The 288358-nt window shown below is 44.9% G+C and overlaps 1 protein-coding gene across 1 annotated transcript; it reads left to right on the top strand.

Moving 5' to 3' along the window:
- The first annotated feature begins 130946 nt into the window (after nucleotides 1–130946).
- LOC147734757 (aldo-keto reductase family 1 member C1-like) lies at nucleotides 130947–274393 on the top strand. Its single transcript, XM_086953628.1, has 9 exons — nucleotides 130947–131081; nucleotides 166659–166826; nucleotides 166943–167059; nucleotides 202472–202549; nucleotides 223325–223447; nucleotides 231936–232045; nucleotides 243528–243693; nucleotides 254906–254988; nucleotides 273628–274393. Exons 1-9 carry the CDS (start codon nucleotides 130995–130997, stop codon nucleotides 273662–273664), a joined length of 969 nt encoding a protein of 322 aa, XP_086809754.1. The 5' UTR covers nucleotides 130947–130994; the 3' UTR covers nucleotides 273665–274393.
- Nucleotides 274394–288358: the final 13965 nt, after the last annotated feature.

Below are 288358 nucleotides of genomic sequence, written 5' to 3'. Positions count from 1 at the left end.
TTTCTGTGGATTAACTTTTACAGAGGCCTTTTTACATGGTTTCGATAGAGGTTTAGTTGGCTTTAAAATTGGTAAAACAGGGATAAGAGGGCACGTATCAGGATTTCTGGGGCGCTTGGTCGGAGGTTGTGTTTCATACTCATGTTCACTGGTATATTCACAGCCAGATATGTGGTCGGAAATATTTACCACACAACCATTTAAATTTCTGTCCCTTCCATGAACTTCCACAGGATTAAAGGAACTGGCCTCCCCTGAAACACCTCCCTCCCTGGCAGGGTTTAGAGCCTCTTCGACAGTTATAATCTGTCGTTCAATATTCCCCACTGCTCCCGTCAGATAATTTAATAAAGATTGATGCGAATGGTCTCCCTGTTTAGCAGATTTTTTTTGTTCTAGGTAGCAACCAGTTTTCTCTTCCCCATCTTCAATCGTACAATTAACGAAAACGAAACAATAAAGAAAGGGGAGAAGTTAAGCAGAGAGTAAATGGGTAAATTGAATACGCCCTCAATGTAAATGTTCTCAGTTCGGAGGTCCAATGGCCTTAAAATTACAAACAGTCAGTGCGCAGTGCCTTACTTCAAACTATGCTCCTTCCTTCTTTCCTACACTTAAGAAGGATGGCACGCCATGGCACAAATTTAGTAAAACAGTAAATAAATAACAGGTCTTCGGTGTGGTCCCGGTGGCGGTGAACTCCAATCGAACCCTAAGCACAACACAGTGCCTTTCAAGTGGTAGTTGAAAGAGATATGGGGCCCGATTCACAGAATGAACTTAAGACTCAATCCTAAACTTACTACTATTTTGGTATTTACAGAATGCACTTACTACTTTTGGCATTCACAGAATGAACTTACTACTTTTGGTATTCACAGAAGTTAGGATTTTGTCTTAAGTTTGACTTAAGACAGACTTAAGACAGACTTTAGACAAAATCCTAACTTCTGTGAATACCAAAATAGTAGTAAGTTTAGGATTGAGTCTTAAGTTCATTCTGTGAATCGGGCCCATGGCCCGGCCCGGCTTCAGTCGGGCTAGGACGGGCCAAGACGGGCCCGTCTTGGCCCAGTCTTGGCCCGGCACGCCCCGTGTGCGTCCTGCGTTCCCGGACCGCCGCCGGTCTTTTCACACCCCCAGGGACTGTCAACAAAGTGCGAGGTCCATGCAGGCAGGGCAGGGAAACTGGTCAACTGTTGACTTCCCAGCGGGAAAACAATACTGCATGTCTGAGAGGACTTCATTGTCCTCAGCCCACTTCCTTAGTCTGTCCAACTACCATCATGACAGAATCGAGGAGGGAAATAGGCCTGTAACACGCCAGATTGTTCCTAGCTCCCTTTTTAATGGCAGGCACACAATAACAAGTGGGGTAAAAACAGGGCCCATACATCAGTGTCACCAATGTACATATCAGGCGGGATGCCATCGGCTCCTGGGGCCTTCCCCCTAGGTAACCCTGTTATTCCGTCTTCACTTTCTCAAGTGAGCATACCAATTTAGAAGTCCCAACTAATAACCCCCTCCTCCCTTCATTCAGCCACATTTGAGGTCTCAAAACACTTCTCAAAGTAGGAAACCCAACTGTCCTCAGTGATATACAACCCCAGAGATAGATTCGGATGCCAGGAATGGACTATTTACTAATTTCCTCAATTTAGAACTATTTTATAGGGTACTTGCTTCAAGCAAAACTTCCCATGCTATGTCCCTTAAGACATTCTTCCTCCACATAAGCTCTTTTTTTATTGGAAACAACTATTCTTCACAAGAGTGGGATCTATAGGCTTGGTATTCATAAGCTGCTTTTGCCCCAGGGTGCATCCTTTATCAAACCGTCTAGGCCCATCCTTGGTGCCCCGAGATACTTTGGCCTCCAGAATACTGGACGCCACATTGGAAATAACGTCAAAGGCCCCCAATACTTCCCCAGGCAAACTGCTATCCTGAAGAAATACTCTAAATGAATTTTCGATTAACGAATATAAAAAGCACTATAGAATGTATCAGGCACTAACTGAGACCCCATCAATCTCCTCCCCTGCGCCATAATGGTGGTGATACCGCCTGATCCCAATCTTGAACCAAGGTGGACCAACCTAAACACATACACACTGGGTTATGGTCCCTGAAGGGGCTCATAGGAATCTTTGCATTAATACTAAGCGGGAAAAGCGAAGCTGAAATTTAAATAAAGTCAATGAACGTCTCACAACCTACCCTATAAAAGTAGGATGCAAGACGCTCACACTAGAGGAAATCATCTGCAGGGTGAACACTAGAATAAACTCACTCAACATCCGTTCAGCAATAAACCTTGGGGTGTCTGTTCAAAGTGATGGCCCGATAGTAACATACAGCCTGTTCCCCTTTCCTCTTTTCCACCAAGGGATCCCCACACAAATGATCATTAAAATCTCCTGCCACCACAATGTCCTCTGTGAGTATGTAAGTACCCTGCAATTTCCTTAGTAGAGACCCCAGGACTTGCATTCTACTAACATCATTTTGGTGGGGTTAAGCATTGGAAAAATCCAACAATCTCAGCTTTGAGTGACCAGCGGTGGTAAATATTATACCCTGAATGGTGGAAGCCCCAGTGTTTATCACATTAGGCTTTCCCTTTATTGCCAATGATACAAAGGTAGCCAGGCCTCCTTTGCCCTTACAAACCGTTATTCTGTTGCTAGAGTAAAGTACATTTTGTACCCTTCAATAAAGAAACTATTGGATGCTGCCCAATTCTCCTGTAGACAAATCACACCAAAGCCCCTGATAAATCCCAGCCACGTAGGGTCCTTGAACTAGCCCACAAGCCCCGCAATATTCCTGCCAATAGAGTTAAAAGTCTTTGAGTCGAGGACTGATATATTTACTTTGGCTTTATTGAGTGCATCCTTCATCAACCTTCCGCCTCCAGCAAGCCCTTTAAGTCAATCACAACCTTCCAGATTGGACAAGCGAGCAATTCTGTTGACTAAGGCCAACTCACGTGGGACCGCTAAGCGGTCATTCTGGGCTAAGGGTTGATGTGGTATAGTGTGCCACTAATTCGACTCTTGAACACTAACCACTGGCCCAGGCCTTTAGAAAAAACCTAGGGGATGGGGCAAAATCGAGGTGAAGATCATACGCATGGTAGAGGCATGGTTTATTCTTGCAATAAAGGGTGTATTAAAGTTAATCATGCTGTCACCTTCCAAGGTTTTCTCTCCTTTTCCAATCCACTCAACCGACCGAACCATGTTAATCCATCAACCAGGCTGGGTCCACAAAGTAAACTGTGAGTCCAGCCAATGGGTCACCTTATTTTTTAACTTCAGGCGTAGTTTTCAGGGGTAGGTTTGGATTGGCTGCAATAACATCATATTCCACCCCCTCACATTAATTGCACAATATATCTGCCAACTCACATGGTGCCGCTGTGTGTCACACAGTTTCGGCTCCCTTCATACGGTCACTCAGTGAGGAGCTGAAATCAAGCGGTTGCATCAAAAACGAGCTGAAAACTACAGTAAACAGTGGATTTTCAGCTTGTTTTTGGAGACTTTAAACAGTCGAATGTCCATTAAGAAGTGTGAAAACACTCCAAAACAGCCTCAATGACTCTTTGTTTTTATTTTTCTGGGAGAGGCGTGGAGTGGGGGTGGGGGCAGGGCTTGATGAGGAGCAAAGTGCCTCTTAGGTCCTGCCCCCTCCTCACTAGGTGGCATTAATTTGTAAGTTGGCAGGTATGACACCATAATATATCCTGTCAGAGTGCATGTACAACACAATGGTTAGCTGTGTGTGTATATATACTCTAATCCTAAGGAGAAGGTGAAATTCCTATAGAAAGTCAATAGAGAAAAGAAAAAATTTACAAAGAGACTAGACTTCATGCTTCTCAAAACCCAGAAAACTGAACTGGCTCAAAAGACATTGAGATGAACTTAGTCCTAGCATTCAATAGCCGGGTCGAATGCCATGGGTGAAGCAGGCATGACAGCGCAACCTGCTACTAATATGGATGAGCACCCAGCAGGGATTAGCATGACAGAGCTGACATGCAAATAGACATGGGCATCTACTGATATCTTATTCAGTGTCTATATAATTTGACTGTAAGATTGCAAGCACTGGGTACGGGTTGAGTAGAAACACATGATTGGAGTGGGAGGATTGTGGGTGATGGCTACTCCCTCAACAAGGTGCAAGCTCTTCCTAAAGATGAAAAGCTATGTATATGGGTATGCATTTGCTGAAAGCTGGGGTACTTATGTGGGAGGGGGTGGGGTACTGTTTTCCAGTTAAATGCCCGGCAGATATGACAAATTAGTTACCAAAAACATGGAAAACTATGTGTGGGATGCTAATCCAGATACATGAACGCATAACACAAAAAGTTGATCATTCAATTTGGGTGGTGAGATGCGACAAATTAAAATGATGACATCGAATAGGCAGGGGACTGACCCAAGAAAAGAAGTTTAATAGTAACATCTGGAGAACAATACAATATAGAAGTAGCAATGCTACAGGAGACCTATCTGAGGGAGAAGGGAGCAAACACATACGCCATGCCTGAGATCCCAGTAGATTCTTTGCTTTATATAGCACATATTCCTGTGGTGGTAGCTATCCTGGCGAAGAAGTTTCTATGCTTTAAGCTGGTTCAACTGCATACCGGTACACCAGGCTGTTTCCTGTAAGTTATGGAGATATTGCATGAAACTCCTATCACACCTATCAATATATGCACCCCCTAATGTTGATAGACCACATTGTTTTTAAAGAAATAGTAGCAATTTGCAGAAAGCATTAGGAAAACAACATTATCTAACTATGCACCCTGCGGTAGACCGTGGCCTTCCTAGGTCTGCTATAACTTTATGATATACATGTCTCGGGCGATATCCTAAAGCCCGGGACATGTATTGGGTCTAGAGATTCATCAGTCCTACAAGCACCGACTTGCACCCACCTGGTGATCCACTGAAGAACTGCAAGTACCAGAGTCCCGAGGGGCGATCCGGAGGAGGGGCTAGCGGTGTGCGCTCCATTTATGACGAAACACAATACGGCTCCCTTGAGCTTTTGGCCGACGGGCTCTTGGAAGACGCACTTGCGTGCCGGTTCTGGCATCGAAGCCTTTGACTGTTGTGTAGCAGCCTTCTCTTCCACCCCTAAACAATCTTTCTCTACTGATGAGGGAAGTCATCCCGAAACCCGAGACATGTCTCGGGCGATATCCTAAAACCCGGGACATGTATCGGGTCTACAGATTCATCAGTCCTACAAGCACCGACTTGCACCCACCTGGGTGATCCACTGAAGAACTGCAAGTACCAGAGTCCCGAGGGGCGATCCGGAGGAGGGGCTAGCGGTGTGCGCTCCATTTATGATGAAACTTTATGATATATACTGAGGATGGACTTGCTGAATGTTGTACGGAGGGAAAAGAGAGCCTCGGAAAGGGAGTACACACTCCTGAACAGATTGTTGGCTTATTTTAACTGAAGTAGTTCACTGAATTATTGACATTGTTCACTTACCCACAACACTCTAGGATCATTCACCAGTGGTCCTTACATTTGAGATTCTAGATATAGGCATGAAACACCAAAATTGGCATTTTCCAACAGGATCCCTTAGAGACTTGCAGGCATCTATCATTGAATGTTGTCATATAAATGAAGGGTCGGCTGAGAAAGCCATCACAGTATGGGAAGACTTCAAAGTGTATGTTAGGGGGTATGTCATGGGTAAACATGTGAGTGTTCTTCTATCCATACGCACACAACTAGAAATACGATTAAAAGAGCTGGATGAATTGGAAAAGGCGTATGAACCGCACCATAACTCAGAGACACTCCTTGAGCTACATGAAACATGACAAGAATTAGAGAAACTGATGATAGGGAGAGTCAATTCCATTATTCTTTGTTCAGACAAAGATCAATTAAAGATACATAAAATATAATCATATACAGATTGTCATAATACTTACCATCTATCCTCAACTGTAACTAAATACAATAAACTGCTTTCTTGGAACCTACCACTTGGCTACATTTGAACATCTTTTACCTACGACACAAAGCTATTGTAATGGTGTAAACAGAGGTATTAAGATATATACACCGAAAGAAAATTAAATGAACTACGTTAAAGTGAAGTACACAGTGCATGGTGTAATATAAACATTTTAGTCCAGCTCATAGTGTAAAGGTTTCTAAGTAGGCACACATTTTCCTTCGCTTATTAGCAAAGGATATGAATGTAGAGACTGCAAAACATAATTCCAATGTATTTAGACTACACAAATAAGTAAAAGCATCCTTTAAATAAAACAATTTATGTGCTAAAATATCATTTTTTAAAATGATGATTCCTAATATCTTGGTAGAGATTACAAAGCAATAGAACGTGCTCAGTTGATCGGGCACTTATACCATGACAGGGACATCTAGCTAATCTCTTCTCCGACACGCCATTTCTTGGAAATGCTACTACAAAATGAAGAGTTCCTAACCGAAGCCATGTGAGGTGGAACTTATCCTGTAAATTAGTTACAAGTGAGAAATACCTAGGAATTTCTTTGCACGGTTCCTCTCTAGTATATTTCTGTACTGTACTCTCACTGGATTCCTGTGTAACCACTCTGTAACGCATGAGAAGCATCTTTAATTCTTTTTTACTATAATAGATTTTTTTTATCTACAATCGTTAGATGACTTTTCCCATGAGTGAACCAAGGAATTTTGTCTCTACATTCAAGGGCCAGGCAATCTTTGATTATTTCTTTAGTAGATTTAGTTCCAGCCTTAGTCCAGATGCCATGCCAGGTCAAAAGCACACATGTATTAATGATGTATTTATACTACTATTATAAAGTGAGAACTGGGAACCTTTGAGGCGGGTAAACTCGGGAACCACAGAGCCAATCCAAACACCCAATACATCAGTGGAATTGTCAGGGTAAGCAGATGGACATAGGCTATATATGTCAAAAATATATATGTTATAAGGGTAAAGTAACTGTTTTGGAAAAGTAGTCCCTTCGAAGTAGCGCCAGCTAACGACGTGCGTGCTGACATCACTGGTCGGAGGCCAGGAGCGCGGGGAGGAGCGGCCAGGACCCCGGAAGCAACACCCTGCGAGGGCCGGAGCGATCACGCCATGCATAGCGGGGCCCGTCGAGAGTTGGCAGAAATGTACACAAAAAGTAAGAATCTCTTCACATGGAAAAGAATGTTGCGCAAATAGCAATGCAGCCCCAGAGAGGAACAGGAAGCGCGCTGCCTTTCCTTCTTCTGTCTTGGTGGGTGTCTGTTGATTGGCCTCTGCTATTCCCTATCGCCATGTGTGTCTGTGGGCGCTATCGCCATGCGTGTCTGTGGGCGCGGGGGCAGCGGCGCAGGATGACTCTTCTAATAACTGCAGAGTGAGGCCTGACATGACGCGATCGATGCTGCCCCGAGACGAGCTGCAGGCGCTGTTCCAGGGTGCCCACAACACATGGGCAAAGGAGGTGAAAGCAGGAAGTGAGCCGGCCACTGATTTCTTTAAATAGAAGGGAAAACCGCACCGACATGCCCAGGGTATTTCTGCTCGGCAGCTGAACTCAGTGGAAGATATATGATCACATCGCCCCCACTGTAATAGAACTCCATTTGCTCCCCTTCCAGCCCACACTACCTCCAAAACCAGATCCATCACTTACAAAGCCATAATGGCCAAAAGCCGCTTATCTCGGGGACAAGTTCACCATCTCTGGCGGCTATCCGTACACACACTGCCAATGCTGCTTTTGTTTGCATACTGACCCGTAAGGATTTTTCAGCTGTGCCGCCTATCTGTAGGCTGGTCTTTTCCACAAGGGACGGAATACCTACTTGCCTGCAGGTTCATTGGGGCATGGTACGCCGGCAGCTGACTACACTCGTGTAGCGCGATGTCTTTCGGAGGGTCAATCGATGTCACTCACTAAATTTACAAACGTTAACGGAGGCAGGCAAAAGAGCAATTGTCACCACTACGATTCACCTGCTCAAGATATCTGCGGTTTCAGTGGCTGCGGAGACCCTTTGTACAGCAGAGATTCCCTGCCCACCACCACCACTGACCGGCCACTCAGACACCATTCATCCGTGGCTCCTAATGAGGTTTTGAAGTGGGAGTATATCTTTGTTTAATGTAAGCAATAACACAGTCGTGAGGTGAGCGTTTTTAAAGGGGCGAGGGAGTGAGCATTAAATAATCATTTCATTTTAAAAAGACATTTTATATACAAGCTTTTTGTAGGTTTAAATTCGGAAAAATGAAAGAGGTAACTTACCTTTTTATAAGTCACTTTTTGAGGCAGGCAACAATCACAGTAGATTGAGAACTTTCCTACGGCCATTAAACATTTTGGCATTGATTTTATATAGTGTGGACATGGCCTGGAGGCATCAGAGCGCTTTACAAGAAAACAGTCCCCAAACAGTCGTATGAGTACATTAGAGATACAACCTAGGAAGGATTAAAAGCAGGTGATCTACAGTACGTGGGTTATAGGCGGTATGCGACTACAGTTCCAAACAATCCATGCAGGAGTAAATTTGGGATACAATAATGGAAACAAGCATTTGCAATGCAATAGGTCTCGCATTAGGAAAGTTTGAGCTATTGGTATTGTAAATGACACATTTTTTATTTGTTTTGTTTTTGAAAATAGTGAAATTAATAGCTTTGTCATTTACAATGCCAATAGTTATAACTTTCGCAAATGTGACACCTATAGCATTTGTAATGCAATATGTGTTGTATTTAGGTGACTTACATGTATTGATATTACAAATAACAAAGGCTCTTAATTTTTTTCCAATAATTAATACTTAAATGAAAGATATTGTAATTTATAATGGCACTAGCTTAAAGTTTTGTAAATAACTTTTGTGAAGATTATGTTCAGTGTATTTTATTGTGACGAAAATCCAAGAACAGAAGTGAAATATTAACATCTTTTTGTTACATCTATACTACTATAATAAAGGAATGTATGACGTTACAACGAATTCCGTTGCAACGCATGCCTTTACCACGCATGCGTTACAACGGAATTCGTTTTCCACGCTTAACCTTTACCTCGAATATTCCTTTACCACGCATACATTTACACAGTTTTTTGTTGTAAATGTATGCATGGTGAGGGCATATTCTTGATAAAGGTTAAAACTCTCCACTTACATTCCCCCAGCCTCACTCCCTATATTTACCCTTAACCCTTAATATATATATATGTATTTTTCTAAAATACCCCTTACCTTTTAACTCGCCTTCCCTCCATCTTCTCTGGTTACGTCGGTCGTACGTCGTTAAGAGGAAGCGGAAGTTACTTTCCGTTTCCTCCCTAACGACGTTGATTGCTTCACCTTCGGTTTCGGCTTTTTCTTCGGCTCCTCAGGTTAGTTTTGTTTTTTTGGGGGGAGACCCCCCAGCCCCTCTTTTTATCCCAGACCTTTATTTTTTTTTTATGGGGGAGACCTCCCAAACCCCCCTTTGTTTTTCTTTTCATTTACCACACATGCCTTTACTACGTATTTCGTAGTAAAGGTATGCGTGGTAAACCCTTTCGTTGTAACCACGCATGCGTTGTAGTGCATGCGTGGTAAATGATTTCGTGGAAACGGCTTCGTTGTAGAGGCCGTTTCCCATAATAAAGTAAAAACTTTCAGGCTTTGAGGCGGGTAAACTCGGGAACCACAGCGCCAATCTACACACCCGATACACCGTTGAAATCGTCAGGGTGTGTAGATGGTTATAGGCTATATAAATGACAAAATAACACGTTATTTACAATATTTATATTTTTAAAAAAAATAGTCCCCCCCAAAGTAGCGCCGCCCACGACGTGCGTGCTCACGTCAGCACGGGAGGAGAGGCGTCCAAGGAGCGGTGGATATGGCGCGGGGGAGGAGCGGTGACGTGAGGCCAGCGGCGGTAGGAGCAGCGGAGAGGCGGACATGGCGCAAGGGAGGAGCGGCGGCGGACAGGCGGTGAGGAGCAGAGCGGCGGAGCGGAGAAATAAGGACCGGCGGCTGAGGCGCCAGGAGCGGTGAAATGGGGACCTGCGGCTCAGGTAAGGCTCCGGGGACAATGTCGGGGCAGGCGGGTGTCGAGCCAGGCAGGGGACGGGAAATTGGAGCGGTGAAATTAGGCCCTGCGGCTCAGGTAATGCTCAGGGGACAATGTCTGGCAGGCGGGTGTCAGGCCAGGCAGGGGATGGGAAATTACTAAAACAATGATCGGGGTCGGGGCAGGCAAGGGACGGGGCGGGCGGGGCCATGGGCTGCTGGCGGGGCCGGCAGGGGCACGGGCTGCTGGGCAATGTCGGGGCAGGCGGGGGTAGGGGAAGCCTAAATGCTCCCGGACAAGGTCGGGACGGGCTGCTAGTTCAATATAAAGGTATGCCAATTCACTGTGAACAATATAGAATGAAGTAGATCTGGGTATTGCCAGGAGTCTACGTAAAAATTAATTTGAAAAATTAGTTTGTAATGATTTACAGTTTGACATATCCCACAAGGCAGCCCCTTAAATAACACGTCTTATACATTTACTGTTATAGAGTTGCAGCATCTCCTTTATAGGTTTATTTCCAATTTTGGATTCAAATCTAAAAATTGCTTCTGAGGTTCTAATAAATTTAAATTTCCCAATTTTTATATCGGAACTCCATGAACCAATAAGAAAAACGCTCTGTTTCCATCAATGCAGACCATTAACAAAATGGGTTGTTTTCCCACTTTACCTTTACCACAAGAAATTATATGAGTTTTTGTTAAGTTTAATTTCATATCTTTGCCTTTCGTAAGTGTTGTAAAACCATCAATTAATCGCTGTTGACCATTTGCAGTCCTTGATAGTAGTACAGTGTCATCTGCATTAAGTATGGGCGAATTTTGCGAATCTCGCGTTCGCAAATTTAGCGGATTTGCGAACTCGCAATCCGCAAAATCCGCGAATTCTCGCGAATTTGCGGATTTTTTTTTGTGTTCGCAAGGATTTCTGGCAGTTCGCGAGGATTTTGTACCAGTTCGCAATTGCGAACTTACATTTCGGCTCGCAACGGTCGCGATTATGTTGTTTCTACGTCTGGTTCATCATCACAGGTTCCCAGCACCCTCTGTTTCACCACTGCCACCCTCTGTTTCACCCATGCCACACTCTGTTACATCAATGCCACCCTCTGGTTCATCATCACTGTAGATTATGGGGGGGAAAAGCAAGAACACCTGCCCTGCTCCAACTGACATGAATTAATTTGGGGTTGATTTATTAATGTGTCACTGTTTTAAAATTTCAGGTCTGCACCTGCTTCCTTATTCTGTAAATTGCTTTCTGTTGCAGTGCAATTTTTTTTCCCAGGACCTTTGTGGCCTACTTGTAGCTATCCTATGAGCCTGCTGTGAGGGTCAGAGCAGGGTCATAAAATTGTTGCAACTAGCAACTGAACTCTGGAGGGGCCCCAGTCAGGAAGCACTCCAGGGAATGGTTACTAATGATGAGTTTGAACTCTTGCACCTGCCGAGTGCTTTCAGTTTTGCAAAACTCGTTTTACTGCAATTTCGCGGGATTCGCGGGGCGCGAACACTCGCGAGATCGGATTCGGAAGCCGCGAATTCGTGCGAATATGCGATTTGTTTTTTTGCGGCGTGTTAGTTCGCAAGGTTTTGTGCGTTTTCGCGAGCCGCTCGTAGCGCAAGGCGCGAAGTTACCCTCGCGGTCGTTCAAGGGCGCGCCCATCTTGTTTGCCTGACGTATTTCCGTTTCCGGGCGCGAAGTGTAATCTCGCAAAGTGTGCGGCTCGCCAGTACAGTTTCGCGAGTGTTCGCGAGGGAAATCTCGCGCGAACTTACCCGCACGGTCGTGAACGGGCGCGGCCATCTTGTTTCTCATTCATTGCTATGGTTCTGGGCATGCTCTTTGTATCCTCTCTAAATCTCTGCCATCCTTTGCTTGTTTGAAGTTTTTTTTATGTATTTTACTTAATATCTATCCCTCTATTTTTCTAGCCCTATATTTTTGTGTTTACTGCTACTTTTGATTAATTTTAAACTACTTTTTTAAACTCTTTTCTTTTCTTCTCTTCCCTATTCTATTTTCTTTATTCCTTTCTGCCCAGACCATGGTGAAGGGAGCCGGGAAGCATCCCGAGAAGGGGAAGGGTCCCGCACCCCGTGTCCGGCTCCTGTGCGGGCGTTTGATGGGGGAGCAGGTCGTCCCCAGGGAGATCTTTAGCCCGGAGGAGGTGGGCCAACTCATTTTTTATGTTCAGCGCCGCCTCCCCAGGACCATCATGGGAGGCGGCAAGATCAGTGCCGGGTACGGGGTCCGGGAGCGCCGGAAGCGGTGGGAGAAGGTGTGCCAGGCCATTCACCACCACTCTCGGGTCTGGCGCACCTACAACCAGGCCACCCACCGCTGGACGGATGTCCTGACCCGTGACCGAGATCTGCTCGACCTCCTTGGCCTTGAGATCCCCGGGCTTGGTGAGTAGTAGTAGCTATTTCTTTACTACTCTGTTTTCTCCTGCTGTGTTATTATATTGCAAATTTTTGTTTTTTACCAAGAGCAATAATGCTGCTCATTACATTGTAGGTAAATTATATTTCAAAATCTTCTGTGCATTTCAGGTACACTGCTCTCCTTCTTCTCAGTAGTGTTGCTACTATGCTTATTTGTTTTAGATTTTGTGTTCATTTCATTGGCCTGTGAAATTATGTATGAGTGTAGTTTAAAGAACTGCGTAATGCTAGTGCTACACACTAAGGTTCAGATTTTTAATTACCGGCGCATCCCTGCAAAGTAGCAGGGATGCGCCAGTAATTGTGCGTCACGCCACCATCACCCATGGTGCGCCGTATTTACAATGCGGCGCACCATGGGCCCAAAACGTCACCAAAGCGTTACGCATCTGTGCCGTAAAGGCGGCGCATTGCTGGAGTTGCGTTGCAACGATGGTGCAGCTCCATCAATGCTCTGAGGTGCCCTATCTCCCCAATGCTGCGTCAAGCCGTATGTCTGCTTCAAGCAGGCGCAGGGTTTGAGTCACGCATCATTGTCCTCAAAGTGACTGATTGAATTCTTGTAGATTTCCCTCAGCCACTTTTAGGATGCGTTCCTGCGCAGGAACGCCCTCCCTTGCGCCGGAACGCCCCCTATTGGCGCAGGGCTTTACAACGTGATGCATCTCCCATATGCGTCACGTTGTTAATATACGCCGCACCATTGCGCCTCTTTTGTGCTGCCGCTGCATCACAAAAGTCACTCAACAATGGAGCAAAAGAGCCGCAAGGGGCTTCTGAATCAGCCCCTACAGACTCAAATCCAGTCCTTCCTTTGTACACATGGCGATAAGAAGAAATAGTGGTGGTGGATTGATAGTTTGAGTATTTTAATGACTGGTTAATGTAGTAGGAAACTTTACTGTTGTCGCTGATCTTCAATCACGATGGACTTTGGCTGTCACTTCGCGTGCTGCGGACTGCTGCCTGCCAATCCTAGGCAAACCTTTTTAGTACTTTGTTTAGTGAGTTACATAAGGTAGTTTCCAATTCGACGGTCCGCAAATCAAGCAATACTAAAGTAATAACGTAGTCGACCACATGAGATTGGTCAATAATATATCCTGTGGAGTAGTTGTGTATTTGCTATTTCGCAAAAATATTTTGTTAGTTCTTTTGAAATGCTTGATTTGGCTGACAAATATCATCCATGTTTTCTGTTTTTCTTTCTTTCATGTTGTACATCAGCTTCCCCCAGGGGCAAGAGGAGGACACAGGAGGAGGAGGAGGAGGAGGGTGCTGTTGACGATGCAGGCCAGGACCGGGCAGGCGAGGGCTCCTTTGCTGGCCCCAGTAAGTTTCAATTTTAATATAGAGTACTTATTTTTTCCTAGCGTTCCTCATTCGATTTCTTCTAAATCGTCTTTGATCTTCTTGTAGACAGGATCTAAATTCTTATCCTGCCTCGACTATGACTCCGTGTGGTATTACTAGATTATTCTTATTAGTCTGTCTGTGTAGCTAACTAAGATTGCACATTTGGCATTTCCATTGGACTCCCATTCTAGTCAGCAATAGCTCTATGCACTGAGTGCAGTCCTCTGGGATTGTCCATAATGTCTTTTCAAGTATTCTAAATGTTTATGCTTTGACAATTGCCAACAATAAAAAGGTGAATGACCACCAAGAAAGAATAAGATACTACTTTACTTTTGGTTTGGATAGGAGGACAATCCATTCTACTACTGTTGCAGGGACAAATCTGCACAAACAGAACTATGGACACTAAATAATGCATTGCTTAGCTTATCAATTATAATAGGTGCTGTTAGACTTTCCACATACCTCAGTGATAACAGACTTTGTAGTTGAACCCCCAATCTCCTTACTGACTAGATAGTGTGGCAGAGTCATTTAGCTCCCAAAGTCACCGATGGCAGAGGCACGGACTTATGCTTGCAAAAATTCCAAAACCTTTAGCTCATCCACTCTAGTCTGGAGGACCAAAAACCACAAAGTCTATTTGAGTTTAAAAGCTTTATTAAAAGTAAACACATTTATTGAAATCAAGTTTGTCATAAAAGTAAAAGTTTAACTGGAAATGGAAAAGTGCTTAGTGCTGACGATTAATTGGACTCATTTCTTGTGGTCGAGCCGAGCTCTCACCTGGTTTGAACTTGATCCTGCTCGTGTTCTTAGAAGTCAAGCTTCTGTCTGTTAGGAGAAAAAGTGGTGTGTGTTAAAAATAAAAAGCAAGCATTCATCAGTTGTGCCAAAAAGTGCAGCAAGACAACAGCCTTCCCTGGAAAAAGGGACATTTTTACTTTACAGTAGACAGTCACAAATTATTAAATTGTATACTGTTTTTTTCACATTTCTTTCTTCCTCCTAGACCAAATATTATATAGTAGTGAGTGGTGTATTCTAACATTATTAAATGTACTTTGTAGGTGGAACATCTGGAGGCGGGGCCAGCGTCGAGGTGGTGGCGGCATTGGACGAGGACAACTCTGGGGAGGAGGCGGTGGAAGTGCCGGACAAATCTGTGGGGGATGACGCGGTGGTGGCGGGCAGAGGTAAGCTATACATTCCTTACTCATTTGAGATTGAAGACTGCAGAGTGTGCTTTCTGCACGGGTGTATTATAAATAAACCAGGTAGTAGCCTCCTCTAAATGTACTTCGACTTAGCTGTGAAGTTTTTGGCGAGAAGAATCCCAATCAGATCTGAGGTGAACTTGATGGAAGGGATGAACGAAAAGCGAAAGAAGGGTGTAAGTAAGTGTGGAAGGACGAGAAATGTAATGATGACTGGCAAAGAAGAATGATATGTGTTTGCTTGGTCCCGGAGGTGGCTGGGAAGGAAAGAATATGGTATGGTGCATGGCTGGGTGAATGATGAAGCAAGGATGGGTGTAAGGAGAACAGCCTGGGTGGGTGAAACAGAAACTGTATGTGTGCATATACTTTGAATGGATGGATGCCTGGATCATTTATGGTACTATCTGACTCTTAGATAGCATATGTGTATCTAGAGAGAGTAGACGGTCACTGGATAAACTAAGTGTTACTTTGAAGAGCATGTAACACCGCACCCGCACGTCCGTCCCAGTGTAGGAAAGGCAAGGTAAAGAAGTTGTAATTTTGTCCAAATACTACCATGAATAGTAGCAGTAGTTTGTATTGCAACTGCAAGCACAGCATATATCCGGTTATTACGGTGGACACTCCCTACCTCTCTTAATAACTTTAGTTTAGTAGTAGTACGTCATTCATGTGTGGGGGTATCACTGTTCACTCCATAATAAGCAAAGCACCTAAAGTCATCCCATATGTCATCAAATACATCCCATGTGAAGTGATAGATAATCAGATTATTTAGCTTCTTTATTTTCCTTTTCTAATACTCATTTGCACTGTAGGGTGAAAGCTAAATTAATTAAGCAGTAGCCCTTTTAACAGAGTATTCTCAGTGCCACCCGTAATAGAAAAGTAAGAGCTTCACCACCTGCATGTACTGGACCGGTACAGTAACGCAAGTCTGTCTCACTCACTATGGTGTGCGTCTGTTTTTCTCGGGTGCAAGTTCACTGCGCTGGCATTATGCCGGCTTGCATAAGATAACGTACCAATTTTCCTAAACAAGAGAGAAGAAGAAGAATAAGACTGGTGTACTGTCATAGTCGACTGTAATGGAAGTCCATAGTGCTTGTAGAATTTGTTCCTTAAACTCCCACTAATGTTAGAGCAAGGATGAAGAAGTCGGAGGTTACATAGATACTGTCCTCAATAGTTATGTACTGTGCTTTCAATTTGCTACTTGTACTGTGACAACTTTCTGCTCAATCATTTTGTGTTAATCTTAAGGAGCATTGGTTACAGACTATGTCTTTCTTTCTTCATGTAGTTGCTCCTTCCAAATCCAAGACACCATCAAGGAGGAAGGAGCTGGCTCGAATGGCCCGGCAACGGAGGCTGGATGCCACTGTCGCTGAATATCGGCGGCTGGTGGCCTTGGAGGAGGAGGAGACGCAGTCTGGTACAACAACAACGTCCACGGGGACAGCTGCATCCTCCTCCGTGCGGGCTGCCAGCCAGCGCAGTGCTCCAGCGGTACGGAGCCGGGCTACCAAAGCCCAACGCCAACGCCGAGCAGCAAAGACAGCAGCTGCCCCCCACAGGATTTGCAAGGCACACCGGCGCCGCTTATCCCTCAGACTGTCCTACCTGGAACAGGAGGTCCTGAACTATAAGAACTTGGTGGAGGGCCTCCGCTTCGAACTTGCCACCCTCCGCAAGGAGCATGATGCCCTGGCTGCTAAAGCCAACAGCACCCTGCCATAGTGTCCCTTGCCCCTTTTTTAGAGACTTTTGGGGGGTGGGAATTGGGAGTTGGGTTTTTTGGGGACTTTTGAAGGACAATCGTTGGGGTTAGGGAGGGTCTTGCGGGAGATTATTTTGTTAGGGCTATAAAAATATAATTTTTGAAACTTTATCTGACCATACCTGTTTTTTACTGCTTTTGAGTCTGGTGGGTGGGGGTTTAACAGTAAGTCTGTTTTCCTGAATAGTCCTAGGGCTTTTCAAGAAACAGCGAATAAGGTTGGCAATCCTGGGCGGATAAAATTTCCTCATAGCGGTGGTACTAGTGGTGTGACACAGTGGCAGTTGCATGCCTATGAAAAAAAAGAAAATGAAATCTGGTTTGTCCTCCTGAGCAATACAACGGTACAATAGAGAATATAGCAGGTGACAGTACACTAGAACAGTGCCACATTGTAGCCTAACAAATGGTAAAGTATAACTACTAATTCGGTTGAAGTTCTTTGACATTAGCCATGGGTCTTTGTCAAGCAGAGTAAGAATATATCCTCGGATTTCTTCACCAGCCTGTTGCTATCACCTTATCCTCCCCAGCAAGTGTGTGGATTTATTGCTTTATTGTTGTAGTTGTCCTGTTGAATTTGGTAAGTAAGTTGCATGCAAAAAAAAAATCCTCTTATTAGCGGCACTCCTCCATTGCAGCTGACGCTTCGTCCATCAATGTTGGTCACCAGAAGACACCCTGTAAAAAAAGCACAGCATGGACAAACAATTGAACAGAAACAAATCTTTGGGTACAAACCTATCCATCAATCTTTGAAAGTGCATGCACTAGTGCATGCATGTCAGTGAAAAGTAAGTAGTACTTTCGACAACTGTGGAAGAAAGAATGCGACAGTACAGGGCAGGGGTGGAATTATTGATAACTATATTCAACATAAGGTCTCTGTTGCCAGATTTAGTAGTACTACCGTCAATCTCTCGTCTCTCCTAATACTCCATTATACAACCTCCAACCAAACGCCTATCTTACCTGTCATTTCTGTTTGCAAGTAGGGCTAGGCCCAGGGCTGGCTCCACGGGAAACAGCGAATAAGGTTGGCAATCCTGGGCGGATAAAATTTCCTCATAGCGGTGGTACTAGTGGTGTGACACAGTGGCAGTTGCATGCCTATGAAAAAAAAGAAAATGAAATCTGGTTTGTCCTCCTGAGCAATACAACGGTACAATAGAGAATATAGCAGGTGACAGTACACTAGAACAGTGCCACATTGTAGCCTAACAAATGGTAAAGTATAACTACTAATTCGGTTGAAGTTCCTTGACATTAGCCATGGGTCTTTGTCAAGCAGAGTAAGAATATATCCTCGGATTTCTTCACCAGCCTGTTGCTATCACCTTATCCTCCCCAGCAAGTGTGTGGATTTATTGCTTTATTGTTGTAGTTGTCCTGTTGAATTTGGTAAGTAAGTTGCATGCAGAAAAAAAATCCTCTTATTAGCGGCACTCCTCCATTGCAGCTGACGCTTCGTCCATCAATGTTGGTCACCAGAAGACACCCTGTAAAAAAAGCACAGCATGGACAAACAATTGAACAGAAACAAATCTTTGGGTACAAACCTATCCATCAATCTTTGAAAGTGCATGCACTAGTGCATGCATGTCAGTGAAAAGTAAGTAGTACTTTCGACAACTGTGGAAGAAAGAATGCGACAGTACAGGGCGTGTGTGGAATTATTGATAACTATATTCAACATAAGGTCTCTGTTGCCAGATTTAGTAGTACTACCGTCAATCTCTCGTCTCTCCTAATACTCCATTATACAACCTCCAACCAAACGCCTATCTTACCTGTAATTTCTGTTTGCAAGTAGGGCTAGGCCCAGGGCTGGCTCCACGGGAAACAGCGAATAAGGTTGGCAATCCTGGGCGGATAACATTTCCTCATAGCGGTGGTACTAGTGGTGTGACACAGTGGCAGTTGCATGCCTATGAAAAAAAAGAAAATGAAATCTGGTTTGTCGTCCTGAGCAATACAACGGTACAATAGAGAATATAGCAGGTGACAGTACACTAGAACAGTGCCACATTGTAGCCTAACAAATGATAAAGTATAACTACTAATTCGGTTGAAGTTCTTTGACATTAGCCATGGGTCTTTGTCAAGCAGAGTAGGAATATATCCTCGGATTTCTTCACCAGCCTGTTGCTATCACCTTATCCTCCCCAGCAAGTGTGTGGATTTATTGCTGTAATTTAGTCACACATCAATCAAAACCACACAGCCCGGGGGAAGAGGGTTAGGGTTTGAAAAATGGATGGGTACGGGGGTTTTTGGGAAAGGTTTTGTGAGACAAGAAAAAATAGCACAGCATGGACAAACAATTGTGAACATAAACAAATCGTTGGGTACAAACCTATCCATCAATCTTTGAAAGTGCATGCACTAGTGCATGCATGTCAGTGAAAAGTAAGTAGTACTTTCGACAACTGTGGAAGAAAGAATGCGACGGTACAGGGCGTGTGTGGAAATATTGATAACTATATTCAAGATAAGGTCTCTGTTGCCAGATACCTGAGAGCCTTGCTGGTCACTATAAATCCATTCACAACACTCAATGGGGTTGGTCTGGAAGGTGTAGTAGATAGAAAAGGAGAAATTGCTCTTTTTCTAGGTGTCCCCTCACTCACCAGGGTTGCCCCTTGGTGACATGCTTCATCATTAGGGCCATCCCAGTCCTCTACGGGCTGGGGCGTGCTGCGACTTGCGAATTACGTAGGAGCACTTACAAATGACTATGTGTGGTGCAGATGTGATAGTGGAGTGGACTAAGTGATGTGTTAAAGGATCAATTTAGAAGCAGAGAGAGATCCAAGAAATGCAGTCACAGTCCTAGAAAAACACAATGGATACTGTATCTGTATGTTGTTGTAGTTGTCCTGTTGAATTTGGTAAGTAAGTTGCATGCAGAAAAAAAATCCTCTTATTAGCGGCACTCCTCCATTGCAGCTGACGCTTCGTCCATCAATGTTGGTCACCAGAAGACACCCTGTAAAAAAAGCACAGCATGGACAAACAATTGAACATAAACAAATCTTTGGGTACAAACCTATACATCAATCTTTGAAAGTGCATGCACTAGTGCATGCATGTCAGTGAAAAGTAAGTAGTACTTTCGACAACTGTGGAAGAAAGAATGCGACAGTACAGGGCGTGTGTGGAATTATTGATAACTATATTCAACATAAGGTCTCTGTTGCCAGATACCTGAGAGCCTTGCTGGTCACTATAAATCCATTCACAACACTCAATGGGGTTGGTCTGGAAGGTGTAGTAGATAGAAAAGGAGAAATTGCTCTTTTTCTAGGTGTCCCCTCACTCACCAGGGTTGCCCCTTGGTGACATGCTTCATCATTGGGGCCATCCCAGTCCTCTACGGGCTGGGGCGTGCTGCGACTTGCGAATTACGTAGGAGCACTTACAAATGACTATGTGTGGTGCAGATGTGATAGTGGAGTGGACTAAGTGATGTGTTAAAGGATCAATTTAGAAGCAGAGAGAGATCCAAGAAATGCAGTCACAGTCCTAGAAAAACACAATGGATACTGTATCTGTATGTTGTTGTAGTTGTCCTGTTGAATTTGGTAAGTAAGTTGCATGCAGAAAAAAAATCCTCTTATTAGCGGCACTCCTCCATTCCATCTGACACTTCGTCCATCAATGTTGGTGACCAGAAGACACCCTGTCCACTGCCTGCCTGGCGGATGCTGAATTGCGGCTCGCTAATGTGAAGCCTGACTCCATCCTTTTTTCCCCATTGCACAGACTGAAACCCTGCCTGTAATTATTCAACGAAAAACAGGAAGTGATATAATATTACAACACCACTGATAAATAAATATAAGGTATGTAGGCTGTGGAGTGTAAAAACTCACACTTTGATTTTCCTAGTAGACATTACAATATTTTTGACAGTGCGTACTCTGTCTGAGTCACCTTTTGAAGGATAAATAAGTATGGGCAAATTATTGTAGCGGATCTTTCCCCTCAAGCTAGGTGTACTGTAAACTGTGTTTTAGAACAACATTAGATCTTCCCAGCAGTGCTCCCACCCAGACCCTTACTAAAGCCAGTCGCAAAAATGTAGAAGACCCCCAATCAAATCGCAAAAAATGAGACCTAGCAGAAAACTGGTGACAAAACGTACTTTGAAAGTAAAAGTAGGCCCAAATACCCCCTTACCCACCGTGGATTGCATTCAAACCACTTGCAAGCAACCAAGCAAAAGTATCCATAGCCAGCATCGCTCCAAGACTCGAAAACCCCCCCACCCAAACACATGCAATAGAAATACTGCTAACCCTAATGAACCCTAAGTTAAGAATAGTGGCAAAGGCTTTCTTTAACTATGCCAAATCCCCCCTTTCCCACCATGGATTTTCTTCAAATGACTTGCAACCAAAATTACACATTTGCACAAGTGCTCTAAGACCCCAGAACTCAGTTGCAAAAATCTAGAACACCCCGAAACACATGCAATCCTGCTGCTAGGGCTAACCCTAACGAACCCTAAGTTACAAAAAGTGCCAAAAGGCTTTTCGGCTTGGATTTTGTCCCAACCACTTCTACCCGGTATTAGACCTTCCCAGGAATGGCCCAAGACCCGCCAACCCACCCGCCAAAAAGCATAACACCCCTAAACAGACCAAAAGCAACATCTCCTACTTACAATATTTCTCGGCCTTCGGTCCAAACGCGCTGCGTAGCTAGGCCATAAGTCCGGTTTGGCACCACGGATTTCCTGAAAAGCAAATGCAATCAAGATTAGAGTGTCCCAGCAGTGCTCACAGACCCCGAAACTCACCCACAAACAGACGGAACCCCCCCTAAGAGCACCTCAAAGGCAAGCAAGTCAGCAAAAACACAAAAAAAATTCCGCCTGGGATTTGGTCCAAACCACTTTTATCCGGTATTAGAGCTTCCCAGCAATGGCCCCAGAGCCGTCAACTCACCTGCAAAGAGGTAGAACAACACCCCCACAAGTGCTGAGTCTTTCTTCATTGGGCGTAAACCAGCCCTCTGCTTTGATGGAAATAGGATTCTGGAGGAGGAGGATAGAGGAGCATGTTCTTCTGAACTTGTGAACCTGAGGAATGCAGACTGCAGCACCTTCAAATCAATTAGCAAACAAGTGAAGACAGTTCTGCTGATGGGCTTGTTTTTGTGATTATCTGATTAAAGTTTGAATTATATTAACTGTGCACAACAAAGAAAGACAGACACACAGGAATAAAAGTGAATAAGGACGAAAAAGAAAGTTATTGATTCGTTGTCTCATTTTCAGAGCTCGGTATCACGGTCCATGAATGAGAATAAGGCTTCGTCATCATACTCTGCGAATTCAGGCAGGGTGAGCTCAGTGTCACCTTGTTAGGATTAGGTCCCCAGTCCTCTTTTGTTGACCATGTCCAATACCATCACATGACACACCAGTAGCATAAAAAGGAGTCCTACCCTTATGTCAATGCTTGTTATTGCTATCTGTGGGTTCCTGTATCCTGGCTCCAGGCTTTCCTGTTGATTGCAGCTGTCTTTGCACGGGCCCGTGCAGAGACTTGGTTATTCCCCTTTTTTGCGTAGCCTTTTTTCATCCCCTTCCTTGTTCTGTTCCTGGTCCCGGTGCCTTATTTCATGTACTCCCCCGTTCCTGCCCGCCCCGTTTATTCGTGAGTTACCTATCTTTAGTTAGGATCCTTTAGAATACTTCCCGCCCCTCCCGCCCCTTTTTGTGGTGTTTATTCCTTGTCCGTATTGGGCGATTTTCGCCGGCATTCAGGGGCTCCTGTTTGTGTTTACCGCTCTCCTGATACGGAGACGCGGTGAATGATCCGGTGATTCGCGCACATTGTTTTTGGAGCGCGACCTGTCCGCCTCGTTGTAGGCGGAAGTGACGTGATCATCCATTCCGCGAGGAAACCCGGCTGGGTTTTTCCTCTGTTTTGAACACTACGAAGCGGAAAAGATAACGCGTCTGAGGAGTATTTTACCCCCCCATTCCCGAGGTCACATAATACAGGGGTTTTTCATGCCTGAAGAATAGGTGTGTTTTTTACCCTGTAGTTCCCTATTTTTGTTCCAAACCAAACACTCATACAAGACGGACAGTCTTGCACTTCAGTCACCTGAGAGAGGTTATCTTGGGTAAGAGTTCCTATTGACTGACTACTTCTTGAAGCAAAGCCTGCTCACGCTTTTGGTAAGTGTATGTGATTGGAAATTATTGGATTATGGTCATATGCTCAGAGGTAGGAGTGGGGACTGAGAAATTATCATAGGGCATGTTTTGTCTTTCCCTTTGTATGCAGGTGCAGAAGAAGGAGGTGGGTGTTCCTTGTACAGCTCGTTCCCAGGGTGGAAGGTTTGGTTGCCTTTTGATTTCCACCCTCTTTTCTGGGTCAGCAGCTTCCTCATTGTATCATCCAGTGAGTGGCTGGTGAGTCGGAGAAGGGGACTGGACTGATCCTCGTTCCTGCAGTGTGTGGGTTGGGCAGGAGCCAACAGAATAACAAGCCCACGTTATACTACACTGCCCGAACTTGGATGGACGTAGAAGGAGGAGGGCCATGGCTGGGGCGGAAGCACCCTCCATGAATGATATAATGGGGGCCCTAGCGGCGCTACAGGCGCAAGTACAGGAATTGAGACAGGAGAACGTAGGGTTGAGACAAGAGCTGGTTGCTGTAAGGGCGCAGGCACAGGCACAACCCCGAGCTCAAAATACCGTTATACATCCGGCGACTTTTCAGTATGGGGGGGCTGGACAGAGCAATCCTGGAGGAAGCACGCCTGTGGCGATCACCGTAAACTCCCCTGTTCCTGTTCCACTGGCTCCACCTGAACGGTTCTATGGAGACAGTGGGAAATACGGGATGTTCATGAACCAGTGTCAGTTACACTTCATGTGTAGGCCCGGTGCTTTTCCTGATGATGCTGCAAAGGTAGCCTTTACTCTTTCATATCTGGCTGGTACTGCTGCCCAGTGGGCTATCCCCTTAGTGGAAGGAAATGATCAGGTGTTGAGGGATTACAATGCGTTCAAAGAGTTGATGAGGGGTTTGTTTGCCAAACACGCTTTCATGCAAGCTAGCGACTCAGAACTACTGAAACTACGACAGGGTCGACAGGATCTGCTGGCATATATAGCGTCGTTTAATCGATTGATTGCAGAGACACATTGGCCTGCCGATAAGCGGACGTCTTTATTCTATCAGGGTCTTAATGATGATCTGAAGGATGTGGTGTCACAAGTAGTGGATCCCCCGGAAGAGTGCGCAGCGTTTATAGACTTGGTGGTTAAATTGAATCACAGGCTATCAGAGCGACGCGGTGACCGGGGTCGGTTCCCGGTTTCCCGAGGGAACTTCATAAAGCCCGAAGTGAAACAACAACCCGGGGAAGTAAAACCCGAACCAATGGAAATAGGAGGTGTCAGGGGGCCCCTTACTCCTGAGGAAAGAAAGAGACGGAGAGATAAGAACTTATGTCTCTATTGTGGACAAGGAGGTCATTTTGCAAGAGAGTGTCCCGTTAAACCGTCTGGAGCAGGTTATGGCAAAAAGGTGGCATATGTACAGGTGGAAAGGCTGCCTCTTAAGGTGCATAGAAGAGACCATTATGAGGTGTTGGGGGCGGTGGATATGGCGCCCAGACATTTTGTGATTTCGGCACAGCTGCTGTTGGCAGAGTATCAAAGGGTGCCTGTTTCTGTGTTGTTGGATTCGGGGGCCACTGGCAATTTCATTGACATCTCCCTAGCAGAGAAACTAGGTGTGCCTTGCCAGTATAAGAAACAGCCAGAACCGGTACGTGCGATAGACGGGACTGAGTTGTCATCAGGATGTATTACTAGACAAACTATGCCGCTGCGGTTGTTATGTGACAATGGTCATTCTGAGTGCTTGGTATTCGATCTGATAGACGCGCCTTCCTTTGGCTTGGTACTAGGGGTGCCTTGGCTCCAAGAACACAATCCCAGGATCGATTGGGTACAACGGCTTGTCACGCTTGATTCACATTATTGTTTGAAACATTGCTATAGCGAGGCCAGTGAGAAGGTCCCTCCCTTGTATTGTGCAGCCACGGAAGAGAACGGGGTTCCAAAACAGTATGTGGAATACTCCGATGTGTTTGATAAGGGTCGTGCTCAGAGTCTGCCACCACATCGGTCTTTTGACTGTAGGATAGACCTAGTGGAGGGGGTTCCTTTACCTTGTAGTAGAGTTTATGCTCTGTCTGAACCAGAGGAAAGACATCTTAAAGAATATCTGGATGAGATGTTGGAGCTAGGTTTTATCCGTCCTTCTTCCTCGCCTGTCTCTTCAGCAATCTTTTTCATTCCTAAGACGGAAGGCACTCTGAGGGCGTGTGTGGACTATCGGACATTAAATAAGGCCACTATTAAGAACCGGTACCTTCTTCCGCTCATCCCCGTGTTGCTGGATCAGCTCCGCAAGGCCACGGTGTTCTCTAAATTAGACTTGCGTGGAGCATATCATCTGATCAGGGTGCGGCCCGGTGATGAGTGGAAGACGGCTTTCAAAACGAAACATGGGTTATTCGAATACTGTGTGATGCCGTTCGGCTTGTGTAACGCGCCGGCGGCGTTCCAGTATTTCATAAACGAGGTCCTGAGCGAACATCTGGATAAGACCGTAATAGTTTACTTGGATGACATCCTTATCTTCTCAGAGACCGGAGCAGACCATCATACTCATGTCCAACAAGTACTGCAGAAACTGCGGGAACATCGGCTTTATGCCAAACTTGAAACGTGTCATTTTGATGCTAAGGAGGTGGAGTTTTTGGGTTTCCTCATATCTGCTGAAGGGATACGAATGGATCCTAAAAAGATACAGGCTATATTATCCTGGCCAGTGCCTACTACGGTGAAGCACATACAGGTACTTTTAGGGTTCGCCAATTTCTACCGGCGCTTTATCTCTCACTTCTCAGATATTGTGGCACCAATGACCCGCCTGTTGAGAAAGGGGGTTTCGTTTGAGTGGTCCCCGGTGGCTCAGGATGCTTTTCGGTTATTGTTGGAGACCTTTGCGACCGCTCCAGTACTGGCTCATCCAGATCCGGCGTTTCCCTTCTTTGTGGAAACGGATGCTTCCGCGAGTGCAGTAGGTGGTGTTTTGTCCCAGAGGGAGGGGGGCACGGGAGATATGCACCCTATCGCCTATTTCTCAAAAACATTGTTGCCGGCTGAACGTAACTATACAGTAGCAGAGAGGGAACTACTGGCGGTGAAATGGTCATTCGAAGAATGGCGTCATTATCTTTGGGGGGCCCGGCATACCATCACGATCTACACAGATCACAAGAATCTAGAGTTCTTTAGATCAGCCAGGGCCTTGACACCCAGACAAATGCGATGGGTCTTGTTTTTTAATGAATACGATTTCATTATCACCTACAGACCTGCCGCTCAGCAGATTAAATCAGACGCCTTGTCCCAGATTCATGTGGATCCGGAGGAAGTGAAAGCAGGGAAGGAAAACAGGCCTATGCTGGATAGTAGGAGGATTGTGGGAGTAGCTTCGGTGGAAGAATTTGCTTCGAAGATTAAAGATCTGTTGCGCAACATGGATTTGGTCCCTTGGTTACAATTGTCTCAGGTGGTGGTTAGAGAGGGGTTGTTATATCAGGGGGATAGGTTGTTCGTTCCTCCCGAGTTGAGACAAGAGGTGGTGGAATGGTGTCATTCATCCTCTTTAGTTGCGCACCCAGGAATTGGGAAGACAAAGGAGTTGTGTTTGAGGTGGTTTTGGTGGGATACGGTGGCCCAGGATATCCATAAATACGTGACAGCTTGCCCTGTATGTGCCATCAATAAACCCTCACACAGTAAGCCCTCGGGTCTGTTACAGCCGCTGGCAGTACCCCCTTCCCCTTGGCACACCATCAGCATGGATTTTGTCACAGACCTTCCCTTGGTTTCCGGTTTTACTGCTATCTTAGTGGTAGTAGACTTGTTTACCAAAATGGCTCACTTTATACCGCTTCGAAACATTCCCACAGCAAAAGAAATGGCATGGGAGTTCTTGGTTTCGATAGTACGGTTGCATGGGTTACCCACAGCAGTCATATCAGACAGGGGGGCGCAATTTGTCTCTCATTTCTGGAAGGAGCTCTGTCTGGTACTAAAGATGGACATACGTTTGTCATCTGCGTACCATCCCCAGTCAGATGGGCAGACAGAACGCACCAACCAGACAATGGAACAGTTTTTGAGGTGCTTGACTACGTCCCTTTCGTGTGATTGGGTGAGGGCCTTGCCCATAGCGGAATTCGCATATAATAACAGTATACACTCGGCCTTGGGCATGACACCTTTCTTTTGCTCTATGGGATTTCATCCTAGAGCCCTAGCCATCCAACCCACTGGGCACATGCCAGCCATTGATGAAATAAGTAAACGGTTGGGAGACATCTGGGAAGTGGCTAGGAGCAGCTTGCAGGAAGCCAAGCAAGCTATGAAGGTGCAGGCAGATCGACATAGAGTTCCAGCCCCTGGGTATAAAGTGGGCGATCAAGTGTGGGTGGTGTCACGTAATTTGAGACTACAGGGTTCTCGTAAACTACAGCCCCGGTATGTAGGCCCTTTCCCAGTGGTTCAGGTTATCAACCCTGTGGCAATGAAGTTGTTATTACCATCAGACCATAAGATCCACCCGGTGTTCCACACTTCTTTGCTGAAGCCCTTTATCCCATCCGATCAGGTCCTACCTCCTCCTGCCCCCGTATTAGTGGACGGCGAAGAGGAGTTTGAGGTACAAGCCATTCTTGATTCCAGACGAAGGAGGGGTAGGTTGTATTACCTGGTAGATTGGAAGGGGTATGCCCCGGAGGATAGGACATGGGAACCGGCTGGAGGGGTACATGCGCCTCGGCTGGTGAGATTGTTCCACAGGCAGCATCCCCGGAAACCACGACCTGTGGGGAGGATTGTCGGGGGGGGGGGGGTACTGTTAGGATTAGGTCCCCAGTCCTCTTTTGTTGACCATGTCCAATATCATCACATGACACACCAGTAGCATAAAAAGGAGTCCTACCCTTATGTCAATGCTTGTTATTGCTATCTGTGGGTTCCTGTATCCTGGCTCCAGGCTTTCCTGTTGATTGCAGCTGTCTTTGCACGGGCTCGTGCAGAGACTTGGTTATTCCCCTTTTTTGCGTAGCCTTTTTTCATCCCCTTCCTTGTTCTGTTCCTGGTCCCGGTGCCTTATTTCATGTACTCCCCCGTTCCTGCCCGCCCCGTTTATTCGTGAGTTACCTATCTTTAGTTAGGATCCTTTAGAATACTTCCCGCCCCTCCCGCCCCTTTTTGTGGTGTTTATTCCTTGTCCGTATTGGGCGATTTTCGCCGGCATTCAGGGGCTCCTGTTTGTGTTTACCGCTCTCTTGATACGGAGACGCGGTGAATGATCCGGTGATTCGCGCACATTGTTTTTGGAGCGCGACCTGTCCGCCTCGTTGTAGGCGGAAGTGACGTGATCATCCATTCCGCGAGGAAACCCGGCTGGGTTTTTCCTCTGTTTTGAACACTACGAAGCGGAAAAGATAACGCGTCTGAGGAGTATTTTACCCCCCCATTCCCGAGGTCACATAATACAGGGGTTTTTCATGCCTGAAGAATAGGTGTGTTTTTTACCCTGTAGTTCCCTATTTTTGTTCCAAACCAAACACTCATACAAGACGGACAGTCTTGCACTTCAGTCACCTGAGAGAGGTTATCTGTGAAGTGTTTGAATCGTCTTCTTCCTCCTCGTCATCATCAGATGAAAAATCAACGTTTTCATTACGTGCAATTCGGCCGCCTCTAGGTGCGCAAACCATTGGACAGCGTGCGTTCTCCTAAGATGACCTGTCTGGCCTCCGGTACCATAGTTGGTACAAAACTTACCACGACTAACTCGAAGCTTACAAATGCTACAAATGGCTACGTTTTCCTTTTTTGGGCAAACACCAAAGAAGTCCCAAACTGGAGACTTGAAATGTCTTTGGGGGTCGGAGGAGGCGGCGATACTGGTGGTGGTGGTCCTGCTGCTAATGCCAGATGAAGTGGAGGATGTGGATTGCCGAACTTTAGTACGTTTTGCACTTTCACCACCACAAATTGAGGTCGAGGTGGATGGAGGTCCCTCCTTGCGAGAAAGAAATATGGAAGCGGTAGGTGTTGGTGTACTAGTTAACTCCAAATCTAATGATTGTTGTGTTTCCATTTCCATTGCCTCCTCGTCGACATCATCATCACGCTCAGCAGCTTCTCGGGATAGGGTCAAAATGTATCTTTGCTGCATGCCCGCTGGGGCTGCAGTGACCTTTATGATGACTGGCTCGTCGTCATCGTGAGAGGCTTCACCAGCAGCAGTATCCGTCACTTCTTGTTGAGCCTCATCACACTCCATAGCTATGAGTTTTTCGACGACCTTCCTTTTACGCTTAGGTACCTTTGTCAGATCATGGTGTGCCTCACTCTCAGACTGCCGTGATGATGGTTCCCAATCTTCATCCAGAATGGGATCATCAGAAGGAGGTGGGCTTGAAGAAGATGTAGACACCAACCTTGATCTTTTCCTTGCTAGGGATGTGGAAGACAATGAATGATCATCAGGAGGAGTGGCTTCCAATGATACCTCGGCTTGATTGTCGATTTCCTGATGTGCCCCTACTTCGGGAGGAACAACTATTGTGGGCACTTGTGACCCTCCATGCACCTCTGCTTGCGCATCTCCTTGCGCTGCCTCTCCTTCCACATGTACTTGGGCTTGTACTTGCACATGGTGTTGTTGTTGCGGCTGTGGTTGTTCAACACTTGTCAGATGAGTTACAACAACCTGTGTTGATTCAGGGACATTGCTGCTACTTTCTTGCAATGAGCCAACATCACTGGTCGATGGTGATTGGAGAAGTACACTGACTGCCTCTGAAGCACTCAAGGGCTTTGACTTAAGTTGGCGTGGTGGTGGAGGCACTGAACCCAATGGAGCGGGGGTGCTGCTCCCAGCTTGGTCCCCAGCAGATCCTGCTGCTGCTCCAGGCGTACTTTTTTTTTTGCTCCCAAAAAACGCGGCGGCCGGCACACCAGCCTCCTTGGTAACTTGCTTCTTCTGCTCCTTACTAGCAACTTTCTTGCTAGAGGAGCTACGGAGACCTTTTTTTGGGGCCATCTTCTTCAGAGCAGGTCAAACAGCAGGCCGCAGTTGCACGAATTGTAGAGTTGTCTGAGGCCAGACGTGACGTCGTGTGACGTTATGCTGCACACACACACCGCTGCAGGACTTCTTCCTGGCACTGGTGGTTCTCTTGAGTCTTGTGCACCTAAAAGCAATGGAAGACAGAGGAACATCAGTTCAGTTATACACCCCAAAAAAATCGGAAAAAAACAGAGAAATCAGCACAATCCCATTCCATCCATGCCCTCCATGATGTTTAAGTTCAAGACACACCACAGAAAGACTAGGCCCATGCAAGACTCAATACCCCTGGTGAAAAGGCCACAAGTACAGCCCCAAAAAACGAAAATCACTGAAAAATCAGCACAATCCCATTCCATCCATGCCCTCCATGATGTTTAAGTTCAAGACACCCCACCGAAAGACTAGGCCCATGCTGGACTCAATACCCCTGGTGAAAAGGCCACAAGTACAGCCCCAAAAAACGAAAATCACTGAAAAATCAGCACAATCCCATTCCATCCATGCCCTCCATGATGTTTAAATTCAAGACACCCCACAGAAAGACTAGGCCCATGCAAGACTCTCTCACTACCCCTGGGCATAAAGGTGTAAAAGTAGGCAAAATGGTTGCAGGCCTAACAACAATGCCTGCATTCAAAATGGCCACTTGCCTCCCAGCACATGGCCAGGGCCTGTAGCAGCACTCAAAATGGCCCCCAGCCACATGGCCTGTCCCTCCCCATGAACACCCCCAAAAATCGAAAAGCACTGAAAAATCAGCACAATCCCATTCCATCCATGCCCTCCATGATGTTTAAGTTCAAGACACCCCACAGAAAGACTAGGCCCATGCAAGACTCAATACCCCTGGTGAAAAGGCCACAAGTACAGCCCCAAAAAACGAAAATCGCTGAAAAATCAGCACAATCCCATTCCATCCATGCCCTCCATGATGTTTAAATTCAAGACACCCCACAGAAAGACTCAGTGCACCCACCACTGAGTACCCCTGGGCAAAAGGCCCCAAAACAGCCCAAAAATCGAAAATTCCAAAATTGTAGTTGCAGCAACTGTAATGCCCCAAACAAACTTACTTGTGAAATTTCTAATCCAAAAGTGATCCAAAGAAAGTCAAAAAGGCCTCAAATCCAAATATCCAGCAGCATCCACAAAAAGTAATCCTTCCAGCTCCATATCCAAATGAAAAGTGACCAGGAGATGGACAAAGCACTGGGAGGAGCCTGCTGGACAGGAACAGGAAGTTAAAGACTGTGGGGCACTTCCTTCCTCCCACCCCCCCACTCCCCAAAATGGACTCCTCGCAAAAAAAGTGCAGGCAAATGTCAACCTGAGGAGTTATTCAGATAAAAATCATCATTTCCAGAAGGTTTATGCTGCTTCCTGGTGGATTTCTTGTGCAGAATTGCAAATTTTATATTTTCGCGAATGCGAGATTGTTGCTGCTCGCCGCATCTCCAAGCTCGCAATTGCGAAGTCCCGCGATACGTGTTCATGGCGTACTCGCGTTGACAAACTCTCGCTGTGCAAGTTGGCAAGCCGCGATTACGTATTCGCGCTCGCCAAATTCTCGCGGGATCCCGCAGCAAGATCCAAAATGGCGCAGCACTCGCAAAATATCGAGAAAAACAACTCGGCAAACGCTGATGAACGCTGCGCGCCGCAAAAATTGTATCACCCAGAAAAAAAATCCGCTGCGTGCGAATTTAGCGGATTTTGCGGGAAATCCGCGAATCTCGCGGATTGCGAATTTCCCGAAAATCCGCAAAATCCGCGAGCGGAGCGGATTTTACGCCCATACTTAATCTGCATACAATAATATGGGAGTTGGACGGTTACCAACTTTTGGATGGTCCATAGGCAATTGTTGTAGGTATTCATCCACCCAGTTTAGGTATAACACAAATAAAAAAGGTGCGAGGATGCATTCTTGTTGAATACCTCTTGTGACTTTTAAACCTAAAGTACACTCATCATTTATATCACAACGTACGTGAACAGTCAAAAGATGTCATATATAACTGTGATAAAAAAAAGAGATAACGTCAGGAGGGGCAACCATATATGTCAGGGTCTTCCATAGCATGGTTAACTAAGTCAAAAGCGCTGCTTAGATCAGCGAAACACAAAAATAGGTGACCCTTCTTTGTTGTGGTTTATTTACTCAGGAGCAAGTTTAGCCGCTTAACCGCTGTGCGAATTCCGCAGCGGTTTGAAAGAGTGGGCGGGGCACGTCGACCATCGGACATGCGCAGCACTAGCCAGGTCGTGGTCGCGACAGCCATTGGCCAACAGAAGCAGCGAACGGGTTAGATTTAAACACTGCTCTAAAGTGGCAATTTCACTCCTGAAACCAAATTGTGGTTTAGTGAGCACGTGATTAGCCTCTGCCCAAGTCTCTAGTCTTTCTAATAAAATCCTAGCCAACAACTTGACAGATGTATCAAGGAGGAAGATTGGTTTGTAACACTGCGCATCCCCCATTCCCTATTAAAGAAATCAAGACTATGGTAATTCCAGCTCAAAGATGAAAGGGCTCACAGCTATGGAGAGGGGAGATGCCCAGCAGAACACTTTTCCTTTTTTACTAAAGAAAGCATATCCAAATAATATGATGCATTCACGCAAATCAGACACTGGGGAAATGCTTGGGGGGAGGGAGGAGGAATGCCAGTACCCTACGAGAATTTCATACATATTATAAGACACTACACCAGCAGAATGATAAGCACAGCTTGCCATGTGGAGGAATATCTAAATGGGATAGTGCTTGGTGGGATGAAGGTGGCCCTAGGACATACTTACAGAAACCAATAGATACATAGGAAATCATATTAGCCATAGAGGGGTTGGTTGGAATCATGCCCCCGGGATCTGATGGCCTAACTACGAAATTTTTATAAAACCTTTACGGCAATACTCATGCGAAAAGTGTTAGACATCTATCAAGAGGCCTATTGCTACCCACCACTAGAGAAGCAACTATCATAGCTATACTCAAGCCGAACAAGGGCTCTCAATAAAGCCAATACTATAGGCTCTGATCACTCATCAACCTTGATAATAAAATCCTTGTGAAAATTGTTGCAAACAAACTAGGCTCATTGATGAAAACTTTAGTCCTTCCGGAAAGTCTGACTATATTCCAGGAAGCGCAGCGTGTAATAACTTTAAAACGCTATTTACTACATTGCACCAAATATGACCCAAGGTTGATGCAATTGCAGTTTTGTGGGTGCCTAAAAGGCATTTGACTCCCTGGAGCGACCATACCTATTTGGAGTGCTCCAAAGACCAGGAATAAAGCCCCAATATTTTGGGTATTATTAAATTACTATACACTGCACCAGTGGCCAGAATACTTATAAACGGATACACCTCAGAAGCATTTCCAATATATACGGACATAAAGCAGGGTGTGCCCACTCTCACCACTTTTGTTTGCCCTCACTATTGAGTTTTGAATTCTAGGCTATGACAGAAACACACACATATAGGGATAGTGTTTCCTGGTAAGTGGATCCAGTTTATGACCCTCCTAGGCAGGTCGCTCCCCCACCCCTCAAAGCACCACCTCGGTCCGTGTCCTTAAAACCCAGCTGCCGCTGCTGTCAGGAGTTCGAGGCCCCCCTTCATAGGGGCTTGGTACTGTTCGCTGGTTCTGTTAGATTGCTTTACATATTGCACTGGTTCTGCTTTTACTGCTTTAACATATTGTATTGTTTTTTTCTGGTCTGTGTTGTCAATTCTCCTTCCCCGCCTTTGCTAAATCTCCTTTGCCTTCTGTTCCTCTCGCCCGCTTCCCGCTGCTGCGTCCCCTGCGGCCCCTACCCTCCTCCGTAGGTGTTTTTATTGTTCTGCCCTCTGATTCTGTGTTTGCTGCCTTTCACTGTATTGCATTGGTTTTTCTGGTTGTTTTGTTTTACTTCTCATTCACTGTCTTGTTAATCTCCTTTGCCTCCTGTTCCCTTTGCCCATTTTTCCCGCCGCTAGTGTCCCCTGCGGTCCCGCCTCTCCGCTCACCCATTCGCTCGCTCGCTCCCTCCTACCAGCTGCTCCTCCCTCCCACCTTCCCTTTTTATCGCGGCCACTGTGCCGCCGTGCCTAAGGCAAGCCCATCTGCTTCTGTCCGCACCTGGACCACGCCCAGTGCCATACCCCTGGCCCCCACGAACGTCACGACGCCCAGCTCCGCTACTATGCCAGCATCCTTCACACACTCAACACCGTACGATCACACACCTGCTACCTGGCCGCCCCAGAGCGCACCCAAGGACGATTCTCCTGCCAGAAACTTCAGCTTCACTAGCATCCGATCCGCCAATCCACCCACCGAGAAAGGACGCAACCACCTCAGATGCATTTTATTCAACATCCGTTCTGCCCGCAAACACGCCGTCAAACTCTGGGACCTACTCGACTCCACCTCCCCAGATGTCGCCTTCCTGACGGAGACCTGGATGAACCCCCTCCTCTGCACCCAACATTGCCATAGCCACCCCTGACGGCTACAAGATCACCCGCAGAGACCGCACCAACGGAACAGGAGGAGGAATCGCCATCGTCCACAGGAACACTCTCAGAGTCTCGACCAGCACCGGCATCACCCTCAGCACCGCCAAACACCTGCACTTCCAGATCCACACTGATCCCAACACCACTCTCAGAGGAGCCCTTGTCTACAAACCCCTTGGATCCCGGCCACAGTTCAGCGACTCCATCGCAACTTCATCAGTACCCACGCCCTCGCCTCCACAAACTACATCCTCCTCGGGGACCTGAACTTCCACCTCAAGAACAACAATGACACCAACTTCACCACCCTGACTGACAACCTCGCCAACCTTGGACTTAGACAGCTCATCACAACACCCACCCACTCGGCCGGCCACACGCTCGACCCCATCTTCTCCTCAAGCTCCCACTTCTCCTACAGCCACACCACCAAACACCACTGGACCGACCATCACTGCATCCACTTCACCTTCCGGAAACCCATCACACACCACCGCACTCAACAGATCCCCCGCCGCTGCTGGAGCAAAGTAACTGAAGACCAGCTAAACACTAACCTCGCCCGAAGCCCACCTGCCAACCCCACCGACCCCGACACCGCCGCCCGCAACCTCAGACAGTGGATCTATGAAGAAACCCTCCAACAAACACACCAACAAGAAAGCCAGCTGGTTCACCGCGGACTTCCAAGCCTCCAAGCAAACCTGCCGAAAACTAGAGAAGAAATGGCACCGCGAACAGACACCGGACAGCCACGCAGCCCACAAGAACGCCATCTGCAGACACCACCACCTCATCAGATCCGCCAAAAGGACCACCTTTAAAGACCAATAAGACAACAACGCACACAACAGCAAAGAGCTCTTCAACATCGTGAAGGAACTCTCCAACCCCAGCTCCAACACCAACATCATCCCACCTTCGCAAGACCTGTGCGACTTCCTTAACACCTTCTTCCATCGCAAGATAGCAGACATCCGGGACAGATTCAACACCCTGACCGACCCGACAGCCACCGAGACCTTCAACCTCACGGCCACCATCCATACCGATCCTCTGCTCACCTGAACTAACAGAAATGACGAGGACACCATCAAAATCATGAACTCTTTCCACTCCGGCTCTCCGTCAGACCCATGCCCACTCCACATCTTCAACAAAGCCAGCGCCACTATCGCACCCCATCTCTGCAAGGCCATCAACATCTCCTTTGAGACCACAACTTTCCCGGAGAGCTGGAAGCACGCCAAGAATAATGCCTTACTCAAAAAACCCAAGGCTGACCCAAAGGACCTCAAGAACTTCCGATCCATCTCCCTGCTCCCGTTCCCGGCGAAGGTCATCGAGAAGACCGTCAACGGACAACTGACCCGCGACCTCAGGGAAAACAGCATCTTGGACCCGTCCCAGTCCGGGTTCCGCAGCAACTACAGCACCAAAACTGCCCTCATCGCTGCCACCAATAACCTCAGGAACCTGCTGGTCAACGGCGAAACCGTGGCCCTTATCCTCCTGGACTTGTCAGCCGCCTTCGACACTGTCTGCCACCGCACCCTACGCACATGCCTCCACAACGCAGGGATCTGAGACAAGGCACTGGAATGGACAACCTCCTTCCTTTCCGGCAGAACCCAGAGCGCCCCCCCCCTTCCGATCCAAAACCACCAAGATGATTTGCGGTGTACCCCAATGCTCCTCCCTCAGCCTGACATTGTTCAACATCTACATGGCACCACTTGCTCACGTCGCCCGACTGCCCGACCTCAACATCATCTCCTATGCCTACCCAGCTGATCCTCTCTCTCACCAAGGACCCCCACACTGCCAAAACCAACCTCCATGAAGGAATGAAAGCCATCCCGAGTGGATGAAGAACAGCCGTCTAAAGCTGAACTCGGACAAAACAGAAGTCCTCATCCTCGGCTCCACCCCCTCAGCCTGGGATTACTCCTGGTGGCCGACCACACTGGGAGGAGCACCAACACCTACCACGCACGCAACCTAGGGTTCATCCTCGACTCAGCACTCTCTGTGACTAAGCAAGTCAACGCCATCTCGTCCTCCTGCTTCAACACCCTCCCATGCTCCACAAGATCTACAGGTGGATCCCCACTGAAACAAGAAGAACAATCACCCAGGCCCTCGTCAACAACAGGTTAGACTACGGAAATGCCGTCTACGCAGGAGCCTCGGCCAAACTCCTCAAACTACTACAATGTATACAGATAGCCTCTGCACACTTGAACCTCAACATCCCTCACCGCAGCCACATCACACCCCACCTGAGAGACCTGCACTGGCTTCCCGTCAACAAGAGAATCACTTTCCAGCTCCTCACCCGCTCACACAAAGCACTCCACAACACCGGACCGACATACCTCACCAGACGACTCATCTTCACCCGAACCGCCAGCTCTGCTGTGCCATCCTCGCCCTCGCCACCGTCCCCCGCATCTGAAGAGTGACCACCGGTGGCAGATCATCCTCCCACCTCGCCGCCAAGACCTGGAACACCCTCCCCATCCTCCTACGGCAGACTCAAGACCTACTAACCTTCAGGAGGCTACTCAAGACCTGACTTTTCGAGCAGTAGCAGCACTCCCCACCCCCTCCCCCAGCGCCTTGAGACACTCGCTGGTGAGTAGTGCGCTTTACAAATGTTCTGATTGATTGATTGATCACTATGTGCTGATGGTTTCATGTTCTATATTAAAAACCCAAAAGCAAATCTTGAGTTTATCATCCAAGAAATAATTAGATATGGAACAATATTGGGCATAAATATAAACTGGTCTAAATTTGAGATGTTCCCGGCAACCACAAAAGGCTTACAGATTACAATGGTGTGAAATCTCAGTCAGATACCTGAGAATCATGATAAATAGAGATAAACAAATGGTAATATGGGATAACTATGAACTGATAATGAATGATGTAAGTGGACAGATTGACTGTTGGGTTGCTCTGCCGCTGTCAATGCCACGCTGAGTCTCATTGATTAAACTGCTAATTATGTTCAGGTTTCTCTAGCTGTTTTATAAGATCCCTATTCCTATGGATAAATCCTTTTTTTAGAAGACTGAGAACACTTGATGAAATGGGACTTTTTGACAATGTCCTACGATGGATGATGGTTAAGAGAAGGTGGGGTGTGTGTGCTCACCAGCTACGTCAATGGCGAACGCCCAGCCCTCTTGCAAACATCAGATGGAGGAGTAAAGCATTGACTGATAAAAGTAGGCTCCCTAAAAGTTGTAAACTGACTGTGCAATGCTGAAGATGCAACATCTATAGAAATCATGTTTGAATAGAGAGCTAGAGAGCAGACATTTCCGGAGGAGTCATCAGAATTTATCCCCTTAATCAAATGCTAATGAACTCAGATGTACGAAAATGGGGGCGTTTTTATTAACAAGTTGCATTGCCCTAGCGCCACGAAAGGGCCACAGGAGTGACGCAACTCTTAAGTTACATTTATCAAGCCCGCCGTGTGTGGCCCTGCGAGGCTTGATAAATCTGGAGCAACACAATGCCGTGAAATTGCTGTAATTTGCAACTCTGCCCAGCGAGGCGTTCCATGGGTGGAGTGTGGGTGTTCCCAGGCACCTACTGTGGATTTTGTCATATTACCAGATTTACCATTCATGGTAGACCTTGGAATGTGTCAAAATGCTATGCATCCCCAGGGGAGTACTAAGGGGGATAAATGTCTTTATTTCTCCTAATTTTTTCATCTTTATATGTGTGTTGAATTCTGCACAACACATTGAAAGGGGAAAATGCCTCAGGGGATTGTTTTTCTGCAGGAAGGTGTCTCTTCCTACACAAAAACAATCCTGCTTACGACACAGGCACTCGTGCACCATTTTGCAAGAGTGCCTGCATCGGCGCTAGCCAGGACATTTGTGTGCCAGTGCTGGGAAAAAGCTGGAATGTGCCATACAATCTTAAGTAAAGCATATTCCTCCCCTTTCCCTGTCCGGTAGTGCAGTGCAACAAGGAGGCTTTATAGCCTGCTTGAATTTTGAAAAATAAATATGCTTCCAACTCTCCAGACTAAACGGACTTTAAACTGATGTTTGTTGTGAGCCTAATACTCAAGTCATCGATCAATGGAAGGTAGCTCTGTATACAGATATTAATAGAGAAATTTGGAAACATTGCTGCAATCAGAATAAATTGGTGCCCCTGAACTACAGCCATACATTATTATATTTTGCGGACCGTATTTGCGAGTTTGGTGATGCACGGAAGCACAGCAAGTCACCTTGCTTTACTACCCTGCATCTCGGGTAAAGGGCAAGAATGCCCAGTATTTTTTTAACACTGCATATTCCTGTCCTTTTCCCTTGCACTGGTACCATTTTGGCAACCTAGCACCGACACAGGCACCCTTGCACAATTGTGCAAGGGTGCCTGTGTTGTAGGCAAAATTGTTTTTGTGCAGGAATAATCTTGTGAGGCTTTTTCCTCTTTCTATGTGTGCTGCTGAATGCAGTACACATAGAAAGAGGAAGTAACAAGGAGAAAGAAAGATAGTGCTCCTCATTACGCCTCCCCTAGGGAGGAGTATATTTTTGGCGCCATCCCAGGTTTACAAGATCTTGTAAATCTAAGACTGCATCAAAAGTCACAAGAGTTGAGTGGTAACACCCACTCAAACGCTCTGGAACACCTACCCAGGTCAGAGAAACGCAACACATTGATTTGCGCTACATCGCGTGACTACATATTTTTGAAGCCACTCCTAGCCACACAAAGTGGCTTTGCGTGGCTTCAAAAATATGACTCACGGTTTGTGTCACTCTTGCACCACATTGCATGGTGCAAGAGTGACACAAACCGGGCTATAAATATGGCCTTATGTTTTTAAGTAGACTATATTGTTCAAGCAAATTAATATATAGAATTTACCCCAATAGACCCTTTCACTGCCCGCGATGCCGGACAATCCTGGCGGGCTTTTTCCATTTAGCGTGGCAATGTTCCCGATGAAAAAGTTTTTGGAGGCAGTAACACTGACTGTAAAAGACATCATGGATACACAGGTAGAATGCATACCACTGCGATGCTGCTAGAATATCTGATACCACCTCCCGGGAGTATATGGCGACTGACAGCGAGACGGATATTGCTATCCAAGTGCACACTGTTATAGACATGGGTGAAAGGTCCAGTTCCAAAAGTTAAAACATGACTGAAAGATACTGCTACTAGCGAAGGATGTGCAGCAGACAATGCAGAATTACAAGCACTGCAGGCGCATCCATGGGATATTTGAGACCCGCTTTGACAATATGTAAGGGTATGTGACAGCCAGCAGGCTGATAGATTATAAGAGATAAAGATGATCAAAGAGAGACTCCAGTTAGAAACTAATGCATGCAGTGTTTCACCCTAATTCTCCATAAATAATCAAGATATTATACTATGCACAGCTTGCCTAGATCTGTAAGCCAAGTTCACTATACAAACAGGTCTGAAATGATATACCTACATTATAGATGAAAATGATGTACATCACCTTAATGTATGAGATTTTCTCCTATACCTGATACAATGCTATGATTAGCTTCATTGTATATAATATTCCTGCTGAGAATGTTTATATTTGATGTTTAGTCTAACAAAGTCAATAAAAATATTAAAAAATAAATACATTATAAATACCCTCATTTGTGACCTCTACAGAATAATAGTCATAAAGAACCACTGCATATCTGTGACAAGCATCTTGAGAAGTCATAGGATAAAGCAAGTCAGTTCCTACTTTTACCCATGTGCAATAACTGTATGTGTAAAATGGTCATCAATAAAAAGAATTAAAAAAAAATCCTATGTTTACCCATGGGTTGCACGGCAGCTCTATGGACTGCATAGACGGCACATATGTGGTAATACTTTTCACACATAGCACATACTAAACAATTCATTAAAACAGTCTCCATATATTTGTCCATACCAGGCTAGCAGTGATGGAGGCATGAGCCTTATAACAGGATCATAGGCAGCCCTTAGGCAGGGGCACACATTATAGTTACCTCCATAACTAATGGATTTCAGTGTTTTTGTTTTTTAAATGCTATTTTTTGTATTGTTGGAATACTTAACTACACCATCACTATAACCTTTATTTTTTTCAGTTGATTTCTAGGAATTTCTTTAAGTTTTGCCTCCAGTCCCATCCTCCTCTCACTACCCATGCTCTTGCCACCTATCCCTTTCCTGCTCTCATTTGTGTTGCTGCTCCCTCCCTCTTCCCCCACACATCCCTTGTATTGCTTGCCCTCACACTACCCCTGTCCTCCTTTTTGTCACAGCTTTCTCCTTACTACCCCACACCTCCCTTATGCTGCTTGACCCCTCACTATCCCTGCAGTCCGTTGTGTTCCTGTTCCATCCTTCCTCCCCCACATCTCCCTCATATGTTTGCCCGTTACCCTCCTTGCGATGTTCATTGTGTTGCTGCCCTGACCCCCACGGTTCCCTCCCATAGCACTTTGTTTAACTTCCCTTTAAGTCATATTACACATCAGTTTGAGCTACAGTGCAACATGTCTTAAAAACAGTTGAGAAATCCAATAGATCTTGCATAGGCAAACCCTGTTGGCTTTGCCAGTGCATGTTTAACATAAGCTAAAATCCTATTACTGTATTTAACTATAATGTCACTGTAATCTTAGTTTGTCCAATATTTATAGATATATATATCATGAAATATCTTAAGGTTCCGGCTTCAGTAAGACTTTGAATGCTGCCATCAGTTTAGATACATTGGTTAGTTTACCAATCACTTCCTTTAAAGACAAACATTAGCAATACCAATAGGTCTGGCTTTAAAGGAATGTTGCATTGCAATTAAATAGCATAGGAAGTAGATATCTATTTGCGTGGAACCAAAGAACTGTAAATTTATATTGGTGTAGGTTAAAAGAACAGGTAACAGTTGCAGTAATACGCCAGACCTAAAAATCCATGTGGGTCAATGGCCCTCTTCCCATCAATGCTGCTGCCAGAGAAAAACAACATTAATTATCAATATCTAAAATACTAGCTATCTAATGTCTTGTCTGTAACCCTGAAAATGCAAACTCAGGTACCTGGCTAACTAAATAATATGAACACAGTAACGTGGAGGGCAAGCACCTTGTTTGTGGAAGCACACAAATTCTGCCCAAACAAACATGTACTTCTGACTCCTACCATGTTGATGAAGCCAAAGTTCCTCTCTAGTGATGAACTCATAATTGTCTGGGGACTACTGTGTTGTCAAATGAGACCATAATAAAACAAGCATTTGCAATGCTGATAGGTCTGGCTTTATAAAAATGCTGTATGGCAATGCAAAGCATTACAAGTAAATAGCAGGGGGATGAATATACATTTGTGTGGAAGCAAAGAACTGTAGAATAATATTGGTGTAGGTACATAGCCACCTATGCCCAAAAAAAATCATGTAGGTTTATGACTGCCCTCCTCCCATCTCTGCTCATGCCAGAGAAAGATATCATAAATTATCTTGTTATCAAAAACACTTTAATAGCATTAGAATGTCATGTGGGTGCCCGTGAAAGTTCAATCTCAGGCTGCAGATAAATGAACAAAATGATCATAGCTAAATAGAGGAGAGGACACTCACTTTTGTTTATGCACACAACTTGTGCCCAAACAAAACATGTACTCGTGGTTCACAATGTGTGGGTGGAGCCAAAACCCTTTTCTAGTAATGCTCACATAATTGTCTGGTAATTGCTGTGCTGTCAAGCCAGACAGAACATGAGCAGTACATTGCTTGAGTTGATCTAGTCATTATGCAGTACACCATATGCACAGCAGAGAGCAGCACATCCAAACGGATGGAAAAGAGTTAAGAAAGTCACGAGAATTTCAAACCTGATAAAAAAGTGAGGCACTGAAGAATGTGTAGCACACTGCAAACGCACAATGACTGTGGAACATGTCCCTGATACCCTTAGCACACATACAAACACCAAGTAGGCCCCATCCACCATGTGCACATATGGGCTCCCACAATATCACCAACAACACAACCTATCCATGCACATGTGATGAATCCAGAAAAGCAGCGGCTGTGTGAGCCACACTGACCATGCAAGTGACACTGCATGACAGAGCGCATGAAATCAAAAATACATGACATGGTGCACGATTCGACATGGAGGTGGCCCCGTATGGATCACAAATGTAAAGGAGCAGGTCACACTCCGTCATATCTATGTGCACCCACAACCGGTAAACAACCTTTACAACGCAACTTTTACAACGCAGTGCCTTTACTACGCAACTTTTACAACGCAAACCATTACAACGCATTACGCTGGGGGGCGCTCTAGGATAGGGAATAGGTTTCATTTACTATCCAACACCTTCCCTACTATCCACGGGGACTGGAGTTGGAATAGTAAATTAAACTATTCACTATCCAGCGCCCCAAAGCACTATGCGTTGTAAAGGCATGCGATGTAAAAACCGCGTTGTAAAGGCATGCGTGGTAAAAGTATGCGTTGTAACGTCATACATCCCCCACAACCCATGGTGTCCAATAGTCGCAGCAGACAAACAATGCACAAGGCCACAAAATCTGGCCAAGAGCATTCAATTCAGCCCCCGAAATGCACACAATTCAAAGGAACACCGCCTCAAATGGATAAGGGTCCACGAATCCAGAGCTGCAGGTGCGACTCTCCAACAATGCAGCACACACACATTGCATTCACAGAACATCAGCAATGACGGCACTGTGGTACATAGTGCAACACCTACACCACAGGACAGTGGACACAGCAGGTTCCACTTGTGCCTAGTAATTGGCCACTCACATCTGCCATTGCCTGACACTGTCTGTGTGATGTCAATGTACAGGTAGTACCACTCATCCGTTATGTACTCGAAAAACCCACTGTCTGCCATCAAATAGCCAGCACCACCAATACAGTCACAATGTGCATTGTCATGCTATCTGTATGTAACCAACTGCAAAGCAGCAACGTACATGGGAAACACTGTTAACCTGCATCTCCCCTTAACATTGCAGAGGGACAAACAATACTTACTGCAGAGCAGACCACAAATCCCATCAGTGAAGATGAAGAGGACAGCCTGCACATATGTGCAGACACCCTCCAATGGCTAATGGACAGCCTCCGCACACCAACCCCAGGAGCAGGACAGCCCAGCTGCCTCGAGGTGAGCCCACCACCTGCACAGGCTGCACAGCAGGAAACATACACCACCACAGCTGTCTCCCAGGACCACCATGAAGAACACATGGAATTTCAACGCCATGTGTTGGGTTGCCAGGTGGAGTTGGCTGATCAGCTGTGAGTGGGTTTCGAGCTCGTGGCTGCACGGGTGTCTGAGTCCCATCAGGGACGACTTACAGTCCTTAACGGACACCCACTGCCGCACTATGCTCCACAACAATCCTTGGCTGACATCACCAGGGCCATCACTCGGATACAAGACATGTCTAGTCAGACATGCACCAGCGATGATAGCACAGAGTTGGCACAGATGCCCAGGACAATTGAGACCATGGAGCAGATGCAGGCTGGAAGTATGGCTGCCACAGCTGAACACCAGCGAGATGTAGCTGGTATCTTCCATGCCTTGCAGTTCATCATCCTGCCATTGCCGCCACTGAGCCGGTCCCAGATGACTGCAGCAAGAACTTCGAAACACACATCTCTCACCCCTGATGTGTCAGTGGCACACAGTGAGGCAGCCCTATCACCTTCACACCCTGATGTGTCAGTGGCACACAGTGATGCAGCCATTACCCCGCCACACACACTGGACACACCAAACACAGAAGTATCAGAGGACTAAGATGTGGATGGTAATTACTGTGTGAGGAAGGAGGTAGTAGCATCCATCACCGCCATAAGACCTGTCCCTGCCTGGTCCTGCCCTATGCATCATGCCCTGGGACAACACCTTCCACTGACCCCCGAAACACTCTGCTACATTCACCTGGACCCCGACATGGACTGCCATATCTTCACTGGTGGACTATTACACAGCCAATCCTGCTGCAGACTGCCTTCTCCCTCTCCCAAATCACTTTTCAATCCCCAATGGACTCTGGTTGGCCCACCACTGGGCTTCCATGCAATGTGGTCTTGGCATGGCCATGTACAGCTCCAGTTCCGGCATCCACCAGAATGTGAATACAACATTCAAAATGACATAGATGTGTCATGACTATGTTCACTCAAGTATGAAGGTATGGATGGATGTTTGGACAATGATTGCACACGTAGGTACACCCTGGTAACTGACATCAATGCACATTTTTAACTCTGAGCCACATGGCCAGTTGGATGACTGTGAGGGTGAGTACTAGCTGTGACCTCATTGCACAATAACAACAGTCTTGCAACCCCCTGATGTAGGCACACGTCCATGTATTGAATAGGGCTGTGTGTAGGAATTACCAAATCGGTGGCAGGCGAGAAGTGGTATCCTACATCACATTTGACACCAGAACTTCACAATGTTTACCTACTCACACACATCTGTGTGGACACATTCTGATTTGCTTTATTGCATTGGTCCACATTGTCAGAGTTTGGATACCATAATCATATTGCTGACGACACGTAAGTGCACAGGCCTGCCAACAACAATCCCGAATACAATGTGTGGCTCACAGAGGTGGAGCAGTCCAAATGGTCCCACCCCAATTGTACATGCGTCAGTCAGTACCTCCCTGTGTACGGACAATGCTCATTGAGGCACACGATTTGTCATTCTAATCAACACTCATCACAGTTGGACAGTAGTAAAGTTGCTTTGACTTTATTGGCATGTGTGTGTCAGTACTGACAAGGCAGCGGCCACAACATGCAGGGACATGCTTAAGACACTTACTTACACGCTGCATGTGAACATGTCCAGGTGCAAGAATTGGGGGGGGGGCAAAAATGTACACAAAATCATTACGGATGGCAATGGTCTTAGCCCACCTTGCCTTGCTGGACCAGTCATGTGATGTTTGGTGTCTGCCCATTGTCTGGTGTGAGGGGACACAACTCATAGCCCATGTGGTCTACATAGTGCTCTGCCTCCGGACTGCGCCGACTGTCTGCTCTGCTGACAGTGATCATGTGCAAGGGTCCGACAAGGTCACATGCCGTGCTACATTGCCATGTGTGTACTGTCCCGCAGCAATATGTCCGAATTGGTAACGTTGCCATCAATGCTGTGCTGGTCCGACCTTAGAACTGCATCACCTTGCACAGGTGTGTTTACACACGTGTTGTTCCACGCACATGCATTCAGAGACCAGACAAAGGCAGACATGTCAACTGTTAGGGTGGGATGTGTGAGAATCCTCCACAATCCAACAAGGTGTTGGGACCTGTGCTGTGGGTAACAATCCGATGTGGCTGCAGGAACGTAGTTACTCGTCAATGAATGCCAGCGCAGCTTCATGGGCAATGTGTTCCAATAGTACGTTGTTGTCGGGTTCAAGGAACACCAGGGTGAGGCAATTCATTAACTGGTCTGGGCAGATGTGCTCAGTCCACGCTGTTTCCCCAATCCCCAAAACAGCCCAATAGGGGAGTGCCTCGATGTGGTCACTGCACACCTCAATGTGCTCAGTACGTGTCGTTTTCCCAAACCACAAAACAGCCCAATAAGGGAGTACCTCGATGTGGTCACTGCACACGAGGAGTTGTGCAATCTCACATGCACAACTGCTAGCACATATGCCAAAGATCAGTGCATCCCATGCACGGCTATCCCGGTGACAATACTGTTTGTGGGCCAACAGGGGGCGCACTGTCAGGTCATAATCCAATTCAGCTACAGTTGCGTTGGATAGGCAGACCTCCATTGGCCACTCGAATGTGCATGATCGACAGTGGAACCAAGGCTGGAAGTAGGCAAGACGGAAACTGTTTTGCAGCACTGCCATTGGCACAGATCGCAACAGATGCAGCATTCGTGCACAGTACAATTACACGTGACAGGGGTTGTGCATGTGCCCGGGTGTGCTGACCATTGCGTTTGTTGGTCTCGTAGTACCGGAACTCCTCAAACTGGCGGCAGTTCTGTGGACCATATGCCGCAGCTCAGGCCAATGAGTCATATGTGTGTGCAACGTTTGGACGTATGGGTTGTTTTTAACCAATGTGCATCCCTTGCAGGTATAGGTCATGCAGGGACAAGTGTGTGTGGGGTGTGGGCACACTGGTTTTTCATTAGCGCAGTACGTGGTGTGGGAGTCATCGGGGGCTGGTATGGTATCTCACGCAGGGTGTGCCAGCCGCATTCAGGACCAAGATTTTCATTCCTAATTTTAGGCTGACTACTGCTTGCATTTCTTAACTGTGATGTGGCCTTCGCGCTGACTTTGATGCCAGGCCTGTGATTTGGGGTGCACAAATTTCAAGACACGCGCAGCTGTTGGCATGTTTGCATGAGCAAAGGGCCTGATTGGCCTTGCGCTCCTTGTTCAGTCTCTCTTTCTCTCTCTTTCTCTCTCGCCCTGTCCTTTGATGAGTGCCTGAAACACCTTCCTATCTTGGATATTGTCTTGCAGGCTGTGAGTCACAGATTGTCCAGGGATGCCCCGCCATGACTCTTCAAGATAGTTGTTTGGAGACAAATTAGAATGTGACATTTTGTTTGGTCTTTCAATGGTGAATGAATGAATCTGGATTTCGGTACTCACATGTATGTTGATTGTTGCAATTGTGCGACATCGAGCGGGTGCCTTTGTTCATGTTTTTGAGCTGGTGATGTGCAGTGTCTTGGTCCGGGGGAGGTGGGGTGTGCTCGGGGTGGGATTCCGGGGGGGGAGGGGGGGGGCGGGGGTTTACCTGGGGATTGTGGCGGTGGGTGTTATGGCCCTCTTGGGAGTCCGGCCCGCATGTTCAGTGGCTCCATGGCATCTGTTGTTCTTCAGGTGTGGATCTGGGCTGGGCTCCCTTTTGTGGTGCAGGCTGTCGCCCGACTTTGCACCACGTCAGAGTAGGTGTTTCCTGCTGCTATCGCACCTTATTGCATATTTTGTGGTCTTTGCCGATCTTGTTGGGCGTTGGGAATGATGCGGAGTGGTGTTGTCGCGGCGTTTGGCACGGGAACGCCTACTCTGCATCTTATTAGCGATAGTTGGGGGTGTCATCTGTGGCGATGTTTTTTGCGACTGCTATCGCAGGTAAACTGGTGCAATGGCTGTTCGCACCAGCTTGTGAATGGGGTAATCATTTTATCTCGACTTTGGCTGCGATAAAGTGCCGATAACTCCTTGAGAATATGCCCCTGTGAGTATTGTCTTTATAACATCACCATAGGTATCAGCTCCAAAGACCATGCCTTTGCATGCATATCCTATATGTGGGTATTTGCAGTCAGTATCTGTAACAGCAATTGTGGGTCCGAAACTTACTGAGCTCCAGTCTTCCCAAGTGGAGCTTCCGAGTGCTTTACCCCACAATCCCCATTATTGTTAATGTTGTTTTATATATATGCCTTGCACATCTGTCCTGGGTGTAGTTATTCTGAATACTAAATCACCTCTTGAGTGCCTATCCTTTCAGATTTCTAGGTACCTTGTTCTTGACTTCCTATGTGATCCTGGATAGTGCAGTGCTCCCCTTCTGCTTATCTTTTCCAACCAGTCACCAGCCCTTGACCCTGGCTGTGTCCCAGACAGTCCCTGACTGTGTCCGAGACAGTCCTGTACAGTCTCTGAAAGTTACTTCCCAACCATGGCCTACTTCTTGAATCTATTTGTCGTTCATCTTGCTGAGGAATTGGACGGGGTCCTCATTTGGCTGCATTGATTGAGCCAAGAGAGACCCAATGTCTGGCCTATTGGGATACATTTTCCCAAGCTGATCCCAGACGACTGCCGAACCAAGTTTAATGAGACCCACCGCATCTGGTTTCAGTAAGGGTGATATTCCTCACTCCAACTTTGTGGAAGGGAGGTAAGTACATTCTTTATGTCCCCTATTGTCAGGGTGACGCCTGCTGGTTGTTTTTCAAAGATCCTAATCCATTTCCATGTTCCCTCTGTAAGTGGCGTTAACAACTTTTTGAGGTTTTCCTTATCCATTTGTGGCCAGGGAACATAATGAGGAGCCCCAGGTGGCGAACATCATAAAATCATACGGCTTCACTACAGTGTCATATGCCGATGACACTCAGGTGCTCATCACCCGGAGCTCTGATTTCCTTGAAACCAGTACTAGATTCAAACAGTGCATGATCAACAGCAGCAAATAGATGTGTGAAAATAAACTCCAACTTAATTATAGCAAAACAGAAATCATACTGTTTGGCAAGGCCAAGAAAGTTTGGTCACAGGATTGGTGGCCCCAAGAACTAGGACCTTGCCCCGAACCTAGGGCCGGATTCACAGAATGAACTTAAGGCTCAATCCTAAACATACTCCGATTTTGGTATTCACAGAATGCACTTACTACTTTTGGCATTCACAGAATGAACTTACTACTTTTGGTATTCATAGAAGTTAGGATTTTGTCTTAAGTTTGTCTTAAGACAAACTTAAGACAGACTGAAGACACACTTAAGACAAAATCCTAACTTCTGTGAATACCAAAAGTAGTAAGTTCATTCTGTGAATGCCAAAAGTTGTAAGTGCATTCTGTGAATACCAAAATAGTAGTAAGTTTAGGATTGAGTCTTAAGTTCATTCTGTGAATCGGGCCCCTAAAGAGGTGGTACGCAGCCTAGGAATCATGATTGACTGCGCTCTTTCTATGGAAACACACATCAATCAAGTATCAGGTGTCTGTTACGGGATTTTGCATAAATTGCGTAACATTTTGAAATGGCTACCTCTTGAAACCAGAAAGCCTCTGGTTCAAGGCTTAATTATAAGCCGTTTAGACAACGGAAACGCTCTGTTACTCAGTAGCCATAAGTAATTATGTTACTCTATGGACTGCCAGTCACTTGCAGTAAAACCTTGCTTTACAGCATTTCTGTAGAGATATTTTATGTATAAACATATATATCCACACCTTTAATATAATGCACTCTACCTCCAGGGCTTAGGATGATAACCTTAAGAGGGGCTTACATTAAGACAGTGGTGTGACTCTGCAGCACATGGTGTGTGAATAGTCACTCCCGAGCAGACATACTTGCAGACATTTATTTATTTATTGAAGTTTTGTATAGCGCGAATATGACCCAAGTGGGTATCAGAGCGCTTTACATACGGTTGAGGAAGACATAGGAAAAATGAATATAACAGTGGGACAATATACAGCAGGAGCAGGATGACATTAAGGTGGCTGGGTGAGAACGAACAGTGGGGCAATATACATCAAGAGCAAACAAGACAATATGGTAAGCGACAATGGGTCTCAACCCATGATATGTATTCAGTAGGCTAGAGGCAAGAGGAGAAAAGCATCTAGTTCAACGCATTGGTAGAGCTTTGACTTCTCTTTTGAAGGCCAGTGCAGAGGGAATCAGTCTTGTTTCCACTGGTAGGGTGTTGCAGATTCTCGGGGCGATGCCAGTGAATGTACGCTTGTAGGCTTTAAGCATATTACGTTTTTTTTGGCTTGAGCAGCAGAGTGCCGGAGCTCCTTGTGGACCTGGAGCCACCAGATAGTTCCAGCTTGTTTGTCAGGTAGAGTGAGGTGTTGAAGTGTAGTGCTCTATGGGTCATACAAGCGATCTTTAGTTGGATCCTTGCCTCAAAAGGAAGCCAATTGAGCGATTTCAGGTCCAGCGAAATGTGGTTGGTCTTCTTAGAGCCTGTGAAGAGTCTAGGAGCAGCATTTAGAGATGCTCTGATGGGGGCTAAACTGTGTTTTGGCAGTCCGCATAGCCTAGCACTGCCATAATATAGTCTAGAGATGACAAGTGCTTGCACCGCCGATTTAAAGTCATCTTGGGGAAGGTAAGGTTTGAGTTTTTTTAGGATGCTAAGTTGGAAGTTTGCTCCTTTGGTCGCTGATCTGATGGTTAGGTTTTTGTCTAGCACAGCTTCCAGTGATTTAGTGGAATGAATGATGTGTGGTGTGCAGTTGAGGGCGGTGAGGTTACAGAGATATTTCACAACAGTGGGGGTTTGCCTAGCGGGGGCAATGGGGAGGAATTCCGTCTTGAGGGCATTTAGTTTGAGGTGGTTGGAGGTTAGCCAGTTTAGGGTTTTGAGAAGGGTTCCGTTGCAAGATTTGATGTCTTCGGGGGAGGAAATTTTCATGAAGAGTTGGTTGTCGTCCCCATTCATGTGATATTGGATTTTAGAGTCTTTAAGAATTACAGTCAATGTTTCCAGGAAAAGGTTAAAGAGTTTAGGGGAGAGTAAGGATCCTTGGGGTACACCCAGTGTGCAGTAACTAGGGTTAAACAGAGACTGGTTGGATTTGACTCTTTGTGTTCTGTTGTTCAGGAAAGAGGAAAACAATTTAAGGACCGTGCCTGAGAGCCCCATCCTGTATTGCAAGAGGTAGAGTAGATTGTCATATTCGACAGTGTTGAATGCTTTTATTTGGGTCACACAGGGTGGCACAATATAATGCTGCCACCCTGGTAACCCCTTTACTACTCTTGCCCTGGATACAACTAGTACCATATATTAGGAACTTATAAGGGGGAAAGTAGCTTGCCAATTAGGTGTACCAATTCACAACACGTTTAAGGAAAAGAGCATGGGCACTGGGGCTTGGTTAGCAGGTCCCAGTGCACTATCAGAGTAAAAAATCAGCATCTAGCAGGCTAAAATGGGGGCAAAAAGTAGGGGGGTGGGCAAAGAAGCCCAATTTGTTACAATCTCATATAGGGATAATCCCAGTATGGATTTCCCTCACAGTAGATGATCCAGTCCTCAGCAATTGCCATGTCATGTGAATCAGAGAACCCTTATCTTGGCCATTGGCTCATCTGCTGGGCTAGGCCTTCAGTACACCCTTCTAAATTAACAGTATAGGGTACAAAAGTATACCAACTGTTTTCTTCCTTGGGCAACTATCTCAATGGGGGTGAGATCACTGCCACATGAAGCTGAATGAACACTCAACTGTGGTATTAGACTGTCATGAAGCGTCAATCCCCTTGTAACCTCACAAGATCCTTTTCTGGGATAGGGCTGACCAGGCGCTCCCTGAAACTGTAACTGCTCAAGCTCTGTCACTCGGGTTTCCTTACATTAGAGAAAGCACCCTGCTCTCCTTCTCCAGTTGTCTTTATAAACATATTAGTGTTACTGGGTGACCCCATTGATCTAGCCCTATGATCAAGGTCGATGAGGGGCCTTTCTCAGGTGCTAATTTTGTAGGTGTGGCGTCTCGCTTCCTGAGATTGAAGTATTTCACCAATGTCATCTTCGTTCTATATACTGGAGTCTATTCTGTCTGCCATCATACTAAATGCCCTGAAATTGTTCTGATGTATTATTGCAATGTCCTTCTCTCTCTGCATCTCTATCATCTTTTCTATCTTCACTTAGTGACAATAATTTCCGAATGTTCTCTGCTTTAATTATAATACTTCCTTTCTCCTTTTGTCAAGGTGGCAAATCATCCTCAGTCTTCTTAAAGTCCTCATCTTTTTCTCGAGTTACTGACCATCAGGCCTTACCAACATAATCATTCCACCATGCAATATTTGCATCTCTCTGTTGTGGGGTAGACATCTACTCTTTTTCAGCCCATCCTGTTATGTCTCTTTTTTGTGACAAATGTGACGTTGCTGATGAGATATGTGACTGATCATCATCATCTTTTAAACCCTGCCTTTCGTCTCTAACCTCTTGAGGAGAGACCCGACATACATCTAATGTGAACTGTGCTTCCAATTGTCTTGAGAATCATTTGCATTTGCTTGTTGTTTGGGAGTACTTGTATGCGTTGGCCTTCATGGCTGTAGGGAAACACTTGGAGTTACTTTCGGAGATAGTGGAGAGGGTCACAACCTCTGGATTCTCAATTTTTACAGCAGCTTCCTGTAACTGCTCTAATGGATAAATACTGGGTACCTTAGGAAAGTTACTTGTAGGGTCATATGGGAATGGGGGTGTGGACATGGTACAAGATGTGTCAGTATTTAAAGAGTTGTTAGGCTTCCCACAAAAGACTCACCACAAGGCTAAATTTGGTTTCTCGCTTCCATAACTTAACTCCTGAATATATACTTTCTGTCAGGGACTGTCTGGGACTATGTGGAGAACATAGTCAGGGACTAGGGCAAGGACTGGGCAGTGGGTAGAAAACTTACACAGGATGAGGAGTCCAGCCCTGCCCAGGATCATACAGGGAGTCAGAGGAGAAAGAGGGATCTAAAGGTCGAAGCCAGCACAAGTTAACAAGATGGGTAAGACTTAGAAAGCAAGGGCACTCACAAAGCAATTTAGCATTCAAAATAACTACCCCCAGGACGAATGTGCAAGACATATATATGAAACGACATTAACAATAAAGGGGTGTGTGGGATAAGCACTCAGGAGCTCCACACGGGAAGACTGAAGCTCAGTAAGTTTCTTACCCGCAATTGCTGTTACAGATACTGACTGCAAATACCCACATGTAGGATATGCATGCAAAGGCAGGATCTGTGGAGCTTATACCCATGGTGATGTTATAAATGTAATTCAAAGACAATGCTCACAGCGAACAAGGAACACTACCTAGGTAGTCAGCTGTGCCCACGGATCCTGGCGATCAAACAGGAACACACAAGGCAGTAACAGCAAAGGGGTAGAACTAAGCACAACCACAATAGACAAGGAGCTAGCAAGGAGGAGTGCTTAACAGGAAAAGAAGGAAATCACAGGCCACACTTGGCAGAAAGCAGGTAACAAGCATACAAGGTAACAGAAGTAAGACAGCAGAATAGAAAGACAGCAAACTAGAACTGGAACCAAGGAAATGGGAAGAAAGGCAGGGACTAGAAAGGGATATACAGAAGGGAAGGCTACAAGGGTATACTAGAATAGTGCAGGTTAAGGATTCAAGAAAACAAAGTAGCAGAGAAGGCAGTGCTGGGGCAGGAACAAGAAGTGAGCTAAGGCTCAGGAGTCAAGGCAGCACTGCAGACAGTGCCGGTTAAGAAACAGGGAATTAACAAAGCTTCAGGAGTCAAGGCATTACCGCAGGCAGTGCCAGTTCAGGAACAGGGAATTACTAAAACTTTAGGAGTCAAGGTAGGACTGCAGGCAGTGCTAGTCCAGAAACAGGACATAGCTACAGCTCAGGAGTCAAGGTAGCATTGCAGGCAGTACTGGTTCAAGGAAACAGGACATAGCTACAGCTCAGGAAACAACGAGTCAAGAGAGCTCTGCAAGCAGTGCAAATCAGGAACAAGAAAATAGCTGAAGCCCAATAACAGGAACAAAGAATAACTACAGCCCAGGAACTCAGGAAACAAGAGCACTGCAGGCAGTGCTAATTCAGGTACAAGGAATAGCTATATCTCAGGAACTCTGGAAACAAGGTAGCACTGCAAGCAGTGCTAATTCAGGAGAAGGGAAACTGCAACAGTTCAGAAACACAGCATACTAAGGCTCAGGGGCCAAGGTAGCCCTGCAGACAGTGCTAATTCAGGAACAAGGAAAACAGCAGCAGGTCAGGAACAAGGCATAACTAACGCTCATGAAACACTGGAAACAAGGATAGCAAAAGCTCAGGGAGCACTGGATACAAGGATCGGTCTCACCGGTAAACAGCTACAATGACCAACCTTGGCCTGAAGGGAGCTGGGGCTTAAAAGAGCTCACAGTAATCACATGCATCAGGTGTGAGCAGGCTAGCAGCAGCCAGCCACATGTGAGCTGAATTCCTCCACCCATCCTTGGCCTGCAGGGGTGGAGACGAAGCAGAGAGCAGGGAATTCTAGGTGATAGAGTTTCCAGACTGGCTTCCACAAAACCCGGCATGGATTGGGAATGGGTGTCGATACCTAAATGATGTCCAAATGCCTGGAAGTCAGGATATGCATACAGGGTTGTGTCTGGAGGCATATTAGAATACTGGAAAGCCCCACAATTCGGCCCCTTGGTGGTGGGAATGAATGCACAGGGATGAATCGTGACACTTTCAAGGTAACTGGTAGTATCTAATATTTTAGCAACAAATGTCCCTTCATTTGGCCAGGTGTACGTGTGTTTCTGGGTAGCCTTAAAGCACTCTTTACAATATTTCTGTAACCTTTTCTGATCCCAATGAAAGGTTTTTTTCCATATTTTGGAGGGGAGCCTCCATAATCCCTGTGTTTGTAGCTAATTTTTTAGAATACTTTTTAAGCAGTTTATCTATTCACTTGATGTTTTACCGATGAAAAACTTTCCTTTCCTGAAGTTTTAAACTATTCTTCACAAGACAGGGAACCTGTCAATTTATTTCTTTAGTTATGCATTATGCATCATAACATTATAAAACAACTTGACCCTGTGGCCACATTTCTATTTACACTGTCAGACACACATTCATCACCAACATATTTAAAATAAAGTTTCACTATTTCTAAAATCAATCACATTTTTTTTTTTACTATAAACTATAAACTAGGACTTCCACATGACAAGTGCTGCTGGAATGTGGTTGAAGGCGATAGCTGTGTAAACCCCTGTTTAATCCTAATAAAGAGAATTGTTCCATAAACTATATAATAGGTCGAAAGCCATTGGTCATTCCCTCCGCACTCAATAGAGGACAGCAATCAAACTATGCACCTCATAGGCCATGGAGTGACTTCCAGATATTAGGTCTGGGTAGCGATTTGAGTGTTCAACCCTTACTGGAGGTAATGTTTAGCGACATCAGCCTCTATGTTAAAATATTGGAACACATATTGGACACCCAATTTTCGAATCACCCACACTTGACCACGTCCAAATTTAAATTTCGGAAAAGCTGTCTACTGACTACGTAGTGCTTTAACCTAATATTGTGCAATGTTCATACACAGTCTTGCTGGCGATAACCCATTTACATTTCATCCATCTTTACCACTTCCAAAGAAACAAGTCATATAATATGCAGACATGGAATGGAGTACGTGTTGTCCTCACCTTAAAGACAGCAACCTCCGGGTCCTACCTGTTCCCCCTAATAGGCAGAACATTTAGACGTGTCTGCTTACCTTGTCATAAATGCGCAGTGTACGGGAGGTAAGTGGTTTTCCTGTGACAGCAGTCGTTCGAGGGCAAATGGTGCTTCTGGCTCGGAGCGCCAAATGTTGGGCGAAAACTGGAATAAAGAATCACAAGACCTCTCTGGCAAGGCAAAAGTTGGATTAATCACAACGGCGGGGACACCAGCTACCTCCATAGAGTTGAAAATTGATCTTAATTTGCTGCTCAGTGGCAGCTGCTCATGTAGTCGGAAAAGTGATGACCTAAACACATTTGTCAATAAGAGGTCCAAGAGCAGGTCCAAGAATAAATGAGTTAATAATATACTTTTACACAAATATCACATCACCTGTGTCCTTTAACCTCATAACCTTCTTTTCCTGAGTGTGTTAATTTTTATTACTCTGTTCTCAAGACTTCTATTCTGACTGTGTGCTTTAGACGAAAGTCACCTTTGACGAGCATTTTCTGAACCACGTCTCAATTAACAACGAGAATGGACTCTGCTTGTGTGCTGTGATTATAATCTCTTAAAGGCTTGTAAATATGTTTTTCTATATAACTGAAACCCTGCTGGACTCTGTTTCTGCTGGATCACTGAAATATTATCGACGGACACATTATCGACTTACCAAAATATCGTTGACAAATTATCGACGACAAAAATATCGACTTACTATACTTATTACACAAACTACAAAAATATCGAGTACAAAATATCGAGTAGTAACTATATCGAGGACATAAATATCGCTTAAAAAAATATCGACTACAATTATATCGTTGGACATGAAATTAGCCCTAACACTACAAAAATATCGACTACAAAAATATAGACTACCACAATATCGTTAAAAAAAAAATATCGAGTTCATATTTGCACACTTTTCTTTCTAAAATACCATCTTTATCATCAATAAAAGTCATTTCTCACTAAAAAAAACGTTTCACATATCATACCGGTTTCTTACATAAAATTACTATTAATCCACATTTGCTATACATTCTATTACATGCATTTTATCTTTTTCTATTAATCTTTGCATTTAACTAACATTTTCATTACTTATTTTCACATATAAATATATTTCATTTAAACACGAACCTGCTTTAATGCGGGAATAACCACATACCACCATTCTCACATCAACAAACACTCCAATTAACTTAAAAAAATTCAAACTAGCCTATACTATGCTTCCTTACATCCTACAACCAATCAAATCAAAGCACACATAACACATATACTATAAAAGGGCTACATGCATTCTACCATTTGTTGCTGCTACCTCTCTGGAAAGTAGATGCCAACACTTTGAAGATTTTGTTGCAGAATATACATCTTTAAAGATCCAGCTTACTAGCTAATTAATCAAGTAAGTAACACAACATTTTTGTAGAAAAATAAATTACAAGTGCACTATTTTCCTTACATCTCCTAAGTCTTACACTAATTTTATTTTCATGTCTTCCTACTTTTCTGATAGAAACTACTCCAACACAAATCCTATTACATGGTCATATTTCTTCATGTGCAAATTCAGATAGTAAGTATATAATAATTTTCTGTTACACACCAACTGCTTTTTAAAAACACTAATTTACAAGAGTATTTATTTTTCATTACCATTATATTTACAGATATACTGAAATTGTGCTATTTCTACAGCAAAAACGATAAAACTACCCTAATTACACATGTAAGTATAGATGTGTTTGTTATAAAACGGCCAATTTCATTAATGCACATTTTTAAACAACATATCTTGCTTTTTACATCTTCCCTATAGATCATTTGAAAGATCCAAGATCAACTATAGCAAAACACAAGAATACCCTTCAGAAAAATGTAAGTGTAATTGTTATTAGCTACAATGTGGGCACAAAAAACGCTAACTATATTCTTAACACCATGTTATTTATTTTGAATTGCCTCTACAGATATTCAGAAAACATCATACATCTATTCTACATCTCATATGAAAACATCCTACACAAAATATACCAATATAGAAGAATAGCCTTGTATAAAATGTAAGTATATTTATCATTTCTCTAAAACTGCCGAAAATAACACAGACTATGTTCTTAACAACATCTTATCTATTTTATATTTCCTCTACAGATATTCTGAATACATCATACAGCTATTCTACCTACAACAAAGAAAACGACATATTTAGAAGTTAGTATACGTTTAAATCTGTTACATTTCCAAACAGTTCAGTATTAAAATTATAATATTTTGCTTTTATTTCTTCTATCTACTCTACAGATCATACCTGTACTAAATTGATGACATCCAGCAATTACTACTATTCTACTATTTAAACAAGTAAGTATATGTAATGTTTACATCAAATGCACTAGTAAACAAAAATGACAACTGCTTTTGAGTAGGAAATACGTTTGTTATATAGAAACATTAATGTTGTTTTTCAATATTTTCATACCAACAGCAAATAAAGACATACATACAAGAACATCATTGAAAAGACATTTCTGCTTCTGTGACTACTACTTTGATTAACTGTAAGTATAAATGCATCACTAATGATGTTAGCACCACATAAGTAAAAAAATGTGTACTGATTTTGTTTCTTTCTACTCTTTCCTAGAACAAGTAAATCAAAATGACTGAAGGTGCAGAATTTGTCATGTCTCAGAAAAACAAATTACTATTATGCTACATGGGTTATGTGTATAATCAGGAGAGACAAAGTGGCAGAAAGGTTTTTTGGAAGTGTACAAAATATTACTCCAACAAATGTTATGGGAGGGCCACTACCGAGGAAAGTAATGTGCTATTTACTAGAGAACATAATCATCCCCCAAATGTCACCGAAATTGAAATTAGAGATGCCTTAGAGAGTATTAAAAGTGCTAGCACACAAAGTGACAAACCCACCACACAAATACTTAAAGAAGAACTGGTAAAAATCCCTGCCCATGCTTCAGGGCAACTACCCTCTATTGACTCCCTGAAGCGCACAATTGCACGCACCAAACGACTCACTAGCACAACCCAACCCAACCCAACTTGTTTTGAAGAAATTATTATTTCACCCGAAATGGCCATCACACACAATAAAGATAAATTTATTCTTTTTGATAATGAAAGCAGTACAAACCGAATAATTATGTTTGCAACTGCAAGTAATTTACGAAAAATCCAACAGTGTCCCCAATGGATGATGGATGGAACCTTTAAACCCTGCCCAAAACCTTTTTACCAACTGTATTCCATCCACGGTTTATACCATCATTCTAACATACCTTTCATTTACTGTTTGCTACCCAACAAACAGCAAACAACCTACACCGAAATTTTAAATGTTCTCAAAACGGAAATCAATAATTATTTTCCCGAAAAAATCATTATTGATTTCGAATTAGCTATGATAAATAGCATTTTGAGAACATTTCCCCACACAGCAATCCAGGGTTGCTATTATCATTTTAATCAGAGTATATGGAGGCATCTCCAAAAATCTACTTTAAGTGTACTATACTCTACAGATAGCACCTTTGCCTATCAAGTTAAAAAGTTAATAGCCCTGGCCTACGTCCCTGTTACAGATGTTGCTGAACATTACAATTTATTAATTGACAGCGCATACTATAAGAGGAATGAGGATAAGTTAACACCATTGCTAGACTATTTTGAAGACACTTGGGTGGGAAGGTTGCACAGATCAGGACATCGACGCCAGCCCAAATTCCAAATCCCTTGGTGGAATGTCTATCTCAGTACTTTAAACCAAGAGGCTAAAACCAACAACAGTGTTGAAGGGTGGCATAATGCTTTCCAAGCAACTACAAACAGAGGCAAACCCACATTCCACAACCTTCTTGAAGCTTTGAAAAAAGAACAAAGCTATCAGGAACTAAGAATGGAACAATCAGTGTCACAAATAGGGCCCAAACTCACTAAACAAACCCAACAAATGTTCCGACTACTTCAAAGTCAAGTCACATTATACCCTACAACTAGAGGTTTAGAATACCTGGCAATAATAGCAAAAAGTCTACTTTAAAAATATCAAATAAATGTACGAATGTCTTCTTACAATACTAATAAAATTCACATGTCATAAACATATATAATAAATTATAAATAAAACATATTTGTTTGACAAACTTAGAAAATTTATGTAAATAAATTCGTAACAAATATGCAATGTTTATAATTTTTTATAACATACACATAACATTAGAAATCGACATTTCCCACCCAATCAAAATAGTAAAATAAATACTTACAATTTTTGAACTTGAAAGACGCAATGATGGAAAAATCAATCCATACAATCCAATCCAATATCTTACTATTCCAATGTGGGAAACCCTCAAAAACCCGAAAATAAATTGTAAAACGTAAAAAAACGCTCCAGGAAATCCCGAAAACAGTAGTGTGTACACGTTAGGATTTAAAGTTATATACACACTATTTTAAAAAAACGGTTACGCATATCAATGTATCAATCCGATTCGAAACCCTCCAAAAAACCCGAAAAAGGTTTAAAAAGTGAAAAAACCGCTCCTGGCAAACACGAAAAATAGGAGATAAAAGTTACAATGTAAGCATAATAACTTAAACATTAGTTTCTCCATTAAAAAACACGCTTCCTTCCATGTAGTTTTCGTGCGAGGAACCGAAACCTGTAAAATAACATATATAACGAAAGCCACCCACAAATACCCCCTTCACATTTGTAAATATACTAACAATTAACATTAACCATGTAAGAAGACATTTCCGAACACTTAAAATTAGACTTGAAGGAAAAAAAGCACGACACATCTATAACGGAAACTTTTCACCCAAACGCAAATTAAACTATTAATACATACACCAAAAAACACTACAGAGTTTGATTATACCCTCAAACATGACCACTTACTTATAATTTGTAGTTAAAAATAACCTTACCTCTCTCCACGCGAAGCAACTCCCAACCGCGAACTTCTCCAGTCCTGAATGGAGCGCAATAACCTTACGCGGTAAAAAAGTAGTCCCCTTAACCCATTTGTGTAAAAGGATAATAGAATAAACAATGTTAAATGTAAAATATATAATACATACACATGTATAATGTAACAAATTAATACACTATACTCATGACAATTTTCCTTTATTAAAAAAATAAATATATTTAATATAAATTAATATATAATATGTATTATATATTAATAATATTAAATAATTATATAAAACTTTGAATAAAAGATGTAAATATTTAGTTAATCAGTATATTTATATGAATAAATTTGTGTATAATTTTACTAAAACATTAAAAATGTTTATGGGAATAATTAATAATGATAAATAATATAACTTATTTATTGTTATTAATATAACAAGTATAACCATTTAGTATATAAAGAATGGCCTTAAAAAAGTCTTTATTTTATCTGTGAATGTATATATTTTTGTTAATAATAAAATAATGTTTATGTTTATTAATTAATAATAATAATAATAATAATTAATAAAAAAATTATTATTTTTATTAATTAGTAAAAAAAGTTATATAATTATTTCTAAGTGTAACAAAATTATATAATTGCTTTAGTAATATTTGATAAATACCAGATATTATAATTAAACATATTGTTTCCCTATACAATTATAAACTTTACAACCAAATCGATTTATATGTTTTATGTAAAAACAACATTGTGTGAAATATACACCAAGAAAATTTTTTTTTGTATTTGAATTGATCCTAAAAATGTAATATTACTCATGTTACTTGTTAAAAATAAATATGTATTATATATTTTATTATATTAATATTTAATATTAACATTATTAAATATTAATATAAGAAATATATAAAAAATCATTGTTTAATATATTTCTATATAAGTAGTTTAAATTGTAAGTGACTGATGTGAATATGTAAAATTTACTGAAAAAATCTAGTAATCCAAATTATGTTTTACATTGACCACATGTATATAAATGTAAAGATGTTATTGTGTGAATAATAAAAGTTTCAAAAAATATGATGTTATATTTGTTTGTGATTTTACTGTAGTACACAATAAAAAAATGAAAAATTATTTAATAAAGTTATTAGAAAACATCTATGTTGCATTAATTATTATTTGTAAATTACAGTAATGAACAAATGTATACAAATGTGCTGCACACTGACCAATTGTATATATATTGTTACTACTCCAGTCAATCTCAAATCATAGAAGCTGCAGGACACTAACAAAAATTATTGTACTATTCCTACTACACTCAAGGTAATAGCATAAAATGTGGTGGAGACTAACCAATGTATTTTTATTAATCCAACTCCAGTGTTGGTAATATTACTGATGGTGCTGTACACCAACCAATTAATAATTAGAATTCCAACTCCACTCTAGCTACTGTCTGAAAACATGCTAATACATAAATAGTTTTGATCTAAATAAAGGGTACTAATGTAAAGTTATAATAATAGCTATTTTTGTGTAATAAATTTAATGTATCACTGTTAACTTAAACTATCAGCACTCTAAAATACCCAAAACTGTCCCAAAACACTAAAAAGACCCCTTCACCCTAAAGGCCAAAACTGACCCAGAACCCTACAAATACCCCTTTATCAACAGACTGAAAACTGACCCAGAACCCTACAAATACCCCTACACCCACAAACTGAAAACTGACCCTGAACCCTACAAATACCCCTTTACCCACAAACTGAAAACTGACCCTGAACCCTACAAATACCCCTTTACCCACAAACTGAAAACTGACCCTGAACCCTACAAATACTCCTTTCCCAACAAACTGAAAACTGACCCTGAACCCTACAAATACCCCTTTACCCACAAACTGAAAACTGACCCTGAACCCTACAAATACCCCTACACCCACAAACTGAAAACTGACCCTGAACCCTACAAATACTCCTTTCCCAACAAACTGAAAACTGACCCTGAACCCTACAAATACCCCTTTACCCACAAACTGAAAACTGACCCTGAACCCAACAAATACCCCTTTACCCACAAACTGAAAACTGACCCTGAACCCTACAAATACCCCTTTACCCACAAACTGAAAACTGACCCTGAACCCTACAAATACTCCTTTCCCAACAAACTGAAAACTGACCCTGAACCCTACAAATACCCCTTTACCCACAAACTGAAAACTGACCCTGAACCCTACAAATACTCCTTTTCCAACAAACTGAAAACTGACCCTGAACCCTACAAATACCCCTTTACCCACAAACTGAAAACTGACCCTGAACCCAACAAATACCCCTTTACCCACAAACTGAAAACTGACCCTGAACACTACAAATACCCCTTTACCCACAAACTGAAAACTGACCCTGAACCCTACAAATACCCCTTTACCCACAAACTAAAAACTGACCCTGAACTCTACAAATAGCCCTTTACACAAGAACTGAAAACTGACCCTCAAACTCAAAAATACACATTTACCCACAAACGTAAAAATTTCCCAAATCCCACTAAATACACTTTTACTCACGACTAGAAAAAAGACCCAAAACCCTAATAAATTAACCTATAACAAAAACTATGAAACTAAGCCAGAACACTATAAATAATAATGAACACAACATTAAACATATATATATGAAAAATACATATTTATTGTAAAAAAATATTATAAAATATATTTTCACATTACCTATAATAATAATAATTTAGATTAATTAATATTGTTTAATTCCAATTAATTAATTAACTACAACATAAATTAACACATTACATTTAAATGTATACAATTAATGTAATTAAGTCATTATTATCAATTAATTACCAATTAATTTATTTAAATGATATTCAATATATTAATTACATCATTAACTATTTATAATTAATATGTTAGCAATTAATAAATGTCAATAATATACTAATTCTTAATACAAAAAATCACTAATTATTAATAATTAATAACCAATATATCAATTAAAATCATATACAAAATAATTATTAAAAAAAATATTAATAATCAATTAATCAATTAATCAATTAACTTATATGCTTATTAATCAATTAAACAATTAACTAATTAATATTAATTAATTACCAATTAAAATCTAATTAAAACAATTACCAAACATATATTAACTAATTAATTATTATTAAATTACTTCCCACCCTATTCCCCTATAAACCCACAACCCGCTCCTAAACATTAGGTACTATTTATTAATATATTATATATATAATATTTTATTAAATCAATATTTTCTAACATTTTTTCGATATTTTTTACTTTCACTATATTTCGATATTTTGTCTAGTCGATATTTTTGAGTCGATATTTTTGTATTCGATATTTTTGGGTCATTTTTGCAGTCGATATTTTGTTCAACGATATTCCTATAGTCGATATTTTGGTATTGTCGATATTTTTCCGTCGATATTTTGTCCATTCGATATTATGTAGTCGATATTATGTCCAGTTACCGTTTCTGCTTTCTAGTTTACTTTAACCTACATTGCATCTTTATGAATGCATGGCATATATTGTTCTTTAGACACATATCGCTGTACATTGCTCTCTTCTGTGGTCTGCGGGAGCACGATTTCCTCGCATTTAATTTTCTCCTTAAAACCAACAACGAGACACGCTTTCTTTTGCCTTTTGCTTGGTGTCCATGATCTCACTTCATTTACCAAGCCACCCATATCACCCCCTCCATGACCCCCTGTACAGCAGAGGAGATGCCTGGCACCACAGGATTTTTTCAGGTTCATTTACTTCCTATGGGGGAGGGGAGCAGTTCAAATGGACTGATCATTATGCCCCACTGGACCGCATGAAAGTGCTCAGAAGGAGACTTTGTCAAAGTGGTTTTCAAATTGTTTGACCAGAAAACAGTTACTAATTTTACAATTGCTTCACAAACTGTGTTTTTCACCAAGAAAGGTATTCAGGGAGCAAGTAAAAAGTTCTGCTTTCTCTGAAATTACTTCCCATGTAGCTTTGCTTTTAATTATTTATTCATAAGTATGTGTAGAATTACATTGCGGTGTTACTTTTTAGCTTGTGGTCACTGCCCACTGGCTAGTGCCCAGTGTCCTTCAACTGGCTTCGAACTCTGGAGGTACTTTAAAAAAAAATGGTTATCAAGCACTCCATAAGCTGCTTTTAAACCACCACATCCTACTTCCTGCTCTGTCTTTGTCTAGGCCACCCCCCTCTTCAGCCACCTCCCTCACTCATATCCCTGAAAGTATTGAAGTGCTTTACATGAGCACTATTTACATTACACATAGACACTTTCCCCTGTTTTTTTTTTACCATTACAAATGAGGAGGATTAAGTGACTTGCCCAGGATCACAGGATATTGAGCCGACACCAACACTTGTTCCCACTTCTGTAGTTCCAAGGAGGAGGCACGACCAAGATCCACCCGAAAATGCCAGGGTTCAGCTTTCTTTTAATAACTTTTCCATGCGTATTATGTCCGTTTATGTATTACATGCAGGATGCTCACTGCACCTGCAAACACTCTGTTCCACCCATTATTCATGTTTACATGTCGCTCAGTTCTTCAATGATAATTCCACTTTTAGATCCCTTCACCGCGTGTTGTCTCTTTTATATTATAATTTTAAACTACTTGCTATATTTTACCAGCCCAAATCATTGACCTGGTTCACAAAGGTAAATTTAGACGTTTGGTCTACACTTTGAACAAACGTCTAAATTTACAACTTTGGGAAGTCACAAAGGACATTTACGAGTACTATCTTTATGTCTGCACTCGGGCGGATCTTCACCCAAAATAAAGCCTATCAGAGTGGACAGGCTATGGAATTTAGACCCTCTGCCACCTTACTACACCTTAGGCATTCTTTAGCTGGAACCCACACTTTCTGCCAAGTGACCTTGAAAATCCTCGTCCTAGGGCTGCTCAGAATGTGCAGCACATGAAAAGGAGATACACTTTGAGAGTGAGAGGTATTTGGAAAGAGAAAGAAAGCAAGATTGTATGAAAAGTAGACAAAGCAGGTGGGTATGGTGTACTTAAGTTTGAATATGAGAGTCTGTGGGTTTCCTTTTTTTAATGTAAGTTTCTCTCAGCGTTGTATATTGAGTTGGAAGCAAGGCATGTTTTTAACGCAATTGCACCCTTTTTTGAAAATATTATTGATTGGTATAGATTTATAGATGATATTTTCTTTGCATGGGAAGGCCCAAATTAAATGCTTATGACATTTTTAGAATGGTTGAATATGGGGGACCGAAAGCTCAAATTTACAGCACAATGGAGTAATATCATGGTTAACATTTTAGATATTATTATTAAAAAAACGAGGATATGTTGGAGGTTGAGTTGTATACGAAGCCCATTGATAAGAACACCCTCCTCTGCTATTGCAGTTTTCATCCTAGATCACAAAAAAGACAATATTCCATTTGGATAGTTTCTTCGACTCAGGAGAAACTGTTCCACATTAGAAGACTTTTACAAACATCCTACTCTAAAAAAGAAGCTAAAAGACAGGGGCTATCCTTAGAAATTTACTAATCATTCATTTAAAAGAGCAATATTTTATAATAGGGAAAGCAAGTTTAATAAAACAAATAGGGAAAGCTAAAGAAATGATAACATAGTCTTTGCTAGACAATTCTCCACTGTAATAATCAGATTAAGAATATTATAAGTAAGAATTTGAATATTTTGAATGAAGGCAAAGATGTACAACTAGACAAGCCCATTTTTGCCTTTAGACGCAAAAGGAATTGATTAAATACTTTGGTTCACACATATAGAGAGGTAGGAAGCTATCATCAAACTACCTTAAATCAGGGCAGATCGATTGGCAAATACAAATGTGGACATTGTGCCATATATGATCTGTGTATGGTGAGCAAAGGAAATGAGTATAATGGCGTTAAGGTAGCCTCTCGAAGCCTCAATAACTGCTGTAGCAGTAATGTTATACACTTCCTACAATGCCCCTGTGGTTTAGGCTATGTAGCGGAGACGGTCCGTGAGCTAAGAATTCGCCTAACTGAGCATAAATTGCCATTGAAAACTTGTAAAATGAATGCCCCTATGGTTGAACACTACACACAAGCCAAACATGGGTGTCTGGATTTTCGCTGGTTTATACTTGAGAAAATTGTTGGCAACAGACGCAGTGGTAATTTGGTAGAGAAAAGAAAACTGAGGGAACAGTCGTACATTTGAGACAACACTGTGGTTGGTACATGGACTCAATTCAAGGGTGGAATGGCTGAAAAGTATTTAAATACACAATAGTACTCTTAGGTAAATTCAAGATATAACTGTAAATACACTAAATGTAAAATTAATTTAAGTGAGAAAGAATGATGGGAGTTAAGGATTAGACTTAGTTTGGTAGAAAAGAATTGAGACGGAAGATTTACTTTTACCGGTTATACAGTTGGTTCCTATTTATATTGGATAATTTAGGAGACCTCCTAGATGTTTCCTGCAAATTAAGATTCGAATCGATCTATATAAAATGATAGGAAGGTTAATTATCATTAGGAAATCGATTCCTTGTAAATTTTCAGAAGGGGTCTTTATAAAATAGAACAATATTGGTTGGGAAAGACTATATATTATGTTGATTACTGAATTTTCAATTCCCCTTTTTTCTAAAATAAATATTCTTGTGGGAATCATAACGGATAGATTATTCGCAGAGTAAGCCTTTATATTTCTGAATTAAAGAAGATAAAAAGTGGATTTGAATTAGATTAGGTTTACAACACCCTACCGAAATATAGCGGTACCGTAACAAGAAAGTTGAGACGGATCTTGTTAACTAGTGTGCCGACTAAGAGGAAACGGAAACAAGCGTCAATGTGAGACAGAGTTATAAAATGGCGCATGAAATACACAAATAGAAAAGCAATCTACACAGACGCCGTGTATAAATTGAGTGATTAGGTGAGTGAACTTAGCGTAGGTTCAATTTAGGACCGAGGTTTGGGCTGCTTCTTTTAGTTATCTGTATTTACGAGTCGAGAGGAACATCGAGGTGGCTAATGCACCTATTTTCCTTTATTTGGCATCAACAGAAAACTGATCCATAGAGGAGGAGTGGATACTGTTGTATGGTTATTTCTCTATCCTCTTTCTTCCCCTGCTCTCTAGTCTGACTGTGTGGAATGTTGTACATGTCATAGAATGTTGGATGGGTGAACAGATTCAGTTGGTGACTGAAGGCTGAGCTGCCAGGACGACAGCTCCTGGTGGGGCGTATTTACAGAGATACTTACAGGCCTACTTTCCATCCTGGCTTCAAGATCATACCTCTGTAATCTTGTATTACAATAAATACTTTCTTGAAACCTACCACCTCTGGACCCTCATATCATTGTAACAGATACCTTCTCCTTTTTCTGATTAATAAAGGATGAGGACTTATCTACCCTTTAAGAAAGAACTCCTACATAATTACGAAGTAGGAACTACATTTAAGAATAAGGTGGGGGATTTTATGTGATTACCTCTAAGTATATTATATCTTCTCCCACCTAAATAATGTTTTTACCTTTTGTTATTTATAGATTCAATAACAGTACATTCTTCGTCAATGTGGACAAACAAGTAAAGTGTCATGCGGGCATTTTAGTAAGCTATTACTTGATAGAATGTGGAGACTAACTTATGGGACCAAATGGTGAGTCCACAGGGGATGGAACTGTCCCCATTGGAAAAATATTAATAAACTTTGAGTGTTTGTGAATATGGGTTGGGCTAGAAGAGAATGACAGTTGGTGTAAATGGATAGGAAAGAACGTGCCTACCATATGCAGGGGAGTTAATAAGGGGAGATTTAAGTTGGGTTTCTACCAGGTGTGGTCCAATGGGAGGTTCTGGGAGGGATGAACACATATGTATTAACCCCGGATTAATAATATGGGGCCACAACAGGATGAATGGTGGGGATTTTTTATAAATAATCATGATATAGAGTTCTTTGTATTTGGTTTTAATTTTATATTTATGAAGTGGTAATGTGTTTTTACAAAAATTGGTAGTGTAAAGACTATAATATTGATATTTGTGAATTTTACATAGGGATTAACTACAACAGCTTTTTTCAATAGAGAGAAACAAGTCGGGTCTTGATAAAGGTGGCTATACGGTTTATACCACCGAAACGCATTGACACATGGAATAAACTAAATCTGGTGGACATATTGGCATGCTTGATGAACATTTCACATTAATCAGATGCCTGTCATGATTATTCAAACTGATTAGTCAAAAAACAAACGCCTTAGAGCCATATTATCAAGCAAGGGTGATATATTATCGCTGCTTTTATCGGCAGAAAACTGCAGCTAAAGCGGCGATAATGGGCTTGATAATGTGCCCTTGTGAATTCCCATAGAAGTCCAGGTTAACACCAGAACCTTGGTCCATTTAGCTTCCATTGAAATCAGGGATAAGGCGCTCTCCATGCTGGGCTCTCTTCTGTCTAAGCGGTTTCAGTTGGTTGCGTTGGGAAACTGTGCTTTACCCTCCTTTTCGTTGCTGTGAAGAGTCCTTCAGGGATCTCCCCTGAGCCTAACACTTTTTATTCTTTATGTTACTCCCCTGGCCATATTGATAAAAAGTTATGGCTTTGCCCTTGTATCATATGCAGACGATACTCAGATTATTATCTCAGTGAGTAATTTATCCTGCCCCACAGCCATCAGTTTTCATGACTGTATGAGCCATACAGCCAATTAAATTACAGACAACTGTCTGAAGTTAAACTCGTATAAGACTGAGGTTCTGGTATTCAGCAACAACCCCTCATTCTGGACAGATAGCTGGTGGCCAGTCCAACTTGGTCCTTTACCTACACCAGTACCTAAAGTAAAAACTTAGGAGTCATCTTTGACACTAAGCTGTCCTTTGAAGTGCAAACCAGCTTTATCACCTCTGCTTCCTTTTTTATCCCTAAGATTTCAGAAAGATACTTCCCTCAATGCATATGGATTTAAGGAAAACAGTAGTATCTGTACTGATATCATCTAGATTGGATTACTACAATGCTCCTTTTACTAGCGCCACCAAAAGCAGCATCCAAAAGCTGCAGACAGCTGAAAACGCAGCAGCAAGTGTACTCCTAGGATTCTCTAAATTTGATTCTGTTTCCACAGCTCTAGCCCTTCTGCACTGGTTGCCAGTAGCCAAGCGGATCAAGTTTAAATCACTTTGCATTGCCTTTAAATCAACTAACAATTTGGGACCAATGCAGCAGGAAAACTTTCTTAAGCCATATATTCCAGCAAAGTCCCCCAGGTCAGCCGAGCTTGAAATCTTACTGTTCCCAGAGTAAGTAGGGCCAGGTGGGGTGGCAGGAACTTAACTACCACAACAGCTTAACTGTGGAACTCTCTGACAACCTCACTTAAAACAAGCATTTGCAATGGAATAGGTTTCGCATTAGGAAAGTTTGAGCTATTGGTCTCGTAAATGACAATTCTTTTATTTATATGTTGGTTTTGAAAATAGCTAAATTAATAGCTTTGTCATTTACAATGCCAATAGGTATAACTCTCGCAAATGTGACACCTATAACCTGGGGTTGCGCTGAGTGATGCTGTGGTGGTGCTGAGTGATGCTGTGGTGGTGCTGAGTGGTGCTGTGGTGGTGCTGAGTGATAATGTGGTGGTGCCGAGTGATGCTGGGGTGGCGCTGAGTGATGCTGTGGTGGTGCTGAGTGGTGCTGTGGTGGTGTTCAGTGTATTTTATTGTGACGAAAATCCAAGAACAGAAGTGAAATATTACCATCTTTTCGTGACACCTGTAATAAAGCTTAAAACATTGAGAGAACATATTTGAACCAATAGTTGAATGGTTGCACAGATTGATGCTGTGGTGGCGCTGAGTGATGTTGTGGTGGCGACAAGTGATGATGTGGCGTTCAGTGATGCTGTGGTAGCGCATAGTGATGTTGTGGTGCCCCTGATAATGCTGTGGTGGTGCTGAGTGATGCTGTGGTGATGCGATAGATAGAGTGATTGCGATAGATAGAGTGAGTGCGATAGAGTGAGGGTGATAGATAGAGTGAGGGCGATAGATAGATAGAGGGAGGGCGATAGATAGAGTGAGGGCGAGAGATAGATTGAGGGCGATAGATAGATAGATAGATAGATAGATAGATAGATAGATAGATAGATAGATAGATAGATAGATTGAGGGCGATAGATAGATAGAGTGAGGGCGATAGATAGACTGATAGATTGAGTGAGGGCATTCGATAAATATATAGATAGATAGAGTGATGGCGATAGATAGTGAGTGCGATAGATAGACAGATAGAGTGAGGGCGCTAGACAGATAGATAGAGTGAGGGCGATAGATAGATAGAGGGAGATAGATAGATAGATAGATAGATAGATAGATAGATAGATAGATAGATAGATAGATAGATAGATAGATAGATAGAGTGAGCGTGATAGATAGAGTGAGTGTGATTGATAGAAAGATTGATAGAGTGAGTGGCGATAGATAGAGTGAGGGTGATATATAGATAGATTGATAGAGTGAGGGGTGATAGATAGAGTAAGGGGCGATAGATAGAGTAAGGGGCGATAGATAGAGTGAGGGCGATAGATAGAGTGAGGGCGATGGATAGATAGATGGAAAGATAGATGGATAGATAGATGGATAGATAGATGGATAGATAGATGGATAGATAGATGGATAGATAGATGGATAGATTGGTAAATGGATGGATAGAAATATAGATGGATAGATAGATGGATGGATAGATAGATGGATAGATAGATAGTGTGAGGGCGATAGATAGATAGAGGGCGATAGATAGAGTGAGGGCGATAGATAGAGTGAGGGGGATAGATAGATAGAGTGAGGGCGATAGATAGATAGATAGATAGATAGATAGGGTGAGGGCGATAGATAGAGTGAGGGTGATAGATAGATGGATAGATAGATAGATAGATAGATAGATAGATAGATAGATAGATAGATAGATAGATAGATAGATAGATAGATATATAGATAGATAGATAGATAGATAGATGGAGTGAGGGCAATAGATAAATAGATAGATAGATAGATAGATAGATAGATAGATAGATAGATAGATAGATAGATAGATAGATAGATAGATAGATAGATAGATAGATAGATAGAGTGAGGGCGATAGATAGAGTGAGGGCGATAGATAGATAGGATAGATAGATAGAGTGAGGGCAATAGATATATAGATAGATAGAGTGAGGGTGATAGATACAGTGAGTGCGATAGATAGATAGATAGATAGATAGATAGATAGATAGATAGATAGATAGATAGATAGATGGTTGTGTGTGGTTGTGGTTGTGTGTGTGGTTGTGTGGTTGTGGTTGTGTGTTTGGTTGTGGTTGTGTGTGTGTGGTTGTGTGTGTTTGTGTGGGGTTGTGTGTGTGGGGGGTGTGTGTGTTTTGGGGGTTGGGGTGTGTCTGTGTATGTGGGGGTTGTGTGTGGGGGTTGTGTCTGTGGTGTGTTGTTTGTGTGGGTGTGTGTGTGTGTGTGGGGGTTGTGTTTGTTTGTGTGTGGAGTTGTGTGTGTATGCGGTTGTGTGTGGGGGTGTGTGGGGGTGGAGGTGTGGGGTGTGTGTGTTGTGTGGGGGGTTGTGTGCATGTGGGGTTGTGTGTGGGGGGTTTTGTGTGTGGGGGGGTTGTGTGTGTGGGGGGTTGTGTGTGTGTGGTTGTGTGTGGGGTTGTGTGTGTGGGGTTGTGTGTGTGGGGCTGTGTGTGTTATGTTTGGGTTTGTTTGTTGTGTTTGGGGTTGTGTGTGTGGTTTAGTGTGGCCGTGTGTGGTAGAGTGTGGTTGTGTGTGTGGTTGTGTGGTTGTGTGTGTATGGTTGTGTGTTTGTGTGTGTGGTTGTGTGTGTGTGCGGTTGTGTGTTGGTGTAGTTGTGTGTGTGTGGGGGTTGTGTGTGTGGGGGGTTGTATCTGTATGGGGTTGTGTGTGTTTGGGGTTATGTGTGTGGTGTTGTGTGTGTGGGGGGTTGTGTGTGTGGGGGGTTGTGTGTGTGTGTGTGGGAGGGGTGTGGGGGGGTATGGTTGGGGTGTGTGTGGGGTGGGGGTAGGTGTGTGGGGTGTGGGTGTGTGGGTGGGGGAGTGTGTGTGGGAGGTTGTGTGTGGGGGGTTGTGTGTGGGGGATTGATTGTGGGGGTTTGTGGGGGGTTGTGTGTGTGTGTGGGTGGGGGTGGGGTGTGTGTCTGGGGTTGTGTGTGTGGGGGGGGTTGTGTGTGGGGTTGTGTGTGGGGTTGTGTGTGGGGGGTTGTGTGTGTGGGTATGTGTGGGGGTTGTGTGTGTGTGGGGTTGTGTTTGTGTGGGGTTGTGTGTGTGTGTGGGGGGTGTGTGTGTGTGTTGGGGGTTGGGGTGTGTCTGTGTATGTGGGGGGGTTGCGTGTGGGGGGTTGTGTCTGTGGTGTGTTGTTTGTGTGGGTGTGTGTGTGTGTGGGGGGTTGTGTTTGTTTGTGTGTGGAGTTGTGTGTGTATGCGGTTGTGTGTGGGGGTGTGTGGGGGTGGAGGTGTGGGGTGTGTGTGTTGTGTGGGGGGTTGTGTGTATGTGGGGTTGTGTGTGTGGGGTTTTGTGTGTGGGGGGTTGTGTGTGTGGGTGGTTGTGTGTGTGGGTGTGTGTGGGGAGGTTGTGTGTGTGTGGGGTTGTGTGTGTGGGGGTTGTGTGGGTGTTTGTGTGTGTGTTGGGGGTTGGGGTGTGTCTGTATGTGTGTGGGGGGTTGTGTCTGTGGTGTGTTGTGTATGTGGGTGTGTGTGGGGTTGTTTGTGTGTATGTGGGGTTGTGTGTGGGGGTTTGTGTGTGTGGGGGGGTTGTGTGTCTGTGGGTATTTGTGTGTGGGTGTGTGTGGGGGGTTGTGTCTGTGTGGGGTTGTGTGTGTGGGGGTTGTGTGGGTGTGTGTGTTGGGGTGTGTCTGTATGTGTGTGGGAGGGGTCTTGTGTGGGGGTTGTGTCTGTGGTGTTCTGTGTGTGTGGGTGTGTGTGGGGTTGTTTGTTTGTGTGTGGAGTTGCGTGTTTGTGGATTTGGGTGTGTGTGTGTGTGTGGAGGCATGTGGGTGTGTGTGGGGGGTATGGGGGATTGTGTGTGGGGTTGTGTGTGTGTGGGGTTGTGTGTGTGGTGTTGTGTGTGGTTGAATGGAAATGCTGAATCAGAAGAAAAGGGCAACGTGGCAAAAGGGTGAATGACAAGCAGGTCAATGTGAGCAGAAGAGCAAGAGTTTCCTTAGCAATGATGTTTCTTTGAGTTCATCACGCTGTCAGCAGTGACTTGCTTGGTGCCGGATGTATTTTGTTAGAAAAGTGAAAAGAGCAGCAGCAACGGATTAGCGAGAGAACCAGATATCGCCCTGGGATGCTATTAGGTGGTGCCGGTATGAGATATATGCAGCGAGTGCCCAGGGGGATATTTATTAGTGAGCGAGTAATTGAGAGCGGACACGAAACAGTGACTTCATTGGTTTCATACAAGCAACGTTTTAGAACATGAAAATGGGATTTAAAAAATCGGGAAATGTATTTTCTCCATTGATTTATTTGAAAGCGGAGGCCATTTTGGACGGGGGACAGCTGAAATAAAGCAGTTTTGGCTTGAAAAATCGTCAGTCTTCGGGTTGGAGGTAGCAAGCTCATTTTCATTGGTGTTACTCTAAGTACGCGAAAACAAGCTGTGGACAAATTGGAATGTCCGAGTGAAAGGAGAAGCAAAGCTTGTATTGTAACAATAGTATAAAAGAATTGCATAGAACGGGTAGGGAAAATAGGCAGAGTTTAGTGTAAAATAGCTCCAGAATTACAATCAGGTGGTAAATGGAAGAGAGCAGGAAGGCTGGCAGCACGTTGACCAGCGAGGGCAAGAAAATGAAAAGCGGCCAGGAAATGCTCTCGGCATTGCGGGGGGCGCATTCCTTTGACGTGTGAAGCAGGGGGCGAGGGAGCGCATACCTTTGAAGTGAAGCTCTCGGCATTGCATTGCTGTGGTGGGTCTGATGCAATGATGCGAGGCAGGCGGCTCGGGAAGCAAATGGAAAGCGTGTGCACAGTCACATGCACTCGGCGCAATCCGCCTGCTTTAGCTTTCCTGGTTTCAACTCAATAGTCTCGACATCTGCATTGCGCAAGGGCATTGGCAGAGGTCGAGACCTAAAAAAGACTAACATGTTGAAATTTAAAAAGGGTTTAAAAACATGTCTTTTCAAGGCATAATTCTTAAACTTACTCCTGCTAGATCTGTACATGCTAAGGGCAGCACCTAGACACCCTGGGGTATTTGTCGAGTTTTATAAATACATCATCATCATTCCTGATACCACCACTTCAAGCCCAATTTTGGGATCCCAGAGTAAATGCTTTCAATTTCCAGCACTGGACATCAGTATTATGTATCAAGGAGCCGATTAGCCATTGATGTAATCCCCAAGACAATCCATTTGTCTATTCCTTAGGCAGCAGTTCCTAGTACTGGGCCTTGTTATCAATAACTAGAAAAAAAGGATTGGTAATGCCAATTGGTCTTGCTGGGCATAAAGGAAAGGAAAGGAGTTTAGCAATCTAGTAGTGACCTAAGCTTTGGCTCGCCCACGAGTTAATCAGTGCCACTGCTAGAATCGCTAGACTCTCTATGAGATTACAAGGTTTCATTTATGATATACAATATGTACCTGGTGTCAAAAACTTTACTGCTTAAGCCGTATGTCTCTTCCATTAACTGAAGTGGATAACAATTAGTTGAATAATTTTTCTGCTGCCTCTATTTCAGTTGATAATACGCTGAGTAGTTTTAGTAAAGAAGAATGGTTTGAAGCTGAAAATTCAGATCTAATCCTACTGGTACTTAAGCAACTGATTGTGAAAGGTTGGAATGGTGTGCACAAAAAATTTGTCAATGATGAGCTTAGAGGTTTCTGGGAGATACGCAATGAGCTCAGCTTAAGGGATTCATTAGTCTTACGAGGTGCTAAGGTAATTTAAGAAACAGAATACTTGCTTTGTGTCACATTGGTCATTCCGGTATTACACACACCAAATTCCGCCTAAAAGAGCTGTATTGGTGGCCTAGAATTGATATTGATGTAGAGAGATGTGTGAGATCATGCATCAAATGTGAAATGTCCGATAAAACCATTAACACGTTCAATCCACATATGGCTTTTCCTCATTGACCAAAATGTCCATGGGAAGTAGTTGCCATTGACTTCACGGGACCAGTCTCAAGGCAAGATGGCTCTCAAAAGTACATTTTAGTTCTTGTAGACACATTGTCTAGGTGGTTAGAAGTATGTGTAGTGGAGGTTATAAATATTAAAACTGTAATTTCATTCTTAGATGATATTTTCTTGAGAGAAGGGTTTCCTAAATGTATATTATCATATAATGGTGTACAATTTAAATCTTTTGAAATTAAGTATTTCCTAGCAGCTTCTGTCATTCAACAAAAGTTCACTGCTTTATATCATCCCAGCTGAAATAGTATTGTCGAAAGCGCCAAAATGTAGTATTAAGGGAGATATTCAACTTGCCAATAAAAGTAATTTACCTTGGGAGGAGGAGTTGAAGAAGTTACTTTGGGCATACAGAAGCGCTATCCATACTACCATTGGCAAAAGCCCTGTCTCTTTAATGAGAGGTAGTATTCCTCATTCTAAAATTAATCCTGGTTGGTTGGATAGGAATGGAATTATTCAGTGTGATATACCGACTGTGAGAGAATGTATCAAGAAACCCCAACTGAAAAACAAAATGTATAATGACCAAGAGCATGGCACCAAACAAGTAAATTTGTGAGAGGGTAAAAAATGCAAAAAAAATTCCCAAAGGAGAAAGTAAATTTAGCGACCCTAAACTTGTTGTAGAGGTCATGAATAACCCTGCTTTTTACAGAACGGTGAAGTTTGGCACTTTAGTCGCCTGCCACTATTTACTTCTAATAGTAAAATGGAAAATGTGGGTATTAAAAAAAACTTTTGGTGGTTGAATACTTTAGACACCACTCAGAATAGTGCAAACTCAAATTTTACTGATGTTGTTCCTGAAATTGTTGACATGCAAGATGTTGTTTCCAATGACAGGCAGGATGCTGCTTCCAATTTCAAACTTGTGTCAGATGAAAATTTACAATATCCTTCAAACTCTGTTGTGTCCTCTAGTGATAAAAGTGTTATCAAAACTTCGAGTGGGACAGCTGTTAAGAAACCAAAATATCTTAAAATGTTTGATTGCAGTTAATATTTTTTGTTGTTGTTTTTTGTGTTTTCCTTTTTAAGGGGGGATTGTGTAGTATTGTGCTTAATGTGTAAGCCTCTACTAGTATTAAAACTATATTAACAATCTAGAATTGTAGAACAGTATGATGGGGTTAGAATTCTATGTGTGTTCATTACTGCTGGGACACTGTTCGTGTTGGATGTTCTTTCATGCAGGGGCTGGAATAATTACTCAATCTTAATTTACTCTACTGGATTTGAGTAATCTGTGGGATACTACATTTACCTAATGTCAAGGATGACTTACATGGGTGTTCCCATGCAACCTCCCATGCTTTTGACACAAAAAATGGGAGACAGAGTTGTATGTGAGAAATGAACGCCATTTGAAAGCAGGTATTCAAAGGAGAAATATTTTAATTTCTCTTTTCTTTAATGACTTTCCATGTGTGCTGCACTGTACACCACACATACAAAGTAGGAAAACTTAAAAAAGTTATTTAGGCATAGTGGGGCCAATTCACAGAACTAACTTAAGGCAAAATCCTAAACTTACTACTTTTGGTATTCACAGAAGGCATTTAGTAGTAGTAAAGTTAGGATTTTGTCTTAAGTTTGACTTAAGACAAGCTTAAGACAAATTTAAGACAGACTTAAGACAGACTTAAGACAGACTTAAGACAAACTTAAGACGAAATCCTAACTTAAGTCTGTCTTAAGTCTGTCTTAAGTTTGTCTTAAGTCAAATTTAAGACAAAATCCTCACTTTACTTATACTAAATGCCTTCTGTGAATACCAAAAGTAGTAAGTTTAGGCTTTTGTCTTAAGTTAGTTCTGTAAATCAGGTCCAGTATTTTGTACTGGATGGGAAGCCTTCCCATACAAAATCTACGCATCACGCACACAACCTTCCACCATGACGCCTTCCACCATGATGCAAAAGGAGTGTGCATTGCGCTTAACAGAAAAAATCTATGTCGGTGTTGGGGAAAGGGGAGGAGAGTCCGATTTCTCTGTAGAAATGGCTCTTCCCTGCTCTCTCCCTGTCATTTGTAGCTGCTGTGCTGTGTTGGGTGCCTTTTGTGTATACAAGTGGCACGTAGTGCTATAAGGGAAACAACACTTTTGTACCAGTAGCCTTCTGTTGACTCAACATTTTAATTTCAGTTGTATTTTTAAATGAAGAGTTCGTGCTATGAGAAGATAAAACGCCACAGTAAACCTCCAACTCGAATTAACATTCAGAGTTAAAATCTATGGGCCATCTGTTGCAGGGATTCTGCACATACGCAGAACTATGCATAGGAAACCAGGACCTCGGTGTGTAGTGGTGTACCAGAAAACCCACCTCAGTACCCAGAACCCCAATCCGACTAGCTATAGTGTCTCATTCGTTCTCCATACTAAAACAAAGCTACCAATGATTAGACATCCTAGAACATGGCACTCCGCCCTCTCCGGAATCGAAGGAAGAAAAACACTCTTTCATTCAAACACTCATACTTGTTCACAACATGAGTAAACAGAGACATTGTATAGTTTAAAATGTTTATTTTAACTAATGTGCTCTACAATGCAGTGTTCCATGCAACACACGCAGTGAAATGCATAAGAACAATATAATCAGCATGGTTACAATTCCATAAAGCACAAACGGGGTAATCATCTTATAATGATAAGGGAAACAGGGCTACAGAGCCTTACCACTCTCTCCATGCTATAAGCTGGTTTATTATAATTATAGAAGATCTCTAGGCTTTGTCAGAGGGACCCCATACCTCTAAGTGTAGATGCAAGGAACCACATCTCAGGACAAGCACAGCTCTTCTTCGTTGGAATAAATATCTCCAAGTGCCTTTTCATGCATGAAATGCCATATTAAAGCACTCGACTTTCAGTAGTGTAGCTTTGTTCTATGTTGTGTCTATGGGTATGGGACTGACCAAAGGGAATCCAAAGCATACATTGTTTTTCAACCTTGAACACGCTTTGCAGACTAGGAGCACAGTGTACAGCTAAATGTGTGGATGGCAGACAGTTCTCATGCACAAATGCACCAGCAGTTTATCCACAACAATAAAGCCACGTAGAAACGTGCGCAAAAGTGGCAAGATGGCTGCCAAGCATATACTAACTAATGCTAACTTAGCAATGTCTGCTGTTAAATCTATGACCTCGCTACACATCTACCTACGAGCAAGATGAATGACATTAGAAAACAAAGTTAGCATTTAGTAGGTTTCTGGGAAACTCAAATTTCAAGCCAAGGTTTAAAAGAATTTGTCAACACAGCATTTATTGACAGGACTGTAGATCCACTCTGTAGCCTAGGGACAGAACACTTAAGCAAGTTAACAAAGTTTGAAAATGCAAATTAGCTAAGCTGGAACAACAAATAAACTATCTTAGTACATCTCAGAGGGCAGACGCTTAGTTCACAGCTCCTTCTACGTGTTCACCCTGCTCTGGCGCCTGTGTGCGATACTAGACGCAGGCACCAAAAACACAGATCAGAATGGGCCTTAAATCGATCATTTACAGCACTACTCTCTACAATCACGTGAGACCAGGGGGGAGATTTGCTAAGATTTTATGCCGTTATTTTGCATCACATCGTCACAAAATCTTTTTTTACGAATTACTTTCTGGCGCTAAACTTGTTTAACACTGGAAATAAATTGAAAGTAACACAAAGTGGGGCATAGCGCTGCTTTGCATTACTCAGCGCGTAGGGGGCGTACCATGGATGGCGCATGGGCGTTCCCATGCAACCACCCAAGGTTTCTGAAGCTAAACCCTATTTACTAAATAAAGTAGACAGGGTTTAGAATCAGAAATCTGCGCCCTTTTGAAGTAGGTGCAACAAAGGAGAAATGCTTTAATTTCTTCCTTTTCCGACTTTGTACGTGTGCTGCACTGTACAGAATACAAACAAAGAAGGAAAAGGCTTAAAGTCAGTCTATGCATAGTATTTTGTACTGGAAGGTTAACCTTCCAGTACAAAACCTATGCTAGATTCAGGCAGATACGCTTGCACTATGGCGCAAAGGTGTCTCCGGCAGCTGATTTCAGCACCAGTGCTAGGTAGAGGAGAGTGTCATAAACCAGTACATTTGGGTCTCTCCGGCGCTCTCCTTCTCATGCAGCACAGCATGTGTGACTGCTGCACTGCGCTGCGTGAATAAGTGATAAATCTGGCCCCGGGACTGCAAAAATACAGGCATATCTGTGGCCTGTCAATAATACGAAAAGGTCACACCATTATAGAAAGATAGCCACCTCTCTTGCTACGACCAGCTTTCCTTGACTTGACCAGCGAATCAAGCCCTAAGATTAGAAGATTAACTTAATGCACTCTGTGAATTGTACAACAATCAAAATGGATTGTAGCCTTAGTTTATTACCAATGAATAAATTAGACAATCTGGTGGTGTGGCTTGGACGGCTGCAAAATGGCCGCACTCTAAGTGGGCCCTGCGCCCACCAGGACAATCGCCACCGCTACGATGCCAGCATACTCCACGCTCTCAACCCAGGATGGACCCACACCTGCTTCAAGGCCGCCCTGAAACTCACTCATGGTCCCTTCACCTGCCAGAACTGCAGCTACAACAGTCTCAGAGCCGCTGAAGCGCTCGCCAAGAAGGACCCCAACCACCTCCGATGCATCCTACTGAACACCCGCTCCGCACGCAAACACGCCGTAGAGCTCTGGGACCTGCTCGACACATCATCCCCGGATGTCGCCCTCCTGACAGAGACCAGGATGAACGACCACTCCGCACCCGACATCGCCTAGCCAGGTGGCTATAAGATCACCCACATAGGCCGCACCAATTGGAGTAGGAGGAGGAATCGCCATCATCCACAAGAACACCATCAGGGTCTCGACCAGCACCAATGACACTCTCAGCACCGCCGAACACATGCACTTCCATATCCACACGGACCCCAACACCACCCTAAGAGGCACCATCATCTGCAGACCCCCTGGACCCCGACCCCTGTTCAGCAACTCCATCGACGACTTCATCAGCTCGCACGCCTTAACCTCCACCAACTACATCCTCCTTGGAGACCTGAACTTTCACCTGGAGAACAACAACGACAGCAACTCGACCACCCTGATCGACAATCTCACCAACCTCGGACAGAGACAGCTTGTCACAACGCTGACCGATTCCGCCGGCCACGCGCTCAACCCTGTCTTCTCCTCAAGCTTCCACGTCTCCTACAGCCACACCACCGAACTCCCCTAGACCGACCACCGCTGCATCCACTTCACCTTCCAGAAACACACCACCGCACCCAACAGACCCCACGCCCCTGCTGGAGCAAAGTCACTGAAGACCAACTACAGGCAAACCTCGCTCTCAGCCCACTCACTGACCTCTCCAATACTGACAACACTGCCCAGAACCTCAGACGATGGATTGATGACTGCACCAACACCCTCGCCCACTGAAAAAACCCACCTACAGAGACACCAGCAAAAGAGCCAGCTGGTTCACCCCGGAACTCCTAGCATCCAAGCGTACCTGCCGGAAACTAGAGATTAAATGGCACAGTGCAAAGACACCGGACAGCCACACAGCCCACAAAGACGCCATCCGCAAACCACCATCACCTCATCAGGGCCGCCAAGAGGATCTCCTTCAAAGACCGCCTCAACAACAACACACACAACAGCAAGGAGCTCTTCAACATCGTGAAGGACCTCTCCAGCGCCAACACCAACGACATCCCGCCGTCTCAAGGACTGTGCGACTCCCTCGCCACGTTCTTCCACCACAAGATCACCGACATCCACGACAGCTTCAACACCCAGACAGTCCCAACAGACACCGACACACCGGACTCGCCACACGCCATCGACCACGACCCCTTGCCAGCCTGGGCCAACATGAACATCAATGATACCATCAAGACCATGAGCACAATCCACTCTGGCTCCCCATCAGACCCTTTTCCGCACCACTTCTTCAACAAAGACAGCAGTTCCATCGCACCCCACCTGCGCAACATCATCAACCTCTCCTTCGAGACCGGGACCTTCCCAGAGAGCTGAAAACACGCCGAGATCAACGCCCTGCTCAAAAAACCCAAAGCAGACCCAAGAGACCTCAAGAACTTCCGGCCCATCTCCCTGCTTCCTTTCCCAGCCAAGGTCATTGATAAGATTGGCAACAGGCAGCTAACCAGATACCTCAAAGAAAACAGCATCCTGGACCCATCCCAGTCAGGGTTCTGCAGCAACCACAGCACCAAGACTGCCCTCATCGCCGCCACCGACATCAGGACCCTGCTGGACAATGGTGAGACCGCAGCCCTCCTTCTGCTGGACCTCTCGGCCGCCTTTGACACTGTCTGCCACTGCACTCTACGCGCACGCTTCCACGATGCAGGGATCCGAGACAAGGCTTTGGAATGGACCACCTCCTTCGTCTATGGCAGAACCCAGAGAGTCCGCCTCCCCCGTCCCGATCCGAAGCCTCCGAGATCATCTGCAGCGTACCCCAGGGATCATCCCTCAGACCGACACTGTTCAACATCTACATGGCCCGCTCGCAAGCATCGCCCAACAGCACAACCTCAACATAATCTCCTACGCCAACAACACTCAACTGATCCTTTCCCTCACTAAGGACACCCTCATCGCCAAATCCAACATCCACGAAGGAATGAAGGTCGTCGCTGATTGGAAGAAGAGCAGCCGACTAAAGATGAACATGGACAAGACAGAGGTCCTCATCCTCGGCTTCAACCCTTCAGCCACGACTTCTGGTGGCCTACGACACTGGGGGCAGCCCTGACACCCACCGACCACGCACGCAACCTGGGAGTCATCCTCGACTCAACGCTCTCCATGGCCAAGCAAGTCAACACAATCTCCTCCTTCTGCTTCAACACCATCCGCATGCTCCGCAAGATCTACAGGTGGATCCGGACAGATACAAGAAGAACAGTCACCCAGGCCCTCGTCAGTAGCAGACTCGACTATGGAAAAGCCCTCTACGCGGGAGCCCCGGCCAAGCTCATCAAACAACTGCAACGCATTCAAAACGCCTCAGCACGCCTGATCCTCGATGTACCACACCACAGCCACATCACCCCACCTGAGAAACCTGCACTGGCTCCCCGTTGACAGGAGAATCTCCTTTAAACTCCTCATCCACAAGACCAGCCCAGCCTACCTCAGTAGACGGTTCTTCTTTTATGTCCCCAACCACCAGCTCCGGTCCGCCGACCTCTCCCTCGCCACCGTCCCCCGCATCCGAAGAACCACAGCAGGCAGCAAATCCTTCTCCCACCTCGCCCTCAAGACCTGGAACACCCTTCCACTCAGCCTACGACAGACCCAAGGACTGCTAACCTGGCTCTTTGACCAGTAGCAGCACCCCCCCCTTTTTTTCCCTTTTTTCTTTCCCAGCACCTTGAGACCCTCGCGGGTAAGTAGTGCTCTCTACAAATTCCCTGATGGATTGATTGATTGCCGGCCAAGCTCATCATCCTACACTATCCTGCAGACATTTGACCAATCGCCTCCAGAATTTGCATCGCCGCTACTCACCTGCTCCAGCATTTTGAGACCTTCACTGCCTCCCGGGGCCGCTGCTGGGCCGAGATCCGCTGCTGTGCGAGGCTCGGGCATGGGCCCTTTGGTGCGCGTGGACATCTTGGCTTCCAGGAGCCGGTTCAGCGTTCTGGACCAGGACTGGAGAACTGCACCCTGCGGACGTCTTAACTGGTAGGTTCGCTGCTGCAGGGGTGTCTTGCGGCAGGGCTGGGGGCGCGTACCCTGTACCGCCTGCTCTGACCCGCGGTCTCCCGGGTGCGATTGCTCCTTTGCTTGCACCTGGGGTCTGAGCCACTGCCATCAGGCCTGGAGAAGTGGGCAGCGTGCCTCTCTAAATCCGCCTGCAGTGCAAGGCCCCATGCCCGCTGCATCCTCTGGCTCCCCAGCACAGTGCAGACGGCTCCTGACTCGCTCCTGGGGGTCGCTGACGTCCTCAATGCGGAGGCCCTGCTGCCCTTCCCAGCTTCTGCCTTGCCCCCCTGCTGGCTCACGCAGCCCACGGCCTCACGCTGCAGGGGCACACAAGTGCATCCTCCTGTGCCTGACTGAGGTGCGGCTACGCTGGTTGTTCCCTGCTCTGGGCCTGCTATTCGCCTCTGCAGTCTGTACCGGTGAAGATCTCCAGCTTGCCTCCTTTCTGGGGCCTGACCGGGCTGCCTCGCCTCCCGCTGGCCCACCCAGCTGCCTGCATTTCCATGCTTGTTCTGGCGTTTGCCCTCGCTGCTTTACTTGCTTTCTGGGGTGACTGCTGCGACCGTCCGGCACACCCGGGGCCTGACAGAGGCAGCGAGCTCCTGACTTGACCCTGGGGTCGCTGGTGTCCTCATTGCGGAGGTCCTGCTGCGCTTCCCGCCTCCTGCCTCGCCCTCCTGCTGGCTCGTGCAGCCTGCAGCACGAGCCAGCAGGTGCCGACAAGTGCACCCTCCAGTACCTGACTTAGGTGTGGCCTTTCCGTGCCATGCTGGTTGTTCCCTGCTCTGGGCATGCGATTCGCCTCTGCAGTCTGTACCAGTGAAGATCCCCAGGTCGCCTCCGGTCTGGGGCCTGACCAGGCTGCCCCGCCTCCTGCTGGGCCAGCCGCCTGTATTTCCACTCTTTTTCCAGCGCTACCCCTTGCCGCTGCTCCTGCTTTCTGGGGCTGACTGCTGCCACTGGCCGGCACACCCGGGGCCCGACACGTCTGTTGTGCCCCACGTTGGAGGGGTGGATACCCGCCTATGACGCTCTGATTCCGGATCATCTGGCCATCGGATGTCCTCTCTCTTCGCGAGTGGGCCATCAGGGCCTCCACTGGCTGGCTGCATATTATCCATACAGGGCAGCCCCTTTCCCTGCAGCCCTTGCTCCTACTGTTGGCTGCCCAAGTCCCCCATATCACTGGCCATGGGTAGAACTGACCCCAAGGAGCCAAAGATTGCGTTTGACCAACACTGCCAGACGCGCCAGGAGGGTGCTGGGACGGACTGCGTTGACCAACTGGCTACAACAGAAATGGAGCAATCTCATGAGGATGATCTAAAAGCCATTATGCTAGAGGTTACCACCATAGCAACGCAGCTGGACCAGTTGTCGGCTCCCCTGGACTCGGTGAAGACCCGGGTTCACTCCCACGATGCCTGACTCCTACATGTTGAGACCAGGGTATCTGACGTGGAGGATGTCCCCGTCCAGGAATACCAAAAACTTCTGCAGATGGACAAGTTACTCGCCGTCATACGCAATAAGAACGAGGACCTGGAGGCGCGTTCCCTTCGCAGTAATCTTTGCATCACAGGGGTACCCGAATCCACCAACTTCTCTCGCATGGAGGACTTTGTGGAACAGCTAGTCCGGGAGTTCTTTGCCGACATTCTCTCAACGTCACTGGCTCAGATGGCTTACCGGCATCCCTCTACAAGGCATTCGCTCCTCTACTGATCCCACTTCTTGCGGCTATGTGTAATGACTCCTTCGAGTCGGGTCAATTCCCCTCTTCACTGTGTGAGGCACTTCTAACACTGCTTCTTAAACCAGACAAGCCCTCTGAGATGAGGGATTCATATTGCCCCCTTTCACTCATTAACATGGATATTAAAATCTTTGCCAAGCTGCTAGCCTCCCGCCTCCTCCCACTCATGCCACTTATTGCCACTTATTGCCAACCCGGACCAATCTGGCTTCATTCCCGGCCGTGCCATCTCTCTCAACCTTCGGACCATCTTCTCTGTTCTGCATCAAATCAACCCGGCTCTCCTGGCAGTGGCTGCCCTGCTCGATGCCACCAAGGTTTTCGACACCTTGGAGTGGCCTTTCCTGTTCTATCTCCCCCTCCATCTGGGGCTCGGTCAAATCTTTATTCGAAAGGTGCTGCTATTATACACACTTCCCACCGCCAGCCTCCGTATCAACAGTCAGATCTCCGAGCCCATTTCCGTCGGGCATGGTACCCGACAGGGTTGCCCGCTCTCCCCCATGCTCTTTGCCGTCTCTATGGAGCCCCTTCCTGCTCGCCTTTGGCAGCATCACACTCAGAGAGGTATTGGCTTTGCGGCGCAAGCTTTACTAGTCTCCATGTATGCGGATAATATCGCACCTTACGTTCGTCACCCACAGGAGGACCTCAGTCCTTTGGTCCGAGAGGTGATACGCTTTGGTGGCTATTCCGGTATCCAGGTTAACTGGAACAAGTCTGTGTTATTCCTTCTCACAGATGCCACAGCCCCCTTCGATTCTGATTACCCCTTTGTGTGGGCCTCAGAGCCAACTAGATACCTGGGTATTTGGTTGAGTAGGGATGTCGATGAGCTTTGGAGGGCCAACTTCGGTCACGCTGTTGACTGGTTTGAGTCCAAGATCCCCTTTAGGAACCGACTGCCGCTGTCCTTGGCTGGGCGCATAGCAATTGCAAAGATGGCGGTTCTCCCAAAATGTTTATGTCTTTTCGTCAACATCCCCATCCCTCTCACGGCTCCCTTCTTTTGCAGGGTCCGCTCGCTGCTCATCATACTGGTTTGGGCAGGACGATAACCTAGGGTTGCCTACAATATTCTAACCTTTCCAATGTCACGTGGTGGGCTGGGAGCTCCGGATTTTAAGCTTTATGCTCTTAGCGCTCAGGCCAGTTTTCTTCATTTCTGGCTCCACCCTACCCTGTTCCAGTCTCGCGTAGCAGTGGAAGCTGACATGGCAACCCCATGGCAGCTCTCAACTGCTCTCTTCACCCCTGTGAAGCTCCTGCGCACTGAAGTCGACACAGTTGAGACCTTGCGTTGGGCCTGGGATGGCATTCGTAAGTTCTCCGGCTCAGATCTGCTCTCGGCAAACACCATTCCCACTGCCCACCACCCCGCTTTCCCCTCGCTCTAGTCATCGGGGATGGGTTAACACGCTGCTCACCTCGGCCTACTCACAATTTCTGATCTGTACCCTGGGAGACCTTCTTCTTGCTCGCTCCCAATGCTTGCTCCATGGACTCTAGTACTTATACCGTGCAGCTGTCACTCCAAGGAGCATCTAGGCGCATATACTGACCAGGAAGATCTAAGACACTGGTCAGACTGCTTTCAAAGGTCCAGCCATAGACGTTCACACTAGTGCTCTAACACAGGTATCAGGGAGTTAAAAAATCTAGGTTTTCAGTGCCTTTCGGAACTCTGATTCTCGTTCCATGGCACGCAGATGAGGGGGTAGTTTATTCCATGCCTTTGACCTTAGTACAGGCAAGGATTTGCCACCTCTCGAACTGAGTCTAAAGGCAGGGACAGACAACAGATTAGCATTGGAGGACCTCAAGGTACGCAAAGGGTGGTACCGTGAGAACCTCCTTTGTATGTACTTTGGTCCCCGAGAGTGAAAGGCTCTAAAGGTAATTAGCAGGATCTTAAAACGGACCCGTTTAATTACTGGTAGCCAGTGCAAGGTGTTTAATGCGGCAGATGCAGAGGATTTCTTTGGGCATTTCAGCACCAGCATGGCCGCTGCGTGTTGCAACATCTGCAACCTGTACGTGACTACCTTATTGGTTCCCGCATATAGGCTGTTGCAATAGTCAAGTCTCGAGGTTACGAGAGCGACTGCTACCATTTTCCTGGCGGCCGGAGGAAGTAGGTCAAAAACTTTTCTTAGTCCCTTGATGACATTAAAGCATGTGCCTGCTACTGCTAATGCCTGTTGCTTGAACGACAGAGCGGCATCAAACTTGATACCTGGATTACGTGCCGTATTGGTTGTGTGCGGCGGTACCTCTACGTTCTCCGGCCACCATAGCTTGGGGACAAAGTCATTTTGCGGGCCCATTAACATAATTTCGGTTTTGCCCGTATTACATTTTAAATAGTTCTTCCCCATCCAATCAAAAGTCGCCGTCAGGCACCGTTTAAGATTTTCTTCCCAGTCCTTTGAAGCTTTATCAAGGCCTAGGATGAGTTGTGTATCGTCCGCGTAAGCAACCACATCTATTCTAAAGGACGATATCAGCCTGATCAGAGGGGTGGTGTACACATTAAAAAGTGTCAGGCTTAAACTGGATCCCTGCGGTACTCCGGTCGTGAGTATTTTTTCCTTTGAACAGAATTCGCCCAAGATGACCACTTGCCGCCTGTCACTTAGGAAGTTCTTGATCCAATCTAGTACTGTTACAGTTACAAACCCAGAAAGGACTGGGAAATATAGCTACACAAAGGACGCTGGAGACCGGGTTACCAGGCTGACGGTGAGGAGCGCAAACTACGGAGATAAAAGGAAACGTCTTCAATTTTAAAAAGAAGCACTCCATCTCCTTGATACTTAAGCAAGACCTAAAAGTGGAAAAGAAACTCACCGGAGGTTCACCCTGAGTTTTCTACATAACGAAGGAAATTTAACGCTCCTATTACCATCTACTTAGTCATTTTTAGGAACCATCCTGATTGTTAACAGTGGACAAGAAAAATATCCATATGGTTGGAAACAAATCCTTAAAGCAGCTACCTTAAAATACAAAATTGAAGAAGTTTTGATTGTAGTCCTGAGGAAGGTGTATCATCAATCTTAAACACCGAAACGCGTCAACAACTTGGTTACTTTTAACTTCTGTGAATGTGTATATGTGCTTAATGTCAATGTATTGTAATTGTTTTTAAATGCAAAACTGTTGATTATATACCATGCTGGTTTCTGAAAACATTTTTAATAAATTTGATTTTAATGAAAATTATGTTTTTTTGAGATAATTGTGGAACATGTCAGGATACATATCATTGAGATCAGAAATGTTTTTGGTGTCTTATTCCTAATAGCGTTTTGCGCTTCAAATTAGGAACCACAGAAAGGAACCAATTACCCTTTGTGTACCTTTACAGTTATGCCAGATGTTGCTAGCCGGTCAATCAAGATGTTATGTGAGACCGTGTCGAAGGCTTCTTACCCTGGTCCAGCGTCATTCGGATGGTATCGGTAGTGAACAATAGAGCTGACTCTGTAGAGTGTTGAGCTCTAAAACCTGATTGGTTTGAGTGCCAAGCATAATTGTCTTCCAGGAACTTAGTGACTTGTTTATTCACGAAGGACTCACTTACTTTACATAGTACAGGGAGCAGTGAAATTGGTCGAAGATAGGACAGTGTAGTAGGGTCGGGTAGTTGTTTTTTCTGCAGAGGTTTGACTGCGCCAATTTCCATTCTAAGGGAATGATTGTTGTGGCCAGTGATGTATTTATGATATTAATAATTGCAGGAGTGACAGTGTCTACAAGCGCATGTAGAAGCATCGGGGGGCATGGATCAAATGGTGACCCTGATTTGGTCGCCAATATTGCCTGGGGGGTTTTCTCCAAGTTGATTGGCCAGAAAGGCGCCATGAGGTTCGAGGGCATGCTAACCCTGCTACTGACTTCACCCTTCAATTCTTTGTCCGGAGTCACAAAATCCTTAGTGAGGCCCTGTACTTTTTGCTCAAAATAGTCCGCAATTGTGTTACAGAGGTTTTCAGAGGGTGGAATTTCCTGTACTAATATTTAAGGGTTGGTAAAGCCCTTCACTATCTTAAAGATAGATTTTTGTTTATTGTTTGCCGCTTCAATAGCTGTTGTGTAGAAGCTGATTTTAGCCTTTTTAATTAGTGCATGATATGCACTTCTAGCTGCTTTGTAGTTACAGCGTTCCTCCTCTTGATACTCTTTCCGCCACTTACGTTCAGCCCTTACTTCTCTTTGTTTTTCTTTTAGTGACTGATTGAATCATGGGGCAGATACTCTCTTAGGGCTAGGCCTATTCCTAACCTTAGCAGGACCGGCTTTATCTTTGAGCACAGACATCCATTCCCAGAAACTGTTATTATCAGTTTACAGGTTTCCTGTCATTGGAGGCCTGCAGTTGCTGGCCATCGAGATCAGGTCCGGGTGGCCAACGATTACTTTCCATCCCTCATTTCTGGCCTGTGTGCTCTTTCCTGACTGATTACCCTTCACCCCACCTCCAAATGAGAGGTTAAAAGGTACCAGTGCATGGTCTGACCATGTCTGGACCATAGGGCAGCCAACATTAAGTGTGTCGAGATTGGAGCAGATACAATCTAGAATGTGTCCTGCCCTATGAGTAGTATTTAGAGTAAGTGTTGATAGACCTAGTACGTCCATTGTGTCTTTAAATGAAGTAGCTGCCGGGTCTGTGGCGGAGTCCAGATGGACGTTTATGTCCCCGAGTAGTGTAAAATTGGAAAATCTAAGTGTTAAGTTACTGAGTGCATCCCCAATACTTTCCAAAAACTCCTTATATGAACCTGGGGGGCGATAGACCAGAGCCCCTGCGAATGTGAAAGAGTCATTGATCTTAATATTGAATCCGATATACTCAGCTCCTTTGAAATCCTGAAGCTCGATCATAGAGCAATTCAAGGTTTCCCGATGAAAAATGGCTAAAACTCCACCCCGTTGTTCCTCTCTATCCAACCTTTTAATACGATAGCCTGGCGGTAAGGCATGTACTATATCAGGGTTGCTCCAAGGTTTAAGCCAGGTTTCTGTAATGAAGAGACAGTCTAGGTCGCTTTCAGTTATCAGGTCATAAATGTGTAGTGCGTGCTTAGACATGGACCTTGCGTTAATCAGCCCCCTGCCAATTTCTACTGCCATCTGTGAGTGAAGAAATTTGCGAGAAATGGAAGGTTTTTTTACAGTCCCGGCAACTGACAGGGCCCTTCCATAGGTGCGGACAGGCATAGGAGCTGGTGTAAAGTGACAGCAACATATCCCTACTATATTTCACAATCATAGGTGGGCGAGCAGCGTACCTGGCCCTGCTTCATCATATTCCATATGCCAGATCTTCCAGGGTGTCTGCCATGATTCCCCTTTTTGCAAATAGAGCATGAGGGAAGATGGCTCATTGTGTGGACATCTGTGTAATGCACAGAAAACTAGTCTGAGGGGTGTGAGTAAAGTAGAGCACTGTGCACGTTGGGGGTGCGTGCATTGTCGGCATGCATTGGGGTCAGGTCCCTTTACCTGATAACTCACGGGTCATGCTGGCCAGTCGTGCTGCGTTTGCACTGATCAAGCTGTGGTACTGGTGGCGGTGGCTGCCAGCAGCTGATCCTATTTCAACTGCTAGTGGGTGGGGCTAAGAGGCACGCAGCTGCGCCTGACCGCTGCTCGCAGTGCCTGTGTGAGGACTGCTGGCGCGTGAGTGGGCGCAGGTGTCAGTGTCGTCTGTGCTCTGGTACCCGGGCAGAGCAGTATAGGCCGAAGCGAGACTGCCTCTGAGAAACTTAAGCAACGCACCGTGAGCCACAACATAGTTTGGTGGGTTGATGCACCTGATGGGGAAAGTGTATGCAGCCTGAGGGACGCACTGGGGACGGTTCTATTACTTGTCCCTTCTCAGCACGTTATGTTTAAATGAGAAAAACATGCTGAGTACGTGGGACCTGTGATATATCTATATTTATTCCAGCGCCTCCCTTCAAAGACATAGTGATCCTGGCCTAATTACATAATCTCAATATCTTCCGTTACCTGCTTCTTCTAAACGCTGGGAGCCTAGGCAGAGGCGTCAGTAGAACCAGTCTAGCGGCTGATATATGAAATCCGAGGGTTTTTTCGTGTATAGTCCCACAGGCTGAGCGCCCGCTGCAGAGACCCGTGTGTAAGAATCTTGTAGCTGATTGGTTGGCATCGGGGGCTCGCTGTCCTGTCACACCTCAGTTGTGTTCGGTCCAGATAACCCTTGTTAAGCTCGGCGTAACTGCATGATGTGCTCTGCAGTGATTGGGAGAGGGTCTGTCGCTCACCACCAAGTCACGTCAGATCTGGGGGAGGGGGTTGCACGCTGCAAGAGGCCTGCTCCTGGGAGGTCTTGTTCATCTTGAATGAGTCATGGTTTAATGTGGGGGAAGGGCTTGCTTCTGCTCTATAGGGCCTTAGTCACTAGGGCTAACTTCCCACTGGCCGCGCATAAGGCAACCAGGGAGGGTTCTGTTCTGTGAGACAAAACACGCGTGTATGTTCGTATTACTCTGGTACGACAACCGTAGGTGTCTGTAGGGTGTTGTAAAGGTGCTTCACTGATCAGATATGTACGTGCTGTCAGAGGTTCAGGTCACTTCTAAGCGCTGTCAGAGGTTCAGGTCACTTCTAAGCACCCACCTAAGGGTTGTTCGCCGACTGTTGCGCTCTTTCCGCATTGTACTGTACTCTTCTGTGTCTATTGATTGCAGAAGTCAGGTCATCTGCTTTTGTGGCTGTGTGTGTGTCTGTGGCTCTGTGTGTGTCTGGCTCTGTGTGTGTGTGGCTCTGTGTGTGTGGCTGTGTGTGTGTGTGTGTGGCTCTGTGTGGCTCTGTGTGTGTGTGGCTCTGTGTGTGTGTATGTGGCTCTCTGTGTGTGTGTGTGTGTGTGTGTGTGTGTGGCTCTGTGTGTGTGTGTGTGTGTGTGGCTCTGTGTGTGTGTGTGGCGTTCTGTCTAGGTGTAAATGCAATAGGTCTCGCATTTGCGAGAGATTAAGCTATTGGCATTGTAAATGAGAGTCATTTATTTATCTGTTTTCAAAACCAACACATAAAAACATTTTTTGTCCTTTACAATGCCAATAGCTCTAACTTTTGCAAAGGCGATACCATTGCATTGTAAATGATTGTCATTGTTTGAACTACGGAGGTGCTGAAACTAGATCCATGTAAACAAGCATAGTAATCATTGTATAATTTTAAATCGTCATGAATTTTGATGTATTGTTCTCTCTAGGCAGGCTTTTATGGTGATCATTCAGACCGAACTAAAGTTTTCATGATGATGATAATTAGCCTTGTAATGTGGCAACCCCATCCAAAACTTGCTTCTCTTTTGTTGTTGCACTGCCCACGTTTTGGGACGCCAGGCTTGACGTTTTATTTGAGAGTGCTTTCAGTATCATTCCAGCAGATGGCGATGTCGGCTTTCTTAGCGTACCCTAGTTGCCTACCTGCTGTAAATCGACCTTCTGCAGCACAGTCGATTATTCAGCTCCTTTGGACGTCACTGTAGTGTTGCTTTAGGGACAACATATTACTTATGAAAACATATTGTAAAATGAAGTTGCATGTATATGTTGTGACTGTGGGCACTCTCGTAGTACTGTATAAAATGAAGTTGCATATATACGTCGTGAGCACTTTAATGGGAGAAGTATTGTAAGAGCGTTTTTTTTCCACAGCATTATAATGCACCAGAGCGCAATTTTTCCATAACTTTCAGCCATTCAGCAAGGCTAAAAGTTATGGGGAAAGCGCTACGGTGGTGGGTGGGGTATGAGAGAGTAGAGAAACACAGAAAATGAAAACAGTACCTGAATTACAGCCCGATCAGGGGAGGGAAACGAATTAAAAATTTGCTAACATTTGTGCCAAGAATTTTCACTTCTATTAAGGACAGCAGGCGAAGATTATGCTTTCTCATTTCTTTACTGAAAAAATACAGCAACCAATCAGAACACAGTAAAGACAACAGAGACTACACTACCCATAAATACCCTGGGCAACCATAGAGAATACACGCTTTATAAGCTATCATAGAGGACAACACTTCCTCTTTCTTTGTCGATAAAACAGTTCAACAACAAAAGATCAAAGTCCCAATTCAAACAAAGGATCCATGAAGAACATCACAAGGAACATACCACCGGAAGGGAGAAGCGAAGAAGCAGCAGCTGTAGATCCTCCGGGGTGAACCACGGTCCTCAGGTAACGGGGAACGCATAGCAAGAACCTCATTTAGGGTCAGAACCTGAAAAGCAAAGTAGAGCCGTAATACACTATACCCACAATGGAGTAAAAGCATATAAAACCAAAGATAGGGGAGGGAAAGAAATACTGCAAAGAGCATCATGAAACATAGCATAGAACAATTGCATACAAAGCAAAATGCAATCAACAGTAGACATGCAGGCATAGAACAAGGGTGGGATAATCTTCCCCTCCTGTCCTTAATAGAATTGAAAATTCTTGGCACGAATGTTAGCAAATTTTTAATTCTATGGCAGGACGGAGGCTCCGATTATGCTTGTTCAAAGCTTAGCCACCACAACTGAAGCAATATCCACAATAGGTTTGAAATAGAAGGTTTTAAACACAGACTCAGAAGACCAATCCACGGCCTTCATGATATCATGGAGACTGACACCCATAGAAAAAGCTTTAGAAGCCATAGCCTCCCGTGCAGAGTGTGCACCAAAGAGGGAAACGTCAATGCCAGCTTCCAGCATTAGCCAACGCACCCATCTCGCTAACGTAGCAGGAGTCACAGGTTTGAAAGGCTTTTGCAAAGCAATCAACAATTGACCATGTAAATCGTGTCTAAAAGTTGCAGTACTTACCTCATAATCTTTAATGCACTGAACCACACACAGTTGTGGATTATGTGGAAAAGAAGGATAAGTCACGGAAGACGTTTTACATTTAGTGCGCCTTGAGACAACAAAAGTAACACCCTCAGGCGAGAACGTACAACCAGCAAGGTCCAAAGCCCGAACATCGGAAACCCGTTTGCAGGAAACCAAACACAGTAACATTGTCAGTTTAGCTGAAAGTTGTTTGCCGGTCAACAAAGAGTTAGAAGGCCAGGATTCCATGAAACGCAAAACAACAGACACATCCCATAAAGCCATATATTTAGGACAAGGAAGTTTTACCATCCGAATGCCTCTGAGCAATTTTGAAATCAAAGGATGCTCCCCAGCAGGTTTGCCATTGATAGAAACATGCCTAGCTGAAATGGCAGAACGAAAATTATTAACAGTCCTATAACCCAGACCAGACGAAGCAATGGATGCTAGAAAATTGAGAATCAAAGTGATATCTGATGAAGCGGGATCCGCCTTCCTTTGTGAACACCAATCACACCATCGTTTCCAAGCTGACGCATAACGTTTGTGTGTGTTGGGGGCCCAAGCCTCGCCAATAAATCTGGCAGTATCGCTAGATAGGCCTGGGATTTGCCAGCGACCTCCGAAATCCTCCACGCCACCAGATGGAGTTGACCCGATAGAACAAGGGGGTGTGGTTCAAGAAGAGGGTCCAGCAACAGGTTCCAACTGTGGGAAAGAAGGAGCGGTGTTGAGCAACTCATCTCCAGAAGAACTGGAAACCAAGCCTGAGCTCTCCAAAGAGGAGTGATCAGAATGAGCTCCGATTGAAAGTGCTTCGTGCGGGCCAGGACCCTGGGAATCATCACAAAAGGTGGAAAGGCATAACACAGGAGAGGAGGCCAGTTCTGGAGAAAGGCATCCGTGGCCAGGGCCTCCGGATCCGGACGCCCACTGTAAAATAGGGGAAGCTGTTTGTTGAGGCGAGAGGCAAACAGATCGATGTGACATTTTCCCCAAATCCGGGACAGCGCCCGAAATGCCCGAGGATGAAGCCTCCAATCGCTGACATCCCTCACATGGTGATAGTTCCAATCGGCTATCCGATAGGTACTCTGCAATAACAGTGATCTGACGTTGCAGACAAAGATGCCAAAAATCCTTTGCAATCTCCGCCAGAAGTTTGGACCTGGTCCCCCCCAGCTTGTTGACATACCGCACCGCTGAGACATTGTCCATGCGGAGGAGTATGCAACAATTCGTTGCTTGCAGGGCCAGACAACGAATCGCAAAGGAGCCCGCTAGAAGCTCCAAGCAATTGATGTGAAGAGACAATTCCTCCTGGGACCAATGGCCCCCCGTCGCAACGGGGCGCACCGGGCTCCCCAACCCCATAGACTGGCATCTGATTCTATCACCACATCTGGGGTCTTCCCAAACAGCGCATGGCCGTTCCAAGATTCCATGTGCTCCAGCCACCATAACATCTCCCAACGTGCATCCTCCGTCAGAGGAATGAGATCTGAATAACAAAGACCCTTTTGGAGATGCCTGATCTTGAGACCCTGAAGAGCACGATAATGCAACGGACCTGGGAAGATTGCTTGGATCGAAGAGGACAGCAGACCTACAATTCGAGCCACCGATCTCAATGAAACAATCTGTCTGGACAGATAGGCATCTTTCAGGTCGAGACGGACCATCCAGTCCCCTTCCTGAAGAAGGTCCCTCAGAAGATGGAGGCCCTCCATCTTGAAATGATGGTATACTACTCCGCCGTTGAACTCTTTTAGATTGAGGACCAAACGTGCACCGCCTCCCTTTTTCTCCACCAGAAAAACATTGCTGACGAAACCCTGTGGGTGAAGGGAAGTGGGAACGATGGCCCCTTTGGCCAGAAGAGACTCGATTTCCGCGGAAATGAACTCCTGATCGCGTTGGGAAAAAACAAGGGGTAGAGGTAGGTGGTGTTGGTGAGGGTGACTGTAAAATTCTATTCTGTAACCCTGAACCGTCTCCAACACACAAGCATTGTTTGGGATCAATTGCCAATTGGGGAGAAAAAAACGCAACCTGCCTCCCAAAACAACTTCCGAGGCTAGAATCAAGCTCACCTGAGTTAGAGGAGTCATGACGCCCTCCTTGGTTTCCGCCATATCCGCCTTTCTTGAACTGTCCTCTCCCTTTGAGGGAGGGATAGAAGGATGACTTGTTGGAATTGTAGGAATCTTGTCCACCACCCTTCTGGGACTGGAAACCACGCTGATTTTGCTGGTTTGAGCCTCGGACGAACGAGCGTCCCCGTCGCACGGCCCTTCCAAAAACCGGGCGAAAGGCCCGTCGTAGGTTAGACTGAGCTTTGTCAAGCCCACTGAAAGTGACCACAAATTTAGTGAGTTCCTTCAGGAAAGGATGCCCAAACAATAAACCTTGGGCCAGGGAACCAGACTCAGAAGGGGCCAAATCTGTGAGCTTTGGGTCCAGTTTAAGAAGGATAGAGCGGCGACGCTCACAGGAAATAGCGCAATTTGCGTTTCCTAAAAGACAGATGGCCCTCTGCGACCAACCCACCAACTTGTCAGGGTCAATGAGAGCACCAGATTCTTTGGCCCGAAAGCCCAAGTCCAGGATCTGTGTCAGGGGACCTAGAAGGTCCAACATTTTGTCCTGACAGGAATGCCAGGCTCTGTCCAAACCTTTTTTGGGATCCTTAGAATATTTCTTCATATATGTCACCATGGTGGGATCTACCTCTGGTGTATCAGCCAATTTATCAGAGAGATCAGGACACAGACATTCCGATCGCAATCTGGCCCGTACATCCTTCTCAAAGGGCAGGCGAATATGAGTTTGTACATATTCTGCCACCTCAGGAGAGGGAAGCCATGAAGAGGAATTTGGATGGATAATGTCAGCTGGATCATAAGTCAGCAACTGGGGAGTGGAAGGTGCGTCCACAAAATGTTCTTTACGAGCCTTCTTCAAAGGAGGAGGAATCACAGGACCAGAGGAAAACGAATCAGAAGAGAAAGTCCCATCATCAGAAGGAGAGGGTGGGGACGAGCATCCAGACTTTTAAGATTTTTTGGAAGGTTGCACTGAGGACAGAGACTTAGCCAACTTTGCAAAATCCGAATGGTGCAGATTTTTTGGAGATTTTTTAACGCGCCCTGAAGACGGAGGCAACCAACCTTGTTGCGTGGCATATTATGACAGATGACGCTTCAATGGGGCAATGGCGTTGAACAACGCCTGACCCATAAATACATTGTCCAAAGAGCCAGAGGGCTCTTCTCCATCATAATAATATCCTTCCTCGTCATAATGATCTCCCATGTAAACAACTGCAAGTTGTAAATATGCCCACCTGAGGAAGAGTAGAATATAAACAGCCAAGGGCCAATTCAGGGGGAGTGGAACCCCAAAACAAGCCAAACAAAAATGCAGGATAGAACCTGACTGCACAAGACACATTTGAAAGTGGAGGAGGGCTTGCTTTAAACAAAGTCACTCTAGGCAAAGCCTATGCGCTATTTTACCACCCCAATATTATCGTGTATAAGGGGGTAGGTGGAGGCAACAAGCTGACAAGCTGTGGGCTGAAGCTGAGGCGAACGCAGCTATCCGAGGAATGCTCAGTGACGTACACGGAGCAAAATGTAAACAAAGGCTGTCGCGCATGCGCACTGACAGCCGCCTGCAAATGTAGAGAGACGAGCGAGCTTCACGTGCAGTCCCCCGCCTCCAAACTCCCGCTCCACAATGAAACACAGGCGCGGACACAGCGCGCCTGAAACCGGGGAGGTGGCACACGCTCCCTGCACCAACGGCCGAATATATACAAAAAACGGCAACACGCGACGGGCCGAAGCCCCAAGCGAAGGCAAGCACCAAAAGGCAGACGAGCCGACAGCGCGGCGCACAGCAGGTAACAGCGCCTAAAGGCAACAATGCAACATATACAATACAACTCTTAATAAGGAAAGAATGTGCACTTAACTGGCTGCGGAGCAGCAAAGAAAGAGGAAGTGTTCTCCTCTATGATACCTTAAATAGCGTGTATTTTCTTTGGTGGCCCAGGGTATTCATCGGTAATGTAGTCTCTGTTTTCTTTACTGTGTTCTGATTGGCTGCTGTATTTTTTCAGTAAAGAAATGAGAAAGCATAATCAGAGCCGCCGTCCTGCCATAGAATTAAAGGCTCCATAGCACACCCCGACTAATAGGAGGCAGCAAAGAAAAGTACTAAATAAGCCAACAAAAGGTAAGCAAGGGGCGGCTGCAGTCCCCTTATTGCACACAGCAGTGTTTCGAATGAAAGAGCGCGTGCACTGGCGCAACACTAAAAACTGAAAGTCCACCCACCCTGGATGGCTTCCACCCTCACACCTCCTCACACACGTATCAGGACATGAAGCCTTATGACTGGTTCATCCTGTTTCTTCTTTCTACCAGAAGCAAGCAAAAGCAAACATCTTCTTCTGTTTTTTTTAAAATGTAACAATGAATGTTCCTGTGTTTTGTTAATGGAGAAATGCTACATTTGATCATGCGTTAAGGCCTGCTGTAGCACTTTACAAAACTGTAGACGGTACAAGGTGTCCCGCTTGGCCGTCCTTGGCGCTTGGCACCGGGCGAGGTCCAACTCGAGCGGACTAAGTAGGTCATGAAGTCCAACATAATTGAAACAAGTAGTGTGAGAGTGGACTGCTGCCTGACTTTGACATGGCGGCGGTCTAACGAGAAGTGCTAGTAGCGCGAGTTTAAAACAGCTGACCCCCAGGGTGAGTGTTGCTGCCTGCAGCAGGGAATACTTTGTCTGCCACATTGTTACAGCCGAGCACCAGTATGGATTCGACAAAGAGGGCTTCCAAGAAGCACCATCTGGAGTTGCTGAGTGCTCCTCGTGACTTGGAAATGAAGGCCAGATTAGTCCAAAGGTGGAGTTAAAGAAGGCGCTTCAGCACAAGGGGCAACAGTTAGTATTTCCAGATGCGGCAGCCCAAGAGGACGACAAGGATTTCTTTATGCAATATCAGAGGAGAGAGCAGGATAGATTGGCTCTGCATGGGGCCATGAGTAAAGAGGTGACTAAGGAATGGAGGTTGACGATCATACCTTTCTTTCCCCATTTTCTTGTCAAAAGGTAATCTCTACAAGGGGTCATAGAAGAACTGCCTTCACAGGTGAAGGTGCACTCATTGATGATGGCAGGACTTTCATCACAAGGCATGATTATATCTGAAGAGGCGTCACCAGGGGCGTAACACAGGCCCCCGCAGGCCCCGCAGTGCCGGGGGGCCCCAAGCTCCAGGGGGCCCCCTCGGCACTGCACTTTGCCTGGGGAGCTCCTGATTGAGGCCAGAGGGACCCCCTCTACCTACCGTGCAGGGAGGCCCCCTCAGTTTTCGTTACGCCAGTGGGCGTCACCAGCTGATCCATTCCACAAAATGGTTGAAGATGCAATTAAGAGGGTGTATTCAGTCTCTAACTTCCCCATCAGAGTATTCACATCTGCTAAATATGCCATTCAATCGTTAACAAAGGATTTTTTAACGTGGTCAGAACAAATGGTGCACGGTGTGGATCTGACGTCTACCTTAGCAATGATGGAATGGCAATTCCGCTTTCTGTCAGATGTGTCATTCAACTCATTGGTCATTGAACCTCCGAGAATCGACAGAAGCTATTCGTCTGCTGGTGCTCTAAACAAATACAGGAAGAAATTCAACTCAGTCAGCGGCAAATACAAATCATTTTCCCGCGCTTACCATTAGAAGCACTGCACCCTAGAGGACAGCCATTGTGCTTCCCTGAATTGCTGAAACTCACACGCTCCATAGGGAACCCGCCCGGGTTTCCTAGTGAGTATATTTTAGATCTCTCCTGCACACGGTTCTTCACACACAGCAATTATATTCTAGCAATTCCCAAATCAGATGCCCCCAACACTGTAGCTCCTGAAGAGACCCTACATCCATATTAGAGTTGATACGCCGTCGACAATTAAGAAAAGGGAACTACTGTAACTGGCATTCTATCACTGTATAGATGTTATGTATTATGAAAAATTAGAGTGGTTGCTTTTTGGAAACAACAACGTTTAATTGAAACCTTTAACATATTGATTCACAAATGCTATTTCTATGTGTTTGGTTCATAATTTCACTTGGGACACAATACACAACTGTAATTTTTTTCTGATATTTCTTGTATAATCGCTTTCACTGTCTATTCAAATTTCAATACATTCATCGAAAAGCAAAATCAGTATTTCTGGCTTGTTTTCTATTTGACAGCTCACCAAATCCCTGAATATATATATATGCGATTTTTCGCTTCTTTCTTCAATGTATTATTAAGTATCTACTCCACAGGAACCACTGTTTTTTCCTTAAAAAACTTAATTACCCTGGTTCCGTCGTGATTAGGGTTCCCTTGTCTTTTCTTTTACGACGGATTCAACTCATTGGGGCAGAATTACCAGCAGGCGTTTCTTTGCTGCAGGAAGACAAATTTGAATAAGGTCTTGGAAGGTGGTTAGATCACAAAAGAAATCTTGATACATATTCCCTTCACAGTACCCCAATTGATCAGCACCAATTAGAGACTCTGGCAGAGGACAGAAAACTAATAACAACTTCGAACCTGCATTAAGGGGACATTTCTAAGCCTAAAAGGGCTTTTGGCGCGGTCTTTCAGTTTAAAATGATGAATCAGCGTTTTTGATGGAGAGTACATCACCAGGATGTCTCTCCTTCAGGAAGGAGTTGGGCTCAAGCAGTAGCACCTTCCAATCCTCCTAAGTGGAGAGAGTCGATTTTGAATCTCGATTTCAATCAGATCCGGGCGATTACTTGCGACCAACACCTCTCCTGAAGGATCAAGTGAAGAGGCATGCTTTATTGGATGGACTACAGATAACTGGCGAAAGATGGCCGCCGGGTAGGAGCTGCCTGAAGGAGCTCCCCGTGCTTGGGATCCCTTAACCGGGTATATCCCTGTTAGCAGCAGCCATCGATCGTCTCTGGAACAAGAAGATCAAGAGTAACTGGATGTGCTAATTTCCACCCGGTGATCACCGTTGTGTCCAGCCAGGATCACAGCAGGAGTCCCGGAGCAGTCTCAGCAGCGTCGGAGAGCGGAGAGAGGCTTCGGATCACGGATCAGCGCGGTGTCCAGTCCGCACCACAACAGAGGAGCCCCATCGGCGTGGAGGGCTGTAAGAGGCTCGGGTCAGTGGTAGTGGCTGCCTCGAAACATCAACAGCCGGCACCGGGACGAAGGCGAGACGAACACCGGACCCCTCCCCCCACCCCCAGTCAAAGCAGATGCTACACCGGGACCGGGGGTCGAGGCAACGACAACGGACCCCTGCCCATCGGCAGCAGAGTGCACTGGCTCCGGGACCAAGACGTGACGAACACCGGACCCCTCCCCCCACCCCCAGTCAAAGCAGAGGCTACACCGGGACCGGGGGTCGAGGCAACGACAACGGACCCCTGCCCATCGGCAGCAGAGGGCACTGGCTGCAGCACCGGGACCTGCGTGGATAGTTGTGGGCAAAGGAAGTCTCCCGCCCGCTACGCATCAGAGGCATAGAGGGCAGCCGGCATTGAAAACGAAGGCGAGACGAACACCGGACCCCTCCCCCACCCCCGATCAGCAACAGCTGCGGATACTATCCCGGGACTGAAGTCAACAACCACAACGGGCTGCGTGAACAGCCTAGGAGTTCTGACGGACGGCGGACGTGACTCCCGGTTGCCCCCCCCCCCCTCCTCTCCTCCCCGCGTGCTGTTCATCGGGACCCTAGGAGCGGTCCTCCTGCAGAGCAGACCGGCGGACCTACTGCCTTCTTGCTGGGTGAGCGGGATTCGAGGCTCCCAGGTCGTGCATGGGGTCTAACATGCAGCCTGCCAGCAGGTCACTGCATACTGAAAAATCTCACTTTTTGCCTGGACCCTCGTCGACTGCAAAATACGATGGCGGAAAATCTGCACTCTCAGCAATAAGGTACAGACTGATCTGGCAACAACAGTAAGGTATTTCCTTCATATACTTCACTCGCTTCAAATTATTAATGCACTCTCAGCAATAAGGTACAGACTGAACTGGCAACAACAATAAGGTATTTCCTTCATATACCTCACTCGCTTCAAATTTTTAAACCGCCTTTGTTCAAAAGGGCAGGGGGCACTAACCGAACCTATTAATCTAAGCCTGTACCTCCAGATGCCTACGAGGCTCCTCGACATTACTCCCCCACATAGGTCCATCGAAACAGAGATAAGACTCCCAGAAGGCTAAGAGTTGGGCTTACTCAAACAGGATGTGAATCAGCCCTTCCTGCTCTCAAAGCAAGATTAGCAACAAACAAAGGACTACTGGCTCTAACTACCATACTTGTCGGCCATTTTAAACTGGTCTCTCTCAGTGGCTACCATCATGGACTAGTCAATTTCACTACTGGATCATGACCTAAGATCTGGCCTCATAGACTAATTTCAACTACTGCGCACCTTACTTTACTTAGCCGGTACTGACACTTTCTTGTGATAGGGTCTGCCTTCGACACTACCTCTACATTAGTAGTCTTTTTATGTAATTGTGTTTTTTACATGTAATGCACCGACTGCTACCTCATATATTTTTGGAGGTGCACAGTCTAAACTGTCTTATGATAGCGTCCGCCTTTTATAGCAGTATCTTTACATTAGTCGTCTTTTCATGTATTTGTGTTTTTAACATGTAATGCACCGACTTTTTGTGTTTTTAACATGTAATGCACCGACTGCTACCTCATATATTTTTAGATGAGAAAATCTGCTCGCTATTGCAGTAGCTTTGCATTAGGCATTGCCTATGTAATTGTGTTTTTTTTTTTTTTTTTTTACCTGTAACGCACTGTCTGCTACCTCATATCGGTATCCAGTCTCTATATACGTCTTTTTATGTAATTATGTTTTTAACATGTAATGCACCGACTGCTACCTCATATATTTTTAGATGAGAAAGTCTGCCTTCTATTGCAGTAGCTTTACATTAGGCATTTCCTATGTAATTGTGTTTTTTACCTGTAACGCACCGACTGCTACCTCATATATCGGTATCCTGGCTCTATATTTCTTAGTTTATTTTTATTTTATATTATATTTTATATTTTTACCTGTAACGCACCGACTTCCACCTCACATATCGGTATCCTGTCTCTACATTCTATCACACCCACCTTTACCACCACAACTAATTTCAACTACTGCGCACTTTACTTTACTTACACCGACTGCTACCTCATATATCGGTATCCTGGCTCTATATTTCTTAGTTTATTTTTATTTTATATTATATTTTATATTTTTACCTGTAACGCACCGACGTCTACCTCACATATCAGTATCCTGTCTCTACATTCTATCACACCCACCTTTATCACCACAATCACCTACACATATACCGCCATCCCAGCATGGAGCCCATCGGCAAGCACACATATAAAATCAACTACCCGTCCGCACTCACCAAAAAAGCTGCTAAACGCTTTAAACACAACTTCCTGAGGTCTCACCCTGAAATCCCCTTTGTCGACACCTACTTCTCACCAGTCAATGGATCCCTTAACATCGATATCATCTTCCACACCTCACGCAGAGCCCAATGGAGAGAAACGTTCCGCACCCTACTCACTGTCTCCACCACCAGGAAATCTGCTCACTGCTTAACTCTCTCCATCACACCTTCTCAACTCTTCCTAGGCAGAACCACTATCACTATCTACAATAACGGGATTGTCCTAATTCAATCCACAGACAGGAACCTGGAACTACTAGACAACCTGTTCCCCACTTTCAAAGAGAACCTCTCCAACCATCGGACCTCCACTCACATCCCCGCCAGTATTATCACCCCAGACCTCACAGCCCCCACCGACAACTCTTGTTACTTAGCTCAGCACCAGAACGACATGCACCTCACTTCCTCCCCCAACACACCAGTCACTCACCCACCTGCTACAACCACCCCACACCCCACAGTCACAGACATAAACAACCTCCCATCACACACTAGCCGACCCCACACTCCCACCCCGGTGACCCCCTCTCATAATTCTCCCACCCATCCTCTCCCCTCTGACACCATAAACCCCGCCCACAACCCCTCTAACCTAGTTCAGCACCTGATCGACACACATAGCGACAAATCCCACACCCTGTCCCCCCCCTCTCTCAGCCCCCACTTCCACACGCTAACTAATCATGCAGAGCAGCACACCACATCTACCATCTTAACTCCCCCGCCCCACGACAGGACCATCTCCAACCTCAACTCCCCCCCCACTCTCAGCCCTCACTTCCCTTCAGGCTCCCCTCTCACCACCATCATACACTCCACTTCCACCCGCTCTCTCCGCCTGCCATGAACCCCCGCCTCCACGCCTCCAACCTCCTCCATACTCCATCCACTCCCATCGCCCCCGTACCCTCTCTCCCTAACACCAACCCGCACGACGACAACACGGAGCCCTGCATGAACACTAACCCTCCCCCTCACCCGCACGCTAAGTTCCTGGTCATCCACCCATCCATGACCTCCACCCTCAGCACTAATACTCATCCCACGCTAGACGAGATTATGTCCTTCCTCCTACAACTCAAAGAAGAAATTCACACCATCAAGGAAGACATGCACACCATCAAAGAGTTGCTCACCTCACCCCCTAGATTCGCCTCACGCACCACCGCCCCCCCTCTCGACCTGCTACCCTCTCGTCCCGACGACGCTCCTAAGCCACGTCCCTCACATCGGACCGCGATCCAGGCCCACATTCGCAACAAGCATAACAGCCGCACTCACTGGACCGTGATCCCCGCCCACAATCGCAACAACCGCCCCCGTCGTACATGCAACCCTCTCTCGGACCTCGACACCCTCTCCCTCCTCCGCTCCTACGACCAGGCTCCCCTAAACCTCACAACTGCCTCGCACTTCCCCATCCCCACAATACACTCAAATCCCCGTAGATCCTCCACTCTCAACAACAGAACATCCATCCCAAATAACCTTAGAAAAGTCCCTCTCTCTCTAGTACCCTCATCCTCTCCAGACACACCCCGTCTCAAATGCACTCTCCTAAACTGCAGATCGGCTTCTAAACACTCCTCCGACATCGCTGATCTCATCCTAAGAATGGACCTTGACCTTATCATCCTGACTGAAACATGGTTAACCAAATCCTCTACACCTATAATGGACATTCTGGTTCCCCCTAACTACCACATCATTAGGCTTGACAGGTCTGGCAAGATAGGTGGCGGAATCGCATGCATATACAGGAACAGCCTTTCTGTTCTGACAGTTTCCGTGCCACCCCTAACCTCCCCAACTTCCTACGAATACATCTGCCTCGATATCATCAGTGATGGAAAACCAATATGCTCTCTCCATGGCATTTACCACCCTCCCAGAGACCACCTCATCTTCGCCCAACAAATGATGGACCTGATTTCAACCAACGCAGGACGACAGCTCACCCAAATATACCTGGGTGACTTCAACCTCCATTGGAACGATCTTAACGATGCAGTGGTAAATAGTCTTAAAAGCTTCCTTAGCGCACTGGACCTCACACAATTGTGTAACAGCCCGACCCACGAGAAAGGCTCTATCCTCGACCTTATCATCGCCAAAGAGGGCACTACTCAACTTGAGTCTATTCAACCCTGTGACTGGTCAGACCATCATATTGTTACATTTCACATCAATGAAAAAGTCAAACTCAACTCGGTTCAACCCACCAGAACTAAAGTCTGGAAAAGAGACCTGAAAAAACTCAACCCATCATCCTTACCCCCGAACAGTCGCAACCTCCTACTCCCCCCTACTGGCGTTACAGATGTCCAATCCCTGACCGACCACTATCTTAGCGCCGTGACCTCAATAATTAATGAGGCTGCTCCCATGCAGCTAAAAAGAGTCTCCGCTAAAATCTCCAACCCATGGTACGACGGGAGTCTCAATGAAGATAGACGAGCCATGAGATTGGCAGAGCGCACCTGGAGGACAGCTCCCTCTGCACTACACCTGAAAACCCTGAAGAAAAAGAGAAACGCCTACTTCAGGAAAATAAAGCGATCAAAAGCAAACTTCTTCAGCCTCCAGCTCGACCAAGCAAAAAATCGCCCTAGAAAACTCTTTGAGTTAATCAGAACACAAGCCAAGGAACAACCCCAACCTCTCAGTACCTTGCACGAAGCACCCTCCTGTGAAGAATTCGCCACTTTCTTTACCCAAAAAACTGACAACATAAAGATTGATCTCCGCGATGACGCAAGACTCCTCAACACACTCAACTGCATAACACCCACCGAACCTAAAAACAATGCAACATGGTCAACCTTTGAAACCTACTCCGAAGAAGAAATAGGCAAATTGCTCAACACCTTGAAACCTTCCAATCACCTCACGGATCCCCTCCCTGCTAACGCTGTCAAAGATTTCATCCCACTGCTCCTTCCTCTATGGACTAAAATCATCAACAGCTCGCTCCAAGAAGGAACCATCCCTGACTCCCTCAAAGTTGGACAAGTCACACCTTTGCTAAAGAAACCTACTGCCGACCCGTCCGACCTAAACAACTACCGTCCCATTACCAATATTCCCACTCTCGCCAAATTACTGGAAAAATGCGTTCAACTACAACTGACTAAACACATCGACCTGTTTGATCTCCTCAACCCGCATCAATCAGGCTTCCGGGCAGGACACAGCACTGAAACTGCTATGTCTCACATAATTGACGACGCCCTTCAAATCCTAGATCAAGGTGATACCTGCCTCCTCATCCTGCTTGATCTCTCTTCGGCATTCGACACTGTCAAACACGAGAAATTACTCGATCTTCTGAGCACAAGAATGGGTCTTTCTGGGACTGTTCTCAAGTGGTTCACCTCCTTTTTACACAACAGGTCGCAGAAATTCAAGAGTAACAACCTGATGTCCTCTCCAATACCTGTGTCGTTAGGCGTCCCCCAAGGATCTTCCCTATCACCAACCCTGTTCAACCTAGTTATGGAACCTCTTACCACCTTGCTTCAAGCATCCAATGTACTTTTTCACATGTACGCAGATGACACCCAACTATATCTCAAATTACAATCCCCCAACGACATTTTACTACTGAACTCTACGATTAGAAGCACCCAATCCTGGCTTGCTGATAATCATCTCAAACTCAATGCTCTGAAAACAGAATTCCTGCTGATCGCACCTCCCGCGAAGATCCCCATCATGCAAACCTGGCTTAAACAGTTAACGGCACTCAATGTCCAACCCATCATAGTGGACTCAGCGAAATCTTTAGGCATAACCCTCGACTCCAACCTTAACATGCAGCAGCACATCAGCAAAGCCACTAAGGGAGCGAACTTCCAAATCAATACATTGAGGAAACTTAAACCCTTCCTACCAGCCAAAGACTTCCAAACTGCAGTACAAGCTTTAGTAATCCCACGAATTGAATACGGCAGCACCGCCCTCTGCGGTCTCCCGTTAACCAGCACTGCACCCCTAAGAGCCTCTCTAAACGCTGCAGCCAGACTCATCACTGGATCAAAAAAACACTCGCACATCACACCTGATCTGAAAATGCTGGACTGGCTGCCTTTTGAAGCCAGAATTCATTTGAAAATCGCCTGCATGACACACAAGGCTCTACATCTGAGCTCTCCCGGATACCTCACTCAGAAGCTGTCAATCTCTGGCGGCTCTAGAAACACTAGAGGCACAGACAATCTTCTACTAAAACCTCGAAGATTCCGGAAGGTAAAAACCTATAAACGCTCTTTCTCAGGAATGGCACCCAGGATCTGGAACTCACTCCCTCCTGAAACCAGGCTCATCTCCTCCTTCACACTCTTTAAGAAAGAAGTAAAAGCTATTTTTATGGCCAAATACACTTGACCCATTAGCCTGGATTTGGAAAGACCCTACTCTGACCTGTATTACTTTGTTCGATCTCTATGTCTATGTATTTCACCTTGAGCCATTTTGTGTTGGAGTAACACCGCGATTATGTATTTCACCTGAATTATTGTCGCTACTAACTATCTACGCACACATTTAATTCGCTGTTCGAACTCTATGAATATGTATCTTACCTGTATGATTGATGCCACTGACTATCTATGCACACATTTAACTGTTATACTTGCACTATTGTTTGCCGTACCACTTATGTGTAACCCCACTTTCTTGCTGGCATTGTATGATTGATGCCACTGACTATCTATGCACACATTTAACTGTTATACTTGCACTATTGTTTGCTGTACCACTTATGTGTAACCCCACTTTCTTGCTGGCATTCCCAGCCGTGTAAAGCGCTCTGATATCTGCAAAGATCCTGTTCGCGCTATATAAAACTTTCAAAATAATAAATAAAATAAATAAGATGAGAGCAATAGTTCTGTACTGCCCTCACAGATAGGAGAAGGCTTCTACTGTATCCTTTTTTGGTTCAGAAGTCATCCGGCAGCTTCAGACCAGTATTAGATATGAATGTAGTTAACACCTTTATTGCACATGTCAGATTCAAAATGATGTGATTACAGAGAGTGCTGCAATATGTGAAAAAGGAGAATAGCTGCCATCGCTGGGTCGCATGGACCGCATACTTGCACTTTCTAATACTTCAGCCTTTGCAAAAGTATCATCGCTTTGTCATTCAAAAAGACAATTATCAGTTCCAGGTACTACCTTTCGGCTGACACTTCTCTGAGAATCTTTACCAGGATATTGGCACAGTTTGTGGGGATTTTACATGCAAAATGCATTCTGGTCTTCCTGTTTTTGGGTGACTGGCTGATCTGTTCTTCATTTGTTTCTAAGGCTGAACAAAAAGGGGAGGAGGCGTGTGGAGTGGTGGTGAGTAAGAAATCTCAATTAACATCGGCTCAAGATCCCCAGAAAACTTTCAGAAACTGGTGTCAAACTTTTCAAACCTGTGCATTCAAACTTGACAGCCAGAGACTGGTTATAACTGTTGGGTTTGATGGCACCATCAGTGATAATCCTACCTTAAACCAGACTCCATATTTACCTGGTAGTCAATCATTAACTTTGTCATTGGGACTCCCAAGTCACAGCAATCCGGGCACAGAGCTCTGGTTTTGACAGAAATATCCCAAGCACTACAGTATCACAGTGAATTTGGACACAGTGATTTCTCTGGAGGGCCTCCCCCAAAAATCTTGACCAAAGAAAGTGAGTGGGGTGGGATGGGGAGTGATACTAGACAATCAGTTGGTATTAAAGTAAGGATGGAGTTCATACAACTTCCTGTTAACTATATTGAAATATGCGTGTTTCTTTAACATAAGGGGCCTTGAGGCTTGCAGTCTGCTTTGGTGTCCTCTCACTGTTCAAGGTCTGTGCCAAGGAAGATAGACGAGGAGGTAATGACCCAGTTACTTAACTGGTGACCTGATCTCGGAGTAATAAAGGTTATCTTCATTACCGTCCAAGTTTTCCTACCCACCTGGATGGGTTGGAGGTTCTTTCGGCTTCAACAAACGGTTAAGCATGGAAGAAACAGCAAGTGGCCATAGGAAGGCTTCCTGTCCTATTGCACGTCAGAAAGTGGAAGGAAGAAAGTCATTCTGGATCGGTGAAATTGCATTTTTTTTGCTTGGTGATCTGCCAGAGAGGAGCGAACACCCACCCTTCAAAGAGTGTGACAAGGAAGACCAGGACTCAAAGTAATCGCTACTTCAAGAAAGAAACATCCACGAGCACCAACCTCGATGCAACACACCAGGATGACCTTTGCAAACTGTATCACTGCTCGTGTTCCAGCTGCAGACAACTCTAAAGAAAACACCCCCGGGCACTAGTTCTACGAGGCATGCTAATAGCAGAGGTCTGGCATATATATGTGCTGGTAAAATCACCAAGCTTACCTCTGCTGCTTTACGGGGTGAAATCACATCTTAAACATATCTGAAATATTTAAAAAGCCTATTCCCATCGGTTCTGAAGGTGGCAGCACTTAGGTCTATGCCCTTCGTCAGGAACTCGAACCACCCAATAAATAACAAGTTTGCATTGAGAGTGTGAGAGGGGATATCCAAAGCATCGGGACAGCCAGCATCTGGTCTGCCAATGAGGGACATAGAAAGAGCTGTAGGGAAGAGACGGAGGATTGGAGTGTGCAGTGTGAACGTGCTATGAAACAAGTATTGGCAATGCTAATAGGTCTTGCTTATGAATGACGGGCCCTCTAAACTCACTGACGAGTTGGGCACTCACAGGTGATCATGTGTGTTTATGTATTTGATTAATTTCATTTGTGAGGCACATAACCACTCATAGACTATGGTCTCAAGGTGCAAGCAGAGTACTACACACCCCAAGAAAAAGTGGAATCTTTAATCAAGTAGCCATGTCTAAAGAACGTTTCTGAGACTTTCACAGTCCTTATTCAAATAGCCTGTTCTTAAGGAACGTTCTGAACCTCATGAGCTGTTCCAGCTCTCCTAAGGAGTAGGGAAGAGTGTTCCAGAGTTTAGTGCAGGCGACAGAGATGACTCTACCGTCTGTATTTGGAAACGGCGAAGTCAAGCTTATTAGTGGATTTAAAGAGTCATGCATTTCTGAAAGTTCTGGGCCAGATAAGAGGGTTGTTTCCTATGTTATGTTATGGTAGGTAATTTATACAGCGCATGGCTGGCACCCCAAAGGGACGTCCCAGCGCTAAAAGTCGGAGAGAGGGTGAATGTAATGATTCTGCTGCTAAAACAGACATGTCTTTACTGTCTTTCTGAAAGCCAAAAGATGGGGGATGATCCTAATAGAGAGAGGCATCAAGTTCCATAGAGCAGGTTCTAAAACTTTGAATGAACGACCTCCAACTCTACGGAATCTTGACACCCGCATCAGGTGTAGATCTGCAGAGCACGGAAAGGAATATAGTGGTGGCCTAGGTCACTGAGAATCAACGGGCAACCAGTGGAGTTGACACCGCACAACTGAAACGAGCTATATTAGGCAGTGCAAATAAGGTGCGAGCTGCCGCGTTCATGGCGCGTTGGAGCCTATTGGTCACGGATTTATTAGCTCCGAGCAAAAGGCTGTTACAGTAATCCAACCTAACCAGGATCGTTGCTTTTTATAAATCTTCTGTAGTAAGCAACCTGCATGAATTGAATTTGCCTAATGATTGGAGCCAATAAACTTGTCTCATGTAGATTGATACATGATGCATTTTCTCAGCTTGAAGTGTTCCGATAACAGCTGGAGCCGGTCTATGCTTTTTTGGCAGGGTTAAGTATATTGAATTTCCCATATCTAACTTTTCTTGAATGTGTGAGTCACCATTACTTTGTGAGTGAAAGTTTGAAAAGGGAAAATACGTTTAACATTTTTTTATTTAAAAAAAAAAAGTAAGATACAGCTACAGAGGCAATTCAGGCTTCCAGGGCCAAATTAGTGTTCAGAATAATGCTCAGACCGTGAGCTTGAGCGACCAACTCCGGACCATGACCCACTACAAGGGACCATAAGGAGCTTTTCCACTAGAAATCTTGTTATGCATGAGGATTTTTTCAGTGCCATGTTTCAACTGGTAATTTCTGTAACAGCATTACCAATGGGCAGAGATAAAGATTAACAAGCATTGGCAAAGTCATGAGTCTCACCTATTGGCTTTGTCAATTTCTTGTAGCCATGTCGTAGAGGCAGTTACCGGCAATGAGCAAAAGAATCACCTTCCGCCTCCTCACCCACGCACACAAAGCCCTACACGACCAAGGCCCGGGCTACCTCAACAGCCGAATCAACTTCTACGCTCCCAAACGCCACCTCCGATCAGCCAACCACGCCCTCGCCGCCGTCCCCCGCATCCGAAGAGCGACGACAGGAGGAAGGTCCTTCTCCTACCTGGCCGCCAAGACCTGGAACTCCCTCCCGACCGACCTGCGCCTGACCCAAGACCACCTCTCCTTCAGGAAGAAGCTGAAGACCTGGCTGTTCGAGCAGTAGCGGCACCCCCCCCCCCCTCCACCCCCAGCGCCTTGAGACCCTACGGGTATGTAGTGCGCTTTATAAATGTCATTGATTGATGTGGTACTGTAAACGTTCTAGTAGCTGGGTGGGCAGAGTTAGTGGGCTGGGGGAAGAGGAGGATCCAGGGGATGGGCTAGTCAGTTAGAGTAGGGACGGGGACCTGAGAGCACCTGTTGAATAAAGCTCTTAGATAAATGAAGAAGTAGTCTGTCGTTATTAAAAGGAAGACACGACAACTGGCGACGAGGGTGGGATGCACAGCTTGCTGTCCCTGAACCTGCAAATGACATTCGGTCCCGTTCCTAGAAATTGGGAAGGAAGTCGCTGTTGCGACGCAAGTGCCCCAAGAAGAATTGCCACCCAGAGAAGAGAGGCCAGCTGTTCGTATCTGTTCCGTGATCGGGAGATTGCGTAGAGCCCCAGCGAGGAAGCGCAGTTGAGCATTGGTGAAGTTTTGAATTTGGCGCCGGTACGCGCCTGAAGCGGTGAGTAGCTAAGAGGCCCGGCATGGTGTGAGGCCTACTGACAAGCTCCGAAGTCACCCAGTACCACCGTGCTACGAAATCGTAAGAAGTGTGAGATCAGAATGAATGCGTGAAAAAGTACTGAACAGATGAGATAGCCCACCACGAGCGAACCTCACCCCAAAAGCATGCGAAGTGGCATGCGCGCGAAAAGCGGAAGTTTGAATTGCAGCCCAAGCGTATCTGGTGAAGCGGAGTGGCCGGCGAGAGACAAGGAGACGATTGGAGAGATCGTTGTGCCAGCAGTGTGGTGGCGGCCGGTGAGCCCCTCTTGCAACGCATCGTGCGAGTGAAGAGTGCATGTAGTTAGACATCGCAGAGTGAAAGCTGTCAGTCAAGCGGCCATTTTGAAGTCAGGCAAGACGGGAAGGACCTCCCTGATCAATGAAGCGGCCATCTTGGAGTCATGCATCAGTGCGCGCCATTCAGCTAACGAAATTCGAGCACAGTAATGATCGAATAACGGACTGTACCAAGAGCGCATCACCCCAAGAGGCAAGACAAAGAAAGACACGAGCGTTTGTAGTGTTGCACAGAATTGCAGACATAAAGTGTCACGAGTACAGTGTACCGACGAGTCACATGAATGAGGTAACCCTGTTGCATGAAGACAAGCCCTAGACATTCCAAGCCACACGGTAATGAACTGATGAAAACATGAACAACATGAGATGATTGCTCAGCATGAATAAGGGCATCACTTGAAACTGTGAACAGTGAATCACACGACTACCCAGAGGCAGCGACAGAGCTCTTGAACAAGCACAAGACAATCCAAACGACCACACGTGGTCAAGAGAGATAGAGTGTTACAGGAAACAGGAACATTAGATAAATCATTCATCATGTCAATGCACAATTCACCACAAAGAGAAGCCAAGCCAATCCTGGTGGGCATGACCCACCTGAGGCCCCCAGAGCCATTGACTCTGATAGCTGGTGGAAGTATGGGTCCACGGTGGCAGGAGTGGGTTGAAGACTTCGAGGACTACATCAAAGAGTCCAAGGTGACGGTGGATGAAGATCAGTTGATTGCATTGCGTAATTTAGTTGGAAAAGACATTAGCAAAGTGATAATAGAACTGCCCCCGGTTGAAACCGGGACGTATGCTAAAGTTCGTGAGGCCTTAAACAAAAAGTTCCTGCACAAGCGTAATGTTGATTACCAGAGATATATGTTTCACCAGGCTCGTCAGGACCCAAAAGAGCTGATGAGCACGTACATAACACGACTTCGTCGGTTATCCCGATACTGTGACTTTGACACATTTTCCACTGAAGATGCCATACAACTTCGAATCATTGACGGGTGTCAGTCTGAAGCACTTAGACGGAAGCTGCTAAAGAAAAGTCACAATCTTGCCGAAATCGAAGAGATGACAAGAGTGCACGATCAGGCCGAGGAGCACGCCAAGAAAATGGAGTCAGGGCGTGTAGGGAAAGAGAACAGGCCAACCGGGTTCAGAATGTCCGATACTGCCATTGTTCCAGCGAAAGGCCCAGAAGAACCAGGCCATCCTCGCGGCACCAACCAGCCAGACGCTGGCGTCATGAAATCAGTCGGCACGACCAAAGGGTGGATCGTGCCAAGAAATGGTATAGATGTGGCTATGACTTTCAACATACAGACGCCTGCCCGGCGATGGGCCAGCCGTGTCGGAAGTGTGGGCGCCAGAATCATTTTGAAGCAATGTGTGGAGATCACCGACGTGAACAGGAAGGGGACGCCGCACGAGCGTCCCGGCCGGGCGCTCGGCGTCATCATGCGCGAGCAGTGCAAGATCGCACCAAATCCTTGTCCGGATCATGAAACTCCAGCAGGGAGTCAAGGCGATCTCAGTGGACCCGCAAATCGTCGTCACGAGAGTCCCGGTCAGGATCCAGAGAACCTGAATACACGGATGAATACGTGAGCATGGTGACCGGCCGAGATCAGTTAAAGAAGTATCCCCGCCTTGACATCTGGGTAGGGAGTCACGCTGCCAAATTTGTGTTAGATAGCAGAGCGTTATTAAACTATATATCAGTGAATAAATACAAAAAAATGAAATTATCACCGCAGTTAAGCCCCGCTTACGTCCGGGTGTACACGTGGATGGCCAAAGAGCCGCTTACCTGTCTTGGAAAGTTTCCCACAACACTTCAATACAAAGCAATGTCAATACCAGCTGTCATTCATGTTATCGAGGGTCCATAGGCGGACTGTCTCCTCAGTCTGCCTACTGCCGAGCGCCTTCGGCTGGTAGAAATTCTGTATAGAGGTGGTGATGACCCAGGCATAGTGCACCAATTCCCAAAGCTATTCTCGGGTCTGGGAAGGATGAACCAGTTTCAGATTAAACTTTGCATAGATGAACAAATCCGCCCTGTGGCTCAACAACCTCGAAGGGTGCACGGGCATCTCCAACAAGCTATCGAAAGGGAGATACAAGAACTATTGAAAGATGACATTATTGAGCGAGCACGTGGTCCTGTCCCCTGGGTGTCACCAGTTCTTATCGTCCCCAGGAAAGGGACGCCCACAAGAGTACACCTGTGTGTGGACATGAGAGCGCCCGGCATGGCCCTTGGCGAGGAGCGCCCTGTAGGACCCATCTGAGTGAAATGAGATGGACACTAAGTAATGCTAAAGTGTTTTCCAGACTTGACCTCAACCGTGGGTATTCCCAGCTAACACTACACGACAAGTCGCGATACATCACGACTTTTGTCACACACATGGGACTATTCCGTTACAAACGATTGAGTGAAGACATCCCTGCAGCAGCAGAAATACTGCAGGAAGCGATTGGCAAAGTCATTCAGCATATACCCAATACTCTGAACCACAAAGATAGCATACTAGTATATGGGTCCAGCACACAAGAACATGACAAGGCACTAGATAGAGTATGTCACACTCTGGTGGAAGCTAACTTAACGCTAAACAAAGAGAAATGTGAGTTTCATTGTTCCACCCTCAAGTTCTCTGGGCACATTCTGTCAGGGGCTACAACAAAGGGTGCCAGTGACAAGGTGGTTATGGCCGACGACTTTTATGCAACTACCCTTCAACCCTGGGAGTCAGCCGACACTGGTGATCATGTGCCACGCTCTCTGTTTACATCCCCTGCCGCTGATTTAGCAGGAATGCTATGATCGTGTGGCAGATCAAGTCAAGTCACCGTCAGTTCCCCTGGAGGATGTTCGGCAAGGTGATGCTGTTTTCAAAAAAATCTTATACTGTCTACGAAACAACCGGTGGAGAGACATTAACAAAGAAGGGGAGAATGATCCACACCTTCGGCAGGAACTGCAAGTGTTCCAAAACATTCGGAGGGAATTGTCTGTCACCCCTAACGGGCTTCTGTTAGGGAACCAAAGGATTGTCTTTCCCAGTAAATTACGTCAGGGAATCATCAATTTAGCGCACACCAGTCATCGTGGTGTGGGGGCCACCAAGAGAGCTGTGAGAGAATGGGTCTGGTTTCCCTCACTCGATCACATGGTTGAACTAGCGCTGCAGAATTGCCATCAATGCAAAGTAGTCAACGCCGGAGGTCCACACCAGCCTCTGCCAAAGACTGGTCTACCTCAAGAGGTGTGGCAAGAACTGGTCATAGACTTTCATGGCCTGTTACCTTCGGGCCAGTATGTCCTCGTGGTGATGGACGAACTTTCCAGATTCCCAGTTGCTCAGCTTGTCTCCTCCCCAAGTGTGCTCAACACTATAGCGATGCTTGACGTCTTTGATACATGGGGTGCTCCCAAAGGGCTGAAACAGACAATGATTCTCCATTCACTAGTCCAGAGTTCGAGGATTTTACAAAGCAGCTCAACGTTCACCATCAAAAGATCACCTCGCTGTGGCCACCAGGTAAATGTAAATGTAAATGTACATGTATTTATATAGCGCAAATCACTGACCGAGGTCAGTATCTAAGCGCTTGCTTAGGGAACCCGTCCTGGTATTCCCCTGTGAGATAACCCCGGCAAGGTATCCACAAGGTGAAAGCCAGGCATCCCACCGCGAGGGGCCGTTGTGGAGATTAAGCAAGCTATTGCCCAGAGTCGCAGAGTGTGAACCCGTGAGTCGAGAAGGCACCGGAGCGAGAATTATCAAGTCCGTGGAATTTTTTAGCCCAAGACCCGCCGAGGCAGGGAATTGAACCCTGGTCCAGGGCCGATCTCAGCTTCCGGGTCTGCCGCCTCTAACCCCTGAGCCACACTTCTCCAAATGGCACTAGCGATAGATTCATGGCTATCCTTCGGAAAGCGTTTCAACAAACCGCTCTGAACCGGAAGAACTTTCAGGTGACCCTTGATGAAGTAGTGAGAGTCTACCGAAACACTCCCCATGTCACCACGGGCAAGTGCCCAGCAACATTAATGTTGAGTCGACCCCTCCCGACAAGAATGTCCACAAGGGAAGGTGCACTGAGACATGTGTCAACGACTGGCTGTGTTTCCGAAGTCAGCACTGCTCAGAAGGCCAAGATTGAAGAAATGAAATTGTGTGTCGATCACCGCCGGAAGATGAGACACTCCTCCTTGCTGGCAGGGGACACTGTGGTGATGAAGCAATAGAAACAACCAGAAATTGATTACCCTGTGGTGATAAAGCAAGAGCAATCAGCGGAGGCAGACTGTCGATTCTGGGACGATCCTTTGACTACCACATGTCAGAAGGGCGCCCTAGTGACCACAGCACCTGTCGGTCAGAGAATCCCCAACAGCATGTCGCATGCACTCGAGTATGCCCCAGTCCTGAGAGACTACAACAGTTGAGCCATCCAATGGTGAATGCAGTGAGAGTTTTGTTCTGAACATTAACCCTATTCATACGGACACTCAGTCTGAGAGTGAGATCGCCGGTGGAGGAGGTCCCAACGGCCCAGACGAGCTGTTCATCGGCCTAAACGACTAATTGAGGAACTGTGAATTAACTTGTTATTCAGTTTTGTCAAGAAAGGGGGAGATGTGGTATTGTAAACGTTATAGTAGCTGGGTGGGCAGAGTTAGTGGGCTGGGGGAAGAGGAGGATCCAGGGGATGGGCTAGTCAGTTAGAGTAGGGACGGGGACCTGAGAGCCCCTGTTGAATAAAGCTCTTAGATAAATAAAGAAGTAGTCTGTCGTTATTACAAGGAAGACACGACAGGCCCTATCGTGGGCCAAGAGATCTCACCAGATCTCATGAGATCTCTGCTATTCCTGCAGGATCTCGCAAGAGGTTGCACTCCTTAGCAGCAGCAGCATCGACAGTGCCTGGACAAGACTTCACCAGTCTTGTTTCTCTAATCAGGAAATGCTGAACGCACCGAGGCCTCACGTATCTTATGCACTGCATAACAGTACTCACACAGACAGGAGTTTCTCTACTGAAGAGTTGAGGCAAAGGCCTCAAGGACCCTGCATATGGACTTGTTGGGGGGAGGTGGAGAGCCAATGGCAGAAATGTGGTAACCCATTGCCCATGTTTTATGCTATCATGGGGGAGAAACAGAGCATGAATAACACGTAAACAGAGAGAAAATGGCAGGCTCCAAGACCCTCTACATATGTAAAGTTCTCTGAAGTTATTTTTTTTATTAAAATGACCAGACAGGCAACTTCACATGCCAGGCCCTCCTGAGAGGGTCCAGCAAGAATTATCACAGTGGACATCTTCAACCATTAGGTTTTGTCAAAATAACTAATATCAAACTCCCTGCATTTTTTATTTTGTTCAGAAGAATGCCAGTATGGAAGAAATATAACATTCACACATTGAAACACATTACGGTCACCACATGTACACTATGCATGAAATACACTGCACTACAAGAGTACAGATTGGTACAATGTCTTGGAAGGAGTGTCAGCACCGCAGGAACTGCTTGAATTTGACTACATTATGTTAATCGCACCTTTTTGACTCAGTTTTGGGACTTGTCCCGCTTGATGAACATTTGGAAACGTAGCCATGTGGTCTTAAATTTGTCCAACTTATCATGGAGCATCACAGTTAGTCTCTCAAGCACCCAAATCTTCCATAGTTTCCCCCACCAAACATTTACTGGCGGAGTCATGGATCGCTTCCAGAATTGAGTGAGTGGCAAGTGCGCTGTGGCCAGTAGATAAGTACTAAGCTTCCCAAGTGGTTTGTTAGAGGGTATTCGCTGTTCTTCTTGGGGTCGCCCAGTAATATTATTAGTGGTAGTAAAGGAATTGCTATCCGCAGCACGGCTCTAACGTGTGATTTTATAGGTGTCCTTAACCTTTAAAGAATTGCTATTACCATTATATGTGGAAAAAAGAGCCCCCCTCACCACAGTTTTTCCAGCAAGTCGCGACGCAGCCAAACTTTACGTGAGTCTGTGTAGGGGATACATACCATCTAGTTAGTGATTTACATTCATTCTCTTTATGGGTGGTACAAATAAAGGATTTTGTGGCCATCGGTCAAATTCTCTTCCTTGTTCTGTCTGGTATCTCTCAACTAAGGTCCCTCAACCAATACTTGTGTAACTATGTTTTGGTATGGGAACTATGTCTAAGATTGCGTGCTGGAGCCAAGTTACTCCCTTCTTAAGTACTGTATTTGCAATATATCCTCTAAAGGTATTTTCTTGTTGTTTGCACCATCTTTCACCGGTCTGGAACCAGCCCAATCTAACAATTGGGTAAGTAGGAAGTAATCAGCACAGCCAGGAAGCCCCCTTCCTGAATTGCCTCCCAAAACAGTATCTCACTGTCCAAGTAGAGATCGCCAGAGAGGGTTGATTGCCATTATTTCAGCCCCTAAAATGAGGGTCAGTAGTTCCCGGGGAGAAATTGCGGTTATAAATAATAGGAGTTAGTGGTGAGAGGTACATTGTATATCTCTTCTTGTGTTTGACATTTTGCCAATACTCTAATATGATCCCCTTTGTGCTCAGAATTTGCTGTCTCCCCAACAGACCCTGCTGAGGGATTCAGAGGAAGATATGTAATGGTATTTGGGAAAAATGTGCTCAGCCTAAACCCAACCCTTATTTATAAGGTTATGATGCCAATCTAGGGCCAGATGGACCTGAGCTGCAGGGATTTGGGATTTCTTCTTTGGGAAACTCAGGGGCCCCTCTGCTGTCCCTTTGGGTAGAGTTGCCCTTGAAACACTGGCAGACTGACCCCCTCCAAACAAAAGAAAGATGTTTTCGTTGAGTTTTCTCAACTATGTATTTCGTCCATTGCACTGATAGAGTATTTGTCGCATAAAAGTTATGGCAGAAAGTTAATCTTTACCGATGTCATCCTCTCTAGCCAATAGATTTCTAAATTGCCTCATTGATAAAGGTTCATGTTTAAAGTCCTCAGCAGAGGTGGTAAATTGCACCAATATAGGTTGGCTGTAGTGTTTGACAAGCTAATGCTCAGGTATTTTGTTGGCCCTCGGTCCAGGCAAAGCTATGTTGGCCATGGATTGGCTGAGGATCCTCGATTTTGGCCGCTAGCCTCATTCCACAAGATTTTGCGTTGTTTCTAAGAAAGCATGAGACTTCTTTGAAATGTGGTACTTCCTCCTTCATTCTGGGATAGAAGTTTCAAGTTTAGTAAGGAAAACTAATACACCATAAGCGTAAACTGGTAACTAAATCTCCTTTGTGCCTACCTTGACTCCCTTTATAACTGGGTTGTTTTGCATTTTTTGAATAAAGGATTTCATTGTGAGTGAGAATATAAATGGGGATAGAGGACAGCCCTGCCTCGTACACCTTGTGACGGACGTTCGGGAGAAATAGTCTCCACTTTTATGCACATAGCTATTTTTCTATCATTAGCCAAGTTTATTAACTTCAACCTTCACTAATAATTTAATTATATAGGACCAGGTAACACTATTGAAGGCCATCTTCACATCAAGCGAGAGATGGACCTATTACTGTTTGGCTTTCTCAGCGTTTTCAATTAAAGCACGTTAGAACCCTATATTCATGGCCTTAACACACCGCTGAATTTCTAAACAATGACTGTAAAACCCGTTAAGCTAATATGAGAGCAGGGGCGGCTCTAGGCTCATGGCGGCCCTGGGAAGGGAGCGAGCGTAGGTAAGGGGCCCCAGAAGAGGGGGTATGGGTGGGGCGGAGCGCGTAGGCCAGTGAAGAGGGGGGTCATGGTGTTTAGAAGTGGGAAAGAGCCGGAGGCTGCCAAATCCCTGCCAGGGGCCGCCACGCAAATATGTATCCATCCTCAGAGGATTATTATATTAAGGATATATATTGGCGTGGTGGCCCCTGGGGTTTGGTGGCCCTGTGCAGGTGCACAGCTTGCACATGCCTAAGGCCGCCCCTGATGAGTGTTTGCTTTTCCCACGATCATGTGTTTCATTTTCTCTCCCTGCGGCATGTTTCTCTTGACAGTGCGCACTGTGAACTGAGTCTCCTCTAGCTTTCTGTGTGAGTTGAGGTTGTGAGTGAGTGTTTACAGTGGGCCACATTTGGGAGCTCTGGAGTTGAGGCTGAAGGCAGTGCAATATTCCCACAGTGCCAGTGGATCATAAAGGTGTTCAAAATACACACACATCCAATCTTTGGCCTCTCCTCAGATCTCACAGAGCAATGGTCACTTCTGCCAACTGTAATTGTAATTCTATGCAAAAGTGTATGAAGGAGGTGCACAGGTGTCTAAATATTGAGGGCAAAATTAAAAGAGAAAGCAGTGCTTACAGGTGAGAGGGTGCGTTGTGCGTGTAGGGTTGGTGAAGTGAAGGAGATGCAAGGAAGTAGATGCAAAAGCGAGGGTGAAAAGAAGGTGCTGAACAAACAAAACGATGAGAATTGAGCTATGCAGATAGAGGATTTCAGAAAGAAATGGGGAGAACAAGGGCATACATGTCAGATTGCAGAGGAAAGTGGTGTGAATGGAAGAGTGGGGGAGACACTCAAATACCAGCTAACCCTTGTTATGTTATATTATACAGGTTGGTATAATTGCAATGAAGTGGTGTGAGTCTAAACAAACCTAGGGCTTAATGGGACTACTAAAACAGCCAGGTCTGCTCCTTCTTGAGGAATTCAAGAAGGGAGGAGGTGACTCTTATGTGTAGAGTCAGGTCCTCCAATGCTTTAGGAGCGATGTAGGAGAAAGCTCAACTGCCAGATCTGATTATCCATAGATGTGGGATTTGTACAAGTAGGAGTTCAGACGAGTGGAGGTGTCTGAAGGGTTTGTGAAAACAGATGCAAAGGTTTTTTCTTATATAACTCAGTTTATTGAAAATAAACATAAATAAAATAAAAACAAAACTGATGCAGTTGCAAAACAAAATACAGTCTCTGAGGACAGCAGGAAATATGAATGAAACAAAAAAGTACATTGGGTCAAAGGAAAACACAATGATTCATCAATCCCTGCGACATCCAGCCTATGGTGTTAAGCAGATGCAATTGTTGAGGTATGCTGGGCCTTGAAACGGTGGATTAGGAGTTTGAATTGTGCTTGTTTGTGTGTTGGGAACCAGTGGAGCTCCTTCAGGTGGGGTGTGATGTGAATGCCGCATGAGAAAGATTCTGAATGGTCTGCAGCTTTTTGTTGAGTTTTTTGTTGCTCCCAGCATGAAGTGCGTTCCCATAGTCCTGCTTGTTTGTGGTGAGGGCATGTGTGGTATCGTCCTCATGTAATTTCCCACTGCCCGTCTCCCATTGTACGCCTTGGAACACTCGGGTGTGACATCACATAGAATGTCAACACCGTGAGCGTTCCAAGACGAGCGCCCTCAGAGCGGTGCGATTGACAGCCTCCCTCGGACAGCGGTGGCTGAGGTCGTTGTACCTGTACTTCAATAAAGTATTGTATGTCCACTTCCTGGAGTCCCTCTTGTTTAAGGCGATTCCACACTGGCGACGAGGATGAACATGGGATAGTAGGACATGACCTCAACACGAAACGTCATGATGTAAGAAGAAAGAAAAATATTCAGGTGGAAATTTTCAAATATAGTAAAAGTGTCCCTCAGGATTGACTGGAATGCAAAGTATGACTGTGGGCTCACAAATAAAAAGAAAAAAAACAGGAAGAAGTAGTAGGTGGAGAAGCGTGGCTCACTGGTTAGAGGAGGCAGACCTGGAAGCAGAGGTCAGCCTGGGACCAGGGTTCAATTCCCGGCTTGGCTTGGTCTTGAGTCCTAAAATGTCCATGGACTCGACAATTCTCGCTCCGGTGCCTACTCGATTCATGGGTTCACACTCTGTGACTCTGGGCAATAGCTTGCTTAATCTCCACAACGGCCCCTCGCGGCGGGATGCCTGGCTTTCACCTTGCGGATACCCTGCTGGGGTTATCTCACAGGGGAATACCAGGACGGGTTCCCTAAGCAAGCGCTTAGAAACCGCTCGGTGATTTGCGCTATATAAATTCATTTACATTTACAGTAGTAGCAGATGATGAAAGGAATGTGACAGTATTAAACTAGTGTACTTACCTTATAAACGAACTGGGGATGTGGTAATCACAAGGAACCTTTGGTTTTTCTTCTTTAGCATTTGGCATTGACATCCTGAAGTAATAACAGAATTCAACTCACCTCTTAGGGGCATTTCCTGTCTCTCGGTAAAGGCTAGATAAATATGCTTAATGAAAGATTGGAACACTGACTAAAAGTGAGAACATAGAGTGACAGCGCCACCTTGTGGGTTCCATAGTGCATTTTTTTTTATTGTTTCATCTACTCTAGGGCTAATGTCCTGTATAACGAAAACATATTAATTTGAAATTAGAGCTTATACCTGAATACTTTCTACTTTAGAGTGTATTTGTAAATTGCAAGTTTGTAAGTGTTGCTCATTACATTTCAGGTGTCATCCTAATTGAGTCACAATATCGCAATTAATTGACAAAAGTATTTATAACAGCATACTGTGGGAAGTATGCAGAATGTAACACCACCCCCAATGTTTATATGGAGCCCAGGAGAACCTACAATACAATGGAAGAAATGGAAAAAAAAATGTTTTTGAATTATGCTGTAGTATGCGGGCCAAACCTGGGGTTGGAAAGAAAAGTGGCTCTATTAGCATATTATTTGGGGGCGGAATGAGAAGAAGTATTAGAACACCTCCCAGAGTTAGGGGCACATGAAGCTAGAGGTCTGAACGAATTCGAGATAAGCATAAAAAATCTAGACCTACACTATCTCCCAAAAACTAGTACTACAATGGAAAGATACCACTTTGGTAAAAGAGGGCAAAAGGAAGGAGAATCTGTAGAAGACTTTGTGTCTGATTTACGTAAGCTAGCTGCCACGTGCAAGTTTGGGGGAGCTAGTGAGGAAAGAATGAGAGACCAGTTCGTATTAACGTGCAGAACTGAACGCGTACATGAGGAGTTATGGTTAAAAGATGACGCGCCACTTAGGGAGGTACTTATAGTGGCTAAGCAGGTGGAACACATGATGCAATGTGTAAGTGATATAAAACAAGATAGTGAAAGCAAAGCCAGCGAGGGAAAGGTCAAAGTGAGCGAAGTTGAGACAGAAAGTGACAGCGTATTGGAAGTAAAAGAACAGAAAGTGGGTCTTAAAGAACAGAAAGAGAGTATGGGAGTTGGGCCTTTCAAGGGCAATTGCTATAGGTGTGGTAAACAAGGGCACCTGGCAAATGATAAAGACTGCCCTGCGCTAAAGTATACATGTGACAAATGTGGTAGAAAGTGCCATTTTAGACAATACTGCAGAACTGGTCAAAGTTATAAGAGGCAAACTAAGAGCAACACGAATAGGGTGTGTGATGAAATTGTCCTGCAGATTCAGAGTGGTCAGGTCAGCAGTCCCTAAGACACAGTAGGAATCGAGGGGACTGCCATAGAAGCTATGTTTGACTTGTGTTCAAAAATCACAATTATCAACGCAAAGGAATTTGTAAGGGTGGCAAAAGGTAACATAAGGTTGAGCAAAATGGATGTTAGACCAGGAGGCTATAATGAACAACCCATTAGCATGAAGGGCTACTTCTGGGGCACTGTAGAGTACAAAGGCAGACTTACAGTGTCTAAAGTGTATGTATCCTCCTCAGGAGACAACATTCTGGGGTGGCAAGCTCAAAAGGATTTAGGCATATATTTCAACCCAAACAAAACCCCACACATTTTGATACAGGAAGTGAAAGGAACGTGGAACATCATTGAAACAGAATTTAAAGAAGTGTTCAATGGCAAATTATGGTGCCTGAAGAATTACTCACACAGGATAAAACTGAAAGAGCAAGCAGTATCAGTTGTAGCCAAAGTTAGGAACCTTATGTTAGCAATACAGGAAGCAGTCAGGGACGAACTGAAGAAATTATGCAATCAGGGTGTCATAGAACCAGTGGAGGCGACGGAAAGGCTGGCGCCTATTGTTGCAGCGAGGAAAAAGGATGGATCGGTTCGCTTATGCATCGACCTCAGAGCACTCAACAAGGCGGTAGTAGTCGACAAATACCCGCTCCCAAACATCACGCAAATGATGAGCATGTTAGAAGGAGCAAAAGTGTTCCCCACACTTGATCTCACATCTGCATACTTCCAAATCAGACTCCACGAAGAATCGCAGGAACTTACAGCGTTCGTGACGCCAAAGGGAGCGTTCAAGTTCAAGAGGATGCCTTTCGGGCTAGTCTCCGCTGCATCCGTATTCCAAAGGATCATGGGCAGCATCCTAAAAGACATCCCTGGTGTCTTGTGCTACCAAGATGATGTATTATTATTTGGCGCGGACAACGAACAACACGACGCTAGGTTGAGACAAGTGTTGGCAAGATTTAGAACACAAGGACTCACCGTGAAGAGAGAAAAATGCAAGATTGGTTGCAAAGAGTTAGATTTCTTGGGACACAAGGTGACACCAGCAGGCATCCAGCCAAAAGATGAACTTCTAAACACAAAAACTAACTTGAAGCCGCCAATAAACAAAGACGAAATAAAGTCATTTATGGGAATGCTGGAATTCTATAGCAAATTTGTGCGGAACTTAGCGGGAAGAACATATGCCATACGCCGGTTGTTGAAGAAAGATGAGGGCTCGAGTGGGACGAAGTGTGCCAGAAAGAATTTGAAGATGTGAAGACAGCACTCGCAAGTGCACCCAGCCTAAAAGCATTTGTACCTAGAAGAAAGACGGTAGTGACGACCAACGCGAGCTCGAAAGGGCTTGGAGCTGTACTGACACAAGTGGGAATGCAGGGAGAGGAGACGATCGCTTTCGCATAGAGATCTCTGCGGAAGTCTGAGGTAAACTACTCCGTGATTGAGAAGGAGGCATTGGCACTACACTGGGCCATGAAAAAATTCAGGAACTTCATCTGGGGAACGCAGTTCGTTCTACGAACGGATCACAAGCCGTTGGTTGAAATCTTCAACAAAAAGGGCCTCAACGCAATCTGAAGCAGAATCAGGCGTTGGGTCGTGGACCTGCAAGAGTATACGTTCTGCGTTGAATATGTGCCAGGGACAAGAAACCTAGCAGCAGACTGCCTCTCGCGACTAGTTGAAGAAAAAGAAGAGGAGGATGCTAGTGATGACAAGGTTGAAGACAAAGAAGATTTCCAGACAGAGAACGTTCGCGTGATTACGCAAGGAGCCATTGGAGATGAAAGTTGGAAAGAAGCTGTGAAGGAAATCGTCCTACTCAGAGAAGTCTGCGAGAGAGTCAAAGGAAAGTGGAGACACGTTGACAAACAGGACGAAACCTCGCGCCCATTTTGGATGGTCAGGGACGAACTGTCCGTCATAGACGATTATCTGTTCCGGGGAACAAGACTAATTCCACCCAAAACTGTGCGAGAACATCTGGTAGAATTGGCTCATGATGGACATCTGGGCATCACCAAGACCAACCAAAGGATGCGGGAGGACTACTGGTGGCCGTGTATGGACCATATAATAGAAAGGAAAGTAAGAGACTGCATCCCTTGTACGGTCAGCGACAAAGTTTTGAAACAGCATACACCTCCCATGCTGTGCAGACCACTCCCTACAGGACCGTGGAGGGAAGTGGCATTGGACATAATTGGCCCACTGACAGGGGAGATACGCACGCCATACATCTTGGTGCTCATGGACCTATACTCAAGGTGGCCAGAAGTAAAAATAGTAACAGAGATCACCACGAAGATAGTCATCGAGTTTCTAAGGGAGTTATTCTCCAGGGAAGGATTACCAAACAGCCTGTTTCATAACTGTGATAGTCACACATCTCACTTTCATTTATCCTTTAGTACTTTTAACACAAACAAGTGAGTGCATCTGATTCATCCATTGAAAATGGCACTTTGAACACAAAGGACCTGACTCACAAAAGTAAATGTATATTTACTCATGTGTATATTCACTGCTACACCTTAGTATATTCCACATTTCTGAGAAGAGATTTACACCTCCACACTTTCAAATTATGGGGTGGCGTCGCCTACAACAGAATTTATGAGTGTAAAGGTATTTATGGTAATTTCGCATTCCCTGATGGAAATCTATGCAACTGTGGCGGAACGCTCCCTATCAGAAAGTCTTACTGTTTTGTGGGCATGTTTATTAGTATGCCCCTGCCCACAATAAATCCCTAATTTTTTCTAAACTCCTTCCATTTAGTATTACTTCTTCCCCATTTTTCCACCACTCTCCCAATCCCTCTCACATGTTATGTTATGTTAACTGTTTTTGTACCGCGCACAGCTGCCCCAGCAAAGGGGCGTCCTGGCGCCAAGGAAGGTATACACAACATCACAAAATGCAGCAGAATCAGAGATTTTTATTAAAAAGAAAGGTTTTAATGGCACGTCTGAACTGGAGTAAGTCTTCCAGCGCTCGAATTTCAATGGGAAGAGAGTTCCACAATTTTGCGGCTACTACTCGGAAGAAAATTTATTTCAAAACCTTATACCTATCTGTGAGCTGAGATCTCTGTCTCTTTGAGATGCATTTCCAAAAAGAAAATAGGGGAGGTGAAGGCGAAGGCTCTGACCATAGGTTTGTGAACTGCATTTTTTAGTATATGAGTAGCACTTTAAAGTATTACATGCTGTTTGTCTCTCAATCCCTTAGACAAGTTTAACTCACGCTTCATTATTGTTCACTTATTAAGTTCAATGACCACGTTGTTGAAAGTAAGGTGGTTGAATTTGTGTAAATCTATATAATTTGCTGCCACTTTCTGTTCACATTTTCTTTTGTGGTTATAAAACATAGCATGAATAGAATCACGGATACCCTTAGTAACTCTGGGTTGGGTTCACTTACACTTCAGATTTTTTAATATAAAAGACGAATATAAAGTTGAGCCTTTCCTAGATGAGGTTTTACCCAGTGCAATTTAGATATGGCACACTTCCTCTCAGGGCCTTATCCTATAAATGGTCATCTAATAAGTCAGAAGAATGCCCGGCCAGTGGGGCCAAGGAAGAGACTGAGTCCCATGTTTTCTTCTTCTGCCCTAAAGTACAAATCTCTTCTGACTTGTCCAACTTTGCGGAAACTTGGGGTTTAGATATCATAATCAGGCCCTCAGAATACTGATGTGTAACACCTCTACCCCTCTTGTATTCTCTGTTTCGCGCTTCATCTATGCTATGCGGCGCAGGCAAAGATCCTATTTATATAAAAAAAAAAAAAATTGTATATAGATGTTATTCCTCCTAGAATGGACCCAGAACTGTAAACCTGTGTCTTTTTTTAAAAAAGTTTTTATATTTTTAACTTTTTTAATCTTTCTGTATATTGAATGATAACTGGACTGTGTTCCTATTCTTATGATGTTGTAAACACTATTAATGATATTGATTGTGTGTATGTATCTTTTATGCTCTACGACTGAAATAAAGATTATTTGACTGACTGACTGATAAAACATAGCATGATCACCGATCTTGATGAAAAACTACTCACGTGTCACACTGTTGATGCAGCGTTTTGGGAATTCAGAGAAAATCATTTATAACCTGGACCCAAATATTTAGTTCCCTCCACACTATATGAGTTTATACCAAACTTACCAATTTATACATCACCACTAAATGATGGACCTTTTTCAAGAAGGCAGGGATTTGGTGAATAATAATCTGAATGTATACCATGAATTAATACCATACCACAGTAACAACAGTCAATTTTCCGTTAATAATAATAATTTTATATTAAGTAATGTAATGCTCATCAAGTACAATACTGCTCAAATCAGAGTTACTCACACAAAAGAACATTTAGATCTAATCTAATCAGTGTACATCTCATGCACAGCGCAATGAGAGAGTGGATAAGTAGAGAGACAAAAGAAGAGAAATCATTTGCAAGATAATTATGCAAATCAGAGATTGATTATAATTACCTATCATTCAAGTTTCTAGATTAGAAATGCTACCCTCTGGCCATGAGAGTAAGCAGGGCACTTTAAAGAAGAATTTGAAATGCACAGTTTAAGAGTCAAGAACAGGAGATAATCAGCCAGCCAACAAGAATAGGAAACAGCGTCAGAGCTGTCTCCTTTCGCTAAGTTAGGAATACGCCGCCTACCCCACCTACTTCCTAGGTATATTAATTATACCCCAAATTCACGCTAGTCCAACCCCTACTTTATCCATCCCACCTAACTAAAGATTTAAATTGCCTAAAACAAGGGGTGTCTCGGTCACACCACTCCGAGCAAGTTCCGATTTTCAAACACACTATTGTCCCAAACTCAATACGTCATTTTCAGGCTTCTGTATCTTTCTCTTCCACAGCATGTTCACTTTTCATTCACGTTTAATGTATCTTATTCTGTCCGTATGTCCGCTTCCAGAGGAACTCGCTTTCAGAGGCTCATTGTTTCCTCCATAACCTTGGCCATCACCGAAGACACACGGAAAACTGATTAAGCACTCTCCCTTCCTCACACCATGGTTTAATATTTCAAGCTAGATTTTCTGAGGCTTTCTCTCCAGCACAGAGAAAGCCATTTTCTAGGAAAAGACAAATACAACATGAATATCATATCTTTTGCAATAGTTTATTCTCTAAAAGTGTTCTTCTTAGCATTATTATACTTTATAGCCCGCCGTAGAGGGCTATACCGGTTATTAAAGGCCCTCTCCAGGGTTAAAGGCCCCGATCCAAAGGCGAGGGCCTTTAACAAGGGAGAGGGACTTTAATATGATCAGTAAACTTGCAGCCCTTTAGTCGTTAGTTTCTGCATTAGTCATGCGCAGGCTTGAAGCCTACCCCAAATTTTCTCTAACGTGTTCTCATTTACACACGCGCAGTTAAATTCAAACGCAGTTAGTAATACACAGTTAACTTTTTTATGATTGATTTTGCATAATGAGAGGTTCAATCCGAGCAGGTTTTGTTTCGCGAAAACCCTGCTCCATCACTGTCTTCAATGTGTCGTGAGCCTTTGGTTCTGTATGTCATTCACAATATCAGTGAGTTACCTTTCAAATATAAAAGCTAGCCACCTAAGTTTATGTGGTGTAAGTGAATGTGTCTAGATTAATGTATTCCTTTGAAAGGTAGGATTCTATATATTGAGTTGTATATCAAGTGCTTTTCTTGATGCAAGAAGAAATGTTTATACAGTTTCTTTTTAAAGTACACTGTAATATTGAAACACATAGAGCCAGATGTACTATTACACTGGTCATAAAAACGGGCTGCAAATTGTGACCACTATTTTTGCAACCAGTGAGAAATGTTAAGGGTAGTAGGACATTTTCTTAAAATTCTCGAATTAGAGTGGATCATCATTCAACCTGCCACATTATTATTTATGAGGAAGGGCACAAATTGTGACTGAATGGTCACAATCACAGTGATGGGGGCCTGCCAGGGTCAAGAGACCACCAGGTCTGTGTGTAAATGAAGGAAACCTTTTTTCGAAGTAAACTTTTTTTTTTTTTTAGATATAACCCATTTCGTTAAAGGAACTGCATTTAAAAATAAAATCTTTAAAAAAAAAGTTTCACTGTGAGTTTGCAGTTGGCAAATATGTAGGCAATAGATTAGCTGTTTTTTAATTAAACAGACAGGATAGTTTGTGTATGCTTGCCTTTATTTGCATTTAAGTAAAATATGTATCTTCCTTCCTGTGTCAATGTTTATTTATCTAGCATCCCCACAGATTCCATTACTAACTCAGCACATCATACCAGAAGCCTGCTGGAGAGACCATGGAGCTCAACAAAGATTCCTTCATCACAATGAATGACGGACAGCGGATACCGGTGTTGGGCTTCGGCACCTATGCCCCGGAAGAGGTAAATCCTCTTCTTTCCTTCTCGTACATTTGTTAGGGCATTTCTCCAGATGTTCCATTTAAAATATCAGTCTGAATCCCTGTTGTGAGCAGTAATACAATGTGAAGGAGTTACAGTTGAGTGCAGAGTGCAGATTGAAGTTTAATCAATCTGTGCTGTGTGTCATGACTCCCAGGAAACGGGATGCTTTTGGGGAAAAAGCAATAGCTACCAAATGGCTCATATCACCTGTGACACTTAAAGCCAAACCTGACACTTTGGTCAGCAGAAACTTGGATACTAGAACTTGTAATTGCTCCCATGAGATTCTACGCTGGGGTTCAAAAAACGCCGTCCTACAAAATGCAGTATTTTAAAAGGCCAGGACTGGTTGAAGGTGCCACAGATGGCATTAAATCAATCAGGGTCTATTTAGATCGCGACTACTCACCCATAAGGGTCTCAAGGTCTGCTGTTCAGTCGAAGAGCCAGGTCTCGAGGTCCTTCCTGACTTGAGCCAGAGATGGTGATAGGGCATGGGGCCACTTGGCCGCAAATGAAAACCCTATATTTTATAAATGCCTGTATCATGCAGACATGATTTATTCCAGAAATGTGTGCAGTTGTTGAGATACATAATATTTGTGACTGATGTATGAAAGTATAAAATTAGGCACTCATCACTCCAAAAGTTCTGCATACCGTGGAGATTAGAGATGCAAATACCCCAGCAATGATGAGTGTCTACTCTACCCAGCTCAGTTACACCTTCTGGGCAAAGTGTATGAAATAGTAGCAACCAAAGACTTATCCAGTGTCGTGCCACCGGGTAAAGCAGCACGCCCAGTCCAGGGATCCAGGAGGGATGCCATGCTGTGGGTGGTAGGAGGATAGTGATTGGGTAGCAGCCAATGCACTTGGACACTTTTAAAGGTCCTGCACGTGTTGTAAAATTATAATGCTACTGATTTGAGGAGGTACCAGCATGTATGACATAAAAAGGGGTGTCCTCTCTCACATAGCGCCCACATACTTTTTTGCTGTAGATGCTACATGAGAAAGACCCATGGTGAGCATTCATCTTCTTGCTCCTGATGTGCATGTGCTTCAAGTCATGCACTCTCTGATTGGCTGGACAACACAAAACACATAATTACAGGTCAAGACTTCTTTTTTCATTAAATTCAGGGTATACTAACCATTTCAAAAACCTGTAAGAAAGTTGCTGTGGCTCCTATATTCTCTGTAACCTCATATGATTTAATATTTTGGGGCTTGCTCATCAGTGTTTCATATGTGCTGATAGTGCTTCATGCGTGCTTTTATAGAATGTACATTGTTATGATCCTGAGAGAAGTATTGAGAGCTACCTGGGCTCTTTGCAGCACTTCCATTTTACCTCACTTTTATCATTAAAAGACTTTGTTAGACCAGTGGCGTAAAAAAAGACTTGAGGGGGCCCCCCTGCAAACTACATGGAGGCCCCCCCCCCATTCTCCGTTCCAGTCTAGAGCTCTCAGGCCAGCGACCTTCCATACTTCAGGGGAAGCGGGGCTATTGTTACGCCACAGTCACCAATACAGCCGTTAAAAGTAACACTGGATGGTGGAGTTAAAGGTTGGGCTGTCTGCCAGCAGGCTTTCATAGGTGGTGGTCCATTCAATAAAGGGTCCCTGCCATCAGTAGGCCGGGGAAGTTTGCCCAATTTTGGGTGGGTTTCCTGATGCAGACTCCTGTCATGATATACAACATCGAGCCCACTCAACGTTCAGTTTTGACAAAAGTACATCCACTGCTCCTTCCCGTTTTAAAACATGAGACAATGCGACAATGCAGTTTTTCAAAAGCAGATGTAACTACAAAGAGCACATTTTGATAATACATTTTTATTAGTAGACAATGGCAATCTTAAGAGGCATTGCATAGCTTCATACACACTTAGACCCCAATTCTATCACAGCCTCTCTGTCTCTCTCTCTCTCTCTCTCTCTCTCTCTCTCTCTCTCTCTCTCTCTCTCAGTCAGTCAGTCTATCTCTCTCTGTCATTCAATCACTCTCAGTCAGTCAGTCTGTCAGTCAGTCTCTCACTCTGTCAGTCTGTCGTTCTTTCTCTCTCTCTGTCAGTCTCTCTCAGTCAGTCCCACTCTCTGTCAGTCTCTCTCTGAGTCTCGCTCTCTCAGTCAGTCTCTCTCCCACTCAGTCCCTCTGTCTGGCAGTCTCTCTCTCAGTCTCTCTCTCTGTCAGTCTCTCTATCTCTCTCTTTCTATCAGTCTCTCTCAGTCAGTCAGTCTCTCTCTCTCAGTCAGTCTCTCACTTTCTTTCTGTCAGTCAGTCTCTCCCTTTCTGTCAGTCAGTCTCTCACAGTCTCTCTCTCTCTGTCAGTCAGTCTCTCTCTGTCAGTCTCTCTCTCTCTCTTATTCTCTCTCTCTCAGTCTCTCTCTCTCTGTCAGTCAGTATCTCTCTATGTCAGAGTCCCAGTCTCTCTCTCTCTCTCTCTGTCTGTCAGTCTCTCTCTCAGTCAGTCTCTCTCAGTCAGTCCCTCTCTCTGTCAGTCTCTCTCTCAGTCTCTGTCTCTCAGTCAGTCTCTCTCCCTGGCAGTCCCTCTCTCTGTCAGTCTCTCTCTCAGTCCCTCTCTCTCAGTCAGTCAGTCTTCCAGACAGTCTTTATCTCCCTCTGTTAGTCTCTCTCGGTCAGTCATTCTCTCTCTCTCGCAGTCAGCCAGTCTCTCTCAGTCAGTCTCTCTCTCTCTGTCAGTGACTCCCGCTCTGTGAGTCTCTCTCTCTGTCAGCCAGTCTCTCTCCCTCTCTGTCAGTTAGTCTCTCTCTGTGAGTCTCTCTCTCTCTCTCAGGTAGCCTTTCTCTGTCAGCCAGTCTCTCTCTGTTGGTCAGTCTCTCTGTCAGTCAGTCTCTCTCAGTCAGTCTCTCTCTCTGTCAGTCTCTCTCTCTGTCAGTCAGTCCCTCTCTCTCCCAGTCAGTCTCTCTCTCTCCCAGTCAGTCAGTCAGGCAGTCATTCTCTCTCTACCTCAGTCAGTCTCTCTCAGCCAGTCTCTCTCTCAGTCAGTCTCTCTCAGTCAGTCAGTCTCTATCACAGTCAATTAGTCTATCTCTCAGTCAGTCAGTCTCTGCCTCTCTCTCTCAGTCTCTCTCTCTGTCAGTCAGTCTCTCTCTCTGTCAGTCAGTATCTTTCTACCTCAGTCAGTCAGTCTCTGTCAGTCGGTCAGTCTCTCTGTCAGTCAGTCTCTCTGTCAGTCAGTCTCTCTCTCAGTCAGTCATTCTCTATCGCAGTCAATCAGTCTATCTCTCTCAGTCAGTCAGTCTCTGCCTCTCTCTCAATCTCTCTCTCTGTCAGTCAGTCTCTCTCTCTGTCAGTCAGTATCTCTCTACCTCAGTCAGTCAGTCTCTGTCAGTCGGTCAGCCTCTCTCTCAGTCAGTCTCTCTCTCAGTCAGTCTCTCTCAGTCAGTCAGTCTCTCTCTCTGTCAGTCAGTATCTCTCTACCTCAGTCAGTCAGTCTCTGTCAGTCGGTCAGTCTCTCTCTCAGTCAGTCTCTCTCAGTCAGTCAGTCTCTCTCGCAGTCAATCAGTCTATCTCTCTCAGTCAGTGAGTCTCTGCCTCTCTCTCCCAGTCTCTATTAGTCAGTCTCTCTTTCTCTCAGTCAGTGACTCTCTCTCTGTCAGTCTCTCTCTCTGTCAGACAGTCTCTCTCTCTCTCTGTCAGTCAGTTTCTCTCTGTGAGTCTCTCTCTCTCTCTCAGGTAGTCTCTCTCTGTCAGCCAGTCTCTCTCTCTGTCAGTCAGTCTCTCTGTCAGTCAGTCTCTCTCAGTCAGTCTCTCTCTCTCTGTCAGTCTCGCTCTCTGTCAGTCAGTCTCTCTCTCTCCCAGTAAGTCTCTCTCTCTCCCAGTCAGTCAGTCAGGCAGTCATTCTCTCTCTATCTCAGTCAGTCTCTCTCTCAGTCAGACTCTCTCAGTAATTCAGTCTCTATCACAGTCAATCAGTCTATCTCTCTCAGTCAGTCAGTCTCTGCCTCTCTCTCTCTCTCTCTCTGTCAGTCTCGCTCTCTGCCAGTCAGTCTCTCTCTCTCCCAGTAAGTCTCTCTCTCTCCCAGTCAGTCAGTCAGGCAGTCATTCTCTCTCTACCTCAGTCAGTCTCTCTCTCAGTCAGTCTCTCTCAGTCAGTCAGTCTCTATCACAGTCAATCAGTCTATCTCTCTCAGTCAGTCAGTCTCTGCCTCTCTCTCTCTCTCTCTGTCAGTCAGTCTCTCTCTTTCTGTCAGTCAGTATCTCTCTACCTCAGTCAGTTAGTCTCTATCAGTCAGTCAGTCTCTCTGTCAGTCAGTCTCACTCTCGATCAGTCTCTCTCTCTCTCTGTCAGTCAGTCAGTCACTCTCTCAGTCAGCCAGTCTCTCTCTCTCTCTCTCTCTCTCTCTCTCTCTCTCAGTCAGTTTCTCAGGCAGTCAGTCTCTCAGTCAGTCAGTATTCAGTCTCTGAGCCAGTCAGTCAGTCTCTACTCTCTCTCCTCTCTCTCCACTCTCTCTCTCTCTCTCTCTCTCTCTCTCTCTCTCTCTCTCTCTCTCCATTCTCTCTCTCTCAACTCTGTCCACTCTATCTCCACTGTCTCTCTCTCCATTCTCTCCCCACTGTCTCTCTTGCCACTTTCTCTCTCTCTACTCTCTCTCCACTCTCTCTCCACTCTCTCTCTCTCCTCTCTCTCTCTCTACACTGTCTCTCTCTCCACTCTCTCTCCAATGTATTTCTCTCCACTCTCACTCCACTCTCTCTCCACTGTCTCTCTCTCCACTGTCTCTCTCCTCACTCTCTCTCCACTCTCTCTCCACTGTCTCTCTCTTCACTCTCTCTCTCCACCCTCTCTCTCTAATCTCTCTCTCCACTGTCTCTCTCTACTCTCTCTCTTGCTTTCCACTCTCTCTCTCCACTCTCTCTCTCTCTACTCTCTCTCCACTGTCTCCCACTCTCTCTCACAAAGTTGTGTGCGTTCCAAGGGCGTCCGCAGAAATGTTTCCGGGGGGGGGGGGGGGGGCATCACCATCCCCCTTGCACCCTTCTCCCCTCTGCCTTGCACCCTTCTCACCCTTCCCCTTGCACCCTTCTCCCCCTCCCCCTTGTACCCTACTCCACCTCCGCCTTGCACCCTTTTCTACCTTGCACCATTCTCCCCTCTGCCTTGCACCATTCTCTCCCTGCCTTGCGCCCTTCTCCCCTCTGCCTTGCACCTTTCTCCCATATGCCTTGCACCCTTCTCCCCCCTGCCTTACACCCTTCTCCTCTCTGCCTTGCACCCTTCTCCCCTCTGCCTTGCACCCTTCCCCTCTCTGCCTTGCACCCTTCTCACCTCTGCCTTGCACCCTTCTCCTCTCTGCATTGCACCCTTCTCCCCTCTCCCTTGCACCCTTCTCCCCCTCCGCCTTGCACCCTTCTCTACCTTGCACCCTTCCCCCCTCTGCCTTGCACCCTTCTCCTCTATGCTTTGGACACTTCTCCCCTCTGCCTTGTACCCTTCTCCTCTCCGCCTTGCACCCTTCTCCCCTCTGCCTTGCACCCTTCTCCCCTCTGCCATGCACCCTTCTCCCCTCCCCGTTGCACCCTTCTCTCCTCTGCCCTGCACCATTCTCCCTTCTGCCTTGCACCATTCTCCCCTCTGCCTTGCACCCTTCTCTCCTTGGCCTTGCACCCTTCTCCCCTCCCCCTTGCACCCTTCTTCCCTCTGCTTTGCACCCTTCTCCCCTCCGCCTTGGACCCTTCTCCCCCTCCCCGTTGCACCATTCTCCCCTCTGCCTTGCACCGTTCTCCTCTCCACCTTGCACCCTTCTCCCCTCCGCCTTGCACCCTTCCCCCATCTGCCTTGCACCCTTCTCCTCTCTACTTCTCCACACTGCCTTTCACCCTTCTCCCCACTGCCTTTCACCCTTCTCCCCTCTGCCTTGCCCCCTTCTCCCCATCCCCATTGCACCATTCTCCCCTCTGCCTTGCACCCTTCTCCTCTCCACCTTGCACCCTTCTCCTCTCTGCCTTGCACCCTTCTCCCCTCTGCCTTGCACCCTTCTCCCCTCTGCCTTGCACCCTTCTCTACCGTGCACCCTTCTCCTCTCTGCCTTGCACCATTCTCCCCTTTGCCTTGCACCCTTCTCCCCTCTACTTTGCACCCTTCTCCCCTCTGCCTTGCACCCTTCTCCTCTCTGCTTGCACCCTTCTCCCCTCTGCCTTGCACCCTTCTCTACCTTGCACCCTTGTCCCCTCTGCCTTGCACCCTTCTCCTTTCTACCTTGCAACCTTCTTCCCCCTGCCTTGCACCCTTCTCCCCTCTGCCTTGCACGCTTCTCCCCGCTGCCTTGCACCCTTCTCCCCTCTGCCTTGCACCCTTCTCCCCTCTGCCTTGCACCCTTCTCCCCTCTGCCTTGCACCCTACTCCACCTCCGCCTTGTACCCTTTTCTACCTTGCACCATTCCCCCTCTGCCTTGCACCCTTCTCCCCTTCGCCTTGCACCCTTCTCTACCTTGCACCCTTCTCCCCTCTGCCTTGCACCCTTCTCCCCTCTACCTTGCACCCTTCTCCCCTCTGCCTTGCACCCTTCTCCCCTCTACTTTGCACCCTTCTCCCCTCTGCCTTGCACCCTTCTCCTCTCTGCTTGCACCCTTCTCCCCTCTGCCTTGCACCCTTCTCTACCTTGCACCCTTGTCCCCTCTGCCTTGCACCCTTCTCCTTTCTACCTTGCAACCTTCTTCCCCCTGCCTTGCACCCTTCTCCCCTCTGCCTTGCACGCTTCTCCCCGCTGCCTTGCACCCTTCTCCCCTCTGCCTTGCACCCTTCTCCCCTCTGCCTTGCACCCTTCTCCCCTCTGCCTTGCACCCTACTCCACCTCCGCCTTGTACCCTTTTCTACCTTGCACCATTCTCCCCTCTGCCTTGCACCCTTCTCCCCTTCGCCTTGCACCCTTCTCTACCTTGCACCCTTCTCCCCTCTGCCTTGCACCCTTCTCCCCTCTGCCTTGCCCCCTTCTCCCAATCCCCATTGCACCATTCTCCCCTCTGCCTTGCACCCTTCTCCTCTCCACCTTACACCCTTCTCCTCTCTGCCTTGCACCCTTCTCCCCTCTGCCTTGCACCCTTCTCCCCTCTGCCTTGCACCCTTCTCTACCTTGCCCCCTTCTCCTCTCTGCCTTGCACCATTGTCCCCTTTGCCTTGCACCCTTCTCTCCTCTGCCTTGCACCCTTCTCCTCTCTGCCTTGCACCCTTCTCCCCTCTGCCTTGCACCCTTCTCTACCTTGCAGCCTTGTCCCCTCTGCCTTGCACCCTTCTCCATTCTACCTTGCAACCTTCTTCCCTCTGCCTTGCACCCTTCTTCCCTCTGCCTTGCATGCTTCTCCCCTCTGCCTTGCACCCTTCTCCCTTCTCCCCTCTGCCTTGCACCCTTCTCCCCTCTGCCTTGCACCCTACTCCACCTCCGCCTTGCACCCTTTTAAACCTTGCACCATTCTCCCCTCTGCCTTGCACCCTTCTCCCCCTCCCTGTTGCACCCTTCTCCGCTCTGCCTTGCACCCTTCTCCCCTTCGCTTTGCACCCTTCTCTACTTTGCACCCTTCCCCCCTCTGCCTTGCACCCTTCTCCCCTCTGCCCTGCACCCTTCTCCCCTCCACCCTTCTCTGCCTTGCACCCTTCTCCCCTCTGCCTTGCACCCTTCCCCCCTCCGCCTTGCACCCTTCTCTACCTTGCACCCTTCTCCCCTCCGCCTTGCGCCCTTCTCCCCTCCACCTTGCACCCTTCTCCTCTCTGTCTTGCACCCTTCTCCTCTCTACCTTGCACCCTTCTCCCCTCTGCCTGGCTCCCTTCTGCCGTCTGCCTAGCACCCTTCTCCGGTTTGCAGGAAGGAAGATGCGCCCGTTCCTTGCTTCGGGGGAGGCGATGCGTCGCGCCTCAATGCTTGTGCAGAGTAGGAGATGCGTCTTGATCATTACCGGAGAGGAGGTGATGCGTAGATTCTCATGATACATTCCGGTTGCGATGCGACAAGATGGTGTCTTGATACGACGATCCAGTGCAATGTGATAAAATGGCTCCCTTGATGCGACAACGTGAAGATGATGCGTGCACGCCTGGTGGCCGTGCGGCGAACTCTGAAGCTGCGGAGTCGCGACAGGCCCTGCGACACGCTTCTCCGGTGATGCAGCAACAACCTCGGCGGCAGCGACACACTTCTCCAGCGATGCAACAGCAACAGCTGCGACTGCGAAACGCTTCTTCTCGATGCGTCGCGCTTCCAGCTCCCAGCGACATGCAGGCTTCTTCAGACAGAATTCCCAGCAAGTCAAGTCAAGTCAGAGAATTTATATAGCGCACTACATACCCAGAGGGTCTCAAGGCGCTTAGGGAGGGGAGGACGCTTACTTGTCAAATATCCACGTTTTAAGTTGCTTTCTAAAAGCTAGGTGGTTCTGGGTAAGGCGAAGGTAGGTGGGGAGTGAGTTCCATGTTTTAGCTGCCAGGTATGAGAAGGATCTGCCTCCCATGGTGGTCTTGTTGATGCGGGGAACAGTGGCGAGGGCTTGGCTGGAAGAACGTAGTTGGCGGGAGGGGGTGTAGAGGGACAGTCGTGAGTTGAGGCATTCTGGTCCGATGTCGTAGAGTGATTTGTGTGCGTGGGTTAGCAGTCGGAAAGTGATCCTCTTATTGACGGGTAGCCAGTGGAGGTCTTTCAGGTGGCCAGAGATGTGTTCGTTACGTGGGATGTCTAATATGATCCTGGCTGAGGCGTTTTGGATTCGTTGGAGCTTCTTCTGGAGTTTAGCGGTAGTACCTGCGTAGAGGGTGTTTCCGTAGTCCAGTCGGCTCGTGACCAGAGCATGGGTGACTGTTTTTCTGGTTTCGGTGGGGATCCAGCGAAATGTTTTTTTGAGCATGCGAAGAATGTTGAAGCAGGATGAGGATACGGCGTTGACTTGTCTGTTCATTGAGAGTGAAGAGTCCAGGATAACGCCTAGGTTCCGTGCGTGGTCTGTCGGGATAGGTGCTTTTCCAAGGGCTTCCGGCCACCAAGAGTCGTCCCATGCAGAGGGGGATGTACCTAAGATGAGGATTTCAGTTTTATCTGAGTTCAGTTTCAGACGGCTTTGTTTCATCCATTCGGCAACTTCTTTCATTCCTTCGTGTAGGTTTGTTTTGGCGGTGCTGGGGTCATTGGTGAGAGAAAGGATCAGTTGAGTGTCATCCGCGTAGGAGATGATGTTGAGGTTGTATTGGCGAGCGATGGCCGCAAGGGGGCTCATGTATACGTTGAAGAGGGTGGGACTGAGTGAGGATCCTTGTGGTACGCCACAGATGACTTCAGTGGCTTTGGATTTGAATGATGGAAGGCGGACTCTCTGGGTTCTTCCGGTGAGGAACGAGGTGATCCATTCGAGTGCTTTTCCTTGTATTCCGATGTTTCTGAGGCGTTGTAAAAGGGTACTGTGGCAGACTGTGTCGAAGGCTGCAGAGAGGTCGAGGAGGATGAGGGCGACTGTGTCTCCATTGTCCAGTAGAGTTCGAATGTCGTCTGTTGCTGCGATGAGGGCGGTCTCAGTGCTGTGTTTTGCTCGGAAGCCAGATTGTGAGGAGTCGAGGGATTTGTTGGCTTCGAGGAAGGCGGCGAGTTGGTTGTTGACAGCTTTCTCGATGACTTTAGCTGGGAAAGGAAGGAGCGATATGGGGCGGTAATTTTTGAGTTCGGTGGGGTCCGCTGTGGGTTTTTCAGAAGGGCGGTGAGTTCAGCGTGTTTCCAGCTTTCCGGGAAGGTGGCGGAGTTGAAGGAGCAGTTGATGACGTCTCGGAGGTGCGGTGCTGTGACTGAGTCTGCTTTGTTGAAAATATTTGATTTACCGTCTTAATTTCTATGCAGGTAAGTACTTAAACAAAAATAACTCAATCGGAAAGAAAGAGACAGAGTCCGTGGTGTTAGAGTTCTTAGGGGTTTTATTCCTTAAAAAGGAATGGTACCAGACCGGATATCGTATTCCTGCCACCACAGGGGTGCAGGAAGGGATAGAGCCATATTTTATTGACAATACATAGCTTATATACTTAAATCATATTATAGAAACCAATACAGTAGGCGTAACAGCTGAGAGAAACAAGATAAGAGCACACACGTGGTAGTGATACGTAATTAGAAGGCGTGAACTAGACGTGAACATAGAGGTGTGTGCTAGAAACGTCACATGTAAGTGTCATAAGTGGGTGGCAACAAAAGCGGAATCTTGCAATGTCAGCAGAAATCTGAGGCCTGGATGCGCGCGCAGCTGCATGACGTGTAACTGGAGGGTGCAGGGGACTTGACATTTACACCAGCGGAAAGAGACAGAAGTCTGGCACGTCAGATCAACCTGTACCACTATCATATCTGATATCTGATGTTTAGGAACCATATTATCTAGAAGGAAAAGGTCTCTGGGGGAGAAGCTATTCTATAATGACTGTGAGTGCGTGTATAAGCGGCTAAGTGTCTGCATGAGATGTGAGGGGGCATGGGCCTTTCAGGGTAACAGAGGCTATGAATTACTTGCACGGAGACAGTGAGGCCGGGCCCTTTGCTCTGCAGCTGGGGGGAATGTTTACTTAAACTAGTAGGCAGGAATGCATTTTCGAGGAACGGAACAGATAATGCGAAGGTTGAATTTGGTCTTGGCAGGCAGCAGGCTGAGCTAAGAGCCGTGGGCCGCGCAGGGAGTAAGGCAGAGGTCACGGGTACAGAGGCAGCCCAGGCTGAGGCGTTCAGAGTCAGAAGACAGAAAAAGGCTCGATGGCAGAATTCGGGGCCTGCTTCGCCAGAGCTGAAAAACGTGTAAAGTACACCACAAAAAGACGTTGGCATAGCATATTTAGGAACTGAATATTCAACCCGTTCATGGCGGGTCTGAAAGAGGACATGTTAACGTTGGACGCAAATGTATTTGCGTCTTCATAGCTGGCACAGGAGGGAAGTTACATGCACTTTAAACTCGTACATGGAGACGGTGGGGTACACGTTAGGGAACATTTCTTGACCATAAAATTTATATTTCCTCATTCCCTCCTTGTTCCCTACGGACCCTTCATGATATATCGATCCTCATGAATCGATCAGTCTGTTCTTGTAACACCATTTGCTCTTCTTTCTTCTTTTTGCGTTTTGAGTGAAAACTGGAATGTGCAATGCACGATGTGGCACACAGTCCACAAATCGCTGGCCCACATTGTAGGCACAGGCAGCAACTGAATACTATGACAAGGGCAATGCCTAGGAAGGATAGGATCTTCCATCCCCAAGCAGTAAGTTTTGTCCAGAACCAACCGGACCAAGTCCAGGTGCCTGGATTCTGATGTATCAAACTTGCAATTTTATGAAGACGTGTAATAGCTTGGTATACCGTTGGCGCGTTTTCTGGAATGAAAACACAGCAACTTGACCCGATGACCTTACAAGCTCCGCCTCTGTCTGCCAAGATGACGTCAATAACGAGACGGTTTTGAAGAACAACAACCCGCATAGCGGACTGCTCCTCTGTTAAGTTGCCTAGAGCGGAGGCAGTTTCATTCACTACTGCTTCGAGTGTTCTAGTTAATCTTCTTATTAGTTTACTGTTTTGGACGGGGCCTGTGAAGAAAAAGAATCCTTTATTGAAATCTGTGTATTGCTCCCATGCCGTTTCAGTATAGTCGACAATCGGGAGATCTCTTCTGAGTCTACTCTTTACTAGATTTGTATTTCTGTGATAATCAGGAGGGGCTAGGAAAACAGGTGGCAGAAGGAAGGCAATATAACAGGTACCATCCCAATCTGGAGGCAAGCGTATGTATGCGGTATGGCCACAAACAAAATAAGAATGACGAGTAGCTCTAAAGGAAGACTTGCCATGATCACTGAATTCGACCACGGTAGTACATTTACTATGACCTAAGTGTACTGAACCCTTCTTTCTGACACATAAGTCACCTGTGACTGGTAATACTGACATAGCAGGGAGAACTGGTGCAGCTTCGGATTCAACAGTAAGAATCATGAGGTTAATTGTATAATTACCTAATCCATATACTTCATTTTCTAGATCAGTTCCTGTCCTAATGGGAAGTCCCTTCTTGTCAGGGTAGCAGACATTGAGCAGAACTAGGTTCAGGTTTCCCCAAATCCAATTCCCCTCGAAAACAGCAATATCGGAATCTAAAGAATTAATTAATCTAAACCATGCACCACAGGAGCCATTGTGAGTGAACGGGTACGGGAAGAGAGGCAGAACTCCCTTATATTTCTGATAGGGAGGGAGTCGGCCACATATCCAACAGTTTGTAGCATTGTTAGTCTGATGGGAGTGATGTAACATACTAATGAATGTGTTGTTGCGCAGCGCAAGCCTGTAGGAGAGTTCATGAGGCGGTAATTCACTAAAAGAATGTTCGGCAGTTACATTGTAAGCAGATTGTTCACGCTTAAAGATAGGGTAGTATATTGGCAATAGTATACTAGCAACAATAATCAAAAGACTTAGAAAAAACATAATCAATAATGTCACTATACAGTGACTGCGAAGTGATTTACAGTATGTACGTTTCTTGAGTTGTCTCTCTCTCTCTCTCTATCTCGATCTAGGGGATACATGTCAGAAACTATTTAACCGATTCACCTAGGGGAGGACTTAAACAATTAAACTGTCTGACTTGCTAGATCGAAGTTTTGTTCGATACTCCTCTTGGGGAGTTTTCTCTCGCTTGGAAACTTTACAGTCACTAGATTCGAGGCAGTCCTTTGAGGGGGTGGACGAGTCAGTTTCTGGCAGTAGTTCGTTGCATTTTTTAATATGACTCGTGTGGATCCACCCCTTTCGGCCTTCCACCTTGATCGCGGTCCTCGTGGTAAGAAGGACGATCTTCGGCTCTTTCCAGCGGGGCTCCAGCGGACTTTTCCTGTCGAAGTTGCGAATCAACACAGCATCGCCGGGACGGACATCATGTGGCTTTACATCAGTGTTGTCGGGAAAGGCTGCGGCAACCTGTGAACGACATGATTGGAGTGCAGACATCAAGGAGGCAAGGTAATCTGTCAGCATATTACAATCAACATCGGTGATTTTCTTAGGCATGGGCGTCCCCCACATATTCGGTGGTCTGCCAAAGACCACTTCATACGGGGATAGCCCTGATCTCGAATGGGGGACCATTCTCATGTAAAACAGTGCAACGGGCAGGGCGACTATCCAGTCGACCCCTTTCTCTTTACAGATCTTTGCAAGGCGTGTTTTCAATGTCTGGTTATGCCTTTCTACAAGGCCAGCGGCCTCGGGATGTCAGACACAATGGAATCTCCACTGATATCCTAGCAGAAGGGAAACCTGTTTCATGAGCTCGGATGAGAATGGCTGTCCGTTATCTGAGTACACGATACGAGGCAAGCCGTACCGTGGGAAGAATTCTCGGACCAGCTGCCTGGCAGTGGTCGGGGCAGTGTAATCTGGGACTGGATATGCTTCGGTCCAACGGGAAAGTGCACAAACAACTACGAGGACGTACTTGAATCCTCGACAACGGTCCATCTGGATATAATCCATCTGGAGGACTTCAAAAGGGTGATCGGGAGGATGAAATCCACCTTGCTCTACAGGGACACTTTTACCTGGATTGAACTGACAACAGATCATGCAAGTATGCACTTTCTGTTTTGCTGCTGCTCGTAAGTGTTTGTTGTACCAGAGATTCTGTAAACTGTCTAACATAGCTTTTTCTCCTAGATGTGCTGGACTATGTGCTGTGTTTATTATGACTTGAACCATGGAGTCAGGGAGAAACCATGTAGATTTTCCCTTCGTCATCCATCCTTGATCTGTCTGAATCCCTCCTAGTTCGGTCCATTTCTTGATTTTATCTGGAGTGGCATGTGTCTGAATATCGATTACATCTAGTGTGGGATCCCTAACTGACATACACTGTGTCGGTACTATTGTCTTTGTCACATCAGTTGTCTGGGTGTGAGTCAATGCTGTATGTTTTGCTGTTTGGTCTGCCAGGTCATTACCCTGGGAAACAGAATCTGTAACTTTAGTATGTGCTTTACACTTCATGATGGATATGCCGGAAGGCAGATGTATTGCGTCTAACAGGGCTTGAATGAGGGAACCGTGTTGGATCTTGGCACCGTGAGAGGTCAAAAAACCTCGTTCTTGCCATAACACTCCGAAGTCGTGTACGACTCCGAAAGCATAACGGGAATCTGTGTATATGTTAACATTTCTGTTCTTGGCTAGTATGCAGGCTCGAGTCAGAGCGATGAGCTCCGCCGCTTGAGCAGACAATGTGTCAATACGATGTGTTTCTTTGACTTCAGTTTCAGTGGTCACTGCGTACGCGGCCACTAACTCTCCTGTGCTTGTTCTCATACATGAACCGTCCACGTAAAGTGTCAGGTCTGGATTTGTCAATGGAACATCTGTTAAGTCTCGTCGGGGCTTTGTTACTGCATTAATGATCTCTATACAATCATGTGGGGCTGGATCTGTCATAATCGAGGGTAACAATGTTGCGGGGTTTAGAATGTTACAGCGTCTTATTTCTATGTGTGGCTGGAATAGCGTCAATTCATAACCTGTCAGTCGTGCTATAGTCAAGTGTTGAGTCTGGGTTCTGTTTAGAAGGACCTCTACAGAATGTGGTACTTGTACTGTCAATGGATGTCCTAATACAATTGAATCGCTCTGTCTGATAGCTAGGGCTGTTGCGGCAACTGACTTTAAGCACGCAGGGAGTGCCTGGGCTACTGAATCCAATGTACTTGAAAAATAAGCGCAAGGCTTATGTGAACCTGCTTGATCTTGAGTGAGGACAGACAACGCTGTACCATCACGTTCTGTAACAAAAAGTGTAAAAGGTTTGCTGTAACATGGTGTCGCTAGAACTGGTGCTTGACATAAAGCTTTCTTTAATTCCTCAAAAGCCTGTGTATGTTCCTGAGTCCAAGGGAGGGCAGTCGAAGTCGCTGCCTCCTGTGTTGTCAACTGAATGAGTGGTTTAGCTAGAAATGCATACTGAGGAATCCATTGTCTGCAGTACGAGGTGAGGCCTATAAAGGCTCGCACTTCCTTTTGTGTCTGGGGTTGTGGCATATTTACAATTAACTGGATGCGATCAGGAGTGAGCTGTCTCCCCACTTTGGACAGCAAGTGACCCAAGTACACAACTTGCTGAACACAGAATTGTAGCTTTGAAGGAGACACCTTGTGTCCCTTGTCGGCCAGAAAATGTAAAACCGTCAGTGATGCTTGCTCACATTCGGGCTCACTTCGTGCGGTGATCAGCAGATCATCGACGTATTGCAGTAAGGCAGTGTTAACTGGCATTTGGATACAATCAAGTTGTCTTTTCAGTGCTTGGCTATAGATGCTGGGGCTTTCTGTGAATCCTTGAGGTGCGCGTGAAAATTTGAAACTTCGTCCATTTAAACTGAATCCGAAGAGATATTGGCTCTCTGGATCAATGGGCACACTGAAGAAGGCGTTCTTGAGGTCAATTACAGTAAAGAACGTTGCTTCTGAATCTATGGCAGTCAATAAGGATGAGATATCGGGAACCACAGGGTACTGTGGAACAATGCATTTATTCAGTTCTCGTAAATCAATCACCAGCCGATATACTGGCGGTGCATTGGGATCAGTACGTTTAAGAATCGGAATGATAGGGGAATTACAGATATTGGAGTCGGTCTCTACGACCACTCCTTGGGCAATGAGCTCTTCAATGATTTCCAGTAAAGCCACTACAGCATCGGGTGGTAACTTGTATTGTCTGATTCGGGGTAAAACAACACCTGGCTTGAGTGTAACACGATATGGTGTAATGTGCATGCAGCCTACATCGGTTGGGCCTTGTGCCCACAGGTGTTCTGGTACATTTTTCAATCTGACATCAAACTCTCGTAATACATAGTGACCCTTGAAGTCTCGCAGGAAAAGTCTAACTCCTTCCGGAGAGCAGCATATCACGGCTCCTAGAGCCTTCAGTGTTTTGATACCTAACAAGTTTTCTGGACATGATTTCGTGAGTAACAAGTCTGTAACACGTGATAATGGACCTACCGCTAAGGGGACAGGTTCTGACACTTCATTTACAATAGGCTGTCCTGAAAAACCAAGGGAAACATTCTGTGAGCCTGAGAGGGGTGCCCCTGGGACTTCATCATGGCTGATTGTTGTGCGGCTTGCCCCTGTGTCAATTAAAAACTTTCTGTCTTTTCCCAATACTTGACTGTGTACATAAGGACCCTCTTGATCTACAGGAATCTCAATAGGAGGCAAGCCAACCTCCCTCTCTAGGCTGTTTCATGTGTATCGCTGATAATCGGGGTAATCTGATTGGGCATACTGGCACATCTGCCGGGAAACTTGCTGCGTCGCGGCAATGGGCTGTGGCTGTGATGCCGTTGCGGCCTGTCCTGTATGTGATGAAGCATGCATCGGTTGTGAATTCTGCGAAGTCTGTTGTTGGCCCTGGTCTTGTCTAGGCGGATGCGGTCTTTCTTTAGTTTTACCTGTTGCTATATTGTGTTTCAGGACTGGACATTCATGTACGTAGTGACCTGGCTGTTTGCAATAGTTGCATGTCCCTTTAACGGGAGCTGCTGAATTATTTGTCTGTGTCCCACCCTTTTTCTGACCGTCAGCCGGGGCTGTCTGGGCAACTAGTATTTTCATTTTTGTGTCTTTCATACGTCTTTGTTCATGTTCCTGCTCTTCTCTGATTCTGTTCTGATGATACTGTAACATCTGTAACATCTGGGATGGCGTATTTGCTTGCCATGTGCTTTCGACTTTATATACTCGATTCTTGACTTGCGTTAGGGAATTCTCTACTAATTTACTTACAAAAAGGTGTGGGTATGACTCGCTACTTGGTTTCAGGCCACTATTTATAATGAAACATTTCTCGAATCTTGAATAGAAGTCACTAGTATCTTCATCGTGTTTCTGTTTACAGGCTGAGATTGCATCCCAGTCTTCCTTTTTAGTTGTCAATAATCTTGGCAAGACCTGTACTGTCAAACCTGGTAGTGCTTTAGCTTTTTCCCCAAGGCCTAGCCCTGGAGTACGAATCCTTTCCTCGTCTTCTATTTCAGTCCATATAATCTTTTTCTCTCCCACCTCCCATTCTCTTTCCTTGAGCTTCTCGTAGATGCCGGTAGGCAACAGAACCTTTAACAATTTCATAATATCAGTATAGGTGTAATCTCCCATGAGTAACATATCCTTAAGTTCTCTGTGAAAACCTGCGGGGTCTTTATCATGACAGGGTACTAGTTTCTTCATCTCCAATAATTCTAACTTGGTCAGAGGTGTGTATACATACACACGTTTCAGGGTATTATCGGTACCCATGACTGGGTGTACTTCTCGTAATGGGTTCTGTCTTTCAATGCCATGAAGACGCTCCATATGATACATTTTTCTTTCTGGGGGCGGAGCGGGAACATATTGTGGGCCTAAGAAAGTGTTATATCGTTGTCGTTGTTCTAGAATTATTTGAATTAACTTAGTACTTAGGCCTCTCCATCTATCCATAAGTAGTGCTTCTAATGTATCAATTAAAGGACCTGGGTCTGAATGTTGATTTCTGTATAACGTGAGGAGGTGCTGAATCATGTATATACCTGCTAATTTCTGCTCGTCTGGGGAAAGGTTCAGAAATGTATGTGCTACTGTGTCATCATTGTATATATTAGGATTGTCAGCCCATAGTACTGCTGACCGGGCTAGTTCTTGTTCATCCATAGAATTGAGTACATGGTACCCCATTCGTTCTTGAAGCATTTTATCAGTGTCTTGAAACAGATATTCAGGGGAATTCGGTTTTGATATGCCAGAGAGAAAAACTCTCTTGCTTTCTGGGCGAATGCCTTTCCTAAGGTAAGTTCCTTTACCTACATACGCTATCATATCTGTAGTCTTTTCTGGTTCTTCAGGTCCTTCCTCCTCCTGGGAGGAGCCATTTTCTTTTTCTTTTTCGTGTATTTCTATTACTGTTTTTCTTATTTTCTTGTACATGCTAGCTATGCAATTCTGTTTATCATGCTTTCCTTCGGCTATATTTTGACCCCACTTGTTTAGGGCTTCCATTTCATCCTGGTCTGTCTCTGGCCTGTCTCGGTCTCTTATTAAGCAATTTATGAAAAAACGTAGTATATATGCTTGAGTGTCAACTTTCTGATGTGCCAGGGCCTCCTTAATACTTTCAGGATTTTCCCCAGTCTGGACAAAATGATATATTCTATCTAGGTGATCAGGCATATCTGGGAATAACACTAGATAATCTGTGGCTTGTCGCAAACGTAGTGATGCTATCAACATTCTGTCATCTTTACCGGGTACTGGGTCATATCTGCAAACTGGAAGGGGTTCTTTGAGTATGTCGAGACGGGGTGATTGGAGCATAGGGTGCTTCTGCATGTCCCTAAGGTGTAATCTGTGTGTTGCTGGCGGGGTCTGGTAACCCCCGGTCGCACCTCCTGGGGCGGAGGCTTGGGCATTATCCCTCTGTGGAGTCTGTATATGTACTTGAACTTGTCTCTTAGTAGGATCAGGCAACGATGGATTTGGTATCTTGACCTGAGGTGGGGGAAGTGGTGGGGGTGGAGGGACAGGCTGTCGAACGGGGGAACTTTGTTGCGGTAATGGTGGAATATGGTCTGGAGGCGGGTTGCCACCTCCGTCCCCGTCCCCGTCAGTAGGCGGGGCGCGGGAATTGGTGTAAGCGGGTGCTACATCATCTAGATATGAAGCCAGGAATATATCTTTAGTAGTCCTGTGGTTTACTTTAGTTGGAACCAATGGTGGCGGCAGATTTTTCGGTATTTCTGAATTGGCTTCAGGCGAACCCTCGGCCACTAAGTACATGCCATTTACAAGATTGTTTCGTGCACGGTCTACTTGTTCGGCTTTTACTCGGATCCCTTCATTAACTAATTCGTTTTCTCGGACTCTATCCGGCGCTTCTCTAAGTCTGTCTTCTCTTCGGAGTTCCTTTTCAGTTCGTTTATGTGATTCTTTACGCCATAATTCTATGGCATCTTTCTGTGATTGTCTGGCTTTCTTTCTCCATAGTGCTTCTTCTACTTTCAGGATGCACTCGGCATCCCATGTTCCTATAGCGGGCCATCTGTGTTTTTCTTCTAGGTGCTTAGTATAATCGGCCCATAAATCTAGATACAGGATGGCGTCTATGCCATGCTTGTGGTACATGTAATTCCCAGGCGTGTCCCTAGGGGGGATAGGAATTTCTTCCTCTAGCATCCCTTTCCTAGTTCCTATCTGCTTTAACTTATTGAAAAACGGCATCTTGTCTACTTAATACTGGATACTCAATCCTTGCTACTGAACTCTGAACACAACTAGTTACACAAAAACACAATAATGCACATTAAACAATCACTCATACCACGACATTAATCACATGAGAGAACATTTTGAACATATATCTCTACCCTCGGAACCAGATGTACTGCTAAACAGCACAGATACACTGTCGAAGACAGTGCAAGAACTTGAATAACTGATATACTGCTAAACAGTACAGATACACTGTCTAAAACAGTGCAGACCGCGTTTGTGTACCCAAACCAGTCTTTACCGGATACATAATAATGCACCCGTCTAGATACGTCCCAGCAATGGTACTCACCGGGAAGCACGGAAACAGAAGGCCTCGGAAAACTCGTCTGGACTGGACCGGACTCGACTCGACTCGACACGTGGATACTTCGGAAAACTGGTGGGCCTCTTGACACCTCGGACCTTGCTTCTTTCGGCTAGGCTCTGGTCGGGATCCTCCGCACTCCTCACCGCCTCGTCTGGGTGCTGATCGCAGTCTCCGTCACCTCCGTGGGCCAGAGGGAGGTACAGGAAATCCTGCGGGTACGCGTAGTTCCGTCTTGACTGATGGCAGGGGGCAAAGCTTGCAACGCACCAACCGGCGCGTGAGGTGGGGGAGGGGTCCCTATTCGGGCGCCAGAATAATGTGGTAAATATTTGATTTACCGTCTTAATTTCTATGCAGGTAAGTACTTAAACAAAAATAACTCAATCGGAAAGAAAGAGACAGAGTCCGTGGTGTTAGAGTTCTTAGGGGTTTTATTCCTTAAAAAGGAATGGTACCAGACCGGATATCGTATTCCTGCCACCACAGGGGTGCAGGAAGGGATAGAGCCATATTTTATTGACAATACATAGCTTATATACTTAAATCATATTATAGAAACCAATACAGTAGGCGTAACAGCTGAGAGAAACAAGATAAGAGCACACACGTGGTAGTGATACGTAATTAGAAGGCGTGAACTAGACGTGAACATAGAGGTGTGTGCTAGAAACGTCACATGTAAGTGTCATAAGTGGGTGGCAACAAAAGCGGAATCTTGCAATGTCAGCAGAAATCTGAGGCCTGGATGCGCGCGCAGCTGCATGACGTGTAACTGGAGGGTGCAGGGGACTTGACATTTACACCAGCGGAAAGAGACAGAAGTCTGGCATGTCAGATCAACCTGTACCACTATCATATCTGATATCTGATGTTTAGGAACCATATTATCTAGAAGGAAAAGGTCTCTGGGGGAGAAGCTATTCTATACTGACTGTGAGTGCGTGTATAAGCGTCTAAGTGTCTGCATGAGATGCGAGGGGGCATGGGCCTTTCAGGGTAACAGAGGCTATGAATTACTTGCACGGAGACAGTGAGGCCGGGCCCTTTGCTCTGCAGCTGGGGGGAATGTTTACTTAAACTAGTAGGCAGGAATGCATTTTCGAGGAACGGAACAGATAATGCGAAGGTTGAATTTGGTCTTGGCAGGCAGCAGGCTGAGCTAAGAGCCGTGGGCCGCGCAGGGAGTAAGGCAGAGGTCACGGGTACAGAGGCAGCCCAGGCTGAGGCGTTCAGAGTCAGAAGACAGAAAAAGGCTCGATGGCAGAATTCGGGGCCTGCTTCGCCAGAGCTGAAAAACGTGTAAAGTACACCACAAATAGACGTTGGCATAGCATATTTAGGAACTGAATATTCAACCCGTTCATGGCGGGTCTGAAAGAGGACATGTTAACGTTGGACGCAAATGTATTTGCGTCTTCATAGCTGGCACAGGAGGGAAGTTACATGCACTTTAAACTCGTACATGGAGACGGTGGGGTACACGTTAGGGAACATTTCTTGACCATAAAATTTATATTTCCTCAAGATGTGGTGAGGACATGGGTCTGTGGGGGATCCTGAGTGGATAGAGTTCATCAGGCGGATGGTGTCCTCAGTGGAGATTGGGTTCCAGTCGTTAAGGGTGTTCAAGGGGGGGGAAGGTACGGTAGAAGGTTGGGTGGGTTGGTCTCCGGGTTGGTTGTCGAAGCTGTTGTGGATGTCTGCAATTTTGTTGTGGAAGAATAAAGCCAGGGAGTCGCAGAGGGCTTGAGAAGGGGTGATGTCGTTGGAGTTGGCCGAGGGGTTGGTAAATTCCTTGACGATGTTGAAAAGTTCCTTGCTGTTGTGGGCGTTGTTGTCTAGTCGATCCTTGAATGCTGTTTTCTTGGCCTTTCGGATTAGTTGGTGGTGTGTGCGGGTGGCGTTTTTGAAGGCGTCCTTGGTGCTAATGGTTTGGTCTTTTTTCCAGGCATTTTCAAGGGAGCGGCAGAGTTTCTTGGACTTCTTAAGATCATCGTTGAACCATGAGGCCTTCTTGCTGCCAGGTTTGCGTTGACGTTTTTTCAGTGGTGCTAGGATGTCGGCGGTGTTGGATAACCATAGGGTGAAGTTGGCGGCGGAAATTCAGAGAGGAGCTGGTGGTGAAGTCTTTTGTCCCTGAGACTTCAGCAAGAGGCAAGCACAAGTGCAAGCCTTGGAGAAATATTCAGCAAGATGATAAAAGTTCTTTGAAAGTTCCTTCTCCTTCACTTGGCAAAAAAGAAGCCACTGCAGGCCAACCCAGTAAACAGCACACTGGCAGAGGGGCAGTCCAAACTCCTGCAGCTTCCTTGGTTCTTCTCCTTGGCGAAAGGATCGTCTTGTTCCCAGAAGTGATCTAAAGTCTTGGGGTCTGGGTCCCCATATTTATACAGCCTAGCAGAGGCAGGCTTGGATAGTTAGGCAAGAAAATACCTACTTTCTAAAAGTGGTATTTTCAAACACAGAGTGGCATATTAGCAAGGGCGTGCGATGAATATCGCAAATCGCGCTTAACGCATATTTTTTCATCGCCGTCTATCGCTGGATCCTATTGCGGAGATAGCGTGTTATTACCAACATATATCTCCAATGCGATAAAGGATCCAGCGATAGCGGCACAATCCACCAAAAACACAAGTAAAACAGCTATAAAACTTTTATCGCTAACGTAAAGTTTGCTAATAGGCAGGAGAGGATTCAGCCTTAGAATCGACCTCCCATTGAGGATAATGGCTAAGTCGGGATTTTAGCAGGTGTAAAAATTCCTGCGATAACACCGGTTAGCGCGACTTTTCTCATCGCTAACTGTGGCCGGGGCCTCATTGCTAATAGGCGTTAGGTCTGTTTCCGTGGTCTTTTGGTCGGAAACGCCTACTTTCCATGTCATTAGCGATATATATCGCTGACATGCAAAGCAGCCCCCAACAAAAAGGTTGCTTTCACTAGAAAGCTGTCGCTAACAGGGCGATTAGAAAGGTAGCCTTTCAATAGTGAAAAACGAAAATGGCTGTAATTCACTATTAGAACATGGCACACACACCAGGGAATGCCCTACCTTATCCTTACAATGCATCCTGCCCATGGGTCTACCATAGGGGTGTATGAATAAAAGAGAAGGTTTAGGGACAGGAAAGTGGGTGCACTTGCCAAGGCGACATGGCGGTTACAGACTGCACACATGTCCTGCAATGGCAGGCCTGAGACACACTTTACAAGCTGCTTCTGTTGGTGGCACAGCCAGTGCTGCAAGCCCACCAGCAGCGTTTGATTTACACGCCCTTGGCCCACATGGTGCACTGTACTAGGGTCTGACAAGTTTATCAAATAACCCAATCATGGAGTCACTAATCAATATCACACTTTAACATAGGGAACACTTGCACTGTGGCACTGAATAGCAGTGGCACAGTGCCCAAAGCATCTAACAGAAAAACAAATCAAAAACAGAGGAGGCAATCAGTAAAAAATGGAAGGGAGACTCACGCCAGTGATACCAGGTCTAACACGTGTCCCCTCCAGCTGAAATGTGGGGAGAACTACCCTTCCCCTTGGGAGTTCTCTTCACTAAGGCGGAAGAATCTGGACAAACCATCAGCATTAGCGTGTTTTGTACCAAGGCGATGTTCCATTTAGGGAAATGGATGACCTCAACAACTTTGGGTTCTCACCCCTCATCTGCATCTGCAAGGGGCCAGTGGTCGGTCTGAACCAGGAAGTGAGTCCCAAACAAGTATGGTCTCAACTTCTTCAGTGCCTAGACCACAGCAAATGCCTCACACTCAATTGCCCTCCACCTCTATTCCAATGGGAGTACCTCGTACTGATGAAGGCTACAGGTTGGTCTAGGCCCTCTTCATTAATCTGTGATAGAACAGCCCCCACACCATGCTCTGAATTGCCTGTTTGAACAATGAATTCCTTTGAGAAGTTGGGCACATGAAGCACGGGTGCTGTGCACATGGCAGTCTTCAGGGCGTCAAAAGCCTTCTGACAGGTGTCAGTCCAGTTCCCTTTCTTGGGCTGCTTCCTGAAAGTCAGCTCAGTCAAGGGTGCAACAATGTTGCCATAACCCCTGACAAACCTCCTGTAGTACCCCGTGAGATGAAAAAAGGCTCTCACCTGTGTCTGAGTCTTTGGGGGTTCCCATGCCACGACCGTATCAATCTTAGGTTGTAGGAGCGCCACCGTTTCCTTACCTTGTGCCCCAAGTACTCCACGGAACCCTGCACGATCTGGAACTTACTCACCTTGATCGTGAGGCCTGCCTTGCACAGTGCCATCAACACTTCCCAGAGGTGGCGCAGATGTTCTTCCCAACTGGCGCTGAAAACTGCAATGTCAACCAGGTAGGCGGCACTGAAATCTTCCAGTGAAGCCAACACCTGGTTGACCAACCTCTGAAAGGTGTCAGGGGCATTCTTCATCCCAAAGTGCATAACCCGGAATTGGTATTGTACATCAGGTGTGGAAAATGCTGACCTTGCTTTGGCCCCATCAGTGAAGGCGATCTGCCAGTACCCAGACGTCAAATCAAACGTGATGAGGTACCGTGCAGCCCCTAACCGATCAATGAGCTCATCAGCTCTGGGGATGGGGTGTGCGTCAGTCCTTGTGACGGAATTGAGTCCTCGGTAGTCCACACAGAACCGGAGTTCAGGTTTGCCACCAGGCGCGGCGGCCTTTGGGACCAAGATCACTGGGCTGGACCAAGGACTGTTGGAGGACTCAATCATCCCTAAGGCAAACATCTTGGAGACTTCCTCCTTCATGTAAGCTTTGACCTAGTCAGTCACTCTGTAAACCTTGTGCTTCACAGGAGGACCGTCCCCAGTGTCCACATCATGGACGCACCACTCAGTGACACCAGGAATCAAAGAAAACAAATCAGAGAATTGTCCCAACAGTTGGTGACCATCTTGCTGCTGATCAGGGGTCAGTGTGGCAGGGAGGACGGCACCATCCACTGACCCATCTTGCTCTGTTTCTGACAGGAGGTCAGGAAGAGGCTCTGTCTCCTCCTCCATTCCATCATCTGTCGCTAGGAGCATGCCCACTTCGGACCTTTCTAAGTGGGGCTTCAGGCGGTTAACATGCAGGACCCACAAAGGGTTCCTAGGAGATCGCAAGTTCACCAAATAGGTGACATCACTCTTGCGCTCCACCACCTCAAATGGTCCAGTCCACCTGACTGGAGCACGCAAGGCTCTACATTGGCCACAACCCAAACTTTCTGCCCAGGTTGAAGCTCAATCAGAGTGGCATTCTGATCATACTCCACTTCATGTCCTCCAGGATGGCTTCCAGAATTGCCTGAACGTGCTGTCTGAATTGCCGAGTCTGGTTCCTGAAGGCCAGCATGTAACTATATACATCCTAGGGAGGTTTCCTGGGAGATTGGTCCCAGCCTTTCTTGACCAGATTGAAAGGTCCTCTTACCGGGTGTCCATACAACAGTTCAAAGGGGCTGAACCCTAGGGACTTTTGTGGCACCTAACGGTAATTAAAAAGAAGGCATGGTAAGAGGAAGTCCCACTTATGCCTCATAGGTTCCTCAACACTCATAATTATGCCTTTAAGGGTTCGGTTGAATCTCTCAACCAGCCCATTACCTTGGGGGTGGTAAGGAGTGGTGAACTTGTATGTAACACCACACTCCTTCCACAGGGACTTCATATAACTGGAAATGAAGTTGGTACCTCTGTCAGACACCACCTTTCTGGTGAAACTCCACACTGGAGAAAATCCCCATCAGTGCATGTCCCACCACGGGGGCCGTCACTGTCCTGAGTGGGATGGCTTCCAGATACCGGGTAGCATGGTCCACCAAGACCAGGATAACCCTGTTGCCCATGGCTGTCTTGGGGTCCAGCGGCCCCACAATGTCAATGCTTACCCGTTGAAAGGGGGTACTGACTACAGGGAAAGGTTGGAGAGGAGCCTTGTGCTTCCTTCGACTTTTCCCACTTGCCTGGCAAGTTTGACAAGTTCTACAATGAGTATCTGTACTCTCCCGCATCAGGTCCAATACAAGTGGGTGATAAGCCTTTCAAAGGTCTTGTCCTGTCCCATATGTCCAGCTAAAGGCACATAATGAGCCAACCCCAGTAGGAAGGCTCTGAAGCGCTGGGGTACCACCAGCACACGGGCTGACCCAGGCTCAGCAACCTTAGGCTTGCTATACAGGAGGTCGTTCTCCCAGTAGATCCAATGTGGTCCAGACTGACCACCTGCTGCCTGGTTTGTGGCCTGTTCCCGCAAACCCACAAGAGAAGGGTACTTCTTCTGATCTGCACAAAATTCCTCCCTGGAGGGTCCTCCTTCCTGCTGCCAATGGGTTAGCTCAGGTAGTTCCCCCAGTTTAGCAATTTGTTCCCCTGTAGATTCCAGGGTATCCCGTCAAGGTCTGCCTCCTCCTGGACCGTGGGAACAATAGGGGCTGGTTTCCCACGCCCCCTACCTCTTCTCTTTAAGGCAGGTTCCTGGGCCATACTTTCAGGCGCCAGGATCTCTTGAACAACCCGACTGGCTGCCATAGACCGAGTGGTCACAAACACCCACTCAGGTAGATGCAACATCTCCAAATGAGCCTTCTTCTGCACCTTAGCCCAAGGGAAGTTCTCTAAATCATTGGCCAACTGGCAATCCACATGCATGGCTGGCCGCACAGCGACTTGTAGAGTACCAGAGACCCCTCCGCAGTCAAAGGGAACTTGAGCGACTTCACACTGGCTTTGTGAGTTGTCCACTGCAACTACAGGGAAGAATGTATGTGGGATAACCTGCTCCTTGGACACCAACCGGCAATTGACGGCTGTCACACTAGCCCCGGTGTCCCTAAGAGCCTCCACTCTATGCCATTGATGGTCACCTACTGCCTGTACTTTTTAGGGTTATCAGGCAGCTGAGTTTTAGGGACCATCTCAAAGTCTCCTAATGAGACAAGGGACATTTCTGCGGGACCCCACCGACCTTGGGCACCAATCTCCTCCCCACCCAGGGCTACACTGGCCATGATACGGGGTGGTGCATGGGGTGGCACATACTGACCCTTTTGGGGCCACTGGGGATCATACCAATAGTGTCCCACTTGCTTACACTGAAAGCAAGTAGCAGGCCCTCTGTGAACAGGTTTACCTGTCGGGGGCTTTGACTTTTTCTCAGGGGGAGGCTGGTAACCTTTTCCTTGGTTCCCTTGGAAATAACTTTGGGCCCCTTTTTGGAACTCCCTCTTTTTAGGTTTGTCCCCCCAACTCATCTGCTGGGGACCCTGCCCACCTTTGGCTGAGTCTCCCACATGACACTTGTGGACCCTGGTACTGACCCAGCGGTCCGCCTCCTCAGCAAGCTTCCTAGGGTTAGTTAACTTGCTATCAATAAGGTGCTGGCATTGCTCTGGAAAATAGTTCGCGGACAAGTGCTCCCTTGCAACCAAATCATAGAGCACTTCAAAAGTATCCACTTTGCTACCCTTCACCCAACCATCTATAGCTCTGCAAAAGAAAGATACATATTCTACCCAAGTGGTTCCCTCCAACTTCTTATAATTTCTGAACCTCTGTCTATAGAGTTCTGGGGTCAAACCATAGCTTGTCAAAAGGGCTTACTTCATGTGGGCTAAAGACATCATTTGTTCACTGGGTAGGTCTAACAATGTATCTCTCCCCTCACTCACAAAGCAGCCCCACAACCCCGGTTCCCAATCCATCTCAGGGACCCGGTGGGCCAACATTGCTATCTCATAGGCTGCAAACCACTGCCCAATATCTTCATGCTTATGAAAATCTTTGATGACATCCTTGGGGATATATACCCTGCCTTCTAAAGGCACAGATGGTGTGCTGCCACCAGAGAGATTGATTTCTAAACACTTTGCCTTGATCTCTAGCTCCCTCAACATCCTCTCATGTTCCATTCTCATTATCTCTCTCTCCAAGGACAATCAGTTATTCTCTAATTCCATCTGACCCTTCATCTTAAGCTTAGCCATCTCCAGCTTGTGCGCCCTATTTCTCTCCCTGTCTTCCAGGTCTCTGGGGGACAGGTCTTTGGAAGAGGTACTACTGCCAGGTAGGAATGGTACCCCTCCCCTGGCCGGAAACACTGGCCCATTCAGCTGCCCATTTGCATGCCCAGCTTGCTCCACCACCAGATCAGGGTCATTTCTTGGTTCTACCCAGGCCCTCTGCGCCTTTTGGAAAACATCCTTTTTAGAAATGCCTGGTGTAGCTACATTCAATTTCTTGCAGAGATGCTCGAGGTGCTTCAAAGTGTAGGTTTCTACCTCTCTTCCTCAAAATCTAGATCCATAGATGCAACAGATGGTGGTCTATTCAAGGCAGTAAGAATTGGCAGTTCTCAGGAAAAATAACAGTCCAAGGCAAAAAATTATACCAAAAAAAAGTATGTGGACGCGTTTGGTCTGCACTCACTTGTAGTGTACACCAATTACTGTATATGAGTCACAAATGTGGGTCCGAATCCTCACCGCTGACCACCAATGTTATAACCGAGGGTCTCTAGTTGGCAAAGGTCCAAATAGGGACCCTTGCTTTAAAGTCAGGGAAAGGGGATTACACTACTGGATAACCCCTGCTCACCCTTTGGAAGCTTGGCACGAGCAGACAGGCTTATCTCAGAGGCAGTGTGTTAAGCATTTGTCAATGCACACAGTAATACAGTGAAAACATTACAGATGGACACAACGCAGGTTTTTATAAAAATAGGTATTCTTTATATAGACTTAAGACAAGACCACAAACGACAAAAATCCACAATACTGCACTTAAAATAGGCTTAAAGATGGTAGAAGTTACTTAGTTCAATTTGATGATAGATGCGACAAAGTTCTCACAAAAGTTCCTGGATGCTTAACGCTAAACAAACAAAAGGATTGCAGGAAGGGAGATGCGTCAGTTCCTTGCTTCAGGGCAGAAGATGCGTTGCGCCTCAATGCTTCGCTGAGTAGGGGATGCATCTTGATCCTTACCGGAGAGGAGGTGATGCGTAGATTCTCGTGATGCTTTCCGGTTGTGATGCGACAAGATGGGACCACGATGCGACGATCCGTGCGATGCGATAAGATGGCACCCTTGATGCGACAACGTGAAGACGATGCGTGAACACCCGGTGGCCGTGTGGCGAAATCTGCAGCTTTGGAGCCGTGACAGGCCCTGCGACATGCTTCCCCTGTGATTCGTCGGGTAATAGCTTTGACAAAGGCATGCTTCTCTGATGATGCGGCGGCGGCGACACGCTTCTCCGCCGATGCGACGGCAACTGCTACGACTGCGACATGCTTTTTCTCGATGCGTCGCGCTTCCAGCTCCTAGCGACACGCTGGCTTCTACAGAAATTCAGAGGGGAGCTGGTGGTGAATTCGTTTGTCCCTTCAGCAGGAGGCAAGCACAAGTTCAAGCCATTGGAGAAATATTCTGCAAGATGATGAAAGTTCTTTGAAAGTTCCTTCTCCTTTCCTTGGCAATAAAGCAGCGGCGGCTGGTCCATCGGGGCGTTTGGGCGCCGCCCCCCCTGTTTTCTCGCCGTGCGAGAAGGCAAACAAAGGTAGTTATTACCAATGATAATAACTACCATTTATTTCTGCCTTGCCTTCACGCACGGCGAGAAGAGAAAGCAGAAGTTTGGTTCCTGTGTGGGCGGTGTTACTCGAGGGCAGGGGGGAGCGGCTTGCCCACTGTTGGTAATACTGTCTGTTTGGGCAGCCTGAGAGGCTACCCAAACATACAGTATTTACAGTGTAGGCGGTGTGGGGCTCGAGATGTACAAGAAGTGCCTAAAATGTTTAAACTGTATAACTTGGAAGTTTCAGTTACAAGTAATTTAACGGGGGGGCGGGGTTCTGATCACTTATTTACCTGCCGAACCCCCGTGAACAAGCAGGGCCTCAAATGTCTCTTTTAATACCCCAGTTTGTATTTTCGGCTTGATAGCAGCACAAAGGACCCTATGAAATGCAAGCTGCAGAGACCACATTCCATGTCCGCTGGAGCGCCCACGGCTGCACCAGGGTTGATTGTATATTGATTGCTCTATTTGTGCCACTCGTGTTTCCTCGGGGGCACCAAAACACACAGGTGTTGAGGGAATACTATCAGGGATCGTGCATGGACCTAGGTGACAGTTACAATTTATTCGTACTCAAACTAATGATATCGGAAGAATGAGTTTGTCCTGCATGGATTCGAACAGGTTACCAGCTAATTACACTCACATTTTAGCAGCAAATATTTAACTTACTGAGCTACTATGCCTGCATAGATGGTTTAAATTAATTTGTAATACGGTTGTTGTGGGTTTCCTATAGTGCTACTTGACTCATGCATGCAGCTTAAATAACAGAAAACAGTGTTATGTCAGCTTTAACTCACAACAAGTAAGATGCTTTTGTTTTGCTAGTTTTCTGAATGACATTGAACAGCTTTTGTATGCTTAAATAAATGAATATATGTTTGTCAAAGGACGACACCGATTTAGAATAAGGATCGTTGTTCTCTTGAGCAGTGCATCTCCCAGATACATCACTGCCATTGTACTTACTATTACAAGTGTTTGGACGGAAGCTCCTCAGTTTAGAAAACTATGCTTATCCTATCTACGTCAGGCTGTGAATAGTTGCTGAATTCTTGTCATAGCCGCTCCATAGTATTGCATATAACTGTGGCCTAAAAAGAATTCGCAATGTGTCAATTATCTGCCTGGCTGAGAATAGACCCATATACTGAAGCAGTCCAAAAGAAAGAAAAGCATTTATGTAGCAAAGCTTAATGCAGAATTCAATAAACTATTACCAGATTATCTGGAGGATTTATTTTAATGAATACGAAGGTTACGTCTTCAATATGTTCTTTATAAATGATATTAACCCCCCCCAATTATTTTACGCCCTACCACTTTCAAATGTCACCAGCCGCCACTGCAATAAAGAAACCACTGCAGGCCAACCCAGTAAACAACACACTGGCAGAGGGGCAGTCCAAACTCCTGCGGCTTCATTGGTTTTTCTCCTTGGCAAAAGTGTTGTCTTGTTCCCAGAAGTGATCTGAAGGCTTGGGGTCTGGGCCCCCATATTAATACTGCAAAATCCTTTGTCCTCTGTAGGCAGAGGGACCTTTACCTAGTCCAAACCAGTTCTGGTCAGTCTTGGAGCACCTCGTTGACAAGACTCCTTCTTTCCTTTCACAGTGTAGGCCAGGGACATCAGACACACTACACGAGGTGGAGCGAGTATGGTGGAGGGTCCCAGCCCTATTCAGGTCCCAGGTGCAACTCCTCCCACCCATCTTCATGCAGATCTCTCTATTCAGCCCTGTGCTGACTCACCCTGTCTCCTGGAATCCCCCAGGCCCTGTCACACAAACTCCAGACAAGCAATACACAACCTAGCAGAGCCAGGCTTTGATAGTTGGCAAGAAAATACCTACTTTCTAAAAGGGGTATTTTCAAACACAGAATGTAAAAACCAACTTCACTAAAATATGTATTTTATCATTCTGAGTTCAGGCATACTAAACTCGAATTTCTACCTAGTTCCCTGAGTCAGTTAGGATTATAAGATGTAATAATCAAACTGCCCATTCTGGCCAATGGGGAACAGGTAGCCTTGCAATAATAAAAAAGGAAAATGGCTATAAGTCACTATTAGGACACACCACACACACCAGGGCATGTCCTACCTTAGCCTTACAAATCACCCTGCCCTTGGGCCTACCATAGGGGTGTCTGATATGAAGAAAAGTGAAGGTTTAGGGACTGGCAAGTGGGTGCACTTGCCAAGTGGACATGGCAGTCACAGACTGCACACAGGCCCTGCAATGGCAGGCCTGAAACACACTTTATGAGCTGCTTCTGTGGGGGCCCCACCAGTGCTGCATGCCCACCAGCAGCATTTGATTTACTAGTCCACATGGTGCACTCTACTAGGGTCTGACAAGTAAATCAAATAACCCAATCATGGAGTCACTAATCAATACATCACTTTAACATAGGGAGCACTTGCACTGTGGCACTGAATAGCAGTGGCACAGTGCCCAAAGCCTCTAACCAGCAAAACAGATCAAGAACAGAGGAGGCAATCAGTAAAAAATGGAAGGGAGATTTACACCAATGATACCAGGTCTAACAGAGACGTACTGTTGATAAATCGCCAAGGCACATAACCAGCATGCAATGATTGCCGCGCTCAGCTTAATGACATAATAGAACGTAGTTGAGATTGTCTGTGTTGTAGTATCGACAAGTCCTGTTCTAGTATATCAATAGCAGAAGATGCAATGTTGCCAGTGAATAAATCCTGGATGTTAATGTAGTCATACTATTGTCAACTACAGCTAATGCCTTTTCTAGGTTAACTCGATCTATCTCACAGAGTCTCTCTGCGGCTTCTTGTTGAGAGATTTTCCAGAGTACATTAAAGACAGCATAATAGAAATGTTTCTGACGTGGCTTTCGGGGACCTAGTAAAAAATCCCTTATATCCACTTCATCAGAAAGTAAGGATAAGTGCTGTTTCACCTGAGACAGTGTGGAGGTGTTTAGCCAATCGAGGCACAACTTCCCAACACTGTATGATGTCACTACCCCCGAATGTTCTCTTTGTACATATCGTGGGTCTGACCTATGGATACTAAACCCTTTGGTTGTACCCCTCTGTCATGATTGACATCTATTTGTGTCTGTGGGCCAAACTAACCATCCCTTCCAATTGGGGTCTGAAATATTGTACTGTATGATGTTATTTAATGTATCCTCTCCACGTGATGTAAAATTGATGTGGGAAGGTGTTGGAAGTAGTGGCGTGTTGAAATCCTTGCTTTTGGCTACCGACCGAATTTCCCTCAGGATGGTACGGAGAGGAGTACTGCAATGCTACACCCAAACCTTCCATGGCTTCCTTGAAAGCCCTAGAGCTAAACGCAGGGCCACGGTCAGAATGCAATGTGCCAACTACGTATGTACCTATAAAGACTAGCAAATCTTTTATAACAGTTCGAGCATCAGCCGAGCGCTGAGGCCATACCCATAGGAATCTTGAGCCTGAATCCACTGCCACCCAGATATACTTGTAATCAAATCCAAGTGCAGGGGGCTGCAGTGGTCCAGATAGACACACGCTCGTAAAGGTGTCTGCGCTGGGCATGCTATGGTGGAACCCTTCATCTGCTGACAGATGTTGCATTTCAAGATGTAATTCCTACATGTGCAGAACCAAGACCCTTGTGTGCAGTTAGAATTAATCCCAATCTGCGATCCATGTTTGCTATTACTCTATCCCCCACTCCAGGAATCTGAGCATACGAGTGTTGTTTGCATCTAACTTGTAGGAGTACTTGAGTGGAAAACCTTTTGGTAAGGCTTTGCTGTTTTTGCGTGAAGCAATGACAGCTACCATTATCTGTCCGTGTACTCTCGTTTTTGAACAAGTGGTTGCAGCTACGGCAGCAGTTCTTACTGCCCTCTTTGCCGCTTCATCAGCCAATGAATTCCCTTCAACGTGAACGCCATCACGTTGATCACTCAGCGTGTGTATCACGTGAGCTCTTGGTAGTTCATTTTTCAACACAGCTACCTTTTCCCAAAGCAATTTATGTTTAGTTGTGCCATCTTTTGAGTCTTTAGACCCATTCTGACCCCAGTAGTGAAGATATTCGTTGTATGACTGGACACAATAAAAAGAATTGCACACAATCAGTGTGGGGAATTCCCGATCCGTATTGATTAGTGCCAGTGATAGGGGTTTCAGTTCTGCCAGCTGAGCCGTGTAATCTCCTAGATACTGTGTCTTCGTATCGCTGGGATGGAACTCGCCATCCCACAAACGACCTTTTACAATTGCTCAAGTGGCGCTGTATTGCTGTTTACTCCCTATGACGGGCTGAGCAGATCCGTCAGTGTAAATAATGTATTCATACAGATCTAGAGGCAATATTTCATTTGGTAGAGGATATTCTTGTTCATATTGCAGGAAGGCTTGTGTTTTTAGTCTTGGGTCATATCTGTATTCTACATCCGTGGCAGTGAGAGAATTAGCCCATTGTATCCATCTTGGATGTAAGGCTTTAGCATTAGGAACACTTGCCTTTGTAGCAGCCTCAACGGCTGGTAATGGAGTTACAACAATTATTCATTTACCCTGAGCCAGTGATCTTTCTCTTACTACAGTGGTATGAACTGCTGTCGGTATTTTCTCTGTACAAGCAAAGTACATTTCAGTATTTGTGTACAAATGTGATTTGTAAGCTATGGGTACTGTTTTGCCTTCATTGAAGGCTAGGTAAGTGTACCCACATTGACCCGCTATAAGGCGATCACCAGATGGCGTATGTTTACTCATGTCTGCAAATGTTTAGAAGCTATCATGTCAGCTTGCAGGGAACAAAGGATATCTGTGTGTTCCTGTGTCCGGTCCCTAAATGAAAAATCAGATCTTAGTAAGTCGTATAAAGGTTTTACTCATTCTGTCTACTCCAAAATGTATGTTCTGCCAAAATGTAAAAATCCCATTATGGATTGTAAGTTTTTGAAAGATTTAGGAGGTTGGAGAAGCCCACACTTTTCTAAAAGTTTGCTGACAGGCTTTTCCCTTCACTTGAAAGTGCATATCCTAAAACTAGGACATTGAGAAGGACTATTTTGATTTTGTAGCCCTCAGAGACAAACCATCAAAATTATTGTGCTCACCCTGGTCAAGTGATCGTGCAAATCGTCATCCATCAAATAAATATCATAGACATAGGACATTCATCCAAATTCTGAAGTAATTCTGTTACCCTAGTGCTTAACAACCCGGGACTATGCTAATACCCTTGGTGAAGTTGACAAAATTTACACTAGTAAGCTAGCACGATAATGCTGTTAGATAACTGCTTTCAGGCACCATATTCTGGCAGAAGAATCCATTTAGATATCTAGTGTTGTTTTGTATTTTTTCTGCACAATGTATTCATTAATGTGGCACTTTGTGCATTCTGTACTACAAATGTTTTTGTGCATGAGTTCAGATGTCTGTAGTCTAAAACTAGATGGTATGAATTTTCAAGTTTCATTATGGGAATTAAATAATTATTTGTTGCAGAGGTGCATGGTCCTATTACACCCTGATATTCTAGTTGATCTAAGATCTACCTGACTTGTTTTTTCACTTCTTGTTTAATTGGGTACTGTCTCTGTGGAAATGGAGTCGTTTTTACTGGGATTACATGGTGTGGTGACTCAGCACCCCACCCAACATGGTTGGGATAAAGTCCTGGAGCAAGGGCTACTGCCCACTCCAGCGCATATGTGTGTTTTAAGTAAATTGGATTGTGGTAAAAAAAAGCTGGTAAAATTACTGTTTCTCCCTTTGGGCAATCCATAACAATTTCAGGCACCCAATCTTTTTCAGCTAAAAGGATGTCATGCCATAAGTCAAGTTCTCCCAAAAGAGACCTTTAACTTTTCTGGGTTTGTCCTCCTCCATTTGGAGTGTTATTTCATGTAACCTATGTGGGATACTTACACTCATATCAGGTGTTTCCACCGTGATGTGCTCATTCATCTCTGCTGTCACCAGAAATTCCATCAGGTTCTGGTGAGCTATTGTTACTTCTGCTGTGCTGTCTAGCATCGTCAGAGCCCATTCCCCCGTTCAGTAGTTGAGCCCTCAGAATTCTGGGCATGTCTATAGCACTCTTTACAGGTATGCTATCCTACCCCTGAAGGTATCCAACAGTCATCCTTTATTAAATAATCAATATAGGAAGGTAAAGAAAATGTGACAATTTTCTTAAATAGTTGTCCGTCTGGTAATACCCATTTTGGTGGGTTTCATACACACCCCTATGTACTGTTTGACTTTCAGTGAATGAGACACAATCTCACAACCCCAACTTCATTGTTGACTGATGCTTTAGGTGCCGAAAAGTCAAGCCAAGGATGCTACGAAATTGGCCATCGAACTTGGCTACCGCCATATTGATTCAGCCTACTTGTACCAAAATGAGGTGGAGGTTGGCGAAGCCATTCGTGAAATGATTGCAAAAGGCGTGGTGACGAGAGAAGAGATATTCAACACTGGAAAGGTAATGTTTGAGAAAAAATAAACATCCAGATGAGATTTTCCAGTTAGAAAATGTTGTGCTTATTAATAAAATGTATTAATGTACAATTGACTTATTTGGTGGTTTTATTGCTACAGCTCTCGCCAAATAATAACTCCCCAGAGATGGTCCGTCTGTGCCTAGAGAAATCACTAAAGGATCTTCAACTGGACTATATGGATCTGTTCATCATTCATTATCCCATGAGCTTTCCGGTAAGCTTCACAAGAGGTAGCAATAGACAGAATTTTGTAATGAACAACATACTTGAATCAGTTAAGTATTTAGATTGTAGGCTAATTTAGTAAGTAGAGTGTTAGACAGATAAACAGATGATGAAAAATGGACAGGTGGGCTGATTAAAGAGCATACTGTGGATATATTGTTTAATCAAACAGTAGAGAACTGTATAGATAAGTGCATTGAAGAATGATGTGATCAATCAACTAATGGGTAGAGTAGTAACACATAGATTGATATATTTTCAGAAATGATAAGGCACAACATGGTAACTGAAGAAGCGTTATCCCACGGGTAACGTCCCGCTGTTGCATAACCAAGCTCCCAAAAGGGATTGATCCAATAATATTCAACAGATAAACAATAAGTCAAGTATAAATAGTCTTTATTCTACACCATCTTAGAAATTAAGTTCAAATTTGTCCCAAAAATAGTGTCATCCATTTGAAAACACGCAAACAAAAAACTGCGTCACGATCCTTCACTGGAAACGCTCCCAAAATCTGGAACTCCATCCCAGTCGATATCAGGACTATCCCTTCCTTTATAAAATTCAAAAGACTCCTAAAGGCCCTTTACCTCAACCGTGCCTTCCCGAACTGAGAACCTCTGCCGAAACCCACAAGCCTGCACTCTGCAGCCACCAGGCAATGTTCCACCACAACTTACCTCTTCTGCACTTTGCAGACCGTTGTCAATGTCCCACCTCTACCTACCTCATCCCCGCTCCCTATCCCCCTCCTCGTTCACCTCCTCTCGGAGGGAGGTTTAGCCCAAGACTTTGTGCACACATCAAGACTACCTCAGGACCTCAATGACGTACACTGGGCCTTTTCAACATTCATGCTGACCTTTGCCTCTTTTATGTGATTTCTCCCCTAATCTGCTGTAAAGGTCTCCAATACCCTCGGGTTTGGCCAGCGCTATATAAAACCTCTTCAATAAATAAAAATAAATAAATGTCATCATAGGTCTCGCCTACCAGGCGCGTATGCGCTGCATAGGAGAAGACCTCATGCCATCGATGAGCTTTCCTCCCCAAAAACCTGCACGCGTTGCATTGCTTTCTATTGCAACTTGTGCACGTTTGGTGATCTCCTCACAGGATCGAACGGCTGGCATATGGCAGCAATTATCACAGTGCAAGCCGCTCCCTCCCGTGAGTGAATCGCGCAGTCCCCCTGCTGCGAGGCGCGTGCGCTTGTTCAATTATGTGAACCCCTTTCTCTCTGAAGTATTCTTTGGGTGTGGGGTTCTGAATACCTCTATAAGATTTTTGATGAAGTGTGTGCCGGAAAATCATCTAAATTCACCTTGGACCAAGACAGCTCACAGAGTTACCCAATGCGTACACAAAAACACTTTACACTTCTGAAATAACCACATTTCCACTGCACACGAAGAACTACCCGAGACAGTTTCACTTGGTTGCTAACAACCAATCAGGGAGTTAAAAACATATTCCTTATGTCATGGTAAAGTACGATCACTTTGGATTGGTGGGTGAACCTTGTCGTTGGATTGGCTAGAGGAGCTTCTCTATTATTCATTGGCTGTGGCACACCAGAGAGCGCGCGGTATTTGGCGATTGAGTTGACGAGTTTGAGTGACGTAGTTACAGAAGCGCTGACTCTATGTCTGCATACTTGGACTTGCAATAAAGTATTACTGTGTTGCATTGTCTGTTTCAGCCTTTGGGTGTCAAGGTCCGGAAAACCCTTGGTGACCAGAGTAAAGGAAGTGCTGCTGGTTAGTATACCCTTTTTGAAATGGGCCCAGTCTCTAAAATACAACTTTGTTAGTGCGATCCACTGCCTTTAGCCACTCGGCCTGATTGGGAGTCAATCAATTTCAAAGCTTTATTCGATTATTAAAAACAATCACAAAAGCATACAATATAAAAACACAAGATACAAACATTACAGTGGGGACAATAGCTCATCAGTATTAGGATTTAAAAGTCTTAAAACAGCAGACTTTTCCTATGCGAAACAGCTTTGAGTAGAAAGGTAGCGGTAAAAAAACGGATGTATGACGTTACCACGCATACCATTACCACGCATACCATTACAACGCGGTATTTACAACGCATACCGTTACAACGCATAGCGCTTTGAGGTGCTGGATAGTGGTAAGTATAATTTTATATTCCAACTCCAGTCCCCGTGGATACTAGGGAAGGTGTTGGATATAAAATTAAACTTATTCCCTATCCTAGAGCGCCCCCCAGCGCAATGCGTTGTAATGGTATGCGTGGTAATGCCTGCGTTGTAAGTGTAGTGTGTGGTAAAAAATGCGTGGTACACGTTGTATACCTAAAAAACAGATATCTGCAGAATCAAGTGCAAATAACAATTTCAGGGCTTGGGCTGTAGTATACACTGAGTGTTTTAAAAACACAGGTCTAAGGTAGTAACAACGAAGGTGCAAATAAAGAGGGCAAATAAGCATACAGTGCAAAGTGCTTTGCCTAGACTGGCCATCACAGGGGCAAGGGGATTGGCTATGTAATTTCCGCACTGGGAAGGCCACTAGGTTATGTACAATACCAAGTCTAAACCTCGTAAGAACAAACTGATGCGATTGCTTGGTTATGAATTTAAGGTACATAGGCATGCCCCTGTCTTCCAACATATTAGAATAATAAAATACATGAGTAGACATGGAGCTGAACTTCGCCTTGCGTAAGTCAGATTTGGTCCCAATACAAACATTTTTGAGTTCCTTTTTTGGTACAGTAACAGCACTGTGGAGGTCGTTGACAATATCTAGGTTAAAAACATCACTATAAGAAGAAGAGACATAGTTCAACCAGGGAATCTTGTAGGCTTTGTCCAGTTTAAGGCAATCTAAAATAATCTGTCTGGTAAATTCAGTCTCGTCTTTAGCCCAAATAGACCTCCAAACCATTAAAGTCTCATTCCCATCAAATCCGTTAGATAATTCATGCTCACCTCGCTATGACACAATTCAATGGAAGCCGAGGGAGGTAAATAAAGGAGTCTTTTAAGGAACCCATTGCAGTTCCCTATGCTGACAGTAGCCCCATATACCAGAACCATATAGAGCAATAGATACACACCTATGCCTGTAAATATCTAACATGTCTGGTATGCGGCGACTACCTAGCTTAGATGCGAATCGAAAAACTCCAGAGGAGCTTTTGGCCATCCTACCATTTACATTTAAAATCTCTTGTACCCAAGTCCCTTTATTATTAAAAGTTACCCCGAGGTAGCAGAATCTGTCCACCACCTCTATATTATGATTATTAAAATGGAACGGCATTAAGGGTTTCATCCGTTTACCACAGGCCATAATAAAAGTCTTGGAGTTGTTAACTTTCAGTTTTCTCTTGTTAATAAAATTATAAAAGTGATTCATTAGTTTTTGAAGCCCCCTTGGAGTGCGCGAGAGCAATACCGTGTCATCGGCATAAAGCAGGACTGGCACAGGGTGGCCACCAACCTGCGGGGAGTCTGCCTGTACCATCTTCAGTTCCGATTCTATAGAATTAATAAAGAGGGAAAATAGCAGGGGGGCCAGCACACATCCCTGCCTTATGCCTGATTTAACCCTAATTTTCTCTGTGCATTCGCCTGCCTGGCCAAAACGGATCTGGGCTGATAACTTATTGTAGAGTCTGGCCAGGAAGTGAATAATTGCTGGGGGAGCACCCATACCCAGTAAAGTGGACCATAACAGATTATGGTCCACAAGGTCAAAGGCACTCGAAAGATCGGCAAAACAGAGAAATAGGGAGCCCTGTTTTGCTCTCGTGTACTTTCCAATGAGGAGGTCAAGATTAATGCACTGCTCAATTGTCACCAATCCTTTGCGGAAGCCATATTGGGATTCAGCCAAGATTTTGTTTTCCTCTGCCCATTCCTCCAACCTCATCAGGAGAACCCTACTCATGATCTTGAGGGAGGAATCAAGAAGGGAGATAGGGCGGTAGTTCTTAGCCTCTCCTCTATCTCCCTTCTTGTAGATGGGTAAAATTATAGATTCACTCCAGGTAGGTGGTGTACTCTCCAAAACTGAAGCATTAAACACCTGCGTGAGGAGTGGGCTCCAAAGAGTCGGATTGGGTTTATACAGGTCAACCGGGACCCCATCGGGTCCCGGTGCCTTTCCCCCTTTACTCCAACTTATAGCATTGACAACCTCTGGAAGAGTGATATCCAGGGGTATCCTCGTTTCAGGCATTGGGATAGGAGAACTGGCAAAATCCTCCCTGGGCGGGTTAAAAATTCCAGAAAAGGGGGCAACCCAATTTGCTTCGCTTACCTGGGCTGACAATGAAGGAAAATCTTCTTTTGCAAGAAAGGGACTGTTGACGGTAGACCAAAAAAGCCTACTGTCACGCAATACCGATGCTTGATTCAAAGCATCCCAGGCTAGTTCCCTTAGCTCTTGCTTCCTACGTGCGAGATTGTTTTTGTAGGTAAGTCTAAGGGATTTAATAGCCTCCCTGTCTCTGGAGTGTTTAGTTAGGGCCTGCTTAAGTTCCAGCAGTGATTTGGTACACATGCTATCAAACCAACCCACATTTTGCTTCTTAATTCGGGTTTTAGTAATAGTAAGACACCTTTTTATAACAATGCTAAGTTCCACAAAGTTAGCAATAATGCACCCATAAAAGGCCTCTAAATCTAAACATTTGTAAATTTCGGCAAACCCAGCTTCTATGATTTTAGCTTGCAAATTCTCAGAGTTGTCCAAGCACCACTTTATACGGATGCCATTCTGTCTACAGGGGGTGACATCTTCAATTAACAAGTGATGACTATTAGCTGGTAACCCCCAGGCAGAAATCAACATGGTAATAGCATTGTGGTCGCTACTTCCAAGATCAGCGACAATGGGAACCGTACAAAAGGGAACAAGGTGCGTAGAGGCCAATAGGTGGTCAATAACAGAGGCCGAATTATGTCCTACAAAAGTTGGGGCAGGTTTGCCATCAGCATCTGCAACCGGAGGGTGAATCATAAGGTCCATGTTTCACATAAGGGAATTAAGGGAATCACCATAAGGTGAGTGAACAAAATGTGCCCGATGTTCCCCATTATCCCCGTAATATCCACAAATTCTAGTAAATGAATGGGGACAAGTGCGTAAGTTGAAGTCCCCACCCCAGATGATATCAATTGGTTTGTGAATGCCTCTTCGGATGTTGCTCAAGGCAGAACCCAACTCCTCCACCACCAAGTATTAGATGCATCGAAAAGGTTATTATAGTGGTTAATCACCATTATTACATGGCCCTTTACGTGTTCTAATATTAGGATTTGGGAATGGTGACCCACAGGCCGGTGTGATTTCATACAGACTGGGAGGTTTACGGAGAGTAAGATTACTAACCCCCCTTTGGCCCTACCCATACCTGGCCTTAGTGCCGAGTTGTTATATGACACAAATCCATCAAGGTTTATATCTGTAGTTGCCCAGGTCTCTTGCAAACATAAAATGTCAAAGTCAGAGAGGGTTTCACTCCAGCCTAGGGACGACGTTTGCCGGCTCCACCCTGCAACATTCCAACTAGCAAACTTAAAACCTGAAACACATGGGGGAGATTTAGTTGGCGCTGGTACAATGGTAATTAAGGGTTTGGTGGCAACTAGGGGAACCAATGGGGCAGGAGAAACAGCAGGGACCTTTGTTATAGCTCCCTGCAAAATTATATGCGCCTGAGAAAGAGTGGGGGTGATACAACTATCGAGCTTTGGCCCAAATCTGTAACTGGATTAATAATTAGGGTACCTATTCCCTGGAGGGGTAAGTGCACCGGGGCAGTAAAAAAAGGCGTTGCTGGGTTGGGAATAGGGGATGGACTACTACCAGATGTTACAACAACCTCATTGTCCGAGGCGGGAAGAGTGGGATCAAGGGCTGGGGGCAGTCAGTCAACACCATCCAGTCCGTTTAAACAGGTAAAACGGTTATAATCAAAGAAGGGTGTCATCGGGGGTTGGAAAACCGGTCGTGCTGTATACCCACGATGTCTACCCCCCCGATCAACCCTCGTCCATTTACCTTGGGCTTGATCATGGTACATATGAGTAGGGGGGAAGAAAAAAGATACTGGCAGAGTCCGGATGGTGGATTCAAGAGATCTATTCGACCCGGCACATATATGAAGAACAGTCCTTGGGTCTCGGAAGCTCACCATGATACAATCCCCTGTTATTGATTTTCTGGTTTTACCCAGCCAAGGTACCCTTCTCACCATGATAATTTCATTGTTAAGGTGCGCTGGGAGGGGTCTGTTCCAGTTCAACCATTTAATAACTCTACTTTTAAGTGAGCGGAAGTTCTCACCTTCACCCACTTCAAGAGGGGGAATGCCTGCCATAACTACCATAAAGCCATTAGCCTCAGGGGGAAGGTCGGGTCTCCAGGGTCTGGGAGCAGGTTTCTCCGGGGGTGAGGGGGCAATACTGTCAGTCAGTGTAGCTCCGTCGTAGGTTGTCACCGGGGGAACTGGGCCTGCTAGTTGTGAAGATGGAATACTAAAATTACTATGTTCGGTCGGGACTAGATTAGCCATAAGAGGTTGCAAAAGGGGAATAGCAGTAGTCCCCAAGGGAGGTCCTGGATTAACTGGAAGGATTTGTGGAATGGGATGGATAATAGAAGGGGGATTGGGCTCAGAGGATCTACCTTGGGTGGTAACCGGTAGTTTCATACTACTTAATGTAGCCTCTAGAATAGTGAGTCTAATCTCCACTTTCTTTATGCTCTCACTGATGGGCAGGAGCAATGATCTTAATAAAAATTCCAAGTTCCCTAAAGGAGCAATAGGGGGTGGTACATTAGACGAATTATCCCCAGGGGCATCAACAGGATCAATAATATTAATACCCTTATCGGGGGGGGGAATTACGCACATCCACCATTATTCTATCGGGGATTGGGGGGGGTTTAGAGGCTTTCCCGAAATCAGAGTGGGGGATTTTAGTTTTACCCTGCCCTCCCCTCAACTTCCTTCTTCGCTTATTGGGAGGAGGGCCATGCATCTCAGCTACTACTACTAGCTTCAGCTTAACTTTCCTAGCTTTCGATGCTGGGATGGGTTGAGAAGTTAAATCAACGGCCGTACAGCTAGGGCTGGTGGGGTGGGTAACCTTAGGGACCTGCTCAGTAGGTAGACAGGGGCTAGGAATACAATCCCTCAACAAAAGTGGGACGCCATCCTGGGGTAATAGCTCCTCGCTAACATTAGAGGAGCCTCCCTCTTGGGAGATGGAAATGTCAACAAGGGGCCTGTTTTTCAGGTTCTCAATAGAGCGACGACGCTCCGCCCTGCGCTCCGCCAGAGAGGCTTCCTTATCCGCATCCCCATCACCCAACGGTCGTGAAAAATAATTGTCCAGAGTTCTGTTTTTAACACCCCCCACCTTCACAGTAGTTCCCTCCAAATTTGGAGATGGCATATCTAGTATCTAGTAACCTTGTCAGGAGCAAAAGCAGTTAGAATCAATACGCCTACAACAAACACACAAGGGTAGGCCCAGCCCAGCCTACTCAGGCCTACGAGGGCCTCAGAGGGCCCGCCCTTCGCCCCGGGCGCTCCCGCGCAGCGGTTTCCTCTGTCAGTTAGGTATAGCTGGGGGCAGGGGGACGTGACCGGCAGGGAGAGTGGCCTCAGGTGTTGCGAGCAGGGACTCCTGGGAGGTTGAGTCCCTGCTGTGCTACTCGCAGCCCTGCCGGTACCTGGAAGCTCAATTTGCTGTAGTCCCGCAAGCCCCACAGCCCCTCTGTTCCAGACGACAAAGCGGGACCCAGGGCAAGGAGTTATACAAATCCTAGTCTAGTCTCTCGGGGGCAATCAGCAACAATCCACAGTCCGCAAGGCGTTCCTTAGCAATGAAGTTTCCCCAGAGAGGCAGTAAAGAAAGTTATTGAACTCAGAGGTAACAGTTTACTCAGTCCGCTAATTTGCTTGAAATTGCACCCTACTTGGAAGAATGTTCTAGGGGGCAGAGGGAACTATGAACTATGAAGTAGGCTGTTAAGGCAGAGCTGCGACGGCTATACTGTGCTTTAAACCGCCCTCCTCACTGCTCGCGTCCTTGCTTTCCCTCTCAGCGGGCAGGCAGCAGCGCAAAGCGGCAAGGGTGCCAGCTGCCCATGATAGCTAGGGCAGCTCACCGTATTTTCCCACGCCGTCTTTCCTTTGTTCCTCCACTCTGCTCTGCACCAGAGCGACAGAGTGCCAGAAGTCTCCCGGGGTCTACGGGATGCCCGGGACCTCCGGGGCTCTACCGCGGCTCTCCCGCGGCTCTCCTGTGGCAACAACGCAGCAGCACCAACGCGGCTTCTTGATATGTGCAGTTTAGCAGTTTTCTTGAGCCCCACAGTTCTCGGGTTCTCGGGTCCGATGCCGCCGCTGCTCTCTGCTTCCTGCTCTCACTGCTCTTACTGCTCGGTGCAGGTCACACGCAAAACCAGGATTGGGAGTCACTATCGTCATCTTCTGCGACCTGCCTCCTGCTGCTGCCAAACATTGTGGATTTTTCTTGTCTGGGCCTAGGCCCTCCCCCTACTTTGCTGGTATTTAAGTGTTGCAGAGCTCAGGAGAACTACTGCAGCTCTCGCTTGGACTGGTCGTCTGGTTCCAACTTCAGACCCCAAACCAGGCTCGAACTTCTGCCCAGATTCTTGTCGGTACGAGTTTTCCACTGCCAGGTGGACAGGTGTTCTAGCGGTGACGAGTTTTGGTTGTTACAAAGCCACCGCTCCGCATGAATTTGGATAGACCAGCCACCATCTACCTATGTTCATTGGGGCAGCAACTTCCCCAAATTTAGTGTATACAAATTACCCCAAAACTTTCTCCCTAACCATCTCCTTAACTTCACTTTTAAAGGTCCCTTTTCATCTTCATTCAGTTTGCCACCGTTGTCCGATGTGTCCAGTGCTTCCGCTTTAATCTCATGCCTTCAGTCTTATGTTGGAAAATAAGTCTCGACCAATGCGCGCCACTACAAGAACCGGCCCAAATTAAGTCTGGTTTGGGTCACTTATCCAATTCGCCCTTCCACTGGACTACCCAAATGCCCAGTACCATCCAGTTGTCTGATATAGGGTGTTGCAGTTGTTGACTCTAGATCTACAAAGATGATACTGGTGCTTAGAAGTGGAGAAGTGTGGCTCTGGGGATGGAGGAGGCAGACCCGGAAGCTGAGATCCGCCCTGAACCAGGGTTCAATTCCCCGCCTCGGCGGGTCTTGGGCTAAAAAATTCCACAGACTCGATAATTCTCGCTCCGGTGCCTTCTCGACTCACGGGTTCACACTCTGCGACTCTGGGCAATAGCTTGCTTAATCTCCACAACGACCCCTCGCGGCGGGATGCCTGGCTTTCACCTTGTGGATACCCTGCCGGGGTTATCTCACAGGGGAATACCAGGACGGGTTCCCTAAGCAAGCGCCGGGAAACCCACTGCGGGTAGCTGTGCGCTATATAAGCTCAAATACATTTACATTTACATTATCCAGGCTATCTAGCACTTTGACTTACTCGTGTAACATTGTTAAAAAAATTAATTCATACTTATGTTTTTAATCATTTCATGTTGTGAATTGTTCTGCTTCCTCTTAAAGAAAACATTGGACGCAAGCGCTTTCTTCTCAATTCACCTATTGCGCCCCCATGGGAACACAACATGAACTAAATTTTGCAGATTGAGTTCTCGTAGGATGACATTCCCTTAGCCACTGCAGGGCAGAATCCCCGTCACTGATCAATATATTCAGTAATGACTTGTGTTAACACCAGAAGAATCTGCTGAAGTCAGAAGCTCCAGATTCATAGCCTGGCACGAGAGGGGCAACCCAGTTCAGTTTACCACAATGCTTACCACGTCAGGGTTGAAATATGTGCTAGCTGTCGCTGGAAAAAGTGAATGCATCCATGTCATAAAATAATTAAGGCTAGCCTTCCCTCCTAGCCACCTAATATAAAAGAGAAGTGAAGTTAGGCTACCATTAAAATGTTATAAGCTAAGATCAAGTGTAATGGCATTAAATCTACAGCTTTGACAAGTGAAGAGATATGGTAATGTCGCTTGCACTTCCTAAACATTGCATCTGTGCTTGAAGGTGTTGTGGTGTCTTTGGGTGGGGTACGGATCAGGAAAATGAACAAGTATCAAGTATCAATAACAGCAACAGTTTGGAGCTCTGCAAATATACTTTAGCCAGTGTAATCCATACTAATATAATAAAGAGAAAGCCCAAACCTTTGAGGCGGGTAATCTCAGGAACCACATCACCAATCACAACACCCAATACAGCGTTGGAAAGGGCAGTTGCAGCAGAGGGAAATAGTCTATGCAGACGCCTACCATATACATTTAAAAGGTAAAAGAACTGTGCCAGCAAAGTAGTCCCTTGTGGGCGTGTCTGCGTTGTGCTGTGGGCGTGTGCTGGGGGCGTGACAATCGCTGGGGGCGTGTGGTACGTTCCGCCCTTCATGCACTCTCTCATATTGTGTGCTAATCCCACCCTGTTCCCTTTAAATACCCCTGCACCCCATAATCATAACCCACCCTTACTCCTTAAAATACCCCAACACCCTTAAACACTAACCCATCTTAACCCTATAAATATACCCTGTACCCCAAAACCCAAACCTATCCCTAAAACCTAAAAATACCCCTGTACCCCAAAACCCAAACATAGCCCTGAACCCTATAAATACCCCTGTACCTCAAAACCCAAACCTACCCCTGAACCCTAAAAATACCCCTATACCCCAAAACCCAAACCTAGCCCTGAACCCTAAAAATACCCCTGTACCCCAAAACCCATACCTACCCCTAAACCCTAAAACTACCCTTGTACCCCTTAACCCAAAACTATATTGAACCCTTAAAATACCCAAACACCCCAAAACATATACCCCTATACCTATACTTACCTTATCCAAACATTAAAAAAAAACATGCTTTTACCATTCATGCATTTACTTCGAATTTCGTTGTAAATGTATGCGTGGTAAAAGTATATAAAATGTAATGCCATGCGTAATAATGGCATTGCGGAGTCATGGTACTTTCGTAATGAAAGTATGCTGAGTGATGGTATGCGGAAAGAAAGTTGCGGAATAATGGGTGTTTACCCTCCCCCGGTAAGTACATTGGTGGCACGGCAGCCCACATCTCCAGCAACATACTCATATTTTTTCACCACCCTTTTGAAAAATGCACAGGTCTCTCTCATTGATGGCCAGCACCGACATACACTTTTAGACACACCTCGCACCACAAGGTCTAGAATTGCGAACTTTAGAGCTGGGGAGCTACGTTCGAATCTCGGCATCAGCTCAACATCCTGTGATTCCAAGCAAATCGCTTTGTCTCCCCGTGCCTACCACAAATAAATGTGTTCTTCTGTACTGTAAATTGTGTTCATGCCATGTTGTCGAGTTCGCGCTATATAATATTGCAAGGAAAAATAAAGTAAGGAAACTCGAGTTCACACACTACTGAATGCGCACTCTTAAGTGCATCAGCAGTGCACTGTGAATCGGAGCATTTCACAGGCCTTTCACAGATAAGAAATGCTATCAAAACGAAATCCTACAAAACAATATACTACTGGCCGGCAGCAATTCATACCCAGACAACGTCGGGACGGGATGCTAGTACTATATATTAGACAGATGAATTAAACGCTAATATTTTGGTTTAAACAGTAAATATACTTCTATCGTTTCTCAACAGCTGTAAATGACCAATCTGCTTACACTACTGTCTTCTGGTGGTCCCCACACATTAAAAATAAAGGTACCATTAAGGTCATCTGAGGCTGAATATTGTAGGTGGCATCAGGTGCACAGTATTCTAGGATTAGCAGTACTACTTTTATACTACTTTTTATTTTTATGCCAACAAATGTCCTTTTTCTATTTCCGCTGGTCACAGTTCACTTGTCCAATATGCTAGAGACCTTAGGGAGTGAAGGACGATGTTGGCATTTCTTTGCCTTTTAAGAGGGGAAGTAAGTGGACAGTGCCAGTTTAGTTTCCTGCAGAGGCAGGCTCCCTCTTGGGGATCTTGGTACTTGCCAAAAAGTAGTCCTATAGGTTGAACATGTGCAACAAAGATTTCTGTAACCTCAAAAACTAAAGTCTTATGCAAGAGCTCTGTCTCTGGCATAGCCAATAGGTCTCGCCTTTGGGACGTTATAATAAGTGCTTACCCATGCAGCAGTTGATGTTTTTGCACCAAGGATATTGTGCTGCATAACTAAATACTTATAAGGTCCCAAAAGTGAGACCTATTAGCTATGCCAATGCTTGTTTAGATGTGTAGCAGAAGTCACGGTGTGTATTACGAGATGGTAGTTTAAAGCGTGTATTCAGAGGCAGTACTGTGGTCCCTTCCTAAAACAATTCCCGGACATCACAAAAGCACAAATCCTCCACAATCAAGAGCCCAGGCCCCACACAAGTTAGTGAAAACACAGCCCGGGCCTGTAAGAATGGTGGGGTTGCTGAAAGGACGGTCTGCCTTTCACGCTTCCACACTGCAGCCCACCTTTTCTCCCACCCTACCACTACCACTACCCAGTGTCCATGCGCCCATCTCTTACAGCTCGTGAAGAAGGTATGCGGAGGCCGACAGCAGTGCGTCCAGTTCTGAGAGCCCCCCCGGGTCAGGTAGAGGGTTTTCTATCACTTTCACCTGGAGTCGGAGCCCAGCCCTAACATGGTGCTGCCTAGTACTGGTGCTGCCGCCTGCAGGGATCCTGTGCTGGGGAGGAGCGAAGATGACGATCTTGATGTCCCCATGTAAGAAAGAGGCGTCGTACTTCTCTCTGCCGCACATCCGCACCAGCTCAGCAAGTGGGCTCTTGTTCTGGACTCCTGCTCAGATCCAGCAGGCACGAGAAGGGCGAGGAGATGAAGCTCAGCCCTCAGTGCATGCTGCCTCTGCCGCTGCCACTGCGCAACAACCATGCAAAAACATATCAGTGCTGCAGTAAAAGGAGCAGACTTTCAGATGCATACCCTGAGAAAACTAAAACCTTTCCCTTCCAGCAATTGACTTCAAACTGGCAGTCCAAGCACTTGTACTTCCTAGACTAGACTATGGTCGTGCAACACTTACTGGACTCCCTAGATCGTCAACTGCTCCGCTTAGAGCATCACTTAACTCAGCGGCCAGACTCATCACAGGTTACAAAAGACATTGCCACATCTCTCCAGACCTCAAAATGCTCAATTGGCTACCCTTCGAAGCAAGGATCCAACTAAAAATCGCCTGCATGACACACAAAGCTCACAAAGTTCAACACCACAACACCCCAAGTTACCTGGCCCAGATACTCAAGCTCTCATGTGGGAACAAATCCTCTAGGAGCGCCTACAACCTCCTTCTGAAGCCTCAAAGATTTGCTAAGAAGAAAACGTATAATCGCGCCTTCTCTGGAATTGCTCCAAGGTTTTGGAATGCACTACCCCCAGAAACTAGACGAAACCCATCATTTGCATCCTTCAAAAAAGAAGTAAAATCCCTACTCATGACGAAATTCACGTGAACTTTATTCCGGATTCCTGGAACATTCCAGCTGTAACATATGTCTTTATCTCGAATTTCTCTGTTTCTTTTGTACTAGGTTTTGTTTGTCTGACTTCCCCACGTATGAAGTGCTCTGATACCCGCAAGGGTCTTGTTCGCGCTATACAAAACCTTTAAAATAAAATAAAATAAAACAAATTTAGTAAGACAAAAATATCTGGTATATTGGCATGAGTACAGTAAGTACAGTAAGAAGCATGCTGTTTCCCCAATTGGGAGAACAGTATTTATTTTGCTAGAAAAACTTTCAACCTGCAGCTGTTGTGTCTTTATGGTTGTAGATGTTGAAGACAGTCACTAGTCAAGTGAATTCCACAGAGCAGTTCCGGGTTAAGCAAGTATACATGTAAAGTAGTTTCACCTAAATAAGGTCCACATGTATCGACCTATATTGCATTTGCAAACCTTGCAAATCTCTAAATGTTATCGTTTGCAAATTGAAAATAGCCTTTCAAGATGTATGAAAGGATTCGCGGCCAGCATGACTCGGGGGCGGGAGGAAGTGGGGGTACTGCGAGGCGGCAGGGTGTGTCACGGGGAAGTGGGGTTGTCGAGCAGGGGTTGGGTTTTAATTTAATAATTAAAAAAAAATGACTTACCTTCCCGCCGGCCGGGTCCCACGTTGTCTCTTCCATCTGCTCTCCGGCAGGAACAGGAAGCAGGCAGCTAGGCTCCCACCCCTAAGCCAATCACAATGCTGCAAGCAGCGTTGTGATTGGTTGGACCCTCCATTTTGTCTGCATGACTGGTTTGGACCTCCCTCTGGCCCTCGGGGCCGAAAAAACTAGAAACGTGCACTCAGGAGTGGGCACACCACTCTTCCCCTGCCCAACCCTGCTTGCAGAGCAGCCCTGTCAAAGCTGCCCGCCCGCAACCAAACCCTTCTTCTTTCTCGTAATGCAAAAAGCAGAAACATAAAATGGTAGTTATTTCGATTTTATGTTTCTGCTTCTCGCACTGCGAGAAAGCAGTAGGGCAACATTCCTCCGCGCTAGTGGACGACCTGCCCCTGTATGAAAGGCTTTGGCTGTGCATTTTAAGTAATCGCAATTTTTTGCAATTGCCTAAAATTGTGACTCCAAATTGGAAAGCGCAATTTGCGATCCCTAAGCACATGTACCAAGTATTTTCTAAATGCAACATGGGCATTTAGGAAATGCTATTACCACCGACTCCAACTCAATGGTAACTAAGTGCAATTTTCAGAAATGCACAAGAAATGCTTTTTTCAACGAGCCATGTAGCTCACACATGTCCCTATGGCATGTGTACGCTATACATGTACACAATCTTTTGGGGGGGCGCTTCAGGCTACCCTTGGTTTTATCTTTCCAAATTTGAGAGTTTAATTTTGCATTGCCGGAGTCATATCGGATACACCTATATCGGCAGGGAAGCCAGTGAGCATGCAGGGGATTGGAGATCTAACCACTGTGGAGTGGTGTGTTCATAGACTCACTTCCGTAAAGGGAGTACTGGTAAGAACTTCTGTGACCAAGTTATAATGAGATGCCTGCAGTCCAATATTATTTCTTAGCAAGGCCTTTGCATAAATTGGCCTTCATAATATGTCTGGCGTTTGTTTATGCTTTGATTAAACAATCTCATGACAGTCCTGGTGCAGTACTCTGGATAGTGCACTACCTACTGTCAAAGCTCAAGCTCTAGTGTTTTACCTGAACCGGTCCTATAAACCGAGAATCCTTGACCAGTTACATTCCCTGCCGATATAGGCGTATCCGCTAATGATACTCTATTACTGGACATGATCTCCTGCTCTTTCTTACAGCAAACTTGTGATCAGCTCCCATAGTAATCCTACCAGTCCTTCATCTCTCATCAGTAAAGAACCTGGTACATCTTTGTAAACTTTGGGTCAGTGGATATCAATCCAGGAAGGTTCCTATACTGTCTTCTTGAAAGTGTGGTCAGTAGAGATTCTAAATTGCATTTGACAGCACAGGATTAGCAGTGATGCTAACCCACATGAGAATTCAGAGTCAATCCAAAATATATTTATAAAAAACACAGGTTCCAGAAACGTAATGGAATATTATGCTTTAGAATCTGTTGCTGGTAATTCTTTTTAATTTGAGTTTGCTTGACTGATGTTTACATTTTTTGTTTGTTTATTTTATTTAATGCGATTTTATATAGCGCGAACTTTACCCAAAGGCGTCAGAGCACTTTACATAAGAACCAGTTGCAAAACATAAGGACTAAGGATTACATGTGTTACATAAAAGATACATACAGAAAACATTGCAAATGTACAAGATGTAGAATCACACAAGGAAGAGATACAAACAGAAAGAAGAGATACGAATGGAAATACTCTAAGAGTCACATAGGAATGGTAGAGACTACAAAGGTCTATTGCACATGCTAGTGATTAGAGTTATCTCTATATACGTAGGGAAGGGATACGAGTGGATATACTCTAAGAGTCACATAGGAATGGTAGAGAGTACAAAGGTCTACTTCATATACTAGTGATTAGAGTTATTTTTATAAACATAGGGAAGGGATAAGAATGGATATACCCTAAGAGTCAGTTCCTGTGAGTTGGAGGAGGACGGAGAGAAAGGAGGGCGAAGAGGCGGCTGTGCGGGGGGCAGTGCAGGGGCTGTGCGGGGGGCAGTGCAGGGGGCAGTGCAGAGGGCTGTGCGGGGGCTGTATCTGATTATTGATGCAAAGTAAATGAAAACAGGAATTACTGCCCGGCAGACGAGGCTTTAACTCTCTCTTGGTGAATGATATATTTCGCCTGCTCTTTGGATACATATTTCTCTGGGGGTGTCTCAGGACCAGGCTGCTGTCCCCACACAGATTCCCTGCCGTCTCACAGGCCTCCATGCGGCCCAGGAGGGGGCCCCTTCCCAGGCTCGGGGTGTTACCCCAGGCCAGGTAGAAGGTGAAGACCACGTTGTTCCACCTTGAGGGGTTGTACATCTGCTGTGACTTCCAGTTCCGCGGATACTTCTCCAGGCGGCCCGTGGGGGGTTCGAAGTACCAGGTGTAAAAGTTTGTGGTGGACTCGGGCTCCTACAGCAGGGTCCCTCTCCCAGAGCGGGGCCACACAGAATTCAGCAGGGGCAGGTGCTTGAACCCTCCCCCAGGAGGGGCTGTGGATCAGCACCCAGTGCACCCCCTCCAGGGTGTAGGCCACGGTGCCCAGGACCCTCAGGGCCGGCCCTGCCCCCCGCAGTGCTGCTGCTTGTAGTACCACAATAGCTCCTCGAAGCCGAAGGGGAACAGGCAAAAAGTAGTTTGTTCTCAAGCTATTTATATAAAAAGATCCAGCAAAAGTGAAAATAAACAAATTGACAAGGGAATATGTCTGCAACCAGGATTCTGGAGTCTTCGGACTATGGGCCAGATGTATCAACATTCCCTTTTGCGATTCCTAAATAGCGATTTTTAAGGAATCGCTATTTACAAATCGCAAAATGGTATGTATGTAGAAATTTGCTTTTTTTTTTGCAATTCCTTAAAATTCCTTAATTGCGATTAGCAAATTGCTAATCGCAATTAAGGAATAATTTCCCATTCATTTCTATGGGCCAAGAGGCCCATAGGAATGAATGTGAAATGATTCTCAATTAGCGATTCGCAATTTGCTAATCGCAAATTGAGAATAATTTCAAGAGTGCAGGTGTGTCTCAAGAACCCCCTGCTGCACCCCTGAAAATGACATGTGTGCGCATATGGCGCACATACATGCCCTAAGGGCATGTATGAGCGTCACATGGCACCTTTACAAATTGCATTAAGTGCATTTGTAAAAGAAATAGCAAATTACCACCAACTACAAGTTGTCTGCTGCCCATTTTTCGACCTCCTTTTATCTTATTCTATTATTACACCTATTTTCACAGTGTGATCACTTTTCACGAAGCACCAATGTTATTGTTGATCATTGTTGTATAGTACATGAATTTGATTCTCTTGATACATTTTACATATACAGGACTTATGTACTGGACTCAGGTCTATATTGACATTTATTTGTATGTGATTGTATTGATTGACAATCTTTAAACTATTTAAGGTCCATGTGGTTAAGTGAAACCTAGAGGGAATCTGTTGCTTCTTTGATTATTGTAAACCCTATCCACTCCAGGTGTATGCCTTGCTTCTGTGATGTTATTAGCCGATTTTTTTAAGACATATTGTACAATTGCCTCTTTTGTATGTGAATATATATATATATATACATATATATTTATATTTATATTGTATATTCACTGAAAAAAACAATGTTTTCAGAGAGGGTATAGCTAGGCTCAGATTTCACTCATATAAAACCATAGAAATGCAGCAGTTATAGTTACCTGAGCTAACTATAACTTATGCCTCAAAAATGCATTGCTTATTACCTCACATATTACATCACTCATGACATGGTCTGTGACATCACTGATGACATCGAAAATTACAACAATGATGACATCACACATGACATCATCCAGTGAGTGTGAGTTTTCTAAACGTTTATGAATGTTAAACATATGTACAAAGGTATCACAAAAGTTAAATTTTAGTTTTTGTACTAATAATGAGTGATACTATTTCTAAAATATATTATGTGAGTGGCTGTGTGACTGTGTCCGTGTGTGAGTGGGTGTCTGAGTGGCTGTTTGGGTATATAATTGGGTGCGTGAGTAGCTCTGGGTGAGTGAGTGGCTGTTTGAATGCATGTATGAGTGAATGACTGAGTGTGGCTAGTGGCTGTGCAGGTGAGTGAGTGGCTGTTTGAGTAGGGGTTGGGTAAGTGAGTTGGTGTGTGAATGGCTGTATTGAGAGTGAGTGTATGTGTGAATATTGGGAAGTGCATCCTGCTTAACAGCCGTTCGGTCCACAAACACGCCACTGAACTATGAAACCTTCTAGACACCACAACGCCGTACGTCGCCTTTCTTACAGAAACCTGGATGAACGCCTCATCAGCGCCCGACATCGCCATAGCTATCCCGGACGGTTTCAAATCATTCTAAAGGACCGCATCAACCAAACAGGAGGAGGCATAGCCATCGTCCATAAGAACACCATCCGCATCACAACCAGTTCCGACGACAACCTCGCAGCCGCCGAACACCTTCACTTCCAGATTCACACGGACCCTAAGACCACACTCAGAGGCACCCTCATCTACAGACCACCAGGACCCCGCACACAATTCAGCGAAGACATCACCGACTTCAGCCCACACGCCCTCCCCTCCAAGGACTACATTCTACTAGGGGACCTTAACTTCCACTTGGAAAAGAACAACGACAGCAACACCACCACCCTTCTGGACAACCTCGCCAATCTCAGACTCAAACAACTGGTAAACACCCCCACCCACTACGCCGGACACACGCTCGACCCAATCTTCTCCTCCAGCAAGCACATTTCCTTCAATCATGCCACAGGACTCCATTGGACGGACCACAGCTGCGTCCACTTCAACTTCAGAAAGACCACGACCCACCACCACCCACAACAAATCCCCCGTAGAAACTGGAACAAAATTACCACCGACCAGCTCACCACATCGCTATACCAAAACCCTCTCGCCAAATCATTGGACCCAAATCAAGCAGCCATCAACTTCACACAATGGATCACCCACATCGCTGGCGAATTAGCACCATTGAAAAACCATCAAAACAAGCCAGGTAGCAAAAAAGCCCCCTGGTTCAATGACGACCATAAGAAATCCAAAAAGACCTGCCGCACCCTCGAGTAAGCCTGGCGAAAAAACCCAACCACAGACAACATGACCGGCCTCAAGGACGCCACCCGCAAACACCATCAGCTGATCCGATCCACCAAGAAATCAGCATTTAAGGATCGACTCGACAACAACACCCACAACAGCAAGGAACTCTTCAACATCGTCAAAGAGTTTACCAATCCCAGCGCCGGCACCAACAACATCACTCCCTCTCAAGACCTCTGCGACTCTCTAGCCTCATTCTTCCACAGCAAAATCAATGACATACATAACAGCTTTGGCGACCAGTCCACCCCCCCTACCTCCGAACCAAAGCCCCCTACCACCAACCTTTGCGCCTGGAACCCAATCAGCACTAAAGACACCATCCGCTTGATGAACTCCATCCACTCCGGATCGCCAACCGACCCATGCCACCACCACATCTTCAACAAAGCCGACTCCATCATCGCACCCCATCTCTGAGACATCATCAACTACTCCCTCAACACCGCCACCTTCCCGGAAAGCTGGAAACATGCCGAACTCAGCGTCCTCCTGAAGAAACCCTCAGCAGACCCCACCGAACTTAAGAACTACCGCCCCATTTCGCTCCTCCCATTTCCCACCAAAGTCATTGAGAAAAACAATCAGCTTGCCGCCTTCCTCGAGTCTAACGGCTCCCTTGACCCCTCACAGTCCGGCTTCCGAGCCAAACACAGCACCGAGACCGCCCTCATCGCAGCCACAGACGACATTCGAACACTACTTGAAAACTGAGAAACAGCTGCCCTCATCCTACTGGACCTCTCCGCAGCATTCAACACGGTCTGTTATAGCACCCTCATAAAACTCCTCAGCAACATCGAAATACAAGGAAAAGCATTGGACTGGATCATCTCGTTCCTCACCGGAAGAACCCAGAGAGTCCGCCTCCCCCCTTTCAGATCAGAGGCCACTGAAGTCATCTGCGGCGTACTACAAGGATCATCGTTCAGCCCCACTCTCTTCAACGTCTACATGAGCCCCCTTGCATCCATCGCAAGCCAACACAACCTCAACATCATCTCCTATGCTGATGACACACAGCTGATCCTCTCCCTCACCAAAGACCCAAACACCGCTAAAACCAACCTACACGAAGGGATGAAAGACGTAGCCGAGTGGATGAAGAACAGCCGTTTATAACGAAATTCTGACAAGACGGAAGTCCTCATCCTGGGATCATCCCCCTCTGCCTGGGACGACTCCTGGTAGCCCCCGGCCCTAGGCAGCGCACCCAAGCATACGGACCACACACGCAACCTAGGCTTCATCCTAGACGCCTCCCTCTCGATGACCAGACAAGTCAACGCCATCTCTTCATCATGCTTTAACATCCTACGTATGCTCAAAAAGATCTTCCATTGGATCCCCACCGAAACAAGAAAGACGGTCACCCAAGCACTTGTCACAAGCCTACTGGACTACGGAAACACCCTCTACGCCGGAACCACAGCCAAATTACAGAAAAAACACCAATGCATTCAGAACGCCTCCCCCAGACTCATCCTTGACATCCCCCGCCACAATCACATATCCGGTCACCTAAGAGACCTCCACTGGCTCCCCGTCAACAAGAGAATAACGTTCCGTCTCCTCACCCACGCACCCAAAGCCCTCTACGACCTAGGACCCAAATACCTCAACACGCGACTGACCTTCTACACCCCCACCCGCCAACTATGATCGTCCAATCAAGCCCTCGCCGCAATTCCATGCATCCAAAGATCCACCATGGGAGGAAGATCTTTCTCCTACCTAGCGGCCAAAACATGGAATTCTCTCCCCACCCACCTCCGCCTTACACAGAACCACCTCTCCTTCAGAAAACAACTCAAAACTTGGTTATTTGATAAATAACGTACCCCCCCTCCCTCAAGCGCCTTGAGACCCTCTGGGTGAGCAGTGCACTATACAAATTTTAACTTGACTTGACTTGAGTGCTTCAGGATGTGTGAATGGGCATGTAAGTGGGTGTGTGATTGAGTGCTCATCTGGGTGAGTGAGTTGCTGTGTTGAAAGGCTGAATGGGTGAGTGAGTGTGTGAGTAGCTGTATGAGTGAGTGTGTGTGAATGGCAGTATGGATGAATGAGTGGTTGTATGAATTGGTTGTCTGTGAATGGGTATGTGAGTGGTTGTGTGGGTACATGAGCGGTTATTTAGGGGTGTGAGTGGGTGTGTGAGTTGTTCTGTGGATGATGTCATCAGTGATGTCAACAGTGATGTCACTGACCATATCATGTCATGAGTGCTTTAATATGTGAGGTCATAGGTAGTGCATTGCGGGTGTAAGGTATATTTAGCTTAGGTAACAATAACTGCTGAATTTCTATGGTTTTGTGGTTGGTGCATTAGTGTCTGAGTGGGTCCGTGAGTGGATGTGAGAGTGACTGAGTGGGTTTGCAAGGAATGCCTCCATGAGTTTATGAGTCAGTATGTGAGTGAGGGCATGAGTGTCTGACAGGATCTGTGATGGGTTTGCGAGCCTTAAGTGGGTGCATGAGTTGATGTGTGAGTCTCTGAGTAGGTGTGTGGGTGTGGGAAAGTGTAATTGGGTCTGCAAGTGGGTGCACGAGTGTCTGAGTGGGTCTGTGAGTGGGTGCATGAGTGTCTGGGTCTGTGAGTGGCTGTGAGAGTAACTGAGTGGGTCTGTGAGTGGCTGTGAGAGTGTCTGAATAGATGTGTGAGTGGATGTATTGAGGTCTGTGGGTCTGTCAGTGGGTGTGTGAGTGCCTGAATGTGTATGGGGGTGTCTAAGTATATGCGTGGGTGTATCAGTAGCTGTTTCAGCGACTGGGCCACAACAAACTTCACCTGCCCCTTTATCCATAAGGAGTCCACAGTTTCACATAAAATATCTACCCAAGTGGATGTATTGCTCCGCCCTACCAAATAATAGAAAATACTGCCATCCCACATGGAGGCACAAACACGGCCAAGCAATAAAAACACCACCAGGAAATGGATTTCACTCTTATAAAACAAGACACATGAAAAGACTGTTCTCAGAATAAGGCATGGCGTTTTATTTGTGCAACACTCTCTAACAAAAAGGCTTTCCCAGTTGTCAAATGTACAACATTCAAATATATATATACATGTGCATGTGCATGTAATAATACCACACTTATGAGCAAATGCAACTTTTCAATGCATGGAATAAAATACATGCAGATTATACTGGACGTCCACTGCAAGAAATCAGAAAGATATATACACTAAATGCATCAGATGATCATAACCACTGAAGACTTGAATGTGCACACAGACACTCTCGCACATCACAAAGTCAATACTCAAAGAAAACTCCTCATCAGCTGCAAACACTTGGCCAACTTGAGCCTGGGGGATCACAGCCAGGGTTAGGAGCCTCAGCAAGCTGGCTTCTGCTGAAGTAGATGTGTCCATCCCATTCAGATTCAAAAGCCCAGTTTCCAAGTCAACAAACGCCAGCTATATAATCTCAAAGCACACTTGAAGTTTCCGAGATGCACTCCTCTGCGCCAAGGAAACTTACTGGAGTTGGGCACTCTCCATGCAAGCATTCCAAAGGAAAAAGATATCTCACGTTCCTTCTGCACACTCACATGTTCCAGTCCCTTTTCTAAACAAAGCTTTCACAAATCTCCAAGAGAACAGAAAACAATCTCTAAAAACAACCTTGAACGGTTCCGAAAAAAAGCAGACCCGAAAACAGTTCCGATATCGAAACATGTTTTGGGTCCAAAGGCAGGCAAATCTAGATACATGGGAACAAAAGCTTCGGATCCAAAAAGCACAGATCCAAAGAAAAGACAATAAAAAGCCTTCGGAACCGAAACCAAGAACCGTTCCAAAGACAATAGACACTGCAAAGTCTAGAACTTTCGGCCCCAAAAACAGATAAATCTGCGCCGAAAAAGGATTTGCCAATAGAAGAGCTTTTCCAGCCTGATGCAAGGCAAAAAAACTCTTAAAATTCATCCAAAGACTAGACATGTATACACAGTGCCTGAAAAGAGGAAATGGACTATCCTAAACCACCGTCAGTTCCTCTTAAAAAGAATTTTCAAACTTCACCTATAAAAATTCCTTCACCAAAAGTAGAAATGCCAGTAGATATCTCTCCTGTACATTCTCCAGCCAGTACACATAGCTTTATACCACAACATGAGGACTATGGGGATACCTACTCACAAGAGGAAGAGAGTGAACATCAAATGGATGATATTAATGATCTTGATGATAATGCTGGGCCATCAGGTGACCTATTGGAAGACTATAATGAACCAGATGCACCAGATCTACCACAAGACTAGGCATACCCGTCTAGACCATCTCCCCCTGATGACCCCATTGGGTTCACACAGCTCATTCATAGAGCAACCACTTTCCATAGAGTAGACTTACATACAGATCCAATAGAAGAAGACTATGGACACACTGTTATCTTCACATAAAACCACTACCACTTTGTCAATACTTAACGGAGTGGTAAGACACGCACCAGAAATATTTAAAGACCCAGTCAAAGCCAGGGTAATTAACCCTAGGGTAGAAAAGAAGTACAAAGCGGCTCCAACTGACCCAGCATATATTAACGGTCAGTTGCCACTAGACTCAATGGTAGTGTCAAATGCGAGAGAGCTAACTCACAGACAACAGGGGATGCTCCATCCCCGATAAAGAGTCTAAGCTTTTGGATGCTTCAAGAAAACGCACCATCTCACAAGCAGCCAATATATGGAGGATTGCTAACACTCAAGCTTGTTAGCGAGATATGACAGAGCTCATTATGAGTTGGAGTCACTCATGCAACACATGCCAGAACAATGTAAGACTAGGGCTTCTGACCTATTACAGGAATGCAAGATTATAACAAACACTTCCATAAGATGCGCACTAGACACTGCAGACACAGCATCTAGATCAGTAAATACAGGGGTACTGTTGCACAGACATGCATGGTTATGCATCTCTGGGTTCAAACCAGAAGTAAAAGCCAGTATATTAAACCAACCATTTGACCAACAGCATATTTTTGGCCCAGCAGTGGACAATGCACTAGAAAAGATGAAAAAAGATACTGATACGGCAAAATCAATGGGACCCTTACAAACTCAAACCCATAGACCTTCCTTTCGTCGCTCCTCATATATGGGCTCCTCTAAAGGTTTCCAAACTGTGCTATCTACACCTGTGCCTGCAGATCTAGGAGTACCACAAGGATCCTCCCTCTCCCCCACACTGTTCAACCTCGTCATGGAACCGCTCGCCACCTTGCTCCAAGCTTCCAATGTCGAATTCCATATGTACGCCGACGACACACAACTTTACCTAAAACTACAATCCCCTGAAGATATCAAACATCTGAATTCCACGCTTATTAACACTCAATCTTGGCTGGCCGATAATCACCTCAAACTAAATGCTCTGAAAACTGAGTTCCTACTCATCTCACCCCCGGCGAAAATTTCCATCACCCAAACCTGGCTCAATAACTTAACAGCACTCAATGTCCAACCCACAATCGTGGACTCGGCGAAATCCCTAGGCGTCACTCTCGACGCCAAGCTCAACATGCAGCAGCACGTTAGCAAAGCCACAAAAGCAGCTAATTTCCAAATCAACACACTAAGGAAAATTAAACCCTTCCTCCCTGCCGAAGACTTCCAAACTGCTGTACAAGCTTTAGTCATCCCCGAATAGATTACGGAATTGTGACCCTCAGCGGACTACCGCTATCCACAACAGCACCCTTAAGAGCCTCCCTGAACGCTGCCGCGAGACTCATTACTGGATCAAGAAAGCATTCTCATATATCCCCAGACTTAAAATTGCTAAAATGGCTGCCTTTTGAAGCCAGAATACAGCTAAAAATTGCAGTTATGACACATGCAGCCGTGCACCACAATGCACCCAACTACCTCGCTCAAAAGTTGTCTATATCAGGAGGGTCGAGATCCAATAGAAGTACAAAAAATTTACTCCTGAAACCTTGTAGATTCCGGAAAGAGAAAACATACAAGCGCTCCTTTTCAGGAATGGCACCCAGGATCTGGAATGCGCTCCCCCCTGAAACAAGGCTTATCTCCTCCACTATACTCTTCAAGAAAGAGGTGAAAAGCATCCTTCTGGCCAAGATCTCCTGAACCTCACAGGTGCTGGATCAGTGACTCTGCATTGCTTTGTACCACTGTTCTCATTGTCCCTTGGCACCATACTTCTACTTGATGGGGACACTACTACGCTACTCTCGTCTACCGACTAATATAGGATACACGCTGGTTTACTGATCCACTCTCCCGTTGCCCTCACTCAGTGTTCTCTATATACTATAACACTGGTATAAGCCATCCACATACCCAAGGTGTACCTGAACACCCCTGTAGTGTGATCAACGACTTGTGCTGTCTTATATTACTTGTTTATTTGATTGTATATGCATATGTTTTATGTATGTTATGATTATTACCATGTTAATGACTATTACACTGCTCCCATTATCTCTGTTCATTCCTACTGCCCCTACCTTGTCCATGTGAAGCGCGCTGATATCTGTAAGGATCTTGTTCGCGCTATATAAAACTTTGAATAAATAAAATAAATAAATAACACCTCCTTCTTTTAAAGCGCACAACGGAACCTCACCCAGTAAGGGATATTATAAAGGAGGGTATACAGGAAACAACAATAAGGGCAGAGGTAGAGGAAACAACCATTGTAATGCCTCTACCCCCAATAAGTGACTTCCCACCCATCCCCCCAGACCATTCCACTCCTGTCGGGGGGAGATAACAACAGTTCCTACCTGTCTGGAACTCTATCACCACAGACAGATGGGCCCCCCCTTTTTTCTTTTGCTACTATTGCCTAGTCTCCTTTGCCTTTTCTATCCCGACTACCCTGTTTCCTACTTGCTTATATTATTTACCTTGTCCTTTTGTTGTTTACCATCTAGTACCTCTGTTTATTGCACCTTGAGATCCCTGGTCTATGCTTCATATATGGATTTGGAAATGTATTCTCTCTTTTTGCTTAGGTCCATGTTTTTTACTTTGTTCACAAGCAATCATGTAAAGCAGTATTGCTGATTGCCCTACAAAATTGTTTGACAAATCTAACGCACGTCCGATAACCTTTGCCTTCTACCTCTCAACTACTGTCTCTCCCACTACCTCCTAACTCCGTCTGACTACCGCTTCCTTCGTACCTATTTACATGACTCATATTCTCATGTCTCTGGCCCCTTTCTCTCAGATCATCTTGTGACCACATTCCCTCTCTTTGTTCTTCTCTGCAGAATCCTCCCCTTACCCTTTCCCAACAACCCGTCCTTCCACTCCTCCCTTTCCACGTCTCTCCCTCCACAGCTTCAACACACTGCCCTCCCTTGACTTCTCACGTGACTATCTGATTTACCTCTCTCTCTTTGCCCAATATGCCTCCTCTCAATTTCCCTTCCCCCACCCAGGACCTTTCTCTATCTAAACATGGTCCCAACAATACAGCCCCCAGGCAGGATTGCCTCTGTCTGTTCAAACCTTATGCACCTTATGCAACCTTCCCCCCTCCCCGCTCCTACTCTTTCCAGCTTCTGTCCTCTGTCCTCAGCCCTCACATGCCCTTGCCCTTTGTTCCCCACCCTGTTTTTCTGTGAACCTAAGACAGACTTCCTTTCGTCTCTATGGTGGTCTCTTCCCTTATCCTCACTCCCTTTCCTCCCTTACCCCCACTACTTTCTCTTGCCTTTCACTCCTTCCCTAATTGTATTGCTGATTATTTTATTTAAGGTTTACTTGTTGATCTTCTTCTAGTATATTGTTGAACCACACTGTTGCACTTCCTGTTGTCTCTCCTATTGTCTCCTACCGCATCCTCCCTCTATTTATGTCTCTCCCTCCCTCCTCTCTCAATGTTCTGAGACTGAACTGTTTTGTCTGATGCCCGATAGAGCTACTTGGTTTAGCTATAGGGGAGATGGGCCTTGGATTCCCTCCTTGGTCATCACCTACCCAGTCGGTCTCTAGGCAGACTTCTTTTCGTCTCTCCATATTGTCTCTTCCCTAGCTCCTATCCCCTCTCCCCTGAATCTCTCCCCTTGCCTGGTACTCTGCCTCCCCCCTGTCCTTTGTGCCCTTTGACTAAGCACTCCTTCTCCCCTTGTTGGGGAAAGATCCAATATTTATACTCTGGAGTCTCAGTGAACCCGCTGAGTGAGTCCACTGCGCCAAGGGAGCCACTCACACTTGAGGTATGGTATGGCACCCCTTGCCAAAGCACTCCCTCTCCCCTTTTTGGGGAAGGATCCAGTGTGTAGGCCTTGGAGTCTCAGAGACCTCTCTGAGAGAGTCCACTGCGTAAAGGGAGCCTCTCGCAATAGAGATAGGGAAGGGATACCACTTCACCTGGGATCACAGCTTACTGGACTTTGGACGTTGCCTTGACTCATCTACCGGTTTTTGTCCCCGTTCACCCTTCCCCTCCTCTCCCCATGCTGTGACTCTCACCCTCCCCTCCTCTTTCCCACCTTCATTATCTGTCTACTTCCCCTACTCCAACCCCCCCTGAATCTTTCACCTTGCCTTCTTTTCCCCTTACGTATTTGTGCTTATTGTTTATCTCGACCTTACAAGTAACTATGTGCCATGCTCTAAGAACTGTGTAACCTTTGTAACGATGTAACCTGTAACTATGATCTGATGCTCATGTAAAGCGCTCTGATACCTCCGGGTCTAGCCAGCGCTATATAAAACTTTTTAAAATAAAAGCTGGGGGTCTACATCTCCCAATGTACAACATAATGCACATTTGAGCACAACTGCTTATAACACTGCACTCTAAGACCAAGTAGTGCATTCCACACCTCTCTCTCTCATGCTTTCAAATGCACATCCCACACGTTCTGTTCCTGGCAAGGCTGTTCTACTCTGTGAAAGTGCTCTCACTCTAAAACTACAAAGAGACACAAAAGAAATCTTTACGGACAAAGGAACACGCAGGAACCATGATGCGTACACTCAAGCTAGGATAAAGTCAATTAAAATAGTGATAGTCAAAGGTCATCATGTGATCGCAATACATGGGAGTTCATCTAGCACTACAGTGGAGTATGTTCTATTAATTAATTACTAAGTACTGCCTAATTGGCTAAATGTCCAGTACGTATTCCATACTACTGCTGCGTAATGGAGGACAAGGAAATGTCACCAGTGACCTTGTGTGCATTCTGGCAATATGAATGGTCCTGGTGCACCTTTATCTTGACATTTGTGATAAAATGAATCTTCCTAAAGAGAAGCCAACGAGAGTGCCAAGAGGTAAATCTCCATCAAACAAGGGTCCTTCCTCAACTATATGAAGTAAATGCTCTTTGTTTGGTGGACTTGTCCTCAATATCCTCACCATCAAGAAGGCATCACCAAAATCAACAGGAAAAGCGCTGGGGAGCCTTTTGGAAAGCTGCCCTTCACCCTGGCAAAAGGGGTTTAGACCATTGCATACTGCTGAGGTGGACAGGATGGGGCCAAATGGGCAGAGCTTCAGGTGATTTTGCACATTTGTGTACTTGCAGTCATTTAAAGGGATAACCATGGACTCTGCCGTCACAAGGTAAGGACAAAAAAGAAGCCACTGCACATTGAGGTCCAATAGATTAACAATACATTCACCTCCACAATGCATTTCAGATTGTCTCTCAATGAGGAGTTGCCAAGAAAACACACAAGCTCTCCTTTGTCAAGTTTAGGATGTCATGATCATTTGTCCTTTACAGAAGTTGAGCTTCAATTGGGGCACCTGCTTCAGATATATATTTATATATATTTTTGTAACCAAAGGCCCGAAAGCTTGAGTAGGCACACAACATCACTCTGGCCATTCAGCATTCAAATGCAGCTTGCCCCAATGCTCAGCTGTTTTGTAAATGTGCCGCCGACGCGTTTCAAGGATACACTCCTTTTCCTCAGGGCTGCTATTACAAACAAATATCAATTGCTCACAGTCTTTCAGGCGTCATTTATTTCCATTTTGCATGATGGGCGTTTGCTCAGTGCGATCTTATTATGCTCAATATGCAGATTAGCTTGCCTAATGTTTTGCGACCTACCAAGGACATTATTAATGCTTTTATTAATGCAAACACATTAACCTTACTAAAGGACATACTCACGCCCGCAGCTCGGACTCAATGTCCCATCAGGCACCATATTAAGATCGCACTGAGCAAACGCCCATCATGGCAAAATGGAAATAAATGACGCCTGAAAGACTGTGAGCAATTGATGTTTGTCCTTGAGGAAAAGGAGTGTATCCTTGAAACCCGTCAGCGGCACAATTACAAAACAGCAGAGCATTGGGGCAAGCTGCTTTTGAATGCTGAATGGCCAGAGTGATGACGTGTGCCTACTCAAGCTTTCGGGCCCTTGGTTACAAAAATATTTATATATATATATATATATATATATATATATATATATATATATATATATATATACATATATATATATATATATATATATATATATATATATATATGACCATTTTATTCGCAAACTCAAATTGAAAAACTTTTATTCAATATCCGAAACGCCCTGAACCAGAATCCACTGCTCAGCAGACTCCAACTGATATTCTCATTGGCCACAATACAGATGCACTGCGAAACTTATATATGTTGCAAGATAAACAAATTACCACACCAAAAAGTAATGATGACGGAACAGGAGGCATGGATAATCTGGGAATTGAACAACAAAGTAGTAGAAGTAGATTTTAATTTTAAATCTACTTCTAAATCTAAATTAAATCGAAATTTATCTCCAAAATGCCATTTGGCGCAATTCACTGCTTTCATGAGTCCATGATCAAAGATTTGGACATTTTAAGGACATCCCAGAAATCAACTAATGGGAATAGATATTGCAATCTGGCCAAAAAACAATGGTTAGCAGTGAAGGGTTTGAAGGATGACACTGGTATTGTCATAAAGCAGTCTGATAAGGGCGGCAATGTTGTTGTCATGGCAAAAACATTGTATAAAGAGGATGCAATACGACTACTGAGCGATGGGGAGAGCTACTCTACAATAAAGAGGGACAGCTTCAATACGAGTGTCCTCAAGTTCTACGTTCTGTTGGACAAATGGCGATCCAATGGCATTCTTGAGGAAGATGAATACCAATTTATAAAAGTGGATCAACTGGTACTTCCAACATTCTTCCACTTACCAAAAGTTCACAAGAACATCAAAAAACCGCCAGGACGACCAATAGTTTCCAGCAAGGGAAGCTTATTGGAAAAGGCTTCAATTTATGTAGATCACTTTTTCCATTGTTCAAACACTTAAGTTCTTTTATCCAGGATACAACAGATTTTTTAAGGCAGGCACAGGACATCAGATGGGAACCATATTTTGTATTCATGACCATGGACATTTCAAACCTATACACATGTATAGCACACCAACAGAGCTTTAAAGGCATTAGAGTACTTCCTAAACAAAAGTTTCAGGCACACAGCAAAATGATAACTTGTCGAGTTTCGCTTGTACAATAACATTTTCCTTTTTGGGGGCAACTTTATCTGCAGACACAGGGCACCGCAATGGGCATGTGCTTCGCCCCCAGCTATGAGAATCTTTTCATGGGCTGGTGGGAGGAGTACGTGGCCTGGGAGGATGCAAACAGAAGATGGGTCGACAAGATAGCACTATGGGTGTGATACATTGACAACCTTTTTATCATATGAAGGGGCACGGAGGTTGAGGCGGAGGAGTATATCAGAGTCCACAATAATAATGACCTCCTTGTGTTTGCAGAGGAAGAAAAGATTTGCACGAAACTATACAGAAAGCCGACTGCGGGCAATACTGTCCTGCATTCAAGGAGTCAGCATCCGCGTAGTCTAATTTATAGCATTCGCTATTCGGAACTACTGTGGTTGAAAAGGAACTGTTCGTGAGAGGAAGACTATGCGGTAGCAGCAGGCGAATCCCTAGGTAGATTTAGAAGAAGGGGCTATGAAAACAGCGTACTGCATAAGTCTGCCGTGAAGGTGCAAGCAATAGTGAGACAGACACTGCTCACACATAAAGCAACTGAGGCATCAGATGCCGAAAATGATAGAGGAGTGGTCAGACTGATTTTGGGTTTCTCGGCTGAGGCACACAAAATCAAGAGTCTAGGACAAAAGAATTGGAAAGTACTGCAGACTGACAATGTGATTGGCGGATTACTGCCCGACAGTCATGACATAACGTATCAAAAGAGTCAGTCATTGAAAGACATCTTAATACATAGTCATTTCTCTGAAGACAAAATGTCTCTAAAAAGACCTGTCAAGGAATTTTTCCCATGCTCCTCATGTAAGGCCTGCAAGAACAGTTGTAAAGTCAAGGAGCACCCGGTGCCTGGTAGGAAAATTAAACGTATGATTGATACATTTCTCAACTGCAATACTAGTTTCATAGTGTACTGTTTGGTTTGCCCGTGTGGACTCCAGTATATTGTAAGCACTATCCATCCAGCAAAAAAACATATTCTGGAGAACACACGGGCAATCACAAACCGGGACAATGCGTACCCAGTTGCCAGGCATTTTGCTGAAATGTATGGCTCAAGAAGCAATACATTACGCTATTTACCCTGGATCATGTCCCCACGAAGGAGAGAGGAGGAGACAGGGTAAAGATGTTAAGACAGTTGGAAGCGAGATATATTATCGAACTTTGTAGCCGTACCCCTCTAGGATTGAACAGTGAAGAGGAACTGTGGTTTTTTGTGGGTTGAAATCAAGTGAATTGTATCATTGGGGTATGCAGGGACTTAATGCGGGTAATAAAACTGCCCATTAGGGCTTGATCATGTTGACAATTGATGGCATGTTAGTGGAATTCTGTGATGACTTGCTAGATTGCCCATTAAGGGCTTGATTGAGCAGACAACTGGTGATGTACAGTATATGTGAATCATCAAGAGCGACAACTATCCCAGTAAGATTTACCCACCATGTGGACCCATGCCGTGGCCGGGCATGGGCGCATTGAGGGTGAGGTGGTTCTATGTATGAAGGCAGACTAGACTCTAGATGCTAGCTTGCAAATGGGCATACAATGATAACGGACCAACAATTGTGAATGGCCTTGTATTTGCCAATTTGGTTCTCCTGTTTGTAAGAAAACAGTGAAATGAATGTCGATCTGTGTGATTTTCGATGGTATTAACTGATATTGGCTGGGTATAACATCAGGGAGTCAGTATCACAGGAGCAACAAAAATGAAATTGAAAACATTTTAAAATTTGAAATGCTTAATTTAAGTATCTAAATTGCATTATGGTCATGTATATTTTTGACTTTTCAAAATAAACATGTTGAATTCTATGCAGAATTGTTATGCCCATGGAATAGTTAACTGATGTATGAAACAATAATATTTTACAATGCAAATAGAGGTAAGCCAAGATGGCCGACATGAAAAGTATGTTTGACCGATCTTGTGTTTGGTCCCTTTTCCATATCTAAAAAATCTGATTGGAAAAAGAGAAAACAAATGAAATGGTTTGTCATATAAAGTAGACTGAAAGTTATGTTAACTAACATTGACGAAGGTCAGGTGGCCGAAACGCGTTTGTGTTAGTCTACTATGGAATTGATGGAATAAATTAGATTTTCATGATCAGCCGGAGTGGGCAGCAGTTTTTATGTTGGGGCAACTGTGTGTGGTGAAATACGTCGCGGAGCTGCCTCCGCGACCTGCTGCACCCATGCCAAAAAGAGCGACAATTGATGGACGGCACAAATTTTTGGAAAAAAATTACATATATATATATATATATATATATATATATATATATATATATATATATATATATATATATATATATATATATATATATAAACAAATACTGAGGGTAGAGGCTGTACCGATCCGCATCCGACAATGTAATATCTGAGCAGTAGATAACAGTGCACAGAACCAAGGAGCACTTCCCTCTACACTCCTTGACAAGGAAACAAATCCTATATGAACATCAAAACAATTAGTTCAGCCCTCAGCACAGAATGATCAAAGAAAGTTCACAATATTAGGCACATAAAGAAGATTCCTGGATTCCAAGTATTTTCTTTTTGTTCCAATTGATTCTTTATTCAATATTGGTTAAAAGACCATAGCCGCCGCGTTTCGTCTCGGAAAGAGACTTCTTCAGGGCTATAGAAAAAACATATATACAATTATTTTTTTTAAGCTCTCTAAGATTCTCCATGGGGAAAATCTTCATTAAACAGATGCATAACTTAAGTTCACACATTAAATACTCTTTTAACCTCACAACAGTTGATCTTCCTACAGAACCATATTCATTATATTATATGCATCACAACCTCATCTCTCTAAATATCATGATGGGGAACATCAGCACAATAGGAATAAATAAAGTGGAACATATAATCTTTTACATTGTTGATGAGATATAGATTAAAGTCTCATCCGGCTCCTTCTATACAAGGTAAACTATATGCGAGTTAAACTGTCCTGTAAATAAGGAGACTTTTTCGCTTAAATCTAAACATAGCGAATTCGGATATAAGCACAAGTACATTTTTTTGTGCTTTGAATATAAATCTTTTGATCACAAAATGAAATAATTAAAAAGAAAATGATTTTTAGCCCTGGCTATGGGGCCAGGGTATTCCTACCCAGCCCCCCTTTTCTTTTTTGAATATCTTTTTGTTTGAGACTCAGCTGCAGTCGAGCACCAATATGGCTATCAATACTTCCTGGTTGAACTGTTGGCAGCCAATCAGTTCGCTGCACAAAATTGGGAGGGCTTCCGGAGGTTTCGCATACCTAGATATATACATTTGGATTTATTTTATTAACTCTAACACTACTGAACGTATTTACACCAAATAACAAAGAGGTCAATTTCTGGACGAACAGCTACCTTTCTGCCATATTTACTGTCATTCCATTCAGCGCTACAGGCTGTAGTCCTGTGTACATTTCCTACAGGATTTAACATGGGATAAGCACTTTTTTTACCCCCACCCACTTTTCGGCCCGCTTGACAGATTACCCCTAAACTTTCTATACACAACAAGACCCAACGTGATACTTTTTGGGGAACATTTTGTGAAGATTAATCAACCGGTACCAAAGATAGAGGCAGGCAAAAAAAAGGTTTTCCTATGAAACTAGATCCTAAATATAACTACCTACTGGAGCCAGTATGCATGCATATAGATATACATGCATATATATCCATACATGCATATATACCTATCTATATATATATATAGATAGATAGATAGATAGATAGATAGATAGATAGATAGATAGATAGATAGAGAGAGATACCTCTTTTTAAAAATCTTTAGTGCCATTTCAAGGACAGGGTCTTCTTTTTTCTATATGACTTGGAAATTAAACCAAACTCCAGGCTATTGGTTTGCTTCTGACTTCAGAGGCAGCATCCACGCTTAACCTTGGAAATCATTAGGAACTTGGGAGCAAGTATGATAGCAAGGTAGCTTTTTGGAATACATCACCAGTAAAGAGGAGAGTGTGGCCTGTTAAATGAATGAAAGAAATGCGACATGCATTTGCAAATGTACGGTCATACAAGGGGTAGATGAGCATACTGTTAAGAAGACACAGTCCACGATGATGGGGAGTTGGAAAGCTGTTTATTCTGAACTCACGATGCAGATCACTCCCAGGTTCGTGCTCACAGATGGTCGCCTTCATTGTGTCTCCTAAACCACCCTTCTGTAACCAAAATCTATATTCCCAATATTAAAACAAGCAAACTTCAAGCACTCACTGAGGACAATACATCCTACATCCTACATCCATGCAGCGCAACACAACATAAACAGAACATACACACAATACGACATAACACACACCTTGAAAACCCAGGTGCAGCAGAGAAGGATGGCTACATTCTGAAACTAAGAATAGGTACACATTTTAGACAGGTTGTGATTCTCTGCGCCGAGGCACCTTAAAAATACAAGTGGCATAGCTTTGTAGTTGTGCTGTTCCCTTATGCTTCTGTTTCCTTTTCAGCCTGGAGACAGCTTTTTTCCTCTGGATGAAGCTGGAAAAGTCATCTGCTTGAATACTGACCTGCGCACCACATGGGAGGTATGTAAAACAAGGATTGCAAAGAGGAGGGATTTTCAGACAGTGGGTGTTCTGAGATATCTCCATTGATGATGGTTCATGTTTGTTTCCATAAAACAAAAGGAAAAATTTTAGAAAGGCTTGTTACAACCGACTCCGATATCTTGACAGCTGTGACTTACTACATCAAAGAACTAGTGCCGGCTCAATGTGCTTATGTTTTAAAGCATTCTCTTTAGAGGATTACTCAGCAGAAACAAAGTAAGGACCATATTTAGGGTTTGGTGGACAGTGTACTCCATTAAAAATTCAATAGCGTGCCCTGCCAGCCAAACCTCAGTCCGCCTTCCTCATTTAGAGACAGACTGACCTTAAGTTTTCTATTGACTGAGAGCTGTTGGCTCCTTTGGTGGAATACTTCATCTAACAGGCCAATGGAGGAGGGGCTGTTGGAGGAAGTACATTACACTGAGCTCCCTTTTTACGGTTGATGGTGTAATGCAGTCCACCACTGTGAGGAAAAACCTGGAGGTGTGGGACAGGAAAAAACATCGGGGTTTGGGGTTGATTCGTTTTTTCAAAAACAAACTCCCACTTTGAGAGTTTTTTTTTAAATACAATAATAATTCAATAGTTTGGAGTGTCGCTGCCAAAAGTGATGGCAGACGTTAACCAAACTTTTAGTACACTGGGGGCTCCCTTCATTGCACAGACGTGACCACAGACTGTCATCTCTAAATTTGTGGTCAGCCTACAGACAGGAAGGTGGAAGTAATGTCCTCCACTAACTGAACAGATACTACTCTGTCCGCTAAACTTTAAATGAGGCCCTTAGTAAATTTGTTAAAACATATATATATAGTAACATAATATAATTAAATAATATCCAATAATATTACTGTACAATAGCGTAAGTGTATTCCCACTCCAAAGAATGCAACAGTAGGGAAAGCGTTGGATAGCATAGGGATAAAAATTACTATTCCCACTCCAGTGAGTGGGTGCAACATTAGGGAAAGCGTTGGATAGCATAGGGGTAAAAATTACTATTCCAACTCCAAGGAGTGACACAGTAGGGAAAGCATCGGATAGCGTAGGGGTAAAAATTACTATTCCCACTCCAAATAGTGCAACAGTAGGGAAAGTGTTGGATAGCGTAGGAGCTAAAATTACTATTCCCACTCCAAAGAGTGCAACAGTAGGGATAGCGTTGGATAGCGTAGGGGTAAAAATTACTATTCCCACTCCAGTGGGTGCAACAGTAGGGAAAGCGTTGGATAGCGTAAGGGTAAAAATTTACTATTCCCACTCCAGTGGGTGCAACAGTAGGGAAAGCGTTGGATAGCGTAGGGGTAAAAATTACTATTCCCACTACAAAGAGTGCAACAGTAGGGAAAGCGTTGGATAGCGTAGGAGCTAAAATTACTATTCCCACTCCAAAGAGTGCAACAGTAGGGATAGCGTTGGATAGCGTAGGGGAAAAATTACTATTCCCACTCCAGTGGGTGCAACAGTAGGGAAAGCGTTGGATAGCGTAAGGGTAAAAATTTCTATTCCCACTCCAAAGAGTGCAACAGTAGGGAAAGCGTTGGATAGCGTAGGGGTTAAAATTACTATTCCCACTCCAGGGGGTGCAACAGTAGGGAAAGCGTTGGATAGCGTAGAGGTAAAATTTACTATTTCCACTCCAGTGGGTGCAACAGTAGGGAAAGCGTTGGATAGCGTAGAGGTAAAATTTACTATTCCCACTCCAGTGGGTGCAACAGTAGGGAAAGCGTTGGATAGCTTAGGGGTCAAAATTACTATTCCCACTCCAAAGAGTGCAACAGTAGGGAAAGCATTTGATAGCGTAAGGGTTAAAATTACTATTCCCACTCCAGAGAATGCAACATTAGGGAAAGTAAATACTTCATATATTATTTAAAAAAATATAAATTAATATCTATAAAAAATTATTTAAAAGTAATTACCAATGTAATATAATATAATAAATAATCTATTGAAATTACTAATTAACATTCATTATTACAATTAGTTACCTATTAATACAAATTAATTACAAATTAACAATGAATTATTTAATAAATAAAAATTAACAATTATTTCGAATTAAATACAATTAAATACATTTAATTATTTAATTAATTATAATTAAATTACTTCCCACCCAATTCCCCTATAAACCCACAACCCGCAACAGAAAATAAATTAGTAAAATTAACATAATTAGCAATTAATCAATTAATTAAAATTAATTACCTATTAAAATGTAATTAATTACCAAATATAAATTAATTAACAAATAATTAAAAACTAATACCAATAAATACATTTACATATTTAATTAATTATAATTAAAGTACTTCCCACCTATAAACCCATAACCCACTACAGAAAATAAATTAGTAAAATTAACATAATTAGCAATTAATCAAATAATTAAAATTAATTACCTATTAAAATTTAATTAATTACCAAATATAAATTAATTAACAATTAATTAAAAATTAATACCAATAAATAAATGTACATATTTAATTAATTATAATTACATTACTTCCCACCCTATTCCCCTATAAACCCACAACCAGCTACAGAATTAAATTACGCAAAAATTATAAAAATAAAATGCATTAATTAAAATTAATTAAAACATAAATACACACTTTTCACACATATAATAACATAAAAAACACTATAAAAAATTCGATATTATTAAAAAATGGATAATTTTAATAACCTATATTATATACTTCGATATTTTAACTTTCTATATTTTTAACATTAGATATTACATTACTTACCTTAAAAACGATATTTTTGATGTCTATATTCTGTCCATTTGATATTTTGTCCATTCTATATTTAAAACTCGATATTATGTCCATTCGATATTTTGGACTCGATATTTTGTTCACCGAGGATTATCCATGCCTTTCTTCACTTTTTAGATTTCACCTGTACAGCGCTTGGGCTGTGTTTGTGAAATCTATTGGCTTTAATATAAACTTAAAAGGGACTTTACCTCCTGCCCCCTCTCTTTCCTGGCTTTTCATTGGTTCTCGTGCTTGCCACTTACTTTTTCTCCATTTATATTGGCTTTAGCAAATTTTCCTGCATTCACCAATGCTTGTTCCTCAGCTGCTTCTCTTATCAGTTTCCCATTGCCAAAATACTGTTAACATCTGCTTGGGTGGAACAAATTTTTCATATAATTTTGCATCTTTCTGCATTTTAGGTCGAGCATTCGAGACCTCTTGTATATACTTTAGGAAATTACTTATATGTGTAAGTACTTTGTGGGCTCTAGAGATCACCCTACGACGTGTCTGCTTCCGGTTAGGGACTGTTCTATTCAACTGCCTCTATTTAACTGTCTTGATAGAAAACGACCAGCAGAGGTCAGTTAAATACCAGAATTGCTTTCTGCTGAGGGACTTTTAAAAACATTTTCTTTTTGCCAACTACCTCTATTTAACTTTCTTGATAGAAAAACGACCAGCAGAAGTCAGTAAAACACCAGAATCACTTTAACCACCGAAAGCCCTGATTTTATATTAAAAACATAGCTTTCGCCTATACCATTTCCCGCTGAAAGGCAATATTTCTCTCCATGTGTTCCACTACCTGGCATGTCACGCAGTTTGGTGCTGACTTTACCTCCATTTTAAAAAAAATATTTGTTATTGGTTTTTATACAATTAAACATAGTTTCACATGTATCTTATACAGTAAGGATGATGCTTTTACGATCCTGTGTACATGTAGACGGATGTTCCCATCATGAGATCGTGACAATATACACAGTTTACTTTACCTCCATGTTAAAGAACAGTAGATGTTTCAGCTCCCAGACTAATATTGCTACATAGCTAAATACATATAAGGTCCCAAAGGCAAGACCAATTGCATTTCAAATGCTTGTTTGTCTTGCAGCAGATTTATATTGTGCAATTTATCACACTCAGAGATCGAGTGCCAGATGTACGACTCACCAATTTGCGACTCGTAAACTGTGTTGTACAATAGTGTCTCATACATTGTTTGCGATTCCTAATGGGGCCGCCAATTGCATGCCTCATTAATAATAATGAGTAAGGCGCAATTTGCAACCCATTAGGAATGACTAGCACTCACAGGAATGGTGGCCTGCTGGGGTCAGCAGACCACCATGTCTGTGACTGCTTTTAAATAAAGCAGTTCTTTTTTTAAAATGCAGCCCGCTTTCCTTACAGGAAAACGGGACGCATTTAAAAAAAAAAGAAAAATGAAACTTTTCAGTTTCATTTTTTTTAAGGGCAGGCAGTGGTCCCTGGGACCAATGCTTGCCTGTAAAAAATATTTCTTGACCCATCCCCAGGTACCCTTTCCCATTTGCGAATGGTTTACCACCTACATGAAGTAGGTGGTAAATTGCAAGTGTTTTGTGACCACAATTGGCCGTGACATTCTCCCCCTCCGCCTTAGATGGTACATTTCGGACTCGTATATTGTTGCGTCTCGAGCGGTTTTCAAGGTCCTCCGTGTGTGCCTGTAGGTCGGTGTGTTGTTCGTGGAGCCGGATAATTTCTTGCTGTAGGAGTTCTACCTCTTCACTTCTGGCTTGCCCAGTGTTCTCGACCTCCGCCACTCGTTCTCCAAGTTCGTCAATGTCGCGGTGCAGTTCCTTGTATCCTCCCGCCATGTCTTGCTTGAGAGTTTGAATGTCTTCCCTAAGAGAAGTAAGTAGGGCTTCCATGAACGATTTAGTTGCTGAGGCTTCCCCCTCGTCCCGTTCCTTCTCTTTAGGCTGAGGCGTTGGTTTGTCGGGGCTCTTCTCCCCCTTTGATGCTCCTTTAGCCAGCATTTCTCGGATGGTACAAACCCCCTCTGTGGTTTGTGGATGACATGTTCTACCTCTCTTTTGAGTCCGGCAGTATCCCACACGCCTGCTGTGTCCCCCAGCAAGTTCACGGTCAGTGGCGGGTCCGTGAGGGAGGCTGAGTGCCGATTGTGCGGACTGCGATGGGTCTCTTGCGTCCACCAGCTAGGGGCCCGCGGCCGGGCCACGCGGCGGCCTATCTCCGTGCTGGGCCTGCAGTCGTGTCCTCTCAACCGGATCACCGCCACTCCGCGTGCTGGGCTACCACTGATCGCCGGGGGCTCGATTGGTGCCCCCCCCGAGTCCTCACCCTCGGCACCGGGACCTGTTCCCTTCGTCCTGCCAGGCCCTCCCTGGTGACTCGGTATCTGCCCTCTAGAGACACTCTCTTTCGACCTGTGTGGGGGCGCGTGGCCGTGTGGCCGCTGCTGTGCCTTGATGCTGCCTCGTGGCATTGCCGAAGGGCCCCAACCTCTAGGCTTCGGTTAGGCCCTCACGCCGGGGGCTCGAGTGCCTGCCCCCTAAAATCCGGACCCCAGGAGCCCCACTGGCTCGCTCCTCACCTCCGTGCGGGGAATCGCCTGTCTCCCGCGCCGTCCATTTCCTCTCCCGCTGAGTAGGCCCAAGCCGGGACCTCTGGTGTTGCTTCGTGCCGCCTGGCTCAGCTCCGCGCGCCTCCCACCGGGCGACCGGCGGTCGGGCCCCTGCTCCTCGCTTCACGTCTCCCTTCTCGAAGTCGGGGGTCCGCCGTGCCTCAGTGCAATGTCAGCCAGTCTGCCGTGCAGAGCTCCGCCATCTGCCTTCGTCCGGCGGGCTGGGCTGCCGCGTTCTCTTCCCCGGCCCGGAACAGCTTCCATCGCCGCTGATGGATCTGCACCCCGGTAACTGGCGCGTGTGATCTCGCCCGGGAACCCGGCAGGTATTCCGCTCGAAGCAGGTAGCCTCTAGAGCGTGTAGGGGAGAAGGAATATGCGATTGTGATTTAATGGGGGTTTGGGACGAGGAGCCTCTTCGCGTCGCGTCCTCTCAGGCCGCCATCTTGGCCACGCCCCCTTTAATAATTTTTTAAGTAATCTTAAGTGTAGTATTGTGGATTTTTGTTGTTTGTGGTCTTGTGTTTAAGTCTATTTAAAGAGTAATTATTTTATCATCTGTAGTATTGTCACTGTATTACTGTGTATATTCACAAATGCTTAACACACTGCCTCTGAGATAAGCCTGTCTGCTTGTGCCAAGCTACCAAGGGGGTGAGCAGGGGTTATTAAGGAGTGTAATCCCCTTATCCTGATTTAGAAGTAAGGGTCCCTATTTGGACAAAGGTGAATACCATTGCCAACTAGAGACCCCCAGATCTAACAGTGTGACACTGGAGAAAATTTTGGCAGCTCACCTTTCTATCACCAGTGAGTCTGCAACCTCGTGCAGAGTCGTAGTGCACCCTCAAGGTCCACAATTTAAAGATAGCAGAGAATTAGTAATTGTAGGAAAGTCCAGTATGCAGGAATGAAAAGAAAGAGACGGTAATTCTCTTGATGTGGATTGATCCTTAAAACACGTCTTTTAAGCAGCAAGTATAAAGGACAAATAAGTGAACCCCGTTACCTTCTACGTTCCAAACTTGTCACATTTAAAACATAACATTCCCAAAGTGACGCGAGGCAGCAACGAGCTGTGAGAGAGATGTCACGCTCGTGTCTGCATGCTTTGATGCTCCTAACACACCTTACCTCCCTACAGATGTGGGAGCGACGAACATTTGATCGACTCTAAAAACTGTCTTGCTATTGGAATTTTTTTTCAAAATGCACTAAGACAAAATCCTAAACTTACTACTTTTGGTATTCACAGAAGTTAGGATTTTGTCTTAAGTTTGTTTTAAGACAGACTTAAGACAGACTTAAGTTAGGATTTTGTCTTAAGTCTATCTTAAGGCTGTCTTAAGACAAACAAATTGGAGTCAGTGACGAAGTCAGTGTGGCGAGGCGACGAGCAACCTGTATCCTGTCACACACTCCCAGCATTAGCCCTTGTTACTGGGAGAAATACACTCCAGTCGGTCAATGTTTCTTCGGCAGCCAGGGGATATTCCAAATATGGATCCCTGCCACTGCATGGTCGATAAAGCACCAATGCTTTTCAGACTCTGTGCCTGATTCATAGAACTAACTTAAGACAAAATCCTAAACTTACTACTTTTGGTATTCACAGAAGTTAGGATTTTGTCTTAAGACAGACTTAAGACAAAATCCTAACTTAAGTCTGTCTTAAGTCTGTCTTAAGTCTGTCTTAAGACAAACTTAAGACAAAATCCTAACTTCTGTGAATACCAAAAGTAGTAAGTTTAGGATTTTATCTTTAGTTAGTTCGGTGAATCGGGCCCTCTGTGCGGTACCTTTCTACCATGTATCACAGTTGGGCTGCCTGGTAATATCTTTCCAGGTGGGGGACTCCCAGCCCTTCATCTTTCTGTTTGAGAAATGTCAGTTGCCGGGGCATACGGGGTCGTTTGCCTAACTACACAGTGTCTCCAATGAGGTGTTGCAACATGGTGAGGATCGTGGGAGCGACGAACATTTGATCGACTCTAAAAACTGTCTTGCTATTGGAATTTTTTTTCAAAATGCACTAAGACAAAATCCTAAACTTACTACTTTTGGTATTCACAGAAGTTAGGATTTTGTCTTAAGTTTGTTTTAAGACAGACTTAAGACAGACTTAAGTTAGGATTTTGTCTTAAGTCTATCTTAAGGCTGTCTTAAGACAAACAAATTGGAGTCAGTGACGAAGTCAGTGTGGCGAGGCGACGAGCAACCTGTATCCTGTCACACACTCCCAGCATTAGCCCTTGTTACTGGGAGAAATACACTCCAGTCGGTCAATGTTTCTTCGGCAGCCAGGGGATATTCCAAATATGGATCCCTGCCACTGCATGGTCGATAAAGCACCAATGCTTTTCAGACTCTGTGCCTGATTCATAGAACTAACTTAAGACAAAATCCTAAACTTACTACTTTTGGTATTCACAGAAGTTAGGATTTTGTCTTAAGACAGACTTAAGACAAAATCCTAACTTAAGTCTGTCTTAAGTCTGTCTTAAGACAAACTTAAGACAAAATCCTAACTTCTGTGAATACCAAAAGTAGTAAGTTTAGGATTTTATCTTTAGTTAGTTCGGTGAATCGGGCCCTCTGTGCGGTACCTTTCTACCATGTATCACAGTTGGGCTGCCTGGTAATATCTTTCCAGGTGGGGGACTCCCAGCCCTTCATCTTTCTGTTTGAGAAATGTCAGTTGCCGGGGCATACGGGGTCGTTTGCCTAACTACACAGTGTCTCCAATGAGGTGTTGCAACATGGTGAGGATCGATAGGGGTAGTTGTAGAGGTAATGTCTGCATAATATATAAGATGCGAGGAAGCAATGTCATCTTTACTGCCACCTATCTGCCTAGCCAGGACAGTGTATTTCCTACAGGCTTCAAGTTCCATTTCTGCCATAGCAAGCAAGGTTGTGTAGTTTTCGTGAGACGTGCATTCAGGCATGGGAAAAATCTATAGCCCCAAGTAAGGCACCCCCTCAGTCGTCCATCTGAAGTGGAATAGGGTTGTCAGATGTGATTTGTCCTCTTTGGGCATTATCATGCCTAGAGCTTGTGTCTTCTGGAGGTTAATTTTAGAGCAGGACACTGCCGCAAATTTCACCTTTACTCACAACAGGGGGGAAGAAACGGTTGTGTCAGAATCAGTAGTATGTCATCAGCATACAGGGAGATTTTGTGTTCTCTTTCCCCATGCGAATGCTGTGGATGTTGGCCTGTTGCTGTATTCGCTCTGCAAATGGCTCCATGTGGAGTGCAAATAGCAGGGGCGATAGAGGGCACCCCTTCCGATTAAAACCTACATGTAAGGGGCTAGGCGGGCCACTAGGATGCTAGTTAAGATTTTCAGATCTACGTTTAACAAGGAAAGAGGTTGGTACGATGCACAGCTCTTCAGGCCCTTCCCTGGTTTTGGCAAAAGCACAATTACTGCAGTTTGCATGGATGGAGAAAGGCCCCCAGTGGTGCTAATGCTGTAGAGGCGAGCTAGTAAGGGGCAAGGATAAGTACAAATGTTACCCAGGGGGGCCACTGGATGCCGGGGACCCCTTCCACTGAGCTTATGTCAGCATCTAGTTTAGCAGCCTCCGCTGTGGGCAGTGACCAGGGATTGTGCAGCATAGTCTGCCGCTGTTGCATCGTCAAGCGTATTTGCGGAATAGAGTGCCTGCTATCTGATCATCAGACCTCAGTTCCTCCTCCCCCGGATCTACAAGCTCCTGTACTCTGCGTTGGGTTGTTTGTATTCGCAGCTTATAAGCCAATATTTTACCAGCCTTGTCTCCCCGTCATAATATTTTTGTCTAGTGGGCAGGAGGGGGTGTTCCGCCCTGTCCATGTCCAAGGCATTCAACTGTTTGCGTGCTACAGTGAGCGGTTGTCTTGACTGAATAGAGCCTGTGCACCTGTGGATCCCTCCGGCTCCCTAACCGTGTCTTCCAGCTGTTCACTCTTGCTTCCCCTGTCCCAATTAAGTTTAGCCACAATGGCAATGAATTACCCCCTGAGTACTGCCTTCAGTGTGTCCCATAGCAGTGCAATAGGTGTGCAGCTATCATCGTTGAGGTCCAAGTAGTCCTGTATGTAGTTCTGTAATGCTAGTACATTGGGTTCGTGTGAATTTAAGCTGTGATTCAACCACCACGTCTTGTTGGGCATGAGCACCTTTCTGAATTGCCACTGGGATAGTGATAGGGGAGTGATCTGACTTGTGGCCACCTCAATTTCGGCATCAACTGTGGCCCGGGTCAAGTGTGGGGGAGGGGGGGGGGGTAGAAAAAAATCTATATATTAGCGTATGTCTGGTGCACCGTCGATTGGATAGTGAATCCCCTTGTGTCAGAATTTCACTGGTGCCATTACATCTGCCAGTCCCACCTCATCCAGCCATGCACGCCTGGCACCAGAGAGTGACCCAGATTTCCCAGCCCTCTCCATCGACCTATGCATTTGGGGGTCTTGCACTATATTGAAATCCCCTCCTACTATTATATCCTTGTCCGTGGGCTTCAGGACTACCCCATGTGCATTCCTAATGAACCATTCTGTAGAGTTATTGGAGGCGTATAGTGACACAATTGTACATAGTGTCCCACCCGTAAAGACGACAATCTACCTAGAATTTCATATTGAGTTGAGAGGATCTTTCCCTGAAAGTGTGTTACCAACAGGATTGTGACCCCCATCCTTTTCCCAGCCATTTAGGAGAAGTACTGGCGATCAAACCACTGAGACAAAGGCATTTCCAGTCAGGGCGGGTGAAATGTGTTTCTTGTAATAGGCAGGTCTCGCAGCCATACTCACTAAGGAACGCAAGCCGCGCCAGTCTTTTCACTGGGTCATTGAGTCCCCGAGCATTGAGACTAACTATTTTAATGTGTTGCATGGGGGGGTTGGGTCGCTATGATAAGTGCGGCCAGAGGCCCATGATCTGCTAAAGCAAGACCGTGACTGAGCAGAGGGGCAGCCCCAATGGGGAGTGGGGAGGACCGTCACGTATAAAGGGAGTGTGTTCCCTCTGATCTGGCTAGCAGGAATGATGCAGAGATTGTGCCGCAGTGATGTTATTGTTGGTCCATGCCTATGGACCCCATTGTGGGATATAGTGGGCCGTAAGGGGTTAGTAAATCATCCAGTGTTATGATGGACACTTAACACAATGGTGGGGAGTGAGTTGTCTTCTGGAGGACATTATCTAAGTCGGCACTTAAAACATGCATTAAAAATCTTCCCAAAGGGTTAAGCAAGGAGGAAAAGGAAAGCCCGGAGAAAACAACATGAACAAATAAAACTAGGGTATGTAAAGAGTCCCATGAATGGGAAGAGATGACACCACTTCAGGAGGGTCCGTCTGCCTGGCGATCTGCCATTTCTGCAATTCAGGAACAGGAACAGGGTGGAGGATGGGGCTCTGCCAGACAAAGCTCCTTCGAGGAGACCTTCCACCCACCTCCACGGTGGGGCAAAGGCACACCGGGGAATCTCTTTTTGAGCTTTGGGCTATGGGCCAGCTGCCTCCGAGGACTCTTCATTTTGTTGGAGCAGGCGCAAGAGAACCTCTCTTTCCCTGAGGCACTCAGCATCCGTGGGTTCCGCCGGCGGCCTTGACTTGTTCCCGTGACGTGGTGTTGAGCCACCTTGGTTGCTATCAATTCCCCCATCTAGTGCAAGGTCCAGTATCGACTGTGCTTCCTCCAACGTGCAAGTCATGTGGGCTTTCTTGTTCCAAATAACAATTAGTTGGAAAGGATGCCCCATCTGAATCAAACTCCTTCCTCCTTTAAAAATGTTGTGGCCGGTGGCAGGGTTTTCCATCTCTGGAGAGTGATTGGGGAGAGATCTTGGTGTATCCCAACTTGCATGCCCTCGAAGGATATGACCGATTGATCTTGCGTTGCCTACATGATTATCTCCTTGCGTGTGCTTGAGCGGACAAAAGTTAAGATGTCCTGGGGCCGCCGGGGGCCCGCAGCAGGCCACCCAGCTCTGTGCGTGTGATCCAGAGGTATGTCCGTGTCTTCAGCGATGGAACGATATGACAGAAGAGGTGGACCACCAGATCCTCCAGCTTCCCTGCGTCCACCAGCTGAGGGACCCAATTGATGCAAATGTTTGATCATCTGGATTGGTTTTCCAAGTCCTCCAGACGGTAATAGAGCTCCTCATTCTTGTCAATTAAGATCCACCAGCTCCTGTTCATGATCATGAAGCTCCTCTTCGCATTGGTCCCTGGCCTTTTCGAGGGAGTCCAACCTGTCTCCCAGCTCGGATAAGTCGGATTTAATATTCTTGATGTCGGTGGGCACTTATTGTCGCAAGGCCACAAAGTCTTCTCTTAATGAGCTGACCAGTTGCTCTAGGAATGTGTATGTGACCGGCTCTTCTTGACTGGCGTATTCTGCCGCCAAGAGAACTGTTCCAGCCAGATCCCTCGGTGGTGAATCAGAGCGCGTCTTATTTCTTTTTGTGTGCTTTGCTGAAGAGGTACTTTATGAAGGAGTCTTTCTTTGAGTGGACCAGCGCCATCTTTTACCTAGCCAGCCGCTGGGCTTTACACATGTGCAAGTCGCAGCCCACTATTGTCCAGGTCCCCAGCACCCTTTCAAGTAGGCCGCTTTAGGGTTCTCAGGTTGTCCCGCAAGGTTTCTACCCAGTGGCCCAGACTACGGGTGACTCCCACCTCCAGCTCCAACTCTGAAATGGCACACCCAAAGGGCCCCCACCAGCTCGCGGGCCAAAGATCCAACCAGTAAGTCAAGAATGTACTTTCTAGGCTTGGCCTGGAGATGTCACTCAGTCATACCAATTGTCTGCTCCCCTGGGCCCGCAACTCCTCCTACCAGCAGTACCAAAATCACCCCTGGGGTCCGGCCAAGGGCCCTAGCTCTGACTCCCTGGACCCCAGCTTGTAGCCGGTATGGCATGTGACAGTGTTTCGGGGACCATCCTGCAGGGGAGCCAGTCTCAGCTCTGTTTCTGGGGTTCCGCCTCCTACCAGGCAACAGGGCCCCAACTCAGGTCCTTGGGATCTGTCGGGGGGATTGCTCCTCAGACTGCTGGCCTGGGTTCTACTTTCATCTTTGCTAGGGCCAGTCTGCCTCTCCAGTCTTCCCCGTGTACCGCTCCTCACTTCCACAGCATTGATGGGGCTGTGGCTCCTTAGACCACCCTCCTCGTGTCTCTCTGGGGCCCTGCCTGCCTCTCCTTTCAATCCCAATGACCTGGGCTGTGCTCCTCAGGCTGTACTCTTTGTGTCTCTCTGGGGCTCCATCAGCTTCTCATGCTCCTCCCAGTGCCTCACTCCTCCCTCCTCACCTTCTCATCACCAGTGAGGTAGCAGTTCCACTGATTGATCTCCACATGTCTCTCTCGGGCCCTACACCAGGTGCACCCCTCTCCCCATTTGGGGCCTGTACCTCAGTGCTAATGCTGAGCAGCCCCTCGTACTTCTTTCACTGCCGCCTGGCAGGTTTCACCTCTCCTGGCACTCCAGTGGGCCGGCCTGCAGCCGTGTTGCTTCCTTTATGTAGTGGCCGGAGCGGACTGCAGCTCAGTCCGCCTGTCGTGTGTGCATCTTCACTGATCCTGAGCCCACAGCGAGCGGCAGGCCACCTCGGGAAGGTCCTCGGCGGGAGTACCTTAGTCAGCGAGTGCCCCGGCTTTCCCACCCCCACAGGGGGTCACGCGAACTCAGGTGGTGGGCAAGTAGGGCTAATTTCCGCTTATATTTCACTTTGTCCGGCGGAGCTCCTCAGGAGAGCTGCTATGGTGTCGCCATCTTGGCCATGCCACCGAAGCCTGTCTTTTACACCTGAATCCTTTCGATAAAATTTTCCCAAACATTGTACTTTTTCCTCCCGGGTTTTTCTGATTCTCTTGTGGTGGCCTTAGCACCTTTCCCACTGTAAATGCAGTGTGAAAGTGTGCACACCCTTCCTACTCACTTTAGGAAGTCGTGCTTACCTGGTGTTTCTATATATGTGTCTGGCCTGCCATTGCAGACTGGTGTGGTACTCACACTGATGGTGTCTCTAAATACAAGCCTAGCCTGCCACTGCAGGCTGGTTTGCACTCGCACTGATGGTGTCTCTAAATATGTGTCGTGCCTGCCATTGGAAGCTGGGGTCCGCTTTACACCACTGGTGTTGCTAAACATGTGTCCTACCTGCCAGTGCTGTTCTGTGCCTGAGCAATTATGCAACTACTCAGGCTGTTGAAATCACTAGCCATCTTGAAAGGATCTTCCACTACCGCCTGTGCACCCCGAGGGTACATCTTAAGGGGTGAAGCGAGTGGTAGGTGAAACGCAGGGCAGTTACTCATGCATTTTCCTTGCCCAGGTAGTGAGGAATACCCCTGCGTGTCTTCACTACTTGAGGTTTACTCTTCACAAAAGCTAACATGGGGGGATGCTTGAAACTGCTTCAGGCTGCAAGTGGATTGCAGTGGAGCAGCCTCATGATGTTTCCTATCATTGGATTTGCAGTGACAACCCCTTTCCAGTGGTAAAGGTGGATTTGTCATGATTAGTGTAGAAAGATAGAAAGTGGACATTTATATACTCTAAAGCTCTTTGTGTGCCTTGGTGCTTGACTCTATTACACTGAAGGTTGTGGGAGGACATCTGGGCATTCTCCAGCGACAGCTATATTACAAAGGGCATGCAACGGGAACGACCGAGCTTTGCCATTTGTGGGCCCGGCTAGTGAGATTGGAGAAGGATTTGACACTTGGCCTCTGGAGCCAGATCATCGCCAAACTAAAGATAAAAATCTGCATTCCACGCCCTTATGGCAGACATGACTGAAATTTAGGGGAGATATCTGTGGTTTAAATGGAGACCCTCTGAACCACTCCCAACTTCAAAAGCACACTACACTATAACTACTGGTGCCATACTTCAGCACGGGTGAGATACGCTAGTGGTGGCAGTGGGACTAGAGAACCTGGAACTATATAGTGCACACTGCCAGAGGAGTCTGTTGTACACAAGGAGGATTACTGCCATTGAAAGGGACAGCGTGCCCTTCCTGAATAGTGGCTGCTTTGCGCTGACTACTTGCTACTGTGTGCTACCTTGAAATGTGCTCTCCAAGAGCGTGTAGGGCTTTCCCCTGTGCTTAAGGAGGTGTCAGGGACATTGAAGATCTCCTACGAGGACCAACACCATCTACCTGTGACACCTGGAGAGCGGTGCCCTCACAAGTGGCCACATCGCCTGCCTGATCACAGGTGGTAGTGCGGCATGAGTGTGGAACTAACAATTCTGTCTGGATACCGGATTTCCTTGCATGGAGCCCCAAAACTTTGGTTGCATCTAAGGTGTGTGGCCCCTGAACCATGGGGACCTTGGCATCAATAGGCGTCATATTGCTAGTGAGTGGATGCACCGGTTGCAGGATCCAGCATTTCCCACTTTGTCGATTGTGCCTTTTCTCTCTCATGTGACATGCTAACAGCAGGCTCATAGTCCCATTCACAGGTTGCTACCCTCAGAGGTTTGGATATGCCAGTAGTAGTGCCTCATTGTACCTCAAGTGGTTCTGCTGAACTTGTGCCTGTGTGTGTGACCGGCTGTCATTTCGAGAGCTGAGAATTGCAGAAATTGAATACAAAGCATATCTCAATCGAAGGCTTATATATTTTGGATGACAAACGCATGCACCAGTATACTGGGTTTTGCACAGGTTTACATTTCGGCCCAGAGAACGCCACTGGGGTGCTCTCTTGAAGCATTTTTGGCATGCTTTTATTACGCATTTGAATTCTAGATGAAACAACACTGACTTATCCAGTTTTACCTATGTGATCTACACATGTGCTCAAACCAATTTTTTAAGTTGCCCTTTGAAGTAGTGTGTGACACTTTTACAATTATGGCACTCTTTTTCACACAATCATTTGCATGCCACTTTGAAGTTGATGCAGGATAGGTCTGAAATTCGCTCAATTGTGTGACTTTCTGTCCCAATCATCTGGTGTCTCTGTTAACATATTTTGCATTCTGATGAAGCCTCTGCTTAAAATACCTATGCTAAGGGGTTGTAATGTACACAAATACCATATGTGGACAGAATTTGTAAAATGTGATGGTGGATATTAACACTCGATTTACAGGTGTTGACTTCAAATATTCTTTTGACCCTCTCAGCCACATGTACATATATTTCTTGTACATAGCACAAATTAAATTTTTGTTTACCATATCTCACTTTTACTGCCCTGTTACTTTTTAGGACCACCTTGTTTAAGTATTACATTATACTGTTCAAATTGATTTATATTTTCTTAAATTAGGTGTGTATAAATAAATGCACTAAAAGCATAACTTAAACCTACTCATTTGAGGTGTTGTTTCTATCCCTAGTGTGATACTATTGCTGTAGAAGTCAAGGCCCCACCCCCATGAACCTGACATACTCCATCAATGAAGAGAAGAGTGACCGCCTTCTGCAACTTCCTAAATCTCTTTGCTAAACAAAAATATATCTATTCATCAGACCTAGCTATAATGGTACTTTACCCTTTGCTTTTTTCAGTTGATTTTTAGTTTTTTGTTAACGTAAAATAATATATTATTGCTATATGTAAAGCCAACCCCACGTCACACACGGCCTTTGGCCATGGGTGGCAGGGCATTGGCAACAGGATCTGGTCTGCGTTCAGACCCTGTGGCAAACCTCCCACAGGCAGCCAACCCCTTGCTGCGCAGGGCATTCTGTTGTGTGAAGCGTGGGGTTGGCTGCAAGGTCTGGCTTGCAGCCGGACCCTGTTTACAACTCCCTACAGGCAGCCATACTGAAGCGTGGTGTGGGGTTAGCTGCAGGGCCTGTCTCGTAGACAGGCCCTGTTTCCAACTCCCAGCAGGCAGCCAACGCCATGCTGCACACAGCCTTCAGCGTGTGCAGATGCGTTTTGGCCACAGGGCTTGGCCTGCTGCCAGGCCCTATGGCCAAACCCCCAGCTGGCTAATAAACGCCCACCCCTACTGTGCACAACCTCTGGCGTGTGCAGTGTAGGATTGGCCTTTGGCCCCCGGAACCCCATCCCCTGAAGAAATACATACATATTAAGGGGAGGGGCATGCAGCTCCCTCACTGACTCTTAGTTGGCCAGAGGGACCCCATCCCAAGTTCAATTAAAAAGGGGAGGGGGGCTAAGGCTTTCCCCCCAATCCTTTGGTCCCGGGGACCCCATCCCATGGGTTGCAAATGTAGGGTGAGGGGGGCTGCGGCTCTCTCCCCAAGTTTTTTTCGCCCACGGAGATCTAATCCTATTGGGCCACACCAATAAAAAGGGGGAGGGGGGCTGCAGCACATTGTCCCCTCCCTCAGCCTCATACGGCCATGGGGATCCCATTCACCAGGGCCACATTTTTTTAAAGGGTGTGAGGGGTGCATGACCCTCCCTCCCTCCCAGAGTTTCTTAAGGCCCTCAGAACCCCATCCTTCAGGGACACATTGTTTTTTAAAGAGGAGGGGGGTGAGTGGCCCCTTCCCCCAACCTCATCAGGCCCTGAAGATACCATCCCCCAGGGCCTTTACGTTTCATAACCAGTGAAGAAGGGCCTTACTAGTTTTAAAGGGCAAGGAGGCCATGTGGCCGCTCCCCTCAAGCCTCATTAGGCCCTGAGGACCCATCCCCCAAGGTCTTTTTTTATTAAAGGGAAGGGGGACATGTGACCCTCACTTCCTGTGTTTAATTAGGCCCTGTGGACCTCATCCCCAGGGTCTCCTTTTTTTCAAACACTAGTGGGGCCACGTTGCCTCGCCGACCCCAAGCCTTGTTAGGCCCTGCAAGCCCCTCTTCCTATATGGAATGCAGCCACGGGGTGGGCGCCTTGGGGCCTATGATGGCTCAGGTAGGGGAGCCACACGCCTCTTTCCCTTAAATAAATAATGCAGCCCTAGGGGTGAGCTCTACAGGGCCTATAATTTAAGAAAGCAGCCTGGCTGCTATTTTGTTTTTTTTTTTATCCCAAGGGAGTCCACCACATGTGGCCTAGTGAGCAGGGGATGCCTAATTTGCCCCCTTATATTACTTTTTTTAAATTCAGGATAGGGGAATAAGTACCCAAGTCCTGTATTGGCTGCCAGCAACTCTTTTCTGGCAGCCATTCAGAAACGCTCGCTTTCACAGGAGTCTGACTCCTGCTGGAGCAAATTGGCTTAAGGGCAAAAAGCGCACCATTGGCCTATCGGAATGTTCAATTTTTAAATTGGCGATCCCGCAAGAATCTCTTGAGCCTATCGCAGACCCACACTGTCTAGATATACAAATATTTTGTAAGCTTAATTTGTAATAATCTATTTAACAGATTAATACCGAATCACAAAAGCACAATTTGCTGTCCAAGATCTAGTTTCCTGGCAAACTGGGTATAATTCCATTCAGGAGTTCCCCTTTCATTACTGCCCGGGGGGTGGGTTCCCCAGGACCTTACAAGGTTCGGGGAGGGGTTGCGTGCCCCTCTCCCCTTTTACCTTATATGTATGTCCCTCTAGCATGGGGTCCCCAGGGTTAGGCCCTTTGGCCAACCCCTGCACCACACATCACTGAAGGCTGTGTGCAGTGTGGGGTTGACTGCAGTTGGGGTGATTGGCCACACAGCCTGGTCACAGGCCTAGCCTTGTAGCCAACCCCCACCTCACTCAGCTGAAGGTTGTACACAGCGTGGGGTTGGCTGCATTCAGTGGATTGGCCGCAGTGCCTAGCCTGGCTACATGCTGTATCCTGCAGCCAGCCCCCACCATGCACAACCAAAGTGGATTTGTCTGCCCTTATGGGGTTGGCCACAGGCCTAGGAACTGGCCATGCGCAGAGTGGGGGTGGCTGCATGTGGGGGGTTGGCTGCCGACGTGGACAGAGTTCAGGTCCTGCAGGCTTCGCGTGACAGACGGGTTGCAAATATGTATGTTAATGAAATATACATTAGAAATAAGTGAAAAATCAAAAGATTAAAGTAACGTTTTAGTTAGGTGTGCTAAAAATGTGTTTAAATGTTTAACACTACTTAACATTATATTATTTCCAATTGACTATTTTAAATACGTTTCTTTAAAGTTGATATTTAGTAAAAAAACAATAGTCACACCTGTATGTGGTTGATATTCTTTGCCACAATTTTCTTTTGCTCTTATCAGAAGCATAGGAGCATGATATTATGGTAAACAATATTTTTGACACAACATTTGTGCTGCTGAATATTTTTGGTCACAACATTCTTTCAAACAACACTTCTTTATAAGCCAAAACACTACAACCAATGCATAACTAAGGGGATAACTACCTACTCAAGACGTATCTTTGGATATGAAGTGCTATTCAAATAATTCAATACTTTATCTGTCACAGACATTAGTGTTGATAATTTTGAGTAGTTTCTTGATGAAATATTTTCTCATATAGCATTTCATTAGATAAAGTCTGTATGGTAAATGTGTGCTATCCTGTTGGAACATGTGTAATTCTGCTGGTCTAATTTTCAAGGCCAGCTGTATGAGCATGCCTGCAATTATCATTTGTGAATTCATGTATGATAAGCGTGGCTCAAAACCACCTGAGCAAACTTACCTCACTCAGATATTATTTCCATAAAATAAGGCAGCCAGACAGCTGAGAAGAATTAGGAAACATTTATTTGGCCAAAAGTACATCTGCAGAGGGGCCCCGTCTGACTGCATCCCAAGGAGTGCACCGAGAGGACTGACGGTGCCCTGCACAACAATACATTATATTCACATTACTGCAGCATTATGCACACCCCTAATGGAAAAATACAGGACTGGAGAAATGGTGAACAATGAGCACAAACACAAAGCTTCTGCCCCTGCGTGAAGGATGGCACTGTTATCTTCCCTCAAGGCCACGAAGCCGAGGCTTTGCTTCTCCCGGGCATGAGAACATTTCTGATAACATGTCGTTGTTAGTTTTCTGCAACTACTAGCCGAAGTGAGAAATGCTTAGCTTAGGGATTTCTCTGCTAACAAGGAAGGGGGGAAAACTATACCACGAGGGAGTGGAGCTGCAGAGCAAGTGTCAGCATCAGAAGTCTCTCCACCATTGACAAGCCTCTCTCTCTTATAGGAAACTATACAGAAATATCAATATTGGAAACCTAACCAAGGGAAAGCAATGTACCACAACAGGTTTCTAAGTCAGAAGGCAAAAAGAAGACAAAAGCTTACACATTACAGAAACAATTCTATCCAACTGAAGCTTGCACATTACAAAAATAGCTCAGTGGGTTGCAGCACATGAATAATAAGCTGTAACTGCGTTTTGGCTAGACACATTAGGCTAACATATTCACAACATCATTAGAACAATTTGCGACAGGAAAATTACAATCTGTCATGTAGCATCAGTTATTTGTGATTGTGACCTCCACAACTTAGTACACTTTTTGATTACTATGCAAAGCCAACTTACAGTGATAATGACCATTTTGTTCTGAGCAGAAAGAAAATGTAGTTTAGATTATTTTTTTTTTCTAGTTTATTTGGTGAGTTCCATGATGCTTGGGTCGTTTGTGAAGGGTACAGCATCTATGATACAGTTTTCCTTCAGTGCTTCACATAAACATAAGTCACAAAAAACCCACTGAGGAAAGGATAGTAATATTGTGCTCATGAGCTTGTGTGTGACTAGACATATCTACCCTGCACCTGGAATTATTTGGATAGAATTATACACAAATGTAAGAGAGGATTGCACTGAGTTTTGATCCCGGGTGTTATCATGCTAATTGGGTATGGTAAACTCACTGCAAGAAGGACAAGAGGCAAGGGGCCTTATCTGTCAGGCATTCTGCCTTCGTAGGTCAACTTCCTCCGAGTGTTAACAATAGTCTATGGAAGGTTCTATCACTCGGATCTCAGAGTATGTTATGTTATAGGCATTTGATATAGCTCTGAATGAATCACACCCAGAGGTGTATCTCGGCGCTAGCAACCAGAGATGGCAAAGCAATATATATATTTAGTCTGGTTATAGAGGTGTGGGCAGTTGTCTGTCCTCTAACAATGCTCTGTTGCACAATTTGTTATCTTTGGTGGAAAAACCTGGAAATTGTTATGTTCATAATATTTGGTACTTATGTAGGTTTTGTTCTTTTTTTAAACATTCGCATGAGGTGCAGTGCGTCCCTTAGAACTATGGAAGCACCATCAGGTAAACTTTACTTGGAGTCATGGGATTGCTTCATATGTAGATTCTGGAAACTTAGCACTATTGTGTGAACTCCCCTAGTGGGTCTTTGACTGGTATCTTCCTCTGAGTCATAACTCTTCAGGGGTATGCCTGTCTTGTTAACAGGTTTCTGCCTTTTTTTCGTGCAGGCCATGGAGGCGTGCAAGGATGCTGGTCTTGTGAAGTCCATTGGGGTGTCGAATTTCAACCGCAGGCAGCTGGAACTGATCCTCAACAAACCAGGGCTCAAGTACAAACCTGTCTGCAACCAGGTAAGAGACTAGTTCCCAAACTGGCACACAAATATTTTCTCTGGTTTAAAAACATTTAGTGGCGTCTATGCTGCTTCAGCTTTATCTCCTGATTGAATTAATTGTTGTTTCTGGGATTAATTTCCAGCATTCTCCACTATGGTTCACTATGAGATCACTTTGAAATCTCTTGAAGGAATTCTCATAGCGAGGACTGAGGCCACGCCCCCTGAAGGCCACACCCCCCTACCCCCTACATCATGTGCTGTCACCGGAAGCGCAGCGGACGAGCGCAGCGGGAGCGCCGTCTGCGCGCCGAAGGCGCGCCTAAGGCAAGCCCGTCTGTGCCCGTCCGTGCCACGGCCGGGCCCAGGGCCAGTCACGCTGCCCAACCTACGGTACGTACAAATCAATTACTTACCTATACCCGAGCTGATTTACTTGCTCTAGATCACAACAAAAATCACTGTCTTAACATTATCAATGCCGAGACATGGTTAGGACCCGCATGCTGCCACCTTTGCAGAACTCTCCTCACTCCGGAAAAACAGCTACCTAACATGAACAACGCAACCTCGCTTCGAGGAGCCTTGATCAATGCGAGGTCCATTTGCAAAAATGGGGAGCACATTCTTGACCTCATTACGGAGAACGACATTGACATGCTCTTCATAACCGAAACATGGCTGAAACCATGGTGCAACCCGATCATTGCCCAAACTGTCCCCCAAGGATACCTCATTCAGAGGATCGACAGACAAGAACTCAGAGGAGGTGGCCTAGCCATCATCCATCGAGATTCTCTGAAATGCACCACCATTGAACTCTCAGACGTAAAAGGAGCAGAAAGCATGGGTTTCTGCATCCAACTAAATGAGGAAAATACCTTCGCGGGAGCCCTCATCTACCGCCCCCCAGGACCCCAAAACGGCTTCTTCGAAAGCTTCGAAGATGCTCTCAGCACTTTAACCTTAAAATACGCAAATTTCACAGTTTTGGGTGACCTAAATTTCCACCTAGACAAACCCAACGACCCCAATACCATATGGCTCAACGACTTAACCAATATCCTAGGACTGGAAATACTGACCAAATTGCCCACGCATAAAGCAGGCCATATACTAGACTGCATTTGCACCAATACCAAAACCCTAACTGTCGAAAACCCGCTGATCCAAACCTGGACCGACCACTGGCTAATTCCTTTCAATCTAACCACCAACAAGAAAATGTCTAATACCGCCAACCTAAAAATCGAAGTCCCGATGCAAAAAGACTGGAAAAAGCTTGCCAGCTCACCAAATTTCTTGCTCACCGCAGAGAAATCCAAACCGTCGCTATCTGGAGACACAGAATCCGACTACAAAATATTTTGCAATTGGATCTCAGAGTGCTGTGGTCCGGCCAACTCAGAGAAAGTAAGAAAAAAACAGAATAGAAAATCTGCACCCTGGTTCTCCCCCGAGCTAAAAGTCAAACGTACAGAGATCAGAGCTCTCGAAAAGAAATGGCGCCAAAACTATGATCCAAAGGAAGCCCTTGCCTATAAAATCGCTAGGAAACTATATCACTCTATGATAAAAAACGCCAAAAAAGACCATTTTCTCCTAAGAATCAATCGGTCCAACAATAACCAGAAACAGATCTTTAAAATTGTTGACGAGTTTATGAACCCCAGAATCCTCAGGCAAGAAATACCACCTTCACTGGCTCTCTGCAACGGCATAGCTGACTATTTCGAACAGAAAATACTTAAACTTACCACAGACTTCCCTGACCCTCCTGAACCCCCCCCCCGACGACGCAACGCGACCAATTGACAACAAACCCCAGCTGAAAAATTTTACTTACATCAGTAAATCAGGCTCCCCGTTTGACCCATGCCCCCCATTGCTGCTCCACACTCTAGTGACATGGTAAATCTAGCCATAAACTCCATCATAAACTCCTCTTTGGCCACTGCATCCATTCCGGCTGAATGGAAGCTCGCTGCAGTCAAACCTCTGCAGAAAAAACCCCTTCCTGACCCCACTACCCTCTCCAACCTTCGCCCCATCTCGTTGCTTCCACTACTGTTTAAACTGACCGAAGCTGCAGTAAATAAACAGTTGACCAAACATCTAGAGGAAAACCACCTATTTCATCCTAACCAGGCTGGTTTCAGGGCCAAACACTCCACGGAGTCAGCCCTCCTACATACTGTAGAGACCCTCAAGGTGGCACTGGACCAAGGGAAAAAGGCCGTCCTGATCCTGCTCGACCTGTCGGCGGCCTTCGACACGGTCTCACACCCCGTGTTGATAGGCCGCCTGACAGAGTCAGGGCTAGCAGGAACCGCCCTCGAATGGCTGAAAAACTTCCTAAGCCATAGGAGGCAAGTCACCATGCTAGGAAACTACTGCTCGGATGAAAAAACCTTAAAAACCGGGGTACCCCAAGGCTCAAGCCTGAGCCCGGTTTTGTTCAACCTTTATATGACCCCCCTGATTGAACTCATCACATCCTTTAACATCAGCACGATATCTTACGCTGACGACACCCAGCTCATCCTAGTACTGGATAACAACTCTTCTAAAGCGGAGGAAAATTTAAGAAACTGTTTGACGGCAACCTTTGAATGGATGCGAACGCACCATCTAAAATGTAATTCAGGTAAAACTGAAATCCTCCCTTTTGGCCAAAACAACCTTTTTTCCCCCACCAACTGGTGGCCCCAAGATGCCGAAATCCCACCAAACACCATCACGTCGGCCCGCAACCTTGGGATAAGGTTTGATGAAGCCTTATCCTTTAAGCAACAAGCAGGTACAGTGGCAGGGTCCTGCTTCAATATCATCAAAGGTCTTAGAAGGTTCTTCGACCTCCTTCCCCTAACAGCCAGAAAGACTGTGGCAGTAGCCCTCATCACATCCCGCTTAGACTACTGCAACAGCATCTATGCAGGCTCAAACAGAGCTGTTCTGCACAAGCTGCAGATGGTTCAAAACGCCGCCGCCCGCCTGGTGCTAAGACTACCCAGGAAATCATCTGCCTCAAAAGCACTCAAAACCCTGCACTGGTTACCCATCCACAAAAGAGTGCTATTTAAAATCCTGCTCATCACGTTTAGAGCCTACCACCAGTCGGGACCGACATACCTGTCCCAAAGGTTTGGAAGATACACTCCCTCACGGTCACTCAGATCATCCAACCTAAACCTACTCGCAGTTCCCAAGTTTAGACTAACCACAAAAGGTGGAAAATCCATCGGAGTACTTGGAGCCAAAGCCTGGAACAAGCTCCCACCACAAATGCGCTTGATCCATTCCGAAAAACTGTTTCGTAAAACGCTTAAAACATGGATCTTTAAAGCCGAAGACTCACTCTGCTTAGCGTTAATCTAACCTACACTTTATTCATAGACCAGGATCTATGAATATGATCAACCTTAAGCAGCATCCCCCCTTCTTTTTTCAGGACAGTGATGTCTAGCGCCAAGATGCTCCCTGGAGTGTAAGTGCGCTCTATAAAAGCCTATTCACATTCACATTCACATTCACATTCATATAATCCATAGGAAAGATCTATTTCTAGGTTTCATGGTGAATCCAACTGGTTCTTGTTATGCCCTGTCGATTTGTTGAGTGCACTATCACCCAGGAGTGTATCTTGGCACTGAGGAGGTGTAAATCTAGCCAAACCTATGGCTTAGCAGGAATATTCCAAATGCCAGGTCTTCAGTTTCTTGCAAGAAGTGAGGAGGAGACTCTTATGTGTAGTAGCAGGTCCTCCATGCGTTCAGGGCAACATAGGGAAAGGCTTGACTGCCGGATCTGGTTATCCATATGCATAGGAATGTCTGCAAGTAGGAGTCTGGACAAACTGAGGTGCCTGGTTCTTCTTGTAATGTCTTGTTTGGGTCACTATATTTTCCCAGAAGAGATCTCCATGACATATCACTGGTGAGTTGTCCAGAATGAATGATGTATATGAATAGTGGCACAGCCATGATTCTTTTCCAGGTTGTGCCTGGAAGTGTTCTGGGTTAAATATCACAAAAGGAGGCTTTGCAGTGGAGTGAAAGTGCGTGAATTTAGTTCCCTGCAGGACAAAAGAAAACCCTTTTAACAAAGATGCTTATTTATAAGAAATTTTCAAAAAGAACAGATGAGGGACGGAATGCTGAACCAATCATACATTCACCCCAGACACAGATCTGGGTGAATTCTATCGATGAATTTAACCCAGATCTCTTGACTAGGGGTGAATGTTTTTATTTGTTCCACATTCCGTCCATCATTAGTATGTCTTTTGCCCTCTTGCCCGAAATGCACCGGGTATGCCCAGAAAAGGGTCCCCGTTCACTGTGCCACTGGATTCAAGCTAGCCTGGCTGATGAGGAGTGAAACCCTGAAACCGGTCCCAGGATGCTTGTTGCTGGTCTAGGGAGGGCCTGGCTTGTCAAATCAGGCTGGACTGTTCCAGACCAAGGGTCAAGACTGATTTACACATGGCTGGCTCTAAACTGGCATGGCATGGTAAGCAAATGAAGAACGGATTTAACCCAGATCTCTTGACTGGGGGTGAATATTTTGATTTGTTGCACATTCCGTGCATCATTTGTGTGTCTTTTGCTTTATGTCTCAAACTGGGCCCTACCAAAAAGAAACCAATAAAAACCCTAGAATTGATGAAAAACACCATATTTTCTCAGGCTCGATTGCTAATTCCGATCAAGATAGGAATCACCTCTGAGGATAAGCAGTATCTTTTTGGAGGACCTTAAGGAGACAACGCCTTTCTGGAAATGGATACAGTGCCTGTGCCAAGGGAGAGTACTCAACCAGAAGTATCTAGGTCTCTGCTTTCCTAGATCAAACTGGAGAGCGTCATTATGTATCTATACTAATATAATAAAGAGAGACCCAAAACCTTTGAGGCGGGTAATCTCCGGAACCACAGCACCAATCATAACACCCAATACAGCGTTGGAAAGGGCAGTTGTAGCAGAAGGACATAGGCTATGCATACCCCCACCATATACATTTAAAAGGTAAAAGAACCATGCCAGCAAAGTAGTCCCTTGTGGGCGTGTCTGCATTGTGCTGTGGGTGTGTGCTGGGGGCGTGACAATTGCTGGGAGGCATTCCGTCACAAGTGTTGTTTTTTCTTCCCAGGTTCTATACATTCCTGCTCCCTTTAAATAGAAATTCAGTGGAGGTCCCATTCTCTTAGAACCACTCCAAGCACAGTTATGGGCAAAAATACAACTAAAAGGCCCTGCAAAGCATTATGGTATAAGATTAGCATAATTTTTAGCATTCATGAAAGGGTTTCAATGTTTTTGAATTTTACTCATCAGGGATTCCTTTGGACGACGGGGTACACTGCAGCTTGATGTATAATATTTTAAATGCTATTGCATTTGCCGCATCAGGGACATCTAGGGACGGCGAGGTGAACTGCAGCTTGATCTATAATATTTTAAATGCTATTGCATTTGCCTCATCAGGGACATCTAGGGACGACGAGGTGAACTGCAGCTTGATGTGTAATATTTTAAATGCTATTGCATTTGCCTCATCAGGGACATCTAGGGACCACGAGGTGAACTGCAGCTTGATGTATAATATTTTAAAAGCTATTGCATTTGCCTCATCAGGGACAACTGGGGACGACGAGGTGAACTGCAGCTCTTTGTAGAATTATTTGGATACTATAATATTCACTTCCCACTGCTAATCTCGTCCCATAATGCTTTGCAGGGGCTTGATCTCAAAATCATCACCTCTCTCACTGCTTGCTGGAAGCTAATTTCACTTTTGTGAAATGACTATCAGCCCGATTCATGAAGGTAAATTGCGCTCGCAAATGGCCGAATTCTGAGAATCTGGCCCTTTGCGAGTGCGATTTTTGCATTTGGGATTCATCATCCCAAATGCAAAAATTGCTATTAGCAAAATGGCATATTTGCAAGGAATTGGATTTAAGGAATCTCTATTAGAGATTCCTTAAATACAATTCATTAACCAATTGGAAATTGCGATTTCGCAATATTTGGTCGCTATTTATCACGAAGTCTGACTTGTGGTAAATAGCGAAAAAATAGTAAAAAGCCCTTTAGTGCATTTTTTTCTGTTGCATGTTACACACACACATGTCCTTTGGACATGTGTGTGCGCAACACTTGTTTAAATTTGCATTTAAGGGGTGCTACAGGGTGTCCTTTGGACACCCTTGAAATCGCTATCTTATTTGCGATTAGCTAATTGCTAATCGCAAATAAGGAATACTCCCCATTCATTCCTTTAGGCCCATAGGAATGAATGGGGAGTTATTCCTTATTTGCGATTAGCAATTTGCTAATCGCAAATAAGGAATGTGTAGGAATCGCAATTTATTTTGCAATTCCTACATGAATCCCGTTTTGCGAGTCTGTAATAGCGATTCCTTATGAATTGCTATTAAAGACTCGCAAAACGGGTCTTTGATGAATCTACCTGTTTATGCATTTTAGCATGTAGAAATACTTGTTATTTTACCTTGAATATATGACGTTTCTGTTTTAATAATTGGAAATCTGACGGAACCAAATATTGCGGATTTATTGTACCAAGTTCACACCAATTCCGCCCACCCCTACTTTAAATACCCTTGCACCCCATAATCATAACCCACCCTTACTCAATAAAATACCCCAACACCCATAAACACTAACCCATCTTAATCCTATAAATATACCCTGTACCCCAAAACCCAAACCTATCCCTAAACCCTTTAAATACCCCTGTACCTCAAAACAAAAACCTACCCCTGAACCCTAAAAATACCCCTGTACCCCAAAACCCAAACCTACCCCTAAACCCTAAAATACCACTGTACCCCAAAACCCAAACCTAGCCCATAACCCTTAAAATACCCCTGTACCCCAAAACCCAAACCTACCCCTGAACCCTAAAAATACCCCTGTACCCCAAAACCCAAACCTAGCCCAGAACCCAAAAAATACCCCTGTACCCGAAAACCCAAACCTAGCCCTGAACCCTTAAAATACCCCTGTACCCCAAAACCCAAACCCACCCCTGAACCCTAAAAATACCCCTATACCCCAAAACCCAAACCTAGCCCTGAACCCTAAAAATACCTCTGTACCCCAGAACCCAAAACTATATCTGAACCCTTAAAATACCCAAACACCCCAAAACATATACCTCAGTACCCAAAAACATATACCCCTATACCCATACTTGCCTTATCCAAACATTTAAAAAAAAATGTTTTATCATTCATGCATTTACAACGAATTTCGTTGTAAATGTATGCGTGGTAAAAGCATATAAAATGTAATGCCACGCGTTATAATGGCATTGCGGAGTGATGGTACTTTCGTAATGAAAGTATGCGGAGTGATGGTATGCGGAAAGAAAGTTGCGGAATAATCGGTGTTTACCCTCCCCCGTAAGTACATTGGTGGCACGGCGGCCCACATCTCCAGCAACATACTCATATTTTTTCACCACCGATTAAAAAAATGCAGAGGTCTCTCTCATTGATGCACAGCACCGACATACACTTTTAGACACACCTCCCACCACAAGTTCTAGAATTACGAACTTTAGAGATGGGGAGCTACGTTCGAATCTCGGCATCAGCTCAACATCCTGTGATTCCAAACAAATCGCTTTGTCTCCCCGTGCCTACCACAAATGAATGTGTTCTTCTGTAATGTAAATTGTGCTCATGCCATGTTGTCGAGTTCGCTCTATATAATATTGCAAGGAAAATAAAGTAGGGAAACTCGAGTTCACACACTACTGAACGCGTACTCTTAAGTGCATCAGCAGTGCACTGTGAATCGGAGCATTTCACAGGCCTGTCACAGATACGAAATGCTATCAAAACGAAATCCTACGAAACAATATACTACTGGCCGGCAGCAATTCATACCCGGACAACGTCGGGACGGGCTGCTAGTACTTCTATACAAAGTAAATCATACATAGCCATTGACCTTGTTGGAGTAGTAAACTAAAAATAAAATTTTAATGGGCTGCCGTTGTCACTTCTGTTAGCAGCATGCATCGTCTATCTTACCCCCACCATTTGCACAAACGTTTCTCATGATCTGCTACATGCTTCCCTATTTTGAGGAGAAAGGATATGATTGCAATCACTTTTTAACTTGCATATGTTCTGGAGGACATGATCATTAATGTGACCGTTAGCCATATAATGATCGGAAACGTTGCAGTATACTCAGCTTCACATACCTAACGTGGTGATGTGGGTCTTCTTCCAAATATTAAAGTGGACAACATCAATTTAATTTGGCGGTTTGGATGCTGTGAATTAAAGTGGTATATATGCTGTTCCCTGTGTAGGTCTAAAGGGTAACAATAATGTAACTTTTTATGCTGTACCACACCAGCAATTGTGAATTTATTTTTCTTATTTTTCCATTCCTTTTAAAAATTATAATTATTTTTGTGTATCAGTCCATTTACAGTTGAAAATATGTTTTGTTCTGCAGGTGGAGTGCCACGTATATCTGAACCAGAGTGAATTATTGAAGTTCTGCAAGTCCAAGGATATTGCGTTGGTGGCGTACAGTGTTCTTGGATCAAGTAGAGATAAGGCATGGTAGGAGCCTTGGGATGGCTAAATGTATTGGTGGGCAGATGCTTTGGGCTAGCTTCACAAGTTCTATAGTCTAAACAAAAATATTCAGATTAGTGGCTGTGAGGCTCTGCCACTTAGCACACCACCAGCATTTGCAAAGAGATTTTAGTGGTTTTAATGCTGTAGGAGTTCTGTATTTATTTATGGATTGTAAGTCCTAATTTGGTCAAGATGGAGATGAAAGTCTGTGCCTAAAGTTATATTAGGATCTTTAGGGTCTTTCCATTCCTGACTAAAATTCCGGGTGGTCATGTAGAATTTTATATACATTGACCACTGAAGATTTTCGTCATCTTTCTATAGGTAAAACATGATCTATCATTAAGGTCAGCTTCATAAGTAAATATTTGAATGTTTGCTTTCCGAGTAATGACCATAATCACCCTATATCTTTTTCAACCCAACTGCCCTAGTTTTGCATGGTCCTTTAAAGCAGACTTTTGTGCTTCAGGTTTTTCCACTAGAAGGGCCTCTTTTATCTCTCACCTAGAATCATGTTGTGTTCAATTGGAGGACCACAAGGTGGCAAAATGAAATGACAAAATCTATCTTCAGCACAAGTTAAGAAAATCAACTCTTAAACCCACCCTTGACACATTGCAGTGACTAGCCATTGAGCATGAAGGAGCAGAAATGAACTAAGTCAAAGGTTTGATGCAAACAACATATCTATTCACATGCAACTCTTAACCGCTAAGATTGCTGCCTTTCACTAGGTTTTTGCTGTTCTTCAAAGTAATCTTCATCCATCATTGTCAGGGCTTGAAGAACTAAAGTTTGATAAAAATCCCGGGAAATTGAAAGAATTTCTTTGAACCTGCATTATTTGTTTCATATGTAAGCTGCATATCTGTACCAGAGATGGAGGAAAATTTAGCGTTGTCATGAACAATGTAGTGTGAAGATTGCCATTCAACTTGAACTTACATCCACCAGGGTACTTGGGTGTTGATGACCAATACCTGAATTACAAGATGTAAGGCCACAGCAAACGGGGCAATCTGGCCTGAAAATAAAGTATTAAACTTTTTTGAAAAAGAACAGAAAGTGGAATTAAAAGATGAGTTTGCATGAGTAGCCATTACTCCTTTCTAATAGAGTTGGTCCCATTAGTTATTCAAAAGGGATCACTGACATAATATCGACTACAAAAATATAGGCATTTAAAATATCGACTCCAAAATATCGACTACAAAAATATCGAAGTCCTATCTACAAACAGGTAAGTACAAAAATATCGAATCAAAAATATTGTTTAAAAATATGTACTTTACAAAAATATCGAATTTATTAAAATTAATGTAAAATTAAAATAAATAAAAAATAAATAACTAAAATATACTTAAAAATACTTAAATAACCTTAAAATTATTAAATAATTCGTTTAAGTTATAAAAAAAATATTTGTTAAAACAATTTTTAACATATTATTATTAAAAAATATACAATATTATTACCGTAGCATGGCAAGAGTGTTAAAATTACTATTCCAACTCCAATGAGTGCAACGGTAGGGAAAGCGTTGGATAGCGTAGCGGTAAAAATTACTATTCCCACTCCCAAGAGTGCAACAGTAGGGAAAGCGTTGGATAGCGTAGGGGTAAAAATGACTATTCCCACTCCAGTGAGTGCAACAGTAGAGAAGGCGTTGGATAGCATAGGGGTAAAAATTACTATTCCCACTCCAGTGAGTGCAATAGTAGGGAAAGCGTTGGCTAGCGTAGGGGTAAAAATTACTATTCCCACTCCAAAGAGTACAACAGTAGGGAAAGCGTTGGATAGCATAGGGGTAAAAATGACTATTAACACTCCAGTGAGTGCAACAGTAGGGAAAGCGTTGGATAGCGTAGGGGTAAAAATTACTATTCCCACTCCAATGGGTGCAACAGTAGGGAAAGCGTTGGATAGCGTAGGGGTAACAATTACTATTCCAACTCCAAAGAGTGCAACAGTAGGGAAAGCGTTGGATAGCGTAGGGGTAAAAATTACTATTCCCACTCCAAAGAGTGCAGCAGTAGGGAAAGCGTTGGATAGCGTAGGGGTAAAAATTACTATTCCCACTCCAGTGAGTGCAACAGTAGAGAAAGCGTTGGATAGCGTAGGGGTAAAAATTACTATTCCCACTCCAGTGAGTGCAACAGTAGGGAAAGCGTTGGATAGCGTAGGGGTAAAAATTCCTATTTCCTCTCCAGTGGGTGCAACAGTAGGGAAAGTGTTGGATAGCATAGGGGTAAAAATGTATATTCCCACTCCAGTGAGTGCAACAGTAGAGAAAGCGTTGGATAGCATAGAGGTAAAAATTACTAATCCCACTCCAGTGAGTGCAACAGTAGGGAAAGCGTTGGATAGCGTAGGGGTAAACATTACTATTCCCACTCCAGAGAGTGCAACAGTAGGGAAAGTAAATACTTCATATATTATTTAAAAAAATATAAATTAATATCCATAAAAAATTAATTAAAAGTAATTGCCAATTTAATATAATATATTAATTAATCAATTAAAATTACAAATTAACAATAATTATTACAATTAGTTAACTATTATTAGAAATTAATTACAAATTAACAATGAATTAATTAACAATTAACAATTAATTAACAATTAATTCAAATTAAATACAAATAAATAAATTGAATTATTTATTTAATTATAAATAAATTACTTCCCACCCTATTCCCCTATAAACCCACAACCCGCTACAGAAAAAAAATTAGTAAAATTAACATAATTAGAAATTAATCAATTGAATACAATTATTTGGCAATTAAGATGTAATTAATTACCCATAAAAAAATAACAATTAATTCTAAATAAATACCAATAAATAATTTTACATATTTAATTAATTATAAATAAATTACTTCCAACCCATTTCCCCTATAAACCCACAACCCGCTACAGAAAATAAATTAGTAAAACATAATTAGCCATTAATCAATTAATTAAAATTAATTTCCAATCAAAATGTAATTAATTACCAAATATAAATTAACAATTAATTAAAAATGAATACCAATAAATAAATTTACATATTTAATTAATTATAATTAAATTACTTACCCACCCTATTCCCCTATAAACCCACAACCCGCTACAGAATTAAATTACGCAAAAACTTAAAAAAACAAAATTTATTAATTAAAATAAATTATAACATAAATACACACTTTTCACACATATAATAACATAAAAAACACTATAAAAAATTCGGTATTATTAAAAATTCTATAATTTTAATAACCTATATTATATACTTCGATATTTTAACTTTCTATATTTTTTAAAATCCGATATTACATTACTTACCTCAAAAACGATATTTTTGATGTCTATTTTCTGTCCATTCGATATTTTGTCCATTCTATATTTTAAACTCGATATTATGTCCATTCGATATTTTTTACTCGATATTTTGACTGTTTACCATTCAAAAGGCATCTGTATCCAAGAAAGAAGGCAGGACTAAAATTAAGGGCCCGATTCACAGAATAAACTTAAGACTCAATCCTAAACTTACTACTATTTTGGTATTCACAGAATGCACTTACTACTTTTGGCATTCACAGAATACACTTACTACTTTTGGCTTTCACAGAATGAATTTACTACTTTTGGTATTCACAGAAGTTAGGATTTTGTCTTAAGTCTGTCTTAAGATAAACTTAAGTCTGTCTTAAGTCTGTCTTAAGTTTGTCTTAAGATAAACTTAAGACAAAATCCTAACTTCTGTGAATACCAAAAGTAGTAAGTTCATTCTGTGAATGCCAAAAGTAGTAAGTGCATTCTGTGAATACCAAAATAGTAGTAAGTTTAGGATTGAGTCTTAAATTCATTCTATGAATCGGGCCCTAAGACTCACCGACCATCTTGTCTACTTCCTCAATTGGTATAAAGAGCACCTTTCTAAGAAAGCTTAATCTGAAAATCCCATGTGGCGGGACCCAGTTGAATGTCCTCTTTCTGATGAAAAATAGAAGAGAGGAAATAAATGACTTTTTGTTTTGTACTATGGCAATAAAGGGAAGCTGTCTGATTTTTTCTAAAAAACAGTCCACTTTTTTTGTAAAGAGTTAAGTGTTCAAACAGCTCACCTGCAAGTTCCAAAAATTGACTCCAATTTCTTTTTTGTGCAAAAGCAGTTCCGAATCAAATAATACATGTACTCAATCATGTTCATTCAGATGCTTCAGTGATATTTGTCTGTGGACTGAACACATTTACACCTTAATCTACCTCCTGAAACCAAACACCCTTATATCGTTGAAACAATACTTTCCATCTGCCCTGTTACGAATAATACACCATCCTTTCATCTGCAAATAGCACAACAATACAAAGTATTAGTTTTTGGTATCATAAGAAAGCCTATGGATCTCTTGGTTAACATATATAATCAAATTGTATATTTGCCACTGAAGACCGTGGTAGTTAGATTGGTACATTGGGTAAAGGACTGTATGACTCCAGTTTTTTGCCATTTCAATTGTCATAGCAAATGAAGGTAAACTCTCCAGCTTTAGTAGTCATATATATGAAACTCTAAGGGGCATATTCTCAAGCCCCCGTCGCCACCACAGCTTCACTTTCAGTAACCGCAACACCCATTGAGTTTGATGCTACCTCCTATTCACAAGGGCAGCGTAAATAGGAGGTAGCGCCAAACTTAGGACCAGAAAAAATCTGGTCTTGAGATGGCAAAACGAGGAGAAATGCTTTATTTCTCCTCGTTTTTGCTTTTTCCATGTGTGCTGCATTGTGCAGCACACATGGTAAAAGCACAATGCCATGGTTTGTTTATGTACAGGAAGGTGTCCCTTCCCGTACAGAAAAAAACCTTTTTTTTTTAAATGCGGTTTTGTAACTTACATGTGTGCTGCATGAAGCAGCACACATGTAAGTTACAAACTGGCATTTACAGTTTGTTTATGTGCAAGAAGGTACACCTTCCTGTACATAAACAAACCTCCCTGCTTGCAGACACCCTTGCACTCTGGTACAAGGGTGCCTGCATTGGCGCTAAGTTGTGAAATGTAGCACCATCGCAGAGGGAAACGGAGCATGCACCCTAACCTAGAGAATAGGGTGCAGCCTTGCGTTTCTGAAGAGGCAGAGAAAGGCGTTAAGCCAAGAAGGCTAACGCCTCTCTCCGCCACTTCCTTGAGAAACTGGCCCTAAGTGTCATAACATATTTGGATGTGCGATGCTAATTTATCACATAGATCTACACACATGCAGTCTTTCAGAAGAATATTCTCTGCAACTCAACTCATTCACTTATTTATCAGTCTTATGGCTCAAGTGCCTTTCTAGTTTTTGTTCCAAAGAAGAACACCACTAAATACAGATTGTCACTGATCATGGTAGTTTAAATGAAGTTACTATTAAAAATAGATATTCCCTTCTTCCTACTTTTGATGTCTTTGAGATCCTAAATGAAGTCCTAACCTTTACCAAATTAGACTTAAGGAAAACCATTTACTAGAGACGGATGCAAATGGAAGACTTCTTTCCCAACTCAGAGTCACTTTTACTACTGGGTAATTCTCCTTTAGGTCTGGTTGTTCTCCAGTTAATTTTTAAAGATTCAAGGACAGTGTGTTTCATATTTTGTCACATCACATTGAGATTGCATACTACCTGTTTCCAAAACACCAGAATACTATGAAACTCAGGTCAAAGCTGTCCAGTACTAATTACAAATACTTCCCTTGTTAGCTAATCCAAATACATGCTGTTCTGATGACATTGAGAAACCAGGAAATGTTCCAGAAGCAGCTCAGTGAAGGAAACAGAGGTGCACAGGTTCTGAACACTTTATATAAACATTGCAACCTAATACAGAATCAAGTAAGGAGGCTCAGGATGATGGTTCAGAAAAGAGAACAACAGGTCCAGTGATCAGGAACTGGAAATCCTGATGAATGAGTGTGATGCCAAGAATGACAAGCTACTCAGTAAGACCACCCTCACTGTACCAGAGCCCAGGAAGAAGCACGTTTGGGGCAGATCAAACAAAGTATCAATGTAGGGTAGAAAGCAACGCAACCCTACACAAAATCTGCAAGTGTTCAGACTAGGGGACCACAACAAAGAGAGACTTGCAACCAGAAGGCAGGAGGATACTACTATTGGAAGGTTTCCAGTACAGCACCACCCACAACACCAATAGAGAAACTGATTGAAAGAAGATGAAAGCTGGATGCAGTGACTGGTGTCCACCCCACGAGAAATATGACCCAGTACCCAGCATACCAGCCAACCCCAATTGAAGTATGGCATTGCGGGCATATTTTGGAAGTTGAGACACACATTTACAACATGTAGGATCATGATTAACTCAAAAACAATACATTTGTAACATGTTACTGATTGCTTGAAGTCATGACTCTCAGATGCAAATAACCAATGAACATGTAGTACAAGTATCATGAACAAATAAGACCCCTTATATTCCCAGCAAAAAAACACCATTCATACACATTTAGTGTAGTAAACATAACCAGCTCAAAAAAACAAACACACAAAATCCTTGCTTATCAATAATTAAAAGGTAGCAGTAAGTCACCTGCAATTTGTTTTCCACTTTACAACTTTACTATATGACTAGCAACAGTGCTACATAGGAAACTGTAATGCAGCAAAGTGGATGTAAGCATTCCTAATAATTACAAATGTATTTTATAAGACAAAGGGTCACTCACATCCTGTCTACTCTGCCTCCAGCTAATCTGGGGCAAATAGGGTCACTCTTATAAAACAACAGCAACAAAAGGGCACCAGTAACATGGCCAATAGAAGACACCAGCTGTTACTGCTACAGTCTCTCCTTCTGGGTCTTCAACACCTTAAAGATCCACAACATGGCAGCCAGTGACTGCACAAGTATGACCATCCATCCATTCGAAGGCAAACAGAAACGTCAGGCAAGTGCGGAGATGATGCACCAACGCAGCACAGAGGGCAAGTGGGCAATGTTGCATGTGCAGCAACATACCATAAGGCCATTTGTGAATTCACCATGGGCAATAAATTTGATACAACGTGTATTGACAATATGTCACAGGCCATAGTAAACACACAATTCTGTGTCATGAGAGGACATAAATTCACGGTGGTGATACCGAAGTCAGTCATCAACCGGTGTACAGGCATTTAGCTGTGTAACCGACATACTTGCTGCCTGCACAACCACCAGAATAAATACAAAACTCACATGTTACCACAAAAGCTGTGCCAGCACAGCAGAGAGTGGGGAAGGACGTAGCATCAAGAGTGTGGCTCACTGGTTAGAGGAGGCAGACCTGGAAGCAGAGGTCAGCCCGGGACCAGGGTTCAATTCCCGGCTTGGCGGGGTCTTGAGTCCTAAAATGTCCATGGACTCGACAATTCTCGATCCGGTGCCTACTCGATTCATGGGTTCACACTCTGCGACTCTGGGCAATAGCTTGCTTAATCTCCACAACGGCCCCTCGCTGCGGGATGCCTGGCTTTCACCTTGTGGATACCCTGCCGGGGTTATCTCACAAGGGAATACCAGGACGGGTTCCCTAAGCAAGCGCTTAGAAACCGCTTGGTGATTTGCGCTATATAAATTCACGTACATTTACATCAACAGTGCTTTTGTGTCTGAGGGTGATGCTGCTACTCCCTCTAGGAGCAGGAGTGAAGAAGCATAGGGAAGTGATGGACATCTGGAAAGTGACAGGCCAATTGTGACCAGAAGGAGATAGGAGGCTACTGTGTTTTAAACCAGGACATGGGATATTTATTGCACAACTATATGTATGTGTTTTGCTCATGATTGATAAAGTCATTGAGCATGATCTATGGACTCTCCAAACATAAGGTTGCTGTTCTTAAAGAACTTAGTGGCATATTATCAAGCACAGAGTTAAAATTATCGCCACTTTAGCGTCAGAAAACTGCTGCTAAAGCAGCGATAATGGGCTTGATATTATGCCCTGGAGAATTCTATTGGAAGCCCATGTTGACACCAGAACATGGGCTTCTATTGGAATTCTCAAGGGCATATTATCAAGCCCATTGTCGTTGCTTTAGCAGCAGTTTTCTGCCGCTAAAGCAGCTATAATTTTAACTGTTTCTTGATAATATGCGCCTAAATTCTTCAAATGGGTCATACATCAACTTTTGGAAGACAGCTGCAGCGAGTACTAGCCCGAAAAGGCATCCTAACTGAAAGTGCCTATGGGAGTTGTGATAGTCATAAGATCCTTTGACATTTGATGCAGCCTTATTTGATGGTATGCTACAGTGATATCAAAAGTGGGAAAAACCTTGGCCCATGCAGAATCATAAGAATCTTTGTTATATTCAGAATAGGAAAATGTGCAACCATGACACACTTACTAAGTGCTCTAAGATCCACACACAAGCAAATTTTGCCACCACCCTGAACTCTCACCATGTTCAAGGATCCCTATTTGGCGCAACCTTTTTTAAATTCACATTTGACGACTTCTCTCATCAAAATAGCAATGACTATTACATTACTAACTATGGAAACTGCACCCTCCCATAACTTTATTTGGTGTCTATATCCCCTGAAGCACCTACATTTATCAGACAATTCCAATACAAGCCCCCGGGGACAACATCATGGTCCTTTAATTGAATTTTAACCAAGAATATTATATCAAAGACTTCATTAGATATCAAGGTTAACCATGCCCCTGAATCCACTAGAGACTCATCTTGAATACCATTTAAAGTCACCATATCTATGGGATGATTTCCTATCATTCCATCAGACACCATCAAAATGCAATCCCCCACTTCCCTGTCCAATTCTGATACTACCTAGATTACTTTATTATAATTTGTGCTTGCAAGACAACACTTTGCCAAATGAGCCCTCTTGTTGTATATCTTGATCATATTATTGGTTGTCATGTGTCCAAAAAGCCACAAATTTAGCAAACATCTTTGATGCTAGTTGTTATTGATTGGTAGGGTCTTACCTGTGATCATCATCTTTCGTCTCAGCATTACTGACGGAGGGTTTAACATGTTTTTCAAATTCCTTCCTCTACATATGCCACTGACTGGTGAATTTATTTGGCAATAGTAATGTCTTCAGTCAGTGTTGATACATCTTTCAACCACACATCTTGCTTAACATTGTCAGCCAGCATTTAAGCATGCATTACTCACTAATGCATTCTTCCAGTGTAGACCCAAGTTTACAAGATGATGCCAACTTCTGCAGTGTTTTATATAGTCTTCTACACTTTGATCACTAATACCAAAATAGTTTAGTTATAGTACAGTGCTAATGTTTCATCTTTCCCAGTGGTGAAGAGCGGACAATCAGCTCAACACACCTAGATTACAGGTGCTCTTATGAAGGCCTAATGATCCCATCCACCTGGCCACTGTGAAATTTGAAAGGCACATCCACTTTGTAGGTTCTGAAGTTGTCCTTATTGATAAAACCCCAGCCTGGGTGTGAGAGATATCTTCTTCAGCTTCAACTGTTCCCACTGGAGTCATAGTCAGGCCGTACAACCTATAGAATACAGGCGACAGAACACTCCACCAGTTAGAAGTACATCATGTTACAACAGAGTACATCAGAGACAATACCACATCCCATTGTGATCACTATTTTTATATTATTTGTTTTATTTGTATCTCAAACTAGACAATACCACAGTGTCAAGCCCATGTCAAACTCTATCAATTGTGCAGCAAATGACAAAGCGTACGCATGTGTTTGTATTGCTGTTGAACTAACCTATTATCAACAGAGCGGCCTTCAGCTAGGGAGTCATCAAGAGAGCAAGGGGTGAGGTGAAGGAGTCTCTCCATCAGCCTGGGGTGGGCATATGGAGCGGGGGAGCTCCATATCAATGGTGAATAAAGAGTTTCTTTAAGAGTTGTTTCTTCAGCTCTTCGCTGAACCGCAGAAGAGTTAGTTCAAACCTAATACATACTTTTCACCGGTGTGACTTCCCTTCCTCAAAATAAAATGTACAAAGAAATTATGAAAAATGGAAATCTCGAAACAGAAATATGGAAAGCACAAAATCAAAAAAAGTATAACAGCAGTACTGTGAATTTGAAAATTACATATCTTAAAGCAAAGAGTAAACATTTTACATAGCCAGGCGAGCACTGCAATGGATTTTGGTGCCAAACACCAATCGTATCCCAAGCGTAGTGTGGCGTTTACGCTAGCCTCACTGTACTGTGTCAGTGGGGACTCATGGAGAATGAAATTTGATGTGAAACGGTTCAAAAGCAGGAGTTTGCAGGAAATGACAGGCATGCAAACCGCAAAAACTGATGAAAAAATGTTGAATTTTGTACTAGGTCATTGTAGAAAGGCATGGATGGGGAGTGACTGAGACTGGATTTTGTAGGTAAGAATGTAACAAAAGATGACTGGAAACCAGGGTACTGGAGTCTAACGCGGGATCTCACCCTCTCACAGTGTGAAATCTGCTGGACACTTTCATGTTAGTCTTCAATTTTGGTCACTCGTCAACAGGTCGGGACAATCAAAGTAACAGGTTATTACAGTCTAGTTCTAGAAATGACAAGATTTAATGACCCCTTTGACTGTTATGGAGGTTCACCCACAGCATGCAGCAGCCCTGCCAATTTGAAATGTGTCCCACTCATGGCAAAGCCTTCGCACTCACAATGACTCCCCCTAGCACTGTGTACGTCAAAGGAGTTTACAAGCCTAATAAGGGTACCTGAAGTTTTCAGATAGGGTCAATCAGAAGGACACACTTGCAAGTTCTGTTCACTTCTACTGGTAGTTATCAGATGATGACGCGTCACAAGTACAGTGTGTATTTGGTTAAGGAAGTATTCTGGGAGGTGAGAGGGCTATGCTTGAGAGGTTTAGAATGGATGGATACCACATAAGAACGTATTCTGGCCGAGTAGATACTGTACACTGAAGAACTGCTACATTGTGTCGTCAGCTTACGATACATATATAGTTGTTCGCTATGTGCAGCTGATTCACAGCGACACTGTTGTTTGTGGCCAATTTCAGTGTCTCACTGAAAAGCTTGCTTTGTCACAGCAGGGCTTGGGAAAGGATCTTTGTGGCTCTAGGTCATGCAATTATTCCCCCCCCCCATATGGTGCAACATTTGCTAGTTGTAGGACCAATGACCTATCTACCTGCAGGTGGCACTCTAGACAACTGCTAGTTGACCTCTGTTCTTTATCCTTCCTGGAATGGAATCAGTAATTATTTGTAGGACACCCTAAAGGGATGCAGGATTCTGAACTCTCAATTGTACAAAGAGCACTGCTGACACAGGTTGTGTAATGTAGGCAGGTCAAGAATGCTAGGATATTGATCATGGTCCAGTCATATGTTATATTAAGGTTTTTTCAAACCTGTGCATATCAGTCTGTTGCAGTAGGTAAGAAAAGATTATTGCCTTTTCTCATGCAGGATTGATCAAAATTCCCCGGTGCTCCTGGAAGACCCTGTACTTGTGCGCATTGGGCAAAAGTACAATAAGTCACCAGCCCAGATCGCCTTGCGCTACCAGCTCCAGAGGGGTGTTGTGGCTCTTGCTAAGAGCTTCAATGCTGAGCGCATTCGACAAAACCTCCAGGTGAGAAACAAAGTGAGGCCTTAGGAATATTTACTGTGGTGTGTTATTCTGTAAGGGTAGTAGCATTGTAGGAGGCTACATGGTAGCCATGGAGAATAACCATTGTGTTTTACTGGTAACTTGTATGAATGAATGAATCATCTTTATTGTAATGATTATTTAAAACCATATACAATCTTAATTAAAAATGTTTGAATAATTTACATTTCTTTCGCAAGAGAGGTTTAAGTACTACTAGCCACTGTGTAGTAGTATCAGAGGACTTTGTGAGAGCTTGTTTGCAAGAGAGTGGTGAGCAGCAAAATACAACATTTGCAAGAATCCATCAGAGTTGAACAGTGTTCGGAGCTACTGGTCATTGTATGAGACCAACATGATCACAAAGCCTTGGTGAAGAGGAAGAGTCCTGATAGTCCCGGTGAGTAATATAAAACAGGTATTAGTCTTGTGAATATGCAGGACTTAGGGATTCAGCTGGAGAGGACAATCAAGAGGAGTCAGTGCCACAATGGGGTATTTTCATTAAACTTATGAATTTGCATATGTCATTTTCCAATTCCCAGGTAGAGACTCACTTAATACCTATTTTATTGAAAGAATTGTCACTATCAATATCAAGACTAGCGTACCTCCCAACACCCCCCCTTAAACTCAACCGTCTATGCTCAAGAACCCTCATTATCAGAAGCAGTGTCCTTCTATCACCAGGGAAGCCTTCTTAAACCTACTAAGGAAAGTTGGATCTGGCTCCTCAACAGATTGTTGTCCTCAGTACATATTAAGGGAATCCTTCCGCACATGTCCAGACCCCCTTCTTGAGCTCCTAAACAACTCCCTCATTCATGGGACTGTCTCTAACGTATTTAAAGAAGCGGAAATTGTTCCCTTTTTGAAGAAAATAGGGGCATACCCTTTGGCTGTTACGAACTATAGTCCCATTTCCCTACTCCCACTCCTAGCCAAGGTCCTAGAAGCTCACGTGGCAACCTGCTTCAGGTCTTTTATTGAACAGTCCAATTATCATGACCCCCACCAGGCTTTCGACCATCCCATTCTACTGAGGCTGTCATTCTGACGGTCCTAGACAAAGGAAAGGGGCCGACAAGGGCACTACGTAGGCCCTGGTGCATCTCAATCTCTCCACAGCGTTCAACACGGTCGACCATGAACTTCTGGCTGACCGTGTCAGTAACGCTGGGATACAGGGCATGGCTCTTAAGTGGCTCATATCCTTTCTAGAGGATTGGTCTCAAGCTGTACGCTTTGCCCATCTCTCCTCCCCTAGAGTTAAACTGACATCTGGGATGCCACAGGGCTACTCCCTCTCACAGCACCTCTTTAACTCGTACTTACTCCATCTTATCCACTCTCTAGGAGAAAGGGAGAAAGGAAGGTTTGTACCTTCAACTATGCCAACAATGTCCATCTGATGTTTGACATTGATAAGTCGGCCTTCTCAGTCTCTAACTTCCAATCCACCACGCGACACATAAGTAGCTGGATGAACAGCAACCACCTGAAACTAAATCCAGATAAAACAGAACTGATCCTAATTGAAGGGCCATCATACCCCTGGAATCCTAATTTCTGGCATACTGAGCAGGCCCCCCCCTCCAGTTCAACCAGAAGCCTGGGCATTACAATTGTCAGTGACTTGTCTATGAAATCTCAGATTGGGACGCTGGTTTCTTCCTGTTCCTTTCAGCTTCGAAGGATCAGTAATATCAGGAGATTTCTCACCACTGATGCCCTCACCCAAGTAGAATTAGCGCTAGTCATCTCTCATATTGACTATGCCAGTGCACCATTATCATGTTACACAAGTTTACAAATTACGGTTGATTTACACAAACTGTACAATTACTCAGTTAGTTATCTACGCAAAAATTGTAAAAGCAACAGTTATAGTTCAGTAAAGACTTAAGACTCCAATGGTCCAAGAGCAATTGTTTTTTTGTTCTTTAAATGTATCTCTCTATGAAGGTCCAAGAATTTAGTGACCTTATTACATGAGAAATACTTTCTTCATGAATATTGCTTTGCTGATACGTTTGATGCGATTTTGTTATATTGGAATATTTTCTGACTCTTTGTTATACTCAACAAAACAAGATGATGGAGCCTAAACCTCATAAGGATAAGACAATCTTACAGTGTAAAACCTGAAGAAAGGTACCGCTGGTAGAAATGTCTTTAATCAGTGCAAAGAAAATTGGTTTTGTGATCTGTAACAAATGTGTAAAGTACGATGTATTGTAAAAGCATACCTAAGAAGTAATTTAGGTAATAATTTCTGCAAAAGATCATAAATTCCAAAGTTATTTGCAAAACTGGGTCAATATTTTTTTGCTATCCTAAAATTTTCTCCTGATCGCTGCTGGCAAAAATTGACAGACTATCTACCAGCTACATTTTATAGATACGAACAAACTTGCAGGTTAAAATCTGAAGAAAGGTCCACCTTGTGGTAATGTCTAGTAAACAGTGAAAATAAATTCAGCAATATGTAGGTTATGCATTTTTATATTTGTTCTACCACTAATCTGTAAATTATGACCTATATAAAAATATATTCAAAACTGATTTATGTTTTTATTTATTCAAGCCATCATTCACCCTTAAATTTTTTACAAAATCAGGCAATAACCCTTTTCTGATATTCTAAAATTTGTTCCTGCTGGCAAAGATTGGCACACAATTAACCTACTAGAGAATATAGATACCGACTTGTCAATTAAAACCTCTGAAACGGCTTCTCTACCCAGCTGACGGTGTTGGGGAAATTGGGAGGATATTGCCAGCAAATGCAATAGTTTCCGAAAAAGTTAACATTCAATAAGCTCTAATTTATTAATGCATTTATCAAGCAGAACTAATGGACGGTGTCAATGCGAGCATACAACTTTGCTCAATATGGCTCCAGCAATGGTGCGTTAGAGGAGGACTGTAAAGTGTGTTGAATCGTTTAATGATCCAGCAACACCAAAACCTCTTAAATTGTATATGCTCCAGATACCTAACCCTATCAAAATAAGCATCGCTTTCATACCTAAAATGTGTATTGTTTCTATGTATCAAATTTCAGACCAGTAGTGTAAAATCCATTGAGACAATGCCATCCACATAAATCAGTGGAGCCAGTTGCCACCACCATAATGTGAGAGGAACGCAGTTTGTTTTCTACTAATGCTATGTTATGTAATATTCTTATGATTTATAAAGCGCTACAGCTGCCACAACAAAGGGGCGTCCCGGCGCTGATACCAAGCAAGACTGACATAGCAGATAGCACAAACACGAACTAAGATGCAGGGAAAAGGTAAGTCTTAATAGCCTTCCTGAATTCTAAATAGTTGTTGACGCCACAAATCTGCACAGGGAGTGTGTTCCAGAGAGTGGCAGCTCTCTGACGGAAGGAGCGGCCACCAGCACAAACTCTTCGTGTCCGAGGAATCACCACCAAGTGCTGGCCCTGTGAGCGAAGAGGTCGTGAGGGGATGTATGGCAAAAGGAGATTAGCCAGGATAGAAGGGGTGGACAGTTTCAAGATCTTGAAGGAAATACATAAGGTTTTAAATTCAATGCGCTAGCCACAGGTAGACAATGAAGACAACGGATGGCATTGGACACGCAACAGGGCCTGCGCAAGCCTAAAAGGGTTCTTGCTGCTGCATTCTGTGCCCTTTGCAGCCTCAAAATTTCCGCCTTGTTGGACCCCAGATAAAGAGAGCAGGCATAGTCGAGTCTGGACAATATCATCGCCTGGATGATAACCTGACACGTGGGTGCGTCAAAGAAGCCCATTTATGGTCTGAACCCCCATAAGAGTCCAAAACAAGTCCCTTGCGTTTTTTGTGTTTGGACTCGTTAGTTTAAAGATGAGTCCAACCAAACCCCTAGATTTTTTACTATCTGCTTGGGGGAGGGGGGCTTGCCCAGACTGGCTGGCCACCAAAGATCACTCCCCTGACCTTGGTCCTTTCTCACTAACAATACCTCCGACTTGTTGAAATTCAGCTGGAGACAGTTGGCGGTCATCCACCCAGAAACTTGAGGGCGTCCTGCTCGGTGTTATTCGAGAGTGCCACCACCAACTGTGTATCATCTCTGTAGGAGACCATGGTCAAGCCCCTGCTAATGGCTACTGCAGCCAATGGTTGAACATAGATATTAAATAGCAGGGGTCTAAGGGAAGAACCCTGTGGTCCCCCTTGTTTGAGAGGGTGTTCTCCAGAGGCAAACGGGGGAGCTGTTACCGAAAATGACCTCTCATGGAGGAATGAAGCAAGCCAGGCCAAAGCTGAGACAGTAATTCCTGCCTCCTCCTGGCGTCTCAGCAGTATGTCATGAGATACCGTATCAAACGTGGCGCTCAGGTCCAACAGGATCAGCACTGACGTGTGCCCCGCATCCATTGCTGACCAGAGATGTTCTGTCACAGCCAGGAGAGCAGACTCTGTGCTGTGACCAGGTCGAAAGCTGTCCTGGGAAGGGTTCAATATGTTATTCAGGGCCAGAAAATCCGAGAGGAGGGAATTAACATATGCCTTCGTAATCTTTGCCGCCCAAGGAAGCAGAGAGATGGGGCAGTAGTTCTCTGGTTTGGCCAGATCAAGCGTGGTTTTTTAAGTAGAGGAATTACCTTGGCCTGTTTCCAAGCCCTGGGCACAGTAGCTGTGCCAAGGGACCCATTTATCACCTGATTCAAGGAAGGAAAGATTGTTGGCAATACTTTCTTGAATTGATCTAGTCTAAGCGGGTCGACAGGGGATCTTGACTTGATCCTACTGCAGAGTGCTTCAAGCTGATCCACCAGGATCGGCGGAAAGGTATACAGAGTATTAGCCTTTTGACCACAGCGTGCCAGCGGCACGTTACTAGGTGCGGCTGGAAAGGACCTGTAGATATCATCCACCTTGTTAACAAAAAAAGGTCGCAAGGTCCTCGCATTGCTCATTGAACTTAATAGTCGACCCAGCGGAGGTTTGCCGGAATGCAAGCTGGCGAGTATTGAGAACGTGCTCTTAGATGGATTAGCACTTTCGTGGATTTGGTTGGCAAAAAAAGCCGTTCGTGCCAGATATATGGCCTTGTGATACCTTTTAATTGCTGCTCGATAGATATCTTTTGCAGCAGGACTAAAGTCTCTTCATCATATCCGCTCCAATCTCTTACATACCTTGCGCATATCGGCAAGTTCAGTCTTAAACCATGGTCACGTTTTTACTTTACGATTGACAGACCACTTTTTGGGATTAAGCGGTCTAGCGGATGGCTTATCCACTCAAAAAATACCCTATGTGCCTCATTGGGATCCTCTAGCAAGCTCGGACGAGTAGCCAAGAGGCCGGCATCCCAGTGTTCCCAGTTCAATATGTGGCAGGGCCATTTTAGGGAGGTCATCTAATCCTCAAACTGAGCAGGGATTAAACCACGTATTGACATTGAAACTAAGAACTGGTCCGTCCATCCCATCATGATGGGCGCATGCATTGTGATCAGAGGTATATTAGTAAAAACTGGGTCTAATAAGTGCCCCGCAGTATGTTTTGGACCCGAGCCCCACTGGTCGGCTTCGAAATTCCCCATATCAGTGACCTCAAGATTATCCAAATGGAGGTTCAAATCCCCAAGGACTGTAAAATTGGCGGAATTAACCGCCTGTATACCGACTATATCCACAAGAGCTTCCCTAAAGCCTAAGGATGGCCCAGGGGGCCGATAGACTAAGAGCCCAGACATAGTATAGTTCGGGCTCAAAGTGACCTTAAAATGTGCACACTCGCAACCGGTAAACACCTATTTAGTAAACAAACATGGGTAGCAGGATTTAAAAATAATAGCAACACCCCCACCTCTGGATGCTCTATTAAGCGAGAGGATGCTATAGCCCACAAGAAGCGCAAGGCCTGGTTCAGCTGTCATAACGTCAGAGAGCCATGTCTCAGTAAGAAAGAGGACGTCCGGAGAGGCATCCTCTAACAGGTCAAAAACATCTGCATGATGTTTAATTAATGAACGACAGTTGAGGCTAAGCACACTAGTATGCTTCCTGGACCTGGAGAAGTGGTGGCGTGGGAGCAAAATATCTGTTGCTTGAAAGCCACATTGTAGGCAGCAGAATGGGCCCTCTACGATGTTCCCAAAAACCTTCCCACAACCACTCTCCGAATGCCTAAACGTTAGCAGACCATTCTGCGTATAAGTTACACTATCCTTCATAAGAAGGGCAGCATGTCTGGCGTTGAACTGGCGTGGACGGGCACTGATGGGCTTGCCTTTGGCGCATCTTCGGCGCGCCCACAGCACGAGTCTGCTGCTGCCTTGCTCTTCCATGTGCCCTTTATGCTCCCCTAACCGGGAAGTGAGTGATTATTAGGTCAGGTCAACAGCTAAAAATGTGTTAATGTGCCAGCAGCATTTACCAGAACAAGCGTCCGCTGCGTGCTCGCTCTTCCATGTGCTCTTTATGCTAACCCCTACCCAGAAGTGAGTGATTTTTAGAGCTGGACCGCCAACCACCACCAAGATGGCGACCGTCCCAGCCTGAAGCCCCGAGCAAATATATTACAAACACCTTCTCCGCTCAAACGGAAAACCGCGGCGGATCGGAGGGTGTAACTGGACAAGTAAGGTGAATTAATACAAAATATTGCAGGCTACAAAAAATCAGAGGGCAAAGCAAGGAATTGAATTTAAAAACAAGCAAATAAAGCGATTTATTATTAGGGCAGGTCAACAGCTAAAAATGTGTTAATGCGCCAGCAGCATTTACCAGAACAAGCGTCCAGAAAAAACAATGAGCAAACATGAAGGTTAAAAATCATAGGTAATAGAATGCATCACTGCTAGAGACCAGTTGCTATCACGATTCCTCATAGGGAGCAGCTAGAGTTGTTTTTTTTAGTCAAACAGTATTTTCCGTCAGTATAGAAAGCTTCATTCACATTCGGTAGTGAATTGCCAATCCTCATTTTTCTTGGCCTATCCCAAAGTGTATTATGACTTACTTTTTGAACAGCAATATTATAGTAAATATTGCAGGATAACCACATGCCACCATTCTTTGTAGCCACATCAACTAACTGTCACACTATTAAATGTTAGTGCCTGATCTAAAGGCTGTCTGCTTTTAGGGTGCTTGTACACAGTTTACTGTTCAGGGAGTTGCTAGCTTATAATTTGCTGTACACTGAAGCATTGCAAAGAGATGGCAGTTTTGACTTCTGATTGAGAGCTCTTTTTATGTTTGATGCACTGGTGAATGTTTCATGTAATGAAAATATTTGGCAGACAAGTGCAGTCCTCCGAATTACCTCCAACAACCTGAGAGACCACCATCCACCAAATTTAGCGATGGCTGTGTGGTGTTGGCAAAGGCCTCAAATAATTGGACACAGCACACGTGTGTAGTGGATACTGTGACTGGCTACTGCCTGACGCCACGTCCAGGTCCCTAGGCTTTTATTCGCACTCCAGCATGCCGCCCGGGCGGACGCAGGGTCGGCCCACTGCTTATACACAGGAGGCGGGGTGTGGCTACAAACCCTCACTAACAGTACCCACTTGGGTTAGCCCATTACGAGGCTGAACACTACAGGCTGCTGGCTCAGTGGTAATCTCTGTACCTTTGAAACAATCACTGATGTGGCATTTTCCTTCATGGTAAAAAAATATTTGTGTGTGGTCGCTGTTGGTTTTGAAGGCTGTCCACCACAGTTTTTAAAAATACTAATGACTCTCATACCCTGTGAGTTTTCTCCCAGAGTGTGGGGACCTTTATTTATTTCTTCTATCTGTGACAGACAGAACAAAAATGAGATTACATTAATAGATTGGGCGGTCAGTGCCGGTCCTCCGACAACCCCTGCTCCATCAAGCCATTGGAGGAACTTTCTGTTGATGAAGCCCTATTGGCTTTGTCGATGGAAACCTAGGCGTTATTAACCCGCTCTCAAGAGAAGAGAGCTTTTCAGATTATGTGTTTGGAATAAGGAATTGTGTCATAATGTATAATGATGAGAAGTGAGGGGGTTATTAAACCTATATTTATATAGTTGTGCGATGTCAGTCTTCCTTATACTTATGTGTTATCATTGTCATACATTTTTTATTGAGAGTATATTTATTATATGTGTGATTGGTTTTTGCTTTTTGCACAGTGGGCACAGCAGTCCGAATCATTAAGTAGTCTAATTTTTAGGTCTCGCTGAGTCAGCGCATGCGCTGCTCTGCGAGACATTTTCTAAGCGGGTTTTAAAAGTGCTACCAAAGGCTTGGCCACCAGCTTGCGATTCCACGCACAAGCGCGCGCTCCTCGCTCCGCCTCTCCAAAGCAGCGCACCTCGCTCCACCCCTCCCTGACCACAGAGCACATCACCGCGATCGTGGTCTTTTGCCCATTTGTTTCGCTATTATCACAAGGAGGTTTCTTTCATGTAACAGAAGGCTAGGAAATCTACAGTTTATTCTCTTCTTGTTGTAGTATGTAAAAATAAAGATTACCCTTTGTGTGCCTTTGAAAGCAACGTTTTAAAACTACAGTAAGTCCAACTAAATCTCTGCATTCATTTATTGTAAATATCTTGTTTTTGCATACCATTTACGCCGCTCTTACAGACCAACTTAAGGGGTTGCCGTCCCAGGAATAAATCTTGCGAATCTTGCATCATTGCAAATGTCAGCGTCAAACTACAATGTCTACATGGATTATAAAGTATTAAACTGTGAAGGAATATGAAACACCAAATTGCTGCAGTCTACTCACAAATGATACTCTTGAAGCTGTGGGGGCAGGTAATGTAGCACCTTAGCAGGCTGCAGAACACAGGTTAACATCATGGCGGGCAAACTCAGCCTTTTAGCGTTCAGAGTTCAATAAAGGGAGTTCTGCTCGGACGGGCACCAAACACACTAGCCATAACTGTGCTGCAAAACTGAGTGTAAGCCTTCGATACCCTGCATTTAAATTGCAGAAACTGCAGCTAGCCAAGTAGCCCACTGGGTTTTCCCACAACATTACTTAAATCTCATTCAGTTCTCGTGATGTACTTAAATTCTCACTGAGATGTGCATAAGGCTTAGGAAATGTGGCCTATCAAGCTTGTTACAGACAGTTAATATACTAGTCTCTACATCGAATGAGCATGGACTATCCATGTGGACACTTCAAAGGCGCTACATTCACTCTAAAGTATATTGACCCTATAGCTTGCATCAGTGACATCAGAAAACAAGCATTGGCATAGCCACTAGGTCTTGCTTTTGGGACCGTATAAGTATTTAGTTATGCAGCACAATATCCTTGGTGCAACAACTGTTGCATAGCTAAATACTTATAAGGTCCCAAAGGCGAGACCTATTGGCTAAGCCAATGCTTGTTCCTTGATGTCAGGGGAGTCATTTTTTCTGGCACACTTTTTTCCTTATCACAGCTCATAACAGAAGCTAATCCAAACATTTGTCACATCCTATTTTGAGCATAAATCACTTCCTCTCATAATTAATCAATTTTAGAAAGAGGATTATTACTACGACTGAGCAAGTGTCCATCTCAAAGGATAAGGCCACCACATGCTGGATGTCACAGAGCATATACTGAACCTCGGCTCAATCTCTGCTCACGTAACACAAAGCAGCCAGGTTTTAATCAAAACCAATGCATCAACTATTTAAGCAGTATATAAACAGTAGAAATAGTCACACAAACCACATTAAAATTCCCAAACAATTTTTAGATATAAAAATAATCTGAGTTAAAATCAGAGCAAAATGAAAAAATACATAGGGCCTGTTTCACAAAGGTAAAGTTAGATGTTTGATCTAAACTTTGACCAAATGTCTAAGTTTATGACTTAGGGAATTCGCAAAGGGCATTTACGAGTACTATCTTTATGTCCGCACCCGAGGCAGATCTCTGCCTCAAGTGTGGACATAAAGATAATACTCATAAATGCTCTTTGTGAATTCCCAAAGTCGTAAACTCAGATGTTTGGTCTAAGTTTAGATCAAATGTATAACTTTACCTTTGTGAATCGGGCACATAGTGCCCAATGTAAGTGAATGGTCACAATAAACTGGACTAAGCTGTAACCTCAGATATAGGGACTCACCAGTGCCCTCCCACATCTAACACTGAAATTTAGTTTCAAGCAGGCCCTGGACCTACAGCAAAAGAGGAGACAGAAGTGTAGTAAAACAAAGCAGTGTCTGTCAGCGACCAGACTGGAGATACAGAATAATTGTTGTATGATCCTGTTTGACCGCTGTCAAGAGCACACAAGCTTTACATGTGCCTTAGACAGGCCAATCAGGCATGATTTGACACAGTTGTGCAACAAGATGGCAGCAGCCATCACGCTGAATATTCTGCTGAGCTCAGATGGGCCATCTGTGCCAATTTAGGTGGACCTGTCAATCAAAGTGACCTATACTGTGGTTCCACATCTCATTATGGTTGAGTACAAGCCGACTAGCTGTTCGAGACTAATGCTAATTAGACTCCCAAAGGCTCAGGTAGGCAGAAGGAAACTTTGTGAAAATAACATTTACTTATTATGTATTAAAAATACATCATCAATAGGATTTTGAATATATTTAACAAAAAATGGTGCTATTATTTTTCTAGCTGTTCCCAGTCTCAAGAGAGCAATACTAATATCTGAATATGTTCTCCATACAGGACAGTTGGGGCCTGCAACAGTGAAAATAGCTTTTGGGGCATTGTCACTATATGAACACAGTGAAATTAATTTTCTCCATGTCTCACTTTTAAATACCATGCACCCCATAATGTGGGTTACAAGACCTAAATAGGGGTAACTTACTAATATTTTAACGTTATGATGCCTGTTCTTATCTTACCTTTCTCTCTCTGCAAAAAACACAGAGTTTACTCCTAAAAACCCATCTGTATCCTCCCATGAATTTTCCACCTCGCATCTGAGAGAGAGGGAAGGAATGGCTTCTCGACTTAAGTTTTTGGTTTGATTAAATGAGCGATTACCATTAAGAGAGCAGTGCACTGATTAGACTTTAAAGTATCACAAATATAGGTCTTATTTCATGAAGTAGTTACCCCTCCCTGCTCTGAGGAATGTTTTCAGCTAAAGTTTTCACTCTTTCACTGAAGTGCTGTTCTTCTCCATATGTTGCAAAATTCAATAGTTATCTTCCGACTTTATACAGGATTATTTTTTGTTTTCAATGACAGGTGTTCGACTTCCATTTGTCTCCTGAAGATATGAAAATTATTGATGGCCTCAACAGAAACATGCGCTATGATTGTTTGGAAGTGTAAGTAGTTTTTGGGGGGTACAAATAGTTAATGTTTCAATTATATTGATATGTGTTATGATGAGTGGATTGTACTTAACGAATTAGGAAATACTACATCAAAATAATGAATGTCCATGAATGTCAGTGGGTAGTCTTCCAAAAATGTGAGATTCGTCCCATGACATACCTCTGATTATTGCTCATGTTCCATCTGGGCTGGCACTTTACCGATTACTCCTGCAGTAGACCACAGCTAAGAAGGCATAGCAAAATATATCCCACTAATTAAGTCTCACAAGTTCAAAACAAAGATCCAGCTAGAGGAACCGCCGTCGAGTACGCGGGAAGAGGGCACCTTCCAGAGTTGCTCCTCTTTTGCTCTGCTGCGAGTCCATAGGTAGGAAACATGACTAGCATCCACCTAAGGCCCTCCAAGATGAGAGCCCAATCTGGAGTTCTTACCACTCAATCTTAATTCCTCCACTGACTACGTTTCATATGAGAAAGGTTAGTGGAAATAACTGGCAGTAAGTAGCTGGCAAATGTACATTGGGGTAGAGGGGCATATTATCAAGGAACGGCGTTAAAATTATCGCCGCTTTAGCGGCGGAAAACTGCTGCTAAAGCAGAGATAATGGGCTTGATAATACGTGCTTGAGAATTCCAATAGAAGCCCACGTTCACACCGGAACCTGGGCTTCTATTGGAATTCTAAAGGGCGTATTATCAAGCCCATTATCTCTGCTTTAGCAGCAGTTTTCTGCCGCTAAGGCGGCGATAATTTTAAATCCGTTCCTTGATAATATGCCCCGTGGTTCTTTCACGTTCCTCCAGAAATTAAGGTCAGTGGGAAAAGCGATTTGTGTAGGCTCAGCCAACTCCTTGTTTAGAAGTTATTCAATCCCTGGTAAAAGATTAAATCAAGCACAATTACTGATTCCATGGTGTTTTGACTGAATTGTTGCTCCAGTTATAAAGAATATAACAACAAAATTGAAGAATTGCACCTCAAACCATATTTATACTCGTGTTGCTACCAAATTTTCTTTTTTTTTTTTTTTCATTTTAAACTTTTTTATTTGACAGACAAGTCACAGGCAAAGAGACATTACAGTTCAGAAGGAAAAAGAAAAAAAATAAAATACGAATATAGCAAGCTTTAAAGTGACATCAGGGAAAAAATCCATAAATTAGTAAGATCAACAATCTTTAAATGTTACAACTTGGCCGAACAAAAAGACATTTATGAGAAAATAAAAAGCAAGGAAAAAAAAACACTAAATATTTATACAAAGTTAGCCCAAATCTTTTCAAATCTATCTACCGTTTTCCGGGTCCTATTTTTAGCAAGGGCCTTCTCCATTGTGTATATTTCATGAAGTAATATTAGCCATTCCGTCCTCTGAGGTGGATTTGGTGAGATCCAGGCTCTAGCTACTACCAGTCTAGCACAAGAAATCGCTATGTCTAGCCAGCTTCTATTATCGTGGCCCCGCTCGTGTATATAGAGTAAAACCATAGATGAGGTAAGTGGGGAGCTGATCAGTTGTTTTTCACATAATGTGGTTTCTATTTCTCGCCAGAACAAGTTCAGTGCTGGACAAGAAAAGATCATATGGATAAGATCAGCTGCTTGCAGATCACATTTAGGGCATTTGGTACGTTCATTATTTTGTGACCATTTAGAAATTTTCTGTGGGGTGTGATAAAGTTGGCTGACCGTTCTATATAATTGAAGTTTCAAACTAGAGGAGTATGTTATTTTATTAAGAGTTGTGAAAGCCTTTGAGATATTCTGAGGAGTCACATTAGTTCCCAATTCAAGCGTCCATTTTTGAGAGAGTCTGGGACAATCATCCGAGTTATGCTGGATTAATTGTTTATATCCTCTGCTTATTATAGATTTCTCCTTAGAGCTATACAGAACTTCCCAAATATCCGAGCTAGTAATTTTTATTAAGTTCATTTTCCGTATAAGATAGTCCCTTATTTGCAAGTATTTAAGTGCCATTTCACTTGGTAGCGAGTAAATTAATTGTAAAGTGGAAAACTGTAGAAACCCCTCATGGCCATATAGGTCTCCCAGTCTCTTGATCCCATAATCGGCCCATTCTCTCCCAAAATTATCGTTAAAAATACCTGGTAGCCCTGGATTATCCCATAATGGCAAATCAGAGTGAAAAAAAGAAGTGTCGCAAAACTTCATGACTAAATTAAACAACCCTACCACGTCCCTTGCTGTCTTGAATTTAACTCGTTTGAAGAAGTTCGGGTCTTGTATTCTTGTTAGAAATTGAGATGAGTTTCTACCTAACATAAATTGATGAAAAAAAAAGGTTTTATTTTTATTTAATAGACTCCTAAAACGCCCTATAAAAGATGCAAAATAATAAGACTTAAAGTCCGGAAAATCTAATCCACCCTTCTCTAAAGGTAGTTTTAGTATCGCTATTGACCTCCTAGGTTTTTTATAGCTCCAGATAAAGCTGCTGCAAATTCCTTCCAACTTCTTAAAAAAAATATTATTAACTCGAAGGGGAATAGAACGAAAGAGATATAAAAACTTGGGCAAAAGATTCATTTTAATCAAATTAATTCTTCCCAAAATATTCATCGGAATTTTGTGCCATTTTTTAAGCATCAACGTAACTTGTTTAAGTAAAGGTTCGTAATTCAGTTTAATTATTTCATTTATTTTAGAAGATATTGTCACCCCTAAGTAAACAGCCGAGTTGCAAAGCCCGGTAACAGATTGATTAGCTTGGTAGTTCATAATGGTTTGAGTTTTATTAAAGTTTAGTTTGTAACCGGAAATAGCTCCAAACTTTTCCGCTTCTTCTGTAATTCCTGCTAGAGCATCTATAACATTAGTAGTAAATATGGCTAGATCATCGGCGTATGCAGTGATTTTAAGAATTTTATGTTCATGCTCTACCGGAGTTATCTTCTCTTGATTCTGCAGGGCATTTATAAAAGGCTCCATAGAGAGGGCGAACAGCAGGGGTGAAAGTGGACATCCCTGTCGAGTCCCCCTAGATATAGCGAAAGTTGAGGAAAGTGCTCCCGCGTAGCTGATTTTAGCGTTAGGATCTCTGTATATCGCCTGTATGCCTCTAAAGAAGCGTTCCTTAAACCCGTATTGCATTAGCACTTTCCACAAGTAATCCCACCCCACTCGGTCAAATGCTTTTTCTGCATCCAGTAATATCATACCGAGTTGGGTGAGGTTAGTTGCAGCAATATCAAATGCCGTAATCGCCATATTGATATGGGCTGTAGTATCCCTTCCCTCTATGAAGCCATGTTGTTGATCATTAACTAATTGCGGCATAATAGACGCCAATCGCCTTGATATCAGTTTAGAATAGGCCTTAGCATCGGCGTTTATTAAAGAAATAGGCCGATATGACCCGCATTCCAATGGAGGTTTATTTTTTTTCAAAAAAAACATAATCTTCGCCGTTTTCCAAGATTCCGGAGCTTTACCAGATGTGCCTATAGAGTTCACCACTAAGCAGAGCAGAGGGAGTAGCTCTTCGGCGCAGATCTTATATAATTCAATCGGAATCGTGTCCTCCCCTGCCGCTTTATTAGAAGGGAGCGAGAACACCGCTAAGCGTAGTTCTTCTAATGTGTAATTAAATTCTAAGTTGTCCAAAATCTCCTGATCTAAAAAGTGTCCCAGAGAGAGATTATCATTTAAGTAAGATTGGATCTGCTCTGGCCTTGCCCTACTCTCAGGAGTATATAGTGCTTCGTAGTATGAAGCAAATTGCTCCATTATATCTCCAGGCTGTGTGTAGATAATACCATTAGGGCCTTTTATAGCTTTAATTAATGTAGAAGCTCGGTCTTCAGCTACTTTGTATGCCAAGAGCTTTCCTATTCGATCTCCAGATTCATACTGGGATAATCTATATTTAAGTAACTTGCCACTATTTTTTTCTTTAAAAGCGCTTTTCATGCCTGTGCGTATATTTATAAGTCTACTTTCCAGGAGTGATATGTCTCTGCTATTCCGATCCCCATCTCTGAGCTTATCTGCCAGTAGTTTTTCTATATGTAAAATATTGTCCATCATTAACTTTGTTTCTCTTTTCCTTGTTGCATTTTGTTTAAGTATATATTGTTGGGTTGTTCCTCTAATAAAGGCCTTACAGGCATCCCAAACTGACAGCACATTAGCAGAATCTTTATTAAATGTAATGAACTCCTCTATCTGTTTTTTAAGCATGGTTACAAAGACCTCATCTGAGAGTAAGTACCTTGGAAAAGAAAAAGTGCGTCCTTTTTTTAAGCCTGAGGCCGAATCAAATATAAATATTATAGGATTGTGGTCCGATGAAATTTTTGGCATGACCTTCATATCTCCTCTCCTCATTAGTTCGTCTGAGGCCCAAGCTAGATCAATCCTAGAGCAGAGTTTATGAGGAGCAGAGTAGTACGTAAATCCAGGCAGACCTGGATATAAGCTACGCCAAATGTCTTTTATATTGTGTATTTTAGCTAGTTCCAGTATTGCTGCTCTTGTTTGTCGCATGCGTAGCCCTATTCCTTTTTTAGTTGTATCCTGTTGGTAATTCATAACACAGTTAAAATCTCCCATTAGGATAAGTTCTCCTGACCAAGATAGTAATTCAATATTCAACCAATCAAATAACCATGGCTCATCTTTGTTGGGGCCATACACTGAACAAAAAACATATAAAGTGCCCTCCAATCTTATTTGCATTATTGCCCAACGCCCTCCCTTGTCTGCTGCCGTTTTAACAACTTCCCCTTGCCAATATCTTTTCTTTAGGATAGCCACACCTCTTATTGGTGCATTTAAAGTAGTGCAAATCACCAAATCGTATCCTAATTGACTCAACAATTTTTTATCTTTGTAACATATATGGGTTTCTGTAAGCATTACTATCTGTGCATCATACATTTTAAGTTCTTGATAAATTAAATTTCTTTTAGTCTTATTGTTCAGACCAGAAACGTTCCAGGCCAGACACCTGCAGTTCGTCATTTTATATACAATAAATCAATAGCCGCTTCCCTTATATTATTTCTCCATAAAGCTCTCTTTCTTGTTAAGTACATTGTAGCTTCGCCATGGCTTGTCTCGTCATTTTTGTTTCCCCCCCCCTCCTTCCCCCCCCCCGTACCAAAGAAAAACACCCCCCCTTTATACCTGCTGCCTTTTGGTAGGGCAGCCTCTCAGCGGTGCAACCACCCGCCACTTTCCACCACCCTCATTAAGTATGTCATTTTTACTAAATTTAGCATATCTTAAATCCCTTATTCTCCATTTTATCCTTTGAGCTTGTCAGATTAATCAAACCCTTTCCACTAACCATACCCTGAGGTGTAGTGTTATGTCGCTTACGCTTTAGTAAGCTTATCCAGCACAGTTTCTGCCTCCTTTACTTGATTAAGATAGTACGTATGCCCGGCTTTTATAACCTTTAAGCATGCAGGCTCTTGGAGGAAGACCTGAGCCCCTGCAGTCTTGAAAGAGTCAATTAGTTGGCGCAGATTCCATCGTCTCTCCATAGTAAATTTACACAGATCTGAGCGAACAAAGAAGGTCACGTCTTCCGTAGTAATCGGAGAGTTAGGTTTAGCTTTTAAAGAAACAGCCTGTCTCAACAGAAAATTTCCGAAATAAATCAAAAAAGGACGAGGATACTTATTGTCTCTGTTTCTATTAGCTAAAGGCAACCTGTGGGCTCTTTGAATCTGAGAATCCCAATCCCAGTCCGCAAGATCTGGGAAGGCACGTTGGCATAGTCTGACTATATAGGCCCTGGGGTCCGCCCCTTCAGCCCCCTCCGGGATCCCAAAAAGTCTGAGGTTCTGCCTTCTTTGCCTATTTTCCAAATCCTCCATCTTGGATTGTAAGGCCCGGATTTCTTCCTCGTGTCTAGTACTTTTTTGATTGTGCTTGGTCGAAGTCTCCTCAACTTGTGCCACCCGTTGCTGAAGTACCTCCACTTCTTGGGTTACTTTATTCATTTTCCCATTGACCTCCAGCAAGTACGACTGAATTTTAGAGTTATCCTCCTTTAGTTGTGAGAAATGCTGTTGTGCCTCTTGTCTCTGTTCGGTCAGCATATGCAAAATTAGAGCCATAGAAGGGGTCTCCAAGGAGGAGACTTCCTGGTGTAATTCCTTCGTGAAATGCCCGGCCTGATCAGTTTCTTCCTCTGTTGTGGCAATAATTTCGTTCACGTTTAGGGCCGTCTCACTACCATCCTCCCTTAAAGTAGAGTCTAGTTGTACATCTAGTACTCCTTTAGGACCGGCTACTATCAATTGGTTTGTAGAGGTGGACGGATCATCAGCCTCTATATCTTGGATATCCTGAATATCTTGATTAGTTAACGGCGAAGTTGAGGGCACCATGGAACTGTTGCCTGATAAGCGTAAAGCCATTGTTTTTACACCTCCCTTAGCTTTCATCCACTTACGTAATGGACTATCATCAATAATAGGTTTTCCACGGTTATTAGCCTGATTTATTGTAGAGGAAAGAGTAGATTGATTAGTATTTTTCTTGCACCTTATTTTATTTTTAGCTTTCCCTCTTCCTTTTTTCCGTGTCACTATTTTCCAGTTGTCCTGTGGGGAGCTCTCCATATTATCCTCCGCCTCATCAATTAATTCTTCATATTCATCATTCGACTCTTCTGGTGTTCCGTTGCTCTCTTCTACCTTGTCTATGGGGGTTCTAGTAGCCGGGGCTAAGTTTGGGGTATCAGTTGCCTCGACTGGTGTAACTGCGCAGCTCATCTGGGTCAGGCCGACACCAGTGGAGTCCCTTCTAATGTCCGAGACTGTGGGTTGTGCCTGTGACATCAGCTCGGCTGCCCCCATATCAATATCCGTATCTTTCTCTTTATCCATATCAATATCCTTTAGAGCAGCTGTATTGTCTTGTATCCCCATCACAGTCACAGTCTCAGTCACCGACTCGGTAACAGTCTCAGTTACACAGCCCTCCTTTCCTGAAGCCCTCTGGAGATCCCTCCTCAAATCTGTATCAGTGTCCCCATTTTCAGTTATTATCTGCTCAGTCTCAATACTGCCCCCTGCAGGCGCTGGATTTACAGCTATCTTAGCTCCTTTATCTTTGACAGCGTTATCTTTATTGCTAGCAATTAGCATTAATGATCGCAATGATTGTTGCTTACCAGCCACGTATGCTGCTTTCTCCTGGCTCCCGGTGTTGAGCAAATTCTTAACAGCATTGACAGCTGTGATCACCACTTCTGTTCCGTGAGACTTAGCTGGAGTTTTAGTTTTAGCTGCCGCCGCCGCCGCCTTCTTCTCTGCTACCCCATTGACAGCAGCTGAGGCAGCATTTTCCTCGGAGTTTCCTGCTCCTTTCGTTGTCCTGGTGCTCCTCGCATGGATCTTGGGAGCCATGTCAGTGCTCCCTGCCTCCGAGTCGGTAGTGCTCTCCGCAGTCAAGGCAGCGCTCCAATCCCTCTTGACCAAACAGCTGGCTATGCTCCTGGTATCGGTGATTCCGATGATTTCCCTTGATCCTGGACCCGCGGAGCCAAGCCAAGTCAGCAGGGTCCAGCGAGCCCAGCGTGCGCAGCCTGTCTCCGCTCCTCGATCACGAACACCGCCGCAGCTGCAGCCGCCCACATGCAGTATCCGCATCCAGCCCTCCTGCGCTCTCTGAGCCTCGTACAGTCCGTAACAAGTAACACGTCTTAGGTAAATCGTCCCGTTGTTTACCGCTCCGTTAGCTTTCCGCCCATTAGGATAAAAGCATACATAAGTTGGTTATCTGTGTGGTGGTGGGAGCGGCGTTCTCAGGCTGCACCCGACGGCACCTTCAATCCGCCATCTTGGTTTTTCCCCCACTACCAAATTTTCAACACTTTGTGGTAACATTTTTCACCAGTAACATGATTTTGCTTAAATCAAAGGTAAAATCCAGGCAATGATAATGTGCACTCAGCTCTAAATTACTGTTAGCGCACAAGTGGGTGCACCCATTTGTGTACAAGCACCATGGATGCCAAGTCGCCCTATTGTTCTTTTGAGCCTGCCAGTAGGCAAAGCCCACAGTGCCAGCTGACCAATGTCCAGTTTGAACAGGGTTCTCTCTGGATGTACTCTAACAGATAAACTCTTAAAAAGCAGTTATTTGGTTGTCATGAATGAATGAATAAAAACTGTCCCAAGGGGCATCTCAGCGCTAGAAATAATGCAAGCTTAAAATTAGAAGACTAATAAAGATTAAAAATCCAGGGTTTCAGTTTTTTGGGAACATCATAATGGTGGTGTCATATGTAGGCCAGCTGTGAGAAGGTCCAGTGTTTGGCAGCCAGGAAGAAGAACTCCCACATATCCTGGCGTGCTGAAACCTGGGTACACTAAGGAACTTTTTTCCTGTCGACCTTAAAGTTCTCTCTGGGCTGTACATCTGTACTAACCTTTGAAAGTATTTAGGACCTCTTCAGGTATGGCCCAGTGAGTAGAAGGGTCTTACAAAGTTCCCTCTTATGCATGGGGAGCCAGGGTACGTCATGTGGATGACTCTGAATAGAAAGTAGTTTTAAGGATTGTACAATTTGGGCAAAAGGTGTTAAGTGCACACTAAACAGGGTAGGACTAAGGGACAACCCCTGAGAAACTCCCTGTTTAAGCTGGGAGGAGGTGGATTTATCAAGGCCCAGGCTGACTTTCTGAGAGAAAAGAGTGTATCTACCGTGGTGCCGAGTTATAAATACCCTACTTGACCAGCTGCTCCAATGGAATGGAGTGTGACACGGTGGTGAATGCTGCTGAGGGATCTAACAGCACCAAAGGAGCATGACTTCTGTTGTCTAGAGTGGGACAAAACTGTCCTAGGACTGCTAGAGGAGCAGCCTCTGTTCTGTGCTGTTGCCAGAAACCCTACTGTGAGCAATCCAGGGAAGAGAGTGTGCTTCAAGAGCGCTTGATGATTGCTTATTTACTACTTTTCCAAGATTTTAGTTGACACAGGAAAGATAGAAAAAGGCCTAAAATTCACCAAAATGGTGCGCTGCGGCTGGCTTCTTTATGAGCGGCAGCACTATTACAGATTTCAAGGGGGCATAAATGGGCCTTTGAACAGGTAACCAGCATCTCCAGATCCACTGTCATGAGGCTAGATCAGTAAAAGCTGAACATTGAAACATAAACGTCTCATTTTTGTCACAGAGCATGGACGAGTGACTCATAAAACAAGCACTGGCAAATACAATAGGTCTCGACTATGCAAGAGGTATTGGCTTTGCCAATACATTTTAGCCATGTTGTACACCAGCATGGCTGCCGTTCAGCATGGCTAAATGGTTGTGCTGTAAAAGAGAGTGGCGTGGAGTGTTGTAAAATTCAGTGTTGCGGAGTAGAGTGGCGTGGCGTAGGGTGGCGTGGAATGCCATAGTGTTGTGGAATGTCATGGAGAGAGTGTCGTAGAGTGGAAGGGTGTAGAGTGGAGTAGAGTGTCTCTGAGCTGAGTGGCATAGAGTGTTGTAGAGCGAAGTAGAGTAGAGTGTGGTAGAGTGGAGTGATATAGAGTGTGATAGAGTGGAGTGGAGTGGCGTGTAGCAGAGTGGAATGGCATGGAGGGTGTTGCGCAGAGCCGAGTAGATTGTTGTAGAGTGGAGGGGCATGAAGTAGTGTAGTAGAGTGGAATCGCAGCGTGGAGTAGAGTGTCGTAAATTGGTGTAGAGGTTCTTATAGTGGAGTGGCGTGAAGTGCAGTAGTGTGTCATAGAATAGAGTGAAGTAAAGTGGCATAGAGGGAGTTGCATTGAGCACTGTGGAGTGGAGTAGTATTGTAGAGTGGAGCAGAGTGTTGTGGAGTGGAGTAGAGTGGCATAGAGTGGAGTAAAGTTTAATGTAATAGAGTGTCAGAGTGGAGTATCGTGGAATGTAGTGTCATAGACTGGCCTAGAGTGAAGTGGCATAATGTACAAAGTATATTGGCGTAGAGTGCAATAGGGAGTACAGTGCCTTGGAGTAAAGTGGTGTTGAGCTTATTGGCACAGAGTGACGGATAGCACAGTGGCACAATGTGGTGTAGAGTACAGTGGAGCCTCACCACATAGCATGCAGTAGCGTAGATTGCAGGGGTGCAGAGTGCTGTGGTGCATAATGGAGTAGAGTGGCATAGAGTGCCATGACATAGAGTGCAGTGGTGAAGAGTAGATTATTTTAGAGTTAATTGAAGTGGCATTGAGTAGAGTGGTGCAGGGTAGATTGCAGAGGTGTAGAGTATCTTAGAGTGTAGTGGCATAGAGTGGAGTGATGAGAGTAGAGTGGTGTGGAGTGGCATAGAGTGCATTGGCAAGGAGTGCAGTAGAGTGGTGTAGAGTTGAGTGGTGCAGAGTAGAGAGTAGTGACATAGAGTGCAGTGGTGTAGAGTAGAGTGGTAAAGAGTGCAGTCTTGCAGAGCGAAGTGTCATAGAAAGTTGTGGTGTAGAGTGCACTGGTATAGTGGGCATTTTTGTAGAGCAGAATAGTATGGAGAGTAATGGCATAGAGTTCAGTGATGCAAAGAAGAACCAAGTGGCATAGAGTGCAACAATGCACAATGACATACCATGAAGTGGCATAGAGTGTTGAAGAGTTGAGTACAGTGGCATACAGTTCAGAGGTTCTTAGTAGTTGTCCTAGAGTGTAGTGGTGTAGAGTGCATTGGTTTTGAGTGAAGTGGTGTAAAGTGCAGTGGTGGAGCATACAGTGGATTAGAGTAGAGTGATGTAGAATTGCATGGTGCAAAGTAGAGTGGAGCAACATAGAGTGCAGTGTTGTAGATTGCATTGGTTTTGATAAAAGTGGAATAGAATGCAATGGCATGAACATAGTGGTTTACAGTAGAGTGGTGTAGAGCTCAGCGGTGTACGATAGAATGATGCAAAGTAAAGTAGAGTCGAGCAGTGTAGTGTGCAGTGGTGCAGAGTGCAGAATAGATTGCTTCAGAGTAGAGTGAAGTGCTCTTGCATGAAGTGGTGCAGGGAAGAGTGCAGTGTCAGAGTAGTAGCGTAGAGTATACTGGTGTGGAGCGGAAGCCGGAGGTTTACTGTGCTCTCTTGCACCTTTATATCATAAAAACGATTGAGTGATAATTGTTTTTTAAAATTGTATCATATTTTAATAGGAGCGCTTTTAAAACCTCCCTGACACCCCTACAGCGAGATCACTTCGCTGGGCACCCCCTTTCCACAGCGTCGATCCACTGAGGCGCAGGGAACATTTCAATACAACTTTGGCAGCCATCTTAGATTGGGCAGGCTCGCCGGAGAGCTCGACGCCCCTCCCGCCCTCCCTGGGTATTTAACAGGGCATAATTCGGTTCCGCAAGGTTATTCTTGCTGTTTCCCTCTGAGGCGGAAGCCGGAGGTTTACTGTGCTCTCTTGCACCTTTATATCATAAAAACGATTGAGTGATAATTGTTTTTTAAAATTGTATCATATTTTAATAGGAGCGCTTTTAAAACCTCCCTGACACCCCTACAGCGAGATCACTTCGCTGGGCACCCCCTTTCCACAGCGTTGATCCACTGAGGCGCAGGGAACATTTCAATACAACTTTGGCAGCCATCTTAGATTGGGCAGGCTCGCCGGAGAGCTCAACGCCCCTCCCACCCTCCTATCGCCCCGCCCAAAGTATGTATAAAAATAACAACATCGCCCGTCCGCGCCGGGACCGGGCCTAGGGCCACAACCCCTGGCCCTCCTCTCTCATATAACCGGAGCACACTGCTGGAGATCGGTCCTTCCTACGCCCCTCTCTGCACCAAATACGATTTCTCCACAATGTTACCAGAGATACAAATACAATGCCAACATTGCAATACTACACTCGCGCTCACGAACCCAACCAGCCTAGTTCAAAACCTAGGATCTGAGAAAGACACTCACGTGACCATGGCACTAATCAACGCGCGTTCCCTGAGTAAGCACTGCCAGGAAATAGCCGATCTCATCAGCGATCTCAACTTAGATGTTCTCTACATCACAGAGACCTGGTCAGATGAGGCATCTGCCCCAGACTATGTTACGGCGGTTCCCTCAGGCTTCAGTGCCTATCGGCAGGACAGGCCCAAAGGGAAAGGTGGTGGGCTAGCCATTATAGCGCAAGACCATTTGGAAGTTCGCTCCTCGCCTATACCCATTACCTCATGCGAAGCTATGCATTTTAATATAAAGCTGTCCCCGACTTACAACTTCAAGGGAGTGCTCCTCTATAGACCCCCTGGGAACAGATCTGCGTTCCTTGATAACCTTAGTAACATCACTGAGTCTATAGTGACAGAAGAGTCTACCACAATTTTGGGCGACTTCAACTTCTATCTGGAGCAAAGCAGCGATAAGGACACTATTTCCCTCACATCCGACCTAGAAATAATGGGCCTCAGTCAACTGGTCACGACCTCCACCCATCAAGCAGGTCATACGCTAGATGGAATCTTTTCAAATGTGGAAGGTCTGTGCATAGCCTCAGTTCTCCCCATGACATGGACTGACCACTCAGTCATTCTTAGCAGCCTCACTATTAAAGGCTCGCCGAGAAAAAAGGCTGCTCACATGAACAGTGGCACCTTTAAAGCATGGAAGGACATCAACTCCAATGACCTTACGATGCTGTTAAACAACACCATCCCGGATCTATCCACTGACCCCAATACCGCCACCAACCAATTTCAGAAATGGTTGGCCGAAGCCACCACTCAGTTGGCACCTACCAAATCTCTGTCAAAGAACAGAAATTTGCCTAAAGCTCAGTGGTATACAAAAGAACTGAAAATTCAAAAACAACTAACTAGGAACAGAGAACGGCACTGGCGAAGAACTTATGACAGCGAAAATAAGGAAAAATATAAACAAGCTCTTGCTTCCTATAAAGCTATGATAGTAGCTGCAAAAAAACACTATTTCACCATCAATATAGAGACCGCGAAAAATTCCAGCAGACAGCTATATAACATTGCTAAAACCCTTTCTGGAAATACCCCGGACCTCAACCCCCCCCCATCACAAGCACTATGTGATGCCTTATCCAAGTTCTTTTTCACGAAGGTCAATGACATCTACCAAGCTTTTAACTCTGACCCCGCCAGCAGTCCTGCTACGTCCTCAATGATCACACCGAAAAACACCATGACCAATTTTAAACCCCTCACCACGGATCAAATTAAGGGCATAGTAAAATCGATCAAAGCCGGGTCAGCTCTGGATCCCTGCTCAACCTCGGTGATTGCAACCGTACCAGACACAGTCATTCCCATTATTACACATGTCTGTAACACTATACTGACATCTGGAATTTACCCTGATTCATTAAAAAACACGCTGATTAAACCCCTGCTAAAAAAGCCTGGTCTAGATAAAGGTGAATTAAAAAACTATCGCCCTATCGCGAGCCTCCCTTTTCTAGCAAAAGTCACCGAAAAGGCCATGAACCAGCAACTCTCGGAATTCATTGAGAGTCACAACCTGCTGGATGATACACAGTTCGGTTTCCGTAAACACCATGGAACGGAAACCGCTCTCATCAAGGCAGCTGACGACATAAGAGTCATCCGTGATCAGGGAGGAACAGCACTGCTCGTCCTTCTTGATCTCTCAGCGGCCTTCGACACTGTCGACCACAAGATCTTGGTCGACCGTGTCGAAAGGATGGGTATTCAGCTTACTGCCAAGGATCTTCTTGCCTCTTTCCTGGCCAACAGAACCCAGGCGGTCACCATGGGTCTTTTCCAATCAGCGGATCTGTCGTTGCCGTGTGGGGTCCCTCAAGGCTCATCCCTCAGTCCGACACTATTTAATATCTATGTGTCGGACCTTGCTAGTGTCATCAAAGCACACGGGATGAGCCTTACCTCATACGCTGACGACACCCAGCTGGTTTTGGCCATAAAGGGCGATGGACAGGAGGTGGCAGAAAGATTCCAAAGGGGGATGATTGCTATCGGTGAGTGGATGGCAAGAAACTGCCTGAAGCTCAATTCCGATAAAACTGAGGTGGTCATCTTTGGCAACCTACTGCCAGCCTGGTCGGCAGCTTGGTGGCCATCGGCTCTTGGTGTCCCTCCTACCCCCACCGCTAAGGTCAGAAACCTAGGAGTGACATTTGATGACAAGCTCAGTTTCATGGCCCATGCAAATAAGGTGGCAGCTAACGCCCATTTCAAGCTCAAAATAATAAAAAAGATCATCCCTTATTTACCAGATTCAGTAGCCAAGACGTTAGTCACCTCCTTGGTCCTGACATCGTTGGATTACTGCAACGGTCTATTGCTCAATGCACAAAGCAGAGTCACGAAAAAGCTTCAGACTGTGCAGAATGCAGCGGCACGCGTGCTATCCAAAAAACCCAAGTTTGCTCCCATCTCGGACACCCTGAAAGATTACCACTGGCTAACCATTCAAAATAGGGCTAAATTCAAAGCACTATGCATAGTCTATAAGACCCTGCAGGATCAAGGACTGCGCTTCCTCAAAAAGCTACTAATTCCTTATAATCCGTCCAGAACACTTCGTTCCTCCTCGCTTAACCAACTTGTGGTTCAATGAAGCAGAACAGTCTCATGGGGTGACCGCCGCTTCTCTATCGCAGCCCCTAAAATCTGGAACTCTTTACCGAATCACATTAAAACAAGTTCCACACTCCTCCAGTTCAGAAAGAAACTGAAGACGTGGTTATTCAACCAGTAAACCCAGCCACCAACCTTCTGATCAGGGATAGACAGCATTGCATACCAGCGCCGAGACGCCTACGGGTAATTGCACGCGCTCTACAAATGCCATTAAATAAATAAATAAAATAAATTGCAAAGAGTGCCGTGGCATAGAGTGCAGTGGCGTAAAGTGCAGTGGTGTAGAGTGGAGTGGAGAGCCCAAAACTGTAGTGGTGGTGAGTGCAGTGGTGCATAGTAGAGTAGAGTGGGCTAGAGCGCATTGGCATAGAGTAGAGTGGTGCAGAGCATAGTATATAGGCATAGAGTATAGTGGGAAAGAGTGTAGTGAAGTACAGTAGAGTGGTGCAAAGTAGAGTGCAGTGTTCCAGAGTAGGGTGTCATAGGGTGCGGTGCTGTAAAGTGTTGCAGAGTAGATTGGCATAGAGGGCAGTGGCATAAAGTACAGTTCTGCAGAGTAGAATTGAGTAGCGTAGACTGTGGTTATGTTATGTTATGTTAGTTAGGTATTTATAAAGCGCACAGCTACTCCCAAGAGTGTACAGGCACTAAGCAAAGAACCACATAACAATCAACAGTATGAGGAACGAGTAGACAGCAAACAGAAAAATAAAATGGATTAGAGTTGGAAAAGCCGTGCCTTGAGCCTTTTCCTGAAGGTAAGGAGATCCTGAACCTGTTTGAGGTCCAAGGGAAGGCCATTCCACAGACAGAAGGCAATTACCTGGAAGGAACGACCACCGATCCTGGCAAATAAGACCTTAGGAACAGGGATCAGAAGTTGAGTGGAGGATCTCAGAGTATATTGGGAAATGTAGCGGGGAAATCTTAGACTAAGGTAAGGCGCTCTAAAGTTAAAGTCTTAAATTGAATTCTCTTCTGAACAGGAAGCCAATGTAGGGAAGACAGCAGAAGGGATACATGAGTCCTGGGGGCTGCCAGAAATATCGCCCTCACCACCGTATTTTGAAACACCTGCAGGCTAGCAATTAAGTACCTGGGAAGTCCCAGGTACAAAGAATTGGCATAGTCCAGACGCAAGGTAACCAAGGCTTGGACAATGGTTTTTCTGTGAGAGACAGATAGCAGGGGCAAAACGTTACGTACCATTCTTAAAATCCCGAAACAAGTGCCAGCTACAGAGTGAATCTGGTATTTCATAGAAAGTGTAACATCTAGTCTGACTCCGAGGTTCTTAACCGTAGTCACGGAAGAGCTGGGGGGACAGATTCTGCGGACACCAGCTGTTCCATGTCTCACAGGGTCAATGGCCGAAAAAGATTCTCTCGGACTTAACAGGATTACATTTCATTTGATTGTTTTTTAGCCATGAGAAGACCTCTGAGAGACAACCATTAATTGCATGACCATCAAACTAGGCACTTCTCACACGTGAACAACAGCTGGATATCTTCTGCATACGATATCATCTTAGCCGCATGTTGTTCAGCCAAAAGTGCAATAGGGGCCAGATAAAAATTAAATAAAGTGGGGCTTAAAATAGAGCCCTGCGGGACCCCGACATTCATAGGAGGAATATCTGCGGAAAATGGGGGGGGGGGGGATGGTGGCATATGGTCTGGAGACGATTACTGAGAAATGACCTAATCCATCTCAGGGCCATGCCACCAACACCGCCCTCCGCTAGTCTTTGCACCAATCTATTGTGGGGGACGGTGTCAAAAGCTGCTGAGAGGTCCAACAGAACCAAGACCGCATTGCCACCCCTGTCTAGTGTGGCTTTTATTTTTTCAGCCACTTCTAATAGGGCTGATTCAGTGCTGAAGTTCGCCCTGAAACCTGACTGACTTGGATGCAAAAGGTGATTGGTCTCGATGTATTTGGTGATAATGGAATTGACATATTTCTCCAAAACCTTGGAGAAGAAAGGCAGCAAAGATATGGGTCGATAATTACCAGCTACCTCAGGGTCAGCGGAAGGTTTTTTAAGCAAAGGAAGAATTTTGGCATGTTTCCAACAAAGAGGCATATTTCCTTTCTGCAAGGAGTTGTTAAGGATCCGATTCACAGTACGATAGATCACCTCAGCAATTGCCTACAATAATTTGGCAGGTCAAGGGTCCGCTGGAAAGCCCGACTTCAGGGACTTCATAAGCCTTAATGATTGGTCCATTGGGATTGCAGGGAACTGCATAAGGGAGGAAACTAAGTTTACATCACCACTAAGGAGAGCTTGCTCCCTTACTGAGTCCAATGACGTAGAGTACAAGGGTGTATAGTGGTAAAAGTAGAGTGTTGTAGAGTATAGTGCCATAAAATGGACTATAGTGGAGTAGGGTACAGTGTTGCAGAGTAGATTGCCTTAGATTGCAGTGGCATAGAGTGCATTGGTTTTGAGAACAGTGGTGTAGAGTGTGTTGGCCCATTGAACAGGTTCATAGAGTATAGAACAGAACTGAACAGAATGCTTCAGAGTAGTGTGAAGTTGTACAGAGTGGCCTGGTGTGCGGTAGAGTGGAGTGGTGATGGGTAGAGTGCAGTGGTGCAGTGTAGATTAGAGTGGCATAGAGTGGATTGAGCAAATCCTGCCCTGGGTGTGGTGCATCCAAGGAGGATGAAATGCATATGCTCTTCTTCTGCCCTGCCTATAGAAAAGCTAGAAAGAACTGGCTTGTACCCCTATGCAAGAACTTGGGTTTTGATAAATGCCTGTTGCATTGAGAGTTCTCAAGACAGATACATCACCACATATAGTTTTTGCACTTTCAAAATTCCTTTTAGTAATGTAGTGCAAAAGATCCTCTCTTAATACAGTGGCACCCAAGGGTGATTTTATACATTGACTGTGTACATTTCACGACAAATTCATTTTTATCTAATTAATTTTATGCTTTTTACGTTTACTGTTTTTACTGTAATCTTTTATGACTGAAAAATGTTGAAATAAAGATTTAATGAATGAATGGATTGGCACTGAGTGTACAAGCGTAGAGTGGAATGGTACAGATTAAGGGCATTGGCAAAGAGTGCAGATGGATAGAGTGCAGAGACATTGAGTGCAGTAGCATAGAATGCAGTGCTGCAGAGTAGAGTGGCATAGAGTGTAGTGGTGTAGAGTAGAGTACAGTGGAGTGACCTAGACTGGAGTAGAAGAGTGCAGTGTCGATGATTGCAGTAGTGCATAGTAGAGTGGAGTCAAGTAGAGTGCATTGGCATAGAGTAGTGGTGTGCAGAGTAGAGAGGTGTAGAATGAAGTGGGGAAGAGTGCAGTGACAGTGTGGTGGGGTGCACAGTGGAGTGGCATATTGCAGAGTGGTGCAGAGTAGAGTGCAGTGGCTTTGAGTGGTGCTGACTAGAGCGGAGTATGAATGAGGTGGTAGTGCACTCTCATTAATGACAATTTGCACTAACATATAGTTTTACTGTGCATAAAAGATAATGTGTGGAAATGTCATCACCTAGTGTATTGAATTGTTTTGATAGTATTGAAAAATTTGTTGCCACTACACTTCAGAATTACAAAAAAATGTGCGTCATTTGTGCTTTCCTAATTCTGATTTGTTCTGAAATATCTGTGCAGTTTATCTACAGGAATTTAAATTGTGTTGAGTGCTAGAAAAACATATCACACAGCCTTCCTGCTGTGCAGCACAACCCCATTAAGGCTAGGAGTTGCTGTGATTTACAAGATGGCTGCCATTTTTGCTTACATCTGAAGACGGTCTTCGGGGTAACTAGGTCAGGTACATTACAGGTTTATGAGGATCGGTGGTCTGGAGACACAGTTAGTCAAAAGTAGGGCAATTTCTCAATGTCGTTCACAAGGCCAGGGTTTGACATCTGATGGGTGGCGTAGGTGGTTACAGCAGGTCAAAAATGCAGTACTTCATTTACACCCATCCGGGATATGGATCGACTGTCCCTCATCCAATCTAAGTTGCCTAACTATATCCAGTTAACACTTCATTTTGCAGAGAATGACTACAGAAAGTAAATCATTGTTTTGTGTTTTCTAGGTGCGTTGATCACCCCGAATATCCGTTCCATGATTAATAAGTACTAGCAAACCTATGAAGTGACGTGAAAGGCGTTTGGCCATCAGTGATGAAGGACGCGTTTCTACTCTTATATCTCAATTGAATGATCGTTTGACCCGGATATTGTTCTCATCCAACAGACATGGACACTTTACACAGAATGATCTGAACTGTCCCTTGTTGGCGAAGTAATTACCCGACTCATTGGGATTCATTTTACTTCGGAAGGAGGAACTGCTGAATCAGCCCTGCCTGGGTCAGAGCTGTGACCTGCAGGTTCTCAGAAGCGGAACCCAAAATGGACCCAATTTGCACACCCCTGTGGGATTAAGGTGTAGAAATGCCTTGCATGAAAATTGTAAATTCGTGATTTATATTCACAAATGTGAATGTATACATGATTTAGACTTACTCCCGTTTAATATTACACCACTAGGTTTAAACAGTGCATAATTTGTGCAGGTGTTTGCAGATGGTGGTCAACTGTAATCATTTTTGGGGACCAGGACATGTTTGTTTAGGAGACTTTCTCCCAGAGAAAAAGAGAACACATGCAGAAAGGTGAGAAAGTAGAATAAGAAAAAAAATGTTTTAAACCCACACAACAGGACATAGCAGGGTTGAAAACGTTCAAATAATTAGATAAAAAAGACAAAAAGAGTATGGTGGTGGAACGAAGGTATGAAGGGGTAATCTTTAGTATTCGACAAACCCAGCATTAGGTGGTGACGGTGGCTGGTTCTTTAGAAAAACAAATAGGGCCCGATTCACAGAAGTAACTTAAGAAAAAAATCCTAAACTTACTACTTTTGGTATTCACAGAAGTTAGGATTTTGTTTTAAGACAGACTTAAGACAGAATCCTAACTTAAGTCTGTCTTAAGTCTGTCTTAAGACAAAATCATAACTTCTGTGAATACCAAAAGTAGGAAGTTTAGGATTTTGTCTTAAGTTAGTTCTGTGAATCGGGCCCACTGTGCCTTGCAACAATTTGTAACAAAAAAAGAGCTGCTATAGTCTCATATTATGTGTAAGCAAATCTGTTTACTGAGCCGAGATGCCATGGAAAGTTGATAAAGACCCAGACACACACCTACTAGTTATGGAAATTCACAAACTCTTGCAAGCCATATTCCCACCCTCAAAGTAGTTGGAGCGTCACACCTACACGTAGCAGTAGAAAACATTCCTCCAGGGTGGAAGTGGGGAGGAAATATTTTGAAATTGGTTGGGAACAGAGCAAAGATTTGCCCCACTAAGAATTTGTTTAATTTACCACATCTCCCCATAACTCACCTAACATAGCACATCAGGCATTCCTAACAAAAAACATTACATCTCGTTACTTATCACAACATCTTGATAAATGGCCAACACTTTACCACAGCTCGTCTAAGATAACATAGCATTATACAATAATCACAGCAAACGTTTGTGCACAATAGAGTACCGCATCAGTGCATACCTATGCGTCAGGATTTGCACTAATCTTGTGCGCTTGCACAACCAAAATAATGTTGTTCTTCTCACACCATACCTGCCAGTGACCACATGTACTATAACTTCCGAGCCAGTGGTAGAGGTGGGGGCAGGAAAATGGGATAAGAGAAAAAGCAAGCACAGAGTACCACACTCCGTCTGTTCAATTCTGGGGTTCAAGTAGGCTGCAGTGTGTTGAGGATCCCTACAAGACAAAGAGACACCTGAAGTAACATAACAATAATTGTGAAACAATATACCTTCAAAAGAACCACACTCTTTACAGTTCTAAAATGTCCATAACCCAATCCTTAGGTAACTAAAGCGGATATGTACAAGGAAGTGGCAGGGTGAGGCGTCAGCCGTCATGGTTTGACGCCTCACTCCGCCACTTCTGAAACGCAAGGCTGCACCATCTTTACAAGGATATGGTGCAGCCTTGCATTCCCCCCTGCGATGGTGCTACCCTTTGCAGTGTAGTGCCAATGCAGGCACCCTTGCACTATAGTGCAAGGGTGTCTGCGTGCAGGGGAGGATTGTTTATGTGTAGGAAGGTTTCCCTTCCTGCACATAAACACTCCTGAAATGCCATGTTGTCACTGTCATGTGTGCTGGTTCATGCAGCACGCATGAAAGTCACAAAATGTAATTTGTTTAAAGAAATTGTTTATGTACAGGAACGGGTACCTTCCTGTACATAAACGATTCATGGCATTTTGCTTTTTTCTTGTGTGCTACACAATGCAGCACACATGGAAAAAGCAAAAACGAGGAGAAATAAAGCATTTCTCTTAATTTTGGTGCTGCCTCCTATGTACGCTGCCCTTGTACATAGAGGGCAGCATCAAAATCAATGAGTGTTGCGGTAGAACCCTATAACGCTCCTTTGTTATAGGGGAGCGATCAGCCGTGCCGCCTGCGTTAGGTAAATGCATGTTTGGTTAGCATTTAAAGGTCAGCTGTTTTTTCTTGGGTCTGGCGGTGCGTTGGGAAGCTCATCCTAAACTGGGATTTCGGCAGCTGGGTGGCTGAAGGCACAGGGGGTGGGGGCGCATGATTTTAAAACGAAAAGTCTCTCACTTTTCCCAAACTGCAGGAACACCAGGCACATGGAACCAACGTAGTAAGCAGGATTTGCCGTAGGCGCTAGCAGAGATACGCAGAAAGAAAAGTATATTCATCTGTTAGATTAAGGTAAGAATAGCTATGTAGTAGAGACATGTTAAGGTTAGCCAAGTAACATCTTGTACCTATCAATGTATTTGGACTTTCTGCGTATTGTACATGCAAATGATGAATTAAGGTTTATTAAATGTTGTAATAAATACGGCCGGAATTTACGATCCCTAATCCAAAGACTTCTAGTTTTGAATTGTTTGACTTGGTGGGGGGGGGGAGAGAGGGGGGTGCACCCCGCAGGACGGTCTGGGTTTTAATAAGCAAAGAGGGGGACTTAGGCGGTTCCAGGCCATATGCACCCCGCTACACCAGGGGGCTGGAGGAGCCGGGCAAGTGGGTGCCAACCAGCGGTAGGAGTAATGACGCCCTTTTTAGCAGGGCCACCAGGGGGCTGCAAAAATGTTATTAATTTATTTTTTATGTACGTGATGTGTGAGAGTCCAGTACACCCATTTTGCAGAGAAAGGTTGTGTTTATGTTTCATGCAATATCCATAAAAAAGTTTCCTTTAGATCAAAACAAAGCCTAACATATAAGAAATGGGAGGGCGTCACAGAGATTATTTGCAGTAATATTGGTGAGCTGCTGCTGTGTGCTGCTGTCTTATAATATTGAAAACACATATCCCTGAATATTAGATGTAAACACATTTAGGGCCTTATTTATGAGAACTGATGCATCGCTGTGTGAAAGGGATGCGTCACTTCTTAGTGCGCCCTCCTTGCGACATGATGAATGCGCCATATTTAATGTATGACGCATAATGTCTCAAGGAGTTACAGATACGTCAGTATTTCTGATGTATCTATAGGCACAAAAGTGATGCATTGCCGGGGTGTGTCTTAAAATAGATGCAACGCCAGCAATGTGTCCTTTCACATGGGGCCTGCATCCGTCTTACGCCTGCTGTGAAGTAGGTGTAAAATATTGACGCAATAGATATTACAGATATTATAGATTTCAATGCACCACTTCTACAAGGCTTTTTACGGGTGAACACCCACCCTGCATAAATTATACCTGGCTAGAGTATTTAATAAAGCGCGCAGCTACTCAGACTGTGTAGTGGCATGTGACAGCAGGAGGAAAACATGCATAAAAGACCCATCAATTATTAAAAGGCCAGGTTTTTAAGTTCTTCCTGAAAGAGAGTAGGTCTGTAGTCAGTCTGAGAGACTCAGGGAGTCTATTCCACAATTTTGCACCTAGAAAGCCGAAGGATCTGCCTCCAGTGTGGGCACAGAATATTTTAGGCATTATGACCAGGTTGGCATTGGAAGATCTTAGGGGTCTAGATGTTGTGTAGCGATTAACACACTTATTTAGGTAGCTAGCTCCTAAGCCATGGAAAGCTTCAAAGAAGATGGTCATCGCTTTGAAATCAATCCGTTCTTTTATGCGGAGTCAGTGTAGAGACTTAAGAATAGGGGTCATACTAGATTTGGGTTTAAGTCTCAGGATGGCTCTGGCCGCCGGGTTTTGTACCACTTGTAGGCGCTGGATAAGGGATTTGGTAAAACCAAAGTACAAGCTGCTGACATAGTCAAACTTTGATGTCACCAGAGCCTCCACCATGATCTTTCTGCTCTCAAGTCGTAACAGTGGCAAGAATTTGTTTTGCATCCGGAGCATGCCAAAGCAAGAGCCAGTTAGATTTGGGATTTGAAAGCGGATGGAGAGTGTCTCGTCTATAACTATTCCTAAGTTTTTGACTTTCTCCTTTTCCACAGGCGGGGGCAGCAGATCTTTTGGCCACCAAGAGCTCCAGTCAGGCGTTTCTGGATTACCAAAGAAAACAACTTCAGTTTTGTCAGGATTGCATTTCAGCGGATTGATCTTAAGCCAGTTAAAAACCATTGTGAGGCAAGACCTAATCATTGCCTCATCAAAGTCGGTTATTTTTTAACATGTAAAATTCAGCTGAGTGTCATCAGTATAGGAAACAATTTTGGCGCCCTCTTCCTCTACCAGAGATGCAAGGGGGGATAGATATATATATTAACAAGCATTTGCAATGCAATAGGTCTCGCAGTTGTTAGAGTTTGAGCTATTGACATTGTAATTGGCAATGCCTTTTATTTTTTTTTTATAAACCAACATATAAATAAAAGGCATTGTCATTTACAATGGCAATAAGTTAAACTCTCGCAAAAGCGAGACCTATTGCATTGCAAATGCTTGTTGATATAGTGCATGCACAGTTTGCAGCAAATGTACAGAGCTGCATAAGCAACTCTACAGGCACAGACAGCATACATCAAAGCATGAAAGCACAAAAGGCAACTCCTAAAAGTACAGATGCACACAGACTGGTATCCTGCATATGGCAAACGCAAGACTGATGCATACGCAGAACCTCGTGAAAGAACACGTATGCAGTTCACGCGTTAGGAAAGTCAGTACACACAGGATAACACCACAGAGGAGCACAAAGTACAAGAAGGACATACACAAATAGTTTTATTACATTCAAAGCTAGGACTCTGAACATGTGCAAACCGCTTCCTGGTCAGCTCCATTTTCATAGCCAATGATGATTTTCTTTAGAAAGAGTGGGAAAAGCCATCGCATTATGGGTGCTATGTGCGCAGCAGGGTGAGCCAAAGTGGTACTATGCTCAAGAGCTACATAAGATAGCAACAGAATACCCGCCTTCTTGGCTGAAGGCTCTGATGAGGACACAACTGCTCAGGCCAAGGGATCTCATCGCTCACACTTGACCAACAGAGGGGCTGTTATAAGATGAATAGGTGGGGTGATGACAAGAGCAGCACAAGCATCAGGCACCGAGATGTACATGACTCACTGGGTGCACACTGCCAGCCTCGTGCCTCCTCTCCTACTGCCTCAGGTCACTCTCCCTGAAGCTATAATGTCTCCTGTGGGTGGATAAACAACACGGTGGCAAAGAGTGCTCATACAATTCCAGAATGTCTGCCCTGGGCCCCCGTGTGTTGGCACACCTGAGACTTCTCATGATCTTCAATATGTGCCGAGTCGTGAGCAACTCCGACAGCAGTATCTGTAGAGAAAGCTTCACTGTGGTGGCAAAGAAGTATAGGCCCTGAGGATGACTTGTCACGGCTGAGGCAGAATCATTCGACTTGGTCTTGCAGCGCCCAGAGGCCTTGCAGCGCCCAGAGGCCTTGCATGCAGAGCTGGTGAGGCAGTTCTTCCCCTTATGAGACTGGACATGCGGACCTGCAGTTTCTCTTCTGAGCGGGTATAACTACTCATCCCTTTTTCCCCGTAACACTGTCATGTTAGTGGTTTTAAATCATTCTTATATACAGACTGCTCCACTTCCGCAGAAACTAGGTACAGCCTTCCTGGTCGGGTAACTTAATAAATGAGCAGAAATGAAAGAAATCAGCTCTGGCTGTCCATTATTAGGCGGCATCGAGCGCTGCGAGGCAAAATGCTTCTTACAGACATTTGAAACATAAATGTTCATGAAGCGAGCCTGTTAGCTGGCTAAGCGGAGCCTGATCGGATTGGCCGAGCATGGGATGTGACGTGGACAGTGCTGAGAAGCATGCACTCTTGCGACAGCCCTGCATGACCAGGAATAGTTGCAAAGCTGAGCAGAGGGCCTAAAGGCACTGGGGCATGTGCACCACGCACCAGCCTCTGCAAAGCAAACACAGCACAGAGGGGCGCCCAAAGCCCACTATAAGAAGATTATAAGCAAATGGTCCAATCTTGACCTAAAACGGGAACCAAAAAAAAGTGAAAAAAGTGGAGCACGGGTTTGTCCGCGCACTTGCTTCCCCTTCACAAGAAAGGAAAAGGAAAATAAACAAGTTTGGTAAAGATTCTGGCATCGGACCTCCCGCTGGCACAAGCAGTCCGTGCACACTGTAGGTAAAGCGTGAAGTCAACAAGGGAACAAATACATCCAATAGACTCCAATTCAGCACGTCCATTCTCACTGGCGCTCACAAAGCGCCACGATGCTGCAGCCCGGCGCCTAGGCGCTGCTGTTCGCGCTGTGGGCTCGGACTCGTTGCTCGGGGGGGGGGTAAGGGGGGGAGGCGGCGGACAGCAGGCTGCCGAGGTCCAGGCTGAGTGTGGTGTGAGCAGGGGTCTGTCCGCAGCCAAACTGACCAAAACAGGTGCCGGGCGCGTAACCAAAGCCGGCGCGGACGGGGCTTCCAGGAGCTGCGAGCGCGGCTCCTGCAGCTAAAATAACCCCAATACACGGAAGTGTGGGAGCCCGATAATAATTAGCTCATCAGTCAGTCTCTCCGCAAATCACCTAGCCCGCTTCATACACTCCCGCATAGAAAGATACAAAAAACACAAATCTTCACATCTAGCAAAACACATTAGGAATAGCAAGGGATATCCGTGGGCTTCACTTACAATGACGTTTTGAACCTACATGATATTGTTCTTTCATTTCCGATGAATGCCACAAAACCAGCTCCGAAAGCGAAACCTTCCTTGAGGCGGGACTTCCGTCTTCGGAAGCCCGCGCACGCGCCCACGGGAAAGCAGTGCTGGTGACGCGGGGCTCATGCCCGAGGGAGAGCCCCGCGGAGGCTGCAAGACCTTAGAATCACGGTAAGTGGGGGGGGCGCTTGCATGTATGGTGGGGGGGGGCGCTTGCATGTATGCGGCGCCTGGGGGGGCACTTTTATGTATACGGCGGGTGGGGGGACTTCTATGTATGCGGCGGGGGAGGGGGGGGGCTTATATGTATGCGGCGGCGGCCAGGGGGAGGGGGGGCCCTTCTATGTATGCGACGGCGGCGGCAGGGGGGTGGGTGGGGGGCCCTTCTATGTATGCGGCGGCGGCGGCAGGGGGGTGGGGGGGACTTCTATGTATGCGGCGTCGGCGGGGAGGCGTGGGGGGGCTTTGTATGTGTGTAGGTGCGCTCCTGTGTGTGTGTGTGCCTTCTTGCCTGCATGTGTGTGTTCAGTGTGCCTTTCTTTGCATGGGACTATGAGGGACGGCGACGTGCGCGCTCACGAGGTAGAATCTCTGGCAGGAGACGCTCGTGACAGTCTGCTGTCTACATTCCCCTGAAAGTGATTGCATTAGTTGTCTCGCTAGACGCAAAAGCTTCGCTTTTGCGTACGTCTAGCGAGACCTAAAAAGGGTAGGACTGAGAATTGAGCCCTGAGGGACACCTACATTCATGGCCGGAACCGGGGATGAGAAAGGGGGGAGCCAGATGTCCTGAGATCTATTTGCCAAGAAGGATGACATCCATGTTAAGGCGGACACCCCAGGCCGATGTTAGCAAATCTCTCCAGGAGCCTCTTATGTGGAACCATATCAAAGGCCACCAACAGATCTAGCATTATCAGAACAGCCTTCCCTCCCTAAGCAAGCTTACCCTTGAGAAATTCAGTCGCTTTCAGCAGATCGGACTCCGTACTGTAGTTAGCCCTAAAACCGTTTTGGGACTCATAAAGGAGCTTCCCATCTTCAATGTGTTTTTGGAGGGCCTTGTTTACATAATACTTTGGAGAGGGCTGGAAGAAATGAGATAGGCCTGTAGTTAGCAGGGTAATTCGGTTAGGCGTTAGCCTTTTTTATAAGTGGAAGAATTTTTGCATTCTTCCATAATTTTGGCATGTTGCCTGAGGAGAGGGAAGCATTAAAGAGCTGGTTTACCACAGGGTTTATGGTAGGAGCTAATAGGTTCAGGATATTTGCTGGACATGGGTAGGTAGGAGAGCCAGACTTAATGCTTTGGAGAAGGGTCAGTGACTCTTCAACCTAAAACTCAGGGAAAGCTGGAGGATCCAAGAGGTGAAATTTACTATTAGAACTAAGGTGAAAGGTCAGTTCTTCCCCTGAGATGTTAGCGAAGGCTTGTTGGATCACGGAAATCTATTTGTGGAAGAATTGAGCTATTTGCTTAGATCATCCTTCCCTGCATGGCCCTTCCTTTGTGCCGGCTTGTGGGGTGGTAAACAATTGAACTATGCCAAAGATTTCCTTACTCTTATTTTGGGCACTTTTATCTTGGTTTGAAAGACGTTTTTCTTGGCTGCCTTCACAAGCATGTAATGAGCTTTTAACGTGTCTTTATACACCTTCCTGTCCTCGAGTACAAAGGATTTATGCCATTTCCGTTCCCTTTTTCTACAATTTCTTTTTCTAAATCTGGGGGAATCGTTAAACCATGGAGCTGGTGGGACCGACCTCTTCGAGGAGTGGGAAACAACCAGTACTGCTGCACCAATGTTAGTTCGGAGCCATGAATCAATTGAGAGGGCACCCCAGTTGGGGCAGCCAGACAGCTACGGAGAGGAACGACCGAGGGCGTCTGCTAACATCAGGATGGATATTTTATGGAACGTTCTATGTTATGTTATGTTATGTTATGTTAAAAGGTTTTTTACCGTGCACGGTCACCAATTGGTTTCATGGCGCTCAGAGACAAAGCAGGAAAGAAAGCAGAGGGGTTTATTGGTGAGCTATAATTAGGGACCCTCTGCCCTGCGTTAGCCTGAGGGTCTGTGGCAGAGTTGGGAATGACAAATTTTAATAGGATGTGGTCAGACCAGGTAATGGGAAGAGGTAGGCTTACTGATATGTCAAAGTTGTGAAAGATTAGGTCTAGGGTATGGCCCTTCTCATGGGTGGCTGAAGAAATAGATGGAAACATGTTGCAGGCCTGCAGCGTCTCCAACAACGAAATTGTTTGAGGGTCTTTTCCATTGCGCATATGTAAATTGAAATCACCCAGAAGGCAGTTGTTGTATTTTAAGGCCAGGGAGATGGTGACTGTATTAAGCATATTAATAACATTTCCAATTGCACCGGGAGGTCTGTAAATCAGAAAACCAGCTATGCTATGATGGGGGGATAAGGTACAGTGGCAGCCTAAGGACTCTGCGCCCTCAATGTTTTCCATCGAGATGGGAGAGCAGTCTAGTTTTTGATCGTAAATTATGGCGACAGCACCCTCTTCCCACTCGGTCAGTGCCTCCTAAGGATTTTTTAACCCGTAGAGATGGCCGAGGTCATAGTAGGGTTGGAGGCGTTAGACAGCCAGGTCTCAGTGAGAAATAAAAGAACAGGCTGTTCGTGTAGAAGTAGGTCATAAATGTGTGGTTCATGCTTTTGCATAGAGCAACAATTTAAAATGGTGGCCTTTAAGTCCCCTGTTTCCTTATTGTTCTTACACTTACTCTTGTGTGGGAGGCTCTTGGGTGAGAGTTTCCTGGGCTGGAGGAGAGACCAGTTGCACTTATTGCATTGAAAGACTACCTTCAAGCTCAGATCAGCCGCTGCACACTGACATAATGGTAGTCGCCTAAGGCTAAACAGTTTTTCCCTATTGTAGTATAGTGGAAGAAACTCACCGGAGGGGAACTGGGCAGCATGGCCGGCGCCAAACTCCTCCAGGACGCTGATGGGCGCAGACGGGCCTGCCTTTGGCGCGCCAGTGGTACGCCACAGGCGCTTCCGCTGCACACTCCCGTTTGAATCGGAAATATGTAGGCTAATGCCTATGATGCACACTGGATAGCTAACACAGCTGAAGAAGCGGAAACTGCGTGGGCGGAAGTGAGGAGCCTGATAGTAGCCCCAGCCCTCCACACAATCAGTGTATCAGCCGCGATGGACCAGGACTGGAGGAAAAGCGAGATGCATCATCGGAGCAGCTAAGGAGGTGTAGGCAAGCAGATTAAAGTAAAGTGCAAGTGCCCGTTGGTTGGTGAAATTGTTAAAAACACAGAGTAATTCAGCCACACATATACAATTTAAAAAGTATTAAAGACCTAGTAGCAGGGCAGGAAACACTAAATCCTACCAATTTCAGCTGCGCGCGTCCGTTTACATCGGGAATATATAGGCTAATGCCTATGTTGCAAACTGGATCGCTAACGCAGTTGATGAGGCGGAAACAGAGTGGGAAACGGACTCAAATTGGATCATCAATTCAAAGCCAAAATCCTTAAGATGTCCCTGCCGATGTGACACGCTGAAATCCCTCTGCTGCTGGCCACCAATGAAAATATTAACAAGCATTTCCACTGACAAACCGACAAATCTGTGCGGTGCTCACTGCTACCACACTGATAAAAGGTGCCTGAAACTGGAACATTTTAAACACTAGGGGGTTCTTGTCCGTACGCTACCATAAAGGACAATCAAACTTTACAACTAAATAAAGACCTGGTCCCGGATTCATCAAGCTGCTCTTTATTTTATGGCAGACATCGCACCTCGATTAATTAAACCTATCCTTGAAGATGCCGACGCATTTCCAAACCCGTTATATATTTCAGGGTTTTTCTTCAGGGCAGTACTGTTTTTGGATCGCATCGCAGCTTTGACTGGTCGTTATAAATATTGGGAAGTGGTGTTTCGTGTTCTTTTTTGCACAGGAACACCTACTCTACATATCATTAGCGTTACTTGTCAATCTCATTCGTGGCAATGTTTTTTGCAGAAGCTATCGCTGGAAAACTGACGATATCGGTAGTTTGCACCAGATTGAGAATGGGATGATAATTCTTTTGCCACTTTTGCTGCGCTAAAGTGCTTATAACTCAGCGATAAGTCCTTGAGAATACGCCCCATAGTTATGTTTTATTTTTTCATCCGGATTTGCGCACCCAGCCGCTTTAAAACAAAAACAATAATCATAATTTTTTGGCCCCGGGGGTTTTTGTGGGATCCACTGAGCAAGCCTAGGGGGCCAGGGTGTTTGTTCCCCTGCCACTTTTCTTGTTTTTACATCTTTTTCTTGTGATTCGCATGTAGCTACAACACAGTCCTAATAAACACAAGGGCTTGTTTTAGAGCACCCTATAACGCAACAGTGGGGACTTATCGCCGAGTTATTGGCACTTGAGCGTAGCAAAAGTGGCGAAATAATTATTGCCCCATGCTCAAGTTGGTGCAGAATGCCACATTGCCCACAGGCTGACGGTACCAACGCAGCGGACAATCAACATCCTTCCACAGACAAACGTGCTGGCTGTGCTGCACCTGTTTGCCTCTGGTACTTTCTAACTAACAACTGCCAGAGTCGGAGGAGTCTCCATTAAACTTCCTCACACGTCTTGGATGCATGTCCACAAAAGCAATGTAGGGCCCCTGTATCCAAACCACCCTCTTGTTCCAATTCGTAGTATTCCTGCACACCCAACCCCAACCCCAGATGTTGCTTGAAACCTCGGTGCTCCAGATCCAAGATTGTAGTCACTGAAAAGGGGGTGCCCCAGGTCATGAAGTCTAGTAGTCAACAGTAGTGGATAAACAGTACCTTATTAGAAAAACATAAATTAACAACACAAAAATATCAAACAACGAGTGACATTCCCAACAGGGAACATTATCAGGGCAACTTGTGGATCGAAATAACTGTAGATCATCCTGGAAATCCCTATACTCCGTATTCAGAAATCTGTTGGATAAATGAAGACAATGGTCAAGCTTTAGTATGGTCACAAACGTAATATGGTACAATGTATTGCACTTGGACAACGTTACAACCACACAAACTTCTTTTACGGTCTCATTATGCAGGATTTATCATACCTGTAAGCATCACGGTTCGTTTCAGCTTGATAAACCTGCATGCGCAGGAACAGCTAGAGACCAAGCAAGGTAACCACACCATTGCAGGCTTCCTGCACGTGTTGGGGGCAACTGACTGCAAACATGTAGTACTTGTACCCCCTGTCGACACTGCACACAATCACTGCAACAGAAACCACAATGTGCAGGCAAAACTGGCCAAAATGCCACGCCTACTCCCAACTCTGTGTCCCTCAAGCCATCGCCACGTTGCGTGAAGCCGGTGTCGGACAAAGTGCCTCGGCTGCCACCAACTCTGTGCACCTCAAGTCATGGACCCTTTATGTTTGAATATTGTGGTGCGGACGCCATCACGTCACCTCCTGCAGTGGGGAATAGTTATAGAGAGACTTTTGTAGCGCGCTCTGTTACTAAGAAAATAGTATCCTGGCGCGAGGTGGGTGAGAGGCAGAGCAGAGTGAAAAGAAAGGGGGGAGACCCTACACAGTGATGTTAAAGAGATGGGTCTTCAGTCCCTTTTTAAACACAGTAATGGATGGGGCTGTTCTCAGATGAAGAGGAAGAGTGTTCCAGGCTCTCGCAGCTCTGACAGAGATGGATTGGCCACCAAGCCTGCTATATTTAAATTTTGGTACAGTCATTTGGTAGAGATTAGATGATCTGAGAGGACGATTGGGAACATATAAGGAAAATCTTTTCCTCAGATAGACTGGGCCAGTTTGATGGACAGCTCAATAAGCGAGGACAAGGATTTTAAATAAAATCCTATGAGCAACTGGGAGCCAGTGAAGGGTGCGGAGAGGTTGACGGACACTTGAACTTTTTGGAATGTTAAACAAGAGCCGTACAGCGGCATTTTGGATAACTTGGAGACGGTGGATCAGGTAGGCTGGTAGGCCACAGAAGAGGCCATTCGCGTAATCCAATCTGGATAGTATAAGGGCGCGAATGACAGTCTCCTTGGCCTCTCTCGGGAGGAGCGGGAAGAACCTGCGTAATGTTTTAAGTGTGGAGAAGCAGATCCCCGTAAGTTTTTTTAAGTGATCCTCGAATCTGAGGTTATCGTTAAACCAGACTCCAAGATTTTTTGCGGGGCCTCCGATGGATTTGGGGCATGGTAGATCGGCAGGCCAGAGAGAGTCACCAAAGTTGTCTGGGAAAGAGCCATATAGCAGGATTTCGGATTTGCTTTCGTTACATTTTAGTTGGGCGAGGGCAAGCCATCGAAAGACAGATGATAAGCAGGATTGGGCTCCAGACGTATCCAGGTTGTTTTTAGGCCATGTGAACAAAAGTTGAGTGTCGTCGGCGTAGGCCATTATTTTTGCTCCCAGTTGTTCAGCGAGATAGATGAGCGGGGTCAGATATATATTAAAAAGCAGGGGGCTAAGGGTAGAGCCCTGAGGTACACCCGTTGCAAGTTTCTTGGGAGAGGAGGCAAAGGGCGGCATCCAGACTTGCTGAGATCTATTGTCTAGAAAAGACATCAGCCAGTCAAGGGCGGAGCCTGTAATGCCTATGGCCGCTAGTCTGGTAAGGAGGAGGGAGTGAGGGACAGTATCGAAGGCGGCAGAGAGGTCTAATAAAATCAGAGCCGCTCTGCCACCTCCGTCCAGGCACTCCCGGATGGCCTCAGATATTTCCACCAGCGCCGTCTCCGTACTGAAGGCTGCTCTGAAGCCTGATTGCGCTGGATGAAGTGCCTTGGAATTTTCTACAAATTTGTCCAGCTGTGTAAATGCGACCTTTTCGCATATTTTTGCTAAAGCCGGCAGCAGTGATATGGGTCGGAAGTTAGCGGGGACAGCGGGATCTAAACCATTTTTTTTTAGGAGAGGGAGCAATTTAGCTTGCTTCCAGCAGGCTGGAACAGTAGCAGTGAGGAAAGAGCGGTTAATGATATGAGTTACCTCATTGCCAACTGTATCTGCAAGGCGCGCAAACACTCTGGCAGGACAGGGGTCAGAGGGGGATCCTGATTGTAGGGCAGCGAGGATGCTAACAATGTCAGTTTTTTCTACTGGAGTGAACTGGTCGAACCGTTCCTTAGGAACAGGCATCATGGGGGACGGAATGACCAGTGAGGGTGGAAAGCTATTACATACAGTGATTAAATCGTCCTGGATTTTGGTGATTTTATCAACAAAGAACACGGAGAGTTCTTCGCACCATTTCTCCGAGGAGGTAAGTACAGGTTGGGCAGCACAGGGTGAAGTAAAGCTTTTCACAATAGCAAAGATTTCCCTGCTATTGTTATTGGCCTTAGTTATACGCCCTTCGTAGTATTGGCTTTTTGCAGATCTAATCGCTGCATAATATTTCTTTTGCGCCATCCTCAGGTTCTTTTTAGCCTCGGGGAGATAGGCTTGTCTCCATATCCGTTCAAGTTTTTTGCAACCTGATTTAAGATCACGGATGGTGTGGGAGAACCAAGGTTTGGAAGGGGTAGAGCGCAGTCTGCAAACCCGACCTGTTTTTATTGATGCAGCAGTCCCACATTCAATCCATGCATTGAATGAGCTAACGGCTGTCTCAATTTC

Source organism: Lissotriton vulgaris, chromosome 1_2 (assembly GCF_964263255.1).
Source record: "Lissotriton vulgaris chromosome 1_2, aLisVul1.2, whole genome shotgun sequence".
Taxonomy (NCBI): Eukaryota; Metazoa; Chordata; class Amphibia; order Caudata; family Salamandridae; genus Lissotriton; species Lissotriton vulgaris.
This window is presented reverse-complemented; position numbering and strand designations above follow the sequence as displayed.

What these genes read in the sequence shown, in the direction of transcription:
- LOC147734757 (XM_086953628.1), top strand. Translation starts at nt 130,995, where the DNA reads ATGGAGCTCAACAAAGATTCCTTCATCACAATGAATGACGGACAGCGG. An exon ending in AGATATTCAACACTGGAAAG is followed by an intron (nt 166,827 to 166,942) that starts GTAATGTTTGAG and finishes TTATTGCTACAG; the next exon opens with CTCTCGCCAAATAATAACTC. An exon ending in TCAAGTAGAGATAAGGCATG is followed by an intron (nt 232,046 to 243,527) that starts GTAGGAGCCTTG and finishes TTTCTCATGCAG; the next exon opens with GATTGATCAAAATTCCCCGG.